The 243,793-nt window shown below is 40.3% G+C and overlaps 9 protein-coding genes and 1 long non-coding RNA gene across 29 annotated transcripts; 5 read left to right on the top strand and 5 right to left on the bottom strand.

Annotated features, from left to right (window-relative positions):
• Positions 1–1,975: 1,975 nt before the first annotated feature.
• On the top strand, positions 1,976–56,461 carry ENPP4 (ectonucleotide pyrophosphatase/phosphodiesterase 4). Of its 5 annotated transcripts, XM_070732424.1 has the most exons (5): positions 1,976–2,438; positions 11,835–12,007; positions 42,868–43,732; positions 45,432–45,602; positions 53,807–56,461. In XM_070732424.1, the coding sequence occupies exons 3-5, from the start codon at positions 42,883–42,885 to the stop codon at positions 54,169–54,171; spliced, it is 1,386 nt and encodes a 461-aa protein (XP_070588525.1). In that variant the 5' UTR covers positions 1,976–2,438; positions 11,835–12,007; positions 42,868–42,882; the 3' UTR covers positions 54,172–56,461. The 5 variants fall into 5 exon arrangements, with proteins under 5 accessions (XP_070588525.1, XP_070588527.1, XP_070588529.1 ...); XM_070732426.1 differs by lacking the exons at positions 1,976–2,438; positions 11,835–12,007 and adding an exon at positions 37,340–37,595; XM_070732428.1 differs by lacking the exons at positions 1,976–2,438; positions 11,835–12,007 and adding an exon at positions 37,382–37,519.
• On the bottom strand, positions 23,605–37,478 carry LOC139156597 (aurora kinase C-like). Of its 10 annotated transcripts, none has more exons than XM_070732431.1 (10): positions 37,375–37,478; positions 36,571–36,709; positions 35,042–35,099; positions 33,810–34,062; positions 29,704–29,842; positions 28,430–28,621; positions 27,729–27,867; positions 26,145–26,293; positions 25,255–25,429; positions 23,605–24,444 (listed from the first exon to the last, which is right to left on the bottom strand). In XM_070732431.1, exons 3-10 carry the CDS (start codon positions 35,090–35,092, stop codon positions 24,232–24,234), a joined length of 1,311 nt encoding a protein of 436 aa, XP_070588532.1. In that variant the 5' UTR covers positions 35,093–35,099; positions 36,571–36,709; positions 37,375–37,478; the 3' UTR covers positions 23,605–24,231. The 10 variants fall into 10 exon arrangements, with proteins under 10 accessions (XP_070588532.1, XP_070588531.1, XP_070588538.1 ...); XM_070732430.1 differs by lacking the exon at positions 37,375–37,478 and adding an exon at positions 37,225–37,331; XM_070732437.1 differs by lacking the exon at positions 37,375–37,478 and adding an exon at positions 37,225–37,305 and having other exon boundaries at positions 29,704–29,806.
• Positions 56,462–69,247: 12,786 nt separating the features above from the next.
• RCAN2 (regulator of calcineurin 2) lies at positions 69,248–105,981 on the bottom strand. 2 transcript variants are annotated; one of them, XM_070732423.1, is made up of 4 exons: positions 105,669–105,981; positions 74,700–74,873; positions 71,774–71,945; positions 69,248–70,555 (listed from the first exon to the last, which is right to left on the bottom strand). In XM_070732423.1, exons 1-4 carry the CDS (start codon positions 105,684–105,686, stop codon positions 70,395–70,397), a joined length of 525 nt encoding a protein of 174 aa, XP_070588524.1. In that variant the 5' UTR covers positions 105,687–105,981; the 3' UTR covers positions 69,248–70,394. The 2 variants fall into 2 exon arrangements, with proteins under 2 accessions (XP_070588524.1, XP_070588523.1); XM_070732422.1 differs by lacking the exon at positions 105,669–105,981 and adding an exon at positions 83,061–83,237.
• TDRD6 (tudor domain containing 6) lies at positions 105,972–124,346 on the top strand. 2 transcript variants are annotated; one of them, XM_070732421.1, is made up of 5 exons: positions 105,972–112,452; positions 114,034–114,152; positions 114,268–114,357; positions 117,072–117,135; positions 119,801–119,926. In XM_070732421.1, the coding sequence occupies exons 1-5, from the start codon at positions 106,212–106,214 to the stop codon at positions 119,860–119,862; spliced, it is 6,576 nt and encodes a 2,191-aa protein (XP_070588522.1). In that variant the 5' UTR covers positions 105,972–106,211; the 3' UTR covers positions 119,863–119,926. The 2 variants fall into 2 exon arrangements, with proteins under 2 accessions (XP_070588522.1, XP_070588521.1); XM_070732420.1 differs by lacking the exon at positions 119,801–119,926 and adding an exon at positions 123,420–124,346 and having other exon boundaries at positions 105,973–112,452.
• Positions 124,347–124,824: 478 nt separating this feature from the next.
• PLA2G7 (phospholipase A2 group VII) lies at positions 124,825–149,002 on the bottom strand. 2 transcript variants are annotated; one of them, XM_070732418.1, is made up of 11 exons: positions 148,950–149,002; positions 147,325–147,426; positions 145,989–146,139; positions 144,286–144,379; positions 143,088–143,156; positions 141,855–141,999; positions 141,164–141,277; positions 139,824–139,915; positions 137,194–137,364; positions 128,106–128,254; positions 124,825–124,961 (listed from the first exon to the last, which is right to left on the bottom strand). In XM_070732418.1, exons 2-11 carry the CDS (start codon positions 147,394–147,396, stop codon positions 124,858–124,860), a joined length of 1,161 nt encoding a protein of 386 aa, XP_070588519.1. In that variant the 5' UTR covers positions 147,397–147,426; positions 148,950–149,002; the 3' UTR covers positions 124,825–124,857. The 2 variants fall into 2 exon arrangements, with proteins under 2 accessions (XP_070588519.1, XP_070588520.1); XM_070732419.1 differs by lacking the exon at positions 148,950–149,002 and having other exon boundaries at positions 147,339–147,418.
• A 15,909-nt stretch (positions 149,003–164,911) lies between these two features.
• On the bottom strand, positions 164,912–177,140 carry LOC139171522 (dual specificity calcium/calmodulin-dependent 3',5'-cyclic nucleotide phosphodiesterase 1A-like). The gene is made up of 12 exons (XM_070759857.1): positions 177,034–177,140; positions 175,680–175,862; positions 174,817–174,883; positions 173,938–174,054; positions 173,166–173,306; positions 172,363–172,463; positions 171,579–171,704; positions 169,374–169,484; positions 169,096–169,216; positions 168,596–168,677; positions 166,219–166,321; positions 164,912–165,029 (listed from the first exon to the last, which is right to left on the bottom strand). The coding sequence occupies exons 1-12, from the start codon at positions 177,138–177,140 to the stop codon at positions 164,912–164,914; spliced, it is 1,377 nt and encodes a 458-aa protein (XP_070615958.1).
• Positions 177,141–185,660: 8,520 nt separating this feature from the next.
• On the top strand, positions 185,661–193,000 carry LOC139171457 (meprin A subunit alpha-like). Its single transcript, XM_070759732.1, has 9 exons — positions 185,661–185,702; positions 186,600–186,675; positions 187,105–187,222; positions 188,521–188,696; positions 189,616–189,837; positions 190,623–190,757; positions 191,209–191,424; positions 192,473–192,940; positions 192,996–193,000. Exons 1-9 carry the CDS (start codon positions 185,661–185,663, stop codon positions 192,998–193,000), a joined length of 1,458 nt encoding a protein of 485 aa, XP_070615833.1.
• Positions 193,001–196,022: 3,022 nt separating this feature from the next.
• Positions 196,023–201,603, bottom strand: LOC139156591 (uncharacterized). The gene is made up of 3 exons (XR_011557342.1): positions 201,248–201,603; positions 198,504–198,546; positions 196,023–197,654 (listed from the first exon to the last, which is right to left on the bottom strand). It is a non-coding gene; the product is annotated as an uncharacterized lncRNA (long non-coding RNA).
• ANKRD66 (ankyrin repeat domain 66) lies at positions 201,379–208,080 on the top strand. Its single transcript, XM_070732417.1, has 3 exons — positions 201,379–201,758; positions 203,075–203,303; positions 207,671–208,080. Exons 1-3 carry the CDS (start codon positions 201,440–201,442, stop codon positions 207,858–207,860), a joined length of 738 nt encoding a protein of 245 aa, XP_070588518.1. The 5' UTR covers positions 201,379–201,439; the 3' UTR covers positions 207,861–208,080.
• On the top strand, positions 207,818–232,962 carry LOC139156589 (meprin A subunit alpha-like). 4 transcript variants are annotated; one of them, XM_070732414.1, is made up of 15 exons: positions 207,818–207,868; positions 208,479–208,590; positions 212,477–212,553; positions 216,251–216,275; positions 216,407–216,463; positions 217,251–217,291; positions 217,372–217,447; positions 218,285–218,402; positions 218,958–219,133; positions 219,311–219,532; positions 220,730–220,864; positions 228,055–228,270; positions 229,982–230,449; positions 231,018–231,185; positions 232,771–232,962. In XM_070732414.1, the coding sequence occupies exons 6-15, from the start codon at positions 217,286–217,288 to the stop codon at positions 232,797–232,799; spliced, it is 1,614 nt and encodes a 537-aa protein (XP_070588515.1). In that variant the 5' UTR covers positions 207,818–207,868; positions 208,479–208,590; positions 212,477–212,553; positions 216,251–216,275; positions 216,407–216,463; positions 217,251–217,285; the 3' UTR covers positions 232,800–232,962. The 4 variants fall into 4 exon arrangements, with proteins under 4 accessions (XP_070588515.1, XP_070588514.1, XP_070588516.1 ...); XM_070732413.1 differs by lacking the exons at positions 207,818–207,868; positions 212,477–212,553 and having other exon boundaries at positions 208,138–208,590; XM_070732415.1 differs by lacking the exons at positions 207,818–207,868; positions 208,479–208,590 and having other exon boundaries at positions 212,062–212,553.
• Positions 232,963–243,793: the final 10,831 nt, after the last annotated feature.

Genomic DNA, 243,793 nt, shown 5'->3' with positions numbered 1-243,793 from the left:
CCGGCCTCACGCCGCCTCCCGTTAGCCCGGCCGACTTTTCCCTGCTTCCGTTTTCTCTTCATGGCGCAAAGCCACACAGTCCCGGACTCCCGGATCGCTCGCTTCTCCAGCCAGCGCGGCGCTTTCCTGGGCAGATGGCTTTGCTGACCGGAGAAGCGAGCGATCAGGGAGTCCGGGACTGTGTGGCTTTGCGCCATGAAGAGAAAACGGCAGCAGGGAAAAGTCGGCCGTTTTCTCTTCATGGCGCAAAGCCACACAGTCCCGGACTCCTGGATTGCTCGCCCCAAGGCAGGAGGCGGCGGCGGAGGAGAGGGGGCAGATCGCGCCCCAAGGCTTGAGGCGGCAGCGGCGGCGGCTGAGGAGAGTGGGCGGATCGGGCAGGGCGGAGAAGCCAGGGGCGCGTTTGGCCGGAGGCACCGTGGGGAGGCAGGGGCAGCTGCAGCTCCCTTTACTCCTACTGCCGCACCTCCCAGCCCCTGCCTCCTTTTTCCCGCCTTCCTTCTTTGGGGCCCAGCAGGAGAACGCCGGATACGGCGGTCCAGCACCGGCAGCACCCGGCCCAGCTGGAGCTTCCTAGGGGCGCCGCGGCACACCGGTTGGGAAACGCTGATCTAGTCTGCCCTTATACTATTTCCTGTATTTTATCTTAGGATGGATATATGTTTATCCCAGGCATGTTTAAATTCAGTTACTGCTGCTAGATGTTTGTTCCAAGGATTTACTACTCTTTCAGTCAAATAATATTTTCTCATGTTGCTTTTGATCTTTCCCCCAACTAACTTCAGATTGTGTTCTCTTGTTCTTGTGTTCACTTTCCTATTAAAAACACTTCCCTCCTGGACCTTATTTAACCCTTTAACATATTTAAATTTTTCGATCATGTCCCCCCCTTTTCCTTCTGTCCTCCAGACTACAGTATACAGATTGAGTTCATTAAGTCTTTCCTGATAAGTTTTATGCTTAAGACCTTCCACCATTCTTGCAGCCCGTCTTTGGACCCATTCAATTTTGTCAATATCTTTATGTAGGTGAGGTCTCCAGAACTGAACACAGTATTCCAAATGTGGTCTCACCAGCGCTCGATATAGCAGGATCACAATCTCCCTCTTCCTGCTTGTTATACAGCTATGCAGCTATGCAGCCAAGCATCCTACTTGCTTTTCCTACCGCCCGACCACAATGCTCACCCATTTTGAGACTGTCAGAAATCACGACCCCTAAATCCTTCTCTTCTGAACTTTTTGCTAACAGATAACTGCCAATACAATACTCAGATTGAGGATTCCTTTTCCCCTAGTGCAGGTATGGATGGATATATGTTTATCCCAGGCACGTTTAAATTCAGTTGCTGTGTATTTACCAACCATGTCTGCTGGAAGTTTGTTCCAAGCATCTACTACTCTTTCATTAAAATCTACAAGTCTAAGAAAGAGTAAGTAATTAGAGATAAAATCACTGGTGTGGTAGGTAACTCTGATACGGTATTATTATTATTATTACTACTATTGTTGTTGTTGTTGTTGTTGTTTTGTTTGAGTGTTTCTTCCTGTGTAAGTATCAGAGATTTCTGGCGAAATCTATATATACATATATATACTGTATATATATATATATAAATAATTAACCAGGATTTGCTTAATAAGAGTTAAAGAGGATGGGCTGGTATAGCAAAACAAAAAACCGCAGAAGCTTCAACCATTAGCTGCGTTCACCCAGAACGCAGAACTATTTTGCTTTCACGCCAAAGCAAAACCAACCCGACCCTTTTGGGTAAAGAGCCCCGGGGGTGAACGCAGCCGGAGAAGCATCGGAGAAAAGAACAAGGACCGAGCCAATAAAGCCTGCGTTCTGGCTGGATCGCTTCGGAAGGCGAGATCCGGGCGGCGGGAAGCCGCTGGCCCTTTAAAGGAGGGAGGGCCGTGCGGGTGACTGTTTCCCTTCTCTATCGGGGCCGAGGTGCCGCCTTCCTCTCTCCAGAAGCGCCGGGCGGAGGGCTGCGCCGGGTCAGCACCTCAGGGCTGCCATGCGCTGGCTAGGCTGGCCGTGCGCCCTGGTTCCGTTTTGGCCCCGGGGCGCTTTCCAGGCGATCGGCGGGCGCCTCGCTTTGGACCGAGCAGTTGGCACGGTCGGTGCTGCGCCGCCGGGGTCCCTACCGGCCCAGGGACAGCTCAGCCGGCCAGAGGAGAGTTCGCTTCCCGGCCGAGGGCACCAGCCAAGCGGTCTGCGGCTCCTCTTGCGGGAATCGAAGCTGCTGCTGCGCCCCGCTCCCTTTGCGCTCCCGCCGGTGGCCGATGATCCCTTCCCTCTGCGCCTTACCTACAGTCAGCTGGAAACGCCGGCGGTGGATCCCAACCGGTTGCGCCCCGACATAGCCTGGCGTGCGGCGAAGAGCGACTTCCCTGCCGGCGGAGAGGAGCCGAGGCGGCGCACCTCCGAAAGTGGGTGAAGGACGGGGAAGGCAGACGCGTGTGCGTGGGAATGCGCGCTTGGGTTGGTAAAAGGGGTCCCGGTGGTACGTTACGACTGGATTCTGGAGATCAGGGTGGGTGAGCCACAATGCTTGCCACTTTTTCGATCAGAGAGTAGTGCGTACGTGGCTTGTGTAGTTCGGGGATCGGGGGTGTCTATCCCTTGGGGACTTGGATCGGCTTAACGCGGAAATGTCAACAACTTGTCGAGTGTCTTGTGAGTTCACTCCCAATAAGGGGTAATAATATAGTATTAGTAGTAGTAGTAGTAATAGTACATTGCATTGGCATTCTACAGTCTCGAAAGACCATGGTATTATGCTCTGGATTCCCCAGAGCATGAGGCCTGGGTAAGTTAGTATAATAATAATAATAATAATAATAATAATAATAATAATAATAATAATAATAATAATAATAATAATAATAATAATAATAATAATAATAATAATAAAAAAAAAAATAACAACAACAACAACAACAACAACAACAATAAATGTGATTTAGCATTTAGTTTCCCTTCTCTTTGACAATATTTAGCAGGTTTGAACTGGGGAATTCTACTGCATTTCCCTAGTCTGCTCAGCTATCCTTTATAAGAGGTTTGTCTTGTGTGAATGCTACAGATAAAAGGGTGAGACTTGGGGAGGGGTGGGAGGGGCAGTTGTCACTTATCTGCCTTGAACTCACTGGTTACACTAGTTTTCTATTATCTGGTGCCTGCCAGAAAGAGGCAGAATTACAATTCCATCCTTATGTTATGTATTTAGGTTCATAGGCCACAATTATCAGTGTGGGGCAAAGTTGTCAAAAATGCTCCACTGTAAGACTTTTGTTGTTGGCTTGCTTAATTTTTACAGTCATCTTCCAATATGCATGTATTGAACAACAAATTCCTTGTGTCTTACTTTACCTGCAACATGTTTAAGCAATCAGATAAAGACTTAGAAGAGTAATTTGAAGTAACATGATAAGCTAGCTTGGTGGTAACTTTGATTTGCATTTTTGGAAACATGCTGTACATACCAATCAGCCCACTGAATTTATGATTCATTGGATTGTGTAAACACAGATGATGGAGTAATTCAAGAACCAGTTTAAGAATATTGTGGGATGGAACGACTGTTTGATTTTTTAAAAAGCACCTGCTTTTCTGTTGAAATTATATCCAAGGTGACTTACAGTAGACAATAAAGTAATCTAGCATCACAAAAATAATAAAAAAGCAGCACCAAAACCCGGAGGAAATGTTTTTATTCAGGTAGGCTTTTGGCTTTTTCAGCTAATGCTGAAATCTGTGTGGATTTGACAGCATAAAAATTCAATAAAGTAATATTAGAAGACTGCATAATTCCCGGACTTTAATTATAATTTACTATTTTTTAATGTCAGCTTTTCTGAGCACTATTTGTTATGAAAAAGGTCAGATTCAATTTAATTAATTGAAATTCCTCTGTACATAAGAAGAAGCAGTGGAAGAAATAGGGCTTTTATTTACCTTCTGGAGATATCCAGGGATTAGTTTCATAAAGTTGGTCAGAGATCTATTTTACTATGAGAGAGATTTTTTTTTAAACTGTTTGGCTTCTCTTATAAGAAATGTTATCTAGAAATGAAACTTATAGAAAAGAACTCACTTTGCTGAGCCTTTTCCCTTTTGCAGTATTTTGGGCCAAACTTGCCCTCAGCACCATTTTCTTATTCTTTCAGTTCTAGAAACCTGAGACCTTGAATATCCCAACAGAGAGGCAGTACAGTATGCTGTAGTAGCTCAGACCTAGGATTGATTGATTGATTGATTGATTGATTGATTTTGTCCAATACACAATGATGGTTTTAGTGGGTATACACATAGTAAAATACATAATGAAGGTTATACAGGACATACTCATAGTAAAATATATCTAAGAAAGAATAGAAGAGAAGATATAGGAATAGAACATATCAATGAAAGAACAGAAAAGATATAGGAATAGAAGAAAGGTATAGGAGATATAGGAGAGCAATAGAACAGGGGACGGAAGGCACTCTAGTGCAGTGCTTCCCAACCTTGGCAACTTGAAGATATCTGGACTTCAACTCCCAGAATTCCCCAGCCAGCGAATTCTGGGAGTTGAAGTCCAAATATCTTCAAGTTGCCAAGGTTGGGAAACACTGCTCTAGTGCACTTGTACTCGCCCCTTACTGACCTCTTAGGAATCTGGATAGGTCAACCATGGATAATCTAAGGGTAAATTGTTGGGGGTTTGGAGATGACACTATGGAGTCCGGTAATGAGTTCCACGCTTCGACAATTCGGTTACTGAAGTCATATTTTTTACAGTCAAGTTTGGAGTGGTTAATATTAAGTTTAAATCTGTTGTGTGCTCTTGTGTTGTTGTGGTTGAAGCTGAAGTAGTCGCCGACAGGCAGGACGTTGCAGCATATGATCTCCGTTGTGCTATTTTACAAATTATATTACAGTAGATGTGAGAGAATTTAGGAGACCAGAAATGCCTCTCAGCATGTAGTGAATTGACAGATGATTTAGAGGATAATATTGTTCTACTGTATATCAAAAATCTACAGCTTTTTAAAAAATGCATTTGCAACTATTCCACGGCAAGCTATTCTATGGGTGTGCATAGCTTCTCAACATTTTAAATATGCTCTTCCCACAAACTTTTGTCTCTCTTCTACGTGTATGGATTAATTTCTAGTTCTTGATGGCTTCCATCCTAAAAACTTTCAGAAGCTATTAAAGATCTGTCTATTTTCCCAGTGATGTTTGAACCTCTGTTGAAGGGCTTTTCCTTCTTTATATGGTGATTTGTGGTGTGTGTGTGTGTGTGTGTGTGTGTGTGTGTGTTTATTTGTAATTGTAAGGTGCCTAGAGTCATTGGGAATCTGGCAGCCTATGAACTGAATAAAGGAATAAAAAGTGATGTTCAGAGACCTGTGACATTGTGCCTGAACATGGGATTGTAGCAAAAATAAAAGCTATTTTGGTGTAGTGGTTAAGGTGCTAGTCCAGATTGAAACTGGGAGACACTGAGTTCTTAGGCACAAAAGCCGGCTGGATGACTTTGGGCCAGCCACTGTCTCTTAGTTCAACCTACCTCACAGGGCTGTAGTTGTGTGAAAATAAGAGGATGAAGGAGTAATAGGTATGTTCACCGCTTTGAGTTACAAATAAAGTAATAAAGGCAGGATAAAAAAATCTAACCAAATAAAATACACTGAAGTTACACTTAAAATCCATTGTGAAGTGGTTAATGAATTAGAGATCTGGGCTGATCTTAATTAGAAACATACTGGTGCAATTGTTTATGTTACCATTTCCTGCAGCACAACAGTGAATTTTCTTGTCGAACAAAAATTCACATTCAATTGCTTTCTATATACCAAAGCTTAGGGATGATGTCAGGTTATCCGTGTCTACAGCCACTTACCTAGCACAGAGGGGGACCTTCCTTTACGCATCATTAGAAGAGAATTATGCCTATCACTTCTGCTTAGCTGACTTATTTTATGGATTGTAAGTTGTGCCAATCAGGCAGGTTTAACAGCTTTTTCCAATTCGCTGCCCTCCATATGTGTGAGACTTTTCATTTTCAGGTTTCCAGCTGGCATGGTGCTTGGCTGCTATAGCTGGGAAATTTGTGAAGCTTCAGTTGTGATGGAAGATAAGAAAGGCTGAGGTGTAGATTACTGTGCAACCATTTTTTTAAAAATAAATGATTATAATTTTTAAAGGTCTGTGCAACATTAAGTTTTATAGCATATGAATATCAGGATTTAAAATGTAATTAAAAGGACAGGAAGGATAGGAAGAATTAAAAGGACAGGAAGAATTAGAGTATTATAAAGTAAGGGATAAAGTCTATGATTGGCTAGAAAAAAGAATATCATATAGAATTTAATAATATAATGTAATTGATAAGTAATAATATAAATGTGTAAATAGTAAATAATATTGGAATTTTAAGTATAAAGAATTATAGAAAACATTGGTAAGCTATATCATAAAAGTTTATGAAAGGCTGTAAATATTTAAATATCTACAAGTATATTTAACCCCAGAAAACAACTTCTGATAAGAGAGAGGCTATAAAAAAACCCCTATACTGTATATGTTTTGTGTTTGTTTGTATTTTGTATTGTCCTATCTTTAAAAAAAAATACCAGCAAATAAAATGTAATTAAAAATACAGTATTAAAATAAATAATGCAAAACAATAGTTTTCAATCTATATTGTATAAGCCTTCCTGTGTCACCATGGCCGAGTCGGTGGCAATATAAATTTTCTAAAATAAAAATAAACCTGCTATGTAACACATTTAGAATATTTATAAAAAACATCTTTCCTTGTTATCCATGATAATGGCTCAAGTCTCTCTCTTCTAAGCTTTTTAAAAAGAAATTGAAATCTATGGAAAGAATATTGGGGAACAATATGCACCAGGTTCTGCTAGATTTCCTGTTTTCCCAGATTCCTCTTTGCTTTTCATTGCCTCTCATGTTTCTTAACCACCACACACTTTACTATTGAGATAATCTAATCGATTTTGCAATGTAGGCATGACCTTTGGAGAAATGTATTCAAATCTGTAGGCTCCCAGAGTACTTGACTCGGTGTTAATGTTAAAACAGCAGCTTTGGTGATTTGCAAACTTTTCATTAAAAGACTAGGATGAATGCTACCCTTGCTGTCTCTCTGACCCCAGCGAGCTGTTGTGAAATCCACATAATGTTTTAGTTCTTCAGCTGCCTAGTAAAGAGTGTTTGTTGCCCGCAAGCAATCTGCTATGGTTTGTTACGACCACACGTATTGCATTATGCAGCAGGAGCAGGAAAGCCAAAGCTTTGTTCCCAGAGGAGTTATTTTACATCAGCATCCAGTTTAAGCGGTGACAAGCATTACTTGCACATTGCCTGCAGCAGTACAGAAGTCCCTTTCTTCTAGGATTTCCTCCAAAAGAATATTTTTTGTGGAAAAACATTGTTTTATCTAGACCTAGACTCAGGTTCTTAGCTGTCTACTTGCAATCAGCTCTTCAATAATCAGGAAAGAAGTTTGGAACCCTGCATTCTTATACAGTGATCCCCCGATCATTGCGAGGGTTCCGTTCCAGGACCCCTAGCAATGATAGGGTTTTCGCGAAGTAGCGCTGCGGAAGTAAAAACACCATCTGCGCATGCGCAGATGGTGTTTTTACTTCCGCAGCGCTAGCGAGGAGCCGAAGATTGGGGTTCCTGGGAAGGGGACTCAGCTGGGAAGCCGCGCGGCTGTTTTAAAACGTCGCCACCGGCATGGGGGGCTTCCTAGCAGCCCCCCAAACCCGGGTTGGGGGTCAGGGGGGTGCTGGCAAGCCCCCCATGCCGGCGGCGACGTTTTAAAACAGCCACGCGGCTTCCCAATGAGTCCCGAAGACAAGCGTCAAAGGCGAACTTCCGCGTTTGTCTTCGGGACTCATTGGGAAGCCGCGCGGCTGTTTTAAAACATCGCTGCCAGCATGGGGGGCTTGCCAGCACCCCCCGGACCCCCAACCCGGGTTTGGGGGGCTGCTAGGAAGCCCCCCATGCCGGCGGCGACATTTTAAAACAGCCGCGCGGCTTCCCAATGAGTCCCGAAGACAAACGCGGAAGTTCGCCTTTGACGCTTGTCTTCGGGACTCATTGGGAAGCCGCGCGGCTGTTTTAAAACGTCGCCGCCGGCATGGGGGGCTTGCCAGCACCCCCCCCGAACCCGGGTGGCCGGGCGAGCAGCGAGCGAACGGCGGGTGGCCGGGCGAAGGGCGGGCGAGCGGCGAAGGGCGGGCGAGCGGGTGCTGGGGAGGCTTCTCGCCCTCCCGCCAGCAAGAGGGGGAGCGAACGGCGTGGGCGGGCGAAGGGCGGGCGAGCGGCAGCGAGGAGTTTGCGTGGGCGGTGGGGAAACTCCTCGCTGATTCCCGCCAGCAAGAGGGGGAAGACCTAGGGAAGCCGCCCAGCAGCTGATCTGCCCGGCGCCATCTACGCATGCGTGCCCATAGAAAAAAAAGGGCGCGCATGCGCAGATGGTGTTTTTACTTCCGCCATATAGCCATTTCGCAATGATCGGGGTCGCAATACCCGGGGGATCACTGTATTCCACTATTTTGGTCCTTTGTGTGTACATGCATTTACAAAAGTACACACAGTACACATTTATAGAGGTAGTCCTCAACAACAGTTCGCTTAGTGACCATTCAAAGTTACAACAGCACTGAAAAAAGTGAGTTTTTCACACTCATGACTGTTGCAGCATTCAGGTGATCAAAATTCAGATATTTGGCAACTGACTCACATTTATGACATTTGCAGTATCCCAGGGTCATGTAATCAATAGTGATGGGCGAACCCAACGGTGTTCAGGTTCGGCAAGTTTGGACAAACTTCACGCAAAGTTCAGCCGAACCCGAACAGTCCGTGGCACCAAAGCTCCGCCCATGGAATCCAATTGTTTTTTAATTTTTACGGATTTTTTATTTTTATTTATTTTTATTTTTACGTGAAAGGACCTCCCTTTGCTTGCAGCGCTGCTGCGCCGTCCTTTTTTTGTAAAAATAAAAATAAATAAAAATAAAAAGTCTGTTAAAATAAAAAACGATGGGATTCCGGGGGCAGAGCTTTGACGTCACACATACCGGCAGGTTGCTAAGGACGCCAAGGTGATCACTTCCTGGATTCTGGGGGCGGCACTAGAATAATGGAGGGAGGGTGGAATCCAGGAAGTTATCACCTTGGCATCCTTAGTAACCTGCCAGTATATGTGACATCAAAGCTCCCCCCCCCCCCCGGAATCTCTTTGTGGGATTCCCCAGCTCCTTTTGTGCCTCCCTCCCGGCCGACAGCTCCCCGGTGTTCGCCTTCCTCCATCGCCACCGGCGCCCGACTCCTCCTCCTCTTCTCAGCAGATGACAGCCGGGCGGTTGGTTTCGTGGTGTTCGGCATGAATGCCGAACCGGAGCACGAATTTAAAAAAATAATTGGGTTCAGGTCCGGCATGCCGAACACCACAAAATTGGGTACGGACCTGAATTGTGTGGGTTCGGTTGTGACATTCCAACAAGCAAAAGTCAATGGGGTAACAAAGATTCAATTAACAACTGGGTTTCTAATTTAATAACTGTAGTGATTCTCTTAACAGATGTGGTGAGAAAAATCATAAAATGGAGCCAAACTCACTTATTATTATTTATTATTTATTAATTTGACTTCTATGTAGGGATGGCCTATAGCTCAGACGGGGGGAACGCAGTGGGGTAGCGAAAATGGCGCTCCATCCCAGAGCACCCAATTTGCACTGAAAGATGTTGAAAGAAAATGTATAAGCCACGCCCAGTGTGGTAGTAAAAATTTTGGTAGCTTTCACTGCTTCTATGTCACCCAATCCCATGGGACTCAGGGCGGGTTAACAAATGTCTCACAGCAACATAAATTTTGGTCTTAATTGTCATCGTAAGTCGAGGACTACCTGTAGAGGCCAATCTTTGTAAAATAAAATTTAACAGGTGAGTTACAAAAATATACAAATAGAATAAAGCAAATGAACTGAAAGTCAGCACAAAATGAGTTAATGAATCAATCAATGAGTTTGGGATGCGAGGAACACAAACACCTTAAAGACCTCAATTGGGATAGACACAAAATACTGTTTTCTGATCTTAAACCTCTATTTGTATTCTTCCATAGCAATCTTTCCGAAGGTCATCGTTGCCCAATTGGTGGAATTTTCCCAACATTTTGAAGTATTAGCTCTCAAATAGATTTTATACAAAATTGAAAGAAAAAAACCCAGAGAAAACAGCATCCTTAAGCAAGGCGAAGAAATAGTAGAACTATATCCCCACCCTGCAACCATAGTTTATTTTATTTATTTTATTTATTCATTTGTCCAATACACAAATACATAGGAAGAAAAATAGACATGTAGTAATATAAATGAGGGTGAAAGTGAACTTAGAGGAGAGGATATATGAAAGGGGGAGAATATATAAGATAGGTGAAAGAAAGGAAAGACAATTGGACAGGGGACGAAAGGCACACCAGTGCACTTATGTACGCCCCTTACTGGCCTCTTAGGAACCTGAAGAGGTCAATCGTGGAGAGTCTAAGGGAGAAGTGTTGGGGGTTAGGGGTTGACACTATTGAGTCCAGTAATGAGCTCCATGCTTCGATAACTCGATTGTTGAAATCATATTTTTTACAGTCAAGTTTGAATCTGTTGCGTGCTCTTGTGTTATTGTGCTTGAAGATGAAGTAGTCATTGACCGGTAGGACATTGCAGCATATGATCTTGTGGGCAATACTCAAATCGTGTTTTAGGCGCCATAGTTCTAGGCTTTCTAGGCCCAGGATTGTTAGTCTATTTTCGTAGGATATTCTGTTTCGAGTGGAGGAGTGAAGGGCTCTTCTGGTGAAATATCTTTGGACATTTTCAAGGGTGTTGATGTCTGAGATGTGGTATGGGTTCCAGACAGATGAGCAGTAGTCTAGGATGGGGCTGGCAAAAGTTTTGTAGGCTCTTGTGAGTAGTGTGAGATTGCCTGAGCAGAAGCTGCATAGGATCAGGTTAACAACAGTAGTTACTCCTACTTTCAGCCACTGATTCTAAATACAGGTAGATTTCATTTAGCAACCATTCTGGGCACTGGCAGCTTGGTCAGTATCCAAAATAGTTGCTAAGTGATCCACAACTGTGCTTGTGATCTTCCTTCAGCTTTCCTTTGCTGTGTAGACCTGCAAATGTTGTATGTGCAAGGACGGGTTGTCAAGTTACTCCTTCATTAGCATTGTAACTGCAAACAGTTGGTAAACAAGGCAGTCACTATAAATGAAGACCATTTGTAATGCTAGTTGATATTTGGGGATAGGTGCTAATAACGACCACTTATGTCAACTCTGTTTTAACAGCCAGGATATGATAAACAGGAATACAGTATTATAGAAAGGGTAAAAGGGCCAATTGTTACGTACCAGCAGTTTGTAATACACTGCTCAAAAAAATAAAGAAAACACTCAAATAACACATCCTAGATCTGAATGAATGAAATATTCTCATTGAATACTTTGTTCTGTACAAAGTTGAATGTGCTGACAACAAAACGAAATTGATTTTCAATCAGTGTTGCTTCCTAAATGGACAGTTTGATTTCATAGAAGTTTGATTTACTTGGAGTTATATTCTGTTGTTTAAGTCTTCCTTTTATCTTTTTGAGCAGTATATGTTTTAATAAACTGCACCATAAATTACAGGATCCAAATGATGAAATAAGCATGCTCTAAAATAAAAGGATTGCTCTAGAAACAAAATGGCTTATTTCTATGATAATAACAATCATTATCTCTTTTTCTTACTTATTCAGACTACAGGTACATCTCCAGAAAATCTCACAGATCCCAGTCAGGAAAATGGGAAGAAACCAAATAAATCACAACAGTTGAAGAAAAGTTTTACGGAATATGGAGCTGTTGGAGTAACATTTCATATTGGGATTTCTTTGGTATCTCTGGGAATGTTTTATCTCATTGTGTCAAGGTAAGCATTATTATTGTTGCTCTTATTGGTGCATAATGTATAATGTAAATCAGGTTTGTGTGTTCCCCCCTTTCTGATCTTCCTACATTTATAAAGAATATGAAAGGTCTTTTTTCATTTAAAAACTTTAAAGCTGAATTTATCTTCAGGATATTAAGGTCCCTCCACATACACACACACACACAAACTGATTTTTCTCCATAACATCTCTTAAAAGTTGGGCCATGCCAAAACATCCAGTAAGCTTCTATGGCTGAGGATGGACTTGAACCCATTTCCCAATACTCTTAAACATTGAACTTAGGCCTGCTGGAATTTGGGCAGTTCCAAATTACTTCAGGCTATTGGGAATGCTCAATTTTCTCTTGCATCCCCAACTGAATTGCTACCAGATTGGACAGCCCATGTGATGTCTGTAACACATACTAGAACCATCCAATTTGGAGATCTCTTAACCCAGGGGTAGGGAAAGTTGGCTCTTCTATGACATGTGGACTTCAACTCCCAGAATCCCTGAGCTAGCATGATTGGCTCAGGAATTCTTGGAGTTGAAGTCCACAAGTCATAGAAGCCTTAACCCATACAAGTCTTAACCCAAGTCAGTTTTGTCCACCTAGGAACCCTCTTAGAGAAGCTCATACCAAAACCATACAACTTCTGCCTTTGGCAAGGACCATTGGGATTTGGTAGCTAATAATTTCAAATTTGTAAAGATAGTACGAACTATACTAAACACAATGTTTATCTCTGCAGCCCTTGCCTTGCTCTAGTACAGTGATTCTCAACCTGGGGGTCAGGACCTCTTTGAGGGTCGAATGACCGTTTCATGAGGTCGCCTAAGACCATGGGAAAAGACAAATTAAAACTAAAGAACTAACGCTTCTATTCTGGCGCCTTGGAACATATTTTTACAATCCAACCAGTCAGACATTTACAGTGGGGGTGTCCCTCTGACCTTTCTGCCAATCAGCTTAAAGCTATGTTGGGAGAATTGGCGCTAGACGTATGGCTGGGGTGGGGGTGGGGGGTCACCACAGTATGAGGAGCTGTATTAAGGTGTCGTGGCATTAGAAAGGTTGAGAACCACTGCTTCTAGTAGGTGACTCACAGGAAGCTCTACAGGAATATATTTCAATCTCAAACTTTTAAGACATGTGGACAACTCCCAGCCTGTCCCAGTTGGTAAGGTTGAAACACTTCTAACTAGACCAGAGATGTCAAACTTGATTGATTGATTGATTGATTGATTGACTGATTTTGTCCAATACACAATGAGGGTTTTAGTGGGTATACACATAGTAAAATACATAATGAATGTTATAGAGGAGATACTCATAGTAAAATATATCTAAGAAAGAAGAGAAGAGAAGATATAGGAATATAGGAATGAGCCGAGCGCAGCAGGTAGAGTGCTGTACTGCAGGCCACTGAAGCTGACTGCAGATCTGCAGGTCAGCGGTTCAAATCTCATCACCGGCTCAAGGTTGACTCAGCCTTCCATCCTTCTGAAGTAGGTAAAATGAGGACCCGGATTGTGGGGACAATAGCCTAGCTCTGTTAAAAAGTGCTATTGCTAACATATTGTAAGCCGCCCTGAGTCTAAGGAGAAGGGCGGCATAAAAATCGAATGAATGAATGAATGAATGAATGAATGAATGAATGAATGAATGAATGAATGAATGATTGAATGCATGCATGCATACATACATACATACATACATACATACATACATACATACATACATACATATAAAGGAAAGAATAGAAGAGATACGTATAGGAATAGAAGAAAGTTATAGGAGATATAGGAGAGCAATAGGACAGGGGACGGAAGGCACTCTAGTGCACTTGTACTCGCTCCTTACTGACCTCTTAGGAATCTGGAGAGGTCAACCGTGGATAATCTAAGGATAAAGTATTGGGGGTTTGGGGATGACACTGGAGTCCAGTAATGAGTTCCATGCTTTGACAACTCGGTTATTAAAGTCGTATTTTTTACAGTCAAGTTTGGAGCGGTTTAAATTTAAGTTTAAATCTGTTGTGTGCTCTTGTGTTGTTGTGGTTGAAGCTGAAGTTAGACCACTGAGAAACAGAGTGGCTTACAGTTAGGGGAGAAAAGAATAAAGAAATGGCTGTGTGCTTGGTACACAGCCGTTGTGTGCCTGGCAGGTAGAGCAATTTTTTGTCCTCCCCTCCCCCCAACTTGCCGCATCACGTTGCTGTTATATGGCCTATTGTAACATTATTTTCCCTTTGCGGAGCTGTAGTGGGTGTGGCTTGCACGCGACACATCTGGCCCATGGGTTGCCAGTTTGAGCTAAGCAAAGTGGTTAGGTCAAATCTTTACTCCATAGTACCAGGTGTTTTCTTCCCCCCATTTACGTTATTTAACAAACATAGGCACCAAATCCCACAATTCAGAGATAGAGCAGACTTATTTCCCCAAGTTCATAGGTACATGAAAATAAAGGAGCTCACTCTGGCTTATCTATAATCATCTGAGATGATTACTCATCTGAACCTCAGGAACTAGGCCAGTGAGGCGAACCTCTGGCACGGGGTGCCAGAGGTGGCATGCGGAGCCATATCTGCTGGCATGTGAGCAGTTGCCCTAGCTCAGCTCCAACGTGCATGTATGTGCCGTCCAGCTGATTTTTGGCTCGCAGAGACTTTGGAAGGGCATCAGACCAGAATACCTTCGGGACCGCCTTCTGCCGCGCGAATGCCAGAGTTGGCCTTCTCCAGGTCCCATCGACTAAACAATGTCGTCTGGCGGGACCCAGGGGAGGAGCCTTCTCTGTGGCAGCCCCGGCCCTCTGGAATCAACTCCCCCCAGAGATTAGAATTTGCCCCACCCTCCTTGCCTTTCGTAAGTTATTAAAAACTCATCTTTGTAGCCAGGTATGGGGAAACTGACATATCCCCAACTATTTTGCTTTGTGTATGGTTTGAATGGATTGTGTGATTATTTTACTATAAGGGTTTTTAAATTGTTTTTTAAATTTTTTAAATATTTTAAAATATTGGATTTGTACTGTTTATTATTGTTGTGAGCCGTCCCGAGTCTTCGGAGAGGGGCGGCATACAAATCTAATTAATAATAATAATATGCCGCCCCTCTCCGAAGACTAATAATTATAATTATTATTATAATTATTATGATTATTATAATCATTATCATTATAATCATCATCATCATTATTAATTATTATTATGGCTTCCAGAGAGCCTCCAGGGGTTGGGGAGGGCATTTTTACCTTTCCCAGGCTCTAGAGAAGCCTTTGGAGCTCAGAGAGGGTGAAACATGAGCCTACTGAGCCTACCAGGAGTTGGAAAACAGGCCATTTCTGGCCTCCTGGGGGCGGGGGAAGCTGTTATGGCCATCCATAGGCATTGAATTATGAGCATGGGCACTCGCACATACGCAATGGTGCATGCCCACGCTCTTTTGACATCCCAAGAAAAAAAGGTTCGCCATCACTGAACTAGGCTCAGGAGTCGGTTATAAATTACCTCACTGCTGCTTCACTTCCACCCATGCCACTTGGCCACGCCTCTTGGCCATGCACATGCAGTGCCGGGAAAAAATTTAACCCCCCCCCAAAAAAAGCTGAAAACAAGATGGCGACGTATGCGCAGTGCCGGAAATTCAGGTTCTGTGCATGTGCAATTTTTTTTAATAAAAAAAAGATGGCGACGTCAACAGCACCGGTTCTGTGATGTCATCATGACATCACTAGCGGGTTGCACCGGAAAGAACCCACCTCTGACTAAGCTTCTCCAGACCCAAGGAATAACTGAAGACTCGTAATGTTTTGTCCCATATCTACAAAGTGTGTTTCAGATTGGATGAACTTCAATAGGAACAGAGCCAAGATTTCCTTCCTCACCTACCATCCCAAACTGGGTTTTTTGTTGCTAAGCAAAGTGGTTGTACAGTGAGTCATGCATGCCTGACTTTATCATATTTTTTGCCATGGTTGTTACACAAATTATTGCAGTTTTGAACAGTAAAATCAGTGGAGGAAGCCCGGCAGGAAGGCTGCAAACATGATACTTGCAACCATCATAAATACATACCTTATTTATTAATTTTATTAATTAGACTTCTATGCCGCCCTTTTCGAAGTGTCTCAGGACAGCATACAACATTGTAAACGCAGACAATATATGTGAAGAAATCTAATTATTTTTTAAAGAATTATACAAAATAAATAAAAAAATCTAAAAACCCCATGCACAGTCATCCATATTTTTGCCAGACCAATCCTTGAATACAGTTCATCTGTCTGGAACCTATACCACATCTCGGACATCAACAACCTAGAAAATGTCCAAAGGGCGACTTCCGGTCTGGAGGAGACCGCAGCGGGATCTCTTTGGCAGCGCTCTGCCCTGAGATCCCTTCTACCCCCTCCGAAGGTCGCAATTGCGATCAGATCGGGCTCGGATGGCCCGATCCCAGAACAGGGGGCTCCCCTCTGCCCAAGGAGCCGTCGCTGAGACTCTGGAGGCAGCGGTTCGCCCCGCAGCTTCGGAGACGGGAGAACCGATCTTCCTTGCTTAGGAGGATCGGCCAGCGCTTTCTCCCCTCACCCAGTGGGAAGCAAGAAAAAGCTCAAGAAGTGAAAGTATCATAACTAATCTGACTGAAAAAGAATACACCAGAGAAAGGACCTAAGGTAAAAAACCCTCTTTTTGTTTCATGTTTAAAACCAGAAAACTTGATCGCTGCGAAAGTTCTAAGTGAAAGTTTTTTCCTTTTCAACAAGGCGAAGGTGAAAGTTTTTTCCTTTTTTGGATTCATCCGCAAATGACAGCCGGATCTAATTTTTTCACTTTCATTTTTTCCATCTTGAACTTGAACTTTGGAACTTAAAAATATCTTTTTTTACTTTATGGATTAATAAAATAATTCAAATTTGATATGACTATTTAGAAAATTTAAATTGCTAAAGGAAATTTGTAATGATGATTAGAATTTGTCTTTGATAGATCGTTAAAAATATAGTGTTCCGGGCTTAAATTCTGACAGCGGAGGAACACAGTCTTGCTGCCTTTTTTTCTCATCTTGTTGTCTTTCTTCACAATAATGAAATAACCCAATAATTACAAAATAAATGGAAAATAGAAGGAACTGAAACACTAGCTATTCAACCTTTCCTTTGGACTATTTACTCCTGGATTAACCTATTTGGATTACTTGCTGAGCGTCTTTGGATTATTTGCTGACTCCTTTTGGATTATTTCCTGAGAACTTCTTAACATCTGCCTTGCTGTACGAATTTTAACCTGACTCCATCTTGGGATTTGCTTCTCTGCTTCTGTCTTGAACTTGGAAAATAAACTGACTTCATTTTAAGCACAAGAAAATTACTAATTTGACTTTCCCTTTGAACTTGAAATTGGAATTAAACATAACTTTATCCTTTGATACTTGGATTTACATCCCTTACTCTCCAGCACAACTACTGGACCTATAAGAAGAACATAAGTATATAATACTGATATTGTGTTTTTTTGAATAATTAATTTTTTTCCTGATCTCTCCTTGATTTTTTTCTTTCTCTTTTCTTCTGTGCACTGCTATTTTTAAAAGAAACCTGATTTGAAACATATGCATTGTTAACAAACCTTGGTTCCCTGCTCTATTTTAACTAGCTGAATTAAAATATCACCTCCTTTCTTTCTTTCCCCTAGAACAATTCTCTCTACTCCTTTTACTAATTTTGTCTTCTTTCCTCTCTCCCTTTCCTTTTCCCCCCCATAATTTTCCTTTTCTATGCTCTCTTTTATTTTTTATGAATAGCTAATATTTTTCCTTTTTTTTATTTATCTTGCCCTCTTACCAGACTACTTATTTTTAACTCTTACTTTTCTTTTATTTTTTTTTTAAAAAAAGTTTACACCTACTCCTTTTGGCATTGCATATTTAAAGTTTTAAAAATAACAATATATTTTGAATTTTGTTGGTAATTGAATTGGTATATATAGTCATATTTCAAGGGAAATTGTTAACAAAATAGATTGAACAGATTTGGAATTTATAGGAATTCTTTTCCTTTTACTACATATAAATTGAAATTAATTTAAACTAATTTAAATTTTAAACAGTGGATTCAAATTTGACAATGTCAAATACCTCAACTTTTGTTAAAACGGTTAAAAAACAAACTACAGCAACAATTCCCTCCCCACAAGGGTCACCGCATCCTTCCCCGTCGCACCAGGTGTTAACCATGTCTACCAAGGACAAAGACAAAGATAAAACAATGCAGTCTAATTTTGCAACACTACAAGAAACCTTAAATACTTTGAAGGACTTTATGTTTAAATCTCAAGAAGACGCCACCCAACAAAGAGAGGCCATAAAAGAGGATGCAACACAACAAAGACAAGCTATAAAAGCGGACCTGGCAGAATTTAAAATGGAGATGGCTCAATTGAAAGTTGATATGGGAGAGATGAAAGACCAGATAAAGGAAATCCAACAAACACTACAAGAAAGTGATGACCGAGTTAAAAAAGTTGAAGAGAAATCTGACAAAAATGAAAAAAGAATGGACTACCTTGAAGGGAGAGCTGATGCAAGATACAGAAGATATGATGAATCAATCACTCAGTTGGAGATGCAAAGTGCTTCGTATGGCCTACGATTTCAGAATATAAAAGAGGAAAAAGATGAAGATTTAAAAATGACTATGGCCGAAACTATTGGAGGAATACTCCAACAGGATCCCACAGCACTACTGAAAGAAATCGATGAAGTTTACAGAACTTCGAATAGTTACATTCGTCGCCACAACCTCCCAAGAGAGATACACATCAAATTCACAAGAAAAGCTCTGCGAGATGACATACTCCATTGGTCAAGAAATGCCAAACTCCAACATCAAGGAGTTGAAATAAAAATATTAAAACAAGTTCCAAGAAGCGTCAGAGAAAGCAGAAGAGATTACCACTTTCTAACTAGAATTTTGATTAAAGAAAATATAACCTACCGTTGGCTTATTCCACAAGGTCTTTCTCTGACATGGCGCTCTACAAGATACAAGTTGGAAAATGTAGAACAAGCTATGTACTTTTTTGAAAATAGTGGCATTAGCCGCCTGGACTATACAAATAAGCAACAACCGGTTGAACAACAACCAGTTCAACAACAACCAGGGGAAAAATTAACAACACAGCAAGAAGAAGATCTGGGGGCCACTGCTCAGGTAATAGAGCAGGACCAAGGTGCCAGAAGAGTTCAACCTCAGCGAGAAACCAAAAAACCTACTAAATGACAATAAGTAAAGATTTAAAAATCTTTTCTGTAAACGTCAATGGACTTAATGAACCAAGGAAAAGGAAACAAATTTTTTCTAAAATTAGAAATCAAAACGCTCAAATTACAATATTACAAGAAGTGCATATTTAAAAAAATAACCAAAAATTACTGTTGAATCCCAAAATTGGAAAAATGTATGCTGCATTAGCAGATCAAAAAAAAAAGAGGTGTAGTGATGTATGTTGAGAATTCTATAAATTCCAAACAAATATTTAAGGATAATGAGGGTAGAATATTGATTGTACAAGTTGATATTGAACCTAGACCTCTAGTTGTTGTTTCTATCTATGCTCCTAATGAAGATCAAATGACATTTTATAAAAATTTACATCAAACAATAATAGACCTAGCTATTGAAAATGTATTAATAATAGGTTATTTTAATGCTATTGCGAACAGACAATTAGACCACTCGGGGGGGGGTAACAATAAAAGGGGGAAAAACAAAAAAACAAGAAGGAATTTGCTACCTAGTACTTTTCAAAAAATGAAAGCGGAACTATTGCTAAATGATATTTGGAGGGAAAGATACCCTCATAAGAGACAATATACCTTCTACTCCAACCCCCATAAAATTTGGACAAGAATAGATATGGTATGGGCACCAAAAATGGTTGCAGAACAAATAAGAGAGGTAGAGATAGACGTTAATACATGGGCCGATCACAATCCAATAGTGGTTTTTATGAGAATGAATAACAAACAGAATAATTGGCGGATGAATAGAAACATATTAAATGACAAGAAATATAAGGATTGGATCGAAAAGGAACTAAAAATATTTTTTGAAATCAACAAAACTTCAGATACTACTCCACAGAACTTATGGGATACAGTTAAAGCTTACATAAGAGGATTAACAATATCCTACATAGCAAAATATAACAAGGAAAACAAATTAAAGTATGTACAATTAATAAATGAATTAAAACAATTAGAATTTTTATCACAGCAACACATTAAGAACAGAGACTTAAAAACAGAAATAAATGTAATTAAACATAAAATTAGAATCATAGAACAAAACCAAATAACTGAAAAAATTAAAAGAGCAAAGCAACACTACTTTGAACACGCAAATAAACCAGGCAGATAGTTAGCATATAAACTTAGAATACAGAGCCAATCAAAATTAATTAAAAAACTAGAAGACAAAGATGGTACAATAAAATATGATACAGAAGGAAAGGCAGACATTGTGTATAATTTTTATAAAGATCTATATGCTAAAGATAATGTTAGCGAAGATGAAGTCTTTAACTATTTACAAGCTTCAAAATTACCACAAATAACAGAAGACCAACAGGCCACCATGGATGGACCAATAACAATGGAAGAACTCCTAACAACAATTAAAAAACAGAAAAGCAATAAGGCCACTGGCCCAGACGCCATACCGGCAGAATGGTACAAGATAGAAAATGAAACAATAAGAAACCACATGTTAGAAACTTTCAATCTATGTAGACTTGAGGGTAAAATTCCTAAATCCTGGTCAGAATCACTGACAACTTTAATACACAAACCGGGCACAGACCCAGAAAAAATTAAAAACTATAGGCCCATATCATTATTAAATGTAGATTACAAGATATTTATTGCCATTTATGCAGACAGACTCAAAAGAGTTATAAATGGAATAATACACCAAGACCAAAATGGGTTTCTACCAGGGAGACAAATTAAAAATAATCTTAGAACAGTAATAAACACACTAAAGTATTATGAACAATATCCAGGCAAGACAGCATCTTTAATGTTTCTAGACGCTCAAAAGGCCTTTGATAACGTCAATTGGATATTCATAAAAATGCAATTAAATAAAATGACATTTGGCCCAAAATTTCTTAACTTAATAGATACTATATATTCATGTCCACCATTGATGGTAATAGGTTCCTATATCGTTCTTACATTTCCAGCATAATGGGGATGTTTTGGGAAACATTTTTGCTATCCTATTTGGTGGGAGATGCCATCTGTAGAACATTTTGATTTGGTTTTTATTTATTTTATTTATTTATTTATTACTTAGATTTGTATGCCGCCCCTCTCCGATAGGTCTTCAGAGCATTACGAAAGACCAGAAGGGAGGGGGTGGTACGTATCTCCGGAGGGAGTTTGTTCCAGAGGTTGCCAAGTGCCCTTTAATTTTGATTAAAGGATCGTGGGTTACAGTTGTGTATGTGCAAATACTATCTGTAAGTCACTTTTTTCAAATTTCATTGTAAATTTTAAAAAATGGTTGAGGAGTAACCTGTATAAAATTCTTTTGAGGGGGAAAAAAAACCTCCCAACACCAAAATCCTTCATGTTATTAATGTGTTGTCTGTTTCTCCCTCCTCCTCTCCCTTTTAGCGGAGTGGACATGACCACTATTCTCTTCAAGCTGGGATTTGATGAAGCCCTTGTGCAATCCAAGCTAGCTGCTGGAACAAGCACTTTTGCATTGGCCTACGCTATTCACAAACTGTTTGCTCCTTTCCGGATCAGCATCACCGTAGTCTCAGTGACCTTTCTTGTTCGCTATTTTCGGAAGATAGGATTTTTTAAGCCTCCGGCTCCAAACCCATGAAATTATTCCCTGGAATTAAAAAAGGACGCTCCGTCATTTCTTCCTAGAAACATTTGATAGCTAATGCACTCTGATATGTCTGTTTGCATTCCCCCTCAATTTTTTTTCTTTGAAAGGGTGGGAATGTGCTTTGTTTGAAAAGACTGCTGTCTATGTTTCTCAGCTACAATGTTTGCTTACTGAGGCTATGAAGCATTATGGATTGGGTATGCTGATAAACATGTCAGATCACACCACAAGAGCCTGTTATCTGTATGGAGCAGGAAGACTTTTGAAACAATGGGTCTATTCAGGATTGTCCCAGGGTGGAAGTTGTTGAAGAACAGGCATCAATGACCAGAACAGGTGCAAGTTGAGGACGAGAAACACTTCCTACAAGCAATTTGACAATGGAATCAAATTTGGGATTTCCTTTTTCTGGGATGCTTTCAAGCATATTTTGATTTTTGAACTGAATAAAGCTGTAAAGATGTGGACTAAATGGTTGTTTGTTTGTTTTTTCCCCAGTTCTGATTCTAAGCCTGGGGTCTCCAAACTTGGGAACATTAAGATTTGTGGTATTAGCCACCCCGCCTAGCTTTGTGTCATCAGCATATTTGATAAGTTTTCCTTCAATTCCTTCATCTAGATCATTTATAAATATGTTAAATAGCACTGGGCCTAGGACAGAAGTGGTACTCCACTTGAAACATTCTTCCAATTGGATGTGCAACCATTTATTACCTTAGTACGATCACTAAGTCAGTTCTGAATCCATCTAACTGTTCTTTTTTAACAGCCATCATTAAATAATGCTGCAGTTGTTTATGAACCCAGGGTTTTGTTTTTTGGGGGGGTTTTTTGGGGGGGGGTCCTTGAAAACTAGAAATGCTAGTTTTCAGAGGGGGGAATCGTAGAAAATAATGGTTACATAACTGCAAGAACTTTGAATTTGAATCTTAAGTTCTTTTTTTCAGAGCCTGGAGTGACTTCACACACTGACCAACCATTAAGTCAAGGAGTACCTGTATTGGATTCTTACTGCCCATAATAGTTTACATGCATGATGCGATTTCCAAACATTGAAATGGATGAGTAATTTAATGACAGTGGATAATACTATTAGCATACATAATAGGGCAGGTGGTCAATTTAAGAATATGGGAGTGGGCAATTAGAAGCTAGAATTCACCATTTTTCTTGAGTTTGATACGGAATGGTTGGTCCTTTAAATGATATTGTGCCTATTTTTAGCTATTATATATTTCCTACTGAAAAATGGCCATCCTTCATTTGTCATATTTAGCAGCATACTACAAAAACCACACATTCCCACACACCCCTGCTTAATAACCCACACAGTTCTGAGGTTACATCAACAGAGTGTGCTGGGATTGCCATCACAAAATGCTGCTGTCACACAGAATTACACTTTTATGATTGCCTCAGCAATCCTGCTGCCAATTCTCCTCATAACCCCAGGATAACTCTTGAGAATTGCCTGGAATCATTACATGCCAAAAGAGGGCTTGTATTTTCAGGATCAACTATCACTAAGTTTATTTGAACTGTACAGGTTGTCAGAAGTAATACACCCTTCAGGGTTGACACAGGTACCTTGAAGTGAAATGTGTTACTGTATACGTTTGGATAAATGTAAATTGTAAAAATGATGTACCATTAGAAGCAAGTATAAGTGCTGCAGAACCATCATGATTTTATGATAAAGTTTTATTAGTGCTTAAAAAAATACATTATTTAAAAATTAATGATAAAAAGTAGTTTTTAATTTATCTTGCAAGAACTTTCACTGAACAATTGCTCACTAACAAGGATATCCCAGGAAGCAGGATATCTCTGACCACTGAATAAAGCAGTTAGGGAATTATTGAAAGCACTGGGTTATTGTTTATAAAGTCTTTAGACTTCAAAGAATTTCCTAACGGACGACAGAACAATGACTGCACAAGTAGGTCATATTTACAGAAACAGACGCCATCCATGTCACATCACTGCGCAGGTTAACCTTAGGGTGGTTATTGCACCATTCCAACAAATTCATGTGGCTATCAACCAAGGAGAATCAAGACTATATGAGCTATGTATCTGAGAAAGTCCTGAACAAGATGTGCCCCAGCAGCTTTGAATCACATGCACAAAATGTTCAAGTATATGTTCCAGATATTCACGAACTGTTTGATTGGAATTATAAGCATGTGAAAACTGCAGCTCAGACTTCATCGTGTTCATAAGAGGTTCGTTGTACAGGAAACTGACTTCTTTTTGACACCAATTCTATGCTTCCTATATCGGCGGTCTTACAATTTATTGCCATCCTTGCTAACTGGTACAGCAATTCTTATTTTGCTGTGACTGAGTTTTATTAGCAAATTGCTTGCCAAAATACTTGGGAGATTTAGTAGACTTTGATGTGACCCATGGATGTTTAAGCACACCTTCCAGTAGTAATCTCTGCTTTGGGTCATGTTGCAAGAGCTTTGAAATCAGATCCCGAGCTCCCTCTGTTACAAACGGAGGAAAGGTGTACTGCACCTTTAAACCAAAGAAAATTTCAGTTAACACACAAAGCACTGCATGACCTTTAAAGCCCTTCATGGCACTGGACCAGAATATCTCCGAGACCGTCTGCTGCCGCACGAATCCCAGCAACCGATTAGGTCCCACAGAGTGGGCCTTCTCCGGGTCCCATCAACTAAACAATGTCGGTTGGCGGGCCCCAGAGGAAGAGCCTTCTCTGTGGCGGCCCCGACCTTCTGGAACCAACTCCCCCCGGAGATTAGAACTGCCCCTACTCTCCTTGCCTTTCGTAAGCTCCTTAAGACCCACCTTTGTCGTCAGGCATGGGGGAACTGAGACATCTCCCCCGGGCATATACAATTTATGAATGGTATGTCTGTATGTATGTTTGTTTAGAAAATGGGTTTTTTTAGATATTTTTAAACTGTAATTTAGATTTGTTGTAAATTGTTTCACTTTGTTGTGAGCCGCCCCGAGTCTGCAGAGAGGGGCGGCATACAAATCTAAATAATAAATGAATAAATAAATTCACTTCTTCCCATTGTAAGCCCAGTGGAAAATAGCATTTAGTTTGGCAGTAGCATATCAATGAAAAACATCATCCAAATAATCATTACTAGCGCAGGAACTGAACCCGAATTTGCCAGCTGATAAAAAGGTACTAATATGCTTGGTAAGTTAAAAAAAATTCTAATCCCTGAATCAAGGGATAATTAAGGCACTTTTAGGCTTCTCAAAATCGGGAAAATTGCTCTTTTAGAGCGAGTTGTGGATTGCAAGAAAACAAAAATATAGGCTACATCAAGCCAGATAAATTCAACTTACCCTTGAAATGGTTCTATATGTATCCTGAAAGCCTAATTTTTCAAACGGAGGCTTTCCTACTAAAAATTCATAACATAAGACACCAAGACTCCATTGGTCTACTGTTTCATCGTGTGTCCTCTTCTCAATCATTTCAGGTGGTAAGTAATCAAGGGTGCCACATATTGTTGATCTCCTAGGATAACAAAGTATAGAGCAGTCAGCAAACCATGTTATTAATCTAAAAACAACAGATGCTATTAATACTCATAAACTATTCTGTTTATTATTACTATGCTTTAATACATTTTGTTTATCGATGTTACCTAATCCTAAATCTTTCTACCATTTCTATCCCAAAGTACTTGACATTTTTGGATGTCACAAGAAACAATCCTTTCTCAAATTCAAATCCAAAGTTGCTTTATAGAACATGAAATCCTCCACTGTTCAGGCTTCTCTATATATATCATCATCTTTACTTCTTTATCAGATTTCATTTCCCATCTACCTTCTTCTTGGTTTCTAGGATACTATCAATGTTCTCTTTTTTATTGCATTCATAATTAACTTGCTGTTGATTTATCATTCATAAAATAACTAGGATTTTTGGTGTGTTATTTTGATTTGAATTGAGTTAAAGTGTTCCACTTTATTATATATTCAATTATTAAATGCTTTTATTTACATGGTTATATATTATAGTACAAACTATACCACTTTAAACATATTTTTCAAATTAATAGTTATATCAACTGAAAGAATCAGAAAGTTATTTAGCTATTTTTTTGTAAATTCAAGAGAAGCACATTGTATAAGTACATTTTGTACGTCTAGAAAAGTATATATTGTATATTCAAGTAATTCTAATCCAATTCTACTCTCAAACTTGAGAATTAAAAAGTACCTACTTAGAAGATGGGGAATGTACAGACCATCCAAAGTCAGCAATCTTGAGCTCTCCGTTTGATCCCAGCAACAAATTTTCTGGCTTCAGGTCCCTATGAATTACTTTTTTTGAATGACAGTATAACAATGCATCTGCAAGTTCAGTCATATACTGTAGAAGAAACCAAATTTTGCAAATAAGGCTCAACAATTTCAAATAATGCAACTGACGCTAACATAGCCAGTATTTATTCATCTTATACTATATGACAATGATAAAAAATAACTATCAAAAAGAACAGGAAAACTACTACATTATTAAGCTAAACAGCAAGTCTCTACAATGAAATGTAAAGTTTCCCTTAACTGTTATGGAGCTCACCATCCTCTTAGTAGTCAGATACTTGAAGTGTTACCAAAATTTTAGGAAGGCTCTACAGTACTTGCATTATTTAATTACAGAAGTTTGTTTTAATAGAAAAATGACTATGGTTTCTCATACTTACTAACTATGGGTCTTCATCACGTAAAATGTTTGTAACTTTGTCTCAAAAGATTAAAAATAAATTAATGTACTTATTTTGTACTTTTCTGGCAAACATATAATAGAGCATAAAACAAAATTTGATGAGATCATAGAAGGTATATTGAAGACATCTCTAATATTGAATGGTCTAGCAAGGACTTAGATGTGTATACTTGTGGGATGCACTTCTAGAATTTTTGACAGACAAGCAGTTTCTAAAAGTGTAGTATCTGTTCTTCCTTAAACTACTGTAAATGAGTAAACAGCCCATCTCAAGTTGTCATTATTAGACTCCCCCACTCATTGCCACTATCACATGGAGGGAGAAAGAGAGAGAGAGCTCAGAAGAGCACTTTCTTGATCTGAGAACAAGGAGGGAAGAGAAAAGAAGAGATCAACGCAGATTGAACCAGCTACGAGGGAAGAGTCTGCCCCACACCCCGCTTCACAGGCCCACCTGGGGACTAAGATGTAAGGAGGTGCATTTGTTGGGAACAGGTGTTGAATCTATGAAGCCTTGTGTGCACTTGCCAAAGCCTGAAGATTGCTGTACTCTTGTCTTGTGGGACTTGCCAGTTTTCCTGCTGCGCTGAACTTCTTGCTCTGGTTACTGTTTAGCTAACCTGACTTATTGGACTGCTGGCCCTGGTTGCTGTTTGGTTAATCTGGCTTACTGGACAACTTCCAGTCATAGGCTGCGTTGAGAGCTTTGCTCCAGGACTTGCAGTGAATGTGGGAAAGTTTTAGGGCACAGTTTGGAGCAATAAAGGGGTTAGAACTGTTCTCTGTTTGGGTTGCTTTCGTGCCACGCCTCGGATCATCACAATGTGCTTCAGAGAGAGAAGTTATGAACTTTTCTACGTACATAAACATTTCAAAATTATTATTTTTTTTTAAAAAAAAACCTATTGTGAAGTTTCCGAAAGACATTTGCCACCTATCTCTTAAACTAAAGCTATTTAGTATACTCAGATTCAAATCTTTAGGAGAATAACCATAGCAGAGAACCCATTTTCAAAGGAGGGAAAAACAGCCTTAATATTCCATACATAAAGTATGCATCGTCCTTTGCAAGCCGTACCGTAGCTGTTTGTTGTTCATCAAACTTTTTAAATTTCTGAAGTTCTTTATAGACCTCTCCACGAGGTGCATATTCCAAAATTAAGTACACTCTTGATGCATCGTGGAAGTAACCATACAGCCGGAGAATATTAGGATGCCTACAAAAGAGGCATATGGATTTTTAAACAAGACCATAGCTATTAACAAGCTAAACACATCTATAACTCCTTCCTTTTTATATACAAGTGATAAACAACGAGAGGGTGAAGCTAAGCAAGCTATTCAATACATTACCAAAAAAAAGTTGGATCATGTTTTTTCAGCTATTTCAAAGGGTTTTGACAAGACTATAAACCTCTGGAAAGTCTCTGCAATACTAGCTATTCTGATCACTGTCTCCATTGGCTAGAAATGGCCACATTTCATGGTAACTTAAGAGCCTTTGAGACAATCTAGGAATGAGAGCAGAGCCCTTTACTTTTTATTTCCACCTTCAAAACCTTCAAAGACATCCCTCCAAAGCCATCTCTGTGTGGATAAGAGAAAGCAGAGAATAAGAATCCCTTTCCAGAGGTCTCCTTCTCCACTTCTCATTTTTACCTATAATTTTAGCTATAATTGCACTGAACGTTTACTCTTTTAGTCCCTTTTTGGCAGTGTACGCCTTATTTCCTGTATATGGCCTCCAAGCTACCCCTCTTTACTTTTATTCAACCTTACCGAAGACGAGACTGTATTTCTACTTCTCGCTGCAGCTGATGTTCTACACCTAATTCTTCCAACTGTGCTTTAGACAAGACCTTCAGTGCCAAAATGAATTTGCTCTGTTTCACTTGAGCAAGATAAACATTTCCAAATGTTCCTTTTCCCAAAGGACGACCAACATCAAAGTCTTCCAAGCACCACTGTTTTCTATTTTTTTAAAAAAATAAAGCATTAGAATATTTTATTATTTATTTATTTATTGGATTTGTATGCCGCCCCTCTCCAGAGACTCGGGGCGGCTAACAGCGACAATAAAACAGTGTACAATAGTAATTTGGTATTGATGATTAAAAATCAATTAATATAAAAACCAAACATACATACATACATACATACATACATACATACATACATACCATGCATAGAATTGTAAAGGCCTAGGGGAAAAGAGGATCTCAATTCCCCCATGCCTGGTGGCAGAGGTGGGTTTTAAGTTGTTTACGAAAGGCAAGGAGGGTGGGGGCCGTTCTAATCTCTGGGGGGAGTTGGTTCCAGAGGGCTGGGGCCGCCACAGAGAAGGCTCTTCCCCTGGGTCCCGCCAGGCGACATTGCTTAGTTGACGGGACCCGGAGAAGATCCACTCTGTGGGACCTAACTGGTCGCTGGGATTCATGCAGCAGAAGGCGGTCCCTGAGGTAATCTGGACCAGTGCCATGAAGGGCTTTATAGGTCATAACCAACACTTTGAATTGTGACCAGAAACTGATCGGCAACCAATGCAGACTGCAGAGTGTTGGTGTAACATGGGCATATTTGGGAAAGCCCATGATTGCTCTCGCAGCTGCATTCACTTCTCTCCTCAAAACTTGCAATTTGTATAGGAAATCTTCATAAAGGACATACTATTTCTGGGGATAGCTAAAAGTACTTTGTCTCCTGAGTTATATAGAAGAAAATGCTTTCTTTGAAAACCATTTTCGGTAAGACTGAATTTACATAAATGTCTATAGATGTGCAAATGTTCTGACATGAAAAATAACACAATAAAACCCATCACATAAAATCACAGGTGCCCAAGGATAAGAACCCCACAGACAACAACAACAAATTATACATACACATTAGTGAGAGTGGAGCTCATCTAACCAGCTGAATCAAATATCTAGAGAAACAGCCAGGTCTCCAATCCTTTACATAAGGCTAACAGGCTTGGTTCCATCTGAATTTCCCAATACAAAGCACACATACTTTTGAATATGTCCACCCAGAAAAACCAAATAAGAACCTACCTTTTAGTTTCACTTCCTGATGCATCTTTGCTCTCACTTTTTGAATGGGAAGTTCCTTCCTTGGTTGTTACAGCTGATACATCTTCACTTTCAGGCTTTTTTCCTGGGCATAGGAAAGTTAAATTTTCTAAAGCAAGCTCTGAAATTAAAAAATTGAGTGAATGCAAACAATATGTTCCTCTCCATGGCGGGTTTGGAATGCATACTTTATAGATGAGGTAGAAATTAAACATGTATGATCTCTTTATGTTTAGCCACAGTTATCCATTCTAGAAAGATAGTTGCTAAGCCAATCTTGTGACTGAGAAGACGCTGAAAATTGCTGGTTGTTGCTATCTTGCACGCGTGTGCAAACACTCACTCACTTTATGTAAGAATGAACACATTTATTTATTTTAAATAATCTTTGTTTTTTAAAAAACAATAATAAAAGAAAAAAGACAAAAGCAAAACATACGTCTTTACATTTTATATTTCTGTATGATTGGCATAAGATTACTATGCATATATATATATATCCATCTATCACATTATTAATCTATCACATTAATAACAACAACAACAACAACAACAATAATAATAATAATTTATTAGATTTGTATGCTGCCCCTCTCCGAAGACTTAATTTACATTATATTAGTATTATACAGGTACTGTATATACATTGGTTAGTATTTACTAATTAATTTTTTTTTATTTGTAGCCAGTTATAAAATTTTTCCCACACAGTAAAAAATTCTCTCTCTTGATGATTCTGTAATTCTAAATTAAGTCTTGTCATTTCTGTGCAATCCAGCATTTTATTAATTATCATATTTTCTGTTGAGGGATTTCTGTCCTTCCAGTTCTGTGCAAAGAATAATCTGGCAGCCATTAAAATGTGTATGATAAGGTATTGGTTTGCTTTAGTATGTTGTCCCCTAACAATCCCTAATAGTTACTGTATGTCTCTAGTCTTAAGTCTGTCATTTCTTTTATCCAGCTCCTAATCGTATTCTACTATCTTCTTGCCACTGGGCAGGACCACCATAAATGATAATATGTACCATGGGCTTTTTTACATTCCTAACATGTTGGGTCAACATTGGGATATATTTTGGCAAGTCTGACCAGGGCAAAAGGTCTATACAGTGGTACCTCATGATACGAACCCCTCGTCTTACGAACATTTCGTGATACGAACCCGGGGTTCATGATTTGTTTGCCTTGTCTTAAGAACCATTTTCACCTTACGAACCCGAGCCGGGGGCGTGGGCTCTCCTACTGCGCATGCGCTCTACCTTGTGCTCTCTTACTGCAGCAGGGATTTCCCTGCCTTGTGACTGTCATTTCCGGAATTTCCTCCCTGCCTCCCTCCTATTCCTCCTCCTGTATTCCGCCTCCCTCCCAGCCTTCGGGCAGCATTCGCCTTCCTCCGCCGCCATCGGCACCCAGCTCCTCCTTGTCTTCTCATTTCTTTACAAGTTGAAAGTCGGGCGGCGGCGCAGAGGCTGGGGGCGGCGAGGGTGTGTGGAAGAGGCACCTAAGGCAGAACTTTCAGCTTCTGGGTGGATGGGAGGAGTTAAGTGGCTGGGCTAGCAAAATCTCCGTGCTGCTTAATTTCTCCCAAAGCTGAAAGAAACGCTGGTAAATAAAAGGCAGAACTTTCAGCTTCTGGGTGGATGGGAGGAGCTAAGTGGCTGGGCTGGTAAAATCTCCCTGCTGCTTAGTTTCTCCCAAAGCTGAAAGAAACGCTGGTAAATAAAAGCAGAACTTTCAGCTTCTGGGTGGATGGGAGGAGCTAAGTGGCTGGGCTGGTAAAATCTCCCTGCTGCTTAGTTTCTCCCAAAGCTGAAAGAAACGCTGGTAAATAAAAGCAGAACTTTCAGCTTCTGGGTGGATGGGAGGAGCTAAGCGGCCGGAGGAATCAATGTAAAACGCCGCTGGGCTGTAGCTCCTCCCATCCACCCAGAAGCCAAAAGTTCTGCCTTTTGTTTACAAGCCTCCACGCGTTTCTTTCGGCTTTGGGCTGCTTGCTCTCCCGGAAAGACCCCAGCCCACACCTTCGGGAGCTTCCCAGCCGGGTCCCTTCCACGGGGCAGTGGCCACAGCTCCCCCCAGTTCTCCCGCTGACCCTTTTCACACACGCACACCATCCCCAGTCTCCGCGCGGCCGGCTGTCATCTTCTAAAGAAGCAAGAAGAGGAGGAGGAGCTGGGCGCCGGTGGTGGCGGAGGAAGGCGCCCAGCTCCTCCTCCTCTTCTTGCTTCTTTAGAAGATGACAGCCGGCCGGCGGCGCGGAGAATGTGGCTCGGAGGCTGGGAGGGAGGCGGAATACAGGAGGAGGAGGAGGAGGGAGGCCAGGAGGGAGAGGGGGAAGGAGGGAGGGAGGAAATCAGAGAAGACGCACGTACAAACCGCCCGGGCGTTTCCCTCCCTTCTCTTCCAGTCATTGCAAGCCGGACAGTAACTGTTGACTTTTCCGTTAATCCACCCACGAGGCTCCCTCCGGGCAGCCTGCGCTGTCTCCCCCCGTCTCCCCCCCTCCACCCACACCCGAACAAAATCCGAATGCCGGCGGAAATGAGGCAAAAGGGGTGAATTTTGGGCTTGCACGGATTAATCGCTTTTCCATTGATTCCTATGGGAAACTTTGTTTCATGTTACGAACTTTTCACCTTACGAACCTCCTCCTTTCACCAATTAAGTTCGTATCATGAGGTATTACTGTAATTTTTAATTTGGTTGAGATCTGTTTCCTCTTTATATAATGTGGGCTTCCTCCCAAGGCGCTGGGTATTTTGCTTTTTGTAAGGTATCGCTGCAAACTTCTAACAATAAGTCTCCTATTATTTTGAAGGCTGCTTTATAATAATCTCCTGGGAGACCATCTGGCCCAGATGTCTTGTTATTCTTCTCTTTAGTTTATTATTTATTTATATTATTAATCTGATTTCTATGCTGCCCTTCTCCTGAGACTCAGGGGGGCTTACAACAAATAATATATATGATAGAAATCTATATAAAGTTACAGCTAAAAATCCCTATACAGTAAGACCTCACCTATCGCTTGTGTTACGTTCCAGACCCGGCCGCGATAGGTGAAATCCGTGATGTGGAATTTATCGACTGATAGTACTTATTTAAGTATTTATATTGTAATTGTTTGGTAAGTTTTCATTGTTTTAAGTGTTTATAAACCCTTCCCACACTCTTACAAAATACATATCACAGTAGTACACATATAACTTAAAACTAATAAAAATAATAAAAAACAATAAAGCAACAACATTCTCTTTCTCTCTCACGTATACGTAATCTCTCTCTCTCTCTCATATATCCTAAGAAATATTTCTTGAAAACCCGCGATGAAGTGAAGCCGCGGTTAGGTGAAGCGCGATATAGCAAGGGACTACTGTAGTTAAAAAACCAACCAGATTCAGACACCATGAATCAGACAATTCAATCATTGGGCCGGGCAAGGTATAAAAATTTCAATGGCCCTAGGGTTGCTGGCAAAGATGGGTCATTAAAACTTTACAAAGGGCAGAACGCGGAAGTTCGGGTTTGGCATTCGGCTTCGGGAGGCTGCTGGAAAGCCGCCCGGCTGTTTTAAAAGGTGACAGCCGGGCTGGGGGGCTTCCCAGCAACCTCCCGAACCCCGAACCCGGAAGTTCGGCAAAAGTTCGGGGTTCGGGAGGTTGCTGGGAAGCCCCCCAGCCCGGCTGTCACTTTTTAAAACAGCCGGGCGGCTTTCCAGCAGCCTCCCGAAGCTGAACGCCAAACCCGAACTTCCACGTTCGGTGGCTGCGGGGGAGCCCCGCTGCCCGGCTGTCACCTTTTAAAACAGCCTGGGGGCTTCTCGGCGGCCTCCCGAACGCTGAACCCGGAAGTTCGGGTTTGGCGTTCGGGAGGTCGCTGAGAAGCCCCCAGGCTGTTTTAAAAGGTGACAGCCGGGCGGCAGCGTTTTTTTGCGGGGGGGGGGGGGGTTTGGTTGCACGGATTAATTGACTTTACATTGTTTCCTATGGGAAACAATGTTTCGTCTTAAGAACCTTTCGTCTTACGAACCTCCCCCTGGAACCAATCAGGTTCGTAAGACGAGGTATGACTGTAGTAGTACTTACCAGATGCAGAAGGCTGCTGACAGATTATATTAGGTTTATTTGGACCTGATGTCCTAGATGTTCGTTGAACTGCAGATGTTGGTAACTGCCCAGTTGTGTAGTTGGAATTTGAGTGGGTAATTGACTGGTTCTGTCGTTGAGACCGAATAGGCACTCTCTGGGGTACATTTGAAGCAGAAAGTACACGCTGTGATTGAATTCCAGTCCTCAGTGCTCGATTCTCAGTCATAGGAATTCGCTTTGGACATTTTTCCTTTTTAAAAAATAAAAATAAATAAACGTAACTTTGAACAGTTTCAAGCATCTAAGAAAAAACAAAATTTCTTAGGATTGTTTATTTCAACATAAAACCATCATAGGGCACTGATGATCTATAGTTTTGGAAGTTCACAGTTCAAAATTGCAAAAGTTTACAAGTAGTCTTCAAATCACAATTACAGTGATCCCTCGATTTTCGCGGGGGTTGCGTTCCCAGACTGCCCGCGAAAGTCGAATTTCCACGAAGTAGAGATGCGGAAGTAAAAACACCATTTTTGGCTATGGACAGCCAAAAACTACCCCCGCGCACCCTTTTCCAAGGCCACGCAAGGAGCCGGGCTTGAAGTTGGGGGCGGAGAGCGACAAAAGTGCAGAGGCTGGCAAAGATTGTTTTGAATGTCAGCCCCCCCCGCCCCCCCAGCGCCTACGGCCCCCTCGCCGCTACCCCCTGCCCACCCGATCCGCCCCTCTCACCAGCTTTCTTGGGGCATGGGTCCTCCTGCAGCAGTGATGACGTATGACGTCATCGGGTGGGAAAAACCGTGGTATAGAAAACAACCGCAGAGTATTTTTTAATATTTTTTGAAAAACCGTGGTACTGTATAGCCGTTTCACGAAGTTTAAACCCGCGAAAATCGAGGGATCACTATACAATTATGAACAGAATTTTGATTATAAATCATTAGGGTCAAACTATGTCACCAGACCAAATTTTACAACCATTTTTATGAAGGTTTATGAAGTCTAGCTTCTGTAGTAATTAAGCAAATGATGTGGTAAATGAATAACATTATCATAAGTGTGAATTCAACTTAACCAATGGCAATCATGTCAGCACAGGTTGTTGCAATAGGTTGTAAATACAAGCCCACTGATAAGCACCCAATTGTGATCACATGACTGTGAGGGGCAGTGCAAGGTTGAAATCTAAAAAGGCAATTACACTACCCAATAAATACAAGGAATCACTTTACCTTGCTCTTATATATGTGTCCATTCTGGTTTTCCTTACTTTCTTTGTCCATTTCTATACTGAGGAACAAAAAAAATCCAGGCATTGTTACGTTAACATAAAATAATTAAACCTTTATCTCCCATATTCGATCATGCTATTTGAGACTATCATTTCAATATCTTCAACCTATTTATATTAGTAAACCCTTGCAAAAATTAAGTCATCATACTGACCTCAAAAAATTACACATCAATTTATCTATGTAATGCACAGTACAATGTACATCACACAGGCAAAGAAATGCAGTTTCTTTCTTAGAGTTATGAAAGCATTTCAAAAGCATAAACTGGCTAAAAAGGCTTTGCTATTGTACTCTCTGAAGTTACAAAGGCAGATGCTTATTTATTTACCAGTATTTGATTTTTATTTATTTATTTGATTTTTATGCCGCCCTTCTCCTTAGACTCAGGGCGGCTTACAACATGTTAGCAATAGCACTTTTTAACAGAGCCAGCCTATTGCCCCCACAATCCTGGTCCTTATTCGTGGTAATGCAAGTTAATTTTTAGATTTTCATCTGGAACAAGAAAGAAGAGATGAAGAGACACCAAAGATTTAGAAAAGACAAGCCTAAGGTCATGCTGGTTTGTCTGGATGGATAGTTACATAACTTTATTAAACATACTTTTCAGAATAGATGTTTTGTTTAATCTCACAGGTATTTTACATCATGGAACCACAATATGGTACCAGTGGACTAATTATCTCTCAGTTAGAACTCAGCATTTTTTAAAAGAAAACATGTTGCAAAATAAAACCCCATTTCCTCCCAAGAATGCCTCTAGTTGAATGCCTTTTCTAAGGGGCATTCTTAGAAAATTAACATGGTAGATAACTGCAGTCCTATTATTATTATTATTATTATTATTATTATTATTATTATTATTATTATTGGTGGAAGTATGCCCATTTTCTCAGAAACAAAGGTATTGGAGAACTATTGTAATACATAACACAATAAGGAATGTTCTTTCTGGCAAAAAGGCCATCCTCCATGAGAACCAGTTTGTGAAAGCATGTGTAACAAAACTACTCAACTCCCAACTGTCTTCTAAATATAAGGAATTACGGGATGATCAGAGGTCACTTTTCCTCCTGCAGCAAGTATCTAAAGCTATCTAGAAGCCAGTCTTAATGCAGTTTTCTCCCAATTTTAATGCAACTTTTATCCACAATTAGAGCCGTCTGCCTTTAGGTTAAAAACAGGTTAGACCTACCTACCTATCTATTATCTATTAATCTATCTTTCTATCCATCCAGCCGCCGCCTCGTTCTCACAACCAAGCCACCCGCTTCCCACAAGCCATTCCCCGAAAGCGCCCAGCTCGGGGGGAGGGAGAGACCGAAAGAATCACCCAGCGTGTCGCCCCCCCCCCACCTCGCTTGCAGTTTCTTCGGAACCGCCCCACGCCAGGAACTTCGGCTTCCGTACGGCCCCCCCCCTCACACAAACACCGAGCCCAAAGTGCAATATGGACGGCTGCTTACCTCGCTCGCTTCTGCGAAGGCTCTAAGCGTCAGCGCAGCGCAGAAACTCACTCTAGAAGAGGCCGGTGCCCCACCCACTGCCCCACCCCATGTGGCAGCTGGTTAATCAATTCAGGCGGAGGGGGGGAGGGTCAAGATGCTGTTATGATTAAACAAGCATTTATGATTTTGTTATAATTAAATAAGCATTTATGATTTGTATGCCGCCCTGAGTCTACGGAGAGGGGCAGCATACAAATCTAATAAATAATAAATAAATAAATGTATAATAGGTGCAGTTCATATTAATAAAATGGAAGTTCTCTGATCATTATTTTACAAATGTATTTATCTTTGAAAAAATCATATTGGTTGTCAGCGGGACTCAAAATTATGAATTTGGTGGTCCGCGGGATTTAAAAATATGACCTTGGTCTGGTTTTCCGGAACCTTATTGATTTTTCCGTATTTGCCATCCCCTCCATGTTTTATCCTACATAAAATTTCACTAGCAATCTCAGCTTGGCGTTCCACTCCTTACGAAGCCGGGCGATATAAGATAATGAAATTTGCTGAAATATTAATAACCCAGGGTTTTTCTAGTAAGGAAAAACGGCATTCTCTGCTACGGAAGGAGGGAAATGTAATAAACACTGGCCCGGCCCGTTTCATTACCCGTGACGTCGCTATAACGCCACTAACGCAATCCCACCCCGCTGGCCGGCGTTACTTTTTCCTTATTGTCTGTCCCGCCTCTTTCGGTAAGCGCCGCCCCCGCCAATAATTCCGTCCTACGCGCGTCCCAAAGCCCCACCCGCCGTGCACCTGCTTTGACGGTTCAAACGGCACGGCCGCTTCACTCACAGCGTCGCCAAATGACCAATCGAAGCTCGAGAGGAAAGAATCCTCAGGCTGAGCCAAGGGCGGCCGGTTCTTGCCGGCGCTGACTGTGGCTTTAAACCGTTGCTAGGTTCGCGGCGGCTATTTTTAATTGCGCATGCGCGCCTCACAGTGGGGTAGAAAACTGTTTGACCTGCTTGTTACGAGTGAGTAGGAAGGAAGAGCGGTGGGGCGCTTCCTTCCCCGGCGGTTGTGTTTGCCTCTTGCCCCGTGGGTGGGTGTAGGATATTGCCTTCGGTTAAGAGGAGAGCTTCAAGAAGCTCAGGTCCCTTGTTTCGTTCTCTAGGAGGCGGCCGTGACTTCTTCCTGCCGCCCCCCCCCTTCCTCTTTTCCGTGCCGTCGCGGGTGCAGTTCCTTACTGGCTGGGACCACTATAGAGGAGGCAAAGGGGAAGGTTGCCATGGTACGCACTGGTCGAAAGATGAAAGGTTTTATTTTTGGTTGGGTCCAAGATTCCAAGTCGAAACGATTTAGTATGAACACCTGAAATTTGTGTTTCTTTAAGTCGGACAGTCCATATTTTCATACCTCTGCAATTGGTGTCCATTTCATGCTGAACTGGAGCAAATGACAAGAGGTTTTTTGTGTGTTTGTTCAGGACCTCTTACTAATATGATTTGAAGGTGATACAGATCAGAGAGTAAGAAAATACTGGGTCTGTAGTTTGGGCTGTATTTTGTTTATCTTGCGATGACTGCGAATTATTGAAAATAAAGTTTACTTTCATGTTGGGAATTTGGAGCCAGGTATATATTATAAGACAGGGTTTAAAATAGTTTATTCTTGATATACTATTTTAAATTAAAAAGTAGAGTAAAACTTGGGTAGGCAGAAAAATAAGTAAGAGTAAGAAGGAAAAAGTAGTCCTATAAAACAAAAGTTTATTTTTAACTCTTCCTATATAACATTTTATAACAATTGCCCTTTCCACTGTTTTATAAATCATAATGTATTCTTAACTTAACTTCATAAACTACCTGCACAGGATTAAAGTTTCAGTTCCATTATATTTATGAAAAATACAGCTAGTTTTATAACTCTCATACATTTTATATTATATGTCATGTTCTAATTTATCCAAAGGACAATAGTAATCTTATAGAAATTATTGAATGTTTTGTAAACAAGAATTACATCCCACTTTTAAACATTTGGTAGCTAAATTTCTTGTTGTGGGTGAAGATCATCCAGTGTCACACAAACCCTTCCCATATGATTGCCAGTGCTCTGATCAAGATGCATTTTCAGAGACCGCACATCTAGTCAGATGGAATTGCTGTGGATGGCTGATAGTCCATTTTTGTAAAGAATGGTAATAGAAAGCAAATAATAAATTAGTTTGCTATACATTATCCACTAAGTATAGGTTAGACACGGGTGGGCTCCAGCCGGAACGCTAAATTGGGCTCACCGCAGCAGCTCATGAGTGCTTGGTAGGACCAATGTGTTTTTGCTTCTGCACCTGTGGAGATAGCAAAATCGCACACAGAGCCGCAGGTGCTCCTGTTTTTCAGCATGCGCGGAAGCAAAAAACCTCGCCAAAACACGTGTGTGATTTTTCTATCTCCACAGGTGCAGAAGTAAAATCGCGCTGGCCCCGCAAAGCACTCACGAACTGTAGTGGCAAGCCCAATTTAGCATTCCAGCTAGCAGCCCACCCCTGGTTAGACATCTGTGTTGTACATTTTGTGATTTGCAAGACCAAAAGAATATTCCGAAGCATGAACAAATGGTCTTAAGAGAACAAGGATCCATAGTAGATCGTTATCTGATTTCATAGCATATAATAGACAAATACACTAGCTGTACAAATAATCGTTTGTCACATTTTTGGTTTTCAAAGCAGCCTTTGATTCAGTTTCAAGAGCACACGTGGGATGAATTCAAGAATACTACTATTGGTAAAAGAATGGTTTTGATAAGGTTTTTTGATTAAACAAACTTCGAAGAGTAAAATTCAGCCATTCTAGATAGTTCTCAAACCCAATTATAACTGCCATGGGGAATTATTTTGGCATCATGTTTGCTTAATTTTTATATAAATTCCCATGGGCTAAATCCTAATGGCGAAAAGCATCTGTTTGTTCATTTCTATGCTTTGCTACCAACGTTCTGTCACTGAGCCAGATAGTCCATGGGATAACCATTAAATTTCCTGCCTTATATTGCATGTAGCTGCTTCTCATAATTATTTGATGGGATTTAAATATTGTATTTGTCAGTCTAAACTGACAAATCATTTTGATTCTGAAAACCTCTGAGAGGCCACACTTGAAGAAATTGAATAAGAATATAGAAGTTGACATTTGACAAACCTTTTTATTGCTCTCATAATTTTACTGTTTATAATCAGGATTTCTGTTCTGATTAAGACAATAATAAAGCTAATGTTTAGAATAGAATAGTATAGAATAGAATAGAATTCTTTATTGGCAAAGTTTGATTGGACACATGTGCTCGGTGTACATAAAAGAAAATAAACATTTGTCAAAAACCATGAGGTACAACACTTAATGATTGTCATGGTCAAATAAGCAATGGGGAGACAATATTAATAAAAATCTTAAGGATACAAGAAACAAGTTATAGTCAAAAGTGGGAGGAAATGGGTGATAGGAATGATGAGAAAAAAATAGTAGTAATAGTGCAGACTTAGTAAATAATTTGATAGTGTTGAGGGAATTATTTGTTTAGCAGAGTGATGGCGTTCGGGGGAAAACTGTTCTTGTGTCTAGTTGTCTTGGTGTGCAGTGCTCTATAGCGATGATCTGAGGGTAGGAGTTGAAACAGTTTATGTCCAAGATGTGAGGGGTCAGTAAATATTTTCACAGCCCTCTTTTTGACTTGTGCAGTATACAGGTCCTCAATGGAAGGCAGGTTGGCAGCAACTGTTTTTTCTGCAGTTCTGATTATCCTCTGAAGTCTCTGTCGGTCTTATTGGGTTGCAGAACCAAACCAGACAGAAGTGCAGATGACAGATTCAATGATTCCTCTGTAGAACTGTCAGCAGCTCCTTGTGCAGTTTGAGCTTCCTGAGTTGGCACAGAAAGAACATTCTCTGTTATGCTTTTTTGATGATATTTTTGATGTTAGGTGACCATTTTAGGTCTTGAGATTTGAAGGTCTCTACTGTTGATACTGTGTTGTCTAGTGTTGTGAGAGGTGGTAGGATGGAAGGGTTTATTCTAAAGTCTACCACCATTTCTATGGTTTTGAGTATGTTCAGTTCTAGATTGTTCTAGTTGCACCACGAGGCTAGTTGTTCAAAAAGCTAGTTGTTTATGCTTTTATATGGCATAATTTCAATTCATTCTTGCAAGATAGGGACTGGTGGGAGGGTATTAAAAATACTTTTCAGGGCAGGGATGCTTTTGGGAGACCCAGTGGATCCTTGAGAATTCTGCATCCACTGTATCTCTGCTGATCCTATATGAGTGCACATTGTTGACCTCTGTTATAGCATGTACCTGTAGTCCCGAGCCCAACATTTCTGTTGCTAAGCAGGACATTTTGTTAAGCGAGCTTTGCTCCATTTTATCAATTATCTTTCCACGGTTGTAGTTATTCAGTTGTTAAATGAATGTGGCTTCCTCATTAACTCTGCTTGTCAGGTTGTGTCAAAAGGTGATTCCATAACCCTGGGACATTGCAACTGTCATAAGTCACTTTTTTCATAGCTACTGTAACTTTGAACAGTCACTAAACAAACTGTTGCAAGTCAAGGACTACCTGTATATTCTTGTTGTTCATTCAAAACAAAATTAAACAATTAAATACAACTGCTATACTAGTATATGACATTTAGCATACAATCAGTCAACTACTTATACTTTACAGTTACTGTCTTTATTTTCTTTATTGAGCATTTACCTCTTTAAAATGTTTGCAGGTTTGGGATAGGGATATATAATGCTATCAAAAACTACAGGCTTTGCTTTGGATAATAACATTTTTGAAAGAATAGGTATTAATGCCAGTATATTAATTGAGGACATAAAGTCTTCAACTTACAACCACATTTGGACTTGGAATTATGATTGCAAGTCGTGATTATTAAATGGATTACCATTGTGATCGGACTTGATTATATGACCTTTTTTTTACATTAACTGAGTTACAATAATCATTAAGCAAACTGTATGGTTTGATTGCAGAGTATTGTTCATCAATTTGAAGATAGTGCTGTATCTTTGAACAGTGGTTAAGCAATTAGTTATAAGTTGAGGATTACCAATAGTTTTTCCCATTTGGGTTTCAGTGATGTTATAGAATAGACAAGACTAGTCTAGAGTTGAATACTACACTACACTTTACTGTACTATACTATTCTATACTATACTATACTTTATTGGCCAAATGTAAAATAGCCACAAGGAGTTTGTTTCTAGTGCTTAAGCTTTCACTATACATACAAACAAGTTACCAATAGGATAAGGTAGTAGAAAAGATGAGAGGAATAATAGTAGTGGTATAATACTACATGGGTAAATATCTTTAAACATAAAACATTATTGTAATTTGTTTTGGCATGTAATGTCCTATAACAGCATTATATTTATAATACATTTAAATCTTTAAAAAAATAGAAATACCCTAACTTATGAAGAAAGCAAAAACAAAAATAACTTTATTAATATTAATAATATTCACGCTTATTTTTATAAAACTCTAGGTGCCATACATAATGTTTCTACCTCCTGTTTTCCCTGTAGTAGCAGCCCTGTGGGGTAACATGATACCCCCACTGTTAAATCAAGTTATATTTTGGTACTCTAATCATATGTATGTAGTAGTTCTTCAGAACTTTAATTATGCATAAATTCTAATTTGAAGTTGACAAAAAGTAAAATGAATAGATTTAAATATATCCTATAAAAACAACTTTGTATACCTAAAAAGAATGGAGACTTGATTGTCAGTGTCTTTGCAAGAGATTAACATATAGCCCTCAGATCAGGTGCAACATAAAAGAAAAATAGATATAAAAAAGTAATGGTCCATATCTCAACTTTTGAATTGTTAATTTTGTAATCAGTTACTGTACTTACATAAATAAGTTTCTGTATTACTTAACAATGATGAGTTGAGCTCTTGAAATACTGATAGTATGATTTTCTTACCCGCCATAGGCAATCTCACATAAGAATATAAGAATCTACTGAATTTTTTTACATTTCTATTATTCCATGCTAGATTTGGTCTTGTAGAAACCAAGGCTCCTGAGTTGCAGTCTGTACTATGTATAAAACACAGTTGAAAAATATGTGGAACTGTATAGTTATAATAATTAGCAACTCTTCTAAGTAGAATAGAAATTGAAGTTATTAGAAATTGAATTCAGTGCTTGGCTAGGATGAAAATAATCCTTTGGCTTGAAATTCTTAATCAGGGTTTAATTTTTTTTTCTCCTCCTTTCAGGTATCCTTCTTTCCTATGCATGTTGAAATCTTATCCAGGATGCTTTTCTTAGTAATAGTACTACTGTTCAATGGAATAATTTGTTACTCCAGTGGTAAATCTGTTAGTAAGACAGAACCAAGATTACTTCTGGTGTCTTTTGATGGCTTCAGGGCTGATTACTTGAAGAAATATGAACTTCCACATCTCCAGGATTTTATTAAAGTTGGTGTATTAGTAGAGCATGTTACCAATGCTTTCATCACAAAAACCTTTCCAAACCACTACAGTATAGTCACAGGCTTGTATGAAGAAAGCCATGGTATTGTAGCAAATGAAATGTTTGACATTGATGCAAATAAAACTTTTTCACAGTTTAATGATACAGATCCTTTCTGGTGGGATGAAGCAATTCCTATATGGGTAAGCAATGAATGGCAGGAGAACAAATCAAGTGCTTCTGCAATGTGGCCTGGCACAGATGTAAAAATTCATGATACTCTTCCTCATTTTTTTATGAAATACAATTATTCAGTAAGCTTCAGTGAACGGGTGGAAAAGATTATTGAATGGCTGAATAGTTCTAATCCGCTAGTTACTTTTGCTACTCTTTATTGGGAAGAACCAGATGCAAGTGGACACAAATACGGACCAGAAGATATTAAGAACATGACTAAAGTATTAAAAGAAGTAGATAAGCATATTGGCTTTCTTGTTGAGCAGCTTAAAGTTTCAAATTTGTGGGAGAAAATTAATGTTATCATTACAAGTGATCATGGAATGGCACAGTGTTCTCAAGAGAGATTAATCAAATTGGATCGTTGCATTGATCCTAGCAGCTACGTGCTAATAGACAGAAGCCCAATTGCTGCCATATTGCCAAATAGTAAGTATATTCTTAATAATGTAAAAATCTATTACTGTTCAGTGCTTTTAACAGTATTATTCTCAATATTATATGTAATTTCATAAGTAAGTCACTAATATTTCTCAGTTTGCTAAATATTTAATCATTGTGATCAGAAAAATACTGAATGAGAAACTTTCCTTTATAGTGTTTTTTTAACTGAGACATAATAATTTTACATGTTGTCATCAGTTAATATATAACCAAAGCTGATTCCAATCATACTATAATTTCTATGATTATTATTATGCAAATTTCTATTATTATCTTTGTTTAAACTTGTTATTGCATATAGAAAAGGACTAGAAATAAAAAAGCTGTTTTGTCCCTGAGCTCAGCCAAACTTCAAAAAGTTCACAGTGTCATCAGTATTAATCATGTTTTGAACATTCCATGTTATACATATAACAAATATCAAATATTTGTGTATTTTATTATAGAGGTCTAGGGAACTTGAAACAGATTGCTTGCTGTCTCATTCTAGGGCAATAAAAGATGAGATGATAGTCCATATTGGCTGTTAACTCTCACCATACTATGAATATGCTGATGAGATAAATTTTAAACTTTAAAAATTCCCACCAACATAAATTAGACTAGTACAGTATTTTTTAATGTGTTCTATTACAAATAGCCATAGAGACCTGTAGCACGAATCTCTTCAATACATTCAAAGAGCAATAGCAGCAGCAATAATACAGTGAGATTATTTGCCAGTAACAATATATAATACAGAGTGACATTGCCTTTGCATTTCGCATGAAGCAAGAGCATGCTTAGAGCCATGCACTAAAACTCACCAAAAACTCAGCACTTGCATTTTGAATTTAAATATTCATCATTTTAAAACACAAAGCTTTAATTTTTCCTAAAGCTTTATTTGCTCACTTGTATATCAATCCATAATCATTTTTAAACCCTAAAACCTATTTTGGAGGCAGAAAACTGAACACAGTTTTATGCTGTCTTGAGTATGTGATATGCCATCAAGAAGTAGGGGGCCTTTTTGTTAGTTGTGAAGCATGTCCAACCCATCGCAACCCCATGGACAACCCCAGGCCTTCTTGTTCTCTACCATCCTCTGGAGTCCATTTAAGGTCACGCCTACTGCTTCAGTGACTCCATCCACCTCATTCCCCTTCTTTTGCCCTCAATCTTTCCGAGCATTAGGCTCTTCTCCAATGAATCAGTGAGAAGTACCTTATATGTAAGCAAATCGGCATCTGATTCTGAACATATATTGTTTCTATCTGTCATTCCCCTCCACCAACAACAGAAGGAATACAACTGGCTCTGCTGTTCTGTTAGCTATGCTGAAAAACAATGTAACACTACCAGTATTTACAAATTTAAGATATTTGAACAACAGTTCTGAGCTTGGGACAGAACTCATTCTTTTACGCTGAGCTCAAAATACCTGGATGTGGCATTTCAGATGCGAAATATTTTGGGTTTAGAATGTCCCTGGTTTTATTCTTAAAATGGAGATGTAGAATGATTTAATTTTTTAAGAACTATGTTTTTACTTTTGAAAGTAAATATATTAAAATAGGAGTAGATGAGATCCACATTAAATATACAGCTCTTACGAAATATGAATCAAGTTTTTATATTTGCAGTAACTAGCTTTACAGATAAACAAATAAATGACCCAACTTATTTATACTTTCTTTTTTAGATGCGACACATGTATATGACTTACTGAAAAATTGCAGCCCTAATATGAAGGTTTATCTTAAAGAAGAAATTCCAGAGCGATATCATTACCATTACAATAAACGCATTCAGCCAATAATTTTGATTGCAGATGAAGGCTGGACAATTGTACAGAATGGGTCTCTTCCCAAATGTAAGTTTTTTAAAACATATATAATTCCCTTTTTTGATGGGGGTGGGGTGATAAAATTATTTAGGGCATAGAAGAATTAAAAAAACAGAAATCAATTGAGTTTAGTTTATTGATTAGCCCATTGGCCATATCAAAGTGCACAGTTCCTAACACAAATTATTGCTAAAATCTGATAAAAACAATTTAAAATGAAAATGGAATAAAATACAATTTAAAATGAAAATGGAATAAGAATTATTTTGAAAATATCTGAAAGCACTAAGGATTAGATTATTTCTTAACTAATATATTTTGTTTAATTCTATGTCAGGGGTGGGCAATTAATTTTGCCATGGGGCCGCATGAGAAATTGGGATGGTTTTAAAGGGCTGGATTAATATAATTAACTCAGTTTCCTTCCTTCCTTCCTTCCTTCCTTCCTTCCTTCCTTCCTTCCTTCCTTCCTTCCTTCCTTCCTTCCTTCTCCAGATGGAGAGAAGCTTCTGTCTCTCTGATTCTCCGTACTGAAGGAGCGGGTCCAGCAGTCACATGGGTTGCTCATGTCCAATCCGGTGGAACTGAGCCTAGTGTTAAAAAAGCTTGCTGGATCCGCCCCTTCCCCAGAATTCGCTCAGTTCTCGCATCCTGCGGTTGTATTGTGATAGCTCGTTCAACATTCTAACACCTTCCCTTCGATCTTTCCTTCAAAAGTAGTAAGATTTGATTATACTTATTTGCTTACTTGCCTTAATAGCGCCAGCCGTTTGCGGCTCGGCTTTTTTCCTTTGGGAGAAGTTGCGGTTTCGTTTTCCCACGGCTTTTCTTGCCGTTTACGATCCCCGCTGCCGCTTGTGGATTCTTTTAATCCTTTGGCCTGGAGGTCCTTGTGCAAGTATTGCTTCATTGATTTATTTATAGTGCTATTGTTAAAGGGCTTAAGAGATACCTCCTGCGGTGCGAGACGCTTGTTTCTAGTCTCCTGGACTTAGTCGATCGCTTCCCCTTTAAGATTTCTATTACGGAGCGATTTTTTCAGCGCGAAGGCCTTCGCGCCCTTTTTTAACTTAGGCCTCTCGTGTTGGCCTTCTGCCAGCCGCGTAGGCCTTAGTCCACCGCTCGGATCCCGGAGTGGGCTTTGGGACGCTCAGGCTTAATTCTCCACCGGCTAAGCCTCCAACCAGAGTGCCTTGGTTACTTTAGTTAAAGTTTAGGGAGGCTGGCCACGCTGTATTTGGGGACACGAACTCTGGGTTTGCCCAGATTGCCCTCAAGTCTCAGCAGCTCCGAGGCCTAGGAGCAGGATCCATTCCTCTTGGGAAGTCCTTGAAATTCTTCTCCCTAATCATCCAGTTTATTTGGCTCAGCCTTGTCTTCTGTTAATTGTCAGACTATGGCTACTTTTCCCAAGAGAGGCACCACTCAAGGTCCCAGAGAGGCCAGGCCTACAGGCGATGAGATTACCAGTATCCCCCAGGCCTCGACCTCCTCTTCTTCAGGGGCCCGCCCCTTGACTAAAGTCACCAGGGCTGAGAAGAGAAGGGACCAAGCCCTACAAAAAATCCATGACAAATCAGCAAAGCGTTTGAAAGTACAGGCCCAAGTACTCAGTAGTCATGACCCCCCCAGAGGCTCCTAATCTGCCTTCTTCTGGGGTCACTGTGTTATCTCTGGATGAGCCAAACCTAGACAGACCCCAACCTAACCTATGGGGATTAGGTCCAGAGGAACCAGATATTATTGAAGATTCCCCCCAGCCAGGATCCTCCCAGGCTTTCAGGGATTCTTCTGCCATTCCTGCTGATATTTCTAGTTTACCTCCTGAATTCCAATCTATTTTTTCTGTGTTATCCAAGGCCATTGATGCTAAGCTCTCTACCATCAATGCGCCCTCCTTACCTCCTCCACCTCCTCGTCCCTCCCGCCCCTTGGGTTCCTCCCCAACGGTTAGAGCTCCTATTCAGGATGAATCAGATTCCTCTCAGGACGAATATGAGGATATGGAAGAGGATGAGGATCCCTTTCAAGGTCTCTCAGATGATGAGGAATCCCAAATAAAGGTTCCTTCTCCAATTACTATTTTTCCCTCTCAATTGTTCAAATCCCTCCTCCTCAAAGCTAGAATTTCTACAGGATTGGCGGCCCAGGAGAAACAGGCCTCCACATCCACTGAACCCCCGGAGGAGAATTTACCTTACTTCACAGAGGAACAGGAGGATAACGAGGTAATTCCTATGCCTAAATTGTTTAAAGATGCCTTACTTAAGCAGTGGGATTTCCCAGCCTCTGGGCTTAATCCCACTACCAAGGACAAAAAGTTGTACAAACTCTCCTCTTCCTATGAGGAGCTCCTATCTTTTCCCAAACCGGATGAACCTGTCAAGATCCTTCACTCGGCGGCTGCTGTGCCAGGCGAAGCAGAGGAGGTCCTCCGCCCAGAGGACAAGCGGATTGAACAGATGCTCAAAAGAGGATTCACCGCAGATTCCTGGGCCATTAAAAGTTCCGCAGCGGCTTCCTTTTTCTCCAGAGCCATGCTTCTGTGGCTTCGCCAACTTCAACAGCATATTCCTCCCGATGACTTGAGAGGTCAACAGGACTTCAACAAGGTATTTGCAGCTGCTCAGTACGTGGCTGATGCCACTTTACAATCTACTAGATTTGCAGCCAAGTCTATTGCAGCTTCTACAACGGCAAGAAGACTCCTATGGCTCCGCCCTTGGCAAGCAGGAGTACGTCAGAAGTGGCAGTTATCTCTGGGACCTTTGAAGCGCGACCTTCTTTTCGGGGATCTTCTGGATCCACTCCTCACGGAAACCACGGACAAGAAGAAAGTATTGGGTCCAACCACCAAAAAGGCCACCAAAACGCAGTCCTTTCGTCGCCCAGGGCGTCAACAAGATCAAGCGGCTTCCTATCAGAGAACCCCAGGTCAGTATTCCCCCCGCTTTCGTTCCCAAGGTAGGAACTCCAGGGGCAGAGGTTTTCGCTTCCAAAGGGGAGCGTCCTCTAACAGGGCTTCGAAAAAACCTAGATGGTAGTTCTTCCTCGATTCCCATAGGTGGCCGCCTAGCCTATTTCGCCTCTAATTGGCGTCTCACCTCCAAGGACCCCTGGGTCATTGACACTGTTCAAAAAGGCCTTCTTTTAGAATTTACTTCCCCCCCCCCTAAACGTTTCATTTCCTGCCCTTCTCCCAGGTCCTCCTCAGATTGTAACCGTATGGAGGAGGCCATTTCCCACTTATGGTCCATCAGAGCCATTCAACCGGTTCCCCCCGGTCAGAAGGGCCGAGGTTTTTATTCCATCCTATTTATGGTTCCAAAATCCTCCGGAGGTTGGAGAGCTATTTTGGATTTAAAGAAGTTGAACCTATTCATCAAATATAGGAAGTTTAAGATGCACTCCTTATCATCCATTTTGGCCGCCATCCACCCGGGAGATTTCATGGTTTCTTTAGACCTCACTGAGGCCTACCTCCATATTCCTATAGCCAAATGCCACAGAAAATTTTTACGTTTCTCTTTCCAGGGCAGGCATTTCCAGTATAGGGCGATGCCATTTGGTCTTTCCTCGGCCCCTAGGGTCTTTACAAAACTCTTGGGGTCTCTGGCGGCCTATATCCGGGCGTCACCCATCCACATTTTATGTTACCTTGATGATATTTTGGTTCATGGGAATTCCCTAGAGAAAGTGAAAGTAGACCTTTCTGTCACCATGTCGGTTCTACAGGACCATGGTTTTTCCATCAACTTTGACAAAAGTCACCTCCAACCTTCCACATCCATTTTACACCTGGGATCCATTATAAATTCAGAATCTTCCCAGGTCTTTCTCTCTCCTGAGAGAAAAATCAGTATAGGGGAGTTAATTTCACGCATTTTATCTCAACCTTCAGTTTCCATAGTAACCCTGTCTTCCCTTTTGGGGAAGATGGTGTCATGCATAGGCATCATTCCTTGGGCTCGCCTTCATGCTAGGGAACTACAGTGGCTCCTATTACCCTTTCAGAGATCGGGGCACAGCAACTCAAGTCGTCGCATTGTCATCCCACCAATTGTTCGCAGATCCTTCAAGTGGTGGAAGTCTCCGGCCATGGACAAAGGATCCCCTTTCAGGTGCCCGGATCAATTCGTCATCACCACAGACGCCAGTCTATCGGGATGGGGCGCCCACGCCCAGGGGATGATAGCCCAGGGCACGTGGTCCCCGGAGGAAGCTTCCAAGCCAATCAATTGGCTAGAGTTAAGAGCCGTATCCCTGGCTCTGAAGCAATTCTCTCCTCGCATCCCCAACCGGCACGTTCTCATTCTCACCGACAACATTGCCACAAAAAGCCATATCTGCAGACAGGGGGGCACGAGATCCAAGGCCCTCATGAGGGAGGCCCTCAAGTTAGGCCTTTGGGCGGAAAAACACCTTCGGTCGCTCCTAGCCGACCACATCTCGGGGAGCCTCAACGTCCAGGCGGATTGGCTATCTCGAGCAACGATAGACCCAGGAGAGTGGAATCTCCATCAAGACCTGTTCCATCAAATCAGCCTCAGATTCGGCCTACCAGTCCTGGATCTCTTCGCGACCAATGCGAACGCCCAACTCCCTCGCTTTTTTTCCAGATTTCCATCCCCAGGAGCAGAAGCAATCAATGCCCTCCGGAGCCCATGGCCTCCAGGACTACTATACGCATTCCCTCCAATTCCAATTCTCCCGGACGTGATTCACAAGGTCCTCACCGAGAGGGCCCGAGTAATCCTAATCGCCCCTCATTGGCCCCGCCGGCCCTGGTTCGCCGATCTCCAACAGTTGTCCGTCCAGGACCCTTGGCGACTCCCCGTTTCGGGGGATATGCTACGGCAGGGGGCCTCATTCCATCCAGACCCGGAGTGGTTCCACCTCACCGCCTGGCTGTTATCAGGAGAGACTTAGAACTACGTGGCCACAACCCCGACACAGTGGAGGTCATTTTAAAGGCCAGAAGGGGTTCGACCAATCGAATCTACGACCATACATGGTCCAGGTTTCACCAGTGGTGTCTACAGGAGGGCCTCTCTCCCCTGTGCATCCCCATACACAGGATCATTTCCTTCCTTATGCAAGGTTTCCATCAAGGCCTCTCCACCAGCTCCCTCCGGCGTCATCTGGCGGCCATTTCCTCTGTCCTAGCGGGGCCCCGCAGACAGCCTCTCCGTTCCTTTCCAGAGGTTCAGGAATTCCTCAAGGGTATAGCCAACCTCAGACCTTCCAAGGTCCACAGGTATCCATCCTGGGATTTGCCACGGGTTCTCCATTCTCTCACGCAGGCACCCTACGAACCCCTAAAATCGGCGTCCCTCAGGTACCTATCCTTTAAAGTAGCATTCCTGGTGGCAATTACCTCTGCCCGACGCATTTCGGAGCTGGCTGCCCTCTCAATCAGGCAGGACCTCTGCCAATTTCATCAAGACAAGGTAGTCTTACGACTGGACCCCACCTTCTTACCCAAGGTCAGTTCCATGTTCCACAGAACCCAGGATATTGTCTTACCTTCCTTCTGCCTCCAACGAGACCATCCCTTGGCAACTAGATGGCACACCCTGGATCTCATTAGAGCGCTGAGGATCTATATCCAACGCACAGGACCCTTTCGGAGGTCAGAAGCACTTTTTATAGCCTATCACCCCAGAGTCATGGGTGCCAAAGTGTCTTCAACAGTGATAGGCCGTTGGATCAGAGGGACTATATCTAAGGCCTACGAGTCGGCCTCCCTTTCAGTTCCAAGGAACATCACAGCGCATTCCACCAGGAGCGCAGCCACCTCGGCCGCTTGGGCGACTCAAGCCCCGTTGGAGGAGGTCTGCAAAGCAGCCACTTGGGCCTCGCCAAATTCCTTCATCAGGCACTACAAAATTGACTCTTACGCCTCAGCGGACGCTGCCTTCGGCAGAAGGGTACTCCAATCCGTTATCTCTCACGATAGCAATCTAATCCCACCCTAGGGACCATCTATTGGGTATGTCCCATGTGACTGCTGGACCCGCTCCTTCAGTACGGAGAATAGGCGTTGATTGCTTACCTGAACGCCTCTTCTCGTACGGTGAGCGGGTACAGCAGTCACTTCCCGCCCTTGTATGTGTCTTCTTTACCTTCCTATAACCTTTCCTCCTCTAACAATGAGAGTTGAACACTAAAGAGCTTCACATCTGAGCCTAGTCTACGGATTCGCGAATTCTGGGGAAGGGGCGGATCCAGCAAGCTTTTTTAACACTAGGCTCAGTTCCACCGGATTGGACATGAGCAACCCATGTGACTGCTGTACCCGCTCACCCTACGAGAAGAGGCGTTCAGGTAAGCAATCAACGCCTATTTTCTCTGCCTTTTATTTCTACTTTTCGGCAGTTCTTCACTTCTCTTTCAAAATATTCCTTTCAGCTGCCTCTCTTCAACTGACCTACATTGTCAGTTGAGAAAACATAGTGGAGGCTTTGCCTGAAAGTAGCTTTGGATTCCTCCTCCTCCTCCTCCCTTTTTTCCCCCTGAGAGATGGGGGGGTTTGCTTTAAATTTCTTGGAAAGGCCAATGAATCCAATGAACAATTAAAAAATGAGCATTTATTGGACTTTTGCAAAAGGGAATGAAAAGAGAATTTCTCCTTTCTTCATTCCTTCCTCCATTTCTCCTTCCTTCCACCATTTCTCCTTCCTTCTTTCCTCCCTCCATTTCTCCTTCCTTCCTTCCAATATGAAGTCCTAAAGTCACCTTTTCTTAATAAATACAGTGGGCATGCTTGGATATGGGAGTGATAGACAAAATCATCTGTTTTTCATAACTGTTGCATGTGGTCAGACTGGAAATAGTATTAACATTTAAAAATGAATGTTGACAAAAATTCCCTCAGAAAAATGATTAGCAATTGTAAATCAGGTAGCATCTTATAGATTTGTAAAGAATCATGTGGCACAACACTTAATAATTGTCATAGGGGACAAATAAGCAATAAAGAAAAATATTAATAAAAATCTTGAGGATACAAGCAACAAGTTACAGTCATACGTGGGAGGAAATGGGTGATAGGAATGATGAGAAAAAACTAGTAGTAATAGTGCAGATTTAGTAAATAATTTGAAAGTGTTGAAGGAATTATTTGTTTAGCAGAGTGATGGCGTTTGGAAAAAAAATGTTCTTGTGTCTAGTTGTCTTGGTGTACAGTGCTCTGTAGCGACAATTTGAGAGTAGGAGTTGAAACAGTTTGTGTCCAGGTTGCAAGGGGTCAGTAAATATTTTCACAGCCTTCTTTTTGACTTGTGAAAAGGAAGGCAGGTTGGTAGCAATTGTTTTTCTGCAGTTCTGATTATCCTCTGAAATCTGTTACAGTCTTGTCAAACCAAACCAAACCAGACAGTTATAGAGGTGCAGATGACAGACTCAATGATAGAATGTTATTGTGATTATTGGGAGGGAGAGATTTCAGTAATTGGCTTCAGCTAAACTATAGAAATAGTAGCCAATTAGCTTAGCTAGCTACATAAGATGAGAACAATTTAAAATGCAATAGGGAGACAAAATTTAATTATTGATTTGATATCCTTCCTCTCTACAGTGAAATTTAGAATTTAATATATACAGTTTTTTACATGGTTTGGTAGTAAGAAAGAATTATATATCATAAACATGAACATGAACTTGCATGTTTTACTATGCTTACATAGTCAAAATAGGCCATTGAGAAACAAGAGATTAATATTGTCATATCAGGAAACCCCAATATTTGCTGAAGTAGGAAAAAGGGGGGAAGGTCCAGCACATTGGGATGTCCACAGAATATTAGATTCTGAGAGAGCAGTGTGAAAATATCCTGAAACATATGTGTGCAATGAGACTATTCTATAGGGTGACAAACGGGAGATAAGAGAAAACAAGGGGTATTCTCATACATTATATAGCAGAAACCAGAAACTCTTAGCTTGACAAATAGGTTGTTTTAATAGGAGATCATGTTAAACTACTTCCTTCATCTTTGGAGTTAATATATTTTTTGTCTTAAATATTAAATTGATTTTATTGGAGATACTTTTGATGAACATATAATTTAACAGTTTAATGAACTGAAATATTAAATTTAAATTTAAACAATAGTTTATTGAAAAAACAGTTAAGCTATGATTCTGTAATGGCAGGATTATATTTACTAGGTAAAATAACTTAGCTAAATCTGTATAATGCATTAACAATTTTTGGTTTTTATTTTTCAGTAGGAGACCATGGCTATGATGATACTCTTCCAAGTATGCAGCCATTTTTGGCAGCTCATGGACCTGCCTTCCGTAAAAATTACAGACTGAATTCGATCCGTACTATTGATATTTATCCAATGATGTGCCATATTTTAGGGTTGAAATCCAAGCCTAACAATGGCACTTTGAGCAATTCCAAGTGTTTATTAATTGACCAATGGTGCACAAATGTTCCTGAAGCAATTGGAATAGTTATTGGTGTCTTTATGATATTAACTGCACTAATGTGCCTTATAATAATCACCAAGAACAGAACTCCTCCTCTACGTCCATTTTCACGACTTCAGCTTCAGGAAGATGATGATGATCCCTTAATAGGATAAGACCCTTGTTCTGACTACTGTTTTGGAAAGACAATACGAACATTTAAGTTATTTTGGCGAATAATATGATGCACTTTAATAAAGATCCACCAAAACTACGGAAGAACATTGTCTCTCTGAAAAAGAAATCTTGATGAGAATTTATTTTGTAATATAAACTAATACAAAGTTAATGGTAGTAAAACTTATTTCTAGTTGAATAAGATTATTTGTGAGTGAATCTTGCATATATTTTGTGGACAACTGTTTAGAGATATTGTGACATTTCCTGAGATTGGACAGGAGCCTCTTCAACAATCAGCTTTAAAAGGCATGGTAAATTAGGCAACTAAAGCCCTGTCTATTCTGATGAGCACAATTCTTTGATTGCCTAGACATTACTGCCCTTTTGGAGCCAGTGAGTTGTCATTTCAGATGCCCCTGAAACTGGTTTGGAAAAAATATAAACGGTTATGAAATTCTTTATAAACAAGATTATGATTGTGAAAATAATCCAGATTTGTTTTCCATTTTGGGGAATAGTTGCTATAAGAGTTTAATTTAAAAGCTGTTAATGCTAGAACTCACAATTCTACGGTAGAACACTGAGCACTCCATGTCAATCTCTGCAAACTAAATGTTTCCTTCATTTCAAGCTGTTGGAAAACATTATATGCAGGTATATATTCAAGTTACACCAAGCAAAATGAAATAACATGTCATACTACTATGCTACTATAAATATCCCAAAGCAGGTAGTTCAGCAGGAAATTCAATAATTTCTTCCATAACTATAAGCTGTGGATTGAAACAGTTTAATATGTCTTGTCTTTCTTCATTTAGACAGATACAATGTTTTCAATCTATTTTGGTGTTTCATGTGTTTGAATTAATAATATGATTGTAGTATGCATGCATATATTTTTAATGAATCTGCAAAAGAAATATAAGAAGGGATTTCGAAGGCTAAGGAGACAGTTAAAAAGACTTTCTGCTGTTTAGAGTTTGTATATGATTAATAAGGGTCTGTACTGTATATTCAATTAATTGACATTTATGTTCAGAAATAATGATTTAGTTTTTTAAAAAAATCTTAATAATTGCTTGATTTAAAGTAGACCATTTGTAATAGGTAGATAATATGCAATACTATTTCTGTTTGTCTGTTTCATTCTGAAAGTTAGAATTCAGGGAAAGTAAATACTTAATGCATAGGACGATACAATTTTCCCTTGGTATTTCCATATTTTACTTAAGTTGCTTGTCTTCTTTGTAAAATGATATTGGAATCCTTATAATCTGTAACACTCCATGAAGATATAACCATACTTAACTGATAACAACTATTGTAAAAAGAAGAATAATAATCCAGAACTACAACACTGATTAGGAGACGTGCTATTTAAATAATTGTGTGATAGTTCTCCCCAAAAACAGAAGCAGCTTTTTAAGTGCCTCCTTTAAGCAAAAGTGACATTGAGTGAAGAGCTTCTAACACCAAGAGATATCTCCTATTTAGCATTTGTGCATGACATTTAGAGAGCCCATTCAAACTCAGTTTCTTCTCACTAAGGTGTCACTTTGGTATCCTACTTGTTGGAAAATACCAGAATCTTTAGATTAAAAGTACATCGAAATTTAGTCTTATAAGAAGTAAAACAATTTCTCTTCAGTATTATTCTTATTTCACTTCCACAGAAAATAGAAACTGTTTTCAAAAGATCATTTATTACATAATAAGAAGCAATACTTGGTGTTACCAGAAAGTAACTTTGGAAGTAAATAGGAGGAGTTGTTTTTTGGAGATATTTTTTTTTTGCTTTGAAAATAGATATCCTAATAGGAAAAACTAGTTTGTATAATGATATTTGTAATGGTTCTACACTAATTTAATATCTCAGGGACTCTTCCAGATTTTGATTCCCATAACATAGATAACAAAAAATAGAGCAATTATGCAAAGCTTAAAAAACCTTTAAATGATTCAGCTATCCAGATAAAGGATCTTAAGTACCAACAGTTCATCAAGGAAAACGCGAATTAATCGGAATAATCTATTACAGTACATTCTTTATTCTTCATCTCAAGACCATTGGCTACTGTTACCAAAAATGTTGCCTATTTTGGGAATAGCAACTTGTTATCTCTGCAATTATCAGGGATAAATTTATTCTGGGAAAATAAATTTCAGTAATGAACTATGTTATGGTTTAAAAGGCTGTATTTATTGGGATATCTTTGTAATTGGGAATTTTGTACAATCTTCGTTGACTTTGATTAAAGAGGCTGGTACACTTTCAGTTTTTCAGTATTAAGGTTTATGTTTTGTTATTTTTAGATTCAAGTACATTTTCTTTCATTCAAAAATTCTTGCCAGTCAAAATAATACGAACATTCAGAACAGCCATTATTTTTTCTTGCCTTTCCTATAAGCTATTCTCTCTTTTACTTCGTAAAAACTTAAAATTTTATAATAAAATTCCCGTTTAGCTTCATGATACTGACTTCTGTAGACTTTTTGAATTGTGATCATTTTTGCAGCTATTTTCAAAATTATTTAAGCTGAGTATAGGAAGAAAAAATATGCAAAAGATGTATGTTTTGAAGGGAAAAAACTATTTCTGTTGTCTTACTCACAATACATCTTTTGACCAAAAGTCTGAGGTTCTATATTGAGGTATATACTGATCGCAAGATACCCTGTGGTATAGATTTGGCACTTTGGAAAAGGTCTATTTTCTATCCAGTTTTTCCAATTTGCTTAAATAATCTGCTACAGAAAATGGTTCTGTTCTAGGCAGCAAATGAAATATCAGATAACAAAGCTGAAAAGCCACATTTTTCCCCATCATATACTTTTTAAATGGTGCATGCTTTGGATTCACTAGAAGGCACCTTTTCATTAATAGAAAAAGTGTTTGTAAAAACCTAGATGACCTTGTGCCAGTCATATTCTCTCAGCTCTAGGAAGCAAAAAAGGGCAAACCACTTTGAAATCGTTGCAAAAATACCCCACCAACATCCTTCAGAGACTTCTTCAGGTACTGACCTGAAGAGAAACACCACCTCCCAAAAGAAAAAGTGAGATGGATCAGTGGTTTATTATTACCTAAGAAAATCAGTGCAGGATAAAAGCAAAGCCCTCTAGTCCTAGATAAATCAAACAAAAACTTTACATAACCTCATCCATAATTCCTAGAAGCAAAAAGACTGCTTCTTACATTAATATACTGTACTTGCAGCAAATATTAATAGATTTATCATCCATGATTTTGTCTAAAATGCCTTTATAAGTGTCTTCTTTTTTGTGCTACGTTCTGTGATATCTAATGAAGATGCACTAGAACCAAATTGTACAGGTAATCCTTGACATACAACAGTTCATTTAATGACCATTCTATAACACTGAAAACTGACATGACTTTTTTATATAAATGTGGCATCCCCGTGGTCTCATGATTGGAATTCAGACACTTGGCAACTGACTTATGTGACAGTTGCAGTGTCCTGGGGTGATCTAATCACCTTTTGTGACGAGAAGCAAAGCTGGAGGGGCGAGAAGATTCACTTAACAACCATGTTTTACTTGACTGGCAAGAAAGATCTTGAAATGGGGTAAAACTCAATACCTCAGCAACATAAATTTGGGGCTCAATTTTGGTTGTAAGTCGAGGACTAACTACTGGATTCAAGTCAGCAGAAAGTATACGGTGCTATGAAGATGCTGTTAGAAAAACATGAAGTCTCTTGAATTTACCGCACATTTTATTTGTAGCATTTGAGGCAAAATTCTAAGAAACCATTGGAGTTGCTTAGGAGGTATTTTATTCAAAGTGGATATTAGCTGCAGTATATCTTAAAACACTACAGTCCTAAAACAGATTAAATCCTCATGTCTCTATATCTGGAAACCTGATGTTTTGGCAGATCTGAATGATAGACATTACCTCTAACAAAATTGAATGCTATAGTTAGTAAAACAGTGAACACTAAGCAACCACCACCCCCCCAAAAAAAAATCAAGGCAATCCTGCAACAAAACACATTCAACCATTTGAAGTATACAACTAATCAATATAAATAACTTTGTAATCCTGAGCTTGATCTCTCCAAGATGGGTAAATCTGAGGACTACGAAGAAATAATAGATTTTGTACACCCCACTCAGGCCTTTCCAACTACCAAGCCCAGTAGTGACAACTCTGGCATAAGATTGATAGAGCATGAGTTTGCCTATAGCAGATACATATTGCCATCTTCACCCAGGAAACGTTTGAAGAAAAAAGAGCAGGGCAAGACATACATTCTAAATGCTCTTTCCAGCTGTGCTTTAGAACAGTGTTACCCAACCTTTTTTGAGCCGCGGCACATTATTCATATTTTCAAAATCCTGGGGAACACTGAAAGGGGGGGGGGGGCGGGCTAAAGAAAAGTTTGGACAAAAAAACCCTCTCTCTTCCTCCCTTTTGCTCTATTTCTCCCTCTTTCTCTCTTTTCCTTCCTTCCCTTCTTTCTCTCTCTCCATCCCTCTTTCTTTCTTTCTTTCTTCCTCTCTTTCTCTCTCCCTCCTTCCCTTCCTCTATGTCTTTCTCTCTCCCTTGCTCTCTCTCTCTGTCTCTCTTGCTATCTCTTTCTTGCTTTTTTCTCTCTCTCTTGCTCTCTCTCTCTTTCACTGTCTTGCTATATGTCTTTCTTTCTCTTTGCCTCTCTTGCTATCTTTCTTTCTCTCTCTTTCTCTCTCTCTGTCTCTCTTGCTATGTCTCTCTTTCTTTCTCTTTCTCTCTCTGTGCCTCTCTTGCTAAGTCTCTCTTTTTCTCTTGCTATGTCTCTTTCTTTTTCTCTCTCTCTGCCTCTCTTGCTATGTCTCTCTTTCTCTCTTTCTTGCTCTGTCTCTCTTTCTCTGCCTCTCTTGCTATGTCTCTCTTTCTCTCTCTGCCTCTCTTATATGTCTCTCTTTCTTTCTCTCTCTCTCTCAGCTGACTGCAAGCGGGAGCCCTGACGGCGGCAGCTTGACGTGGTGCTGGACACCGTATATGCCAGGCACGCAGCGCCAGCATGTACGACGTCCAGCAGCACCTCCAACCGCCACCGTCAGGGCTCCCGCTTGCAGTCAGCTGAGAGAGAGAGAGAGCGATCCCTCTCGCCGCCGCCATCTCCCCGCGACTGCCTGCGGCCGCTGTGGCCACCCCCCCCCCCCCGCTCCCATCGGACACTTGCCGTCGAGAGAAAGAGAGAGAGAGCGATCCCTCTCACTGCCGCCATCTCCCCGCGACTGCCTGCGGCCGCTGCGACCACCCCCCCACTCCCATCGGATACTTGCCGTCAAGAGAGAGAGAGAGAGCAATCCCTCTCGCCGCCGCCATCTCCCCGCGACTGCCTGTGGCCGCTGCGGCCACCCCCCCCACTCCCATCGGACACTTGCCGTCGAGAGAGAGAGAGAGAGCGATCCCTCTCGCCGCCGCCATCTCCCCGCGACTGCCTGCAGCCGCTGCGGGCCCCCCCCCCCCCGCTCCCATCGGACACTTGCCGTCGACGGCAGAGAAGCTCCAGCTGGGCGGGGTGCTGCCGGTACTTCCGTCCTGGGGCTCCCGCTCGCAGCTGTCCCCCGCCTCCTGCTCGATGCCGCGGTTTTCGGCGCTCTCCTGCTGGGCCCCAAAGAAGGAAGGCGGGAAAAAGGTGCGAAGAATGGAGCTCTCCTTCTTCCTGCCTTCCTTCTTTGGGGCCCAGGAGGAGAGCGCCGAAAACCGCAGCATCGAGCAGGAGGCGGGGGACAGCTGCGAGCGGGAGCCCCAGGACGGAAGTACCGGCAGCGCCCCACCCAGCTGAAGCTTGGCGGCACACCTGGCCATGTCTCGCGGCACACTGGTTGGGAAACGCTGCTTTAGAACATGCTATTCCCACGCTATTCCTCAGAGTCCAGATGATTTGATTGATTGTGTATTCTTTATTTGTTGGTTTATTGGATTTATATGCCACCCCTCTGAGGACTCGGGGTGGCTTACAACATATTTTAAAAAAACCAATACAAAATATCCTAAATCTAATTACATTTAAAACTAGCTAATCTAAAACTCAGGTATCTTAAAAATTAATCATTCCCATTCAAACAAGCAGACATACATTTCATTCATGGGCCAGGGGTCTAGAATCTAATTGCTCCAAGCCTGCCAGCACAAATGAGTCTCTTGGTGTAAATTGTACAGCCACAGGTGGTGGTTTTTTCCTGTGATTATCTGTGCTTAATCTGGTCTTTCAGATCTTCCATCATCACTATAACTTAACCCATTCATCTTGCTGTCAGTTGTCTTTTGCATAATGTGGCCTAAATATGATGACTTCAGTCTCTTGTGCCTCAGATAGGTAATCTAGGTTGGTTGATTTGATGATACATTTATTTGGGGCTTTTTATGTTGTTTGTAGTATTCTCAGGAGTCTTCTTTGACATTAACGTTTAAAAATATCAACAGACTTTCTACTGACTTTTTCAAAGTCCATCTTTTGCTTTGCAAGATGTCACTAGGGTATATTATGCCTGAAACAATTCTGATCTTTGCAGGTATAGACACATCAAACATTTAAATACATTTCCCAAGGCCTTCATGACTACTCTATCAAGTGTTAGTCTTCAACGTATTTTGTTTACTATTGATGGTTGATCCTAAAAGGCAGAACCTATGTACCACTTTAGTATCTTCATTCTCAATCAGATGATTTACAAACATAAAAATCAATACCTATACAGTATTAGGAACAAAAGATAACAAAAGAGTACTACCCCAAACCAAGCCTTCATCACCATAAATAATCAAGTCACCAAAATAAGAGGGACCTGACACATGTCCAAGGATAAAGGTTTCTGAGTAGTGGTATACTACAGAAACGTATCTTCTGGCTCATCCTTTGTTATCTTGTGAGGCAAGATTGTAACCAGCCCCTTTCTTCTAAATGTAGACTGTTGACAGATTTCAACAGAAGGGAATGGGCCTTAAAATAATCTGGAACCGAGTGATATGCATTTCAAGGTTATAACTAATACTTTGATCTGGATTTGGAAATGCCAGAACATATCCAGAGTCTTCAGGGAGGGTAGCATATCAATCAATCAATCAATCAATCAATCAATCAATCAATCAATCAAATAAATAAATAAATAAATAAATCTGCAAACAGAAAGACTGACCTTTTTTGTAACTTGAGCAGCAATATAAGGGAGCTAGATAGGCACGATCATAGCTGCAAAAAATGAGTGCTGAGATGGTTTAAAGTAGGGGCATCAAACTGCTGGCCCATGGCCTGGATGCATGATATGCAGACCACACCCACCCAGCTGCATGAAGAGGGGGGGAATGATGCAATATGTCACATGACAGCAATGTGACTGTGAGCTTGATACCCATAGTTTAGAGCAGTGATGGCAAACCTATGGCATGAGCGGAGCCATATCTGCTGGCATGTGAGCTGTTGCCCTAGCTCAGCTCCAGCGTGCATGTGTGTGCTGGTCAGCTGATGTTTAGCTCACACAGAGACTCTGAGAGGGCGTTTTTGACTTCAAGAGATCCTCTGGGGGGGTGGGGGAGGGAGTTTTTACCCTCCCCCAGCTCCAGAGAAGCCGTTGGAACCTGGGGAGGGTGAGACATGAGCCTACTGGGCCCACCAGAAGTTGGGAGACAGGCCATTTCCAGCTTCCAGAGGGCCTCTGGGGAGTGGGGGAAACTGTTTTTGCCCTCCCCAAGCATTGAATTTTGAGTGTGGCACTAGCACATGCATGATAACATGTGCCCACACTCTTTTAGCACCAGAGGAATAAAAGGTTCGCCATCACTGGTTTAGAGTAATGGCAAAAACTTGCTCTATGTTAACAGGAGGATAAATAATTACTTTCATTATTATGTTTGCCTTTTGATTTATTTATTTACGAAATTGTTCTTTGATTTTAGCTACAAATATAATTGATTAATTCATTCAGGCCTTCTCTATTTGTGAAATCATGCATTGAAATCTTGAAGAAGCCTGTACCTTATTTGGAATAGCCCTATCTTTTAGTCCAAAAAGTGATTGTCACTCAACTATCTGAGTTCATTATTAAAGGAAATAAGAATGCGGGGCAAGGCCGGTGCGACGTGCAAACTTGGGGCTCCAGGTTTGTACTCGAAGTTTTCATTCGTTAGCCGTGATAACGGAGACAGTTCCTCATGGTCGAGGGTGCTGAAGAAATGGGAAGTCTCAAGCAAGGGGTGGCGTGCAAATCCCCCTTTGCGGAGAGGCAGATCCTCATGAACGGATGGGAAAAAATGTTGTGGTTCACCCTCAGCCCGAAGGCCTAAAGGCCCACCATGCTAAATTGTCATCAGGGAGTCGAAGCTACAGGCGGTGTAATCAGCAGAATCAGCAGAGCGCAATAGCAATCCTTCGCTATTTAAACCAGAGGGTGTTGAGGTTACCTTTTTTATTGAGTGTTGTGAGTCTCCTGGAGTGCGGTAAAGCGGCGATCGTTGTGTTTGGAGCGCGAGCAGAAGAAGGTGAAAGGAAGTTGAAGCGAGCGAGAAGAAGTGAATGGCGGACGCTATATGGTGAGGGGTGGAAAAGCGGAGAAGAAGGAGGTGAGGAAAGACGTCCCCATTCGGTCTCAGTGTGTTTTGCTGGCAGCTGGAGTGGCAAAGTGGAGGAACAGCGTTTGCTCGGAGAGAGGAGTGGTGAAAACGAACACACACTGAGGAGAAGGAAGACGTGGAGACGAGGAGAGCGAGGGAAGGCGGAATGGCGGAGCGGCGGCATGACGGGCATTGTTTAAGGAGCGAAAGAAAAAGAAAGGAAATAGAAGGAGAGAGTGAAGAGAGCAAAGCAGAAGAAGATTTGCCGATTTATTTGCCGAGTTATTTTGCCTCTTTTGAGGCCGGGAGAGCAATGGGGGGGGGGATTGTGAGTCAGCTGTGTGGCGGAGAGCGGCGGAAGCGGCGGAAGTGACGAAAAGACAACGCAGAGGGAACGAGAGCCGAGGAGACAAGAAGACTGATTACAACAGACGTCGAGAGGCGGCGAGGGGCGACGAGGAACGCATGAAAGAAGAAGGACTAACACCCCAGCTCAGCCTGGAAAGTTGAAATTTATCTATTACTCCTAGACTATCTTTTTAGTTTTTAGTTTTTTTTCTCTTACTTCTTACTGGTCAATAAAAACTTGCTTACTTATTAATTATTAATTAAAACATCTTAAACAGCTTACATATTTCAAATATTATAAATCTTCTTAATCTTAAACCCTTATTGCTAACTGTTATTTAATTGTGAACATTATTAATTATTAATAGATTTAATAGATTTGATAATTACTATTTAGTATTAGATAAACTGAAAATTAGTATATTTCATATTTAAATTGAAAATTAGTATATTTGATATTTATTAACTGATAAATTGATAAACCCATTTTATGAATTGTAATATTTATTTACTAATATTTAATATTTAATATTTATTGAAGAACAATTTATTATTCATTAATAGTTATTAGAGGATATATAAGTATAAGCATAAGTATATAAGTATATATAAATATATAAGCATAAGTAAAACTTTTAAGATCACAAAACCATATTTAATGTTACAAATTTATATATAAGTTATATAATCTACAAAAGCCTTGTACTACACACGAGACTTAATTAATTGTTTCATTCAACTGACTTACTTATAGCATATTTTGTATTACTAGAGGATTTGAAAGATAGGATTGACTTTGAATAGTGGTTTATCTGAGATTAGATGGTGATTTATTGATGAACTGAATTAAAGCAAATTAATAGTGTTAATATATATACTTAGCAAACTTTATCAGTAATTCGGGATTTTAGCAGTAAATTATTTAAATTTTTTAGACAGAAATATACAGTATTAGGATAAAATAAAAAGTAAAATTTAGGCAAATGGTCTGAGGGCAAATGAAGGAGTGACCCAAACTTGTAAATGTATATAATTGAGACGAGTCAATTTAACCTATACGTAAATATCTTTAGATAAATTATAAGAGAAACACATTACTTAAAAAAACAAAAACAAACGAACCTTACATTATTAACTTTACAAGTAAAAGCCTTTCAAGTATGTCAACAACCTTCAGTAAAACATCTAAGAAAACAACTATCGCAGGAAGCCCGAGCATCTCTAACCTGAAGCAGACTACGGAGATGGCCTCTATAGAAAAACAAAGCCAACTACCGACCTTACAATCAATCCAAGCCTCTCTGGACCTCATCCAAGAATTCATGGCAAGAAGTCAAGAAGCTTCCACTGTAACCCAGGAAACAATGGTAAAAAATCAAGAAGAAACCAACAAAAACTTCGAGAAGTTGGCAGACAAGATAGAAGGCCTAGAGGCAAAAATGGAATCTGTCCAAGATGCGGTCAACAACCACGAACTCAGAATTAGAAGTATGGAAGCTAACATAACAAAAATGGATAACAACATTGTTCTTGCCGAGGGAAGACTAAAGGCGGAAAACAAGGAGTTGGAAGGGGCCATAGCGGTTCTAGATATGGAGAAAGCCTCTTATTACCTCCACTTTCAAAACGTTCCTGAACAGGCGGATGAAGATCTAACCTCCAAAATGGTGAAGATTCTGACGGAAAACCTACAAATAGATTAGGACGAAGTGAGGAACCACATAGACGAGGTCTTTAGGATTCAAACCAACTACGCCAAAAAAAAATAAAGTTCCAAGAGAGGTACACATTCGTTTCACAAAAAAACCTGCAAGAGATGCGATCTATAGAAGCACTAGAAACGAACAAATACTGTATAATGACAGAGAAATAACCATATTAAAACAGATACCCAAGAGAATAAGAGAGAGGCGTAGAGAGTTCCACTTCCTGACCGCCAAACTGATGAGGAAAGAAATACCCTTCAGATGGCTGATTCCAGAGGGCTTGTTGGTAACTTGGAAAGGCAAAAAGTTTAAAATTGACTCATTCGAAAAAGCTGATAATTTTATCTCACAAAACTTGGAAGGAGAAACCACATTTGGCCCGGAAGGAGGCCCCCAGACCAGACTAGAAGAAAGCGAGCAAGGACAACAAAGCGTAGAAAGTGAGAAAGATCTTAGCTCAAGAGAAGAAAGCAGAGTGACAACAAGAGCAACAGCAAAAAAGAAGTAGAAAGAAAAGTACACAACACCAACTACAACAGAACACATTCATAGATACAGATAAACAATAAATAACAAATACAGAAAAGGAATTTCAGCGAATAAATAAATAAAAGGTTAAATAAACAGAGTTTTTAAAAGGAAAAAAATGAAATTACTTAAAATATTTTCAGTCAATATAAATGGGTTAAACTCAACTATAAAAAGAAAACAAACAATGATTAAACTTCAGAAAGAAGAAGCAGACATAATCTGCTTGCAAGAAACACACATTAGACCACAAGACCAGAATTTACTTACAAACAAAAAATTAGGGAAACTGTTTACTGCGCTAGCAGAAACAAAAAAAAGAGGCATAGCAGTGTATGTAAAAGAGAGGCTACAACCGGAATTAATTTACGCAGACCCAGACGGAAGAATCCTTAATCTGAAAATCAAAATTGGTCAAAGTCCTGCAGTCTTGATCGTGATATATGCCCCAAACACAAATCAATCAGAATTCTACCAAAAAATAAATGATCAATTAACACAACTAGAAGGGAAAAACATTTGTATGATAGGAGACTTCAATGCAATCCCTGACACAAAAAAAGACTATAAAACAGCAAAGAAAAAAATTCAGGATAGGAAAATCCTACCTAACAAATTTTTTGAATTAATAAGAGAATTTAACCTCCTAGATCTATGGAGAGAAAGACATCAGGGGAATAAGGAATATACCTTTTTTTCAACTCCACATCAATCGTGGTCGAGGATAGATATGGCTTGGGGTGACCTGGATATGGATAAGTGTATAGAACAAGTGGAGATTGGTCTCAACATATGGGCAGATCACCACCCAATTATAGTTAAGATAAAAGAACCAATTTTTTTTTTCTAAAATGGTCCCTAAACCAATCATTACTCAGGGGAAAAAACTATACTGACCAGGTAAAAGGGAATTAACCTTTTTCCTTAAAGATAATTGGAATGAAGAGACTTCTACACAAAATCTCTGGGACATCTTAAAAGCATACATAAGGGGAATCACTATCTCATACTCTTCCAAAGCAAAGAAAATTAAAAACCAAAAAATTAAAGACTGCCAAGCTAGAATCAAACAATTAGAAACAGACTTACAACAAGACATTTCAAATGAGAAACTAAAAGAGGAAAAAGATAAATTAAATCATCAAATTAATTTAATGGCCCAGGATGAATTATCACGGAAACTAAAAAGGGCTAAATTAGATTATTTTGAAAATGCAAACAAACCAGGTAGATGGTTAGCCTACAAACTTAAAAAAGAAGAAAATGAACGATATATCCATTCGTTTGAAGATAACAAAGGAGAGAGACAATCCACGATAGAAGGGAAAAAACAAATTGCTACTGATTACTATACAGAACTTTATAAAAGGGAAATAAAATCGTTAGAGGAACAAAAAGTGTATGTAACAAAATCTGAACCGGGAGAACTGACTGATAATGAAAGAAAAAGGCTAAACAAAGAAATCACGATAACTGAACTGGAGGAAACAATTAAAAATCTGAAAAATAATAAAGCCCCAGGCCCAGACGGTATCATTGGTGAATTTTACAAAGAATTCTCCACGGATTTAGGAGACCTCCTACTAGTACTATATAATGAAGTGTTAGAAAAAGGTTTAATGCCTAATTCTTGGACGGAGGCAACCACGAGTTTAATCCCTAAGAATGAAGCAGAGAAGCATAGAATCCAAAATTATAGACCTATCTCCCTGTTAAACGTGGACTACAAAATTTTTCTGAGTATAATGGCAAGTAGATTAAAAATAGTCTTAAACAACAAGATACATCCGGATCAAAACGGCTTTCTACCCGGGAGATACATTAGAAATAATAATTAGAAATAATACGAGGATAATATTAGACGTTTTAGAATTCCATGAAAAGCATTCGGACAAACAATTGGCTCTTATCTTTCTAGACGCCCAAAAAGCTTTTGATAATCTAAATTGGGGATTCATGATGGAATTAATAAAGCAAATGAAATTCGGCCCCAAATTTATTAGAATGATCAAGACAATTTACTATAAACAATATAGTATTGCAATCAACGGGGACTTAACAGATAAATTTCAGATTGAAAAGGGGGTTCGTCAAGGCTGCCCATTATCCCCGCTATTATATATTCTTGCTACAGAAACCATGTTAAGGCAGATTAGAGTCAACTTAAAAATAAGAGGGCTGAAAATCAAAGGTCAAGAGTTCAAACTGCAGGCTTATGCTGATGATTTAGACTAGAAAATCCATTGGAATCGGGGAAACACATAATGGAGGAGGTGGAGGATTTCGGCAGGGTAGCAGGCCTAAAAATAAATACCAAAAAACCTAAAATTATAACTAAAAATATGACGAAAGAGCAAGAAAAAACTTTGGAAGAAATTTTGAAAATTAAAATAGCCAAAACAGTTAAATACTTAGGGATCTCACTCACAAAAAAATGTAGCACCATTAAAGAAAATAACTATGAAAGACTATTGAAGACAACTGAGAAACAATTAAAAGATTGGAACAAGCTGCAAATTTCGCTACTAGGTAGAATAGCGACAATCAAAATGTCAATACTGCCGAAATTCTTATACCTCTTCCAAACAGTCCCAACAAAATTAGACAACCACTTCTTTAATAAACTGAATAAAATCATTTCTAAATTTATATGGAATAACAAGAGACCCAGGATAAGACTAAAATGGCTACAAGATAGAACCAAAAAAGGAGGTTTGGGTCTACCGGATTTTAAAACATATTATTTAGCAACTAATTTGCTCTGGATTAAAGACTGGATAGAGATTAAAGCAGAGAGACTACTGGCACTAGAAGGCCACGATATGCTTTCTGGCTGGCACAACATTTTATGGAACCAACATCAAAAAATCCCATCTTACTTTAAAAATCACATGATCAGAGATGCCATAATAACAACATGGCTTAAAATAAAAAAAGATCACTATACAAAAATACCTAGATGGTACTCCAGTCTGGAAGCTCTCACCCACCCGAACATCACAGAACTAAAAAATATGATAACTTATAACCACCTACTAAATACAGAAGGCAATATAAAAACAAGAGCAGAGCTAACAGAACAAAATATAAACTTGGACTGGTGGCCATACAGGTTAATATTTTCAAAATGGCAAAAAGATATTAAAAATGAAGGAATACTGGCACAGGACACATCCCTTGATAAATTACTATTAGGAAGGGAAAAAATTTTTATAACAAAAATATATAGTTATTTAATAAATTATGAAATGGAAACCGAAATAGTAAAAGGATCAATGACCAGCTGGGCAAGGAACTTTGGTTACAACATTTATATAGACCAATGGGAGACAATTTGGAATAAGAACTATAAAATTACTAAATCAGTAGCATATAAAGAAAACACTATAAAAATGTTCTACAGGTGGCATATGTCACCATCAAGACTAGCACAGATTTTTCCCAAAACCAGACCAAATTGTTGGAGATGTTCAAACCCATCCGGAACTTTCTTCCATATCTGGTGGACTTGTCCAAAAATAAAAAAATTATGGAGCAAAATCAGGACCTGGATATTTGAAATTACGGAAACTAACTTCTTATTTAAACCAGAGATCTTTTTATTAGGGATAATAGATATGAAAATAAAGAAAAAAGATTACAGTACTATATAATTCAACACATTATAACAGCATGCAGAATAACAATAGCCCAAAATTGGAAAAGAGAAGAGGTACCAACAGACAGAGACCTGATTAAAAAAATATTTGACTGCGCTGAGTTCGATTCCTTAACACAAAAATTGAAAGACAACACGGAAACAAAAAATATAACTACATGGGATAAGTTCTATAACTGGATCAATGCAAGGGAGAGAGATATGGAAAGAAATAAAAATAAAATAAAATAAAAAACAAAAACAAAGAAAGGAACAGAGACACTTAGTTAACAACTACAACACTTTATTTATTCGCTGACTCCTTTTCAGGGACCAAAATCAATTATAATTATAACAATCATAATACCAAATACAGTATTTAGAAAAGGAAATTTGAGATTAACGATTGAGTAAACTTAAAGAGATAAGATTTTGCTGATGCAAAAACCGTGAAAATAAAACCATATATAGCTGCAGACTGGCAGCGGGGGGGGGGGGGGCTGTCTGATGTTTGATGTTATTGTTGAATGTGGTTTGTTCGACTCTACTGAAAATATGGATCAGATGCTTATGACATGAACACCTTGTCCTGTCAATATTGTTTTGTACTGTCTTCTATATTTGTATATAATCAATAAATATTATTTTTTTTTTTAAAAAAGAATGCATATCAAATAATTCCCCTTAAACCTATTAAATCACTAGGATAATTTCAGTAAGGGCTGAAAGTGCCATAATTTGAATTCAGGTAGTAGCTGGATTACTTCACACTGGTTGCACTTGTGCATTAAAAAGAATTGTTATAAAACAAACAAAAAAAGTACACCCTGCACAACTAAGGGCGTACTTTAGGCTTTCAAATGTCAGAGAACCTAGCTTGTTTGTGTAATTTGTTTTGAGAATGGCTGTTCAAAGATTCACAGATACAACCTTCCACAATTCTGCTCTCTAAGGCCCTTTCCTTGCAGATAGAGTATTACAAGGTGGATATTCCAATCCCAGAGAAGAAATATATGCTGCACAGTAAAAGTATAAGGAGAAAAACCTATTTATAGAAATATGTTTTGGAACATGGGAGGATTGTTGATCAGAACAACACATCCAAGTTTATTACTTCAATTTAATGAATAGCATTTAAAGAATCTTACTGAAATCTGATATAGGTTTTCTTAAAAGAAAGAGTTGCTGACTTTATCCCAGATTGTAGCCTTAAGAAGTCTGGGAAATCCTTCCACCTCTAATCCCCTCTTCTCCTTCTGTTCTACAGGCATGTGACATGAAAATGCTTCAAAGGGCACATTCTGAGCCCTGTTGCCACTTAGGCTCCATTACCACACAAGGAATATGCAAAGAAACTAAATACTAAGATTACACAGAAAGACATGGCTGACTTCTACTAGGAGAAAAGAAAAGAAGGCATGTTCTTGGGGCAAATCAACTACACATAGAGGATGGTAAGCTAGGGCGTCGAGTCTGCATAATTTGTGGCTTTGGTATATTGTTTGCGGCCTCCTCTTCTGTTGCATGGCTGTCACAGATGTGCACAACTACACTTGGAGTGGAATCAGTACCTGCATGTAGTTCATATTTTTCACCTGGAAGTTAAGAAAAATAGTTTGCATTTATTTTATAGTCACCCATTCCAGTAGATTCTGAGTTACTTACAAATACAGATCAATAAAAAAGATAAAAACATACAACCTTACAGACAACATGGACTAAAACAATTACACAGTAAAAAATCAAATCAAATGAGGGGCCCCACAAACACATCCACTGCAGACTTGATACCAAAACTAGATCTTTCTTGGAATCCAAAAAGAGAGGGCACTGTTCATATCTGAGGAGATGCCGCTCCAGAAGGCAGGAGCTATAACAGAGAAGGCAAACTTTCTTGATCTAGTAAGACAATATCATGCAATAGTAGGGATCTGGAACATTCTGACTCTGCTAGAATATAATAGGTGTCAGGAAATCACTTATGCCGCCAGGCATGGTGGAGTTGAGATATTCCTTCCCCCTAGGCCATTCCAAGTTATGCATGGTATGTTTGTGTGTATGTTTGGTTTTATAATAAGGGTTTTTAGTTGTTTTATTGTTATTAGCCGCCCCGAGTCTATGGAGAGGGGTGGCACACAAATCCAATAAATAAATAAATAAATAAATGAATGAATGAATGAATGAATAAATAAATAAATAAACAAATAAATAAACAAACAAACATAAATAAAATAAAATAATTAAATAAAATTAAATAAAATTAAATAAAATTAAATAAAAATATAAATATAAATAAATAAATAAACAAATAAACAAATAAATAAACAAACAAACAAACAAACAGTCTCTCAGATATTCAGGCCTTAACTGCCTTTTATGCCTTTGAAATACACCTAGAAGCTGATTGACAATAAATTCAACTCATGCAGCAACAGTGATATATATGTGTAAGATAAAAAGAGAGCAGAAGAGTGAAAATGAAAAAAAGTTGGATAGAGAAAAGCTACAATGTGAGAGAGATGAGAAAAAGAGTGGTGAGATAATGCACACATACATGAAAGAAAGTGAATCAGAAAGGCAGACTCAGAGAATACTGGCTCTGGCCATGCCCATATCAGTCCTCTCTCTTGTGCCCCTACATCAATATCCATCACTCCTGCATCCTCAGAATAGTACCACACATGATCAGTCTTATGCAATTGGAAAGAAGAATGGTGAGTTTAACAATAATAGCAGACATAAGCATCCATTATGTCTGCTTCATTTTCTAGTCTTCACTTTCTAAAGTTGAAAATAACAATCATTAAACTGACCTGGTCCCAGTTTAGTAATAGCATACAGGAGATCATAATTGATGACTGCTGTATCATCAGTTTTTGACTGCCAACCTACAGGAGGAGAGGCTGGAGGTGAGATGAGGAATTGCTTGGAAGGCTGTGGTAGAGCCAAGTGGAAGCCTTCTCCATCATTCTCCAGAGTCGGGACCTTTACAGAGATGAGGGGCAAAACAGAGTACAGTATTGCTTCAGGAGAGCAAGGACAGAAGAATAAAACAATTATGTTAAGTCTAATACCCCCCATGTTTTTGGAACCAATTTCCAAAGGATTGTTGGTTTCAGTCTCAACTAATCTGTAAAACACCAGAATAGAAAAGAAGACTGCACCTCTTTCCAAAGGGATGGGCTAATGTAGCTGTCTATAAGGTCAATGGAAGCTAAATCTGTCTTTTTGACAGCTGGTACCACACTTGATCTGCAAAGAAAATAAAGGGATGACTTTGCTCTCTGTAGAAATCCTAGAGCTGAAGGGCAGAAAAAATGATGTCTAAGCATTCACAAGATTCCTTGCATCAGCTAATTTATACAGCATACCTGACTATTTAATAATAAAAAGAAAGAAATGGAAATCTTACATACTGCAACTCGGAGCAACCTCTTAACATTATTGGCAATAATGTCCCATGTCCCAGAAAGAGTCTATAGGCATTCTTAAAAGTTAAAAATGGGAGGTATGAATATAAACATTAGACCACTAAGGGTGCTTTGAGTATTAAAATAGGGACTGGAGGCTAAAACATATGACGACCAGTTGGATATGTCTAGTCTAGTGAAAAGAATGGGCAACCTGATAGCAGTGTTTCAATATTTGAGGGGCTGTCACAAGGAAGAGGGAGTCACAGATAGTCCCCACTCGGTCAAGGACCTCGGGATACTAATAACTATAGATCTAAGTGCCAAAGCCCACTGCAACAACATCGCTAAGAAGGCCTCAAGAGTTGTTAATCTAATCCTGCGTAGCTTCTGCTCTGGAAATCTCACACTACTTACCAGAGCTTACCAAACTTTTGCCAGACCCATCCTCGAATATAGCTCATCTGTTTGGAATCCATATCACATCTCAGACATTAACACCCTTGAAAATGTTCAAAGATACTTCACTAGAAGAGCCCTTCATTCCTCCACTCGAAACAGAATAACCTACGAAACTAGACTTACAATCCTGGGTCTTGAAAGCTTAGAACTATGACGCCTTAAACATGATCTAAGTATTGCCCACAAGATCATATGCTGCAATGTCCTGCCTGTCAAAGACTACTTCAGCTTCAACCACAACAACACAAGAGCACACAACAGATTCAAGCTTAATATTAACCGCTCCAAACTTGACTGTAAAAAATATGACTTTAGTAATCGGGTTGTTGAAGCATGGAACTCCTTACCGGACTCTATAGTATCATCCCCTAACCCTCAACATTTTACCCTTAGACTATCCACGGTTGACCTCTCCAGATTCGTAAGAGGTCAGTAAGGGGCGTACATAAGCACACTAGAGTGCCTTCCGTCCCCTGTCCTATAGTCTCTCCTATATCTCATATTTCTTCTCTACTATATCCTCTATAACCTTCATTGCATATTATTGTGTATTGGACTAACTAACTAACTAAACAAACAAACAAACAAAAAATTAAACAAACCTATTCTCCAAAGTACTTGAAGGCAGGGCAAGAAACAATGGATGGAAACTGATGGAGAGAATTAACTTTGAAATATGGAGAAATTAGAACAGTTAGAACAATTAATTAATGGAATGGCTTGTCTTCAGAAATTGTGGGTGTTCCATCACAGGAGATTTTTAAGAACAGTTTGGACCAAAATTTATCTGAACTGGTATAGGGTTTCCTGCTTGAGCAGAGTGTTGGATGAGAATATCTCTAATATCCCTTCCAACTCTCTTATTTTCTTAAAAATGTCCCCCATGATTTCACATTATATATAAGGAAATTCTAACCCATGCATCTTAGTCATTTATTTATCATATTTAGAAATATATTTAGAAACATATTGATAAAGGTGCTTCATCATCAGCTATATTCATTCATGTTATCTCTATGTAAATTTGGTTGGTCCTGCAATATGACAAGATTAAACTGTATAAGTGATGCCATAAAGAAAATATAGATTATAACATGACAAAGATATCAAAATATTTTTAAATTTTAGTTTAGTCTAGCAGGTGGCTGCTCTTTTGGCTTCAATTATCTTGGGGCAGAGCAAAGGGGTTTTTTTTCTTCCGTGCAATCATGTCCAATTTCAGAGATTGCCTAGACTAGTCCCTAAATATTTCTTGCCAAGGTTTTTCAGAAGTGGTTTGCCATTGCCATTGTATCTTTTCCAAGGCTGAGAGAAAGTTGGCCCAAGTTTACCCAGCTGGCTGACTATAACTCACAGTCTCCTAGTTTCTAGCATAACCTGGTACCTTAGCCACTGTATCAAACTTACTTAGATTAAAGTTAACTTTCCTGGATTCCAGTATTTCAGGGACTGCTATAAAGAAGAGGGAGTCGACTTAGTTGCATCAAGACCCTGCTGTGGCAGGACAAGAAACAATGGATGGAAACTAATCAAGGAGAGAAGCAACCTAGAATTAAGGAGAAACTTCTAACAGTGAGGACAATTAACCAATGGAGCAGCTTGCTTTCAAAAGTTTTTAAGAAGAGGCTGGATGGTCACTTGTCTGAAATTGCATAGGGTGTCCTGTTTGTGCAGGAGTTGGACTAGAAGACCTCCAACGTCCCTTTCAGCGCAATTCAGCGCAATTGATTCATATTTTGTGCACTTTACTCATACACACATTATTATGATTAGTTCTGGTTTCTTCTCTGACATAAATATGCTCAAAATTTAAATTACCTCATTAGCATCTGTGTGAAGAAAATGCTTGAATAAAAAAGGATCTTACCTTTGCAAAGTAAAGCTTTAGTTTCTTCCCTTGGAACTGTGTTTCATGAAGGTCTGTTCTAGCATTAGCAGCTGATTTTGGATTGTTGAAGTCAATTTTTATGCGTCCACAACTTTTAAACAGTTGAAATGTCACACGGTCATCATAAGCACGGAACAATCTCTCAAATTTCTCCTGTAATGGTAAAAAAGTCATCTAGTTATCTTGAAAGTCCATTGTATCTCTGTAAATGTGATAAATATAAGAAAAATAACAGTGAAGAGAATTGAATTTTATGACTAAATTATCTTTATATATCCAAAATCTTTCCTTTATTAATTTTATATCATAGTACACAAATTCATTTTATTTATTTATTTATTTATTATTTAGATTTGTATGCCGCCCCTCTCCGAAGACTTAGACTTTCTTAGGAATCTGGAGAGGTCAACCATGGATAGTCTGAGGGTTAAATGTTGGAGGTTAGGGGATGACACTACGGAGTCTGGTAATGAGTTCCATGCTTTGACAACACGATTACTAAAGTCATATTTTTTATAGTCAAGTTTGAGCGGTTAATATTAAGTTTGAATCTGTTGTGTGCTCTTGTGTTGTTGTGGTTGAAGCTGAAGTAGTCGTTGACAGGCAGGACGTTGCAGCATATGATTTTGTGGGCAATATTTAGACCATGTTTAAGGCATTGTAATTCTAAGCTTTCTAGACCCAGGATTGTAAGTCTAGTTTCGTAGGGTATTCTGTTTCGAGTGGAGGAGTGAAGGGCTCTTCTAGTGAAGTATCTTTGGACATTTTTGAGGGTGTTAATGTCTGAGATGCGGTATGAGTTCCAAACAGATGAGCTGTATTCGAGGATGGGTCTGGTGAAAGTTTTGTAAGCTCTGGTAAGTAGAGTGAGATTGCTGGAGCAGAAGCTATTTAGGATTAGGTTAACAACTCTTGAAGCCTTCTTGGCGATGTTGTTGCAGTGGGCTTTGGCACTTAAGTATTTTGTTATTAGTATTCCAAGGTCTTTAACCAAGTGGGGTTTTCTGTAATAATTTGTTTATTCAGTTTGTATTTGGAGTTTTGATTCTTCTTGCCGATGTGTAGGACAGAGCATTTGCTAGTTGAGGTTTGGAGTTGCCATGTGTGAGACCAATCAGAAACAGAGCCTAGGTCTTTTTGAAGAGGAGTTGTATTATTGGTGGTGTTGAAGAGTTTTACATCATCGTCAAAGAGAACACAGTTGCTTGTGATATGATCGCAAATGTCATTGTAGAGAATGAAGAGCGTTGGACCCAGTATGCTACCTTGTGAAACACCGCTTTGAACAGGGACAGGGGTGGATATGGTGCTTCCTATTTTGACCACTTGTTGTCTGTTTGACAGGAATGTTGTAATCCAGCTGTGGAGGGATCCTGAGATGCCATAGGATTTGAGTTTTAGGAGTAGTTTGTCATGGACCACTGAATCAAAGGCTTTGCAGAAGTCAATATAAATTGCATCTATTTATTTTTCTTGATCTAGATGAGTTTTCCATATGTTTTTGCAGTGGAGGAGCTGCAGGTTGCAGGATAGTTTTTTTCTGAATGCGAATTGTTTGTTAGAGAGTTACCCAGATTCGCTGAAAAAATCGCTAAAATTTCACACACATGTGCATCCCCTCACAAGATTTTGCTCTCTGTGCAGAAGCCCAAACATGCTGGGATATGCATGCGTGTGCGCAAGAGAACCGAAGCTGCAAGTGCAGTGCACCATTTGCTACCAGTGCGCTGTTCTCTGCTGTACCTGTAGCAATCCACTACTGGACTTAGTAATCACCTGCAGAATTACATTGCTGAGGAGGAAATGTGGTGTTCCTCTCTTTAAAATATCAGTTTAAGCTTATGTGTTGGCTTCCAACCCAAGTAGGCAAAGAATGATAAATATTTGGGAAATAAATGATAAATGGGAGATAGAGGAAATAAGTCAGACATTTAGTATGCATTTTATATGCTATAAATCCATATTGTAACATAGATAAGGAACCATGTTTAATCAGCACATGGAAATGAAGAGTGAGAGGAAAAAGGAGGAAGTCCTTTGCCAATTTTGCTTTCAGGAGAAATACGTCTAGAGCAAATTACACTATACTGCACAATTGAGGAGTGGTGGGTTATAGTGACAATTTTACTAAAGCCAACCTTGAGTCAAGGAGAAGGTAAAGCCAACAGCCGTGCCTTCAGTACCAGAGAGGTGCTTGGTCACCTTGCCTCCCTCCCTGGGAGTAAGGAGACAAAACTGCTGAGTAGAAGCAGTATTTGTCTGCAGACAGCAAGATGAAATCAAATCAAATTAAATCAGCAAGGTCAAATCAAATATTTATTATGGTCAAAGACCAGCACAAGGAAGGCAGGGTACAATCAAATATACATATATTGTATTGTATTTATAACCGTTGTTAGCTGCTCAGAGTTCATTTTGGAGTTGAGCGGCATATAAATGCAAATAATAATAATAATAATAATAATAATAATAATAATAATAATATACACCATCAACATGGTGGTTTTATTTCAGCATTAAAGGCTGTGTTGCAGCCAATCAAAAAGCATATAAAATACATCGGAATCTAAACAATAATAAATATAAAAAGCTAAAAGATATAAATCTAAAGTACTGTATATATAAAAGCAACATCTGAAATCTTGTAGGTTTTTATAATTATCATATTTAATCTCTGGTGTATATATCATATTTAGTCTCTGATATATATATATATATATATATATATATATATATATATATATATATATATATATATATAATATTTAGTCTCTGATATATGTATGTGTGTATATATATATATATATATATATATATATATATATATATATATATATATATCCGTAGATTTTCACGGGTACAGGTATGACGGTCTTGGTATATTCGGGTTTCTTCCCGTGTAGGATTTGGAAATTTCTGTCGATGTTTCGACGAGGTCTCACTTGTCATCTTCAGGCTGGTGTTTCTGGTCCTTGTTCTCAGGCGAACATTATATCATTATCATAATTTATATATATATATATATATATATGTGTGTGTGTGTGTGTGTGTGTGTTAAATGTTTTTTTTGTTTTTTTTTACCAGGGTGATCCGACATAAGATATATATATATGTGTGTGTGTGTCACATGTTTAAGCTGAATTTGAAAATTAAGGGAGACTAGGATAGATCTATTTCGGCCTTATTTTGGCCTCATCAGCTAGCCATACCCACTGGGACTTGAACCTGCAACCTTTGCCTTGTAAGGCAGAGAATTATCCTCTAGGCCAGTGTTTCCCAACCTTTTTGGAGCCGCGGCACATTTTTCATATTTTCAAAATCCTGGGGAACATTGGGGGGGGGGGGGCGCTAAAAAAAGTTTGGATAAAAAAAATCTCTCTTCCTCCCTTTCGCTCTATTTCTCTCTCCCTCTTTCTCTCTCTTCCTTCCTTTCTCTCTCCATCCCTTTCTTTCTCTCTTCCTTCCTTCTTCTCTTTCTGTCTCCTCCTTCCTCTCTCATCTCTCTTTCCTTCCTCTCCCTCCCTTTCTCTCTTTCCTTTCTCTCCCTTTCTGTCTATCCTTTCTATCTCTCACCCCTTCTGCCTCTTTCATTCCCTTTCTCTCCCTCCCGTTCTCTCTCATTCCTTTCTCTCCCTCTTTCCTTTCTATCTCTCTTTCTTTTTCTCCCTCCTTCATATCTTCTTTCTCTCCCCCCTTCCTCCCTCTTTCCTTTCTCCCCCTCCCTTTCTCTTCCTTTTTCTCTATCCTTTCTACTTCTTACTCTTTCTTTCTCTCCCTCCTTCATTCAATTTTCTCTCCCTCCCTTTCTCTCTCTTTCCTTTCTCTCCCTCCCTTGTTCTCCCCTGGGGCTGCCTGTGCCTGCCCTGCACCACCCAACACGGACGGACAGCCCCCGGTCGTCGGTTCGTCGCCCCCCCTCCCACACGGAGGGAGATCAGCCACTGGAGGGAAATCGGGCTGGCGGGGGTGGCGAATCCACCTCCCCACTGGGGTGGAGGGAGATCGGGCTGGCGAGGGCGGTGGATCCGCGTCCCCAGCCACTGGAGGGAAATTGGGCTGGCAGGGGCGGCGAATCCACCTCCCCACTCGGGTGGAGGGAGATCGGGCTGGCGAGGGCGGTGGATCCGCGTCCCCAGCCACTGGAGGGAAATTGGGCTGGCAGGGGCGGCGAATCCACCTCCCCACTCGGGTGGAGGGAGATCGGGCTGGCGAGGGCGGTGGATCCGCGTCCCCAGCCGCGCGGAGGGAAATCGGGCAGGCGGGCGGGTGGTCGCGGCTCCCTGTGCGCCCCTGGAAAAGGGTGCGCGGGGGGCATTTTGGGGTGCGTTGGCGTGCGCAGCCTATAGGGAACGGTGCCCGGGGCCGCTGCAGCCGGCAGCCTGTTTCCGCTGCCAGTGCCCTCCCACCGGGCCCCAAAGGACACTTGCCGCCGACACCATTGAAGGCGGGAAAAAGGCAGGAAGAATGAAGCTCTCTTTCTTCCTGCCTTCCTTCTTTGGGGCGCAGCAGGAGAGCGCCAGAAACCGCGGCATCGGGCAGGAGCCGGGAGGTCGGAGGCACCGGCAGCTCCCCGCCCAGCTGTCGCTGTCGCGGCACACCTGGCTGTGTCTCGCGGCACACTAGTGTGCCGCGGCACACCGGTTGGGAAACGCTGCTCTAGGCTACAGTATCCAATCCCTTCAGCTCTGTACCAGGGAAGAGTTACATTTTGTGTCGAATCACCCTGGTATATTGAAGGAACATCACAGCTCCTCTTTTTGCCTCTCGGCCCATGCTTTTGTTGAATTTGAAAATTAAGGGAGACTAGGATAGATCTATTTCGGCCTTATTTTGGCCTCATCAGCTAGCCATACCCTCTCGGCCCATGCTTTTGTTGAATTTGAAAATTAAGGGAGACTAGGATAGATCTATTTTGGCCTTATTTTGGCCTCATCAGCTAGCCATACCCACTGGGACTTGAACCTGCAACCTTTGCCTTGTAAGGCAGAGAATCATCCTCTAGGCTACAGTATCCAATCCCTTCATGATAATGATATAATTATAAAAACTTACAAGATTTCAGATGTTGCTTTTATATACTTTTTGTTTATATATTTTAGCTTTTTATATTTATTATTGTTTAGATTCTGATGTATTTTATATGCTTTTTGATTGGCTACAGCACACCCTTTAATGCTGAAATAAAACCATCATGTTGATGTAGCACTCCTCTGTATAATCTGCTCTTACATCAGTTGCTCTGGTTTCATGATTGTATAGTTTCTCATGATTTGTGTCATTATATTCAATGTGAGCACAATTGAGGAACCCTGCTGGATTAGACAATAGGCCTATTTCATCTAAATGTTACAGGAAGTCCTCAACTAAGCCATGGAGACAATATTACTTCTTCTGGAGGGTGCTGGCATTCAATCTACATCAAATGCTTTGATGTATTTTCTGTCAGTGTTCTGGAAACACGTACAAGTTATTTAATTCTTTTACTTGTAACTGGCAAACTAAACTGGTAAACAATTAATCATTATTGTTACAGTAGCTTGTATGAGAATTTTGATAAACTGAGTAATTTATTCTTTAATTTGTTTTAGATTTTCTTCGCAATAGGAAGAACTAAACAGATTATATACATTAAACTAAATATCATTTCCCACTCTCTCTCCATCACTCTTTCATTGGATGGATGAATGGATGCATGGAAATAGATGAGTGGATGGATAGATAGATAGATAGATAGATAGATAGAGTTCTGCTGCTAGCAAAGAAAATTTAAATTATAAAATAGAAGCAGTATAGCCTCATTGATAATATCTAAAAACAGTTTACCTGTTGGTTATAACTTGTGAAAAAATGATTTTTAAGAGCGAGACTTGCCCAATGGGGTGGGGATGGCGGGAGGTGTTCAGCAACATGCCCATTAACTTGACTATGTAAAATACTACTGGTAGTGGCTTCTCCTTACTTTTCTGATAACTGCCTTTCCAAATGCACACGTGTTGTCAATGACAACTGCTGCCACTTGTCTTCTCTATTGCTGCCCTTTGCTCTACCTTCTCAGCAGTAATGGTTTCTAAAATCCTTTACTATTGGTTTATGCTGTGTGAAACACTTCTGGGTGGGGAGAGCCTTTCTTAGAACCAGGCTGAACCGAGAGCAACGCACCATTGCTGCTCAGAAAAATGAGCAATCAGCCAAAGTAGTCACCATTGCTGCTCCTGGAAACTATATTTTACCTTGATCAATTCAAAAATGGTAGGAGCAAAAGAGGCCTATCCTGTGCTTCTCTAACAGAGGAGATCAAAAGGGAAAAGCAACCAATGGAGAAAAACAAATCACTGCACAGGCTCATCAGCACTCTAGATGAAAAGTAGAGAGGAATCCTTCTAAGAGCAGCCTTTGGAGAATTTTGTAGCTTCCTGGTAATGGAGACTAAATTCCTTCACTACTTTTGCTTCTTCCTTCCCAATGTCTACTGGCATTTTTGCCAAGAAAATGATTGACCTTGTCCATGTGGATACCCCAAATGATTCTCCTTGGAAATCACTGCTGCAATTTTTTTCTTTCCCTAGGATTAGCTTTGTAACATTTGCCCCTCAACCTACATTATGGAATGGATTTACAGGATCCAAACTGAGTGTTCCTGACTATAAGCTGCCAACAAATATGCCCAACGTTTTTCAACTTTCTTTTTTCCTGTCCAAAGAACTTCATTTATGTGGCATCAACTATATGAGTAACATATAGCTCGAGGTCTTCGAACCTGGCAACTTTAAACTTGTGGACTTCAACTCCCAGAATTCTCCAGTCAGCTATGCTAACATTAGCTCTGCTGGCTGGAGAATTCTAGGAGTTGAAGTCCACAAATCTTAAAATTGCCAAGTTTGAAGACCCCTGTTTATAATTGTTCGTTCCCTTGTCCTTGATGGCTTGTTTTGAAATAAACCCGAATGGAGGCCTTTTCTTATGTAAGAATAAGTATTTCTACATAGATAACAAAACGTTGAGTATTTCCTGTCATCCGGCAAGCTTTTAATTGAAAACTGCTCAAAGACTGAATCTGGTGATCATCCCTTCACTTTTTTCCCAGCCTGGCTATATTTGGAGTACCATTATATACTGCAGTGACTTTGACCATGGCTTTGGATTCTGGGTATGCCTTAAAAGAAAAACAATAGTTAAATGTTGATAGAGATGCTTCACTTTGATCGAGATGCTGTTAGGTATTCCAATAAATTTCTAGTATTTGATTACATCCTCATCTTTACATTATGTAGACTACATCAAATCTCATCTTGCAACAAACAGAAGATACTGCATGCATAAGCCCCCCTTCCCTCCTCTTTCACACACAAACCCCAATGAAGAGAAAGAAATCAGGACCCAAGTGGAGTTTCATCTTATCAAATGCTCCCTAAAGGAATAAATCTATTTAAAAGTATATTGATTGCACAGTGTGAATATGAAATACTAGATCTTATCGTATTAAGAATTTTAGTTTTTAAAAAACAAACTGATAATACATTTTATCCATCCTCTGCCACAATACAATTTACAGAAAATAAAACAATTTGTAGTAATTATTTTGCCTGCTTCTTCAGGGCTTTCCTTTCCTTTATGCTGCAGTAGTGAGATGGACAGATACAATGCACTTTGCTCTTTACAAGTATCACTTAAAAGAAAAGATTTTCTCACTACATACACTAATAGTTTTCACAATATTCTTTTTAAGTTTTAAGATGTTTGGCAACATCTTAAGGGGAAAGGGAAAAAAATCACTATCGATATACACAACAGGAGACCGATAAGAAATCAGAGAAATGCACCTCAAGTTTTCAAAATGTTATGCAAAAAAGTAAAACTATCCAACTTTGGCAGAAATAATCCTTTAATTTGGGTGAATCACTCAACTATTGGCTATGTGGTACAAAGCCATAAATATTTTTTTCAGTTAAACAATACATTAACATACAAACACCTGAAGGTCAACCCAGCTTCAGCACAGAACAATTATACTCAGAAAACACACATCCATACACATTTACAATTTATTCCTTTATTTACTTTAAAAAGATAGGTCAATTGTGTAAGCATCACATTGAAAAAAGCAGAACTTTCCATTTAATTAGGGTTTCATTTGTGACGCAACTCTTAGATTAATTACATCATAAATCCATTTTAAAAGTGAGATTTAAAAAAATAGCTCCCTAATTTTTTCATACAAGATTCCCAATATTCTGGTTGTTATGGTAATAATCATGACAATCTGATCTGCTTTCTTGCAGGACATCAAACATTCTTGTCCTTGTCAGAAGCATCTCTGCAGAATGAAAGACATGCACATACCTTCACATCTTCATTGGTAAATACCTCTATATCCACTACACAGGTAACTAGAGAAGAGACATCACAGTCCATGTCATGGGCTGGCATCTCCTTCCTGACATAAATCAAGAGCTTATGTAGCCTCTTTATCAAGACAATAAAAGAGCTTTCTAACTCCTAACTGGTCACGATGCTACTGGTGGGGGAGGAGGGAGTAAGAAAGAGGGAGGGAGGGAGGGAGGAAGAGATGGGAAGGGAAGGAAGAAGGCACCAGTTTTTCTATTGTGCCTGGTCACTGCCTAATTCAACCTCCAGCTAAATAAGCAAAGCCTAGTGCTGGCCAAATCTATTTCTCATTGCAGTGACATCACCACATAGACTGACATCAGCTCAGTGCCCCCCCCAACTCTTTGCTCTCTGTGCTATATCATCTCTAGTGCAAGCAGAACATGATTATGTGTTTCATCTGAACCCAGACTAAATCAATTATAGCAAACCTAATCAGCACCTGAGTCATCATAGCTATGTCAGTCAAGTGCTTTGTTGGCAAAAGATTGTGTTTCAAATTTTCCTTGAGAAAATTGTCCTGCTTTTGGAAAAGGAGAAAGGAATAGCTAAATACTTCCTCACTTGTCTTGTACGTTTTAGCATTATAGTTACTGCAGTTTTTTTCTGATAGAATTCATGTGCCTTTAACAATAAAAAGAAAGATCACATCAGGACCACCACAGTGTACTAACCTCCCTGCTGGACATAAATAAGCATGAATGCCTGATTCAATGAGTTCCTAGTTCTCATAGAAAAAGCTTCTCTCAAGGACAGACTGTAAGAGAGACAGAAATGAGGAGTGCACATACAGTAAACCCCTTCAAAAAAGATGGTAAAGTTCATAACACTATGTTGGTAACTATCATGAAGAATAAGGCCACATACATACTACACCAAGGGAAAAGCAAAAAATTTATAATGAGGTATTTAGTTAAAAGCAATTGTCAACATGGCAATGTATTAGGACATGGCTATGATAGACCAGTGTTTCCCAACCTTTTTTGAGCTGCGGCACATTATCCATATTTTCAAAATCCTGGGGAACACTGAACGGGGGGGGGGGGGCCCTAAAGAAAAGTTTGGACCAAAAAAAATCTCTTGCTCCATTTTGCTCTATTTCTCCCTCCCTCTTTCTCTCTCTTCCTTCCCTTCTTTCTCTCCATCCCTCTTTCTTCCTCTTTTTTGCTCTTTCTCTCCCCCTCCTTCCCTCCCTCTATGTCTCTCTCTCCCTTGCTCTCTCTGCCTCTCTTGCTATCTCTTTCATTCTTTCTCTCTTGCTATCTTTCTCTCTCTCCCGTTGGTGCCTGTTCCGTTGGTGCCTGTTCCGGAGCTCCGCCTCACAGCTGACGATCTTGCCGCCGCCCCACGGCTATTACCCGCTGAGGCTGCTGAGAAAAAGGGGGAGAGAGGGGGGAGAGGGGGGGCTACTACCCGCTGCTGCTGCCGCTGCCGCCACCATCACCCTCCCGCTGCGTGCCGCCCTTCCACTGCCGCTATCCTCCCACCAGGCCCCAAAGCTCACCTGCTGCAGCCGCCAGGGAAGCTCCAGCTGGGCGGGGCGCTGCAGTTGCCGGAAAACTTGGAAGGCGCTAAGAAGGAAGCTCAGCTTCCGTTCTCACAACTTTTTGCTCTTCGCAAAAAGTTTCGAGACCAGAAGCTGAGCTGCTTTCTTCGCGGCACACCTGATCATGTCTCGCGGCACATCAGTGTGCCGCGGCACACCGGTTGGGAAACACTGTGATAGACAATCTGAAACGTAGGCCTAGAGGTGGAATTCTTGCCTCACAATCAGATTTTTGAGTTCGATCCTAGGTAGAGGCAGATGTAGAGTCTCCTGCTTGGGCAGGGGTTGAGCTAGATGACCTTTAAGGTCTCTTCCAACTCAGTTAGTCTGTTAAATATAGGTTATCCACTAGGCACGTCTTGATTGCATTTCCAGACTGCACAAGATCTTGGTGGCTATTTATTTATTTATTTATTTGATTTGTATGCTGCCCCTCTCCGTAGACTCGGGGCGGCTCACAACACAATAAAAACAGTTTATAACAAATCTAATAATTTACAATTTAAAATATTAAAAAACCCCATTATTAAACAGACATACACACAAGCATACCATACATAAATTGTATAGGCCCGGGGGAGATATCTCAGTTCCCCCATGCCTGACGACAAAGGTGGGTTTTAAGGAGTTTGCAAAAGGCGAGGAGGGTAGGGGCAATTCTAATCTCTGGGGGGAGCTGGTTCCAGAATCGGGGCCGCCACAGAGAAGGCTCTTCCCCTGGGGCCTGCCAACCGACATTGTTTAGTTGACGGGACCCGGAGAAGGCCCACTCTGTGCGCTCTTCCACAGTGAAAAGGGAGCTTCTTGAATATTAGAGGCATGGCAATAAGATGGAGAGGCCTCTGGATTGATATACTGTACAGGTAATCTTCCACTTACAATCACAATTGACCCCCCACATTACCATTGCTAAGCATAAAAGTTAACCCATGTCCCATTTTATGACCTTTTATAGGAAGAATTGGCTTGAGTCCCTATCTAGAAGAAACAAGGGTGCCACTACTTGAAAAGGTTTTCTTTATTGGTGGTCAGAAGCTATTTCAGCAATAACTGGTTCTAGGAAAACTAACAAAACAGCCTGGTGAGTGGTGGGTTTTATGTGGTTTTAGGGCTTTGTGTCTGAGCGGTGTCCAGGTCGGTTGTATTTACTTTCTGTGCTTGAGAGTGCTCTTTTAGTATTCTAATTATTCTTCCCTGACCCCCATTGTGTCTGGGAGATCATGCCCTATCCTTGAGGTTGGATGAGAGAGTGCAAACACAAGTGTCATTGTTTTCATATCTTTAATCTGCTCAGCTTTCGCTCCTTGCGAAAGCTGTAGCTGGTAGCACTTTGCTTATGAATGGAGCTGTCTGGATTCTGAATATTTATTCACAGGGAGCACTCTGCCTTTGTGAATGGATACAAATGAATAGAATAGAATAATTTTATTGGCCAAGTGTGATTGGACACACAAGGAAGTTGTCTTTGGCGAATATGCTCTCAGTGTACATAAAAGAAAAAAAATACATTTGTCAAGAATCATGTGGTACAATACTTAGTGATTGACATAGGGTTCAAATAAGCAATAAAGAAACAATATTAATAAAAATCTTAAGGATATAAGCAACAAGTTACAGTCATACAGTCATAAGTGGGAGGAAATGGGTGATAGGAATGAGAAAAAACTAGTAGTAATAGTAGTGCAGACTTAGTAAATAGTTTGACAGTGTTGAGGGAATTATTTGTTTAGCAGAGTGATGGCATTTGGGAAAAAACTGTTCTTGTATCTAGTTGTCTTGGTGTGCAGTGCTCTGTAGCGACGTTTTTGAGTGCAGGTGTTGAAAGAGTTTATGTCCAGGATGTGAGGGGTCGGTAAATATTTTCACAGCCCTCTTTTTGACTCTTGCAGTATACAGGTCTACAATGGAAGTCGGGTTGGCAGCAATTGTTTTTTCTGCAGTTCTGATTATCCTCTGAAGTCTCTGTCAGTCTTGTTGGGTTGCAGAACCAAACCAATTATAGAGGTGTATTTGACAGACTCAATGATTCCTCTGTAGAACTGTATCAGCAGCTCCTTGGGCAGTTTGAGCTTCCTGAGTTGGCGCAGAAAGAACATTCTTTGTTCTGCTTTTTTGATGATATTTTTCATGTTAGGTGACCATTTTGGCTAGGACAGCGATACTGTTGATACTGTGTTGTCCTAGTACTGTGAGAGGTGGTAGGATGGGAGGGTTTCTCCTAAAGGGTTTCTCCGAATGTATCTCATTCATAGGCACTCGGCTTGTTGCAAAAAGTTGTTTCTGGAAATTTCCGTTTGCAAGAGGATGTGAGTGGGCTTTTATTTCAGAAGAGATCTATCTGTCAGTCTGTATGTCTGTCTACCTACCTACCTACCTACCCACCCACCTACCAGCCGGGGTGGTGCAGCAGGTAATTTCTAGTTGTTTCTCTTCAATTCGTGTATCACTTGGTATTGCAATATCAATGAAACAGACTTTTTTCTTTTCCACACTGCAGTTGCAGAGGTCTGTTAGAGGACATGCTTGTGTGCTTTCCAAGGTATACCACAGGAGGGAAAGCTAGCTTCACACCAAAAAGAAAGACAAACAGCTCTTCTTGCAACATCACCCAAGATCTGCTCGCTTCTCCCCCTTCCAGGGCACCCACCTCACAAGTAGGTGCCACAACCAGGAAGGTTCAGAGCTGTCAGGAACCTGACTGATTGCACTGAGCACTAGCTCATCTTCCCAACAAAGTAGTACCTATCTATCTACTTGCATAGAACATGCTTTCAAATTGCTAGATCGACAAAAGTTGAGGCAAATGATAGGAGCTTACCCTGCCATGTAGTGCTAGGGCTCGAACCACGAAGCAGAGACCATTAAGCAACTGAACCACTGTGCCTCATACTCCAGGACACTGCAACCATCATAAATACATGCCAGCTGCCAAACATTTGAATTTTAATCATGTGAACATAAGAATATTGCAATAGATGTAAGTGTGAAAAATGATAAGTAACCTTTTTCACTGCTGTTGTAACTTCAAGTGGTCACACCAAACAAATGATTGTAGGTCAAAACCTACCTGAATGTAGGTTTGCTACTTCTATATTAATTGATCCATGTATACTTTGATAGGGGTGTTATGGTACATTTCCAAGGAAACGATATTTTAATTAATTAAATAAATAAATAAATGGATTTATATGCCGCTCCTCTCCAAGGACTCGGGACGGCTCACAACATATCAAAACAATATACAGTATACACATCTAAAAATCCAATTAATATAGCTAATATGTCTTTAAAAACAATACTGGACTTCTGAAAAGTATAAGCATGCACATGTACTCAGTACTTTATTTGGCCCCCTTTGGTGGAAACTTCTGCATCTCATTTGGAAACCAAGAACCCAAAATATGGAGGAAGAATGGAAAGGCAAACACTGCAAGATGCTTGAGGTCCAGTGTAATGTTTCCACAGTTTGTGTTGATTTGGAGAGCCATGTCATCTGCTGGTATTCATCCACTCTGCTTCATTAAGTCCAGGGTCAACGCAGCCGTCTATCGGGAGATTTTGGAGTGCTCCTTGCTTCGTTCCACATACAAGCTTTATGGGGATGGGGATTTCAATTTTCCAGCAGGACTTTTCACCTGCCCACTCTGCCAAAAACACCAAAACCTGCTTCAATGACCGTGGGATTACTGTCCTTGATTGGCCAGCAAACTCGCCTGACCTGAACTCCAAAGAGAATCTATGGGGCATTGCCAAGAGAAAGATGAGAGACATGACATGGAACAATGCAGAAGAGCTAAAGGCCACTGGTCTTCCATAACACCTCAGCAATACCACAGGCTAATAGCGTCCAAGCCAGGCTGTATTGAGGCAGTAATTGCTGCAAAGGGGGTCCAAACAAAGTACTGAGTACATAAGCATGCTTATACTTTTCAGAAGTCTGATATGTACAATCCTTTTTTTTAATTGCATGTAATATTCTAATTTTCTGAGTTGGGGGATTTGGGGTTTTCATGAGCTGTATCCCATAATCATCACAATTATGACAAATCATGGCTTGAATTATCTTGTCTTGCATGTTATGAATATCTCTTATATATTTTCACCTTTACTTTTACTGAAATAAATGAACATTTACACGATATTCTAATTTTTCAAGTTTCAGCTGTATGTCACTAATTCTGGCAGAAAAAGTTAATAAAATTGCTTATTTCAAACTCTTACATAAAAAATACTGAAAAACAAACAGCAACATATTGAACAACCCCAGTAAAATAATCTGTAGTCTTTATAAATATACTTTTATAGTAAATGTTACTGATTTGTAGAGTCATTTCTTCATACTTCTTCACCAGTTAATACTTGCTGCAGGTATCTGGAACTTCATTATTATTTTTCAGAAACACCAGAAAGATGTGTATATTTAGAAATGGGCAAATATTTGATTGCAAATATTAGGGGATGCAAAACCCCTAGTTATAACTGAACAGAATTTACAAAGTTCTTTCTTTGTACTTTCTTATGGCTTAAAACATTTTGGTCAAATCAAGCCAATAGTCTTCTGTGTCTATATTTAGAATGGTTGATTAAAAAAAAACTTTGTGCTTTCAGATTTAATGTTTATAATATAATGCTATGTTTAAGACCATATTCCAATTCAGTAGTATTAATGGTTTTGCTTCTATTCTTAGTAGTGTACTTTTCCAGTTCTTTAAGTTTTAGGTTTTGGTTTCTGCTTAAATAGACAACTTGGAGCCAACCCATGATTACAGGATTTCAATTGTAATCACAAATGAGGCAGTCTGTTTTCTGTCCTTGTTGCTAGGTCCCTTCTCGGATGGTCATCTCCATTTAACAATTGTCTCTCTTGTTTCTATTCATATTCTTCTTCTTTTAAAAGAACTTACATTGTTCTCTTCTTTTAAATGAGAGGCAATTTAGTTCAAGTATTTAGATTTCCAACATATCAAATTTTGATTATCATAAACCAGGATAACAACATTAACATATCTTTTTCAGAATATAAGACGCAACTGAATATAAAATGCACCTAGATTTTAGAGGTGCAAAACAAGAAAAAAAGAATTCTGAACCAGGTTGCCGGCCGGGTCTGGGAGGCCACGGGCGGGCCGCGGCAAGCCAGGGAAGCCGCGGCGGCGCGGGAAGCCGCGGTAGGCTGCCGGCCGGGTCTGGGAGGCCACAGGCGGGCCGCGGCAAGCCGGGAAATCCGCGGGAAGCCAGGAAAGCCACGGCGGCGCGGGAAGGCGGCCGGGTCTGGGCGGCGGTGGGCGGGCTGTGGCAAGCCGGAGAAGCCGCGGTGGCGCGGGAAGCCGCGGTAGGCTGCCGGCCGGGTCTGGGAGGCCACAGGCGGGCCGCGGCAAGCCGGGAAATCCGCGGGAAGCCAGGAAAGCCGCGGGAAGCCGGGGAAGCCACGGCGGCGCGGGAAGGCGGCCGGGTCTGGGCGGCGGTGGGCGGGCCGTGGCAAGCCAGGGAAGCCGCGGTAGGCCGGCGGCCTGGCCCAGGGCCCCCGGTCATCACCCCCCACCCTTGTTCCCACCCCCACCCCATGGATGCTTAGAAGGCTTGGCAGCAGATCGCGCCGCCAGACCCAGGGACCCCCAATGGTTTTCTTACCTTACCGGGCCAGCAGCTAAACAACCATTTGGCTGCGAGGGGTGTGTGTACGCGGAGAACGTCTGGGATTTAAGGGGCGTGGAAGAAAGCGGGCTTATAATTGGCCCCTTTCTTTCCCGCCTTTACTTGAAGGAACTGTTGCTGCAAACTGTTGTTTACAGAGCAGCGGCAGTTCCTTTAATTTCAAATTCCGGCGCAGCGATCGGTCCTGTGCGCTGGAATTTGAAATTCCTGGGCTGGGGGTTAAAAACCTCTGCGCTATAGCGCGCTGCGCAGCTTAGAGGGAACTATGCTTGTGGACCAACACCCAGAATTCCTCCTCCAGTCATGCTAGCTCAGGAATGGGAGTTGAAGTCCACAAGTCTTAAAGTTGTCAGGTTTGGAGACCTTTGCATCCTTAATTCCTAACCCAGGGGTCTTCCAATTTGACAACTTTAAGACTTATGGATTTCAATTCCCAGAATCCTCCAGTCATGCTAGTTCAGGAATAGGAGTTGAGGTTCATTAGTCTTAAAGCTGTCAAGTTTGAAAAACCCTGGATTAGGGATTAGGGGTGTAAGGGTCTCCAAACCTGGCAACTTTAAGACTTGTGGACTTCAATTCCCAGAATCCTCCAGACATGCTAGTTCAGGAATGGGAGTTGAAGTTCATTAGTCTAAAAGCTGTCAAGTTTGAAAACCCCTGGATTGGGGATTACGGTACGCTGCAAGGGTATTCAAACTTCCTGAGCTAGTCCTCCTCTAACTGTGGCTACATTGCTCTTTAAAAATTTTAGCTGTATTTACAAAGAGCCATAAAGATAATCATTGGAGATTCAGGAAAGGAAGTGGGAGGGACAAAGTTGCAGTCTTTTGAGAAGGAGGGAAGGAGTGAAAGAAGAGTTGTGTCAGCGAACCAAATAGCATCTGAGAAATAAATCATTTCCATGCCTGTGCTTCTCGCAGGGTATGATTTATTAACAGCCATGTTTGGATTCGACTTGAATCATTCCAACTCTTGAGTCCCTTAGATTACATCCGGGTCAAAACCCCATATCACATCCCCACACCAACAAGTACAGTCATGAGGACCAATCCTATGCAGGGTTCCTGATTCCTTCCTGTGTTCGTTATTGTGGCATTAGCAGAAACAAGTGTGTGGTGGCATCTCTCTCTCTCACTCACTCCCCCACCCCTGTTTCCTTTATCACTACCAAACTGTGTCAGGCCAATCTTTGACTTCACATAATGACTGTGGGCCTGACAGGCGGCCTCCCTTTCCGCAAAACCCATCTCCTGGAACAATAGAATAAGTATAGGGGTAGTATCGTTCCAGACCATCCTATCTTCCCCCTCTGGAACCCTTTGGCTTGTTTGGATAATTCTCATGGAACTGTTTGACTAACCTATTAGCACCAACATCCCGACTCTTTACCCAGGTAGCCTCTGACAGAGGGTACCCCTTCCAATGAATTAGGTACTTCAAATTTCCCTGGAAAATGCGGGAATACAATTTTTTTTTCACTTCATAGTAAGGTTCTCCCTGAATTACTACAGGGGAAGGGGGCGGCTGTGCATGTGGCCTAATGTTGGACCCGATCACTGGCTTAAGCAGGCTGCAGTGAAATACAGGGTGGCTCCTCCCTAGGATTTTAGGCAGCGCAAGCTGCACCATGACCAGGTTTATTACTTTCACTATTGGGAAAGTGCCCAGGAATTTTGGGCCTAACTTTTTGCTAGGCAGCCTTAACCAAATGTATCTGGTAAAGAGGAAAACTTTATCTCCCACTTGAAAAAGGGGTTGGGGAGATCATTGCTTATCTGCTTGTTTCTTGTAGGTTGTGCTGCCTCCGTCAGCGCCTTCTTGGTATCCTCCCATCCTCTCTTCAGTTTCTCCATCCACTCCACCAATGTGATAGACGAGGGAGGTTCTGTAGGTAGTTCTGGCATGGGAACAAAATCTTGACCACTGGTAATCTGGAAAGGGGTTAGTCCTGTGCTACTGTGTATAGAATTATTGTACGCTACTTCTACAAAAGGCAGTAACTCAGCCCAATTGTTCTGCTGGTAACTCACATAACATCTAAGATGCTATTCCACTAGGGCGTTAGCTCTTTCTGCTGCTCCATTTTTGGAAGGGTGAAACACAGAACTGAGTCCTTGGGTGGAACCAATGGTGCGGACAAATTATCTCCAGAATCTGGTTGTGAATTGGACACCCTGATCTGATATGATTCTGCGGGGGACTCAATGCAATCTGTAAATGTGTTTTAAGAATAACTTAGCCAAATGTCTGGCTGTGGGTAGCCCTGAACAAGCAATGAAATGGGCTTGTTTGGAGAACAAATCAACGACAGTCCAAATAACAGTGTTTCCCTTGCTCTTGGGGAACTCCACTATGAAATCCATTGCTATTTCTTCCAAGGGCCTAATAGGATTGGCTACTTGCTGCAGCAATCCAGGGGGATTTCCAGGCCTATGTTTTCTGGTGGCACAACATTTCACATAATCTTTGACTTCCGCTCTCATTCTGAGCCACCAGAACTGTGTCCGCGCCAGATGCAATGTTTTCAGGAACCCAAAGTGGTCCTGTAGTCTGGAGTCATGACTCCATTGGAGAATATTTAGTCGCAGGCTGGCAGGCACATACAGCTTGGTTCCCTTCCAAGCCAACCCTTCCCTCAGTGTTAGGATTTCTTTATAATCGTTGAACCACAGGTCAGTGGGCAAAGCCGACTTTAATTTGTTTTCCCATTCCCTGGTGGAACCTGTCTCCTGGTCTGGTCTCGGGTGAGAACAGGGGCAGCTTTCTCCTTACTTTCAGGATGCGGGGAAAGACATGGGATGATCGGATGTACCTCTTCCTCTCTCTTTCTATTGTACTGTGGTTTTCATGACAGAGCATCAGCAATGAGGTTTTATTTATTAGATTAGGTTCTTCCCAATGGGATATGTTTCAGTGTAAAATTGAACCATCTGAAATATTGGGCCCACTGTACTTGCTTAGGGGAAAGCCTCCAAGGGGTCTTTAATGCTTCAAGGTTCTCATGGTCAGTCAATACTTCAAAAGGAATGGCTCCGCCTTCCAGAAAATGCCTCCATGTCCCCAGTGCTACACTTACAGCAAATGCTTCCTTCTCCCAGAAAGCCCACTTCCTCTCGGTGGGGTCAGCTTCTTGGAAAGGTATGCACAAGGCAGCAACTGTCCCCTTCCATTGTCTTGTAAAAGCACTATTGCCCCATCGCTGGCGTCGGACTGGATCACAAACTTCCACTCGGGGTCAGGATGTTGCAGGATGGGCTCCTTTGCAAAAAGTCTTGAGTCTTTCAAAAGCCTTGTGGCATTCCATCATCCACCTGATTGGCTGAGAGGGTCTGGGCTTAGTAGGAGCTGACCCAGTCTTTAGTAATTCGGTTAAGGGCAAGGCAACTTCTGCGAAAGCTGGAATGAAGTGCCGGTAGAAATTTGCAAATTCTAAGAAACTCTGTAATTGCTTGTGTGTGTGGTGAGCTTGCCAATCAAGCACTGTCTTCACCTTGGTTGGGTCCATCTCTATGCCTTCGCTGGATATGCGGTATCCCAAATAGTCTACTGACATCTGGTGAAATTTGCACTTGGAAAGTTTCACACAGAGCTTAGCAGACAAAAGCTTCTTCAAGACTTGCCTCACCAACTTGACGTGGTCAGGGAGATTCTGGCTGTAGATAAGGATGTCATCTAAGTACACGAGAACCCCGTTGTAGAGGTGGGTGTGTAGAACTTCATTTATGTACTGTGTGAATACAGCAGGGGCCCCTTTCAGACCAAATGGCATCACTCGAAATTGGAAACTCCCTAATGGGCAATTGAAAGGGGTTTCCCACTCATCTCCTCCCTTAATTCTGATGCAGTAATAAGCCTCCCTTAAGTCCAACTTGGTAAAGAATTTCCCCTTGGCTAGATGATTTAGTAAATCCTTCATGAGTGGGAGGGGATAAGTGTTCTGCACACATACCACATTAAGATTTCGGTAGTCAATGACTAAGCGAAAGCCTCCGATCTTCTTCTTAAAGAGAATGGGAGCTGCTGTCCTGGAATTTACAGGCTGGATGAATCCCCTCTTTAAATTGGTGTCTATGTAATTTCTCAGCTCTCCCAATTCTTTCGGTAACATTGCATACATCCTAGGTTTTGGGAGAGTTGCCCCAGGGTTCAAATTCTATCATACAGTCTGTAGGTCTGTGAGGGGGCATTTCATTGCAATCTTCCTCACTGAACACTTTTCCCAAGTCTCTATTCCAAGTACACCTTCAGGAGATTTGGAAGTGTTCCTTCATTCATTGTAACCGCTGCTAAAGACAAATCTGGCTCCTCCAGGGGAGGAGGGTTTCCCCTGTCAGTCTCTGAAAAAGGGTTAGAGACCAAGGGGATTAAAAACTTACGATGCCCACCCTCCCAACGAAAGATGGGAGTCCATTTGTCCATCCAGGCCAGACCCAATATAACTGTTTCCAACATCTTGGGGGCGACTATGAATCTCAAGAATTCATGGTGCCGGTCTATCCACAGCTCCACTAACTCAGTCAGGAGCATAGCAGGAACTCCACCCACTAGAGAGCCATCTACCTGCTGGAAACAGATGGGTTTTGCTAAAAGCCTGGTCTGGATTTTTAACTTCTCCACTACGGTTTTGCTAATAAGGCATCTTAAGCACCCTGTATCTATCAGGGCCCGTACTTCTTCCTTCCCCCCCATGATGATTACTTTAATCCTTGCTTTAATGATGAACGGATGGATGGACTCACTCACCATTGGGTCGTCCTCTCTACCGGGTTCCTCATTCCAACCGGGGCTGGTTCTTGAAGTCATAGGGTTTTCACCTTTAGCAAAATCCTCAGGAGGGCACAGCTCTGTAGTTTGAAAGGCCCAGTGACCCTGCAAAGGGGCTTCTTCAGATCCTCTTTCTGCTACCAGGCATGGCTCTGGTTTTGGTGGGGAGAGGGACATCAAGCAGTCTGTCCCAATATGGTCAGTCTGGTCACATCTGGAGCAATTAGTTCCCCTCATAACCCCTGACAAGGGGAGCCAGCTGACAAGGAAAAAGGTGGCCTCTTAAAAGATCCTTTGTTGCATGGTGTGGGGGAGGTCCCTTCTCAACAAGAATTATGTCACACAAAGCAACTGCCGTGGCATACCAATCTTAAATGGCCCAGCTGCCTCCCACCTGCAGTTCACACGCCTCTCTCAACTTTGGATCAAGGACACTTTTGAAAATATGGACCAAACAGTTTTCTGGCCACCCCTTCAGGTTATAGGCAATCATTTGAAATTCTTCCATAAAATTCTTCACAGGCTTGCCTGCCTGTTTTAATTGAAAAATACGAGTCTCCACTTCTATCGGCTCAGGAGCCCTCTCATTATGCAATCAGAGGAGCAGAAGCAGGAGGGCCGAGCAGCTTTTGAAATCCCCCCACAAAGGAATTCCTTTGATATGACATCGGCTTGCCTCTATCTTGCAATTCACTTAGGGAGTAGCTGGGGTTGAAGGGGAGGTTACATTATTCATTTTTGCCGTGTAGAGAGGTAACTTCAGGGGGGCATGGGAAAGGGAATCTTCAGAAACCCATGGGCAGCTCAGCCACCCCCATTCAGGAAGATAGGTTACTTCTGGCTTGTTCATCTCAGTCCCAAGCCTATTCCTCCCCTCTTTACCTTGATAATGTTGAATTCTGTCTGGTTCCTACTGGAAAGGGGGGTAGTACATTCCAAGCCCTTCCACCTCCAGATTCTTGGTTAACTCCCTCTGTTCCATTCTTCGGATCGGCAGAGTTGGAATTATTGTCAGCGAACCAAATAGCATCTGAGAAATAAACCATTTCTATGCCTATGCTTCTTGCAGAGTATGATTTATTAACAGCCATGTCTGGATTCGACTTGAATCATTCCAACTCTGAGTCCCTTAGATTACATCCAGGTCAAAACCCCATTTCACATGCCCACACCACAAGTGCCGTCATGAGGACCAATCCTATGCAGGGTTCCTGATTCCTTCCTGTGTTTGTTACTATGGCATTAGCAGAAAGGAATGTGTGGTGGCATCTCTCTCTCTCTCACTCCATTTCCTCTATCACTACCAAACTGTCAGGCCAACTTTTGACTTCACATAATGACTGTGGGCCTGACAAGCTGCTTATCTCTCTACCTTCGCCCCCACTTGCAGAAAAGATCGAAAATGATCTAACAGGAAAAGTATCACTCATGGCAGATTCTAGCACTCGGACCATGCAGGGAGAGTGCAGGGAGAACAGCTTCTCCCATCCCTCCCAGAAAGCGTTTCTGCTGATCGGCTGCGGCATGGGACCATTTCCCCAAAGCCTTTCATTGCACCAGAGTATTTGCCCTTTGAAACTGCCTGCTTTCCTTCTCCACCTCGGGGGTGCCTCCCCCTGCTCCTCCATATTGCTGTCCTCAAAGGCTGATCGGAGCACACTAACTTCTACCCCAGGCACTGGAAATTAAGCCTAGTATTTTCTCCAGTGAAGCTACCATTTCGATCATTAACTTCGCTATCTCCCCCTTCGTTCTTTCCTTCTGATTGGCGGTTGGATCAATATCCTGGAATACCGCCAATCAGCTGTCTGTTGCCAACAACTGAGCTATTACCACTGTCCCGCCAAATAACTTTCCCCTCCCCAGGTGCAGCATTCGGTATATAGGACGCCCCCAGTTTTTGACCCTCTTTTTTGGGGGGGGGGGGAAGGTGCGTTTTATACTCTGAAAAGTATGGTACCTCTCTCTTTTGAGAAAGGAGACAGTCAAAACAAGAATGAGTAATTGTAAGAGGGAGTAGAACCAAAATGCAGAATTATATTTGCCAGGCATGGAACAAATTTCAGAGAAAATAAATTGTGCCTAGTGGCAAGTCCTATATATAAATTTAAATTTCATGAAGGAACTCTCATTTTATTGCTCTATTTTACATCAGTGCTGATGATAACCTGATGATAACCACTCACTTCCATTAATATTGTTCCAGTATCATCCACTGAGACAGTAAAATAGATTCTATCTCTTAGTGGCATGATAAACCCCACAAATCTCCCATAAAGTTGTAATGTTATTTCATTTCCAGTACTTATAGAACTCTTCCACACTTATTCTTTCCACTCCTGAATTTCTCCCAACAGTTTGAAACCAAGTCACCATAATTTTTGCAGTCCCTGAACTCAAATCAATCCTCTGCCCAGCTGACTAGTAGAAGCCATAACTCAACTTGCATCCTGTCCTTCCTCACTCTGTTTTGCAGTAGTTGATGCTCGGAAGTGATCTGAAATCAGTCAATCAATCAGAATACATGTGGTTACTACAAGGCTGGCTAAATACCAGTCACAGGGGAGAGATATAAAGAAGGAATTTTGCCAACAAGCACATGGCCAATTCAGATGAAAAGAGTCCCTTTAGTATGTTTTTCTCAGCTGAGCCAGAAGTAAGTAGCAAAGACACAAGATGACGTGGAATTTATTTATTTATTGTTAGAGTTGAAAGGGACCATGAAGGCCATCAAGTTCAACCCCCTGCCCAAGCAGGAACCCTATAGCACACCAGTCAAGTGGCAGTTCAATCTTCTCTTAAAAATGTCCAGAGTGTTGGAGTGCACAAGGTCCGCTGGTAGGTTGTTCCATTGGTTGATCACTCTGACCGTCAGGAAGTTCCTCCTTATTTCCATGTTGAATCTCTCCTTGGTCAGCTTCCCTCAGTTCCCTCAGTCTCTCTTTGTAAGTCTTGGTTTCGAGTCCCTTAATCATCTGGGTTGCTCTTTTTTGCATCTTCTCCAGAGTTTCAATGTCTCTTTTGAAGTGTGGTGACCAGAACTGAATACAGTACTCCAGGTGTGGTCAGACCAGGGCGTAGTAGAGTGGTATTAAGACTTCCCTGGTCTTGGAGTGTATTCCCCTGTTGATGAAGCTTAGGATTGTGTTGGCTTTTTTAGCTGCTGCTGCACATTGTTGGCTCATGTTTAGTTGATTATCCACCAAGACTCCAAGATCTCTTTCGCAGTCGCTACTGCTAAGAGGGGTTTCTGCCAGGTTTTATGTGTGTCCAGGGTTTTTTATGCCTAGGTGAAGGACTTTGCTCTTGTTGATGTTAAACATCATTTTGTTGGTGTGAGCCCACTGTGTTAGTCTGTCTAGGTCTTTTTGTAATTTTAGCCTGTCTTCTAGGGTATTGGCTGCCCCCGCCAGCTTGGTATCGTCTGCGAATTTGATCAGTTGCCCTTCTATTCCCTCGTCCAAGTCGTTGATGAAAATGTTGAAGGGCCCAGGGCCCAGGAGAGAACCATGTGGTACCCCACTGCCTACGTTCTTCCATGTGGATTTGGAACCGCTGAGGACAACTCATTGGGTGCGGTTGGTCAGCCAACTATTAACACATCTGCAAGTGTTGTAGTCTACTCTGGTTTTTTGAAATTTGTTTAGGAGATAGTGGTTGACTTTGTCAAAAGCTTTGCTGAAGTCTAAGTAAATGAGGTCCACCGTGTTGCGCTGGTCTACTAATTTGGTTATGGTATTGAAAAAGGATATGAGATTGGTTTGGAATGATTTGTTTCTGACAAACCCGTGTTGGCTGTTAGATATTATCTGGTTTGTTTCCAGGTAGTGGCAAATCTGTTTTTTTTATTATTTTCTCCAGTATTTTTCCAGGTATTTAAGTCAGGCTGATAGGTCTGTAGTTGCTTGGATCCATCTTTTTACCTTTTTTGTGGATGGGATCTACGTCCACTCATTTTCAGTCATCTGGTAGGTCTCCAGTGGCCCAAGATTTTTGGTAGATGAGAAGAGGTTCCGCTATGGTGTCTGCCAGTTCTTTTAGGACTCTGGGGTGGAGTCCGTCAGGTCCCGGTGATTTGAACTTGTTGAACTCCCGCAGGTAGTCCCTAATGGTAGCTTTGTCTGCGTTGAGTTCAGTTCCAGGGCTGTTAGTTGCAGTTAGGTTGTAGGTTGGTGGTTCCTTTATGTGTGAAGACTGATGTAAAGTAGGCATTGAGCAGTTGTGCTTTGTCTCTGTTGTTGGTGATTTTGTTACCATCTTTGTTTTTTAGTATGGTGACTGTTTCCTTAATTTTTTTCTTGTTGTTTATGTGGTGGAAGAAGCTTTTTTTATTGTCATTAATTTTCATTGCGAGGTGCTGTTCGTGTTGAGCTTTTGCTGTTCTTATGTTTTCCTTGCAGGTTCTGGCTGTTTGCTGATATTCTATCTTGGTTATGAGTCCTTCTTTCCATTTATTGTATTTGGCTTTTTTTTCTTTTATGTTGTGTGCGAGGTCCTTGTTTAGCCATGCTGGTTTCATTTTAGTTTTCCTGCTTTTCTTTTTTGTGGGGATTGAATTGTTTTGGGCCTCAGTGATAGTGTTCTTTAGGGCTTCCCAGGCTTCCTGTGTGGATTTACTCTTTAGACATTCCTTCGAGAGTTTATTCTTTAGGTTCGCTCTGAGCTTGTTAAAGTCCGCTTTTCTGAAGTCTGGGACTGTAATTGAGTTGGGTGTTGTAGTTAGTGATTGCACAATGTTGAATTTTAGAATGATATGGTCACTCTCACCTAGTGTCCATTCTCTTTCTATTCCCTCTATCATTTCTTCCGTTTGTTAAAATTAAGTCTAGTACAGTAATACCTCATCTTACGAACTTAATTGGTTCCAGGACGAGGTTCGTAAGGTGAAAAGTTCGTAAGATGAAACAATGTTTCCCATAGGAATCAATGGAAAAGCCAATAATGCGTGCAAGCCGATTAGGAAAATCCAAAACATTAAGGCTTTAAAAAAAAAAGCTGCTCAGACAAAGCTGAGGCGAACGGAGTGGGGGGAGGGAAACCCATGGAGATCCAGAGGGGAGAATGGGGCAGGAAAGAGTGCAGAAAAACGGAGGAAACCCATGGAGATCCAGAGGGGAGAATGGGGCAGGAAAGAGTGGAGAAAAACGGAGGAAACCCATGGAGATCCAGAGGGGAGAATGGGGCAGGAAAGAGTGCAGAAAAATGGAGGAAACCCATGGAGATCCAGAGGGGAGAATGGGGCAGGAAAGACTGGAGAAAAACGGAGGAAACCCATGGAGATCCAGAGGGGAGAATGGGGCAGGAAAGAGTGCAGAAAAACGGAGGAAACCCATGGAGATCCAGAGGGGAGAATGGGGCAGGAAAGAGTGCAGAAAAACGGAGGAAACCCATGGAGATCCAGAGGGGAGAATGGGGCAGGACAGAGTGGAGAAAAACTGAGGAAACCCATGGAGATCCAGAGGAGAGAATGGGGCAGGACAGAGTGGAGAAAAACGGAGGAAACCCATGGAGATCCAGAGGGGAGAATGGGGCAGGAAAGAGTGCAGAAAAACGGAGGAAACCCATGGAGATCCAGAGGGGAGAATGGGGCAGGAAAGAGTGCAGAAAAACGGAGGAAACCCATGGAGATCCAGAGGGGAGAATGGGGCAGGAAAGAGTGGAGAAAAACGGAGGAAACCCATGGAGATCCAGAGGGGTGAATGGGGCAGGAAAGAGTGCAGAAAAAAGGAGGAAACCCATGGAGATCTAGAGGGGAGAAGGGGGAAGGAAAGAGTGCAGAAAAATGGAGGAAACCCATGGAGATCCAGAGGGGAGAAGGGGGAGGAAAGAGTGCAGAAAAAAGGAGGAAACCCATGGAGATCCAGAGGGGAGAATGGGGCAGGAAAGAGTGCAGAAAAATGGAGGAAACCCATGGAGATCCAGAGGGGAGAATGGGGCAGGACAGAGTGGAGAAAAACGGAGGAAACCCATGGAGATCCAGAGGGGAGAATGGGGAAGGACAGAGTGGAGAAAAACGGAGGAAACCCATGGAGATCCAGAGGGGAGAATGGGGCAGAAAAGAGTGCAGAAAAATGGAGGAAACCCATGGAGATCCAGAGGGGAGAATGGGGCAGGAAAGAGTGCAGAAAAATGGAGGAAACCCATGGAGATCCAGAGGGGAGAATGGGGCAGGAAAGAGTGCAGAAAAAAGGAGGAAACCCATGGAGATCCAGAGGGGAGAAGGGGGAGGAAAGAGTGCAGAAAAATGGAGGAAACCCATGGAGATCCAGAGGGGAGAATGTGGCAGGAAAGAGTGCAGAAAAACGGAGGAAACCCATGGAGATCCAGAGGGGAGAATGGGGCAGGACAGAGTGGAGAAAAACGGAGGAAACCCATGGAGATCCAGAGGGGAGAATGGGGAAGGACAGAGTGGAGAAAAACGGAGGAAACCCATGGAGATCCAGAGGGGAGAATGGGGCAGGAAAGAGTGCAGAAAAACGGAGGAAACCCATGGAGATCCAGAGGGGAGAATGGGGCAGGAAAGAGTGCAGAAAAACGGAGGAAACCCATGGAGATCCAGAGGGGAGAATGGGGCAGGAAAGAGTGCAGAAAAATGGAGGAAACCCATGGAGATCCAGAGGGGAGAATGGGGCAGGAAAAAGTGCAGAAAAACGGAGGAAACCCATGGAGATCCAGAGGGGAGAATGGGGCAGGAAAGAGTGGAGAAAAATGGAGGAAACCCATGGAGATCCAGAGGGGAGAATGGGGAGGAAAGAGTGGAGAAAAACGGAGGAAACCCATGGAGATCCAGAGGGGAGAATGGGGCAGGAAAGACTCGAGAAAAACAGAGGAAACCCATGGAGATCCAGAGGGGAGAATGGGGCAGGACAGAGTGGAGAAAAACGGAGGAAACCCATGGAGATCCAGAGGGGAGAATGGGGCAGGACAGGGTGGGAAAAAACGGGAGGAACTCAAGTATGGAGGTGGGGCATCCCAGCGGCCGGCGGCAGGTTCGTAAGGTGAAAAAAGTTCGTAAGAAGAGGCAAAAAAATTCCGAACCCTGGGTTCGTATCTTGAAAAGTTCGTATGACGAGGGGTTCGTATCTCTACCACTGTACTGCAGTCCCTCTGGTTCCGGTTTCCACTTTTTGAGTTAGAAAGTTATCGGCGAGGCTGGTGAGAAAACTGTCAGACTTTCCACTTGGTGCTGAGTTTGTTTTCCAGTTAATGTCTGGGTAGTTAAAGTCCCCCATTATTGTTGTGCTGTGCTTGTTGCATATTGCTGATAGTTGGGTTGTAAAGAGATTGTCCATTGTATCTGTTTGGTTTGGTGGCCTGTAGCATACTCCAATTGTAATGTTGTCCTTTTTTCTTTTATGTTGACCCATATGATTTCTAGGGGGTTGTCTTCTTTGGATTGATATAGCTCAGTGGCGGTGTAGTGGTCTTTTATGTATAGTGCAACTCCACCTCCTTTCTTGTTTCACCTGTTTTTCTTGAAGAGATTGTAGCCCTTTATCTGTGTGTTCCAGTCGTGTGATTCGTCCCACCATGTTTCTGTAATACCAATTAGATCGTATTGGCCCTCATACATTAGTATTTCTAGTTCGCCTTGTTTGTTCCCCAGGCTTCGTGCATTAGTGTACAGGCATTTTAGGTGTTTGTGTCTGATTCTAGGTGGACATTTTTTATCTTCAGGAATGTTTGTGGGCTTAATATGCACCCCTTTCTTGTTTGCTTCATTGTTCAGTTTCTTGCTTTGGTCACCCGCCACTCTCAGATCTAGTTTAAAGCCCTCCTGATAAGTTAGGCTAATTAACCTGGTTGATTTTTTAAACCAGCATAGTAACCATGTAGAAATGTCCAAAGACTGTCCAGCCTCTTAAGAGCAAGACCTGAATAATAGTTGCAGCTATTTCCTAGGTAGAACCTCATTTTTTAATAATTAAATTCAATAGTCTTATTTGAATACACTAATACAGTATACAGTAACAGATGGGCTTCCCAAGCCTCTGTATTTTGAAGTTATTTTTGAACAACTTTGATAGTGGCTTAGTCTGTTTAGTCAGGAAATACAATATCTTCATTAGCTACAGAACCGGAGACAGTGTCCAAACACGCAGTGCAGTATTAACATCAGCATTGTTTTTAAATACTGATTTGCTTATGGTACATTTTAGGGCAATAATACTACATTAAAAGTTTAGCAAAGTTTGTTTTCATTCATCTTTATGTTGGAAGAAACATCCATGTAGGTTCAGTTCCAAGTGTGGAGAAAGACACTGGAATCATGGAGGCTGACTGGAAAGATGGTTTAATGGTGAAGCAGAACCCCCAAGCACATATGATTCAGAGTAGCTGACCACATGGAGTGGAGAGTGAGAGGTATTTATACTCTTTCTTGGCCTTTGAACTTGAGTTCCCTGTTCCTGTGCAGACTACGTATTCTATTACTTGCTGTCAGACTGCCTATGTGGGGTCATATTTGTCTTGAAGTTAGGTTTGGTTCAACCTTGGGCTGATGTAATATAGAGGCTTGGTTGTGCCAGATAATCGTACTATTTCCTGGAAGGTCGTGCCTGGAGCTGGAGGCCTTTTGTCTTGTAGATAGGTTGGTCCAGTCTTTCTCAATGGACACCAAATATCTGCTAGAGGCAGGGAGCTCTAATAACTCTAATATTTCCTAAAATATTTTATTCTTTTAGGAGAGGGGTGGGTGCTAACTTTCTACATTTATATTGTAGATGTTCCAAGAAAAATGGGAAACCTTGCTGCCAAATATAATGTAATTTTCCACTGATGTTTGGAGTGCAATTGAATTAAGTTTCTAAAAGTCTTATGCTATTATGGCTTTGATTTTAAAAATATATTCCTCGATTCTGATCTCATACTCTGCCATTATCTACTAGCCAGTGGCTATCCCCAAAAGAAAACAAAATCAGGACAGAATTTTGAAAATCCAAGTATATAATGAATGCCCAGAATTACTTCCCTTCATGCCCTATGTTCTTTTCTGAATCAGTATAACAAATTTATTTTCCATGTAAACTCAAATAAAATTTTACCCTTTAATGTGATACTCTTTGCAGGTGATGATATCCTGCACCGCAGCCTTATTTTTCTCCTCAGTGCTCCTTCCTCTTTGAAGCGCCCAAATTCTGCTGAGTAGGAAAGAAAGCTGAGCACTACTCCCTCACCCTGCAAGCTATAAAAAATGTCATCAGCCTGGCCTTTGCAAAGCTGCAGCATGAAGATAAGGTTGCAAGCTCCAGAGAGTACTGTTATTTCAAAATCCTGCAAGGGCACCCTATTTCTATACAGAATCACATTTGGCAATGTACAATCTGATGTATCACTCATTTGTTAATCTTACATAAACATATCTACACATCTGAGAAATATACTGCTCAAAAAAATAAAGGGAACACTTAAACAACAGAATATAACTCCAAGTAAATCAAACTGTCCATTTAGGAAGCAACACTGATTGACAATCAACCCCACTTTGTTGTCAGCACATTCAACTATGTACAGAACAAAGTATTCAATGAGAATATTTCATTCATTCAGATCTAGGATGTGTTATCTGAGTGTTCCCTTTATTTTTTTGAGCAGTGTATATTAGTTAGCCTTCAGTTAACCTTTGAAATCAGTTACTGTACAAATGTATTTATGACATAAGGCAAACTGATCAGTATACATAAGGATTTTGGATTCAGTCCACTTTATAAAGTGAAAAGACAATATTCACACTTATTGAAAAGTATATGGATCATCCTTCAGACTAAGACATTTCTTCAACACACATGTACAAACATAATTTTCATAATCTAAATATGATTTTTTTCATTTGGAGGAAAATGGAATAAAATGAATTGACATCCAGACTTTAATTGATCTGTCTTAGAAAACACAATTGGGAATTATATGCATATAAATTAACATACTTTAAAAGTGCTTGAACTTAGAATTGACATTTTAAGATTATTATGTTTTACTGTTTGTTCAATGTCATCTTACACAATTCTCAACCATTTAAAACTTAAACCAGAATCTAAGTCTTGGAGAGATTTTGAGGAAACAGATACATTTCTATACCTGCAACATACTGTACAATTATAAACAGCTTTTACAAACTACAGTACAGTATTGCTATCTGGTCAAATCATGCAATTGTGTAACACATTGTCTGTATATATTATTGGAAAGGGTCACATATCAGATATTAAAACGCTGGTTGGAGAAGCTTTTATAGAAATTGCACCCGGAAGATTGAAAAATGGAAGTCACTTCTTTTTCAAAAACAAACGAGTCCACAGTACAAGTAGCCCTTGCTGGGTGAGACATTTGTTAAGTGCGTTTGGCCCATTTTATGACCTTTCTTGCCATGACCACGGAGATGCTGCAACAGCTAATAACTAGGAACAATGCTCATGTGACGTTTTTCGGTGCCACTGAACTTTGAACAGTCGTCTACTATTTTAAATGGAGGACTGCCTGAATAAATTTTTCCAGGAAGGAACCCTAGTGGTTGACCTGTTGAGACCACACAATACAGGTGCTGGGGGGTAGCAATCTGTGCAGCCCATTCAGAAGAATATGGAGATAGAAAGCGTTACCTCTTCAAACGTTATCATCAACCCAGAATTCAACTATTTTTTCAAGATTTGTTTTGGCTTATTGTTTTGATGGGCTGTTTTATTATTCACCCTCTTGGTTTCAGTATCTATGGTACGACTCATTGCCACGATCCAATTCCAACAACGCTGGGCGCACTGGACAAAACGTCTGCAGAATCCTTGTAGGAGGCCGCCTCTGCTTTCAAGGATTAAAGAAACTCGGGTTTCCGTTAACTTTCCCCACAAACGGTTGTCCGCCGAGGGGCCGTTTGAAGACATCTGCGGCTGCGCGCCGGGCGGCATTTAGCACGTGATTCCCGGGCGCTTGGCGCTTCTGAAAAAGTTCGCCTAGCAATTCTGTCGACTCACGTCTCCTTAACACCGTTGCTTGCCTCACGCGCCCCAGCTGCTGCGAGGCCTGAAGCCAGCCGACGCTCGCGGGCAGGAGGGGGCGGAGTCAGGCGCTTGTAAGTAACGCGGTCTTGGACCGCCGCCTGGCGTTTCCTGGACGGTTTGAAAGCGGGGGCAGAAGGCGGGCTAGCCATGTGTTCCGCGCTGCTCATCCCTGGCAGTTCGTTTACTTTTCGGGTGTCGTTCGTCGAAGTCCACTCTGAGGTACCGCTGGTGAGGCTATGGGGGCTGCCCGGCGAACGGAGAGAAGAATATCTGCGGCTGATGAAGGACCTCCAGATCAAAGTGGGGCCACGCTTGGCGAAGTCGCCTGGGGACCGCGAGGGCCGAGGCGACGGCGACAGCGACCTGGCACTGGGTGACCTGTGTCTGGTGGAGCTGGACGGGCGGTGGCACCGCTGCCGTATCGTCGGCTGCCGGGCCAAGCCGGGGCAAAACTACCGCGTCTTTCTGCTGGACGAGGGCCGTACGGTGAGCGCTAGCTCCTACTACTTGGCCCGGGGCCGCAGCGAACTCTTCCACTTACCATCCGAAGTCATGGGATGCATCGTTGCTGACTTGCTCCCACCCGGCAATTTCGAGACATCCTTAAAGACCACTCTTAAGGGCTCGAAGACCCCGCTAGATTCCCAGACGCTTAACTTCCGTTGGGCTGCTGAGGCAATCGACTTTTTGGGTTTCCTGCATGGCAAAGAGCTGTCTGGTGTCATCCGAAAAGTGCTGATCTCACAGTGCCTTGTGGTGCTGGAAGTGCCCTGGTTGCTGATACAAATGCGCCATCTTGGGCTTGCCAGTCCTGCCTCTACTGCTTTTGGCACCCTATTGAGTGCCATCTTAGAAGTTCCTGAGATTGCTTCTGTCCCATTGGAGCCAACTTCCACTTTGTCCCAATCCCCAACCCTTCCTTCTGCCCAGTCCAATCAGGGTCATGTCACAATGGATTTCTTCTATCCTCAACTGGAATTGAACGTGACTGTGCCTGTGGTGGTGACTCAGATCTCTGATCCCTATAGAATATATTGCCAGCTACGTAGTCTTTCTAAAGAAATCCAGCTTCTTTCAGATGCTATGTATCAAGCTTTTGAGATATCAAAAGGAAAATTTGTAGAAGAGGCTTTACCCACCCCAGGCTTTCCCTGTGCTGCCCAGGGTATAGATGGATGCTGGTATCGAACTTTGTTATTAGAAACATACCCAGAAGATGATCAAGAGGATCAACCAGGAGCAGTGGCTCAAGTGATTTGTGTGGATTATGGCAGGAAAGAATTTATAACAAGGAGACATCTGCGCAAGTTACCTATTGAATATTTTCGCATGCCAGTAGTAACCTACCCTTGTTCACTGCAAGGTATTACCGATGGAGGTTGTGGCTGGACCCATTCACAAATTAATCAACTTAAAACATTGCTCTTGGGTAAGATAGTGCAAGCTCACATCGAATCTTACTCTCCCTTTGAGCATATCTATTACATTACCCTATATGGGGAAGATGGTCTCAACCTTAACTGCTTGTATGGGGTGCAGGCACATTGCCTGGCTCAAAATCTCCTGCACAGTAATCAAGAATGTATCTCTGGTTTAATTAGTGAATCAGAAAGCTTGGGTATCTCAGTCCAAAAGGAATATGCTTCTTTGTCAAAGATATTGCCTACTATTGCTGCTACCCCATTTTTTGTTGCACGTCTGAAGGCAGGCGAGTACCATAATGTTCAGGTGTCATTTCTTCAGGACCCTTCAGAATTCTGGGTGCAGTTGCAAGAACTTAAACAGCCACTTTGTCTCCTACAGCGGAACTTAAGAGACTTTTATTCTCGGAATAAGAAACTAGAATGTGTTCTACTTGAACCCAAGGTAGGATCGCTGTGCTGTGTCATGTTGAAGGAAAACTCTTACCATCGTGCCCTTGTTACTAAAGTTCAGGGAAAAGGAATTGTGGTGTATTTGGTGGATTGGGGACACACTGAAGTAGTTGACTTGTATAAAGTGAAGAAGCTGCTTCCCCAGTTCAGAGAACTTCCTGCAGTGGCAGTCCGGTGTGCACTGGATAATCCTTTCCCAGATCAGTCATGGAACCCAGAAGCTGTTGATTATTTTAGGAAATCTGTGCTAAACAAGGAATTGATGATCAAAGTTCTAGGCATGCAAGGAGATGTTTATATAGTTGAACTTTTTGATAATTCTCTAGTGGGAGAAAAAAATTTGGCTAAAATCATGTCCCAGAGAAAGTACATAAAGCACCATGATGTACTAGAAACTATCCAGGCAATATCAGATAAGCTGTTGGCAGTTGACCCTGAAAATAAACCAATGAGGTTAAGACCTGTGAAAAAAACAATACCAGTGGCAGATAAAGTAAAACATCCACCACAACATGATTTTTCAGCCTCTTCTGCAGCTGAAATTTTGAGAAATGAACACCACTCCAGTGAGGGAACTTTTTATTCTTCAGCTCTGGGTGGCAGTGATAATTCATCATGTGAAATACAGAACTATTCTGAAATAAAGGCAGGTGAAGAACAGCTTGAATTTGGAAGTACAGTTGACGTGATTGTAACACACATAGAAAATCCTAGTCATTTTTGGTGTCGCTTGTTTAAGAATTCCCATGAACTGAATATACTTATGGCTAAAATTCAGGATTATTGTATACATTCAGCAGAGCTTCATGAATGGCCAAATTCAGTATGCTTGGCTAAGTCTTCTGAGGATAAAAAATGGCACAGAGCTGTTATCGTTAATAAGGTTCATTACACAGAAGAGGTTGAAGTCGCTTATGTTGATTATGGAAATAAAAAGTATGTTTCACTGAAAAATATCCGTGCAACTACTGCAGAGTTTCTGAAGCTAAAAGCTCAAGCTTTTAGATGTAGCCTTTACAATTTAATTCAGCCAAAACATACAAATCCTTTTGTTTGGGATAAAAATGCCATTGAAGCATTTCATGAATTCGTGGATTCAGGATCTAAGGTGACATTAAAATGTATTACATTTGCTTTAGCAGCATTAAATGGCACAGAACTTTTTAATATTGTTGACCTTATTACTCCTTTTGAAAGTGCTTGCCATTTTTTAATAAGAAAGGGTCTGGCCACATTTGTACGCAAAGAGAAACCCTTGGTATCATCTGTTCAACTTCTATCATACTATTACTCAACCCACAATATCAAAAGAGGAAGTGAAGAAATTATTTATGTCACACATGTTAATAGTCCATGTTCTTTTTTCTGCCAGCTTGCTAGGAATGAAAATGCTCTTGAAAATTTAACTAGTAACATTAGTAAACTAAGAAAAATGTACAATTTGCAAACTTCACCCAACTCTAGAAATTTGTATCTTGCAAAGTATACTGATGACTGCTGGTATAGGGCTGTAATAATTTCAAAAAATGATAGCAAAGAAGTTTTTTTTGTAGATTTTGGGAATACGCAGTTATTAAAAAACGAAGACTTGGTTGTAGTACCAAATGATGCTTACGAGTTAATGTTTTTGCCTATGCAGGCTATAAAATGTTCTCTTTCTGATATTGTTGATCCACCAAAAGATGCTGTTGAGTGGTTTGAAAAAGCAGTGGTAGATAAGCCCTTAAAAGCTTTGATTGTAGCAAAGGATCCTGATGGAACATTGATTATTGAACTGTATGATGATAAAATGCAGATCAATGCAAAATTGAAACAAAGCTTAGGTTTGCAGGCTAGCAAGGAGATTACTGAAAACACAGAAGACAGCACTCTGTCTTTTCAATACTCAGTTGGTACAGAAGAAAACAGTGAAAGGGGACTAACTTTGATAGACTTTGTCAAACCTGTTCTTGAGGGCAATACTAAATCTAGTGCTGTTTTTGAAGAAACACGCCAATTGCAGCAGGAACCTAAAAAAGAGGTAGCAAGAAAATTCCTAGAATTCACAGAAGGCTCTAGTAAAAGTAATTATGTGGAAGATTGGAAGGACATGGAATGTGCAGACCTTCGTAAGAAAGAGGAAAGATGTGATATTAGAAATGTCAAATCTGTAACATATTCCTCTCTTAAAAATATACATGAACTACCTCCAAAAAGCATAAAACCTGGTTTTAAATCTTTAGTATATATTTCTCACATAAATAATCTTTCTGATTTTTATGTACAGTTAGTAGAAGATGAGCCAATCCTTGATAGTATATCAGAGAAAATAAACAGTTCTAAAACAGTTTCAAACTTAGTGGGACAACAACTTAATGTAGGAGATTTAATAGGTGCAATTTATTCAGAAGATGGCTTATGGTATCGAGCTGTAATTCTTAAAGAGTCCAGTAGTGAATTGGTAGAGGTACAGTATATTGATTATGGCAATACTGCGGTAGTTAGCATTCATAAAGCATGCAAGCTTATTGAAGGCTGTTTATCTTTCCCTGTAATGAGCATCCATTGTACCCTGGGTAGTATTACGATGTCAGAGATTGCAGAATGGACACAAAAAGCAGTGGTGTATTTTTCCCAAAAGACAAATGAGGTTCAGATGAACTGTCAATTTGTTGAGAAAGTAGAAGGCAAGTGGGAAATAACACTCAGTGATGAAAAAGATGATATAATAGTTGATATGATTAATAGTTACCTTGGATATAAAACATATGACCTGACAGAGACACCTGACAAAGGATCTGATAAGATTAGCAAAGTGAGCTTATGTGAAGATATTCTTTCTGATGAGCACAGTAGACTTTCAGCTAGCAAATTATTTCTCTGGAAGACACCTAAAATAGGTGAAACTGTAAAAGCCTTTTCATTAGTTCCAAAGAATCCAGAATATTTTTGGTGTCAGTTCACTGAAAATGATATTAATTCAATTGAAATACAACTTCAGGAAACTGAAGAACATGCAAAAATCTACATTGATAATCTTAAAAATGGCAGTCCTTGTCTAGCAAGTTCTAGTGATAATTTATTTCACCGAGCAGTTGTAAGTCATATAGAGGAAAGTTCCTTGACAGTAATCAACATTGATTATGGAACAGAGAAACTTGTCAGCATAGAAGAGATCAGGCAAATTCCTGATGAACTATTAATAATTCCACCACAAGCATTTTTGTGTTGTCTCTTTGGTTTTAATTCTGAAAAAGGTTCATGGGCTGAAGGAATAAATGAAATTTTTTATGATATGATAGCTGATCTTCCATTAGAGATTACAATTATGGACAAATTGAACGATGATTCTTTTGAAATTCCTTTGTTTGTAGTTAAATTAGAATGTCAGAATATAAGCATTAATGAAGAAATGAAACATCTTTGGAAACATCATGCTGAAAGTGGTGATTCCACTATTGCAAATAATTACAACCTTGAGCAGATTAGAAATCCAGACGAAGAGAATTGGAAATTAGAGCCATTTGAAACTGAAACTTACGTTTGTACAACAATGACCCCAAAAAACAATAGTTTGGAAGATGTATTATGTTGTCCAAATCTATTACAGTCAGTAGATTACTTTTTTGGTGGCGGAGACAGGATTTTATCAGAAACATCTGCACAGCCATCCAAAAATCAAATCAAGCACCACTGTATCACCCATGAAATATTTCATACAGTGAACCAAAAGGCCACATTTGATGCATTTAATAATGAAATTAACCATTCTCCATCTGAAAACAGAAAAAACCTAACAGATTCTGAAATCCAGCTTTCTACTTGTAAAATTGAATATGATAAACTTGAATCTCAGGGAGGGGCAGAGGACACAGAAATATTAATGCTAGATTCTCCTGAAATTCAGTTGTCTTTGGATGATACAAAGAAGTCAGATTTTGTGTCCTTACAAGTACTTCCCCAATTAAATAATGCAAAGAACATGCTAGAAAAAGAGAAGTTAAAAATGCCTTTGTTGGAAGACATGCTAGAGCCAAAGACAATAGAAATAAAAACGTATGATGAAACACAAAATAATTCAGAATTGTATGTACTTGAACCACAGCATGTGGAAGGACAGTCAGAACACAAAGTAAAAGAGAATACTTCACTAATGAACGAAAATGAAAATGTAATAGAAGTAATGGCATCTGAAGCTTTTCCTTTACTGACTGAGAAAGCCAGCGATAATACGCTATATTTGCAACATCCTAATTTGTCTGTTCCTTCAGATAATAAAATCCAGTCGTCATTTTCAGAAATTAAACTTAAGCCACAAGAATTCTTTTCCATTGAAGATCTTGTGGAAAAGTGTAAACTGGAAAAAAGTGATAAAAAATCCAATTTTACAGAAGGGCAAACTGCGTTAGGAAAGAATTATGAAGAAATGCAGATGATCATTCATGGAAGTTTTAAAGACAATATTTGCGTTGAAAAGGATTATCTATCAGATATACAGCTAAGTGAAGCTGATGAACCCTTAATACATGATACAGGTAAGGCATCAATGTAGAACTTGAATGACAAAGTTGATTTGAGATTTTGCAGTTTTGTTCAGTTGGCAAATTCAGATTGGCAAAGTAAGTGGGAAAAATCATTGAAACAAATAACACTGGGCAAAAAATAATGGCAACATAATTTCCTAGAGAGGGGTTAAAATTAATTTTCAAAAGATTTGAGTATAGACTATGTCCCAATATAAAGCATTGCTCTCATTTTAAGAATGTATAGTTTCCCAATCCAGCTGGAAAATAATGATTAATTAGATCCATTTCACCTGGGAGATATTGTATATGACTGAATTTACTTTGCCTTTCTGAATGAAATGGCTGGGAGTATGGTCCTAATAATTTCCGTAGATATATGGCAAACCTTTTTTAGCTTGGGTGCCAAAGGGGCATGCGCACATGTGCGTGTCCACACCCATAATGCAATGTCCTGCCCCTGCACATATGTACATAACCATCTGTGCATGCATGCACAACCCCCTATGTGCTCCCCCCTATGCACGTGTACATGCCTCATTAAAACCTCCAGACTTCCGGTAGGTCAGTTGGGCCCTTTTTCTCCCTTTGGAAAGCCTCAGAAAAGCCTCTGGGTGGCGAAAAACAAGTTCAACAGGCCTACTGGAACTTCAAAAATATAATTTTTAAAATGTATTTTTAACTATTGTTAAATTATATGAAGCGGTATATAAATCTAAGTGCTAGTGCTATAACTCTCTGGAAAGCAGAGTTGTGCTTTCTAGATTCTATTATAGAAAAGATGATCTATATATTTCTTCATATTACTACTTATAAAAGTAAAATTCATTACAAAAATCACACATTTGAAGAACTGATATTTTAGACAGCTACCAAGCCATATTAACTTCCAATTTGTTTCAGGGCTCAAATTCAAAATAGTGTATTTTTTCTTGAAATTACAGTCTAAAACCAAAATGGTTAATACTACAATTGAATTTAAAATATGTTGTTTTAAATCTCAGCAGCGTCATTTTTTTGGAATACAATGTTATAACTGAAAATTATGGGTATTTTTCAAAATGTAATGAGATGGCTAAAAGCATTCTTGCAGTGTCATCACAAATAATATAAAATTAAATAAAATCAAGCCCAATTGGAGATCTACATGTAGTTTTCAAGTTACAAACACAAATGGGACCCAAATTTCTGTTGCTAAAGGGAATTATTGAGTTGCATCCCCCCCCATGGTTATTAAGCAAATTGCTACAGTTGCTAAGTTATTAAGTAAACGTCACAATTCTTAAGGAATCTGGCTGCCCCCATTGGTTTTGCTTGTTGGAAGCTAGCTGGGAATTTGCAAATGGGGATCACATGATGCAGTAATCTTCATAAATACATGCCAGATGCCAGTCATTTTCACCAAATGACTGTGGAGATGCTACAACAGTTGTAACTTAATTTTTTCAGTGCCTTTGTAACTTGGAACAGTTTACTAAATGAATGGTTGGCTTGTAATTCAAGGACAATTATTAATTCAGATTGCCAATGTAAACTGTAGCTACCAATCTCATTGCCCCATAGAATGAAAAAGCAATGTGTTGTTTCTTGCAGAAAAAAAAGAAAACATTTGCAACTTAATGGGATTTGATATTGGTTCCCAATGCATGGTGTGGTCAGGTATTCATTGGTACAAGGCTGAGATTTTAAGCATATCACCTGAAGGTACAAAGGTAAGGAATTCTCTGTGCTGGTTCATGTTCATGTTACTTTAATTGTGCTTCTATCACATCAATGTCTTCTAATTTTCTATTGGTATTAATATTTAAATCTTATTTATAAATGAAGGTTTTGAATCTTTCAAATGGAAATGAAGAGATAGTCAATCCTATACATGTTTGGAATGGGATTCCTGAATTGGATTCAGATCTTACTCAGGTATATTTTCCAGAATAGTAAAAAAGCAATTGTGTTATGGATATTTGTTGACTATTTTTCTCTGACCTGTTGTAATTAATTTTTTTCCTTTTAGTGAATTAGTGAGGAACAGGTTTCATATAGGATTTAAAGTTGGTAGGTAATTCAGTACCACTTTAATAAACGAAGTTAGTGGCAAGAAATAAAAACAAAATTCCCCAAAATTGGTACAAAATAATGAATACTATCATTTTTTTACTAATATATTTTGGGGGGGGATGAAACCAACCATTAGCATTATTGATGTGGAATATCTCCGAGACCGCCTCCTGCCGCACGAATCCCAGCGACCGATTAGGTCCCACAGAGTGGGCCTTCTCCGGGTCCCGTCAACTAAACAATGTCGGTTGGCGGGGCCCAGGGGAAGAGCCTTCTCTGTGGCGGCACCGGCCCTCTGGAACCAACTCCCCCCGGAGATTAGGACTGCCCCTACTCTTCCTGCCTTCCGTAAACTCCTTAAAACCCACCTTTGCCGTCAGGCATGGGGGAACTGAAACATCTCCCCCTGGGCATGTTTAATTTATATATGGTATGTTTGTTTGTGTGTATGTCTGTTAGTATATGGGGTCTTTTTTAAATCTTTAAATATTTTAAATTTGTTAGATTATTTATGATTTGTTTCTACGTGTTGTGAGCCGCCCCGAGTCTTCGGAGAGGGGCGGCATACAAATCTAAGTAATAAATAAATAAATAAATAAAATAAATTATAATTTGCTTGACAGATACAAAACTGACAACCCTCCTAAATTTTGAGCAATAAATTTCAGTTGTCCCAATCAGCATAGCAAAGTCATTAAAGGTCATAGAGGAGACAAAACTAATTTCCATCCTGTAGGTCTGTGTGCAACTAATACTCCTAGTCTCTTGGCTGAGAGATAATGCAAGTAATACTTAGCCCACTTGTTGGCCTTTATTTAAGAATTGTGATATGTGTATGACTAAGGCTAAGCTAAGGAATTCATAGACATATCTCAATTCAACTATTCTTTTCTGTCTTTACATATGTGTATGTTTAATACAGATAATCGATAGAAAATGATAGATAAGGATAAAGATAGAGGGGGGATTCCTCCTATTAGCCCGGAGAACTATTTAAAAAACTTTCCACACAAACAAATGTTTTAAGAATGAACTTAGTTAGCAAAATAAAAAACTGAAACGGCTCCTTTACAGAACTTAGAAAAAATATACCAAACAAAGATTACTTTTTAATGAAATCCTGTGCCGAAGTTACAGGATCTTAATTTATGTAAAAACACATGCTTAATGTTTGCTGTTGCTCCATCAATTCATCACCCCCATATTTTTTAAGTAGTAAAGTCTAACAGAGATTCTGATATTGATAGCAAGGTTGTATATTTTTTTTAAAAAAAAATCCTTAATAAAGCATATTGTGATTGTAACAGGACTTCTGGTAGGTTCTGATAGGTTCTTTCTCCCAAAAAAGTGGTTTCATCAAGGCTTTTATGGTTATGTCTTTAAACAGCCTATACACATACAAGTCCATAGCTTAACATTGTGATCGTGCAATGTAGGGAAATAAGACATACCGTAAATCTGTCTCAGTGAATTCCTGATGAACCTTTCTCCAGTGGTGATGTTAAGGTGGGAGAAAAGGGTAGGGATGGCATTGACAAGAACTTGATTCTTCAACAACTAGCTGCCATACTCTACAGACATTGGAAGCAAAAAAATTTGGTTGGAATTGGTATTGAGATGGGCAGTGTTCATATCTGTTTCTTAACTGAGGGAGCCAATGTTGTCCAAAAATGCATCTGTAGTCATTTGGCTAGCATGACTATATGTGATTAACATATTTTTTTGGAGTATAAGATGCACTTCCCCTTCCCTTCTCAAAAATGTGGGTGGAAAAGTCTGTGCTTCTTTTACAGCAAATATTGCAGTGGAGGGGGTTGGTGCGATGCTAAGCAACTGTTCTAGAATCGGCTGTGCAGCTGCTGAGCAGGCCATACCAGTGGCAAACAGGCTGCGGCGAACGGGCCACAGTGGTGATAAATGGACTGCAGTGCTGGTGAATGGGTAGCAGTGGCGAATGGCTGTATCAAATGAGCCAGATGAATACTAGATGAATACTAGATGGATGCTTGGAAGCAGAGGCAGATTCTTTTTTCATGTTTTCTACCCCAAAAGCTAGAGCATCATACAGTCTGAAAAATATGGTATATGCCAAGGCACATGGAACATTACCTTCCCACTAATGATTTATCTACTTACATTTGTATGCTTTTGACATTTGTATGCTTTTGGTTGGCAGGAACTGCAGCAGGAATAGGAGCTCACCCCATCACATGGTACTTGGGTCTTCAACTGCAGGCCGTCCAGTTGATAGGTCCAGTGCTTTATCTGCTAGGCTACCACTCCCACCCACCCCCAGTCCTAATATTCTTGAAATAAAAATGATTAAATAAATATTTGTTTTGTAATTATCCCCCTTCATGCCATTTTCTAATAAAAAATGCTAAGTAATATTTCAGTTTTGGAACGGAAACCTAAGAAGGTACAATATGGAGTGTTTTGAATTTATTACATACTAAAAAAGTAACATGTTTTTAAAACAATGAATTTTAATGTGCTACCCAACAATAAACATAGTCATTGAGTATTGTTCTATTGTAAGCTGTTCTTCTAGAAATTATATTTAATTTTCTTCTTAGATAATGTCCAAGAATAAAACAGATAACTTGAACCTTCTGCCTGCAACTGTCTTGACAATGGAAGGTAAGTTAAAAATTAAGATGAATGAGAACTTGTACTATGCATTTTATATATGTAGTATTCTGCCTTTTTTCATACATACTACTTCATTCAATCTATAGCCAACTATTTTTTTCAAGTGTATTTTTCCTACTCAACCAAATTTACATGTTTTTACAAATTTACATTTCTAATTTTCCAGAATTTATGACAGTAGAAATAAGTGTGTTTATACTCTACATCATGTTTTAAAGTTGTAAGAGTTCTCGGTGAGTAGAAATATTACCAATTTCATCAAGAATAATGTTCAGCCCACTTCTCTCTTCATAGTGTTAATTAATTAATTAATTAATTAATTAATTAAATTTATATGCCGCCCAATCCCGTAGAACTCAGGACGGCTTACAGCAAGAGTAAAAACAATATAAATAATTGAAATACAACAATTAAAAATGTTATTTAAAAACTCTAAAATATATCACAACAATCATACTATCAAACATCCCAATCAGATCATATTTAGACCAGAGTAAGATGTCAAATCTCACGACTCCCAGGCCTGCCGGTAGAGCCAGGTCTTCAAGGCCTTTTGGAAAGCCAATAGGATGGGGCCAGTATGGATCTCGGGGGTAGTTGATTCCAAAGAGGTGGGGCTGCCACAAAGAAGGCCCTCCCCCACAGGCCCACCAATTGACAGTTTGGTTGACGGGACCCGGAGAAGGCCAAGTCTTTGGGCTTGTTAGTATATGGTACATAACCAACTTTGGGGTTGCCATATAGTAAACTAACAATGTTAGTCTATGAAAGTAAAGACTGTATCTTTAAAAACTTTGACTGGTTGGCCACAAGAGGCCACCAGCACTGTTCCCTGTGGGGGGAATTACTTTGAGATATCTTTGCTTATGAGTTGTATTATTCTTTGCTGTGTGTGGTTTGTAATCTATTGTTAACATTGTTGTATACTTGTAAATAATATTATTAATACTAAGTCTGAGTCTTTAACTAGCTAGCCCAGATTATCTACATCACTGCAACAACTCTGCTGATTGTATGTTGAAGGTTTCACACAGCTGCACCGAGACATACTAACAGGGCTTTAATCGGTCGCTGGGAGGCAAGCTGCAGGAGATGGTCCTGTAAATAGTCTGGCCCCAAGCCATGTAGGGCTTTATAGGTAATAACCAACACCTTGAATTATGACCGGAGACCGATTGGTAGGCAGTGCAGCACACGAAGTGGCCGCATTCTGGACTAGCTAAAAGTCTCCACTTTTCAAGGGTACCCCATGTAGAAGGCATTGCAAAATCGAAATGTGGGGTGATAAGGGCATTAGTGACCGTGAACAGAGCCTCCTGGTCCAGATAGGTTTACAACTGGTAAACCAAGCGAACCTGGACAAAAGTCCCCGTGACCGCAGCTGAGAGATGTTGATTAAGCCTCAGCTGTGGATCCAGGAGGACACCCAGATTGTGGCCCCTGTCTGAGGGGGTTAACATCCTCTCCCTCGGACCACAGATGGACAGATGGTATGATTCTTCAGAGGAAATGCCCAAAGCCACTCAGTCTTGTCGGGGTTAAGCTTAAGCCTGTTGACTCCCATCCAGACTCTTACAGCCTCCAGGTACCAGCACATCGTGTTGACTGTTTTACTGAATTGGCACGGAGTGAAGCTGTAGAACTGGGTATCATCAGTGTACTGCTGATACTTCACCCCATGTCATCGGATGATCTCACCCAAATAGATTGCAAATAGATCTGGTTTTCCTCCAAGAAACACTGCCCCAGCTATTATGTATATTTGAAATTGTCTTCCCAAAACTACAATAATTTATTAAAATTCTTCATTTTCAAAATATCTCCTTTTTCCTAGTAGTTGGCAGCCAGTATCTTGAAGGATAAATGCAGCATAAATTCTTACATAGCTAAGAATTTTTGACAAATATTTAAATTTAAGTTGTCTCCATCTCAGCCAAAGGACTGTAGAGATTATAGCTTTAACATATCTGGGAGATAAAGATTATTTATTCTGACAAAATAAAAAAGGTTATATTCACGGTAGTTATATGAAATTTCTAAGCTCACCGATAGCATCCTTGGTATCAGTTTGTGTAGCAAAAACAATCTGCTCTTTTAACAGCATCTAAATTTTAAACAAGCAAGGGTGAGAAAAGGCTGAGAACTTAAAAAGAGCTTTCTGTCTATTACCAGTCTCATTTTTCCTGATATATTAACTGAATATCCTCCAAATTATTTTTATTACTTCTCTGGTTCCTTGAAGGCTTATTGGATTTCCTCCTAGGTAAATTAAGTTTTCCAATCAGTAATGGTAAATGGTTTGCCAAAAATACCTGTATGACTGATCTTGCATTGTGAAATGTAGTTGCAAAGAAATATATGGGTAATCCTGAATTTGCGATTGATTGCTTAGCAACCATTTGAAGTTACAAGCTATCTGAAGATACCCACCCTCAAAGTTACTTACGACTCATTTCTGAAGTTCTTATATAACCCCCACGAATTGGCTTTTGGCTTTTATGTCCTTTGTGATTCCCCTGTGGTGTTTGCTTAACAATTAGTACAAAAAAAGGTCATTTTGGGGCCAGTCACATGATGACCTGCTTTACAACATCAAGTATGTTGTAAATTGTGGAATATTAAAGTTTGCAGTCTTTGTTTACTGGTGCTCTAGATGGGTTCAGTGTACAACTCAACTCCCTGAGTGGATTCCAGATGCAACTTCTTGCTATTTGAACAACTAAACTATTCAGTACAGGTAGTCTTTCACTTTGGACTGGTTGTTTAATGATTTGGGTGTTTAGCAATTGGTTCACATTTATGACTGTTTGCATTGTGCAATTGGTTTCTGGCAAAAAAAAAAAAAAGCAACAACACCCATTCAGGAGAATAGATTCAGACTTATGGTTGTGTGATTTGCTTAATTAAACTTTGCGGGCTTGTGTTATCACCACACCAAGAAGAAAGATTGTGAAACTGCTGGTGTTTGTCTCAAATATTCTTTTTCAAGAGTCAACTTTCTGGTTTTTCTTTGGAAGACATTTCACTTCTCATGCAAGAAGTGAAACGTCTTCAAAGAAAAACCGGAAAGTTTAGTTGCCTCTTGAAAAACCTCCTTTGGGACAACCATTTCCTCATAGGTGCTGGTGTTTGCGCTATATTTGAGGTCTATTTCTTTAACTTGCAGAATAATTTTGTGTCATTAAATAGCGGGAAAGGGAAATTTCTCTGTATGCTGGGGAGATGAACCTCAAAATCAGCTTTCCCTCCACTTGCAATGTGGGAAGCCAGCTAAGAACAGTGTCAATGGCAGCTGGTTGTAAATGTGAACAGGTTGTGAAGTGCTTGAAATGCAGTCAGGTGACCAGGGAGGCCTTGGCACAACAGTTTATCATAGCTGGAAGTGCTTTTTGGCTGTAAAGTACCCATTCCAGGGTCATTATGTTGCTAAATTATTGCTCTAAAGCAGCGGTCCCCAAACTACGGCCCACGGGCCGGATGCGGCCCGCTGAGGCGATTTATCCGGCCCGCAGGGAGCACACGAGATTTTATCAATAGATATAATAAGCTCTCGAATCTCCCATCCATTCACCGCGGAGGATGAGGTGAGGAGGAGACGGTGCAGAGGCAAGGGGTGGGGAGTAAAGCGGGCCTGCAATTGGCCCCTTGCAGGCCCGCTTTCCTCCCCGTCCCTTGCCTCTGCACCGTCTCCTCCTCACCTCATCCTCCGCGGTGAATGGACGGGAGATTCAGGAACCCCCCTGAATTTGGCCGAATGGAGGCAGCGGCGGCTTCAAGGGACCTGGTCCTTCTCGGCGCTGCGTTGCTGCAGCCTCCGAGCTCCGCTGATGTCCCCGGGCACTGTTATCTCAGCTGCGCTGAGAGAGAAAGAGAGAGAGCGTGGAGGGTGGCTTGCCGGTCCACGGCCCCCTGGATGAGCGGCCCCGCATGGCCCCAGCACCGGACTTCGCCGTCGCCTCTGCCCCCGGTCCGGCTCTCCAGCAAAGAGTCCACCCCTTTGCCCTCCATGGCGCCCAGCGCCCGGCCCCAGTCCACCGCCACCTCCTCCTCCTGGTAGCGCGCTAACCTCTTCCTGCAGGAACGGGTGGTGGGGTGGAAGCGATTGGACTTATGTACACGCGCGCCTGCTGATTGGGAAGAGGGGGGGGGAATCTGCGCCTCCAAAGAGGGGAGGGGGGGGAAGAAAGAAAAAAAGAGTTCCAACTTGGCGGAAGGCGGAGGGGAGAACCGAGTGTGCTGCAGCAAGTTTGCTTGGCTTTCTGGGGCTTTTTTTCCTCCCCTTCCACCACCCCTGTCTGAATGTCGTTTGCCGCTTAGGAGTGACCCTCTCTCGGGCTTGTTGTGGATGCGGCGCGGATGAGGGGGAAAGCCGTAAGCGCGAATTAGCAAAACCAGTTCAACCTCTTCTTCGCCTCCTTACCGACTACTGAAGAAAAAAGAAGCTTCGTTGGGATTTTGGCTCTCCACAGAGACTTTCCAAATGTGCTTTTCCGGGCAGTCGGGCTTTCCCCCTCATCCACGCCACATCCACAACAAGCCCGAGAGAGGGTCACTCCTAAGTGGCAAACGACATTCAGACAGGGATGGTGGAAGGGGAGAAAAAAAAAAAGCCCCAGAAAGCCAAGCAAACTTGCTGCAGCACGCTCTGTTCTCCCCTCCGCCTTCCGCCAAGTTGGAACTCTTTTTTTCTTTCTTCCCCCTCTCCCCTCTTTGGAGGCGCATATTTTTTCCCCTCTCTTCCCAATCAGCAGGCGCGCGTGTAGATAAGTCCAACCACTTCCACCCCACCACCCGTTCCTGCAGGAAGAGCTCGGGCGCGCTACCCGGAGGCGGAGGCGGCGTGGGGCTGGGCGCTGGGCACCGTGGAGGGCGAAGGGGTGGACGTGATTGCTGCCTCTTAGCTGGAGAGCCGGGTGGGGGCGGAGGCGACGGTGAAGTCCGGTACTCTCCGCTCTCTCTCTCTCTCTCAGCGCAGCTTAGAAGTAACAATGCCCAAGGACAGCAGCGGAGTTTGGAGGCTTTAGCAACGCAGCACCATGAAGGACCGTATGTTGGTCCTTTGAAACCGCCGCCGCCTCCGTTTGGGTGAATTCAGGGGGTTAGCTGGAGAGCCGGACGGGGCGGAGGCGACGGCGAAGTCCAGTGCTGGGGCCATGCAGAGCTGCTCATTCAGGGGGCCGTGGACTGGCAAGCTGCCCTCCGCTCTCTCTTTCTCTCTCTGTTGCCAGCGTGGTGTATGAGAGAGAGAGAGAAAGCAAGATAGAGAGAAAGAAAGAGAAAGAGGGAGAGATAGAGAGTGAGAGAGAAAGAAGGATAGAAAGAGTGAGAGAGAAAGAGGGAGAGATAGAAATAGAGTGAGAGAGAAAGAAAGAGGGAGAGGGAGAGATAGAAATAGAGTGAGAGAGAAAGAAAGCAAGAGAAAGAGGGCGAAAGAGGGAGAGAGAAAGGAAGAGGGAGAGATACAAAGAGGGAGAGAGAAAGAGTGAGTGAAAGAGACAGAGAAAGAAAGAGAAAGAGAAGAGAGAGAAAGAGAGAGGGACAGAGAGAGAAAGAGGGAGAGATAGAGAGGAAGACAGAAAGGGGGATAGATGGAAAGAGTGAGAGAGAGAGAAAATGAGAAAGAGAAAAATGAGAAAACGAGGGAGAGGAAAATGAAACAAATGAGAGAGAAGGAAGAAAAGAGAAGGAAGAGAGAAGTAGAGAGGAAGGAGGGAGGGAAGGAAGGAAGGAAGGAGAAATGGAGGGAGTTTCTTGATTTAAGTTTAAATTTACTTGTTAATAAAAATGTATAAATTACTTTATTACTTAATTACTTCTTATTTTAAATATTGTATTTGTTCCCATTTTGTTTTTTACTTTAAATAAGATATGTGCAGTGTGCATAGGGATTTGTTCATAGGGGTTTTTTTTATAGTCCGGCCCTCCAACAGTCTGAGGGACAGTAAACTGGCCCCCTGTGTAAAAAGTTTGGGGACCCCTGCTCTAAAGCATGGACTACCTGTATACTTAATATTCCATTAAGCAGAATTAATTTCCTTTTTTTTGAAGAAAATTGCTAGGTCATGGGACCTAGTCACATGAATTAAATACTTTTAGAATTTGAGCAAGAAGTGAGGAAAAATATCACTTCTGTATGTTTCATTAGTATAACCCAGGAAAGTGAAGAAATTTAGAATTTTAATTTAATCCATATGCAAATAGTTGTGGTTTTATACAACATTTCATATATAATATTTATTTTAGTTTAAAATAAACTATTTTTTTTCTTATAGTGGAAGAAATGACTCATGATTCAGATGACAGTACACCAATTCATTTGAGTTGTGACAGCACTGAGAGTACAGCTGAGCAATGCTAAATCATTTTACATTCAAATTTTCTCTGACTGAAGCCAAGACTTTTATCAGGCCCTTCCTGTCCAAACCATTAGACCTTGTAGAGTTTTTTGTCCTCATATCTTTAAGAATGTTTGCCATTGTTTTGTACGATGCTCCTAGTTAAGGGAGTGTTCACTGTTCACTGTTTAAGAATATTAAAATTGGGGGGCTAGTTTGCAAATAGAAGGAATTATATATTCTTTCAATATTTTGAATTTCCTTTCAAAATGGTGAGGCAATATGGAAAGGTTTTGTGTGTTGTTTACTTTTTGTTAACAAAAGAAATAAAACATATCTGAGCTATCCATTCTGCTTTTTCATACTCTTACATTTGGAAAATTTGTGGTCATAGTGATGTAACTGATCAGATATTGATTTTTTTTCACCATTCTGATCTATGCTTTTTACATAATTTTATCTATGCTTTATACAATTTAAAATATAGTAGAAGAGCTCTTATCATTTTAGGGAACATATGTTAAAAAAATTGAAAAATATAACTTAAAGTTCCTCTTTAGCTCCTCAGTATAAAGATAGCATAGAAAGTTTATTCCAAATGGTTAATCAACACAGCAGTAGTGTTCTTGGGAATAGGACTGAGAAATAGAATATATATTTCAGTCATGGTAAAACTCTCAGACTCTGAAACCCAGATATCATGTACCACCAAAGCTCAGAAAGATAGCTGATTTAGAGTACAAGTTGCATTGAAACAACTAGTTGCCAGTTTAAAATAAATGTTTTCAATTTTGCTTGTATTCTACTTTCCTGTTAAAATACTGTTAAAAATATTGTTATAATAAAAATATATTTAAGAAATCAGTAAAAGCATTCTAAGCCTTTCACTTGAATTGCACTCCAAGGGATAATTCTTATCTTGAAAACTCTATTTTATTTTTGTTGAATTTGTTTTTCACATTTCTGTACTACCCTCAAACAGATCAACTGATTTTCAAATCTAGCTTTTGCATAAATTCTAGCCTTTCAGAAAGGGGAAAACCAAATGTAACAATTGCATTCACATGATATGCGGGGTATGCTTACTGTTAACCACAATGGTGAACTAATTTATCAATCTCTGACATGATTTTTTTTAAAATCAGATCTACTTTTCTTTTCTTTTGTTTTGTTTTGTTGTGTGTGTGTGTGTGTTATTTTGTTACTTTATGGGATGGAGGTGAGAAGAAGCCAGAAATGTCCTACCAAAATCAAAGCCCATATATCTGGGATAGGAAAGGCTAAATGTTTTAAAACATACTTGTTCCAATTGAGCTATCATGAAATAAACAACATTTAGTCATTTAGAATGTTTAAGGACAATTAATGTTTATTTTCACTGAGTTGCTCCTGGAGTTAGGTCAACATTGGTGTCTCGAATGACATTAGGTCCTTTGCCATTTAAAAGAGGGTTCCATTGGTCAAAATCTTTACCAAGACCTAGATAAGATAAATTCAAATCAGATGGCACATATAAATATATGAAAATATTAAACTATTTTCTGAGAAATTATGAACGTTTCTAAGTCATAATATATTTAAATTAAGCTTGCTTTGATGTTCCAAAATTGACATGCTAAAAACTGAAAAGTCATAGTGATAAATATGGATGGATGACTTCATTAAACAGCATATTTTAAATCTCTTAATTTATAAAATCTGGAAATACCCCTTTTTAAACTGAGTTGCAAGGTCAATATACTTTCTGTTTACTTGAAAATTATATTCCATATTTTAATAAAACTTCCAGAGGAGTAGAACCTCATATACAATATAGAAAATATGTATTAAAAACATTAGGAGACTCAACTAAATGCCTGACACTAAAAAGTTAACCACTGGAATGTTCACATCTTCAGGGAAAAAAATTCCACAGGTAAGATTCTGCCATTGACAAGGTAATCTGTAATAAAGGGGTTACTTGGATGAAAGCCTCTGAATATATTTAGTACATAACCAGTTTGATACAAATCATTCAATTATCAGGGTCCCAAGTCAACTGGTGCTATTTGCTTTCTGATATGTCTCAATGGCTTAGATAGAATTTACACTGCTCTAATCTGTGAATAATAGATACAATGTAACCTAAACCTTGTTATATATTAAAAATGCTCATGCTAAACAAGGTAAATACAAGCAGTCCTTATATGACTGATCCTTTATTTAATCTTTAAAAGAAATACTATTTTTATTTTGTGTAGTATTTAAAAGACTCAGATGCTTGGGAGATGAATCTGAATGATACAGACTACTGATGACAAACCTATGACACACGTGTTTAAGGTGACACACCACAACATTTGGATGACACACCAGCATTCACTGATATTCAACAGCAACTATTCTCGAAAGCACCTCCCCAAATTATGTGATTTTCAAAGGTTGCATAGACTGTGGGAATTGGAGTATGCGCAACCTCCAAACTCTGAAAGTGGTTTGTTACAGGAATGCTCTTGCACAGCCTCTGGAGTCTCTGAAAATCACATGAGCACAGGTTGTGCTTTCACAGTGTTTTCAGAGGTCATAGAAGACCATTCTCTGAAGTCACTTAAATACCTTCTGTGAGCAAAGTTGCCTCCGGTAAGCTGCAGGGGTCTGGCAACAGAAAGAGAACAAAGAGAGCCTAAAGGAATACAGCAGGTCTTGGGGATCACTCACACACACGACTGGATTGCATTCTTTAAAATGAATAAATATGTAAAAAATTGTTTCTCTTTTTTTGGTGTGTGTGTATGAGACATATCCGCAGTCAAGTTAGGCAGGTTAGGATTTTTGTTTTACGTGCTGAGCCCAAAATATTTGCCAATGCTATTATAAACAGCCCAACTTCCCTTAAGCTCCCAGGGCAGAGATACAGATTAAGCTCCCTATATTCCTCTTTTTGAAGTATGGTATTTTCAGTTACACTGACCATCAGGAGGTAGTCAGATGTAACCAGTTGGAAGTCATGCTAAACCAAACTTGGAAGTAGGACAATTTAGCCTTTGCAGTTGTCTACTCTGAGAGCTTAAGGATAGGTGGACTGTATATACCATATTTGTCAGAGTATAAGACACACCGGAATATAAGATGCACCTTACTTTTTGGGGAGGAAAATAGGGAAAACAACTTGCTTACCAGATATTCATCTGGGTAGCATCCTTAGTCTGGTCAGTTTCAGCACATTATTTTATCTCCTGATTAGGACTTAAAAAAAACCTTATTTGGAGAGAGTAACAATAAAAGAGCTTGCAAGCCAGTAAGAGCTGGGGACATTGTTAGAACCTGGTTAGGGCTGGAAAGAAAAATTCTGAACAAATAGAGCAATGAAAAAAAACTGCAAAGACTTAGGATTCTGAAAATATTCATAGCAGAGAGTAACAATGAAAGAGCTTGCAAGCTGTAAGAGCTGGGAACATTGTTAGCATCTGGTTAGGGCTGGAAATAAACATTTGGAGCAATTTAGAGCAATGAAAAAACCCTGCAAAGACAGGACTTGGAAAACATTCTTCCCAGACAGTAACAATGAAAGAACCTGCAAGATAAGAGCTGGGAAGATCGTTAACACTTGGTTAGGGCTAGAAAGAAACTTACTTGGAGCAAGTTAAAGTAATGAAAAAAACTTGGCAAAGAGTTAGAGCTTAGAAAACATTCTTCGCAGACAGTAACAATGAAAGAACCTGCAAGATAAGAGCTGGGAAGATCGTTAGCACCTAGTTAGGGCTGGGGGAAAAAAGCTTCAAAAAAGCTGCATTCAGAGTATAAGGCGCACCTGAATTTTCAGCCTCTTTTAGGGAGGAAAAAGGTGCGTCTTATACTCTGAAAAATACGGTATACCATTCTGACAGTCTAAACCACTGAGTATCAGAATTTGCATAGCTTCTATATAATAATAATAATAATTATTATTATTATATTAGATTTGTATGCTGCTCCTCTGAAGACTCGGGGCGGCTCACAACAATAAAGATGGTGCACTGTATATAGTAGTCCTCTGAAGAGCAAAGATGTGCAAACTCAATTTCCAGGAGAGAGTTCCAACCCCATAGGAAAACAGCTGCTACCTGTATCTCAGGAGTTCCAATAAAGATGAAACTAATCTGATGCCTTCGGGTGGTCAATGTAATTGGATGATACAGTACATCGCACTTTTGGGATCCTTTGAATCAGTTTTTGATTCCTGATGATTGGGCAAGTCCCTACAGTTTTCTTGTCAACATTTCAGAAATGGTTTTCCATTGCCCAGGGCTTCCCAGGGCTGAGAAAAGGTGACTGACTCAAGGTCACCCAGCTGGCTTTGTGCTTAAAAAGTAGGACATTCAGCCTCCTGGTTTAATGTTAACCTTAGCCTTAACCACTACACTAAAATTCCATTCTTTCTGTCTGAGTGTCTCTTTCTCTCGTTGAATTTTAACGTGTTCTATTTTATATGCATGTACAGTATGCATTATATTTTCAGGTAGCTTTAGTGATCAAACATTAAAGTTGCATCAAATATTGTGATCCATCGGTGGAAAGATATTGTCTGTAACATATCACATTATCAACATGTAGGGATGAAGGGTTTTTTAAAAAGTTAAATATAAAAGCAATGCAACAACTTACCCAAATGCTGTTGTAAGAAGGCCAGTGAAGCTTTGTTGCTAATATCAATAGCTGTTTGTGGATCTATATCTCCTCTAAGTTTCAAAGTCTTCCCAAATTCGTTTCCAATAAGGAATGTAAAGTCAGGAAAACTCTTATGTACCGATCCTCTGAAAACAGAAAAAAGCCTAATAAGTAACCAAAAAAGTATACAGTGGGGAAAAAAGTATTTAGTCAGACACCAATTGTGCAAGTTCTCCCACTTATAAAGATGAGAGAGGCCTGTAATTGATGTCATTGGTAGACCTCAACCATGAGAGACAACATGAGAAAACACATCCAGAAAATCACATTGTCTGATTTTTAGCGAATTTATTTCTAAATTATGGTGGAAAATAAGTATTTGGTCACTACAAACAAGATTTCTGGCTCTCACAGACCTGTAACTTCTTATTTAAGAGGTCCTCCACTCATTACCTGTTTGAATTTGTTATCAGTATAAAATACACCTGTCCAGAACCTCAAACCATCTCCAAACTCCACTATGGTGAAGACCAAAGAGCTGTCGACAGATACCAGAAATAAAATTGTAGCCCAGCACCAGGCTGGGAAGACTGAATCTGCAATAGGCAAGCAGCTTGGTGTGAAGAAAGCAATAATTAGAAAATGGAAGCCATACAAGAGCACTGATAATCTCTTTTGATCTTGGACTACACGCAAGATCTCATCTCGTATGGTCAAAATGATCACAAGAATGGTGAGCAAAAATCCCAGATCCACACGGGGGAACCTAGTGAGTGACCTGCAGAGAGCTGGGGCCAACGTAACAAAGGCTACCATCAGTAACACACTACGCCTCCAGGGACTCAAGATTCTGCAGTGCCAGTCATGTCCCCCTGCTTAAGCCAGTACATGTCTGGGCCCGTCTGAAGTTTGCTAGAGAGCATTTGGATGATCAAGAAGAGTATTGGGAGAATGTCATATGGTCAGATTAAACCAAAGTAAAACTGTTTGGTAGAAACACAACTCGTTTGGAGGAGGAAGAATGCTGAGGTGCATCCAAAGATCACTATACTTACTGTGAAGCATGGCGGTGGCAATATCATGTTTTGGGGTGGTTTCTCTGCAAAGGGAGCAGGATGACTGATCCATGTACATGAAAGAATAAATGGGGCCATGTATTGTGAAATTTTGAGTGCAAACCACCTTCCATCAGCAAGGGCACCAAGATGAAATGTGGCTGGATTTTTCAGCATGACAATGATCCCAAATACACCGCCAGGGCAACAAAGGAGTGGCTTCGTAAGAAGCATTTTAAGGTCCTGGAGTGGCCTAGCCAGTCTCCAGATCTCAACCTTATTAAAAACTTTTGGAGGGAGTTGAAAGTCCGTGTTGCCCAGTGACAGCCCCAAAACGTCACTGCTCTTGAGATCTGCATGGAGGAATGGGCCAACATACCAGCAACAGTGTGTGACAACCTTGTAAGGACTTATAGAAAATGTTTGACCTCTGTCATTGCCAACAAAGGATATATAACGAAGTATTGAGATGAACTTTTGTTATTGACCAAATACTTATTTTCCACCATAATTTGGAAATAAATTCGTTAAAAATCAGACAATGTGATTTTCTGGATGTGTTTTCTCATGTTGTCTCTCATGGTTGAGGTCTACCTATGATGTCAATTACAGGCCTCTCTCATCTTTTTAAGTGGGAGAACTTGCATAATTGGTGTCTGACTAAATACTCCCCCCCCCACTGTACCTACAAGATGGAATCTTTACAAACGCTGCTGAAACACATGGAACCTAACTTTTCTTTTTGTTCTGAAGATTTTTGTTTTCTTCATTATATGTTATCTCCACCTGTTTGTCCCAAGGGGCTTGATGGTAACGTTCTGTGATTTTATTTATTTTTTCCAGTGATAATAAATTAGAATTGTTTATTGTCATTATACTAAAAATACACTCAAAAACCTTTTCTTTGGAGATCAAAGGAATGCAACTACAAGATGGGGTAAATTTCAGTTTCTGAGATTTATGTTATATTCATGTTTGATTATTTAAATGATATCACATAGATTATTTTAATCATGTATATAGCAAGGTTACAATAGTTAAGAGCTATCCTACACAATATCTGTATTGTGCTAAACTATCTGCTGATCACTATCAGTAATGGTGTAAATGAATTGACAGGGACAGAGAGAAAAATGTCCACTTTTAAAACAGTGCAGAAGGAAAATTTGATCTCATTCAGAAAGGATGCTTTGGATGTGATTTTATTCCCATGGAAGTACAAAAGGAAAATATTAATTGGTGGTTATTAGTCCTGGCCTCCTACTCGCATTACTGACTAAACAGCAAACATCCCAAAGGTCTGGGTGTTGTATCCTGAAATGGCTACCTTGTAACTCTGTAAATAGTTTGTTCCTCTTTCCAGCGCTGTCTGAGCCCAAGCAGGAAGTCGCTCCTGATTGGCTCAGACGCGGCCGGCTCTAGCTTTGGCGGGAACCGCAAAAGTATAAAAGAAGCGGTTTCTCCAGGCAGAGTCAGTCGGTACTCGCTGAATTGTCACTTTACCTTGCTGAGCTGTCACTTGTTCTCTGAGCTGAATAAAAGTACCGATTGCTCAAAACCCTGTCTCTGGGTCTACTTCACTGGCGACGAACGAACGGAAGAACTTCGCGTGCAACATGGACAAAATCCAGATCGGCCAGGCTCCGGAACTCTTCGATCCCGAGAAAATGACATGGGACGAGTACATGGCCACCTTCGAGATCTTCCTCGAGGCGGCGGGAATGCAGGACGCCGGAGCCGATCGCAGACGGGCTATTTTTCTCAACTACTGCGGCGCAGAGATCCGTAGACTTGCCCAAACTCTCACCGAACCAGAACAAGCAAGAACCACAGCGTGGGACGTACTTCAACAGAAACTAGCGAGCCATTTCAAACCAACCAGACCAGCCATGGTTTACCGGCATCAATTCCACATGATGGCTCAGAGAGAAACCGAGTCGATCAGCCAATTTACAACGCGGCTTCGAACGGTACTTGCTCAATGCAAGTTTAAAGACCCGGAAGCTCGCCTCACCGACGCCTTGGTTTTCGGCATGAAGAGCAACACAGTGAGAAATAAACTCCTCACCGAAGAAGAGCCGACTCTACAAACCGTAATTAAATTAGCGCAGACCGCGGAAGCAGCCGACGCAGCGGCAAGAGAATTAAAAGAGCACGGAAGGCGAGAAATCATTGCCAAAATCGACGCCGAATCTCCCAGCGCCGTGGGAACAGACGACCTCAGCCAGCCAACTAGCAACGGGGACAACTGCCTCCTCCTGCAAGACCAGCCGAGACACCCTAGAGCTACTCACCCAGCCCCCTGCGCGGGCTGCCGGGGAAATCACCAGCGCCATCGATGCCCCTTCCGAGACACTACTTGCCGCCGTTGCAACCGGAGAGGCCACATCGCCATCGCATGCAGGGCAACGGCACCAGAAGAAACTTTTGCCACACAACAATACCAGCGACCTCAAAACCAGCCCCCCCCAATCGCGAGAAAGGAGACCGTTCCGCAATTCGAGTCAAAGGAACTACTCAACCGCTAACCGCGACTACAATAGAGGTAACTCTCAATTTTCCGTGAATAACACGGCAACCAAAAAGGGGGCTAAAATTGTTATCTCATTGTTACTAAATAACCAGCCTTGCTCAATGGAGCTGGATACGGGCTCGAGATATACCATCATGCCCTGGGGAAAATTTAAACTATATATGCCTAATGTGTCTAAGGCTGACCTAACTCAAACCTCTTTGGTGATCAGAGACTTCCAAGGGGGGGTAATCTCGGTCCTGGGAACAGCAAATGTACCTATTGCATTTAAGAATGTTAAATGTACCCTTCCCATGCTTATTGTGACGGGGGCCAAACACTCCCTGCTGGGTCTAGCGTGGATGGAACCGTTGGGGATCGAAATTTCGGGTGTGTGTAATGTAAACTGTGATAATATGCCTAACTTTGTGAAAGAGTTCCCTGAAGTGTTCAGCCCCACCTTGGGATTGTATAAGGGACCCCCTATATCTTTCTCTATTGACCCCAAGGTCCCACCGGTTAGACTGAAACCTCGCAGAGTCCCCCTTCCGCTTCTCCCCAAGCTAGACATGCAGCTGGACAAACTCATTAGTCAAGGTATTTTGGTCCCTGTGGAACAGGGGCCATGGGAAACTCCCATAGTGACACCCCTGAAGCCAGATGGCTCTCTAAGAGTTTGCGCTGATTACAAATCAACCCTGAATAAGGCACTCCAACACCACCCCTACCCCATCCCGGTTGTGCAACAACTCTTACACTCCCCGGGGGAGGGGAAAAGGTTCGCAAAGATCGACCTGGCGCAGGCTTACCAGCAACTTCCGGTCGATGAACAAACAGCAAACGCTCAAACGATTGTAACGCACAGGGGGGCTTTCAAATGCACGAGGTTACAGTTTGGGGTAAGCATAGCCCCAGGAATATTCCAGAGCATCATGGAACGCCTATTGTCAGGGGTAAATGGGGCAATTCCATATTTTGATGACATCTTAATTGCAGGGGAAAACCAGGAACAAGTGAACAAAAGAATAAGGGAAGTACTTAAGAGGCTACAGGACAAAGGGTTACGAATCAAGCCTGATAAATGTGTCTGGGGAACTAACAGTATTGAATTCCTTGGGTATAAAATAGATAAAGAAGGTATCCACCCCACAACAGAGAAGCTGAGAGCAATTAGAGAAGCCCCAGAGCCACGAGATAAGAATGAGTTGCAGGCATTTTTGGGCCTCCTTAATTTTTATTCCGTTTTTTTAAAGCAGAAGGCAACAATAGCAGAGCCTCTCCATTGTTTACTCCAGAAGGAAGCCCGCTGGACATGGGGGAAAACTGAACGTGAAGCTTTTTCTCAAATAAAAAACTTATTAACCTCGAAAAGTGTAGTAGTCCAATATAGTGCTTCACTACCCATTAGGCTCACCTGCGACGCTTCGCCGTACGGCATAGGAGGAGTCTTAGCTCACGTTCTACCTAATAAGACAGAGGCCCCAATAGCATTTTTTTCAAGAACCATGACCAGCACAGAGAGGAATTATAGCCAGTTAGACAAGGAGGCTCTAGCATTAGTGGCAGGGGTGAAGAAGTTCCACAATTACATTTTTGGAAGAAGCTTTGAGCTAGTCACTGACCACAAACCCCTACTAGGCCTGCTAGCCCCCAACAAGCCCACTCCACCTTTTATGTCTCCAAGACTAATCAGATGGGCTATTTTCCTCTCAGGGTATCAGTATGAGCTCACCCACAAGGGGGGGAAGGAAATCAATCATGCAGACGGCCTCAGCAGATGCCCCATAGCAGACTTAGTGGAAGACCCTGTTCCTTCCACAGATGTGCTAATGATAGAACTCGAGGAAAACCCACTAACCACAGCAAAAGAGGTAGCTGCACACACGCAGCAAGATCAAATCCTTAAACAAGTGGTGAACTGTGTTCTAAAGGGATGGCAAAATGATATTGTTATACCTGAATTGTGTGATTTTAAAAACAAAAGGCTTGAATTATCGTATGTAAAAGGTTGTTTGCTGTGGGGGGATAGAGTGATCATCCCCAAACGCCTAAGGGAAAAGGTACTCAAAATGTTACACGTGGGCCATCCTGGGATTGTCAGGATGAAGAGCCTAGCAAGGGGGCATTTATGGTGGCCAGGGCTAGATGCTGATATTGAAAGTTGGGTTTCAAAGTGTGACCCGTGCCAAGAGTCAAGGCCCAGTCCCCCCAAAACAACTCCGGCTGAGTGGGAACAGCCTGCTGGTCCTTGGTCTAGGATCCACATTGATTTTGCTGGCCCAGTGGGGTCTCAGTATTTTTTAATAGTGGTTGATGCCTTCTCCAAATGGTTGGAAATAATAGCAATGAACAACATAACCACAAGTGCCACTATCAAGGTATTGAGCAGACTGTTTGCATCCCATGGTTGCCCTGATCTCTTAGTGTCTGACAATGGGCCACAGCTAACAGCCAGGCAATTCGAATTATTCCTAGATGGCCTAGGGGTCAGGCATGCCCTCATCTCGCCTTACTCGCCCTGGGCTAACGGGTTGGCAGAACGTTACGTACGGGTGGCAAAGGAAGCATTGCACAGGTCAGGCCCTGGGGATGTGCAACAAAACTTGGACCAATTCTTACTAACCCAGCACATTACCCCTAACTCGCACACACATGTAAGCCCTGCAGAGTTATTGATGGGAAGGAAGTTGAGGTCACCATTGGACAGGTTAAATCCAAGGTTCTGTGTTAATAATAACCAAATGTGTATGAAACCAGAAAGAGAAATGTATTTGGGACAAAATGTATATGTAAAATGTTTTGATGGAAATGTAAACTGGATGAAGGGAATTATTGTTAAGCAAAACGCACCCAAGACTTATGTTGTTAAACTAGAGGATGGTCGTTTGTGGAAACGACACATAGACCACATTCGGAAACGAGCTGAAAATCAATTGCCACAACCCGCTGACATGGACTCTCCCCCTTCAACAGACTTTAGCACATTGCCCGAACTAAGAAACACGCAAAGAGACTTATCGGGCCAGGGGGAACCATCCAGCGACGCCGAGCCATCCTCGTCCTCCGAAGCCTTCGTTGGGCCTGCCAGGCCAAGTCCGCCGCACCGGGAGAACAGCGGCGAGCCATCCTCCACAGTCAGTGGCGAAGGAGAAATTGAACTGCGCAGGTCAGCGCGAGAGCCTCGGAGGCCTCACCGATTGGACGACTTCGTCACATGGCTTTCTTGATGGATGAGTCCAACTATGAGGGGAGGGGTGTTGTATCCTGAAATGGCTACCTTGTAACTCTGTAAATAGTTTGTTCCTCTTTCCAGCGCTGTCTGAGCCCAAGCAGGAAGTCGCTCCTGATTGGCTCAGACGCGGCCGGCTCTAGCTTTGGCGGGAACCGCAAAAGTATAAAAGAAGCGGTTTCTCCAGGCAGAGTCAGTCGGTACTCGCTGAATTGTCACTTTACCTTGCTGAGCTGTCACTTGTTCTCTGAGCTGAATAAAAGTACCGATTGCTCAAAACCCTGTCTCTGGGTCTACTTCACTGGGGTTTAGTTATAATATTGCCCATTTTTAGAAAAGGGATTAAAGAGATCTCTGCCATAGTAATTTGCCATTAATCTGGTTTGAATAAGGAGAAATTGCAGAAATGTAAATAGGTTTTAGAAGAACATGCTTTATGGGTGATCAAGCATTAGAGGTACAGCATGTTGCTGAAATGTCTTTATGTAGACTTACTAAGTTTGCATTTGACTGAGCCCCAAAGAGTAATCTTCCAAGAAAGCCATCAGCAATCTTTAACCTATTGTGTATTGTATATTGACTGCTGATATTGATTTGGAATAGAACACAGAATGTTAGAACATGGGCACAGGCTTTAGTTATGACATAGTGCGTTGCAGACTCTAGTTATATAGGTTTTTATTTATTTATTAAATTTAAATATTTATTAAATATTAAATTTATATACTGCCCATCTCTCACAATTGAGTGACTCTGGTTCTTAGGCAAGAGGGCTGTCAGCCCTCCAAAATAGGCAAAGAACCGGAACCAGCAAGGATTCCAGGAAGTCGCCTTTTTATTTTTTTAAATTTGTATGCCACCCATCTCTCTCCTACAAGGTGACTCTCACACTTCGTTAAAGAGTAGGAAACCAGAATCTTGAAAATCTGCCCCAGTTGCTTTGTTTTACATATCCCTTTTCTCAAAAAGGAAAAAAAATATGAAAGTTGTCCCTTAATGGTTCAATAATTCCTTTCCCCTTTCCAAGACCAGCTCTACATACTTTTCCAACCAGCCTAAATCACCCAAATATGAAAAGTGTGTAATTAATGGTTCAGTTAGATGTGACCAAAGAAAAGATATGTTGCCTTGTATTTAACAGAGGATCCAGAAGAGATTAGCCTATACAAAATACGGAATAATAAGAGTTTCAAGAGTTCTTGGAGTTCTTCTAGCCAACCCCCCTGCTCAAGCAGAAGACAGGTATTATAGGAATAAGAGACCCTATATCAGTGATGGTGACCCCTTTTTTTGCTTGGGTGAGAAAAGGGCATATACGTTCATGCCTACATCCATAGTTCAATGCCCTCTCTTCATGCAATGCACGCACAACCCCCACCCATCCACGCATGCATGCAGGCCTCACTGAAGGTTCTGGACTTCTGGTAGCCCGGTGGGCCATTCCCCCCCCCCCAGGCTTCAGGAAAGCTTCTGGAGCCTGTGGATGGTGAAAAAAGGGCCCAACGAGCCTACCAGAAGTTCGGAAACAAACTTCCAGTAAGCTTGTTAGGCCAATTTTTTCCCTCCTCAGGGAAGTCTTCTGAAACCTAGGGAATGTGAAAAAGTGCACAAACTTCTGGTAGGCCCCTTGTGCCATTTTTTGCCCTCCCCAGGCTTCAGGAGGTTTTTCTGAAGCCTGGAGAGGGCAAAAATCAGCCCAACAGGCCTAATAGAAATTCAGCAACAAACTCCCAGAAGACCCGTTGTGCTGCTTTTCATCCTCCTCAGGCTTCAGGAGGCTTTCCTGAAGCCTGGGGAGGGCAAAAAGAGCCTCTCCCCACCCTTCGGAAGGCCAAAAATCAGCTGGCATAGGGCAACACCTCTCGTGTCCTCAAATATGGCTCGATGTGCTACCTGTGGCATGTGAGTCATAGGTTTGCCATCATAGCCCTATACAATTATATCACCATATTCCTGATCAATAAGAATACAGAAAAAATATTTAGACCTTGGAAGAGAAATACTATAACAATATTTTCAGGATGGACATTGGGCAATCAAGGAAAATTTATCTCAGGAAAAGAATCCCAGATAGTCTGAGGAAGACCAATGAATTACCTTCACTGTATAATCTTGGATGATGGATTATATAATCCAGGCTTTTGAAGGGATAACTAAAATTCATAGGAACTAATAATGTTATGGGATTATCAAATCTTGCTTTTGTTAATATCATCTCTGGGATTTTGTCATATTTTAGCCATGAGATTTTTACCATTTAAGATTTAAAAATAATAATTTGGCACTCACTTAATAGTTATCATTTTTCTTTCTCTGCCTTTGTAGTTAAGTTTCTTCATCTCTAGGATATTTGAAGCCCACTGGTATTTTTCTGAATTAATAAACAGCAATGGTTGGTGCACGTTAGGATATACTTTTTCAGATAGGGGAAACATCCACGCATCAAGAGCAACACCGCATCTGTTCAGAAAAAAAAGTTCAATAACATGACTGTACCAGTTTGCACATCCTAAAATGTACGTAGATCACACATCTGCACCCATAAAGACATTTTGGGTTAATTTTATTAAGTTCTATTAGGAGAAACAGTGTAAAACATGTTCAATGTTGAGTGGCGGTGGGCTCTTCTACAATAAGTTATTTAATAAAGATTGAAAGGTAAAAGGAATTGTCATGGCATACTTTAAGGCTATCCTGAGTTACAGATCTTTCCATGAACACTGGGCTGTAGTGGATTTCAAGATGAATCCAGGGAAAGGGTACTATATAAGGTTGGCGTCATTTAATGGAAATGCTTGTAACTGGCTGATATAATGTTGTGTAATCATTTTCTTTACTGTGATTTTCTGTTTATTTGAGGCAAGCTATCTTGAATTTATAGAATAAGTAGCATATACGGTACATCTATTTACCAATCAATCAATCCTGCATCTGCAGCTCTACTACTATGAATTTATTATAGTGATTGATTGATTGGATTTCTATGCCGCCCCTCTCCGAGGACTCAGGGCAGCTAATATTCACACATAGGTAGAATATTCCACTCTTCAGTACAAATAGTTGTAAAAACAATTTATATCCATTACAATGGAGGATTTCCTACTTTTAATTCAGATTAAAGAGGGCTATCTCTATTTAGTGTCAGATTATAGATAGAATATTATTTCCTACCAATAGTCAATCCAAGAGTAAGTCAAACCAACAAATTATAATTAGAAAAGGGAATCTCTAAGCAAATAAAAAGGACCACACACAATTAGAGGATGGCCTATAATTTGGAACAAAGTCTTAAAAGAAATGTAATAAAAGCAATTCATTGACTCTTATTTGGCTAGCAAAGCCACAGTATCACAAAAAACGTTCACAATTGAGGAATGGGGACAGCTATACTTATTGAATAGTATTATTTATTCTCTCTGAGTCTTCGGAGAGGGGCGGCATACAAATAATAATAATAATAATAATTAATAAACATACTCAAAAACATACTGAAAAAAGATCGCACAGACTGACTACAAGCATAGGCATGATGCTGTGGCATAGATGATCCACTGGAACTTGTGCCAGAACTACATCTACCAGTGGCAAAGTGCTGGTGGGATCATAAGCTCGAAAAAGTGGTCGAAAATGAGCAAGCAAAATTACTGTGGGACTTCCGACTTCAGACTGACCGATTTTTGAAGCATAATACACCAGACATCCTGATAGTGGCGAAAAATAAAGTATGGCTCATTGACATTGCAATCCCAGGAGACAGCAGAATTGAGGAGAAGCAGCTAGAGGAATTGGCGAAATATGAAGATCTAAAAATCGAGCTGCAACGACTGGTATAAGCCAGTGAAATAGTCCCAGTGATCATTGACACGCTGGGTGCAGTGCCAAAGGATCTCAGTGGACATTTGAAAACCATCAGAATTGACAAAATCTGCATCGGTCAATTGCAGAAGGCCGCTTTACTGGGATCAGCATACATAATTTGCCACTACACGCAGTCCTAGGTGCTTGGAAAGCACCCGACTGCTGATGAAATACAAAATCCAGCATAGTGATCTCATTTGCTGTGCTGTATTGTTAATAATAAAAATAACAACAATAATAATTTAACAATACTCATACACTTCACTTTAAAAATTGGCAGAAATCATTGTGCACTATTCACCTATTCCATGAATTTATGTAAGAATTATGGAGGGAAGGAGGAACAGAGAGAAAGAATAACCACCATCAAGGTGGGCAGACTCAGTTACAATGGTGATTACTATACCACTGAAGATCCAGATTAGGGACAGGTCATAATGGAGAAAATAAATCTATGCCGTTGATGAAAACTGACAATGACTTGATGGCATATAATCAAGCAAGCAAGCAATTGACAGAAGTTATCTTCTCTTGATATTATGCATAAACCCTGACTTCCTTACAGCCATAACTGGAACTGGAATTCCCATTGCTGAGCAATATGATCATGAAGAATAACGTTATGTGACTGGATCACTTAGCAGTGGCAACCCCAACAGTCCCGTTGCCATTATAACTCCAGATGCTAAGTGGAGGGAGTCCAAGATGAGGGTAGTGGAGGTCCTGGAAGCCTGGCGCAGGTAGGTTGAGGGGGGGGAGCTGCTGCAGTGTGAAGATGCCTGTAGATGAGCAAGGGGCATTTACGCACCCCAACAATGGTAAATGCAGATAAGCTGCCAAGTGTCCAACTCTTGATCATGTGACTACTGGGGGAGGGGGTCTGAAATGGCCATACCTTTGGGGATGGATTGCTTAAGTGCTGTTGTTCAGGGCTGCCATAACTTCAACAAGTTATGGCAAATAGCCATCTCTCAAGGACTATCTGTAAAACAAATATTACTGCAAAGAAAAACAGCAACTAGGTCACCCTGATGTGTTGTGTTTTTTTTACCAGTTCTTACTTGAATCGTGTATCTTTGCTAAGTGTTTCTATGACTGTGGCAGCACCAAAAGAATGCCCCATTGCTGCTATCTTCTGTAAGTCAATAGAATCCTGGGGGAGAAAAATGAAATTGAATGATATTACCTTTTGTTTTCAATCTGGTGATGATTCTATTTTAATTCATTCTATATATACTGAGGATCCCGATTCCTCTAAATCAAGAATTAACTTAATGCCCTTCGATGTTAGCCATCAGTCACTACATCTTTTGCCAAAATTAAACTGCTGAAGATGATTGGCATGAAGTTCGGATGTCTATCCCAGTTTCTTAACCATGTTCAGAAAATTCTTTAACATTAAGCTTACTATGTGACACTATTTCTGGATAACATACAGAGGAATGAAAAGATCACAAACCTTTGTTTTAAATAGTGATTGGAACTGAGTGAAAATGGTGAATACTGTCTTCCGAACAGCCTTATTAAAAAGCTTCATATAATAGAGTAAAACATATATACCCTGTTTTCCCCAAAATAAGACATCCCCTGATGAGAAGTTCAATCAGGCTTTTGAATGCATGGCAAATAAGACTAAGCACTTATTTAAGGGTTCAAAAGAAATATAAGACAGGGACTTATTTTCAGGAAAACATGATAGATTAATACCAAGAATATAGTAGATCCGCTGCAAAGAATTAGATGAATAGCAGTAAGATCCTGGACTTAGATCTATGTTCAGGACTATCTATGTTCAAGTAACTCTCAGGACTGTAGTTGAACATATAATTAACTGGGTGCCTCAAGAGACTCTCGGATAAATGAATCAATATGTTTTAACATGTAAGAAAGCAGATGGCATAGGAAGATGGGTGCCATGTGAGAAACCAAGTGAGTAACATATATGTTAGTGAAAGTAGAATAAAAAAAGGCTAGTCAATGAAGTGTTGAAGCAAATGCTTTTCATCTTAAGTCTCTTAAGGAAACTCTTGAATGATACACTTTGCTTAGAAAGGTAAGTGCAAAATTGGACTTTTTTTAAAGAAGCAATCATAGATTTATATTGGTTTACCACAAATTAACAAGTCTAAGTATTACAGTATTCAGTTTCCTCAAAAGAAATACATGTTATAAGGGCAATTATTATATTAAAAGTCATCAATTTGATTTTCTGGTACCATTTGAACCTTTAGAGAAACACAAAATCAGATTCATCCAATATCACAGTGGTATAAAAACAAAGGTTTAAATGTTCTACAATAGCACTTCAGCAAACAAAGTGCCAGTCAAAAATATACAGTATAATACAACATACCAAATTATGACTTTCCAATTAGCAAAGGGAATGTTCTACCTCATTTACCTTTAAAAGACTCCAGTTGAAATTTAAAGGCAAAATGTTCTTGGCGGGTTTTCCAGAATTAATTTCAAGCAAAAGGTCAAGAGCTCTAATGCATTCAGCTGCCCTTTTCTTTACCTACATGAAGAAGAGACAAAAGCCACTTTTAGTATATGATTTAGCAATCTGAAAAAAAATCTATGGCTTCTATCTATATAAAATGTGTGATTGAGATTTTTATAAGCTAGGGGTTTATCTTTAAAGGGGGTAATAATTAGGTCTCATTTTGGAAAGAAAAATTCCTTGGTCACCCTATGCTGTATGCTGAGAGAATGTGGTAAATGTGACCATGTTCCTTCCCTTAGATCTTTCAATGCTTTTTTAATATCATCAGCCTCCGAGGAGCATAAGATTTTTGGTTACATGGCTCTGCTCCTATACTGATGGTCAATTGCAGAAGCAGATGTTCGGGGATATTTACATCATAATCCTTTACTCTTGCGCCACACCATTCCTCAAAATTCATGCCATCGTAACTATCGAGTTCTGAGTCATCATCCACTGGATTTTAAAAGAGATAAATTGGATGGCACAACCATATTTACTTCAGCTATGGAGTGTATGACTTAAAAATGATTTTAAATATAGGGGTTCCTAAGACTGAATCAATTATGCTTCTGTAGTACACTAGGATTTAGAAAATTTGCACAAATACCTGTTTCCGCCTCATCAAATATTCATTTTCATTTGGTTTTAGTTTTCTATAGTACATCCACATCTTGTATAATGCTGGGTGTTTTCTTTTGCCTCCTACAGGGGGGATTTCTTTATAGTAATATGTAGCTGCAGAGGACTGGTCTCTAATGGGAAAAAAACACTCTGCTTTGAGACAGCAACATTTCCCCCCTCAAAGCTCATAAAATGACTTAAAGATGTTTAAAATAAATGTTGTATTAATAAATATATTAGAACCCATTCCTAATTTAGCACCAGAATATAACATTAAAGAAAACTTGGCATGTAAAAGGTGAAGATTACTAAGGTTAATAAGTACAGATGGCAAAAGAATGTGTTTACATCTGAAATAACCCTTTCTTTTTACAGCCCTGTAATTTCTTAATTTGGAATAGAGTTGAGGCAACTAGATGGAGCTAACTGTTTACTGGCTGGGTTCTGAATTCACAGCAGTTTTTTTTTCTTTGCACTCTGGAGAGAAACATCTGCCGCTACCTAGGATTCAACTCTTAACCTTCAGAGTGGGCCATCACCCCAGTCAAATTTATATCTAAAACATTACCCTTTTAATTGACAGACTGACTTAGTAATTGATAAAAGGAGTTGAGAATTTCTGAATGTGTGAAAGACTGTTTTAATAGTGTTAAGAGTGAATTTGGGGAAGAAATTTGTAATCAATTCTTTATTTTAGGATTATGATTTGATCCCGTAAATAAATGCAATAACCCTAATTTTGAAGAGCATTCAATTGTTTGCCTAGTGATGATTTTTACAGTATCTCCACAGGAAAAGCAAACTGTGATCATAAATTTTATAATATGCCCATCATGCCTAAACATTATTAAAGCCTGTCTGTCTGTTAAGGCAGCTAGAAAGTAAAATAACTTGAGTTCTAGTTCTACCATCCATCTGGATGACCAGGTGACTCAGTCTCTCTCAGTCCAAATTACTTCAGAAAGTTGTTGTTGAGAAAATAGAGGAAGTATTAGGTATGCTTGCTGCCTTGAGTTATTTATAAAAAACAATAAAGGCAAAATATAAACAAATAAGTAAAAATTAGTCAAGTGACTCAGCATCATCCCATAGGCAACTGAATCACTACAGTTATTATTCCATAGTGGATTCTTTGGTAGTCTCAGTTTGCAAAGTACTTAATTAAATTCTATGTACTTATTTCTACCTCAATCAATTAAAAATTGAAATATAAGCATACCTATGCTCCACAGAAGCAACAACAAACCCCTGAGATGCCATTTCAATGCAAATCGCAGAATATATCGTCCTGGTGAAATAAATACAATTTTGCAAATTAAGCCAGTCTTTTAAATCATTTGCATGCTACATCTCCTTTCTTACTACTGTATTGACATGAGGCTTTATACATAAACAATCTTAATTCCTAGATTTTAAAAAAGATACGTCATCCACATATTTATATGGCAAAATGTATAAAGATGAAAAAATGAGAGAGAATGGATCGGGGAAATATATACACCTTATGTTGAAGAGAATTCTGCTAGTCTTCCAGTTCCCCTTTTGCAGTGTGGGAAATATTTGTTAGTCTTGACTGTAGTCACCAAGGTAGCTTTAAGGCTGTTTTCCCCTCCCCAGAATCTATTCACATTCATAAACAATTAGGGGCATGGGATATGTACTGCTGCAAAACATTATCTGGGTCAGCAGGTAACTAGAAATGTGCAGGGCAAATAAAATGAACAAAGACAATAAAGTGGAGAGTGTGTTGGATAATAAATATCGGGGAGGAGTTGGATGATGAAAAACAAATGCCCAGAGCCATCTTGTAGGGCAGATGGGTGACATAAAAGTTTAATAAATAAAATATATTGGTATCTATAAAGCTGTTATGAAGGGAATGCAACATGAAAATTGTACAGATAGGCAGGCCTGGGAGAATTCCATTTCAACAATCAAAAAAACAAAGGCTAAAGCTTATGAAGTGCCCCAATTACAGGTGCATGAATAAACGTGGGAAAGCTCACACATGGCCATAAACTAGACACTCTAGTTCCATCTAGGTTCCTCCAGGTATGTCTGACCACAGCTAATTTAGTCAGCTCAGCATGGTATGGAGTTATGTTAGTTTTGGTTATAACTATCTTCATCTTAATTATCATCTTCAAAACTACCAATATTAATATTGCAGGTTTGAAATGGTTAAATAATATATAAGAAAAAGACTCATCATGGCACATATTTCAGGAAATATTTTTATTTATTTATTTAATATGAGAGTCATATGCTGCCAGTTTTGCCAGGTTTCTAACTGATGACATTTATAGGGTGAAGCTGTGCCAGAAAAAAATGATGTTATCCTATTGTGAGCATGGTTTACATGGGAAACCAGACTTGCTTTTTCAGAGATATCAGATATGTAAAAAAGGCATTATTACCTAAATCCTCCAAGTCCATGGGAAAAAATAATTAGGGGATATTTTTCTCCAGTCTTGAATTTAGCATTCCATTTTGCAGGAGCTGTAACTGAGTCTAAACAGAAGAAAGCAATCTTGTTTTTGATTTTTTTTAATGATTTCACTAGACTGAATTTGAACTCATTTTTAAAAATGCACTGCATTCTTAAGATAGCTTTTAAAGAATAACTCAAGATACACTTAATGCAAAATGTTAAAATACTTAATCCTGAATGACACTATCCCAGTATAAATATATTTTAGAAAGTTATTTTCTTAAAAATAATAATACAAATTGTTCTCATGCTGTGTATTGACTAATCATATGATGACCATTTCAGCATTCAATCCTCAACTTTTAGCCACTATTATCCAAAATATCTGTTGCAAAGGAGACTGTAGTTAAGTGAATTTTGCCCCAGTTTACAAGCTTTCTTACAATTGTTAAGTGAATCCCTGTAATTGTTAAATTAGTAGTAGTAGTAGTAGTAATAATAATAATAATAATTATTATTATTATTATTATTATTATTATTATCATTATCATTATTATTTATTAGATTTGTATGCCACCTCTCCGTAGACTCAGACCGGCTCACAACAGAATAATAACAGTGTAACAAATCTAATATTAAAAACATCTAAAACCCATCATTAAAACCATACAACACAATCATACCATGCGTAAACTATATAAGCCTGGGGTATCTCAATTCCCCCATGCCATAGGTGGGTCTTTAACAACTTACGAAAGGCAAGGAGGGTGGGGGTGGTTCTAATCTCTGGGGGGAGTTGATTCCAGAGGGCCAGGGCTGCCACAGAGAAGGCTCTTCCAAGGGCCTGCCAGATGACATTGTTTAGTTGACAGGACTGGAGAAGGCCAACTCTGTGGGACCTTATCGGTCGCTGGGATTCGTGCGGCAGAAGACGGTTCCAAAGGTATTCTGATCTTATGCCATGTAGGGCTTTATATGTCATTACCAACACTTTGAATTGTGACCGGAAACTAATCGGCAACCAATGCAGGCTGCGAAGTGTTGAAGAGACGTGGGCAAATCTGGGTAGCCCCACGATAGCTCTCGTGGCCGCATTCTGCACAATCTGGAGTTTTCAAACACTCTTCAAAGGTAGCCCCATGTAGAGAATGTTGCAGTAGTCGAACCTCGAGGTGATGAGGGTATGAGAGACTGTGAGTAGTGACTCGCTGTCCAAATAGGGTCGCAACTGGTGCACCAGTAACATGGCAATTAAGTGAAACTGGCTTTGAATTTGCTGACAGAAGGTCGCAAAAGGTGATCACTTGACCCTGGTAAACTGCAACTGTCATAAACATGAGTCATTGGACAAGTGTCTTATTTCTGATTACGTGACCATGGAGATGTTGTAATGGTCATAAGTGTGAAAAATGACCCTATCACTTTTTCAGTACCATTGTACCAGTCTCTAAATGAACTGTGGTAAATCTAAGACTATCTAATAAGTAACAAGAAGCTAAAGTCTCAATGTATAAGAAACTATTTCTAATAGCATTAATCAGAATATTGCTAATATCTACATAATAACTTTTTCTAACAATCAAATTTAAAAAATACATACACGTGAGAGTGGGAGACTAAAAACATTTCTGCACAAGAATATGCTCATAATGGACTGGTGCTATAATTCATAACCCCTCTGAAACTTACCAAAATAATTTGCTAGAATGATCTCCTCTACTATCCAATACATGCTAACAAAACTAGAGAGTCCAGAATAATATTCTTTATTGGGAATCCATTTTGTAGCTTCAGAATTCGTATCATTTTGGGAAGGATAATACAGACGCAAAAATGTCCCCTAGTGTAAAATAATAAAAAGAATTATTGAAAGCTGTTTTTATTTTTTTAAGCGTGAATTAATAAGAAATGCTGTACCTTTAATTCAACTTATTTTAAACATTGACAAGTGAAAAAAAATTGCTTAGAAGTAGTGTTTCAAATTAAAATAGTTTTTTTTTTTAAAGCATTCATGTCGGCTATAATCAACATAGAATTTGGATGCTATCATTATCTGCATCTGCTGATTTATGGCATCAGCAGAGTCAAATGGTAAAACTTTGCATTTCATTGCAGTCTGGAATTCTATATCCGCTCTATTCACAGAAAATGTATTTATCACAAACAACTTGAAATCCCTTTTTATATCCCATTATTTTTATTTCCCATTATTATGGTATCCCCATTATAAAATGTATCTCTTTTTATATCCCATTATTATAATCACCTTATCATTGGCTAGGATAGATTTTTGTATTTATTTTGTAATGAGTGAAAAAAGCAAATGAACGGCTTCTTCTTTATTTCTATGGTAGCAAAATGAATGAGAGATGTGAGTGAACCCAAAACATGGATTTGTTATGGAGGTTTTCCATAAAAGCTTATAAAAAGAAAAGAGAATAACAACAATAAGCCATCTAGAGGCGCCTCAGCAAGATGGGTGACGTAGAAATTTAATAAGTATTTGTGCAGCAAGTTAGACGTCTGAATGGGACAATAGTGAGCTTGTATCAGGAATGGTTCAAAATACATAATACATAACATAGTTCCCTCTAAGCTGAGCAGTGAGCAATGGCTCACTTAAAAATCATCATCAACTCAGAGTTTTTCAAACCTGCCCAGAAGCCGAGAGGGAAAGAGTGAGAGGGAAAGAGTGCCGCCCAGTCCCAAAGGGACTGCCGCTCAGACACTATACTTTTCCGCCCACCCCCCCAAAAAATTAGAGGGAACACTGATACATAACTGACGGGAGGAATTATGAAACTGATGAGCACAAGTACCTTGGTGTCATCTGCTTTGTTTGGAAATGACATTCTACCAGTTTCCTGACTAGTAACTAATAAAACTTCTACCCTGAAAACAATAATGTTACATAGATAATAGGCTAAAGTATTTTATATTTTGGATTAGTTTTATCTTCATGCAAGCTATTTGGCAGTCTTATTAATGCAAAATTGGGTTTATTAATAATGGCAGTTATAACTACCTGAGTACCATTACCAGTCATGAGGTCTGTACATCCCACAGAATAAGGGCCTTTCCCTTCAGGAATTCCCATGCCTGTTTGCTTTAATGTTTGCAGACAAACCTGAAAAACAAGGAAATGGATAAAAGCATAGGGATTATACTAAGTTAAAAAATGCAATGACAAAGTTAAATATTACGATGGGTTTGTCCAGATAAAAAACATACTAAAAATTCAACAGAGGAAAATGAGACAAAGTTAAATTTAGATTAATTATTAATTATGCCAACTACTGTATATGTTTCTTATCTCTTCCTTAGTATATATTATTACTGATGCCAAAAATATTTGTAAGGAACTGTTATAATATGCATACATTTATTACTTCCTTCCCTTCCTTTCTTACTGTAGAGATTAGCTGGGGAAAGATGATGGTAGCAATATTTAATAGCATTCATTTATGAATTATCTGCTACTGAAAGAAAGAACTCAGAAAGGGATTGTCCTACACAAGTAACATTTTAGATTATGTTTCTCATTAATGTTTTTTGTAAAATAAACACAGACATGTACATTATTTATACAGGGGCTAGTAGAAATCTGAGATGTAGAATTAAATGCAGGGAACACAATTCTATTACAGATTAATTCACAAAGTCCATATTCTAATAAGGACTATAAAGAATGTCACTGAATAAACATTTACAGTACAATAATATGAACAAATACAGTTTATTCACAATTGATTAGTGCTATTTTCCCAAACTATAATTCACAGTCATTTATTTTTTTGAAACTTTGAATAGCTTTGGTATGAGTATACAGATATTTTTTAAAATTCAAGAGGAACTTGAAATGTGGAATGAAAAGAACATAAATTCCAGAGTATGTTTCTGTATAGTTGGAACAGAGTAAAGCCCGCTGATTTAAACAGAAAACTAACCATATAATCTGTAGTGGATGATGAGGTTGTTTTACAATTATGTGGCCCATCTTCAAGACAAAGAAAAATACCAATGCAAGCAATAGCACCAGGCTAGTAGATTTTGCTGAAGGACAGGAACTTTTATATCATGAACTCATTTTACAAGGAAAAGGCTAGCAGAAATTGGACATGGAATAGTCCATCTGGGTTTACAAGCGACATTGACTACATCATGTCAAGTGTTATATTTTGCAATTATATTGTTATCAATTTCTTTAATGTTGAAAGTGACTTAAGAATGGTACAAGCTAAAGTAAAGACTATCAAAAAAAACATATGAAAAAAGATAAAAATGTCACAAAAAATGAAAACTAAGAGTGATAAGATGCTAGAGAAGAGCAGTAATTTTGAGATTAACATATCAAACCACTTTGCTCTATTGCAAGTTTTGGAAGAGATGAATATTATGGATCAAAATGAACAAATAATCAAAAATGTCCTTGGTCTACTATATCTATAGCACTGCAGGGAAAACACTTTGTATAATCAAACATCTTAATGAAACTATTGATTTAATTAAAAAATAAATAATGAAGAATACTATAAAGCTTGTCTACATTGAACTTTGTAAGGCCATTAGAAAACATATCCAAGAAGAAACATGTCTGTTTAACATGAAGCCTGTGAAAAAGGCAATTGAAGAAAAGGAATGTTGACTTACCTGAATGTTCTTCTCTGTACACTGCGTAGAGTCCAGGTATGGGATATTAACCTCTGTCTGTTGCTAGGGACTGAGTTAAAAATAGACATGCTCACGCCTCCTTTATTTCAGTGTTCCAATTAACATCCAAGAAATAAATCAGAGTCCAAACTTTGGCCTTCTTCCAAGTTCCAATTTATTAACAGAGCCATGTTGGTTACAAACTGTAGTCAACCCGATACGAACTTTCCCTACAGTTCTCTGACCAGGTGAAAGTTCATCTCTTGTCCCCACATCCACAAATTCATCACATGGACCACTCCATTTCTCTCAATGTCCACAATTCTCCCTGTACTTCTGGCTGGTGCTGAACAAAAGATGACCTTGAATCTCTGAAAAGAATTTGTTGCAGCTAGTATTTTTCCCTCCCATGCAACCACCCCTCCCCAATTCCCACAGTACTATTCCACTTGTGCCAGGCCAAAATCTCCAGCTCAAAACAATGTCTTTCGCCTGACACTCTGCTTGGTTTTGACATGCATCAGTTCTTTTATTGAAGACGATGAACTTGAGATAAAGAAGAATAATGCTTTGTTAACATACTTCCTTTACTATCTCGAATCTTTACAGCAATGTGTTCTAAAATTTTATTTTTAATTGGTTAACACTTCAACTAGATAGGCCCTGAAACTGAAATGGGATAAAAGCACTCAAAACATTGCAAGACACTAAGCAGAAGAGGCTCAAGGATAGAAATAATGATGCTCCTCCAGTACATTTTGGAACTTAACAGCTGTAGAAAAAGTGGCTTGAATTAAGGAGAAGAAAAGTGCGAGAATATACGGTAAGTCAAATGAAAGACCCCACAAGACAACAGGAAAAATATTAATTCCTCAAGAGGGCACGAACCTCCCCTTGCACCATGGAGCTATGAAATCTTCACTAAAGCAGTGAAATCTTGTGTATTTCATTTTAATTTTAGTCACCCCTAAACTTTGACACTCCGGCAGTAAATTTAGCAAATTATGTTGTTAAAAGAGATCAAGATTGGAAGGAAGAGCTGCAGAGTTTAGTGTCAGCACCTAATGCCCGCCTCCCAAATTAGGGAGAAAGTCTGTTCCCCCAGCTTTTTTTTTTCTTTATTGGAAAAATATGAGTTTCTAAGGGAGAGAGGGAGGGGGTTAGCAAAGGAAAGGTTTTGGGAAGCTTGTACTGAAACTACTACCTTTGCATGCAGGTGGCTACCTTCTCCAAAGCCTAGCAAGAGCCAGGAGAGGTTTGCAGTCTCCCAACAGCCAGCTGATGGAGACATAGGCTCAGCCAAACACAGAGACTTCTTTCTCCAGCATTGGAATATGGTGCTATGTCCTAATCTATGAGGGTTGTTTCCCTTTGCTAAACTGTTTCTGCAAAGGTGCTGCTGCTTGTCTGACTCTTTTATGAATCCAGATGCCTCTCAGGGCCTTCCCCATCCATGAGGTATCCCATGCGTGCTTAATTTAATTTAATCCCTGCATGCATTCATTTAACAGAGGCATCAGGGTAGCAGGGGAAGGGGTCTTTAAAGAAGGCTGTCTCACTTAACAGTTGTCGCCACTTGTGCCCATAATGGGCAGGCCCCATTATGGTCATAGATTGAGGACTACCTGTATTAGTATAAGGGCAGACTAGATAGTATAAGGGCAGACTAGATAGACCATGAGGTCTTTTTCTGCCGTCAATCTTCTATGTTTCTATGTATTAACTTTTTCTTCGATCACATCCCACAGAGTTGGCCTCCTCTGGGTCCCGTTGGCCAAACAATGTTGGCTGACGGGACCATGGGGAGGGCCTTCTCCGTGGGGGCTCCGGCCCTCTGGAACCAACTTCCTCTGGAGATCTGCACTGCGGATCTGGACGCTGCCCATTTTAAACTCATGCTTGCTCTTGCACATACACAGAGAGAGACACACACACACACACACACACACACACACACACACACACAGAGACACCCCCATGCCCCCACCCACCCCCACACATCCTTTAGCTGTCTTTCTTCCATAAGGTTCCTGTGACAGTAGAAACAGCGCCTCAGAGTCCCTCTTCTTTTTTAAGCCTTAAAATTTTGGATTTTTTTTATTCCTCTCACCTTACCTTCTTCCTTCAGCAGGGACTGTCCTCCTCTTCTTCCTCCTCCTCCTCCCACCCAAATTTCGAGGTTTTATTTCCTAATAGGTTTGCACGCATTATTTGCTTTTATATTGATTCCTATGGGAAAAATTGCTTCTACTTACAAATTTTTCTACTTAAGAACCTGGTCAGGAAACAAATTAAGTTCTTAAGTAGAGGTACGACTGATATTGTCTTAATGGTATCATTTGGTATTCAGCTCTCTTGTTGTTCCTATATTCATTTGCAGAACCAAAATCTGGATGCAATTAGTTTGATTGCTCTGAGAACAAAAAGTGTTGAAGCAACTAATTTCAGAGATTTATAGTTAGTACTTTGGCTTTGTGCATGCTTGTTTATTTAGAAGATAATAACTTTTTCTAACAAGCTTCCTTTTTTGCGACTTCCAAGTTTCAAAAAATCATGACTTTTAAAAAATGCCCTGGGTCAAGGGACAATTTGCTAAAAAGCGTGACTGTCCTACAGAAAGCGGGACACCTGGTCACTTTACCCTATGTGCACTCTGCCCTCAAATGTGTGCATACCCCTATGCATGTGTGCATGGCCCCCTGTGTGTGCCCCATCCCTGTGCTTGCATGCACGGCTACAAGAAAATATATATATTCTTCCATCTAGTGGGAGCAGATAGAAAAAAATAATATGGGACCTCCTTGGAAGAGCTACAAGTGTATTATTGTTTCCAGAAGTCAAGCATGACTCAATGGCACCTAACCAACTAATATTTTTCTATTTAGATTTTAAATTCAGAAATCTGTTTAAATATCCAAGAAAACTAAGAGTCAAGCAAAGTTTTCATATAAATAAAACAAGATATGAAAATTAGGAGAGCTGTGGTACCATTTACTTAGAACCAAGTTATACTCAGCTCAGATGGACTTTATTCTTCATAGCAATGTTCACAAATATTGATGAGAATTTGAAACATTGTGTTCTGTTAATCAAACAAGTTATTAAAAATCTATAGTATAGTTGCCACAGTGTCCATAGCAGTTCTCATGATGCCCCTCCCCCAAATTAAGTTAAAATAATAAGGCTATGCATATTTTGAAAATAAATTGGAATTATTTCAGACCTCATACATGCCCTTTATGTCACTAAAACAACTGTTTGGTTTTTAAGCTCTCACATGAACATTTTCTGAATTGAAAATTGAACAACCAGCAGGCAAAAGATCTATTTATTTGCGTCAACTGGCCTTGTATGTGCTTATTCTACTTGAAGACAGAGCAATCCGACTCTGCAAGTGAAGACGTTACTAGGGGATTTTAAAGACCCCATAATTCAGGGATGTGACAGATACAGCTGCGGCTCCACACAGGTTTGCTTCATTTGCTTGAGAGACATTTGATGCTGGTACAGGACAATTGGTGGGGGCAGGACTGTTGGCAACGCCCTGCTGACCTGGGTCACAGTTTGCTCCAGGGTGACCTTGGCATGTTGCAGAAGGAGAGTCAACAGAGATTACTTGTAAGATGAACGTGTCAGGATTTTGAGCAGGAGCTTTTCCACTTCCTTGATTTTGCGCAGTTGTGTCAGTCAATTTTATATTCTGCGGCTCAGTTGCACGTCTCATAACTTCTTCTATAAAGAGAGAAAGTAACATCTTGAAATAATTACCATTCTAGTAATTGTAAAAGCACATAGAATGTGTTGTGTTTTTCAATGCAGATGCAGTATTGATTTTAAAAATCTATTATTCCCAAGTGCTATGAAAATGATATATAGATGGACACATTACATTGGTTCTCACACACACAGACACACATTTTTAGTTTTACATTTACCATAGAAACAAAGAAGACTGACGGCAGAAAAAGACCTCATGGTCCATCTAGTCTGCTCTTATACTATTTCCTGTATTTTATCTTAGGATGGATCTATGTTTATCCCAGCATGTTTAAATTCAGTTACTGTGGATTTACCAACCATGTCTGCTGGAAGTTTGTTACAAGGATCTACTACTCTTTCAGTAAAATAATATTTTCTCATGTTGCTTTTGATCTTTCTTCCAACTAACTTCAGATTGTGCCCCCTTGTTCTTGTGTTCATTTTCCTAGCTTTTTTTTAAAATAGAGGAATCTGCCCATTAGACCCATCGACTAATGATGAGAGTCGTGCATTAGTGCACCACGTGCCTACCGTCCCTGTCCTAATGTACTAATATCATGTACGAGGGTCACCCAGAAAGTAATGCACCACATTTTTTTTCAATGCAAAACTTTAGATATACATAATTTGAATTTTCAATGCAAAACTTTAGATATACATAATTTGAATTGTCAGGAGTGTGTGTGTAAATTTTGCGTTTCTTCAGACAGATAGCATAGCTGCAGCCGTGTTTCGAAATGGCATCTGTAAGTGATGTATGTTACAGGCAGCGTGTCATTGAATTTCTCACTGTGAAGAAAGAAACTGTTGGAAACATTCATAAACGTTTGTGTACAGTTTATGGAGAATCTGCAGTTGACAGAAGTACGGTTAGTCGCTGGGCACAGAGAGTGAGGCCATTAGAGGTGATTTGCACAGTGCAGAAATGGCTTCATGCCCAGAGCAAGGAGGGGTTACCAACAGGGCATATATGCCCTTATGTCTCGCTGAAGGAAGGCCATAGAACAGGACAGAGATGACGTGAAAAAATAGGTAGTGTAGAAGAAACATAATTCTTCCTTGGGTAAGTTTCATTGTGTTCAATAAATAATTGTTGAAAAAAAAAGTGTGGTGCATTACTTTCTGGGTGACCCTCATATATAAACATTGTTATATCTTTGTATACTACTAATACATACTTGACAAAAATAAATAAAAATTAAAAAAATAACTGCCATCTGGATAGAGGCCGTGGTTAGCTTCATTACCAAGTAAAAGACAAATTGGAATCTACAATTTGTTTAACTTGTCTTGATTTCCAGCTAGTGAACCTATGGCACAGGTGGCACATGAGCCATTGCCCTGGCTCAGCTCCAAGTACATGTATGTGCCTGCCAGCTGATTTTTGGCTTGCACAGAGGCTCTGGGAGGGTGTTTTTGGCTTCCAGAGGGCATTTTAACCCTTCCGTGTCTCCAGGAAAGTCTTTGGAGCCCGGGGAGGGCAAAACATGAGCCTACTGGACCCACCAGAAGTTAGGAAACAGGCCATTTCCAGCCTCCAGAGGGCCTCTGGGTTGTGGGGAAAGCTGTTTTCGCCCTCCCCAGGCATTGAATTATGTGCATGGGCTCTCGTGCATGCACGATAGTGTACGCCTACACTCTTTTGGCACCTGAGGAAAAAAAGGTTCATCATCACTGCAATAGACTACAATCCCCCAAAACTGGGTTTAATTGGGAGAGATATCCACCTTTCTAATGCATTAAATAATAGTATTATAGTATTCGGAAATACTACCTAGTGCCTGTACTCAGTCTAGGAACTCTAGTGACCTATCAATAGAAATGCTTCCTTTTTCATGACTTGCTCATTGGTTCTAGTTCTAGCTGTTTGCATTTTCACATTTGCCCATTTCAAAGGCAAAAGTAACAAAACTGATGCCTTACAGCAGTGTTTCCCAACCGGTGTGCCGCAGCACACTGGTGTGCCGCGAGACATGGTCAGGTGTGCCGCGAAGAAATAAGCTCAGCTTCTGGTCTCGCAACTTTTTGCGAAGAGAAAAAAGTTGTGAGACCGGAAGCTGAGCTTGCTTCTTTGCGCCTTCCAAGTTTTCCAGCAGCTGCGGCGCCCCGCCCGGCTGGAGCTTCCCTGTCAGCAGGTGAGCTTTGGGGCTTGGTGGGAGGGCAGCGGCAGCAGGAGGGCGGCGCGCAGCGGGAGGGTGATGGCGGCGGCAACGGCAGCGGGCAGGAGCCATGCCGTGGGGCGGTGGCAGAGTGGTCTCTCTCTCCCCCTCTCTTGCTTTCTCTTTCTCCCCCCCTCTCCCTCTCTCTTTCTCCCAGTAGCCGTGGGGCGACGTCAGGGTGATCAGCTGTGAGGCGGAGCTACGGAACAGAGGAACAGAGGCACCGACGGCGGCGGCTGGAAATGCTGGAATTGCGTGGCTGGTACTTGCCTGCTGGCTGGACCAGGACGGAGGCTCAAGCCCCACGTCCATGCCCAGCGCAATGCCAGAAATGTACGGCGTCTAGCCACCGCCGTCTGTGCCTCCGTTCTGGAGCTCCGCCTCACAGCTGATCACCCTGCCGTCGCCCCACGGCTACTGGGAGAAAGAGAGAGGGAGAGAGGGGGGGGAGAGAGAAAGCAAGAGAGGGGGAGAGAGAGAAAGAGCGAGGAAGAGAGGGGGGGAGAGAAAGAGAGAGAAAGATATAGCAAGAGAGGGAGACAGAGAAAGAGAGGGAGAGAGGGGGGAGAGAAAGAGAGAGAAAGAGATAGCAAGAGAGGTAGAGAGAGGAAGAGAGGGGGGGATAGAAAGAGAGAGAAAGAGATAGCAAGAGAGGGAGAGAGAGAAGGAGAGAGGGAGAGAGGGGGGAGAGAAAGAGATAGCAAGAGAGGGAGAGAGAGAGGGAGAGGGGGGGAGAGAGAAAGAGATAGCAAGAGAGGGAGAGAGAAAGAGAGAGGGAGAGAGGGGGGAGAGAAAGAAGGAGAGAGAGGGGGTAGAGAAAGAGAGAAAGCAAAAGAGAGTGAGAGAAAGAGATAGCAAGAGAGAGGGAGAGAGAGGGGGGAGAGAAAGAGAGAAAGCAAAAGAGAGAGAGAGAAAGAGAGATAGCAAGAGAGCGAGAGAGAGGGGGGAGAGAAAGAGAGAGAGAGAAAGAGAGAGAGAAAGAGAGAGAAAGAGAGGGAGAGAGGGGGGGAAGAGAGAAAGAGAAAGACAGCAAGAGAGAGAAAGCAAGAGAGAGAGAGAAAGAGGGGGAAGGAGGGTGAGGGAAAGACAGAGGGAGGGAAGGAGGGCAAGAAAGAGAGGAAGGAAGGGAGAAACAAAGAGATGGAGAGAGAGGGGAAAGAAAGAGGAGGGAAGGGAGAGAGAGAGAGAAAGAGGGAGAGAGAAAAATAGAGTGAAAGGGAGGAAGAGAGATATTTTTTGTCCAAACTTTTTTTTACCACCACCCCCCCGCGCTCAATGTTCCCCAGGATTTTGTAAATGTGAATAATGTGCCGCGGCTCAAAAAAGGTTGGGAAACACTGCCTTACAGCACAGGTGTCAAACTTGCACCATCACGTCTCGTGGCTTTCCCCCTTCATTGAACCAGGGATGGGTGTGGCCAGCATGTGATGCAAGTTTACAGTACATTTTTCAGTGCTTTACCATTTGGAAAACAAATTCTAAAATAACTAGATGTGTTGTTTCCTCACTATTTCTCATTTCTGCAGTTGAAATCTGATTGGTCTACTTAAGATTTTGTAAAGTTCATACACAAAGGGTGCATTTATTGTGATATTTCCTGATTTCTGATTTTTGTATATACTTTTTTCTTGCTAATACATTTCACAAACAATTATCCCAGTTTCCCCAGGTATTTTCTATGAAGCAGCAGATTACCATTCCACAGTGAAAAAATTTCCAGGTCACTTTTGGTTAAATTTGTCCGTAAAAATCCAAGATTAGGTAGTTGCTGGACATCCATTGGAGTAATATCATCAGGTGGCTTAGTAGTTTTGGGGGGCTCTGGATCATTAGGTATAAATTCCTCAATGACGACATCATCACTTTCATCAGGATGCAGAACCTTTGTTTTGGGAACCATGTTTCTCATCTGTTGCAAGCTTTCACCTATTTTCTGACTTTTTGCTTTCTTCCAAGAACTTTCACTATCTACTAGTTCCTCTAGAAAAATTGCATAAAGAGGAATATTCAGTTAAACATTTTGTATAAAAGTAATGCTGTCTCTTATATTAGAAAAAAATGGAAGTCAGTTTTTGATTTTAAAAAAAAATTGTAATCTTATATTTAAAATAATCCAGTAAAAAGGTACTATTGTATTAGCAGTATGCAGACAGCAAGATATAGTTATAACAGCTATTATACTGATCAAGATGAAAATATACCAGTATTTATATTGAATTTATAAAACTATAATTAGAATAAGCCACTTCATTTTCTTATATTGATCCCCATTAATGAAACACTAGCTGAACATATAATGTCAATTAGCTGATCTAGTCAAGATATGAAAATATAACATATATGGAATTCAGTGAATGGAATGTTTAGAAGATTAATTCTCTGCTAGAAATGACAGACAGTAGACAAAGATTTCCGCATCCCCTCAAATTTACAGGTGAACATTCAACAACAGAAAATTGCATAATTTTTAATAACAATTATTTAATTTGATGTAACAAGATAGTATTTGTGAAATGTGGTAATTCATGTATGGAAAGCCTCTGACAGCAAGCAAAAGATGCAAAGAGAATTTGGTGAAGTGGAAGTTTCAACTGGACTCATCATGAAGCAATAGGCACCTACAAAGGAGAAACATCCCGTACTCTGTTCAGCAGAAATTTGTGTCAAATTTCTAATGCTTGGAAGACACAAGCACTTGGAGTTTGTTTGAATTTTGCAGATATATCTTTACACATATTTAAAAAAAATATTGCAGAAATAAAATTCTGCATTTGTTACTGTATTATGTTTTTTCATTTGCATCATATAGATTTGCTGGCCTCTAAATCTAGAATCAATAGTTTCATCCAGGAGTGGGCTTCTGTCTGGATGGGGGGAATGCAGTGGGGTAGAGAAAATGGAGCTCCACCCCAGAGCACCCAATTTGCACTGAAAGATGTTGAAAGAAAATGCAGGGCGTCCTGCCTAAGCCACGCCCACAGTGTGGTAGTAAAAATTTTGGTAGCCCTTTACTGGTTTCATCTATAGTTTCTAGAACAATGCATTAAAAAAATCTATGGTTATGAATAAAATAGAGGGTTTTCCCCCTTTACTTAAATTCATAATGAATTCTATTTATAGATAACCAAAGATACCTTGAATACATTTTTCATGGCAAAAAGAATGATTCTACAAAGTCAACAATTGTGATACAAGAGAGCTTCTCATACCATATGATTCGGTGATATCCATGACATCAGTATCTTGCTGCGGTTGTGATAATTCTGATGAATTTGCATTGTAAACTATGAAGCTGACCTCCATTGGTTCAATTGCTTTGCTGATACAAACTTGACAACGGCAAGTTGACGGACCTTGTGCTGCAGTACAGTAATCTTTTGGGCTAGAAAGCTGAGGGCTTTCCTTCGTTGTTTTCTGAGGTTTTCCTTTCTGTCCTTTAGACTTGACTATAACTTGTTTTTTAGCCTTGTTGCTTTCCTTATCTAGCAATTCTCCTGAAAAGTGAATGTTCAAACAGCGTTAAATGTTTCTTTTTTAAAAAAAAAACCACCCCTCTAAGCTTATAGGAAGAAAGACTGTTAAAATAATTTATTATGCAGCCTTTGTGAATTTTCCTAGTGTATTTTTTCAATGGATTTGTTCTTACAATTTTCCTATTTCAGTTGTATTTATTTTTTCATGTTAGTATCTTTTTGTATATACAGAAAAGCAAGAGATAGCGCAGAGCTCCCATTTAAAAAGGAGAAATAGACTGTAGGTATAGATGTAAGAATGGACAACATTTTTAGACTATTCAGTTTGTCAGTATAATACCACTTCCTTATACCACTAATTATTCAACCTCCCCAGTCTCCTTTCTGGAAAATTTCATGTCAGGCATAGGATTGCCCTAGAATTTCTGCAGTGAAAAATCTGACGGCAAGAATTCTTTCAGCATTTTGATTCTGGCACCATGCTACTTTGGGGTGGCTCTTTTTCCTTGCCTGCATCTCTTTTATGGGAGCTTGTATTATTTTTTGTTCTTTTTTTGGAAAAGACCCATTTCCTTCTAGAATCTTGCTTGACAATGCTTATTAACTATTCTTACTTCATTGGCTTAGTGGTGTTTTTTTATATATGTGATATATTCCAGGGGAACTTTTAATATAATGGTTTGAGTAATATTTTGTTTTTGGGGGGGGGGGGTATAATTTTTTTATTGTTTTTCACACCTTACAGAGAGATTCCAATTGACATACCTCAAATTAAAATATAATACAATACAATATAAAATGCCAAATTCTTAGTCAAATTAATCAAATTTTCTAATTATTTATCCAATTTGTTCTGGTATACAGTGATCCCTCGATTTTCGCAGCTTCAAACTTCGCGAAACGCTATACCATGGTTTTTCAAAAAATATTAATTAAAAAATACTCCACGGTTTTTTTTCTATACCACGGTTTTTCCCACCCGATGACGTCATACGTCATCACCAAGAATCACTTCTTTGTCTCTTTCTCTTTCTTTCCTGTCATTCTCTGCTTCAATCATTTTCTTATTTCTCTTTTTTCTCCCCTTTTTTCTATCATTTCTCTCTCTCTTCCTTCCACTCTTCTCTCTCTCTCTTTCTTCCTCTCTCACTCTCTTCCTTCCTTTCTCATCTTTCTTTCTCTCTCTCTTTCTCTCTCTTGCTTTCTTCCTCTCTCTTTTTCTCACTTTCCCTCTCTTGTTTTCTTTCTCTCACTCTTTCTCTCTCTCTTGCTATCTCTTGCTCTCCCCCCTCTTTCTCTCTCACGCGCCGGCCCGTGCACCCACCAGCCTCCGGAGAATGCCTGTCCCGCCTCTCTTGCAGCAGAGGAGAAAGAGAGGTGGAGCGGGCGGCAAGTGGGCGGGCGAGCGAACGGGCAAGCGGTGAGCGAGTGGCCGGGCGAACGGCGGGTGGCCGGGCGAACGGCGGGTGGCCGGGCGAATGCTGGGCGAACGGCGGGCGGGCGGGCAAACGGTGGGCGGGCGGGCAAACGGTGGGCGGGCGGGTGCCTACGGGGAACGGTGGCCGCCAGCGCTGCTGCAGGAGGACCCGTGTCCGAAGAAAGCCGGTGAGAGGGGTAGTTTTTGGCTGTCCATAGCCAAAAATGGTGTTTTTACTTCCGCACTGCTACATCGCGGAAAATCGATTTTCGTGGGAGGTCTTGGAACGTAACCCCTGCGAAAATTGAGGGATCACTGTATATTATTCATCCTGTGCTACCTTCTTTCCAAATACTATCATCCGCATTTTAGATATTGTTCTTCGCTTTCATTTGTATTTAAAGTGCTATAGCTATGGTTTGAGTAATCTTAAAGGTGTAAGAAAAATTTGCTCTTTTTATTTTCCCTGTCAATTTGATTTTTTTATTAGAACCTTTATTTTGGGGCTAAATATTTTATACTTCCATAAACATTTTCCCACCTGAATATGCATTAAATTTGAATTTTTATCTTCTTCTATGTATTAAGCAACCAAGTGGGACTATGACCAGGGGTACTTCCTTTTCTCTCTCTCCATAATCAATTCTTTATGGGTGGAATAATTTGGGATATTTTAGACTCATTTTTTAAAAGAAAATATTTTGCTTATGTTTATATTTCATGACTCATGACTGATACTCAGAAAAATTTCCTCATTTAATTATCACAACTCTTATTTTATTGATATAGAAACTTAAAACCTGATAGCATTTTCCTTTCTCTACTTCTTATACTAAAGTGAGCTAAGGAGTGTTTTAAGTGTTTTCGCTCACATTTCCCCCCCTTGGGCTAAGATAATGTTTTGCTAACTGTCTCATTATACTTTCTCCAAAGTAATCTCTGTGCACCTCTACACCAATCTAGAGCATACTCACCCAAGGCATGCTCAAGAGATCCAATAATTTCAACCAAATGGCATATGCAGAATCAGAACAGAAAAGACTAACAGAGTTGGAAGGGACCTTGGAGATTTTCTAGTACAACCCTCTGTTCAAGCAGGAGACCTATATCATTCTGGACAAATGGCTGTCCAATCAAACTGAATCAAAGTTTTGCAATGCAAGTTCCGCTTCTTTCATATCTCACAAGAGTGGGCCGTAGTAGAACAGCAAACCACCTGCATTACTGTCACTTCTATCACCCCTACATACTGTTTATTTTTCTTCCAACATTGTATCACACTTACTCACCTTCTAGCTACTGTGAGTTTATGGCTCAGTGATAAAGAATTTAAATTTGTGTTTGCTTGACTTTCTGTTTTGAATTGGTTGGTACACCTTTAAAAAATTATTTCTGCTTTGAGAATCTGATCATTACAGCTCTGCCCACAATATTTACTGTTTGACCTTTGCAACTATTGAACAACATATTACTCCCCCAAATTATTAAGACAATGAAGGAGGAACTTCGAACTCAGAAAAGAAAGAAGGAGGAAGAAGAAAGTATACGTTTCTGTAGAGTCATGAATTTTCAGGGGAGATTATTCCTGATTTTCTAAACCACAGTATAGAGAGGTAGCATATTTTTTATTGGCACTGCCTTTATCTCAAAATATATCAATTTTAAAAAAATAAAATTTTGTTGATATGAATATCTGCACTAAGATCAAACACAAGTATGTCGGCATATTTTATCCATACCTTTGTTAACAGCTTCTTTATTATCCTTCCATTTGTTTCTATTTGCTTCAATATTTTGCAGAATTGAGTCCCTAAAGCTTGATAGGTTTAATGTTGGGTTTTCTAGGCAAATTCCATGATGCTTAGGGGCACTATTTCCACCGGAATTAACTTCATTATTCTCCATGGGTTGTTCTTTGCTGGGAAGGCAGTCACACAAGAAGGCAAGCAGGGAGGTAGGAAAGAAGGAATTGTTAACATTATTGTTTTAATCATATAATTCTATTTTGCCATTGGATTAATGTGGATTGTATTTAAATGCAAATTACATTTTAAAGTGAACCTGAAATAGCAAGTTAACAGAGGAGACAGTAGGTTTGTGGTTAATACAAATAGTTCTTGACTTAACAACCACAATTGATCCTAAAATTTCTATTGCCAAGCAAGACAACTGTTAAGTTAATTTTGTCCAGTTTTATGACCTTTCTTGCCATAGGTATTAAGCGAATCACTGCAGTTAAGTTAATAACAGGATTGTTAAGTAAAACTGACTTCTCCATTGGCTTCATTTATCAAGTCACAAAAGGTGACCCAGGATACTGCAACCATCATACTGCAACCAAGTGTCTGAATTTTGAGCATGTGAACACAGGGATGCTGCAATAGTCAGAAGTGTGGAAAATGGTCATAAGTCACTTTTTTCATTGTAACTTTGAACAGTCACCCAATGAATGGTTGTAAGTTAAAGACTACCTATAATAAGCAGGATAGTTCCACAATTAGAAATGATTTTAGTGAGTCATGTTCTCTCAGCTCAACAGGAGCAGAAGGAAGCCTTATATATATTTGCTGTCTTGAGTTACATATAAAGTAATAAAGTGGGATAAAAATCTAATAAATAGCAATCACACTTAGACTTATATACCACTTCACAGCGAATTTATTTATTTGTTTGTTTGTTTGATGGTTTGTTTGTTTATTTATTTTAGATTTGTATGCTGACCCTTATTTAAAAACTAAACATACACACAAACATATAAATTGTATAGCCTAGGGGGAAGAGAATATCTCAGTTCCCCCATGCCTGATGACAGAGGTGGGTTTTAAGGAGCTTATGAAAGGTGAGGAGGGTGGGGGCAATTCTGATCTCTGGGGGGAGTTGGTTCCAGAGAGTCGGGGCCGCCACAGAGAAGGGTCTTCCCCTGGATCCCACCAAACGGCATTGTTTAGTCGACGGGACCCGGAGAAGGCCAACTCTGTGGGACCTAACTGGTCACTGGGATTCGTGCACGAGAAGGCGGTCCCGGAGATATTCTGGCCCGATGCCATGAAGGGCTTTATATGTCATAACCAACACTTTGAATTGTGACTGGAAACTTATTGGCAACCAATTCAGACTGCGGAGTGTTGGTGTAACATGGGCATACTTAGGGAAGCCCATGATTGCTCTCGCAGCTACATTCTGCACGATCTGAAGTTTCCGAACACTTTTCAGAGATAGCCCCATGTAGAGAGTGTTACAGTAGTCGAGCCTCGAGGTGATGAGGGCATGAGTGACTGTGAGCAGTGACTCCCGGTCCAAATAAGGCCGCAACTGGTGCACCAGGCGAACCTGGGCAAATGCCCCCTCGCCACAGCTGAAAGATGTTTCTCTAATGTGAGCTGTGGATTGAGGAGGACACCCAAGTTGCAGACCCTCTCTGAGGGGGTCAGTAATTTCCCCCCCCAAGAGTAATGGACGGACAGATGGAATTGTCCTTGGGAGGCAAAACCCACAGCCACTCCATCTTATCAGGGTTGAGTTTGAGTCTGTTGACACCCTAACAGCCTCCAGGCACTGGCACATCACTTCCACTGCTTCACTGACTGGACATGAGGTGGAGATGTAAAGCTGGGTTACAGCCCTTTCTAAGCAGTTTACAGAGTCAGCATATTGCCCCCCACAATCTGGGAGCCAGTCTTTCTGCTGTGGGCACTCTTTTGTCCAAGAGAGACAAAGAGAGAGTGAGAGTAAGGAGAGGTGGCATGGGACTGGCTTGGCTGCTCTGGGTTGCCTTTGGCAGCATTTTTAAATGTGCTCCTGCCTGCAATGAAGGGATCAATGCTCTCCTCCTGTTCTTCTTAGGCAGGAGCATGTTTCAAACTGACGTAGCATAGCCCAGATGAGCAGAGCTAGTCACGTTGGGTGTGTACGCACCTGCCTCTTGCTTGCTTTTGCTCTCCCAGCCAAAAGAGTGCCCACCAGAGAAAGAGGCTACTGGCATGTCCCCCATTTCCGCAGAAAGTATTGAGGGGGGGGGCTTATTATCAGGACATGTCTTATAGGGGAAACATGGCACTCCGTTCAATTCCTCTTATAACTATCATTTGCTTTTTTACAATCATGCAACATGCTATAATGCTGAATATGCCCACTCCCACTTAGGCTGTTTTGAGGCTCTCCAATATGGGGTATTTCTTGAGGTTAAGATGGGTTGCTGACTGTATTTTTCTCCTGCATGTGGGTGCTACTATTTTGCTTTAGAACTGGAGATATTTTCTTCTGAAGTTCAATGTTCCATTCCACCCAGTACAGAAACCATCACTTGGGAAGTAAAAGTGGCAAATCAAAAGATTATTAAAATGTTGATCTTAAGTCCTGGTCCACACTGTAATCATACAGGCAAAGTAAAAGTTAAAAGAATTATCTTAATCATACCAAAGGCAACCCTAAATTAAGCAATGTGTGAATTTTTTATTTAATTTCATTTTGAGTTGATTAGTAGAAAATAATATTTAGCTATAGTAAGGTTCTATAATAAGGGAGTTTCTGAATCAAGAAATTAAAGGAATTTAATTCTTCTCTGTAAGATTCCACATGGAAATTTGGACAGATAGTTGTTTCAAGTATACCAGTTCTTCTATACCTTCAGGAACCAATATTTTTTTTCAAAAAACATTCAAAAGAATTAATTCCAGTTTATATAGTGGTTCTTTATATTTCTGCATATATCATTTAATATGACGGTGTTTGTCCATAGTGTTTGAAGAAGATCTTGACATCTAACAGGTTGTGGGCTGTCCACGATGTGTCCATTTATTAAAACCATTTAATAAATATGTATGGACTTGTTATCATAAATTCTGCTTTTCAGATAAGTAATTTCTTTGGGAGCTTTATATTATTGAATTGTACAGCTCTTAAAGCAGAATATTAATCTTTAAAATAAAAAAACAAAGATAAAGCGGCAAAACTCCCAAAATAAAGCAAGCATCACATCTTAAATGTGAAGCAAGCACTGAAGTAATTATTGGAAAAGCCATGAACAATGCAATAGAACAGGATAAATAATATGACCTAGAGATCTGGTGATTAAATAAATCCTATTCAGATGTGCAAATTATATGAAAATAATTGAACAGGTCTGCTCCATCCTTACAATAACATTTCACACTATCACATTATCCAGTCTCCACGAGAAAGTCTGAACATGACTGTATAAATGTGGGAGCAAACGTGAGGACAGTTCTTCAGACTGTTGCACTTAATTTGTGGAAACTGGGAAGAATAAGTGCTGGAATACATGAGACAGAATACATGACACAAAGATTAGGAGACACTACATAATCTGTTCGCCAGACTCCAAAGAACAGGCACTAACCTGTTCTTATTTCTCAATTCAACAACAAATATATAATATGTGTTTTATGCCTACAGTATGCTCCAGAAGTATTATGAGATTCAACTAATTATTGCCATGTCTAAGCAAACACAGTATTACTGTATGAGATACTACTATTATGTTATAATGTAAACTTAATGTGGAAGCCACTTTTGCATGAATTGCAGAAAAATATAGAAGATAGATATACCTGTGAAAGTAAACTCTTATTTAGTTTCTTCCCAAACCTATGGTGGAAAAGCAACAACACCATCACCTCCACCCACATCTATAACATCTTCCCTTAATGTCATTGAGAAAAGCTGGCACAGAATATTACAGATAGTCCTTGACATTTAGTGACCATTCAAAGTTACAATGGCCTTGAAAAAAGTGTCTTATGACTGGTTTTTACACAGCATCCGCATGATCACATGATCAAAATTCAGACGCTTGGCAAGTGGTTCATACTTATGACTATTGCAGTGTACTAGAGTCATGTGGTCAGATTTGCAAACTTCTGACAAACAACATCAATGGGGAATCTCATTTCACTTAACCACCATGTTGCTAACTTAATAAATGCAACGACTCACTTAACAACTGTGGCAAGACAAATTGTAAAATGGGACAAATCCACTTAACAAATGTTTCAACATAAATGTTGGGTTCAGTTGTGGTCATCACTTGAGGACTATCTCTATAATATCCCTTACGGTGTGTCACCATTGTGGCAAGAGTTGCTAAGTGATGGAGGTAAAACCGTTAACTTCTCCAATTGTGAAACTGTCTCAAACTTTCTGTATATTTCTTAAGTCTCTTTTCTTCCCCTGTCAACTTTTCTAGAAACTCACATATATATTTAAAATAATTGGAAAAGAATTTTTGGAATTAAAAAGAAAATGTATTTGCATGTTCCTAGGGCTGAAAACCATGAATCAAAAGAAGAGTGCTATATTGCTCTTTGCCTTACCTATAAAGTGTTTAGAACATGACATTATAATTTCTAGTTTGATAAAGTTATTTCAAGAGATTGATTAAGGAAGAGCTGAAACAGAGTTTTGGAATCAAAAATAACTGAAACAAGCAAGGATGTCCACACCTATCTTTTTCACATCGAGAATCAGCTGCTTCAGGTATAATTGATTTTTCCACAGTTTCAAATAGAAGAACAAATGCTGGCTTTACTATAACATCAATAAAACCTAAAGAAAGGAAGAAAGGAAAAATTTAAACAAAATGACTAGATTAAAACTGAACAAATAAGCTTTACTCGGGTTCAGTTGAGGGTAGCTAATGGCCAAATGTTTGACAAAATGCTCTCTTTAATGGTCACTTAGTAGCTCCTTATTAAAAGTTTTGGTAAAATTATTACTTCTACACTCAAAAACTGTTAGCGTTATTGTTGTGGTTAGCTCTGGCCCAGCTCCTGCCCCAAGGACTGTGGATGTGGGGGAGACATCCACATGCTGCAGGCCTGTTTTTGCCCCCTGGTGGAATCTGATGATGAAGGCTCCTCTGACCAAGAAGACATGAGTGACAGGGAGGAGGAGAGTGTGGCAGACAGCTCAGAAGGAGATCAATTATCTAGCTCCTCCTTGGATCCACAACAAGAGTTAATGATACAGCCACGCATGCTGAGAGCGATGCATAGGCAACAACAACTGAGAGATTATTATCAAAGAAAATGAGGCCACCTGTGGTTGGGTGGGGCTGTGGTAATTAGTGAGGCTGCTATAAATAGCAGCCTGTGGGTTTGGCCATTGTGGAGGATTATCTGATCGTTTGGTGTGTTTCATGACTGCTTTACTGACTTTGACTTTTTGTGTGCTGATTTTTCCCTGCTTTGAAACTAAACCAGAGCAAAGTGTGTTTCACTTTGTGAAAGAAGGACTTTAAATTGCCTCACAGCTGCAAGCTAAGTATCACAGGACTGATAAGGGACTTGTACAAATTACCAGTTTGTTTGGAGACAAGTGCTCTTTGCTATACCAAAAGAGGGCTTAGTTTAAGTGAATTTTCATTATAAAGAACATTGTTTTGAATTTTCAAACGTGTGTGTGTCTGAAATTTGTACCTGTGAATTTTTGGGAGGATTCTACCAGAGAGCCAGACAGAACACTTATGAGGTAGACTAGACAGAAAACAAACCATCCGTTAAATAAAGTGTAGCTCTCTGGTGCTCTCTGAGCTTGGTTGTTTCTTTGAAGATGTTTCATTAATCATAGAAGGTAACATCATCATGTTTGGATAATGAAACATCTTCAAGAAAACAGGAAATGAAGACCCTCATTTCAGCCCTGAGCTACAAATATTTTCCTTTATTGAAACGATGGCTTCATGTGATGTATGGACTCAGCCAATGCGATAATGCATTGTATTATCTAAGTAAAAGGGAATCATTCTCTGTTCTGATGGCTGTTTTGCTACACTTAAAAGAATTACCCCAATGTGATTGACGGGCGAAAAGTTTCCACTAGAAAAGGGAAAATATGACATTGTAATTTCATGAAATCATAATCACAATCTGACCTGTTACCAAAACCCCTCTCTCAGCATCTTATTATTACTGCTAGGGGAAGCTTTAAAAAAAAGCTTTACATAAAGGACAGTCATTGTTTGGAGGATGGTTATTTTATTTGTTTGTTTATTTGTCAAAATGTGTATAAGATAATAGGGTATAAACAAACAACAGCAAAGTAGGAATAGGTAAATTTGGACAGTAGGACAGGGACAGTAGGCATGATGGTTCACTTATGCATGCCCCTTACAGATCTCTTAGGAATGGTGTGAGGTCAACTGTAGACAGTCTAAGATTAAAGTTTTTGGGGTCTGGGGAAGAAACCATAGAGTCATATAGTGCATTCCATGCATTGACCACTCTGTTGCTGAAGTCACATTATCTGCAGTCGAGTTTTGAGTGGTTTACATTGAGTTTGAATCTATTTTATGTGCGTGTTTGTTGCAGTTGAAGCTGAGGTATTCATTGACTAGTAGGACATTGTGGTAGATGATTTTATGAACTACATTTAGATTAGATCAAAGGCAATACAGCTCTAGGTTTTCTAAGCCCAAAATTTCAGGTCTGGTGGAATAAAGTATTCTGTAGCAAGCAGAGGAATGGAGGACTCTTCTTATGAAATGGTTCTGGACTCTCTCAATTGTATTAATGTCTGATATGCAGTGTATGTTCCAGATGGTTGAGCTGTATTCAAGGATTGGTCTGGAAAATGTTTTCTATGCTCTGGTTAGCAGATTAATATTGCCAGAGAAGAAGCTATGCAAGATTAGATTTATAAGTCTTAGGGCCTTTTTAGCAATGTTGTTACAATGTTGTTATAATATCATTAGATATGAGTACTCATAAATCCTTAACAGAGTGGGGGTTGTCTACAAGGTTGTGTCCTCCAAGTTTAGGAAGGGTCAACAATGTCAGAAGCTGGGGGGGCGTTACCTCCCTCCTTTTAAATGATATTTACCTATTTGGGATTCAGCAGTATTGGTTGTCTTGCGATCACAGAGCAAAGAAATTGGAATTCCCATTTCAGCCTCTTTGTCTCCCTAGCATTGGAGGAAGGAATTCACAGAAGCGTGAGCTATTCTAAACAAGTGATGCTTTAAACATGCTGTACTATGAAAACAGTATTTTGAAAATGCTCTTTCTAAAAAAGAAGAAGAAAGATACATATATTTCAGCAAAAATACCAAGAGCCGCACAAGGTATCAGAAGATATTATTCTTCTGCAATTTCTTTTCATTAGTGAAATTGACACTGTAAATTCCTATCCTCCCACTCTCCTCTCCCCACCCCACTTTTTTTTCATATGCAGAGATAAGGAAGAGACCAAAAACGTCCCTTAAAAACATTTAAGAAGTTTCAGTCAGATACTAAATTTGCTTTCTGAACCAGACTTTTGCCTTTGAATCCAAACTGTTGCACAGAACTATAATATAAGCTTAAATTTTGAAAATACAGCACCTGTTCAAAGAATTCTTCCAGTAATGCTTCTGACCATCGATGGTGCAGTTCCCAAGGCTTTGCTGGATGGCTGATGTCAGCTATGTGTACCAGAAAAGACATGATTTTATCCTTGTGTGTCCTGTCAAATTAAGATCATTCTGATCACCAGACAAAAAAAAAAAAAAGATCCACTTTTCTTTAGCCAGAATTTTTTTTAGAACTCTTAATCACTCTCCATGCCCCCCTCCGTCTACCCATTCAGAGTGAGGACAGCTTCTCTTTGCCATGCAACTAACCTGTCAGTTAGCTGGAGACACTGCAGAATATGTTTCATGATTTTGAACTGCTGGAAATGATGTGACATATCTGTAGATAAAACTATATTAATAACCATGCGACGCAACTCCCTGAAAACAGACAGAGGAATATTTCATTTAGGTGTTGTCAAAATAAGAATGTTCAAATATTACCAAGCCTTAAGCTTTATCCTATTTTTTACTTATTAAGGTAAGGAAAAACAATGTGCAGGTACTGTATAAGCCAGGGGTGGGTTCTACTTTCCTTCCTCACTTGTTTACATCGTGACGAAAGTGTGTGCCATCATGTTGCGCAAATGACCCTCTGTACATGCGCAGAAGCCTCGATCAGAGAACCGATTCAGAGCTGTGGACAGCTGGCCATTGCTGTCAGTTTAGTGAGTGGGTAGAAATTTCTACCACCGGTGCATGAGAAACGGTTTTAACTGGCAGCAACCCACCAGTAGTATAAGCCCTTCACTGGATGCCTTCACTACTACTTGTTCTAATTGTTCTGCTTCAGTGAGGTTAGGACAGAAAGAAATTCCTGGGCTCTCTCCAAATGAGAACAAATTAACTTTCACACTTGGACTTCTGAGAAATGTTTCAAATAGTCATCACACTCCCAACATGAAAGAAGAAACTTTAGGGTAAATTCAAAGAGTTATTGAAAATCATTGGTAATTTACACTGGAGCAACTTACACAATTTGACTACAGGTAGTCCTCAACTTACAACCTTAAAAATTTATGTTGCTAAATGAGACAGTTGTTAAATGGATTTTGCCCCATTTTAAAACCTTTCTTGCCACAATTGTTCAGTAAATCACTGCAATTACCATATTTTTCAGATTATAAGACACACCTTTCTTCTCCCTAAAAGAGGCTGATAATTTGAGTGCATCTTTTTTCCAGCCCTAACTAGTTGCTAACGATCATCCCAGCTCTTACCCTGCAGGCTTATCCATTGTTTCTCTCTGCAAAGAATGTTTTCCAAGCCCTAAGTCTTTGCAGGAGTTTTTTCATTGCTGTAACTTGTTCTGAATAAGTTTCTTTCCGGCACTACCCAGGTGCTAATGATGTTCCCAGTTCTTATGTCTTTGTAGGGGTTTTTTTCATTCTCTATTTGCTTTGACTGTTTCTTTCCAGTCCTAAGCAGGTGCTAACAATGTTCCCAGCTCTTACCGGCTTGCAAGCTCTTTCATTGTTACTCTCTGCAAAGAATGTTTCCCAAACCCTGTCTTTGTAGGGGGTTTTTTCCCATTGCTTTACTTGCTCCAAATGTTTCTTTCCAGTCCTAACCAGGTACTAACAATATTCCCAGCTCTTACTGGCTTGGAAGATTTTTCATTGTTACTCTCTGTGAAGAATGTTTTCCAAATCCTAAGTGTTTGCAGGGTTTTTTCCATTGCTCTTCTTGCTCTGAATGTTTCTTTCCAGGTGTTTCTTTCCAGGTGATGTTCCCAGCTCTTACTGGTTTGCAAGCTCTTTCATTGTTACTCTCTCGAAATAAAGGTTTTTTTAAAGCCCCAAGCAGGGGATAAAATAATGTGCTGGCTAAGATGATTATAGCCAGATGAATACTTGATAAGCAGATTCTTTTCCCTATTTTCCTCCCCCAAAACTAAGGTGCGTCTTAGACTCTGAGAAATACGGTAGTTAAGTTAGCAATATGATTGTTAAGTGAATCTGGCTTTCCCATTGACTTTGCATGTCAGAAAAAGGGGATCCCAGGACACTGCAACTCTGTCATAAATATGAATCAGTTGCTAAGCAGCTGAATTTAGATTACATGACCATGGGAATGCGGCAATGGTTGAAAGTACCATAGTAAGTTCGAACATTCACTAAAGGAACTGTTGTAAGTCAAGGACTACCTGTACTTCACTTTTTTCCTAGAGAAAAAAGGGTGCCCCATTCTTGTGGCCTTCTAACAATAGGTAGAAAAATAGCTTTTCCCAAAGGCCTTCAGAAATTAAGGCTAACTTATGCTGCCATGTCAAATGGCAAATTGTTTTAACTATTATAATTAAACCTCATAGCAGCTTTGCAAGTGAATCCATAGCTATTAGCCCACATCTGCTTCACCCACCTGTCAAATATACAGGCTATGACTGTCATATATGACAAGAAGACACATGTGGAGCTAGAAATTTATTCTGTATATTTTGAAACAGCTTAGCTACATATCAATATATAGCCTCACCTCCACTCATCTATGGCTAAGTTGCCTAAGATATTTGTATCTTTGTCCTGCAGCAAGCGGAAAGCAGCACTCAGGTGATGGTTTTCAAGAACTGATCTGTCATTATACAAAAGAGCAGCTTTTGACCTAGTGTGGAAGAAGTCCAAAGAATGTTTATGTGAAATTGACGGAAGAAGATGATAGATAGATAGATAGATAGATAGATAGATAGATAGATAGATAGATAGATGGATGGATGGATGGATGGATGGATGGATGGATGGATGGGTAGGTAGGTAGGTAGGTAGGTGATTGATGGATACATTTTAAAGATAGATAGACAATGCAAGAAAATGAAATAGATTTTGTATTTTCATCATAAAATAATTATTACAGGAAACCACAAACAGTTGAGAAACATATTGTCAGCCAGCAGTCTGTCAATAGTAATTTCACTGTCATGAAATACAGGGGTAGTCGAATGAATGCGTTGGGCTTCAGCTACTCTACAATTACTGTTAATGGGAAATAAATCAAACACTATATCACATTAGCTTCTACACCACTATGGCTAGATGATATCAACTATAGGGACTGAGGACTGAAAGTTTCATCTCAACATACACCTAGCTGTTTGTTAGTTCTTATCTCAGAAGGAGTAATAATTCCCTATCTAAGAGGAAGACACAGGCAGGGACTTTTTGATTCGCTAAACTTAAATATGCATTTTGCGTATCAGTCATAATTCATTAAACAACTCAATCTTTCCATTTTGGCAACAGATAAAATAGGACAGATGATTTACCTTGTCTCTATGTGGAAATGGTTGGTGGTTCCAGTGTGCTCATAATCATGGATGATGCTGCTAAAAAAGATAGCTAAGATCTCCAGGTCGGTGAACCATTGCTAGTGGAAAGAATTAGAAGCCCATGATGTTCCTTAACACAATAAAGTACGAAGTATATAGTATCTGTAAATACTATTTCTTATTTTACAAAATAGATGGGGAGTGGGAGGAAAGGATTTTTATTAAAACCAATGTCCTCTCACATGAAATAAATGGCAGCTTCAGGTGGATATCAAGTGGGTTATCAAGTACTTTAGCTTGTGCCAGGTCCTAATCAGTTCCTTCTTCTGCATCTCCCTATGTAAGTTTATCTGATAAACATACATATATCAGCACAAACTGCAATGTGCACTATTTATTTATTTATTGGATTTGTATGCCGCCCGTCTCCAAGGATTCGGGGCAGCTCACAACATATCAAAACAATAAACAATATACATATCTAAAAGATCCAATTAATATAGCTAAAAATCTTTTAAAACTCTAATAACATTTAAAATCATTCATTCCCATTCATACAGCAAGACATACTACACTCCTTGGCCAGGGGGATAGAGGTGGCACAGATAGGTCTTTAAATTTTTATGGAAGGTGAGGAGGGTGGGGGCAGTACGAATCTCTGGGGGTAGCTGATTCCAGAGGGCCGGGGTCCCCACAGAAAAGGTTCTTTCCCTAGGTCCCACCAAATGACATTGAGTGACATGGAGCAGTTTACATTGAGTGTGAATTTATAGCATGCTTGTAAAGGTGTCATCTCTTACCATCATTCCAGTGTGAATCATAATGGTATGCACAGTTTGAGTAACATCTGCAGCATGGAGAGAATTGTGATAAGGATTTTTGAATTTACTGTAACCAGCTTCCAAAGATTTTGCAAAGGAAAGGAGAATGGTAACAGGTATCTGTGGGAGACAAGAATTGAGTGTGCACAGTAGCTATTAACATGATCAAACAAAGAATGACAATTCTTTCAACTACTGATTTTCAATATTCAATGTCACAGGAGGGTTTAAATTATACATGGATTAGGCCCAAAATATTGCTAATACTGGGGCACCATGAAAGGATCTTTTTTTAGAAGGTCAAGAGGAACCGCTCAATTCATCATCTGTTCAGTAATTTGCTACATTTTTCTCTTAAGTCCTAAGGGTGAGATATACCAAAGCATCTTATTTTACTTCTGATGAACTTTATAAACTAAGAAAACTTGATGATATTGTTGTTAATATTGTTGGTGCTTTGTATTAAGCCTGTTAAGAATTTGGACTTCTATATTTCCTGATACACATACTAGCAACTGGTTGCTCCCAGTTCAGCCCGGCTCTCTAGCAATGGTGGTGGCAGGCTCCACCCACCCACCCGGGATGCTTCTGCACATGCACAAAAGCACTGTGTGAGTGTACAAGAGCGTGTGCGAACTGGTAGCAACAGGATTTAGAACCTATACACACACAGAGAGAGAGAGAGATTGGGGGTGGGAGGAGGGAGAGAGATTTAACATATTATGGGTTTATTTGCTATTTAGATTCTGACCTGAAAACGTTTCAAAAGATCATATTTGGTGAACATTTCGCACATCATATATTTTAAGCAGTGTCCTTCAGCAGCTTCATCTAAGGTAAACACATTAAAATCCCATTTATCGATAGTCTGTCAATAATGAAAAACATATGTAAATAAGCAATATTTTTAGCCAAAATTGGCCCTAATGAGAACTGTATAATTTAAGCTAAAACATAAATACAAGTATTTTATCTTTCCAAAACTGGTCACATTTCATGCTAACAGGGTCAGAACAGAATTTGAGAATATAGCCAGTATAAATGTGCATGTTTTTCATTTCAGTATTTTAAACAAAATCCACAGTATCACTCTAGTATACATACTCTCAAAGTCTTAGATGTGACCCAGACAGACACAGCAGTTCTTAAATATATAGACATAAAAACAGGATCCGTACAGAAATCCATTTGGGGGTGGAGGAGGAAGGAGCCAGAGCTCTGGTATGAAAAGCAAAAGAAAGAAGTATGCTTTTTAATTAAGAATCCTGTCCATATTTTACTGCATTGCAAGAGAATTTAGAGTAAGCTGTCATTTAAGTATGGGAAATGCATACAGTCCATGCTATCTGAATGAATAGCTTAGCCAAGGTCCAAAATGGGATAGGCATATTTTTGCACAAAAATCAATTAAAAATTAATTAGTTGGCAAGCATTTCTATAACAGGAACAACTAGGCAAGTCTGATTCAGACCATAATACTAACAAACCATAATTACTAATATTCCTCACTATTGGTCATAATGGTCATGGAATTTACCATAGAGTTTTCTAATGTAACCTAAGTAGATCCTATTTTAATTGCCCTCTTTAAAACTATTTGATTGAAAGACAACAATAATAAAGATTTCACCTTCATAGCTTCTATTACTTCCAAATTGTAAGGCATACCCATTGAAGTAGTGGCTTTACGGAAGTCCCTAGGAGAACAAATTAAATAGATGTAAGCGAGCTTATTTACTAAGGTTACAATCCCATGTACAGAGTTGGCCAAATTCAGTTATGAGGCTGCTATACCACGTAGTTTAGGGGTTAGTGTATTGGACCAGAAAACAAAATTTGGATTTTATACAGAATTTGGCCATCTGCCTCTATTCCGCAGGTCATGACCAGCTATGGATTGCTCCCAGTTCAGTCAGGTTTGGCAAACCGGTAGCGGTGGAAGATTCCATCCACCCACCTGGGATGCTTCTGCACATGTGCAGAAGAGTCACGTGTGAACCAGTAGCAATGGGATTTAGAGCCCACTATTGGTCATGACTCTAATTTTATAGGTTGCCCTACATTCCCACAGGGCACTAATGTTAATATTAACTCTTCCAAATATTGATGGAGGAAATTATTAAACACAGTATGCAAGTTTTAAAAAGACTGTTAATGCACAGTTCCTTCAGATGTTTTACCAGCATTTTTCTGCACAGGTTGACAAATTGCAGGGATTACATAGCCCCAATAATCATTACAGCTTATGGCACTATAATATAGGTATAAAAATATGATCAAGCATTTTTGGATCTAGTCCCTAACACTCCTAATCTAAAATTCAAATAATCCCTGTACTAAATTATCTTTTTTTTTTGTTAGACTGTGAACCTACATAATACTCCTTCCTCCAACAAATCTGGTCAATTCAAATTTTGATTCTGGAATTCATTAACTACATCATTTAAGTCATATTCTGAAAAGCTCATAATTTTCTATGCAATCTATGCTTGCCTTTCTACCACAACGCTATTCTCTAAAGCATATGAAATGTTCCGAAGGCTTGTTATTTCATCAGGTTGCAGTCTGTATGCCTCATTTTTCTTTGCAAAGGTGACTGTTAACCACTCCTTTACGTCCATAGGTACTGAATCCCAACGTATATTAGAAAATTCATCCTCGGTGTCCAAAAGGCTCCTGCAAAAATCCAAGGTTTTATATATGTATCCTTATATTTATATTATAAAAGCCATAAAGACCTGGTTTTCCAGCAGGCCTGGAACTAGATTGACTGTAGTGTATGCATGGTTCTTTTAGGATATTATTGTTTTATTATACTACTGAATTTATTGTGTATTTTGATCATATTTTACTATTGTTGTATTTATGTCACTTGTCAATTGCCCTGCGTCCGTTTTGGAATGAGCGGCATATAAAATTAATTAAATTAAATTAAATTAAATTAAATTAAATTAAATTAAATTAAATTAAATTAAATTAAATTAAATTAAATTAAATTAAATTAAATTAAATTAAATTAAATTAAATTAAATTAAATTAAATTAAATTAAATTAAATTAAATTAAATTAAATTTAAATTAAATTAAATTAAATTAAATTAAATTAAATTAAATTAAATTAAATTAAATTAAATTAAATTAAATTAAATTAAATTAAATTAAATTAAATTAAATTAAATTAAATTAAATTAAATTAAATTAAATTAAATTAAATTAAATTAAATTAAATTAAATTAAATTAAATTAAATTAAATTAAATTAAATTAAATTAAATTAAATTAAATTAAATTAAATTAAATTAAATTAAATTAAATTAAATTATTCACTTAAAATAACTAAAATTATTAAGTGGCCAAGAGAATGAAATAACTTTTGCAAATAGCAACCAGATGGATGCATAAACGACTACCATGAGTAATGGGGAGTTCAGCCTTTTCACTCTTGCCATTGTTTGAATGAAAATTTCCTCTCTCCCAAAAGTTACTATATAAACTAAGATCATTTTCCAAATGCAAGCAGAAATTCAGGGTAAGATGTTCTTTGCAAACAGCATGGGACACCAGAGTGAACTCCTTGTCTGCCTCTTGTGTTTTTCAAGTGTGTGTGCATGCATACATGTGGCCCTATTTTATTTATTTATTTATTGGACTTACATGCCGCCCCTCTCTGTGGATAACTTCCTTCAATCTGGGTTGCAGTGAAAGGAGATGGAGCTTCCTTTAGGGCCTGGCCCTGTTACTGAATTAGATTCAGTTTCAAAGTTAAGTGGCAAATGCCCAAGAAAAGTGAACCCCAATAGTAAGCAGGGATGCTTCCCTCTGTTTAGATCAGAGTAATGCTATACTTACAAAAGAGTGGCAGAAAGTTTCTTTTTGGTCCGTTGATCACAGGTTTTTGTTTTGGCTTGGTTACAATTAGTTTTGATGCCAATCTTCTCTCTTTTATCCTGTGTCATATCTGCAGCTGTTTTTGTTTTATCTACAACCCTTATTGAAGTAATTTCCTACATTTATAGCTAATAAAGTACCTTCCTACTCCTATATGCATATCATTATTATACATTCTCAAGAGATATAAGTTCAAGAAAAATGTCATGCTTTCCTGCAGAAGCATTGTGACATCATTCTAATGTAACCATTAACAACTATTGTGCAATCCCTGTGAACCTACTGCACAGGATTTCATCCTTCTCCATGGAAATTCAATTCAATTCAATTTATTAGATTTGTATGCCGCCCCTCTCCGAAGACTCGGGGCGGCTCACAACAACGATATAAACAATATTATAATGGCACAAATCTAATATTAAAAATAACTAAAAAACCCTATCATAATTAAAAACCAAACAGAACATACATACCAAACATAAATTATAATGAGCCTGGAGGAAGATGTCTCAAATCCCCCATGCCTGGCGGTATAGGTGAGTCTTAAGTAGTTTACGAAAAGCAAGGAGGGTGGGGGCAGTTCTAATCTCCGGGGGGAGTTGATTCCAGAGGGCCGGGGCCACCATAGAGAAGGCTGTTCCCCTGGGGCCCACCAGATGACATTGTTTAGTCGATGGGACCCGGAGAAGGCCAACTCTGTGGGACGTTATCGGCCGCTGGGATTCGTGCGGTAGCAGGCGGTTCCAGAGGTACTCTGGTCCAATGCCATGTAGGGCTTTAAAGGTCATGACCAACACTTTGAATTGTGACCGGAAACTGATCGGCAGCCAATGCAGGCCACGGAGTGTTGAAGATATGTGGGCGAATCTGGGAAGCCCCACGATGGCTCTCGCGGCCGCATTCTGCACAATCTGGAAAACTATATAAAGTGTATAATCTTCTGGTGTTTTTTTGGTTCTACTTTTTCTCTTAGTTTAAGCATCCCTTGCAAGAATTTAGGCATTTTAGGACAATGACAGCCATAGCAGTGACCACATGAAGGCCAATGGATAGCAATAACAATGATGAGATACAACATTCAGTATTTCTGACAATAGATTTAGGATCATTAAAGTCACATGCTCATCTGTAGCAATAGCCAAAAACTAGGAAAACATAAGTTTTATAAAAAAAATGTTTGTACTTTCATTGGTCTAGCAGTAGCTAGCTATGAGGCTAAAATATATAGCATTTATCCCAAAGGAAGGCAACCTGACCTCCCTTCTTCCATAAAGTTAGAACAGAGAAAAGAATCACTGTACTGAATATATAACCTAGTCGGGTAAAGTAATATCTGAAGACAAGTAAAGAAGAAGTCAAAGAGCGCCCAAGACTCAACTCTGAACTAAAAATAATCTAGTCCAATGATGGCAAACCTTTTTTTCCTCGGCTACCGAAAGAGTGTGTGCGCACACTATTGCACATGTGTGAGTGCCTACACTCATAATTCAATACCTGAGGAGGGTGAAAACAACCACTGCTGCCCCCCAGGGCCCTCTGGAGGCTGGAAACGGCCTGTTTCCCAACTTCTGGTGGGCCCAGTAGGCTCGTGTTTTGCTCTCCCCAGGCTCCAAAGGCTTCCCTGGAGCTGGAGGAGGGTAAAAACACTCCAGAGGCTCTCTGGAAGCCAAAAACACCCTCCCAGAGTCTCTGTGTGAGCCAAAAATCAGCTGTCTGGCATACACATGCATTCTGGAGCTGAACTAGGACAACGGCTCACGTGCCAGCCGATATGGGTCTGCATGCCACCTGTGGCACCCTGCCGGAGGTTCGCCATCACCGATCTAGTCTCTTAATTATCAATACAGTCCAAAATGTTGTGCAACTTATCAATCAAGGGAGGCCAACACCAGGTAAAACCAATCCTGAAATTCCCAATGTTCCCAATTCCCAATATTACAATTATATATCTGTGAGAAGATGCTACCCACCAAAAAATAAAGTAGAAATGTTTACTAATTTTTAACTTACTAATTGCATCTCTCTCAGACAGACATGTATTTCATTTCTATCTCTCCAACACAAAGGGAAAGAAAAGCTACTAATAGGATATAGAAACTCCTCTGGAAAATAAAAAGAGGGAAACAAAACTGAATGAAGAAAAAAGTAACAAACAGAAAAGCTCTCTCTGGATCTTATCAAAAAATTAAAGGTAGCCCTCCACTTTCATTTAGTGACCATTCAATGTTACAATAGAACTGAAAAATGTATGACCATTTTTCATACTTACGACCATTGCAAAACCCCCAAGATAGATAATCAAATTTCAGACATTTGGCAATTGATTCATATTTCTGATAGTTGCAGTGTCCCAGAATCATGTGATCCCCTTTTGTAATCTCTGAAATGCAAAGTCAATGGGTAAGCCAGATTCATCTAACAACTGTGGCATGAAAGATCATAAAATGGGGCAAAACACACATCACAACTGTCTCACTTAGTAACAATTTTTTTTTATCACTTGTGGCCTTAGGTCAAGGACTATGCAGGCAAACAGCCCCTCTTTAGCACTAGTCATCTTTAGGTTAATCATCAATCTTCATTTTGTTTATTACTTTGGTTTCTACAACTTCTATTTTTCTGACAACCCCACATATCTCATTTCAGAAATATTTCCTTACCTAAACAGGGAAACAGAATGACCATGGGTAGGCAAAAAAGCAGTGGGAGTGGAAATAACGTTTGACTTTCTACCAGCTTTCCTGTTGAGTTTCCTTGTGGGAAGCCGACAGAGAGCATCATAAATCTTCCTTCCTTCCTTCCTTCCTTCCTTCCTTCCTTCCTTCCTTCCTTCCTTCCTTCCTCCCTCCCTCCCTCCCTCCCTCCCCCCCTCCCCCCTCCCCTTCCATATTTCTCTGGGAATACTGAAGACATATTTGTAGCTCAGGGTTGAACTGTAGGAACCTTGGTGTTCTCTGAACGTGGCTTTCCTGCAGACCTTTCATTACCAAGTTAGGTGACATAAACAGTTCTAGGAGGAAGTGGGGTTTTCTCTTTTTTTATATTCTACTGACTTGTTCCGTTAGTAGTGGGAATGTTCTTGGTGGTTTCTTGATTAGGCTCTTTTTTATTGTTAGATTAGGGTATTGTTCATTTTACAGAATAAAGGGACCTTGGAAGGGATCTTGGAGGTTTTCTAGTCCAACTCCCTGCTCAAGTAGGTGTCCCTATATAATTTCAGACAAAAAGCTTCCAGGTTCCTTTTAAAAGTATGCATTGATGAAGTACTGTACCTACAACTTCTGAAGGCAAAATATTCTACTGGTTTATTGTTCTCTCAGTCAGGAAATTTCTCTTTAGTTGTTGAATGGCAATTTCGAAGCGGAGTGAGCAGTTCTTTGATCTGGTAGTGATGTCACAGCTATTCCGGATGACACAAGAGCAAGGCTATGTCATTTTGGGATCAAATTGCTGCCAGAATCAATCTAATTAGGAACGTTGTACCAGTTCCTCCTGGCGCATCTAAGAAGATTTCTCCAACCCCGTTATTAACAGCTTGCATTATTTGATCATCCGTGTTATAATTTTGTTCATGACACAATTGTACATCAAATGAACCAGCAGCAGGTCAATTCAGTGATGACATTCCCAATTGATTGAGAACTTTGTTAGCAATTTCTAATCTTCAATCATTATTATGCTTCATTGTAGTTTTCTGCTGTGAAATCCATATTTATATTGGAATATTCCTTGTGTATTCTATGGAAAATATCTTCAGCCATGTGCAATTTATATTTCTCCCATGACTCTGTTGGAGATGAAGGAGAGCAGGCGGTCAATATGATTGCAAACAATGCACAAAATCGATTTGGATGTGATGTGTTTCGCACATCATTAATGCATACATCCCAATGTCGGTTGTTCTCCAATAAATTCAAAGCTTGACATGCACTGCAGAAAGTGGCGATTTTAATGCCTTGACAATTCTCAATTGCTGGAAAGATGCTGGTCCAGGCACATTTGTCAATAGCATGAGAAGAAAGAAGCATTCATCTTGATTGTGATGCATAGTGTACAGTCTGCCTATCATAGTTTCTTTGAATATGCCAGGTGATCCATCGACTCGCCCTCCTCGTTTGTGTTGTTCAAATGATTTTCTACTCACATTCCATGTGTAATACATAGGCAATTCCAAATACAGCAGTGCTTTTGCAAATGCATCATTTTGACATAATGTGAAGAAAGCAGTTAACTTGGTAGCTGGTGGATTCAGGACCATTGGTTACACATTTGCAGCCGTTAAATAAATGTGTGGTCCATTTTCTAGAGGTACTGCTAAGTGAATAACAGCTGGGCTTCATTCATGTATGGGAAATGAAAGAATTCTCAATACAGCTTCCTTGCTGCTGTTTTTACTTGTCACAGGTAAGCTTGTGAAAAAGGCAATTAAAGAAAACAAAGAAACTAATCAAGCAAAATGCAAACTTATATAAGTACAAGAAAAAGGGTTTTTGCATTAAAATGTGAAGATGGCTCTAGGTATAGAACAAGACAGGAAACATTGGAAATAATTTTTGCGTTGCTGGGATTCCCCTGAGTCTCCCCTCCCTGGGAAACCCCACCTCCGGACTTCTGTGTTTTTGTGATGCTGCAATTTCCCTGAGGCTCCCCTTGCTGGGATTCCCTTCATTTTTGCTGGCGCTGCTTTGAATCCCAGTGAGGGGAGCCTCAGGGAAATCGCAGCATCACAAGAACATGGAAGTCCAGGGGTGGGGTTTCCCAGGGAGGGGAGACTCAGGGGATGCCAGCAGTGCAAAAATGGGCGCTTTGGCTGGCAACATAAGTCCGGAGGTGGGGATTCCCAGTGGCGTAAGGCAAAAGGGGTGAGTTTTGGCCTTGCATGCATTATTCACTTTTACATTGATTTCTATGGGAAACTTTGTTTCATCTTACGAACCTCATCATGAAACCAATTAAATTTGTAAGACAACGTACCACTGTATCTCTTTATGTTGCCCTTAGCAGCCCTTGGGGCTGTGGTGGCAGCAGAAAGAGGTCCTGAATAATTTCTTCACTACATCTGACATACAACTCTGGAGGACAAAAACTGGTTTCTTGGAGGTTTTGCTGAAGCCTTAGCTGCGGGTTCAAGAGCATGGCCAGGGGCACCCTGACAGAGCTGCACAAAGCGGTGATTTTGGATAAATATGACTTAGTGGAAGAATTCCTCCAGAGGGAGCTCACGGACCCAACTTGAAAAGGTGTACTGGAGCAACCAGATGCCCCTCTATTGGGAGGCAGCAAATGGTAAGTAATCACCATGGGGGGTGCATATGCGCAAAGAGGAAACTGGAGGAAAAACACTTTGTCCAAAGTAATGTGAATGCCTGTAGGGGCATGTTACAGCATTTGAGTTGCATCCAGCATATTCCCCATATCTTAATTGGCACAAGCATGATTTAAACAAAAAATACCCTCTACTCATATGTGGGAGTAAGGCACAACTTGCCCTTTACATGGAATTGTTGGGACAAAAGAGATGGCATTGTTCTGTGGCATCCACCACATCTATGAATTTTTACACTGAGAAGGTACAGTATTTCCCCAACAAGTTTGTTCTTCATCCAGTTGCCATGTTCCATCACGAATGCATATTATTGATGATAGTAATAGGTTTTACACAGCCTTGCTTTTTTCACTATGAAAATAAATGATTGCATTGAAGTTTTGCATCCATCACACTCATTTCTCCAATTTTCCTCTCAATCTAATGAAATGCACTAAATTAAGAAATAGTTGAGTCAAAGTTACCCAGTAGATTTCAGTCAAGGTTGGATTAGAACACAGCTCTTTTCAACTCCATTCCAATAGATCATCTGAAATCTAGCAATATTTACCCACTTGTGGGTTAACAATCAAGTAAGAATTGCCACTTCATAATATTCTTCTGACATTCCATATTGGCTTAATTGCTTTTTCTTTTCATTACTAAATGAACAGAGAATAAAGTTTATTTTTAAGAGAAATTGTCTTGAGTGAACATCGGCTTTGAATTACAGTGTATTTCTCCCTTCTTGCTTTTGTAAGCTCAACCAAATCCTCATTATTTGTCCTGATCCCATATTTCAACATATTTCTTCTGAGCTTGAATATGATTTGGTGTCTCACATCAGACCAGATCAGGTAGAGGGGATATATATTGGCTAGATAGCTTACACATAGAGTCATAAAAGAAATCATGACTGTGGATAGCAAGTGTTTATTTTGCTCTCACCTAAAGCCATGACATGTTAATCATGAACATTCAACTTGGATTTAGCTTAAGAATGTGATTGGATCTGCTCAAAGATAAATTACACAACACAGAAGATAACTGAGGTGTCCTCCATCTTCTATCATTGAATTGAGTGGCTACATAACTTGGAACGTTGCATCCAATTTGTTTGTTTGTTTGTTTGTTTGTTTGTTTGTTTGTTTGTTTATTTATTTATTTATTTATTTATTTATTTATTTATTTATTTATTTATTTATTTATTTATTTATTTATTTATTTATTTATTTATTTATTTATTTATTTATTTATTTATTTATTTATTTATTTATTTATTTATTTATTTATTCAATTTTTATGCCGCCCTTCTGCTTAGACCCAGGGGGGCTTACAACATGTTAGCAATAGCACTTTTTAACAGAGCCAGCCTATTGCCCCCACAACCCGGGTCCTCAGAAGTATCCTACAGAAGTATCAATTTCTCTTACTATGATAGAAAAAAGATGTTGAGACTCTAGAAAGAGTGAAGAGAAGAGCAACAAAGATGATTATGGGGCTGGAAGTTAAATCATACGGTGAACAGTTGCAGGAATTTGGTATTTCTAACCTAATGAAGAGAAACATTAGAGGTGACATGATAGCAGTCTTCCAATATTTGAGAGGCTGTCACAGAGAATAAGGAATTGAATTATTCTCCAAAGCACCTGAGGGAAAGACAAAATGTAATGGATAAAAGCTTAACAAAGAGAGATCCAACTTAGAACTAAGGAGAAATTGCTTGACAGTGAGAACAATTAACCAGTGGAACAGTTTGCCACTAGAATTTGTGGGTGCTCTATCACTAGAGCTTATGAAGAGATTTGATAGCCATTTGTCTATTGCTTGGGAATTCCAGGAGTTGAAGTCCACATATCCTAAGATTGGCAAGTTTGAGGAATGCTGCTATGTTGATTAAAAAAATACTATATCACATGCCTGACTCATATTCAATTTTAATTAATTACTGTCCTAATAGGTTTTTACACATACTTGCCAAACCAGATAAGTTCCATTCTATAACCATTCTATATCCATATCATTCTATAATCATTTGAATTCTCTTTCCTGCTTGTATACAGTACACTTGCTTTAATCACTGTTCAATTTATTATAATTGTCTAACCTATCAAGATTGTTTTGAATTTTATTTCTGTCTTCTGGGATACAAGGAATAATATCTCATCTGTTTTGTGTCTTCAGTAAGACTAATAAACCTCCTCATCTATCATTAATAAAATTTCTTGTCAGTTTCAGTATTCCCAGGTAGACTTATTTATAGAAACAGTGAATCTTTGTATAAATGTGTTTTGAAGTATTTATTATTTCAAGTCTTCGGAGAGGGGCGGCATACAAATCCAAATAATAAATAAAAATAATAAATAAAAATAAATTACCTACAATTATAAAATTCTAGGATGGAGATGACCTCATCTAAATGTTTCAGGTTATCTTTAGATATGTGTGTACATGTAGGCATCCTCTAAATCTTAAAGGGTTTCTCTGGTTGACCATTCTTTCAGAGGAATGCCTGTTGTGTGTTTCAGCCTGGCTGTTACAGTAACTATCTGAATGACGAGTTTATGGGCTGTTTGTTACACCATTCTGTCTTATCAGTTGTTGGTCTGAGCTATTGACAAGTTACAGTTTGTTGATTCAAGAAGTTGACAGAGAGTGTATAAATAAAATAATTGTTTACATTTATTTCCTTCTCAAGAGTATAATTAGGAAACAATAAGACTAATTAAATCCCATTGTTGCTTAATTTTTAATAATTCTCTGACACTGCATAAAAAGACCGGAAACCTACATGTTATTTATAGAATAGAATAGAATTCTTTATTCGCCAAGTGTGATTGGACACACAAGGAATTTGAATTTGGTGCATATGCTCTCAGTGTACATAAAAGAAAAGATGACATGCCCTCAATCATTCCAAGCCACTCCAAAATGTCTTCCCCTCGGCTCCTGTGTCTGGCAGCACTGCTGACTATCTCTTCCACCTTTACGGTATGATACATTCCTAGATACTTGTGGATTTGATATAATAATTTTTTTATTTTCCTTGCTTCAGTTTCTAAAAATGTCCAATTGCAATTTATTTATTTATTTATTTATTTATTTGACTTTTCATTGCAGATCAGGAGGACAGCAGAACATGAAGGTAAATAAAAACAAACTCAAAAAGAAATAAGTATCTTTTTCTAAGCTGGGAAGCATACAATATGAAGTAATTATCTGTAAAGAGGTACATATTTGATACTAACGTATGTATTTATTTATCTAAAAGGTAACTCTTTAGATGGAGGAAAACCTAGGAAAGGCATCCCTGAAATCAATGCAGGTAAGTAAATCCTTGTAGAGAATTAATGTACAGTATATAAACTATTGTACTGTATATAAATTTATACATATATATTGAAAAGAAATACTTACTTGAGATCCACTGATATCAAAAGAAAAGAGTAGGAGTACATATAGGACATCAAAACAAAGAACCAATCAAGTTAGCATGTTGGCTTCAGCCATTCTGGATGGTAAGGTGTGGAAGGACTGTGAGGTTTTGAGCATTGCAGTACTGAATACAAATTCTGTTCTGTCACTGCCAAAACAGAAAATTAAAAGCAATATAAGAGAATGGGGAAATTGGAAATGTTTAGTTTGATAGATAAAGACCTTGTTTGTTCTCTGAGGACAATCTTGGAGAAACAAAAAAAAATGACTTGCTTCCTTTATTTCTTGCCTCCCTTCTCCTGTGATCATATCTCCCTCATTTATCACAATTATTTTACTTCACAATATCCACTATATTAGAGTATACTCTGAGAGATTATGATAAAGAACCTACATCAGTATATGACTAATGACATCCAGTCTATGTCTATTCGCTCAATTGTGTCCAGTATAAAAAATGTTCAAGTTAAAGTATTTGGAATGCAACAAAATCCAGACTGATTCCCAGGCCTTGATATGGGCATGTTAAGTAATAAACGGGGTGGTGGTGGTGGTGGTGGTGTATCAAATGCTTTTTCATCAATGTGTCTAAGATTTTTGATAATAAAAACCTGCAATAATTTCTTAAATAATTATTTGCCCTTAACTATTGTTCATTCCAAATTTAGCAACAGGAAACAAGTTCTTTGAAGGCGACATTATCATGCTGGTATGTAAGTTTAATTTTCTTTTTATAAAGAGATTACAAAATGAACTTTAAAAAAATATAGTTTAATTTTCTTAACAGCTTGACAGAAATGCACTGAGGAATGACTCCCATAGATGGAAGTTTCCAATTCCATACAAAATGGGCGCCAGTATAGGTAACAAGACATTTTCTGCTCCAGAACTCTAGATTAATTATTACTGGAGGGCCCATTGAATGGCTCATCTGCTCTCTTCCCCTTGTAACTCCCTAAAAATGTTCCTTCAGAGTTGCCTTATTTAACTGAGTGCTTACTTCTTGGGCTTCAGTTTCAATGTTTCCAGCCAGCTTCTCCAGATTTCAGGCTTTTTAGTGGATAAAGACAAAATCTCATTGAGTTTAGCTACCTTCATGTAACCTTCTTGGTAGCAATACAGAAGCGGTTTGCTTTCTTCCAGGAGGTTTCTAGTCAAGCCCTGATGGAATGGAAGGAGCAATGAGTGAATGTAGTAATCTAGTAATGAACGGTCCAATCTTTATAAATAACATTCATCTAATTTGTCTACAGTCTGGATAAGAGTTTAAAATGTGCATTCTTTTCTTTCAGACCTGAATACCAAGGGTGTCATATTGCAAGCATTTGAGATGTTTCGACTCAAGTCTTGCATTGACTTTAAACCCTATGAAGGAGAGAAGTCCTACCTCCAATTTGAAAAGATGAAAGGGTAAATGTATTCAAACAGACAGGCTAACATTATGAAGCTGTAGCATATAAATAATTATTGCCCATGGTTAAAGTACACAGAATGGTACTATATTTCTTCCCTCATCCTTTATTGAAACCTAGCATAAAGCACACACTAGGCCTCTGCCCATATTTCAAGACTGGATCAGGTGGTGTTTCCTTGATTTCTCTGAAATGCTTTATTACCAAGCAAGAAGAGATAGCCCTTGCATTTCCTTCTTGTCATCTGGATATTCTCCACCTATCATTTGCACCACCTGGCATGTTTCCTTTGAGTCTGCAGTACAGCCTTTTGAGATGTCAGTGAATTCAAGGAAACTTATTCCCTGCTCGTTGCCAGAAGAAATGGTAGGCTTCCTCTTCATCTTCCCTGGGTTGTATATTGCATTTCCAGTTGAGATAACTGCTAGACCCATAGTTAGCTTACTGCATACAGAATCTCATGTTCGGAGCTACATGCTGCTTTATTCAGAAAACGTGTAAGTGAATCCTAAGTATCATGGAGGAATTTCTAGATTTTCTGTGTATGTCTGTAATCTATCCTCTATACATTTGAAAATGATTATTCAGTAAAAATGCAGTGCGTTGGGAATTTCCTTGCTGTTCAGTGATAATGCAAAACTAGGTTGCTTAGCATAAATAATTCATCAACCCACACCCCTAAGTAAATATGATAACTCCATCTGCAAATGAGATACAAAGTTTGTTTGTAAAAAGCTGGGGTCGTATGCAAGATCTTAATTTATGGACATACAGTAAGTAGTCTTTACCCGTCCTGCCACTGGATCACATGGATTATTAATAAATAATATATGCTAGTAAACTTGTTTATCTTGATATCTGAATGAGAAGGGATCCAAGTTAAAGACTTCACCAATTCTATTAACATGACATCCTCCTCCCTTGGTGGCCATCAATATGAGGCTAATGTCTACAGCAAAGATGTCTTTGAATACACAGGCATTTCTGCAAAACTTGTGATTGTTCAATATAAGTCTTGTTTATTAAGACCTGAATAGCCCTATGATTTTCTGCCTATTAAGAACTATAAGAATATTCATCACTGAGGCAAGGGCTTGCATTGGTTGATGTAAAGCAGTAGCAGTTTATTTTTTTTGAATGGATAACTTAGAAAAGTAAGATGGTATGGTATCCTATGTGGTGGATGTGGCGTTCTCACTCTCATTTGGCTCTTGTAGGCTAAGTGGGTTTGTGTTTTTATTAGTTGACGTGTTAAATCAGCTGTTTTGAATGAATAAATATATAATTGTATAACAGATGCTGGTCTTATGTGGGAAATCTTCAGACTGGCCAGGTCGTTTCTATTGGATCAGGCTGTGAATATAAAGATATTGTGGAGCATGAACTCTTGCATGCCCTTGGATTTTTTCATGAACAGTCACGCACTGATCGAGATGACTATATTAAGATTTGGTGGAATGAAATCATGGATGGTAAGTGGAAGGGACAGAAAAGTTAGAAAAGTTACTAGGAAAATTTGGCATCTTTCAAATCTCTTGTGCCCGTTTTGGATTCTTATTACTTCAGATAAATTTGATCTAGAAATCATCTGACTCAATTTGATTTTAGAAAGTGTTACTTACCTTATAATTATTCCAAAGGATTTTAATCCTATTATAATGCATTAATGCCACATGTCTCAGGCAAGGAAAAAAACAGACTGACCTGTGTATTTTTGCCTCCTACTTGCTTCAAGGGAAGATGAACAATTCTGTGTTTTTCTTATCTAAAAGACAATTCCCAGATATGAAGTATCTGTTACAATTAATTGGGAGAACAAAATAGCCACAGGGCCACATGACTATAGGTGCACAAAAGGTACATTGAAGTAAAGTACCAAACAGCATCTCAATACAATGCAACAATATTGTGCATTAAGTATAGATCAATCTACAAATCTATGTTATGTATGTGATTTTATTTACCAATTAATTATTCAAGAATAAATGTTGTGTAGATTGAGTGCTATTCCCAAACTTTAAATCTTATTTTCTAAGAGGTATATAAAACCATGCATGGCATAATGGTCTACTACTCTTTGGCTCAAATGTCCCTCAACATATCTAACTGCTCCAGTTTTCAATTATTAAACAAAAAACCAACCCATTACTGAACTCTGTCCATTCTTTGGAACTTAAAATGAAACAACAAATTAATTCACTCAAAATTGCAAAACAATTTCCAATGGATTCTTATAAATATTAAATAAAATATAAGGGATGTGATGAAACCAACAGTTAAATAATGTATTAGGGATGAAGTTATAAATGATTGCTTCCTCTAATAGTTTAATATAATATTAAAGCATTAATTGTCAAACTTGCCTGACAGGTTTGGTATTTTATTTCCTAGGTCAGGCATATAACTTCAACAAATATAATGACAGTTTCATTTCTGATTTAAACACTCCATATGATTATGAATCTATCATGCATTATGGACCTTATTCATTCAGTAAGAACAATTCCGTTCCCACAATTACAACAAAAATTCCCGAATTCAACAACGTCATTGGGCAAAGCAAAGATATGAGCAAGATAGATGTAAAAAGGCTTAACCGCATGTACCGTTGTGGTAAGTTTATTCTATTTTGTTCAACTTTCTAATGCTACAATAATGGTGAGATCCTACATCTGAAATATTCCTTAACAATGAAGAATAGTTAACCATTAAATCTATCACCTTATATTGGATTGAGACTAGATCTATGGAAATTACAGAATTGGGGGTATTTTGAGGGTTCATCAGACACACCCATTGCAACTTTTTAAACCTTGCATGACATCTCCCAAGCTTATACATCATCATGCAACATGACTTTTACCAGGGGATCTTTCAGAAGCTTCTAAGCATCAATTATCCTAACCAATCTATCACATCTGAAAAGGACCAGTGCAATGAGGAAGTTAAATTAACCAAGGCAGTTAAATCCAGATTGTTTCATTCAACAACCACAACCTTACATGATCAATGAATACACAAACTGTGGCCTAAGACTGCTTGTGATCCTGAAACAGAAGGGATACAACTATTAGTTCTCAGTAATTGCCTTCTGTGCCCACTGATCATTAATGGCCTCCCATCTACTTCACTGCATTCCTTGATCTATAAAAGATTGTGTAAAATTGACTGACCTATTTGTCAATTTTATAGCACATAATGCTACACTAATACTCATATGGAGTTGGTAATGATTCTCAAACTGTGCTAGGTTACCTTCACAAGGTAGTTTTGATGGTGTTTTAATTCTTCGAAGGAGGACAACTGTAATTTGGGAAGAGATTTTTAAGCAGCACAGAGACCTATCTTATTTGTATTTAGATTTCTTTAATCTGAAATGTGGGGATTGTTTCCTGCAGCTTCCAGTCTTACTCTCCTTGACCAATGTTTATTTGAGTCTATCGATATCTGTGGCATGGTAAAAAACGGAAGAGACGACAAAGACTGGGAACATACCTTGACTACAAGTCAAAATAACAACAACCACTGCTTAGGTAACATATTAATGTGTGATTTAAATGGATGAGAAAATGACTGTACAAAATGACTGTACAATTGGAAATCATTTAGTAATCAAAGCCAATAAGAGGGATATAGCAAATAAAAAAGAAAATGAGAAACGTTCAATGTATTCAAAGTGTTAATATGTGACAAAGTAAAAGAAAACTGGTCTGTGGTGTAAGAAAGTGTCTCAGAATTGATCCTTCGCTTCAGAAAGATGACAGGAAGGATAAAAGCATATTCAGACCTGCAGAAATGATGCCAGCCCTTTGAAATAGATAGGGCTAGAAATCCAAAGTTATGAATGCTTATATTACTTTTATTATAAAATTACAGTACCATATTCTCATGAGTGTCTCAGTTTAAACCCAGTGAAATCCTGCACAATTGTCCCAAGTGTATCGTGGTCCACAAGACATTAAATCATCTTCATTTACTTTGCAGAGAAAGATTACGTTATGAGCTTTGATACCACCAAAGGTCTTTCAGGGGATACAGCCATTTTGGAGTCCCGTATTCTTTATCCAAGAAGAAATGAGAAGTGTCTACAATTTTATTACAAATTTGATGGCAGTCCAAAAGATGAGCTGATTGTATGGCTTAAAACTGATGATGGTACTGGCAATGTTAGGAAATCAACAAAACTAAAAAGCATTCGTGGTAAGTTCTCAAGTAGCCTTTGCAGATTTTATTACAATGAGGCATCCAGGACTATACTCTATCTTCTGAAGAGAGCATCATATATCTTTGCATTCTCATATCCAATATCTAATTGGTGTGCATAATAAACCCAGAAAAACTTTGAAAAGATTGTTGGCCTTTTGCAGAGAGGGGACAAGAATTGTCCTGGCTTCTCCCTTAATACCATACTGTAAGCTTTTGATGCCGTCTGTGAGCTTCCACATTTTGACACAAGGGAGAAACCTTTCCCCTCATCCAGCTAATTCAGAACTGTCTTGTGAAACAGACCAACATACACAGTTTTCCTCTTTTGGGGATTTGTTGAGATCTGTGGCAAGTAAGAGTTCTCGTAGAGGGGCCGCATATAAATTCAATCAATCAATCAATCAATCAATCAATCAATCAACAAAGTAGAAAAGAACAGCCATGTGTGTGTTTGCTTGCGCAGACATGTTTCTCATCATTCCATTACAGTGTTTGTCAACCTCGGCAACTTTAAGATGTGTGGACTTTAGTTCCCAGAATTCCCCAGTCAGACAGACACTCCAATTCTGGATTTGAAGTCCACATATCTGAAAGTTGCCAAAGTTGTTTTGTTAAAGTATGTGCCAGGTTAGTCTTTCATATATGTGACCAGCCGAGAGTAGAAGGGTTAAATATAAAGAATGAAGAATGAACACAAACCAGTCTTCTTTTGAAAGACATTCAAATTCTATCTTTACTATTAAGCAAAGTTTGGAACTCAGCTTGATAAAACTGTTCCTTTTCTGTGGTCACATAATGGGCCTCAAACATTATTCATGGTATCAGAGAAATGAAATCCTATGGTGCAGGACTTTCCAGCTTTATTAAATTCACAATTGTTTCATCAACTCTTTTAAGTTTTAGTAATTTCGTCTTCATATCTTCCTCACTTAACTTCTGCCAAATATTGCTTTGAGATCATCACAGGGAAAGCAGCATAAAATGGGTTGAATATGTAAATGAATCAAATACTGTATTAGATTTTTCTCTTCTCCCTTTTCAGGTGATGGAGAGAAGCAATGGAACTTTGCAAACATTCCTTTCAACAGCCGGACCAAATTCCGCTATGTTTTTCATGGCCTTAAAGGAGACCCACAGAATTCCAAAGGAGGAATTCAAATTGATGATATCACTCTGACTGAAATGCAGTGTCCTACCAGCATTTGGCAGATAAGAAACTTCACTTCCATTTTAAAGAATTCCTCAAAAGGAGATCATCTGCCAAGCCCTATCTTTTATAACTCTGAAGGCTACTGCTTTGTGCTCAGTCTCTATCCCCGTGGTCTAGCCAACTCAAATAGAGATTACCTAGGAATCATGTTTGCTTTATGTAGTAGCCAGAATGATGCAGCATTAGAGTGGCCAGCAGGGAACCGACAAGTGACATTCACCATAGTGGATCAAGATTCTGACATCATTCAAAGGATGTCAGCAAGCCGAAGTTTTGTTACAGACCCCAACCAGCATTACAGTAAGTCGAAGAGGTGTTTTGGTTATGCAGAATTGATTGCTTTCTTTTTTAACAGGATAATTCTAAGGCTGCTTAGCAGATTCTTTTTCAAGTGTGATGCAGAATGCTATTGCTAAGTGAGATCATCTAAAGTAATTGTTAATAAGCAAGTGAAGGTTAAATTTGACAAATTTCACAGGGACTCCAACAATTAATCAGGCAAATTTACTAAATCTTCAAGGTTATGATTAATAATTAGAATATATCTAAGACAGTAAATTGAAATTGTTTTCCAGTATTCTGTACTATTTTTAAACTGAAGTGACAGTTTTGTAAAACAATGCCAGCTGGGCCAGAGTTTTAAATAATCCCTATGATTGGGTAGATTAAAATATGTTGAGAATCACAGAATTATTTAAGATATTATAGCATTATCAGGACACAACATACATTTTAAGGTTATCATAAGAAGCAAGTCTAATTTTCTGCCAAATAGTACACAACTATTATATTCTATACCTCTTCCCATTTCTAATTTTCTGAGTAAAATCCAAACTGTAAATGCCACAAATTCTTGGGTTGGTGGTAAATTTGAGGAAATCCCTAGAACCCATGACAAATTCAGGTGACAATGTGTAAAAAATATCAGGCGTAAAATAGTTGGCACCTGATAGGAACAGAAAATGTATCTACTAATAGTATTCCGTGCTACTTTATTTATTCCCTCATCTCCTTCATTTGAAAAAAGTAGGTACATTTAGACTATGGCAATAATTGTGCATACCATTTTTTAACTCTTCAAAGTTTATCAGTAGCATTTTAAATGTTTCTGAAAACAAATTAACATCTTGCCACATCTGTATTTACTGACAAAATATAATGCAAACACAGCCATAAACATGATACTATGTCTCAGCTAAGTCTCCATTTTTCAGACATAGTCAAACATGTAACATATAAAGCCAGCTTGTATGTTTGTTTGTTTATTTGTTTGTTTATTTAATCATTCAATTTCTATAGCCATCCATCTCAGCAAACAAATCTGGGTGGTTTACAATTCAAAAACATATATTACAATTAAAATCTTAAAAACATTCTAAAACAATTTAGAAAATATTTTAAAAATGTAAACACTGAAAAAGCACCTTTGGAACAACCATGACCTGGATGACTAAGAATCTCCATAGACATTTAAACATTAAAACATCTAATTTTAGTATGTACAAAACAAGACATCTGGCCTCTTAAAAATAAAGCCAAGAGGCAGGGACTTTATTGCATGTAGTGCTGCAGGCTTGGGAGCACAGTCCTATGGCACATATGTGGAAGTGGCAGAGCCATCTTTCTGGGCATGCACGACATCACCCATTGCTCTTATGGGTTCTGGCGCACCAGCCAGGTTCTCTTCACGCACATTGGAGCACTGGAAACTGTAAGAGCATCCTCAATGTGCATGCATGTGCTGGGAAGCTAATCTTCTGATTTCCGGCATGCACATGCACACTGGCCACTTGGTCTTCTGGTTTCTGGTGTGCATACATGCACGAAGACCAGCTGGCCAGTATGCATGCACGTGCCAGAAACCAGATTATCATATTCCCAGCACATGCATGCACACAGGGCACCTGTTCTTCTGTGTTCTGACACACAAGCGTGCTTTCCCTTCAGCACTCAGTGCTGAAAAGCTTCACCAACACTGGCATAGCCAGATCTTTAAAGCTTTAAAGTAGGTTAACTGGGTTGGGGCCATTCTAATCTCTGCATGTAGAATGTTCCATAGAGCATGTTCTGTGGGGCTCTCTGGTAGACTCCTCCCAAAAATTCACAGGTACAAATTTCAGACACAAACACGTTTGAAAATTCAAAACAATGTTCTTTATAATGAAAATTCACTTAAACTAAGCCCTCTTTTGGTATAACAAAGAGCACTCGTCTCCAAACAAACTGGTAATTTGTACACGTCCCTTATCAGTTCTGTGATACTTAGCTTGCAGCTGTGAGGTAATTCACAGTCCTTCTTCTTTCACAAAGTGAAACACACTTTGCTCTGGTTTAGTTTCAAAGCAGGGAAAAATCAGCACACAAAAAGTCAAAGTCAGTAAAGCAGTCACGAAACACAACAATCAGATAATCCTCCACAATGGCCAAACCCACAGGCTGCTATTTATAGCAGCCTCACTAATGACCACAGCCCCACCCAACCACAGGTGGCCTCATTTTCTTTGATAATAATCTCTCAGTTGTTGTTGCCTATGCATCGCTCTCCGCATGCGTGGCTGTATCATTAACTCTTGTTCTGAATCCAAGGAGGAGCTAGATAATTGATCTCCTTCTGAGCTGTCTGCCACACTCTCCTCCTCCCTGTCACTCATGTCTTCTTGGTCAGAGGAGCCTTCATCAGCAGATTCCACCGGGGGCAAAACAGGCCTGCAGCATGTGGATATCTCCCCCACCTCCACAGTCCTTGGGGCAGGAGCTGGGTCAGAGCTAACCACAACAGAGCAGGGGCTGCTGCAGAAAAGGCTCTTTTTCTCACTCCCATTAGCTGATAATCTTTGGCTGACAGGCACTACAGCCTGCCATTTATTTTTGATCTAATTGGACAGGTAGGAACTCTTGTAAAAAGGTCATTTCTCAGGTACCCTGCTCATAAAGTACCCTGCTCCATGCAGGGCTTTATAGTTAATCGGCAGCATAACATACAATGGAATTTATGATAACTAGACCAAGATTGTTTTTTCCCAAGAATTACCCTAGAGCAGGGGTAGGCAAAGTTGGCTCTTCTATGACTTGTGGACTTCAACTCCCAGAATTCCTCAGACAATCATGCTAGCTCAGGAATTCTGGGAGTTGAAATCCACATGTCATAGAAGAGCCATCTTTGCCTACCGGTACCTTTGCCCTAGAGAATGAGAAAGCTTATTAATAGAGACTTTATAAAGCAATGCAGAAAGGACACTTCCATCTCACCGAATCAAAAGTATCTTAAATTCTAAATAGAATTTAAGCATCTACATTAAAAAATGTTGAATGGAAAATTGTGCCTGGTTATTTGAATCTTATATAGCCTACTAAAAAAATTGGACATTGTATATTTAAAATATTGATCCATTTAAGTTTATTTATGGTTGTTTATTTTGCTTGACAGATGGGAAACTTTTGTGGGATAAGGCTGACATTACTGGAGCTTTTGATCCTTTCTATAATACCCACATAAGTCCAAGATGGGGATGGCGTTACATCTTGCCACACAGTGAATTGCATCGGAGAAATTTTCTTAAAAATGGCAATCTCATCATTTTGATAAATTTTGAAAGTAAGTTCAAAATATTACCGTATTTATTTCATTGAAGTCTTTGAAGTCTACACAGGAAGATTTAAAATATTCAAAGCAGAGTTGCTTCACCTGAGTTTGAATTGTCATTGGTTTGCCTACTTCTCATATCCTCATTTAAGAAATAGTTTTTATTGAGATGTTGTTTGAAAAGGTTGCGCACCTTTTTAATATGTGTGGTTTGCTTTTTAAGGCTGGACGATAATTGATTCATTTTAAAGGTCTTAGCCCAGTTAGGGAAGATAGCTATGGCCATATTTGCCAGATAGAAGAAACAGATTATTGGACTGCAGGTGGTAGAAGAACTGTAGCAGCAACAAGGCCAGGTACATATCCGGGCAGAACAGTTGAGAAAATAGGAGACCAGCACCATAGACTGTCTGCATTGGACTCAGGAGGAGGCAGGAAGTCCAGGTAGAAATCAGAGAAGGGACTGTGGGATCAGAGTGACAAGAGGGGAAAACAACAGAAAAATCATAGACACAAAGTATATGAGGGTGGTTTGGCAGGTTGTTTTAAGCAGAAAAAGTAGAATACAGCACTGTTCCTATTTTTAGGTTTGATGTGACCAGACTGTTGCATAACTTTGATAGGTATCAGAGGAGAAGGAGCAAATCAAAACAAGAGACAGAATAGGCGGAGGATGAGTTGCATTATTTTTGATGTAACCAATATGAGGGATGAAGGGAATCTTACAAAGAACGGTGTACTTGCTAAAGAGAAGCTCAAAAACTGCTCAGCCCAAAGTGTGGAATCCTCAATGCAAAATCAAAGATCAAAGGAAACACTAGGGTGAAAGGACAAGAAACATAGTCAGGATAGCTTCCCAGACTGACTATTAAATGAGCAACAAACAACAGGCAGTGTGGGTGAAATGTCATAGTTGCCATGATCAAGTGAGATGCATACAGGAACTGTATAAGGTAGGCTGGCTATGTTATGACCACACACATTTAAACCTAGTTATTTTATGTGGTTATGCAGAAAAAAATCTGAGCACTATTTGAGCTTCATTGTAAAATAATATATAGATTATGGTAATCCTGCAGCTCTCTGGGTATACATCTGCATCTGGATCAATTGCATGATTGAACTTCTATTTTTACATGAAAGGTCCTCCTCCTGGGCAGAAAATTTTTTATCGGCTTTATTTCTCAAGTCCAAATATCATGTAATTTATCTTTCTGCTTCTTGCTGACAATTATAATGAAAAACTTTCTCTTTTTCTTTTCCTCCCCTTCTGGTCATATCTGCAGTTGTTCACGATCCAGGTAGTGTTTTATAAATGCTTGGAATTCTTGGCAAACAAATGTACGTCTCCTCTGCTTCCATCAGCTATCCTGAACAATTTCTGACAGTTGGACTGTGGGTTCACAGTCTGTGGATTACCTACCTTGTTCCCTTGAAAACAGAAGTGGAAAATATAAGAATAATAATAAAATGCATTAGTCCAAATATCTTTTTTCAAAAGGAGTCAAGGTTGCATCTCAGGCTACAATTCTTCAAATGTTGTTTTTGACATGTGGAATAGTGTACATGTTGTGTTTATGCAAAAAACCCACCACTTTTTAACTCATAAAAAATGTAAAGTCCAATCATATCTGATTCTAGAAGGAAGTGCTCATCTCTGTTTCTTTCAGCCAGTATTGTCTGAAGATATTTCCGTGGTCATGTGGCCACATGACTATATGCCATGGTACACAGAACACTGTTATCTTCTCACCAAAGTGGTACCCATTCATTAATTCATGAATGCCACCCAATCACGAAGGACTCAGGGCAGCTTACAACTATTTTAAAATGTACAGTTAACAATAAAAAGAAGTCAAGTACTAATTAAAACAATAACCCAGTTAAAAGCCACAACTCAGCAATCCAATCAAAACATACATATCACTCAATACAATTTGGCCATGAAAGATGCACAATTCATGGCCCTCAGGCCTGCTGGCAAAGCCAGGTCTTCATAGCCTATTCGGAAGGCCAGCAGGGTGGAAGTAGTATGGTCATCGTGGGGGGGGGGAGCTGGGGCGACCACAGAGAAGGCCGTCCCCCATAGTCCCGCCAACCTGCATTGCATAGTTGACAGGACCCAGAGAAGGCCAACCCTGTGCAATCTTATTGGTCTCTGGGAAGTATAGGGCATTATCTATTCACATTTGCATGCTTTCAAACTCCTAGGTGGGCAGGAGCTGGGGCAAGTATCGGAAACTCACTCCGTCATATGGTACTCAGATCTCAAACTCCTACCTTCCAGCTGACAAGTTCAACATCTTAATCACACCATATAAACCTGCAAACAGCAAACAGTTGAAATATTCAATAGTGAAAATTATTTATAACATATCAGAAGACAGTATTTGAATAAAAATAGATTTTATTTGGGAATCTAGATATTTCTGCAGATCTCTAAATAAAATCAAGTACAGTGAATATATGTTTGATAATAGAGGGAGAATTTTCAAGTAAAAGGGAAATACACCCCTAGGGAATAGATGAAGTAATACCCTTCAGTATCAAATATTTGATGAGAATGAGTGATTTCGGTTCTAATAGGTTTAATATTAAACAGACTGATCATATACTGTTAAAAAAAATAAAGGGAACACTTAAACAACAGAATATAACTCCAAGTAAATCAAATTTCTGTGAAATCAAACTGTCTACTTAGGAAGCAACACTGAGGGGAATGGACTTATTCTCTGTCACTCTATACGGCAGAACAAGAATCAGTGGGTTGAGGCAATAAGGAAAGTAGTTTAGGAAATTCTTGGCAGTATCAGCTGTCAAATGGTGGAATAGTTTCCTGAAGTAGCATGTTCCCCTTCAGTGGAGTTTTTCATACTGAAAACCAAATACTGAATAGGCATTGTGTCCAAAATTCCGTAGCTACCGTCATTCACCAAGTGAAGTTGGTCTAGATGATTTCGGAGTTCTCTCCATTTTGTGATTCCAATTAATTTGTCATATAATATCCAACATTCTCAGACCAACAGACTATAAATTTTCAGATTAACATGAAAGTTATTCTTAAAACTTTCCTAGAAGAACATGCAATTTATGAGAACCCAAACATACAGAGACAGTTTTGAATCAGAGACCCATATAGGGAAATTGGTGCTACTCACAAAGTGTTGCCATGATTTGTGTTCCCTTCTTGGACACTCAAAAAGGAGGAAAATCACATAAACTAGTTTTCAGATGTTTCAATTTGTATTTTTCTCCCTATGTTGCTTATTTTTGCTCTGAATCATAAGCAAATATTTTAGGCACAAGCAGTGAATAAGTAGATGTTGGAAAGAGAAGTGGGAAGTCGGGAGTTACATCTCCATCAAGATATCTAACTTGAAGACTTGCTACGCCTAACTATTATGATTAACCTCTGGCTGTGGTACAGGGCACAGAGGTGATTGGGGTTCTATGTGTTCTTCTAAAGATGTTTGGTCTACACACAGCATGAAAACTAATATTTAAATGGAAACACGGCAAAATTCTTAGGAATTTATAAATATTTCTGCCAACAGAATACTGAAATTTATTTATTTATTTATTTATTAAATTTATTTATTAAATTTATATGCCGCCCCTCTCCGAAGACTTGGCAGTTGGGCTGAAAAAAAGAGTTCCAGATTTTAGAAGTCTGAAAGCTTCCTGAAATAGTCTTTTAGATTAGCTAGTGATATCATCCATAATGTGAAAACAGACAAAACAGCTGTCTGGGGAATTCTTAGCTATCAGAAAAAAGCAGCAAATGGCTAGTGCTTAATTTAACTATTATTGGGATTTTTTATTGCCAATAGAGCAAGAGGCAAATATTTATGATTTACTAAGACAAATGGTCTGGTTGTGGTTGCTGGTTCCCTAGACATTTGTGGACAAGGCCATTTGCTTGAGTAGTATAACAGCCAATTGAGACCAAGGTCTTTGTGCCATTGACTTTATGTATTGCATTAAATTTAAGTCAATAGATCTATTTGTTTGTTTACTTATTTACTTACTTACTATTGATTAATTCTACTTTCCTGATTTCTTAATTCCCTGCTTAGAATCCTGATTAAGTAATTATACTGTAAGGTTATATTAACAAAATCTTACATATCTGGAAGTACATTCTCACCGTACACTTTGCAGCCTAAGATAGAAAAGGTAAGCCCCCAAATCCACTAAAACTTCTTTAGCAAAAATATTATGCTTTTCCTCTTTCCTGGGGCTTCAGAATGAAGAAATCTGTACTTCAATTCTAGAAATGAATCACTATTCGCTATATAAATTATTAGATGGTGCTGCTGGTGAGCTGAGAGAAGATATCCCAAAAACAAATTCAAGTGAGTTACTTTGAGAAAATTAATGCTCGCGTGACTTTCCTCCCTGTTCTCACTTCCCCAATGCATTTTTAAGTCGCTAAGAACAACTGTCCCTTCAAAACTAAAATGTTTGCTTTGGGTTAAGAAAGGTAACAGGCGGTGAACTCGAAACCATTAAGCATCATAAGGAAGCCTGGGTCCCGCCGATCCATTATTATAAAAGTCAAAAATTGATTCGACACCGCCATTTGGTGGGGCCAGAAGCACCCAAACAAACAAACAAACAAAAAACACGCTAGGGAGGTATTGACTGACACTGCTCGAATGCCTGAGAGGATCAGCGGCTGTTTGGGGAGGTAGAGCTCGTGCCCGGAGCAGCAAATGCCGAAACTAGCCGCCCCCGCCTCTTCAACTTTCCCCGGTTTCTGCAAGCGAGCCCCGCTTTTTCCAAGCAGAAACCAACTGATCGCTTGAAGGGGCAGCTTCGGAGTCTTCGGAAAGGGGAGGCATACAAGTCTAATAAATAATAAATTATTATTATTATTATTATTATTATTATTATTATTATTATTATTATTATTATTATTATTACTATTATTATTATTATTATTATTATTATTATTATTATTATTATTATTATTATTATTATTATTATTATTATTAATAATAATAATAATAATAATAATTCACAATATTCCCGCTGTCGGAGTGGCCCTCCTGCTGACCGCCGTGAGTGGAGGGCTCGCGGGGGCATCTCGAAGGCAGGAGGAGCCAGTTTCTCTACAAAGCAAGTAGCAACAGGCGGGAGGCTTCTCGTGTCGCCCAGGAGATAGCAGGAAAGGGCGGCGGGGAGGGGTTGGAGATGGTGCTATCTTTTTGTTTATGTTTCCCTTAGCAGCCCTTGGGGTGTTTGGAGTGGATGGCAGCGGCGGCAGCAGAAAGGGGTCCGGAAGAATTTCTTCGCCGCCTTCGACAGGTCTCTCTCGAGGACAAAAACTGGTTTCTTGGGAGGTTTTGCTGAGGCGTCAGCTACGGGTTCAAGAGCTTGGCCAAAGCTGCAACATGACGGAGCTGCACGAAGCGGCGGCTTTGGGTAACTACGACTTAGTGGAAGAAATCCTCCAGAGGGAGCTCGCGGACCCAAATTGCAAAGACGCGGACTGGAGCGATCGGACGCCCCTCCACTGGGCGGCAGCAAACGGTAAGCAATCGCCCCGGGGGACGCGCATGCGCCAGGAGGAAACTGGGGGAAAGAGGCTGTGCCCGAAGTATAATGCGAGTGTCCGTGGAGGCAAGTTATAGCATTCGGGTTGCAGGGGGCATATTCCCTTCTCCACGTCCTGATCGGAGCAAACGCGCAATCTGCTCCAATCAGTTAGCAAAAATATATTTCCCCGGTGTAACAGAAATCAAAAGTTGGTATGTTAATGTTACATATTTTAAATGTGGCAAGGATAGCCATATGCCCAGAAATGGAAAAATAAAGATGCGTGTATAAGTGCACAGACGTGCATAAGTGCACCAGAATGCCTTTCATCCCCTGTCCTAATGTTTCTCTTCTACTAGTATCATGTATATAAACATTGTATCTCTGTATACCACCAATACGTACTTGACGAAACAAACAAGCAAACAAATGCATAAGAAATCTTATTTAAAATTTTACCATGCAGAGAGATGGACAGACTGACGTTACAGGACAAATTAAATACAGACTACTTTGAAACCTGGAACAAATTATATAATTGCATAGTGAGGAGAACCAAGATTAAAGGTTAGAAAGTATGAAGGAGAAATGTTAAACTGAAACTTAAAAAAAGATATTGGAAAATTAATAGAGGAAAAAAAGGGAACAACCAATGTGAATACTGAATGGACTGTCATGTACCTTTTTTGTTATCTGTATTGTGTTACATTGTGATATATATGTTATATTTTTTTAAATGTTTTATAAATAAAAAACCCTTTCTAATTAAAAAAAGAAATCAAAAGCTGATAAAAGTTAGATAAAAGCAGAGGTCGAGACGGTGAAGAGATGTATAAATAGGGAAAGGGAGTATGTTTTCCTCCATATTATTTTTTAATGTTTTTAAACAGTCTTTATAATAGTGATTCTGTGGGGTTTGGTGAGCATTGTTTTTTGTGTTCTTTTAACTTTGTACACCATTCAGATAAATAAATAAATTTGAATGTATAAACCATGAATCTTGTGGTTACAAGGTAAATGCCAAGTGACATGTAACTTTATACAATGTATTTGCATGAATAGACTTTTAAAAAATCGAGTACATGATATCCACCCAGGTAATTCAGCCAAGGCAGAATGTGAAAATGTTCTCCAATTAATAGTTTGAAGAAGTCACAAGACTCAGGTCTCAGAATTTTAAAAAGGGGGGAAAAACCATTTCCCAAAACAAAGGGATTCCAGAGGCAGGTCTAAAGGAGCTACTTCTGTCTTATGGGGAAAGTTTTGGCATTGTCTTTATCGCTCTAATCTCCTGTTTGCATTTTTAACAGGCCACTTTAAGATAGTAAAGCTGCTTGTGGAACGTGGTGCTCACCTGGCTTTGAGGACTGAGGCAGGTTGGACTCCAGTTCATTTTGCTGCAGAATCAGGGCAACTGGGTGTGTTGAGAACACTGCACGCCTTGCACGCACCGATGGATGCCCCAGATCTCTATGGAGATGTCCCAAGAAGAGTTGCAGAAATATATGGGCACAAAGCCTGCGTCAAATTCTTAGAAATGTAAGCACGGTATCGGCAAAAGAATTAAAGCAGGTGACCCCAGTAACTTCCCTAATGCTATTTTGTGGTGGAGCAAAACTTCAGTCTAGCGTTAAATGGAAAATAAAATTATCAAAACAGTTCAGATTGATGGTATCTAAATCAGTCAATATAAAAATCTGCTTTTAAAAAAAATCACCTTTCTAAATGACATTAAAAGAGCAGCCAGCCAAATCTATTATAGGAGCAGTATCTTAGAGCAGTGTTTCCCAACCGTGCCGCGAGACATGGTCAGATGTGCCGTGAAGAAAGAAGCTCAGCTTCTGGTCTCACAACTTTTTGCAAAGAGCAAAAAGTTGTGAGACCAGAAGCTGAACTTCCTTCTTTGCGCCTTCCAAGTTTTCCGGCAGCTGCAGCGCCCCGCCCAGCTGGAGCTTCCCTGGCGATGACAGCAGGTGAGCTTTGGGGCATGGTGGGAGGGCGGCGGCAGCGGGAAGGCAGTGTGCAGTGGGAGGGTGATGGCGGTGGCAGCGGCAGTAGCCGTGGGGCGGCGCCAGGGTGGTCAGCTGTGAGGTGGAGCTCCGGAATGGAGGCACCGACCGGCGGCGGCTGGACATGTTGCTGTAGCCGTGGGGCGGCGCCAGGGTAGTCAGCTGTGAGGCAGAGCTCCGGAACAGAGGTACCAACGGCAGTGGCTGGACATGCTGGAATTGCGTGGCTGGCACTTGCCTGCTGGCTGGGCCGGGACAGAGGTTCCAGCCCCACGTGCATGCCCAGCGCAACGCCAGCATGTATGGCGTCTAGCAATACGTCTAGCCGCCACCGCCGGTGCCTCTGTTCCAGAGCTCTGCCTCACAGCTGATCACCCTGGCACCGCCCCATGGCTACTGCCCAATGCCGCTGCTGAGAGAAAGAGAGAGGGAGAGAGGGGGGAGAGAAAGAGATAGCAAGAGAGGGAGAGAGGGAGAGAGGGGGGGGAGAGAGAAAGAGATAGCAAGAGAGAGAGAGAAAGAGAGAGGGAGAGAGAAAGAGATAGCAAGAGAGGGAGAGAGGGGGGGAGAGAGGGGAGAGAGAAAGAGAGAAAGCAAAAAAGAGAGAGCAAGAGAGAGGGAGAGAGAGAGGGGAGAGAGAAAGAGAGAAAGACAGCAAGAGAGAGAGAGAAAGCAAGAGAGAGAAAGAGGGGGGAAGGAGTGTGAGGGAAAGACATAGAGGGAGGGAAGGAGGGAGAGAGAAGTAGGGCAAAAAAGAGAGGAAGGAAGGGAGAAACAAAGAGAGATGGAGAGAGAGGGGAAAAGAAAGAGGAAGGAAGGGAGAGAGAGAAAGAGGGAGATAGAGAGAAATAGAGCAAAAGGGAGGAAGAGAGATATTTTTTTGTCCAAACTTTTTTTTAGCGCCCCCCCCCCCCCCGCTCAATGTTCCCCAGGATTTTGTAAATGTGAATAATGTGCCGTGGCTCAAAAAAGGTTGGGAAACACTGTCTTAGAGCAATGGCATAAGAGCTGCACCTCTCCTATTTTTTTGCATTTCCAAATCATACAGTTTTGGATGAAGGGATAATGAGCAGGGTTTCTGAGAATGATCTTAAATCAACTCAAAATGTTTGGGGCTTTGAAGCCCAAGAACTTTTTGCAAAGAGGTATTAATCTATTTAACTCTCAGCCTTTCTAAATTTTCAACCTTTTCCTTCATTTTCACCATATTACACTTACCAAATCTCCAGTTGATAGATATCCCTGCTTCTTTCCCCCCAATGCTTGTTGGGAAAGCAAATAATTAATTGTTTTTCTTTTGTGGGCTGTTTTTTGGAACCTACTGTTTTCATCAAAACAGGTAGTCCTCGATTTGCAAGGGATGACCACATGAAGCCAGAACACTGCAATCATCACAAATAGTCTGTTGTTAAGAGTCTGAATTTTGATCATGGGACCATGGGCATTCTGCAGCGGCTGCGTGAAAAAATGGCCATAAATCACTTTTCTCAGTGACATTGTAACTTGGAACAGTCACTAAACAAACAGTTGGAAGTAGAGGAGTACCTTCATGCCTTCTTAGAGAAAGCTGTAAAAGCACTATGAAGTGGTATATAAGTCTAAATGATAAGTGCTATTTTCATTTCATTCCTCTTCCCCCAAAATATACTCTTCCTCATGTTGGGCACCTTCCTGTCTGTTCTGTCCACATCCTCTCTGCACGGCTTTAAAATCCCCAACTCTGTTCAAGAAGTAAAATATAACCCAGTTGGATTGAGGAGAGTAATTGTACTAGAAAATCTTTATGATGAGTGAATTGCCTCCTGCTTTCTCTTTGCCTAAATAAGCATTCGGTGAAGTTGTCTTCATTGCTGTTAAAATAATATTTGTCTATAGCGCTGAACTGCAGTAATGCCAAAGCCTCTGTGTGTATTTAACGAATTTTCCCATATTTTATTGCATTAGAAACATAGAAACATAGAAGTCTGACGGCAGAAAAAGACCTCATGGTCCATCTAGTCTGCCCTTATACTATTTTCTGTATTTTATCTTAGGATGGATATATGTTTATCCCAGGCATGTTTAAATTCAGTTACTGTGGATTTATCTACCACATCTGCTGGAAGTTTGTTCCAAGGATCTACTACTCTTTCAGTAAAATAATATTTTCTCATGTTGCTTTTGATCTTTCCCCCAACTAACTTCAGATTGTGTCTCCTTGTTCTTGTGTTCACTTTCCTATTAAAAACACTTCCCTCCTGGACCTTATTTAACCCTTTAATATATTTAAATGTTTCGATCATGTCCCCCCTTTTCCTTCTGTCCTCCAGACTATACAGATTGAGTTCATTAAGTCTTTCCTGATACGTTTTATGCTTAAGACCTTCCACCATTCTTGTAGCCCGTCTTTGGACCCGTTCAATTTTGTCAATATCTTTTTGTAGGTGAGGTCTCCAGAACTGAACACAGTATTCCAAATGTGGTCTCACCAGCATTCTATATAGTGGGATCATAATCTCCCTCTTCCTGCTTGTTATACCTCTAGCTATGCAGCCAAGCATCCTACTTGCTTTCCCTACCGCCTGACTGCACTGTTCACCCATTTTGAGACTGTCAGAAATCACTACCCCTAAATCCTTTTCTTTTGAAGTATTTGCCAACACTGAACTGCCAATACAATACTCAGATTGAGGATTCCTTTTCCCCAAGTGCATTATTTTACATTTGGAAACATTAAACTGCAGTTTCCATTGCTTAGACCAGTGGTCCCCAACGTTTTTTCCACCAGGGACCAGTTTCAGCAAGACAATTTTTCTATGGCCCAGTGGGGGCGGAAAGGGGCATGGTTGGGGGCGGGATTAAGCATGGGGGTGCTGGTCCTCCCCGCCCCTCTTTCCCGCCATCGCCCTGTGGGCCGGCAGAACCTGCCTCCCAAGCCCTCTTGCCCAGCGGGGGCTAAGCACTGGAGACAGGGGGTCAGGCTGGCCCTCCTGCCTCCCCCCCAGCCAAAAACGCAAAAGCGCCCCGCGGCAGAAGCCAAAAGAGGCTTGAGCCTCTCGGTCCTTCCCGCCCCTCTGTCCCATCCATCGTCCTGTGGCCGGCAGAACCTGCCTCCCGAGGCCTCTTGCCCGGCGGGAGGCGAAGCGCTGGAGGGAGGGGGTGGCGGCATGAGGGCCGGCAGCTGCTGACTCCACGGACCGGTGCAACATGCCCCGCGGCCCGGTACTGGTCCGCGGCCCGGTGGTTGGGGACCCCTGGCTTAGACCATTTATCTAGTAAAGCTAAATCATTTACCATATTACAGACGCCTCCAGGAATATCAACCCTATTGCACACTTTAGAGTCATCGGCAAATAGGCAAACCTTCCCTACCAAACCTTCCCCTATGTCACTCACAAATATATTAAAAAGAATAGGACCCAGAACAGATCCTTGTGGCACACCGCTTGTAACCTGACTCTGCTCAGAATACTCGCCATTAACAATAACTCTCTGATGTCTACGCTTCAGCCAGCTGCAAATCCATTGAACTATCCAGGGATTAAGTCCAATCTTCACTAATTTATCTATCAGCTCTTTATGTGGAACCGTATCAAAGGCTTTGCTGAAGTCCAGGTAGGCAATATCCACGGCACCACCTTCATCCAACACCTTTGTGACATAGTCAAAGAAATCAATGAGATTAGTCTGACATGATTTGCCTTCAGTAAAGCCATGCTGATTTGGGTCTAATAAGTTATTGTTTTTTAGGTGCTGATTTATCCTCTGTCCTCTAGGCTTTGAGAAAGCAAAGCCAAAGTTATTTTGCTTTTAATTAATTTTAGAACTGAGCTCAATAAGGCGCTGATGGTCAACGCAGATGCAATATCCCCCATTTGTCAATTATCCAAAATTGTTTCCTCTTTTCTTTTGATCTAGAGCTGAAATAGAATACAGGGCACATTGCCAGATGTCAAAATCAAAGGGCATCCAACTGGATGAGAAGGATGAAGCTTGGGAGCTTGAAAAGGAAGAACTTTTGAAAAGTAAACCCTTCTCTACAAAGAAAAATTTGAAACATAAGATGCACAGAAAGGATGGTGTGCAACTTCCTTCAAGAAAACAATGAGAAGAATGGTATATTACAGATAAGCTAGACAAGAAGGTCTCAGCTACCTTAACTTTGTAGCCACTGCAAATCATCTATTTCATTTACTGTTTTTCTTATTTTGAACTAGTTAGTCACTATTTCAGTTTAAGAACTTTTTTAAAAAACATGCATGAAATATATTACTTTTTTATATATATTTAAGCTTTCCTCTAATAAAGTTTTGTGCTCTATGGCTACACTATGTATATTCTTTTTTGTAATATTATCTTAATATTTTTATTAACATTAAGAGGAATATTAATATTTATTTTTTTTATTTTATTAGTGTTTTTGGTCTTGTTTTACAAGGCCAAAAACACTATTTGCCACAATAGCCAAAGTGTGAAACAAGGTTACACTAAATGCAAATGGAAATTATTTATCTTGCTTTTTAATGTATATAAAGATATCTTACAGTTATATTCATTGTTAACAAATTGTTTGAAGATAAACATGAGAAAGATGCAGTTAGTTGGAATATTGTGCTTTAACAAGGTGCTAGGTTAGGATTTCAAAATGTTTAAATTAGAGGTATTATCTTAAAATAAGATGATTGTGATAACATATTCTCTTTTTTTAATATATTTTGCATATAAGATACCCTACAGGGAAGATAGCAAGGGCTGGGTTGCTGCATGTTGGAAGTTAATACTTCGGAAGGATGATAAGGTCTGCTCTGTATCGATGTCATATAGGGGTCTATGATAAGGTAAAGATGAACTCTATTCCAAACATAGAAACATAGAAAACTGACGGCAGAAAAAGACCTCATGGTCCATCTAGTCTGCCCTTATACTATTTCCTGTATTTTATCATAGGGTGGATATATGTTTATCCCAGGCATGTTTAAATTCAGTTATTGTGGATTTACCAACCACATCTGCTGGAAGTTTGTTCCAAGCATCTACTACTCTTTCAGTAAAATATTTTCTCGTGTTACTTCTGATCTTTCCCCCAATTAACCTCAGATTGTGCCCTCTCGTTCTTATGTTCACTTTCCTATTAAAAACACTTCCCTCCTGAACTTTATTTAACCGTTTAACAAATTTAAATGTTTCAATCATGTCCCCCCCCTTTCCCTTTTGTCCTCCAGACTATACAGATTGAGTTCATTAAGTCTTTCCTGATAGGTTTTATGCTTAAGACTTCCACCATTTTTGTAGCCTGTCTTTGGACCCGCTCAATTTTATCAATATATTTTTGTAGGTGAGGTCTCCAGAACTGAACACAGTATTCCAAATGTAGTCTCACCAGCGCTCTATACAGCGGGATCACAATCTCCCTCTTCCTGCTGGTTATACCTCTAGCTTTGCAGCCAAGCATTCTACCTGCTTTCCCAACCGCCCGACCGCACTGTTCACCCATTTTGAGACTGTCAGAAATCACTTCCACTAAATCCTTGTCTCGACGTTTTTGCCAATACAATACTCAGATTGAGGATTCCTTTTCCCCAAGTGCATTATTTTACATTTGGAAACATTAAACTGTGGTTTCCACTGCTTTTACCACTTATCTAGTAAAGTTAAATTATTTGCCATATTACAGACACCTCCAGGAGTATCAACCCTATTGCACACTTTAGAGTCATCGGCAAATAGGCAAACCTTCCCTACCAAACCTTCCCCTATGTCACTCACAAACATATTAAAAAGATAGGACCCAGAACAGACCCTTGTGGCACACCACTTGTAACCTGTCTCTGCTCAGAGGAATCACCATTAACAGCAACCCTCTGATATGTACGCTTCAGCCAGTTGCAAATCCACTGAACTATCCAGGGATTAAGTCCAATCTTCACTAATTTATCTATCAGCTCTTTATGTGGAACCGTATCAAAGGCTTTGCTGAAGTCCAGATATGCAGTATCTATGGCACAACCTTCATCCAGCACCTTTGTGACATAGTCAAAGAAATCAGTGAGGTTAGTCTGATATCATTTCCCCTCAGTAAAGCCATGCTGGTTTGAGTCCAATAAGTTATTAGATTTTAGGTGCTGATTTATCCTCTTTTTGAGTAGAATCTCCATCATTTTAACTATAACTGATGTCAAGCTAACTGGCCTGTGGTTACCAGCTTCTTCTCTACTGCCCTTCTTGTGGATAAGCACAACACTGGCCATTCCCCAATCATCAGGAACATCTTCTGTTAAAAGGGATTGGTTAAACAAATCAGTCAGGGGGGTAGCAATGACAGATCTGAGTTCTTTAAGAACTCTGGGGTAGGTGCCATCTGGTCCCATTGCCACATTTGATTTTTTTAAAAATAAATTATATTAGACAGTAGAGCAGAGCTTTCCAATTCCATTCCAACATCCCAATATCCATGAGGGTTAACAACCAAGTAAGTATTGCCACTTCATAACATTCTTCTGGTATTCACTGACTATTGGTTTAATTGATTTTTCTTTTCATTTCTAAATGAAACAGACAATGTTTTTTTTCTAAAGGTAAATTGCCTTTATTTTGAGCTTTGGATGACTACATTTCTCCTTTCTTGTTCAACCAAATTTTCATTACCCTTATCCTGCATTTCAACACAGTTCTTCTAAGATCGAGTTTGATTTGGTGGTTAATTTCAGATCAGGTAGAGGGGATATATACAGTGGTCCCTTGACTTGCGCGTTCTCGATTAGTGTGAAACGCTGCAACGCGGTTTTTCAAAAAATATTATTTAAAAAAATAAAATATTAAAAAATAATTTTTTTTTAATTCTGTTCCCTGAATGGAGACCGCCGGCCGCTCAATCGGGCCGGCAGGGAACAGAATGGAGCCTTCCGCGGCGGGGCTGGTAAGGGGGGGAGCCGAGGGGGGAGCCGAGCCCAGCCCCGTGGCATTCGCTTTCCTCCCGCCGGCAGCCGACTGATCGTGGGCTCCTTCGCAACCTCGGAGAGCTTCCTGGTTTTCGTGAGCTTTCATGCCCCGGAAGCTCTCCGAGGTTGCGAAGGAGCCCACAATCAGTCTCGGCTGCGGGTGGGAGGAAGGCGAATCCCCCGTGGGCTCCGTTACATCTTCCGCTGCCAGCCAGGCCATGCTGGCGGCAGCGGAACAATCGCTGGCTGTCAACTTTTCTTTTTAAAACTGGGCAGGAGCTGACTTGCCTCCCCAGTGCTAAAAAGAAAAGTTGACAGCCAGCGCCACGCCTGGCTCGACTTCCCTGGCTGCTTGGCCGGGGAGGCTCGGCCGAAAGCGGCTGGAGCGGCAGAGCCGAGCACGCCTTCCGCCCGGGAAGTCCTGCCCCTTCATCCCCACCCCTCGCCCCTGTGGTCGGCGGGGATGAAAGGGCAGGACTCCCTGGGTGGAAGGCGTGCTCGGCTCTGCCGCTCCAGCCGCTTTCGGCCGAGCCTCCCCGGCCAAGCAGCCAGGGAAGTCGAGCCAGGCGTGGCGGCGGCAGCGCTGCTTCTCCAGTCGCCCGGTCCTCTCCTGCCTCCTGCGCCGATGTTCCCCGCTGCGACGGAAGGCAGTCGCTTGGCTAGGGAGGCTCGGCCGAAAGCGGCTGGAGCGGCAGAGCCGAGCACGCCTTCCACCCAGGGAGTCCTGCCCTTTCATCCCCGCCGACCACAGGGGCGAGGGGTGGGGATGAAGGGGCAGGACTTCCCAGGCGGAAGGCGTGCTCGGCTCTGCCGCTCCAGCCCCTTTCGGCCGAGCCTCCCTAGCCAAGCGACTGCCTTCCGTCGCAGCGGGGAACATCGGCGCAGGAGGCAGGAGAGGACCGGGCGACCGGAGAAGCAGCGCTGCCGCTGCCACGCCTGGCTCGACTTCCCTGGCTGCTTGGCCGGGGAGGCTCGGCCGAAAGAGGCTGGAGCGGCAGAGCCGAGCATGCCTTCCGCCCGGGAAGTCCTGCCCCTTCATCCCCACCCCTCGCCCCTGTGGCCGGCTCATCCAGGGGGGCGTGTGTGGACTGGCAAGCGGCAAGCGGGAAGACCAAGGGAAGGTTCCTTCAGCCGCCCAACACCTGATCCGCTCCGCAGCGCGGCAGCAGCGAGGAGCCGAAGATGGGGTTTCCCCTTTGCCTTTACCCCATCTTCGGCTCCTCGCTGCTTCCGCGCTGCGGAGCAGATCAGCTGTTGGGCGGCTGAAGGAATCTTCCCTTGGTCTTCCCCGCCGCCCACACGCAAACTCCACCATCTGCGCATGTGCGGCCATGAAAAAAATGGCGCACATGCGCAGATGGTGGTTTTACTTCCGCATCCAATATAACGCGGAAATCGGTTAGCGCAGGAGGTCTTGGAACGTAACCCCCGCGCTAACCGAGAGATCACTGTACTGCTCAAAAATATAAATATAAATTGATTGTCAATCAGTGTTGCTTCCTTAAGTGTACAGTTTGATTTCACAGAGGTTTGATTTACTTGGAGTTGTATTCTGTTGTTTATGTGTTCCTTTTATTTTTTTGAGCAATATTTTTTGGCTAGATTGCTTACACATAGAGTCTCTGGTTTCATAGTAACTCTGGTTATTTTGCTCTCATCCAAAGCCACAACATCCTAACCACAAGCATCCAGGTTGCATTTAGTTGTAAGAGTTTGACTGACTAAGATCAAAGGTAAATTACACAATAAAGAAGGTGACTAAAGGGTCCCTCTTGTCCTGTTATAGAATGAGTTGCTACATAACAAGACTTCTGTGCTACCTGGAAATCTGTATAGGAAATATCTCCTGGATCCAACCTAGAAGTAAGGAAAAATTCCCTGTTGGTGAGAAAAATTAATCAATGGAACAGCTTGCACTCAGAAATTATGGATGGTCTAATAGTTGAAGTTTTTAAGAAATTGGACCATCATTTGTCCAGAGGGTTAAGGCGTCCTTCTTAAGCAAAGGTATCCAGAGGGCTAGGGTGTCCTTCTTAAGCAAAGAGTTGGACTAGAAGATTCCTCAAATTCCTTTCTGTCTTTGTTAATCCGAATAATTCTTTTGTAGCTTTGCATAATAACACAAGCAAGTTAGGTATTTTTTTTTACTTCACAACTTTAAGATTTGTGGACCCCAACTCCCAGAATTCCAAATGAGTTTTCTTGGAGCTGAAGTCCACACATCTTGAAGTTGCCAAGTTTGAAAAATGCTGCACTATTGCTAAAGGAACTCTGTGCAATGGAAAAACAGCACTGTAGAATAAGTCACAGGATATAGTTATTAAAAATAAGTGCAATTCCTGTAAAAGCTAACTCCTTTTAAATATACTTTGTGTTTTTATAGAAAAGAATCCAATGTACTGGAAAACCGCACTGGCAAAGGGTTAATAAAGCTCCTTCTCTTCCTGCACATTTTTTTAAAAAAATGTGCATCACATTAGCGGATTTATTGAAGAACACTTGAAACAAACGATTGTGTCTGCATCGATTAAAATGCTAGCTTTGGTTTAAATGAAAGTTAGCATTTTTATGTCCCTTCTGACTCAATTATTACAAAATTATAGGTCAGCAATTTAGTTCTCTGGATAGTAAAAGATATAAATTGGATCATATAGCTACTGTTCCTAGGACATTGCTATCTGCTATTGCTCATAACATGTTGTCAACAGTTATTAATTGATATACAGTAGCAAAGTCCTTCCTGTGTCAAAACAACACCTTTGCTCCTAATTTTCCACATTAATACTTAAGGCAGTTTATTTGCCAAAGACAGAGTCACAAAAAGTAGAATCCAAATCAAATAACACTTTTGATTGACTTCATGGTAAAGATCACTCAGGGTTGGCTGCATAAGACGTGTGAATCAAGTAGGACTTGGAGGTTACTAAAAGTAGATGCCATAGTGATTGTATGTTCCAGAATATATTCTAGTAATGCCATGTTAAGTTAAATAAATATTACCAGTAAAATTTTGGGAGTACCTTTCAATAATCTTTGCAACAGACTCTGAAAATTAATGTAGTCAAATTGTTGTCCTATGTAACAAGAGGCAGATGATATTGCTCTACAGTACTTGAGGAGGAGGATACCAAAATACAACTGCTTTTGATGAAGAAGCAACCAAAATTGACTTCAGGATAAATATGGAGGAATCATGTAGATCATGAATGTGAGCTCCACCACACAGATACAGGGAATCGCACATGGATCAATAAGTGTTTTATTCTGCAAAGTCCTGAGTCAGACACCTGTGGCACTCCCTCCAAATATTTTCTAATCAGGTCATTAAGTTTCTCTATCTACAATATTGCTATTTCTGCACTCATTAAAAAAAGATTATTTCAAGGTCTTGTGCTTAAACCTGTTTCTCTACCTCCTTTGCATGATACAGTAGAAAAGTCCCCCTCCCCAGATATAGAAATCATATTTTATTGAAGCAACTTATAATTCCATATGCTATTTTTTGTATCCATATCACAAGGCTGGCTTAATTACTGTCCCAATATCTTTCTACTTGCCAAGCCAGGTAACTTCCATTCTAGGAATGTATTTTATCACCATTTTTGTTAAATCTACCAGTATACACTGTGAAAATTAGACCTGGAACTACCTGATTTGGGAATGAAAATTGGAGGAAGAACCATAAATAATTTGAAGTATGCAGAAGATACAACACTGTTGGGTTAAAAATAAGAAAGATTCTGAAAAAGATCCTGACATTTTAACATCAGGAAAGAAAAGATAATGGCAACAGATGTATTTGGTAATCATTTGAATTCTGTTTCCTATTTATATACATTTGCTTTAATTTCTATTCAAAATATTATTATTGCCTGTTGAGTGTTTTTAATTTTCTATTTTTTGGGTTAAAGGGAACAGTATCTATTTTATGCTATCTGCAAATTGATAAACTTCCTCATTTGTAATAAAAATGTTGAAAAATGCAAGACCGAGATTAAAATTAAAATTTCCTTCCAATGTGGTGAGGAATAATTGATAAACGCATCAATCAGGATAGTTTAATTATCATTCTATCCATTTCAAACTAGCAAATTTGTTAATTAACCATGTTACTGGATAGTTTGTCAAATCAAATAAAGCATATCATGACTGAAGCATTTCTTCAATCTTCCAAGTAAATTATCTGGTCAAAATATGGGGTACAGTTAACCTGGAAAGATATGATGTTGGCAAACTCCTGGTAATTGTCATACTATTTTCAAAGTGCTTACAGATGGATGCATTTATAATTTGTTCTGGAATTGCCACAAATATAGATGTTAGATTGATGGCCTGTAATACCTTAGTTCTTATTTCTTCCTCTTTTGAAAAATAGGGGTATTTTTCAGTTCCATTCATTTAATTCATTTGGCCCCATCTGTTCTCTAGGGGTAAATACATAATTAACTCATACATAAAATAATATATATTTTTATTAATAAATAAGAGATTGGCCAGACCAGTGTATTATTTATTAATACCGGCACTTACGTAGTTCATTATATATAGCTATTATTCATGGGATTTATGAACAGGTCTTTAAGTATCTAAAGCATTCGGAGACTGCAACTAGTACAGAATGCACCTGTGTGAGGTGTAATGGCTGTGCCTAGGTACAGCCACGTAACTCCATCACTCCGCGAGCTGCACTGGGTACAATTGGTCTCTGAATGTAATTTAAGATGTTGGTTATCACCTATAAAACCCTATATGGCATCAGGCCAGACTATCTACAGGACTACCTTCTGCCATGTGACTCCCAGTGACTGACTAAAGCCCACAGAGTTGGCCTTCTCCAGGTCTCGTCGGCTAAACAATGCCGATTGGTGGGATCATGGGGAGGACCTAATCTGTGGTGGCTCCGGCTCTAAGGAACCAACTGCCCCCAGCAGTGAAAACATGGCTCTGTTGGCAGGTCCGGGGACCATTAAATAAATAGTTGGCCTCAGAGATATGAATGTTTGTTGAATGAATGTGATATTTGTGAGTTTCTTAAATTGGCTATTTTACTACTGTTGTTATACTGTTTATTGTTTTCTGTTCTGTATTTTCTTATTTTATCATGACTGTATGCCACCCAGAGTCCGCACAGAGTTGGCCGGTTTAAAAGATCAATAAATTAAATTAAATTAAATGAGCAATAATGTCAATATTATTTCTGATTCTCTAAAGAAAGAAGGGAAAACTATATAAAGAAAAAAATGTCTAGTCTATTGATCCTTACGATGTAATTAAGAGATAATAAGATGGCTTAAATATTAGCCTGTGGTTGCCTAATATTTAATAATTTTCTCTGACACTGAATACAAAGTCCAGAATGTTTAAACACTATTTATGCCATGCCCTCAATCATTCCAAGCCACTCCAAAATGTCTCCACCTTGGCTCCTCTGCCTGGCAGCACTGCTGACTGTCTCTTCCACCTTTACGGTATGATATTTTCCTAGACAATTCTGGATTTGATATAATACTGTTTTATTTCCCTTGCTTGAGTTTCTAAAAATGTCCAATTGCCATTTCAGATCAGGAGGGCAACAAAACATGAAGGTAAATCAAAACAAACTCAAAAAGAAATAAATATCTATCTTTTTCTAAAATGGGAAACATACAATCTTAAGTAATTATCTGTTAAGAAATACATATTTGATACTAATGTATATATTTATTTGTTATTCTAGAAGGACACTCCTTAGATGAAGGAAAACCTAGGCAAGGCATCCCTGAAATCAATGCAGGTAAGCAAATCCAGGGGAGAGAACTATTGTATTGTATATTTATATATTTATATATATAAATATATAAAATTTAAAAAATACTTACTTGAGTCAGTAGAAAAGAGTAGGACTACATATAGAACATCAAAACAATGAATCGAGTTAGCATTTTGGCTTAGGCCATTTTGGATGGTAAGGTGTGGAAGGACTGTGAGGTTTTGAGTGCTACAGTATTGAATTAGAAGCAGCATAAGAGAATGAGGAAAATGGAAAAGTTTAGTTTGGAAAAGAAAACTTTGAAGGATCTTTGACTGCATCCTTCAAGTTTATGGTAGGGATGTCACATAAATGGAGAGCTGATTTGTTCTCTGAGGACAATTTTGGAGAAACAAAAATAAAGTGACTTGCTTCCTTTATTTCTTTTCTCCCTTCTCCACTGATCATATCTTCCTCATTTATCATAATTATTTTACTTCTTTACCCACTCCATTAGAGAATGCTCTGAGAGATTGCTTGTGATAAAGAGCCTACATCTATGTATGACTGATGACATCCAGTCTATGTCTATTCAATTTGTTATGTCCAGTTAAAATAATGTCCAAGCAAAAGTGTATAGCAATGCAGCAAAAATCCAGCCTGATTTCCAGGATTAGATATGGACAAGTTAAATAGTAAACCGGAAAAAATTCTATCAAATACTGGTTGTTGTTATTGTTTTGTTTATGTGTTTAAAAATTAGGGAACACAAAATGCCTAATGATTCTTTAAATAATGCTTTGCCCTTAACTATTGTTCGTTTTACTTTTAGCAACAGGAAAGAAGTTATTTGAAGGGGACATTATCATGCCGGTATGTAAGGTTAATCTACTTCTTTATAAAGAGGTTACAAAATGAACTTTAAAAAAACATAGTTTATATTTTTTTAACAGCGTGAGAAGAATGCACTGAGGAACGACTCCTATAGATGGAAACTTCCAATTCCATACAAAATGGGCGCCAGTATAGGTAAAAAGACATTTTCTGCTCTAAAATACAAGATTGATCATTAGTTTGATCAATACAATGGATTAAGTTCTGCTTTCCTTTTTGCCTCTTGGCCCCATGTGGGGCCATATCCAAGACAGATAAAATTTTATAGTCGACAAACTATAATACACATGTGTAACCTATTAGAAACATAGAAACATAGATCACTTTCAAGTTTATTATGCTCTCTTCAGCTAAACATACCCTTATTTGGTTCAAATCGCGGGAAGGGAATGTCTAGCTAATGAGAGCATAATAATCTTGAAATAGATCTATACTAGTCTCCCTTTCTTTTCACTTATCAGCAAAAATAGGTTGCACACACACACACACACACACACAAACAAACAAACACAAACACACACACAAATGTAGCGTGTGTGTGTGTTTGTGCATTGAACATTTAATGTTGATTACTGCTGAAGAAGAATTCAAATGTCAAAGGGCAGTACTATTTAGAACCAAATACCATTCCAATAATAAGAAGGTAGCTTTGCTAGTCATTTCCTTTATCCTTGCTCCAAAGCATCAGTTGATACTACGATAGATTTTAAAAAATGAACGAGTGAGAATCCTTCCAGAAATATTTTGCCTTTGTCTTCTTTTTTACCTTTTATATTGTAGTCAAAGTATGTAAATACTTTTGTAGGTGGGTATGGTAGCCGCCCCGAGTTTGCGGAGAGGGGCGGCATATAAATCCAATAAACCTAAATCCATGTAAAAATATCTTACATGCTTTATTTAAGATCAAGTTTTGAATCTCTCATTTGTATACAGTCTGGATAAGAATATAAAATGTGCATTCTTTTCTTTCAGACCTGAATACCAAGGGTGTCATATTGCAAGCATTTGAGATGTTTCGACTGAAGTCTTGCATTGACTTTAAACCCTATGAAGGAGAGAAGTCCTACCTCCAATTTGAAAAACTGGATGGGTAAATTTATTCAAACAGACAAGCTAATGTTATGATAAATAGCGGTTGCATTTAAATAATTATTGCCCATAGTTTAAGTGTACAAAATGATACTATACTCCTTCCCTCATTTTTAGTATAATGCACAAAATAGATAATTTCTCCATCCACTCCCTTCTTTCTGAAAGAATATAGAAAGATTTTCTGTCCACACCTACACTTTCTCCTCTGTACAGTTTCTGTGCATTCCTCTGTATCTTTGTGCATTTTTGCAAAGCTCATGAACGTTCGATATAAGGCCTGTTTATTAAGATCTAAATAGCACTAGGATTTCCTGCCTATTAAGAACTATAAGAATAGGCATCACCCAGGTTTGCATTTGGATGATGTAATGCAGCATCAGTATATTTTTTTGGAATTGGTAGCTTAGAAAAATAAGATGGCATGCTATGCAGTAGATGGGAAACTCTCATTCTACTATCGTTTGGCTCCTCTAGCCTAAACGGTTATATATTTATATTAGTTGTCATATTAAATGAGATGTTTTGAATAAATGCACATATCATGGTATAACAGATGCTGGTCCCATGTGGGAGATCTTCAGAATGGCCAGTACGTTTCTATTGGATCACGCTGTGAATATAAAGATACTGTGGAGCATGAACTCTTGCATGCCCTTGGATTTTATCATGAACAGTCACGCACTGATCGAGATGACTATGTTAAAATTTGGTGGAATGAAATCATTGATGGTAAGTGGAAGAGAAAGAAAATGTATTATAAAGTAAACAATGTATTGAGTAATGTATTAGGGACCAAGTTGTACAAGTTAGATCTGTTATAATTGATTGTCTTGTCTAATTGTTTAATCACATATTAAAGCATTGGTTTTCAATTTTGTCTAAAAGCTTTGGTATTTTCTTTTCTAGGTAAGGCATATAACTTTGACAAATATGATGACAGTTTCATTTCGGATTTAAACACTCCATACGATTATGAATCTGTCTTGCATTATGGACCTTATTCATTCAACAAGAACAGTAACGTCCCTTCAATTACAACAAAAATTCCAGAATTTAATAATGTTATTGGGCAAAGCCAGGATATGAGCAAGATAGATCTAGAAAGGCTTAACCGCATGTACCATTGTGGTAAGTTTATTCTATTTTACTAAATTTTTATGCTATAGTAATAATGACCTTATATGTTAAAATGTCTATGGAGATTCTCAGTCAGAAGGAAGGCAAAGGAAACGTTGTAGAAGGAGAGAGAAGGTGTAAGAAAGTAGGCAGTAGAGACGGAATAGCCGTCTGAGCTAGAAAGAGAGAAGTGGAGAGAGGACAGATTGATACAGACTAAATAAGAGAAAGCAAAATTGGAATGTGATCCAGCTTATTGCACATAAAAAAATAATACATGCTTATTATATTGAAAGTACTGTATACAATGTTGTACAGTATGTATGTTTTTAATGTGGAGAAAAATAAAAAAATACGAGAGAGAGAGAGAGAGAGAGAGAGAGAGAGAGAGAGAGATTCCCTGTCATCCAGGTCATGGTTGTCACAAAGGTGCTTTTTAAAGAAGCAACTGGACTTTCTGGTTTCTCTTTGAAGACCTTTGAATTTTCATCCAAGAAGTTTCTTCAGCTTAACACCTTTGGAGCTTATATCTTAAACATTCCTTAACAACTAAGTCTATCACCTTATAAATTTCAGAATTCAAAGCACAAAGGTGTTTTGGGGGTTCATCAGAATGCAGACACACCCATTGCAACTTCTTAAGCTTTGCATGCTTTGCATGTATTTTCCCGAAGAATCTTTTAGTAGCTTATAAGCATGAATTATCCTAACCAATCTATAACCTCTGAAAAGGACCATTGCAATGAGGAAATTAAGTTAACCAAAGAAGTAACATCCAGATGTTTTCATTTAACAATCACCAACCTTACATAATCAATGAATACACAACCTGTGGCCTAAGACTGCCTGTGACCCTGAAACAGAAGGGATACAACTATTATTCCTCAGTAATTGCCATCAATGCCCTCTGATCATTTATGGCATCCCATCTACTTTACTGCATCCCTTAGTCTATAAAATATTGTGTTAAATTGAGTCAACTATTTGTCAATTTTATAGCAGATAATGCTACACAAATACTCACTCATATGGAACTGGGAATGGTTCTCAGACTGTCTAGGTTGCCTTAACAAGGTATTTTTCATGATATATTAAATCTCTGAAGGAAGACAATACTGATTTGGAAAGAGATTTTTAAGCAGCACAGAGATCTGTCTTATTTGTATTTAGATTTCTTTGATCTGAAATGCAGGAATTGTTTTCTTGCAGCTTCCAGTCTTATTCTCCTTGACCAATGTACATTTGAGTCCATCAATATCTGTGGCATGGTGCAAAATGCAAGAGACGACAAGGACTGGGAACATACCTTGACTACACGTGGAGATAACAACAACCACTGTTTAGGTAACAGACTAATGTGTAATTTAAATGGATGAGAAAGTGGCTGTACAACTGGAAATCATTTAGTAATCAAAGATAATAGGAAGGATATAGCATATGAAAAAAAGAGAATTAGAAACATTAATTGTATCCAAAGTGTTAATATGTGAAAAAATAATCAGCAATCAAAATGTCCTTATGATGAAATATTATTTATATACATATACATATGTATAGTGTAAATATATGGGCATTTAAATATATATACTGTATATATGTTGTGGGCAGAAAGAAAAACCTTGAGGATCAGAGGAAGATCCATAACCAAGGCAATGGTCAAACAAAAGAATTCTGGTCTGGGGTGCAAAAGAATTGACCCTTCTCAGGTTTCAGAAAGATAATGGGAAGGATAGAAGCATATTCAGACCTGCAGAAACAATGCCAACCCTTTGAAATAGACAGGGCTAAAAAACCAAAGTTTTGAATGCTAATATTACTTTTATTATAATATTACAGTAGCATATTGCAGGAGAGGCGGAGTAATGACATGGACACAAGAGCTGGATTTAAAACTGGGTCATTTTTATTTAAATAAATTAGCATAATTTATTTTAAATAAATTAGCATAATTAGTATAATTAACTATAACCCTAACAAGGACCCGCAGGGTCAAACAATTACTTCCAGGGCGGAAAATGATGTATAATAAACTTCCGGGGCAACTTATGTGTGTAGCTCCATGCTAATCCAGGTGAGGGACCACTCCCTCACCTGAGACCTTGCCATGTACTTGCATGTGGGAGGTCCCGCCAGCTAACCCATACAAGGGGAATTACATGGGCGGGACCCAAAGACAGGTTCCCCCCAACTGCTCAGGTCGCCAAAACCACAAGCCTTTGGAGAGAACCTGTCAATCATCCCCAAAGATGCCCAAAGGAGAACACGCAGTTGCTAAACCACCACCCAGTTTTCGGCCCCTAACCTGCCTACCCAAATGACCAAAGGTAAGCCAATTAACCTAAAACAGGTGCAAGCACCCCCTTACCACTTATCCGTCTCAACAGTGTGGAATAGGTGAAAAAACGGTCCCGGCTAAACGCCAGGACCGCAAAAAATTCCTATTCGGCCCCATAGGGCGACACCAAATGGTACACTGCAAGATAGGGAGGGCGGGCGGGTGTCTGCTGAGACGATGTCCAGGCGAAAAGGCCGATTCCGAGCCTGCCAGCCCTTTTATAGGGCTGGCAGGCCCCGCCCGGACACATCATCGATCAGACCACTCTGGTCTGATCTTCGGCCGAGATCTTGCGAAGCCTTGCGAGATCTCGGCTGAAACCAAGATGGCGGCTTCGCCATGTCTCCGTGTCTCCCGGTCCTCCAGCAAAAGGCGCCGGGGGATGAAGACCACCGGCGCTATTGCAGGAGAGGCGGAGTAACGACACGGACACAAGAGCTGGATTTAAAAACTTCATTTTTATTAAAATAAATTTGCATAATTTATTTTAAATAAATTAGCATAATTAGCATAATTAACTATAACCCTAACAAGGACCTGCAGGATCAAACAATTACTTCCGGGCCGGAAAATAACGTACAATAAACTTCCAGGGCAACTTATGGGCGTAGCTCCATGCTAATCCAGGTGAGGGACCACTCCCTCATCTGAGACCTTGCCATGCACTTGCATGTGGGAGGTCCCACTGGCTAACCCCTACAAGGGGAATTACATGGGCGGGACCCAAAGACAGGTTCCCCCCAACTGCTCAGGTCGCCAAAACCACAAGCCTTTGGAGAGAACCTGTCAATCATCCCCAAAGATGCCCAACGGAGAACATGCAGTTGCTAAACCACCACCCAGTTTTCTGCCCCTAACCTGCCACGGAGCGGGGGTCAGATCTCTATCTTGGCCCGCCGACTCCCACCTCTAACTGCACCAGCTCGCGCAGTGACCGCTGCAGGTCCTGTAAGAAGATGGTGTTCCCTTGTTCTGACAGGTGAACACCGTCAGCCCGGTAAAGCCACGGCTGATCTATGGTGATGTGGGGATGGGCCACTACAACCCCACCTAACTCTCCGACTACCTTGCTCAGGGCTTTGTTAACTCTCCGTCTAACCCGGTGAATGGCCCTAAGGGAAATGGCGTCCCTCCAAGTGATCCTCGGGAGGATCTCAGACCACACCACTTGCGTGGTGGGCCACACAGTGCGAAGCCACCGCAGGTCTTCACGAGCCTGGCAGATCAAGGGCAGACCTCCAAGCATGCACAGGTCATTGCCACCGAGGTGCTAAACTAACCACGTGGGCGCAGCAATGGGATGCCGCCCTCCCAGTAGAAGCAGTAGAAGACCTTCCCACAGCATGCCTCTTCTCCCCATCCAGACGACATTGACCCATCGCCCAAAGACAGCTGGGTCCCCACGGCGGTTCTTGCTGTTGAGTGGCTGGCCCAAAATATCATGCTGTGACCACAAAGCAATGCCGTCGGTCTCGTACTGGCAGGGCTACCTGGAAGAAGGCCCAGAGAGATTACCTAGCCTAAGAACCTGCCCTATCCCCTCAGCAGGCCTCACATAACCCAAATAGGCTGCTGACCACCAGCGGCCGATCTCCCGAATCCTTTGGCTCGGGAAACCTGAAAGTGCCGTGCTAGTGGCGGTGCCGATACGGAACGAATGCGTTCCATAGCCGGCGGGATCAATACCTATCTTGACCATAGCCCTGGACACTAGAACCCAGAATTGATAGCGGGTCAGAGGGGTACCATCCTGGTGTTTAAAAAGGTACCATTGCCCTGATCCTCTCATGCTACAGAAGTGATAAAGAGCGGCCACCAAGCACACAGACTGATCGGCGGCTGCACTAAGTTCTATCCTAACCCCTCTATGCAACTGATCCGTCTTGGACTGTCTCACCACAAGGGAGACACCCCCGTCCCTGAACTCTAGATCAGCAAACTGGAAGGCACGGAGCGACCTGTCAGCCTGCGAGGAGGTTATAGCCTCGCTGACCCGCAGGGCCCCAAAAAACATGACACAAGTCGCTGCCCTAAAGAGACGGGCCTCGCACAGAGAGGCACACAGACTGTCCAAAGCTTGATTAATAAGCGACAGCTGCTGCACCGTCAGAGCCTGGCGACTATCCAAAGGGGTCCCCTGTTGCTCTCTCACCCAGCCTTCCAGCATCTTCTGAATGTGGAAGTCACAAGCAAGGTCCCGAAACCCGCCCGCCTTAGCCAAAAAGGCGAGACCTGCTAACTTGGACCTAATTGTCCTAACTGAAAGGCCACACTGCCTAAGCTGTACACAAAATTCCATCAGGTGTTCCACTGGGGCAGGCCAACTATGAGTGTAACCCTTATCTTGCCTGAAATCCCCAAACTCCTTACCTGCATGCTGATAAGCCCTCAGGCTGCCTGGTGCCACTGAGAGGGCCATGGCCCTGCAGGCTTCTGCTCTCCACTGCTCGGGAGCCCGCCCAGGCTCCAAAGGTGGGCGGGGAAATCCTCTGGTGACGCGCGGGCTCACGGAGCCAGGGTCCAAAACCTGGACAACTGACCATGGGACAAGGTGTCAGCAATCCCATTGTCTAACCCGGGGACGTGTCGAGCCAAAAATAAGGCGTTTAGGGATAAAGACCTGTGCACAAAATGGCGGACAAGCCTCATGACCCTGTCACTCTTAGAGGACAGGGCATTCACAACATGGACTACAGCCAGGTTGTCACAACAAAAGTGCACGGTTTTGTCCCTAAACTGCTCCCCCCAAAGCTCTAAGGCCACTACCAAGGGAAAGAGTTCTAAAAAGGTCAAGTCCTTGACCAGGGGAGAGGCCCTCCATTCCGGAGGCCAAGCGGAATGACACCACTGGTCTCCTAATATAACCCCGAACCCACAGGTCCCCGCGGCATCTGAGCATAACTGCAACTCAGCTTCCAAGAGAAGCTCGTGCCTCCAAAATGACAACCCATTAAACTTATCTAAAAATTCCCGCCATACACGTAGGTCATCCCTGACCCCGGTGCATAGGCAGGTACAATGATGGGGCAAACGCAGCCCCTTCATCGCGTTATATATCCTCCGGGAAAAAGCCCGGCCAGGAACAATGACCCGGCAGGCAAAATTAAGAAGCCCCGCTAATTCTTGTAGCTGCCGAAGGGTGACCTTACGGCAGCCTAATAATAAATCGAGCTTACCCCGTATCTTGACCAACTTGTCTAGGGGCAATCTAGAAGATTGCTCCTCTGAGTCTAATTCAATACCAAGAAAAGTAATCTTGGTAGCAGGGCCCTCGGTCTTCTCAGGTGCTAAAGGCACCCCTAATTGATCGCAAGGGCTTCAAAGTCCCGCATTAGAGCAAAACATTGCTCTGAACGCGCGGGCCCCGCTAACAAGAAATCGTCGAGGTAGTGAACGACCGAACCCAGACTGCTGCGCCTCTGGAGCACCCACACCACGAAGGTGCTAAAGCTCTCAAAAAGAGAGCACGAGACAGAGCATCCCATTGGCAATGCTCTGTCAACATAAAAGCCACCTTCGAAGTGGAAGCCCAAGAGCTCAAAGTCATCTGGGTGTATGGGGAGGAGCCGGAATGCCGACTTAATGTCGCATTTACCCATAAGGGCTCCAACCCCACACTTCCTAACCATGGCCACGGCCGCATCAAAAGATGCGTAGCGGACCGAACAAAGTTCATCAGGAATGAAATCATTCACTGATTCCTCTTTTGGAAAAGACAGGTGGTGAATTAACCTAAATTCACCACTCGCCTTTTTGGGGACCACACCCAAAGGGGACACCCTTAGAGTTGGGGAGGGCGGCTCTGGGAAAGGCCCCAGAACCCTGCCCTTGGCCACCTCCTTTTGTATTTTCGCCCTAACGATGTCTTCATGTCCCACAACCGACTTGAGGTTGTTGGACATGAAAGCTTTTCTTATCCCCACATAAGGGATCCTAAATCCCTCAGAGAAGCCCTGCAGGAGAGCAGCCGCTCTTGAGCGAGGGTGATAATTCTTCAGCCAATCCCTGAGCACTGGAAGCTTAATTGGGCTGGGCCCCTTTTCCCCCAGCGGGCGGGGGTTGTTTAGCCTGACCCTCTCCCTTCTTGTCCTTCCCCTTTTTGGGCCTGGGACACACTGAAGCGGCGTGAGTACCCCCACAGTTCCCACAAGCATGCCTGAACTTGCAAAAGGGGCGAAAACAAGCCCCCTTTACAGAGAATTCATGACATGGGGGAGGGGCAGCCTTTGCCGCACCCCCCATGGCGGCCTTAGCTGGGGTGGACGTTGGAGACTCCTCTTCCATAAAGTGCCCACTATCTGTGCGATCACAACCCTCTTTCCCAGACATGTAGGTTGCCGCAAACCACAAGTCGGGAACGACCATGTCCCAGGGGAGAGTGGGATCGAATGCCACCCGCATCCTGAAAGCCTTGTCATAGTTACGCCAAATTGTGCCCTTGTACTCGAAATGAGCACGGGCTATCAGATCAATATATTTAAGCATCGAGGCAGCCCTAGCAGGCTGCCTCTGAATCACTATGGTGGCGTAAGTCAGATAAGCATACAGCCAAGAGCTGAAGCACTTACTGACTTTCGTCTTTTTAGGCTTCTCTACCTGTGCCTCCCCATCCTTATCTTTTTTGGGGACCTCCCTATTAAGGAGGGAGAAAAGATCGACATATTCCCCTTTCCAAATGGTTTCCCTGACTGAGGGATGTAAGTGAAACCCTAGAGGCGTGGCTGGCAGCCCCCAGGGGATGGCCCCCACCCTAATACTGGCTAGAGGGTCCCAAGCTGTGATGACCCCCGCCCCTGACACCCCTGACCCCGACGGAAAAGCCATCATAGGGGCCTGAGCAAGCGCAGCCAGAGCTGGCGGGGTCCAAACCTGGCTACAGGTGCCCGCATGTGTACCTGGAAAGTTGACCCCACTCCCAAAAACCCGGTGGAACAATGGCCTGTCCGGGCAGAGGGAGGAGCGGTGAGGATGCTAGGTGTGGTGCGATCTCACCTGCCCCCAAAGGGGTAGAAGCCATCCATGGGAGCCCCGCTCCTACGGGGCCCAGGAACGCCGCCACCTGCCCGGGCTGGGCCATCTGCCCGACTTGGGCTGTTGATTCCTCCGGAGTTCTGCCGAGGGCCGCAGGCGCTGACGGGGAGGCACCCCCCGTGCCAGACGCAGACCGCCAACGTTCGAGGTCGTCCAGTCTTTCAATGACCCTGGCCCAAGAAAGAGAGGACATATTATCATCAGCAACCGGGGCCCCAGACCTATCCCCCCTCGGGGCTCCATCTTGGGATTCTCCCATACTGGCATGAGCCCGGGCCGAGGGCCTAACTGCCCTTCTCGGCCTTGTCATGGGCTCAGCCGGTGGAGCTGGGGCCCTCTGCCGTTTAGGGGCCATTGCACTGTTACTACTATTTAATATTACGTTAAATAAAAATGGAGCAGGGTGGCCCAAGCCCAAAGCACCAGGCCTAAAAGGGGGGCCTGGGAGGCTGCCCTTCCCAGTCCACCAAGGGGCCTAATAAAAAGCCCCCACCCCCCAAGGGGAAAGTAAGCAAAGGGTGGGTAACGCCCTCCTTGCTCCTGAGGAGAAACCGGTGGTGCGCTCCAACCCCAAAGGCCTCAGTGAACCTGAACCTGTTGGGCCGCACCCCCCTTTCCAACCACCCCCCCTGGGGCCGTCCGGGAGACCCCCCTCCCCCCACTAAGGGGAAAGTCCCGTGGAAAAAAGCTCTCCTCGGTCCCGAGGAAGGCTGAAAGGGCTTCTCGCCCCAACGAAACGCTGCCGAAAAGCCTCCAATGAGGTCTCCTAAAATGGTGGCCAGCCACGAGGCTGCTCAAAATGGCCACTTGATGCAGCAGACACCCAGCCGAGTGTCTGCCGAGATGATGTCCGGGCGAAAAGGCCGATTCCGAGCCTGCCAGCCCTTTTATAGGGCTGGCAGGCCCCGCCCAGAGACGTCATTGATCAGACCATTCTGGTCTGATCTTCGGCCGAGATCTCGCGAAGCCTCGCGAGATCTCGGCCGAAACCAAGAGGGCGGCTTTGCCATGTCTCTGGGTCGCCCGGGCCTCCAGCAAAAGGCACCGGGGGATGAAGACCACCGGCGCTATTTTAACAAGTGCCTCCGTTTAAACCTATTGAAATGCTTCACAATTGCCCCAAGTGAATCATAGTCCACAGGGCATTAAATCTTCATCTATTTTACAGATAAAGACTACGTTATGAGCTTTGATACCACCAAAGGCCTTTCAGGTGAAACAGCCATTTTGGAGTCCCGTATTCTTTATCCAAGAAGAAATGAGAAGTGTCTACAGTTTTATTATAAATTTGATGGCAGTCCAAAAGATGAGCTGATTGTATGGCTTAAAACTGACGATGGTACTGGAAACGTTGGGAAGTCGATAAAACGGAAAAGCATTCGTGGTAAGTTCTCAAGTGACCTTTGCAGATTTTATTACAATGAGGCATCCAAGACTATACTTTATCTTCTGAAGAGAGCATCAGATATCTTTGCATTCTCATATCTAATATCTAATTGGTGTGGGTAATAAACCCAGTAAAAAGTTGGCCTTTTGCAGAGAGGGGATAAGAATTGTCCTGTCTTCTCCCTTCATGCCATATTGCCAGCCTTTGATGCAGTCCGTGAGCTTCCACATTTTGACACAAGGGAGAAATCTTTCCCCTCATCCAGCTAACTCAGACATGGGCAGCAAGTTTGGATGTTAGGGTGTCCCAAGGTACCGAGTTCGCGGGCAGAGGGTCAATCAGGGTCTGAGCTAAGTCGTAAATTTGAGTCCCACAGTAATTAAGAAAAATAGCCCTTTTTCGACCGTTGTCGGCATCCTTCATACCTGACGATTCCAGGAATACATCAAACTTTCCCATGTATTGGTCCCACATCGTTTTTTCGGGATCGAACAGGTCAGGCACTTTGGCTAGTCCTTGGTTATCCATGGTAATGGAGCGTGGATAAGATGTCCTTCATCGCCATTGAAATGAATGGAGTTGAGTCACTCGTTATTCAATAATTCTTTATTTTTCTTAGCATAGTAATTGTAGTATCTTAAGCCGATAGCACTCGTTGGCGCAGGGGGAGTAAACGGCTACGGGTCTCTGTTTTTATACTGTCTTTTTTTCCCGCTCAAAGAAACTGACGCTCAAACCAATCTCCCGCTCAATTCAACAACCAATCAGATGTGAACATTTAAATTTCAACTATTTAGATTATGGTAATGAATATTCAACAGTATCTTGTGAGACAGATCAAGCCACCCGTCTCTCCTGTTTTGGAAATTGTACTGAGATCTGTAGCAAGTAGAAAAGAATGGCTGTGTGTGTGTGTGTGCATAGACACATTGGGACACACACAGGCATGCAAATTATCTCCTAATTTCCATGCCAAACAGTTTATCATCACTCCATTACAGTGTTTCTCAACCTCAGCAACTTTAAGATGTGTGGAATTCCCCAGTCAGACAGCCACTCCAATTCTGGATTTGAAGTCCATATATCTGAAAGTTACCAAAGTTGAGAAACCCCATTCTGTTAAAATATGTGCCAGAAACCCCATTCTGTTAAAATATGTGCCAGGTTAGTCTTTCATATATGTGTCCAGCCAAGAGCAGAAGGATTAAATGAACACAAAGCAGTCTTCTTTCAAAAGGCATTCAAGTTTTATTTTTACTATTAAGCAAAGTTTAGAATTCACTTTGATTAAACTGTTGCTTCTTGTGGTCATATAATCGTCCGCAAACATTATTCATGGTATCAGAGGAATGCAATCCTATGGTAGAGGCCTTTCCAGCTTTTTTAAATTTGCAATTGTTTCATCAACTCTTTTACATTATAATAATTTCATCTTCATATCTTCCTCACTTAATATTTATTAAATACCACTTTGAGATCATTGTACGAAAAGCAGCATAAAATGAGTTAGCGCACCTATGTGCCTACCATCCCTGTCTTACTGTCCCCATTTATTTGTATATCTTTCCTGTACTCATAATCATATTTATACATATATCTATTACACTTGATAAATAAATAAAGCAAGCAAGCAAGTAAGTTAGTGAGTAAAAACAAGCAGCCAAACAAAAAAACAAACAATATTAGATTTCCCATTCTCCCTTTTCAGGTGATGGAGAGAAACAGTGGAACTTTGCAAGCATTCCTCTCCACAGCCAGACCAAATTCCGCTATGTTTTTCAAGGCCTTAAAGGAGACCCACAGAATTCCAAAGGAGGAATTCACATTGATGACATCACCCTTACGGAAATGCAGTGTCCTACCAGCGTTTGGCAGATAAACAACTTCACTTCCATTTTAAAGAGTTCTTCAAAAGGAGATTATCTGTCAAGCCCTATGTTTTATAACTCTGAAGGCTACTGCTTTGTGCTCAGTCTCTACCCCCGTGGTCCATCCAACTCAAATGGAGATTACCTAGGAATCATGTTTTCTTTATGTAGTGGCCAGAATGATGCAGCATTAGAGTGGCCAGCTGGGAACAGACAAGTGATATTCAACATAGTGGATCAAAATTCTGACATCACCCAAAGAATGTCAGCAAGCCGAAGTTTTGTTACAGACCCCGACCAGCGTTACAGTAAGTCAAAGGGGTGTTTTGGTTATGGACAACCGACTGCTTTCTCTCTTGCTTAGAAACATAATTCTACAGCTGCTAAAAATCTGATTTGAAATAATCCCTATGACTGGATAGATTAAAATCAAATTGTATAGTTTAAAAATCATAAAATTGTTGAAGATAGTGTAGCATCAATAGGACAGAATGTTTAGTTTTGAAGGCTAGGTTAGCCTCAAGAAGCAGGTCTCCATTTTTCAAAAGTACTCTGTAACATGTGAAGCTAATTATAATAAAAGTTATGGTAATTGGATTTTTTAAAGGAATTCTCCTGGAGAATCATAAAGCTTATTAACACAGATTTTATAAAAAGTAGGGGGGACAACATTCCCCACCATCGCCACGGAGACAAAATTATTTTATATTCCAAATAGATACTTTTTCTTTTAAAAAAGGTTGGATGGGAACGTTGTCTGATTATTTGAATCTTATATAGCCTACTAAAAATGTTTGGTGGTTTTATATACTGTATATATAAAATATTGATCCGCTTCAGGTTTTTTTATGGTTATTTGTTTATTTTACTTGGCAGATGGCAAACTTTTTTGGGATAAAGCCGACATTACTGGATATTTTGATCCTTTCTATAACACCCATATAGGCCCTGGATGGGGATGGCATTACATCTTGCCGTACAGTGAATTGTATCGGAAAAATTATGTTAAAAACGACAATCTTCTCATTTTTACAAATTTTGAAGGTAGGTTCTTATTGTTATTTTATTGAAGTCTTTGAAAATTATAGCTCTTCACAGGAAGATTTAAAATATTCAAAGCAGAATTGCTTCACCTGAGTTTGAATTGTCATTGGTTCACTGACTTCTCACATCATCATCTAAGAAGGAATTTTTATTGTGATGTTTGAAAAGGCTGCACACCTTTTTTTATATGTGTGATTTGGTTTTTAAAGCTGGACCAGGTACCTCCTGGCTTGGACCGATTCACCTGAATTGGTAGTGATCTGCTGGTCACAATGATGTCACCAAACCAGATCGGTCAGTGCCGGTCTGTGGCCGCCGCCACCATCATTTTTTTTAATTGGTTCTTTTGGGGATTTTTTAATTTTTAATTTTCTTTCAGAGCATGTGCAGAAACAGAGTTCTTACAATGTGCATGCGTTCACCATCCTTTTTTCAGATTTTTTAAAAATTATTTTTTCCAGGTTATTTATGTGGCGCGTAAGGGTCCGAACAGGCAGTGAGGTTAGTTAGGGAAGATAGATAAGGCCACATTTGCCAGATAGAAGAAACAGGTTTTTAGACTGCATGTGGTAGCACAACTGTAGAAGCAACAACAAGACCAGACACATATCAGGGCAGAACAGTTGAGAGAATAGGAGACCAGCACCATAGAATGTCTGCATTGGCTTCAAGAGGAGACAGGAAGCCCAGGTAGAAATCAGAGAAGGGACTGTGGGTTCAGAGTTATAAGAGGGGGAAACGACAGAAAAATCATAGACACAAAGTATATGAGGGTGATTTGGCAAGTGTTTTAAGCAAAAAAAACCCAAATAGATAAGAGCACAGTTATCAGATTTGCTTCTTCTCATTTGATACCTACCAAAGTTATGCAACCGTCTGATCACATCAAACCACTTTTAGATTTGATGTGATCAGATTGTTGCATAACTTTAATAGATATCAGATGAGAAGAAGCAAATCAGAGCAAGACGCAGAATAGGGGGAGGATGTATATATTTTTGATGTAACTAATATGAGGAGTGAAGGGAATCTCACAAAGAACAGTGTTCTTGTTAAAGACAAACTGAAAAAGTGCTCAGCCCAAAGTGTGGAATCCTCAATGCAAAATCAAATATTAAAAGGAAACACTACAGTGAAAAGACAAGAAACTTAGTCAGGATAGCTTGCCAGTGTGACTATTAAATGAGCAACAAACACAGGTGGTGTGGGTGAAATGTCATAGTTGCCATGATCAAGTGAGATGCATACAGAAATTATATAAGGTATTATGACCACACAGATTTAAACCTAGTTATATTATGTGGATTCATGCAGAAAAAAAATCACAGCACTATTTGGGCTTCATTGTAAAATAAAATATAGATTCAGGTAATCATGTAGCTCTCTGGGTACATCTGCATCTGGATCAGTTGAATGATTGAACTTCTATTTTTACATGAAAGTTCTTCTTACTGGGCAGAAAAACTTTTATCAGCTTTATTTCTCAAGTCCAAAGATCATGTAATTTATCTTTCTGCTTCTTGCTGACAATTATAATTAAAAGCTTTATCTTTTTCTTTTTTTCCCCTTCTGGTCATATTTGCAGTTATTCATGATCCAGGTAGTGTTTTATAAATGCTTGGAATTCTCGGCAAACAAATATACGTCTCCTCTGCTTCCATCAGTTATCCTGAACAATTTCTGGCAATTGGACTGTGGAGTCACATTTACTGGCCTTGTTCCTTGAAAATAGAAGTGGAAAACATAAGAATAACAATAAAATCCACTGTTTCATGCATTGGTCTGAATATCTTTTGTCAAAAGGAGACAAGGATGTATCTTAGTCTACAATTCTTCAAATATTATTTATAACAGTGGCATAGTCCACATATTGTATTTGTCAAAAACAGAATGATGTCTTTTAAAACCATATAAACTTCAAACAACGAACAGTTGAAATATTTAATAGAGAAATTATTATAATTACAATGTCATACTAGCAGTTCACTAACTATTTCTGAAGATAGGAAAGACTTACAGTATTTTTAGAGTATAAGACGCAGCGGAATATAAGACACACTTTAGTTTTTGGGGAGGAAAATAGGGAAAAGAATCTGCTTAACAGGTATTCATCTAGCTAGCATCCTTTGTCTGGTCAGCTTTGGTGCATTATTTTATCCCCTGGTTAAGGACTTAAGAAAAATTTTATTCTGAGAAAGTAACAATGAAAGACCTGGGAACATCATTAGCACCCAGAAAGAAACAGTCTGAGCAAGTAGAGCCCTGCAAAGACTTAGGGCTTGAAAAACATTCTTGGCAGAGAGTAACAATGAAAGAGCTTGGGTACATTAATAGCACCTGTTAGGGCTGGAAAAAAATATCTGGAGCAAGAAAAGCAATGAAAAGAAACCCCTTCAAAGACAGGGTTTGGGATATATTCTTGGTAGAGAGTAACAATGAAAGATCTTGCAAGTTGTAAGAGCTGGGAACATTGTTAGCACCTGGTTAGGGCTTGAAAGAAACAGTCTGTTTTTCTGAACTTCTGGTTTGGTCATTTTTTTCATTGTCCCCAGCTTCAGTGAGACATGCGCGGGGATAGGGAGGATGGTGCACATGTGCAGGGGCAGCGTGAGGGGTGGTGTGTATGCAGTGGGAGTGAATGGGTGTGGGTAAGTGCATGCGTGCTAGCACATACATACACACATACCCTTTGGCATGTGAACAAAAAAAGGTTTGCCATCATTGCTCTAGAGCAATGTTTCCCAACCTTAGCAACTTGAAAATATTTGGATTTCAACTCTCAGAATTCTGTATGAAAGATTAGAAGTAATGTGAGAAAATATTTTACTGGAAGAGTAGTAGATGCTTGGAACAAACTTCCAGCAGATGTGGTCGGTAAATCCACAGTAACTGAATTTAAACATGCCTGGGATAAACATATATCCATCCTAAGATAAAATACAGGAAATAGTATAAGGGCAGACTAGATGGACTGTGAAGTCTTTTTCTGCTGTCAATCTTCTATGTTTCTATGTAAGAAAAAAAGAAACAACAATAGCAAGAGAAGCAAAGACTGACAAAACATTTCACATAGACATAAACAACAAATTTGTCAACTATACTGTTGACTGCTAGTTTGCAACTTCCCAAGTTAGATACTTCAAAATTTTCTAATTTTAAGTAAAGGAAATCCCAAAATAAAGTGCAGTGTTTTGTTAAGTCCACAAGATGGCAATGATCAGCTGCACTTTTGCAGAAGAGACGGAGTAACGACACGGACACAAGAGCTGGATTTAAACCGGGTCATTTTTATTAAAATAAATTTGCATAATTTATTTTAAATAAATTAGCATAATTAATATAACTAACTATGACCCTAACAATGGACCTGCAGGGTCAAACAATTGCTTCCGGGGCGGAAAATGACATAGTATAAACTTCCTGGGCAACATATGGGCGTAGCTCCATGCTAGTTCAGGTAAGGGACCCCTCCCTCACCTGAGACCCTGCCATGCACTTGCATGTGGGAGGTCCCGCCGGCTAACCCCCAACAGGGGAATTAAATGTGCGGGACCCAAAGACAGGTTCCCCCCAAACTGCTCAGGTTGTCAACACCACAAGCTTGGATAGAACCTGTCAATCATCCCCAAAGATGCCCAACGGAGAACACGCAGTTGCTAAACCACCCCCCAGTTTTCCGCCCCTAACCTGCCTACCCAAATGACCCAAGGTAAGCCAATTAGCCTAACAGGTGCAAGCACCCCCTAACCGCTTATCGTTCTCCACAGTGTGGAATAGGCGAAAAAACGGTCCGTCTAAACGGCCAGACTGCCAAAAATTCCTATTCGGCCCCCTAGGGCGACCCATAATAGCACACTGCAAAATAGGGATGGTGGGTGGGTGTCTGCTCGAGTGAAGCGTCTGGGCGAAAAGGCTGAGCCCGGGCCTGCACGCCCTTATATAGGGCTGGCAGGCCCCGCCTGGACACATCACTGATCAGGCCACTGTGGCCTGATCATCGGCCGAAGTCTCGCAATCTCGTGAGACTTCAGCCGAAAACAACATGGCGGCTCCACCATGTGTCCGGTCTCCCTGAGCCCTTGCTGCAAAAGGCGCCGGCGGGTAAGTCCGCCGGCGCTATTGCAGAAGAGATGGAGTAACGACACGGACACAAGAGCTGGATTTAAACTGGGTCATTTTTATTAAAATAAATTTGCATAATTTATTTTAAATAAATTAACATAATTAACATAACTAACTATGACCCTAACAATGGACCTGCAGGGTCAAACAATTGCTTCCGGGGTGGAAAATGACGTAGCATAAACTTCCTGGGCAACATATGGGCGTAGCTCCATGCTAGTCCAGGTGAGGGACCCCTCCCTCACCTGAGACCCTGCCATGCACTTGCATGTGGGAGGTCCCGCCAGCTAACCCCTAACAGGGGAATTAAATGTGCGGGACCCAAAGATAGGTTCCCCCCAAACTGCTCAGGTTGTCAACACCACAAGCTTGGATAGAACCTGTCAATCATCCCCAAAGATGCTCAACGGAGAACACGCAGTTGCTAGACTTCGGCCGAAAACAACATGGCGGCTCCGTCATGTGTCCGGTCTCCCCGAGCCCTTGCTGCAAAAGGCGCCAGCGGGTAAGTCCGCCGGCGCTATTTTTTAAGTTTATAAAGAGATTGTAGCAGAGTTCAGATTATTTCAGAACACAAAAATAAAAATAATATCTTCATGTCTAGCCTTAGGTTGGATAGAGCTAGATATATACCTAGTTCACCAGATAAATATAGAATACACAGTCTAAAATACACAAAATATAAAAATGAAACTTTGTATGATTCCTGATTACCTAATTCTAAAGAAATAGCATGTTTTGAAGAAATGTTCAATAGTTTGGTTACCTGTCTCAGTTTCTTGGAAATTCCAGATATTATTCAATGTGTGTAAGGAACACGGCTGTGACCCCTACACCTCTCTTAAATTTCTTGTTTTGAATGGACCAGGCTTTTCTTTCTCCTGCTGAGAGAGCAGCTGTGGTATGTTACTCCAAAGGCATATCTTTTTCAGAAGAGTGCTTCATCTAGCCAGTACTGTGTAATAGGATTAACTAATCTACTATACTATATGGAGCAAGAATGAACTTTGTTTTCAGACGACTTTGGAGAGTAAATATATGCCGATAATGGACTGTGCTGGAGCAAGTCTTAGACAGGGCAACACCTAACAGTGGTAGAGCCCACACATTTATCTTTCAGGAATCCTCTTTATCTCCTCTTTGCCTTCCTATAATACTTTATTTCCCTCTCTCTTTCCCCTCTTCTTCTACTAGATTGGGACAAACTCTTATTTGATAAATGTAATTCGGAATTTCAGGAAGGTATTAGAATGAGTGCTCCCCTTGAATTCATTATGCCTTACAGAATTATTATTTTTTTTAAACCCTAGAGAGGAAAATGAATAGAGCATGCCAAATCACTCATTTAGTCTCCTGACTTAATCCAGTAGAGTTCCAGCAAGTATGTGTCAATAATGCCAGTTCCCCCATCCAGTCTTCAGAACAGCAATAGAAGGGCTGGGCTGGAGCTATTGATTGCCAGGAATTATTATCATTTTAAAAAGCTGATGCAGTTAAAACTGCCATATTTCAGTAATATACAATATGATCTGTGACCCCTATGGCAATAGAGAACTTTCAACATCTGTTATGAATTAAATTCTCACCTGATCTTTACTGAGGAATAAAAAACCAGTTCATAACAAGCTAATAAATATTTAAAGATTAATTGCCCTGAATCATTTTTATTCAGGAACATTTTCCCTAAAGCATGCATGAAAGCTGTACAAAGGACTATGGTCCTTTGTGCAGCCAAAAAAGCCTGTTAAGCTTACATCATGGAAAGAGAGAAAGTACAATATCATAAAAATATCTCAGCTCCGTTTTTGGCTGCAACAACTTCCTGCAACCCTCTGCCAGTGAAAATGGAGCTTGGGAAGGCCACCTCTGCTCCAGCAGTGGGTTCATGCAGTTTGACACCTCTGCTTCAGCAGTGGGTTTCTCCTTTCTCCATACCTGTGCACTGTAGACACATTGCAGCGTTTCGTACATTCACATGCTCACTAGGCTCGTGCACATGTGCAAATCCACTCACAAGATTTTGCTTCTGCGCATGGATATGAAGCAAAAAAGTGCCAAAATCTTGGGAGGGGGCGTACATGTGCACGCGATTTCACCAAATGTTTACTTCTGCACATGTGCGGAAGGAAAAAAATCACAAAAATCAGGTGCGCGCGAGCATCCACTCATGAGATTTTGCTTCCGTGCATATTCAGGAAGCAAAATAAAGCCCAAAATTCAACAAAGGGATGGCACTACACGATGGACCAGCCAAGACAGCACCTGAGCTATCGTGCACAAAATGTGCAATACGTGGGGCCCTACTGGAACAGAGCTCCGGGGTGTACTGCTGCTCTGTACAGTACTCTGCTCTAGGTAATCAAAATTTGAGAACCAAAGAAATTCCTGAATATTTATTTATTTATTTTTATTTATTTATTTATTTATTTTGTCCAATACACAAGGGTTTTAGTGGGTATACTGTATATCTATATACACATAGTAAAATACATGATGAAGGTTATAGAGGAGATACTCATAGTAAAATATATTTAAGAGATAATAGAAAAGAAGTTATAGGAATAGAACATATCAATGAAAGAATAGAAGAAGAGATATAGGAATAGAAGAAAGGTATAGGAGATATAGGAGAGCAATAGGACAGGGGACGGAAGGCACTCGAGTGCACTTGTACTCGCAATGAATATCTATTCATTGAGTACCTATTTAACATAATTAAACTATGATTTCTGCTACTATCTAAGAAGAAAAAATTACAGTGTATTTCCAAATGCAGCCAAAAATGCTAGGCATGAAACAACTTCCATTTATAAACTCAGCATTTGATATTTAATTTTATACTACTGTATACTTCACATACTTCTCAAACATGAAAACAATCCTTTAGAATAGAAGTGGATAGCAACCCCTACCCACCTGAAGTCTGGTAATCCCACCAGCAAAATGAGTTGAAATCTTTGAAAATATCAAAGGGAAATGATATTTTCTCTTGTGTCCTGCCAATTTTTTTTCAATTTGTGAATTCCTATGAGAATACTTTTGCAAGAACAATTTTATAAGCTACTTTGAGACATGGCACATTTAGGATATTTTTGGCACTTTTACTCTACATGTGTTGTGGTTGGCTCTGGGCCAGCTCCTGCTCCAAGGACTGTGGGGGTTGGTTTGGGAGAATCCTCAGAGACCGGTTTTACTGCCAACAGCTTCCGACAGTAAAGCTTCTGTGTCAAGAGAAGATTCTGGGAGTGAAGTAGGATCAGATGAAGAGGTAATTACAAGCAGCCCATTAGCTAATTACCCCATTAGTGAGTCATCATCATCATTAGATTCCCAGATGCTCGCAGGTGCAGGTTTATGGCAAGGAGGGAACAACTGTGCAAGTATTATAGAAAATAAGGGAGAACACATGTGGCTGGGGCAATTAGGCTAATGGGCTGCTGATAAATTGTCAGTTTGGGAAATTATCCGTTTGGTGAGAGAGAAGTGTGATTTGCTTTTGAACTGCTTCAGGATTTACAAGGACTTTCTTGAACAATTCGCAGTTAAGTACAGCGTGAGGACTCTTGAAGGGGGGTGGGTGTGACGTCTTCACAGTTGCCTTTTATCTGCTCTGCTTTTGTTTTTGTTTTTCACAGCATTCCAGGTTTGTGGTTTGTGGGAGAGCACTTTGGGCTGATTTAAAGTGCGGTGTGTACCATATTTTCTTGTTGATAAACTGACTCCTTGTTTACTTTACAGCCGTGTGTGTTTGAATTTATACTTTGGACTTAATTGGGGCTCCTAATGTGAAGCCTGGCATAACAACATGTTTATTCTTAGATGTGATATTTTCATAGGGACATGGTCCAATGAAATAAATAGATTAATACATCATCTTAAAGACAGGACCATATACTACTGTTATTCCTTGACCATTGTACTTACTATCCCCTAAATTCTGCTGAAGCTTTTTCTAAAAATCAGATTTGAGAAACCTAGCCAGGTAACAGCAATTACATTGCAGCCATATACTGTAAATTGTTGCATTTCTCCTTCCTTGAATTACAGAGTCAGTCTGAAAATTTTAATAATATTCTGAATGTTATGAAATCGGTACCTTCACCTTTTCACTTCTGCTTTTCCTTTCTTTCACCTATGTGTACCTTTAAATTACCAGGGAAATCTATTGCATATACCATATTGGTAGGCCCAGAATATAATTTTTTATTTGGTTAGATAAAAGTCTGGATTGCAAACAGAATTGTTTAATATGCTGCCATAAAGTTAATTATGTGCCATAAAGGAGATAATAGATTATAATGTGCGCTCACGATATGTGAAATATTAACTCTAGTAGTTTTCCCCTGTTTGTTTACAAGTGCAAGTTTTAATTTTGTGTTTTTGAAGAAACAGTGTATGCTGTATCCATAAACATAACCCTTATCTTATTCCCCTTTTAATAAGGGAAAGGTAGAGGAAGATGTTAAGCAGTACATGCAATAAAAAGCAACCCATTGACTAGATATTCAAGTTTCCTTGTAAAAATCTGTCTCTCTTCCTTTTAAAAAATATTTTTATCCAGATGCACACCAAACAAAATCTTCCTCTAGAGCAGTGCTTCTCAAATATTGGGGTGTGCCCCCTAGATGGGCATGGAGTGATGCCAGGGTGGCATGTGTGACCCCGGGGAACATGCGTGGTCTCTCTCTATCGATTCCCCCACATGGAGAGTGTTTTCCCAGTTGCTTGGTGCTCTGAGCCCAGAAGAGAAGGTGGCCAGATGGGGTGCTGGGGTAGCCATGAATGGTGCGGCAAACCTGCTGCTGAACAAGGAAGAGCATCCTCTGGAACTGGGTGAAAGCTTTGTACGGCACTCTAAAGCCTTCTTCCACATCATTCATTGTGAGTGCCTGACAGAGGTGGCACTTATGCAAGGGTGGGCCCCAGCCAGAATAGTGGGAAACACCGTTCTGGTAGTAAAAATGAAGTTGCGCCCATTCACAGGTGCATATGGGAAGATTCCAGTGATTTTTGCTAGGTTTTTTTTTTTAAACCCATGAAAATCACAGAAATCTCGCTCGTGTGGAGGACGCTCACATGAAATTTTGATTGCTGCACATGCACAGCAGCCAAATATCACCACATGCCTGAGAGGCTCAGTGAGAGCCCAGGCAGCAGCAAGAGGCGGTGGTGGCAGGGGGCTTTGGCTGCCCAGCTTGCTCCCCATACCACAGAAAAGGCTGAAGAAGGGGTGGAAAAAGTAGGGGGGAAAAGAGACTGGGCAGCGGGGATGTGGCGGGGGATGAGCTGGGGTGGCTAGAATGAATGGCAGGGATGCGGCAGCTGGTGTGGAACAGGTGAGGGTGGCCAGAATGAGCGGCTGGGATTAGGCAGGGAATGGGTGGGGGAAGCCAGAATGAGTGGTGGGGGCGGCCGGAGGTTTCTTACCTAAGGAGAAGGCTCTTCTTCTGCACTGAGAGGCCTTGAGCTGCTGCAACAGCCATTTCCCCCAATTTTCAGCTATTTTTTGCTTCTGTGCATGCACGGGAGCAAAAAATGATGAAAATTGGCGTATTCTCATGCAAGATTCATCTTCTGTGCATGCATAGAAGCCAAATCACACACACTCCCAGCCTGTTCTGGTAGCTCCTGGAATGGTGGCCCGTCACTGCATTTATGCGCCAGTCCTATGACCCCAAACATCAGTTTGATTAAGTTGGCCTGGCCCCGTGTCAAAAGAGGCCCCTAACCACAATAGCGTACAACTACCTAATCGAAAACAGGCTACACTGAGTTCAGTGTGATTTACTCCCAGATAAGTGGGTAGAGCAGCCTTCCCCAGCCAATAGTTTGTTTGCAGCATATAATAAGTAAAATAATAAATATTAACACTAAAATTCCATTGCGGCCCGGATTGGAAAGTTGGAGGGGGGAGGCACAAAATGTTTTCCCCTTCCTAGGGGGTGTGCATAACATAAAATGACTGAGAAACATTGCTCTAGAGACAGTGCGAAATGCCAGGAAGCACCCATCCACTTCTGCTGGCTGTGGAGTTGCTAGAAATCTTGCAATAACCCTAATAATTGTTTCTATAGTAGCAGGAGGAAATGCTTCTCTGAGAAACATTCTGGGACTGTCATTATATATACTGCTCAAAAAAATAAAGGGAACACTTAAACAACACAATAAAACTCCAAGTAAATCAAACCTCTGTAAAATCAAACTGTCCACCTAGGAAGCAACACTGATTGACAATCAATTTCACATGCTGTTGTGCACATTCAAATTTATACAGAACAAAGTATTCAATGAGAATATTTCTTCATTCAGATCTAGGATGTGTTATTTGAGTATTCCCTTTATTGTTTTTTGAGCAATATATATCAAGTCTCCTGAGAGGGGCGGCATACAAATCTAATAAATAAATAATAATAATAAATATCACCTCATCTATTACCTCATCAATATACAGTATGGGCCTGATGGATCTGTTTTATATTCCTTTCGATGGATGAGTGGTATTTGGGCTACCATTCCTATATTGTCCTCTCCATCCCCCATTTGCAGCCTGCAGTCCTATGGATGTGAAGAATAAATTCTATTTAATTACCCAAGAACTACTTCCCTGGCATAGCCGCCCCGAGTTTTCGGAGAGGGGCGGCATATAAATCCAATAAATGAAATTAAGTGCAGAATTACGTCCTCTGTTCAGTTGTGTTCCAGAGAGCAGGCTGCTGTGTTATTTCAGTGAGTATCCTTTCTATTTCATTTTTCTGCTGCTGTTCTTTGGAGGTGAAATATTCTCATCAACAAAGAGCAGGAAGATGCATTATTAATAGCTAGCACATAGGCTTAAATGAAAATCAAGAGGCTGAGTTATATAATAATCAGTAGATTGTTTGCTGTATAAGAAGCCACTAGATCTGCTGTGGCCTTTTATGCCAAGGGGTTAGAATGTTAGATACAAAAAAATGCCTTCCTTTTAATCAAATCTCACAGCATCTTAATTATTTAGAAGTGATGAAAGCATGGAGAAAAGTGTCATACATAAATCCTTTCTTTTCTTAAATATATAGATAAAATATCATTGAGCCTATCAGTGAGCTGAAGGCTGCTATTGAAGCATCCTGGTCTTGCACAACATCTCAGCAGTGCCACAGGCTGATAGCTTCCATGCCAAGCTCCATAGAGGCAGTAATTGCTGCAAAAGGAGCCTAAACCAAGTACTGAGTACATTTGCATGCTTATACTTTTCAGAAGTCTGATATTGTTCTATGTACAATCCTTGTTTTATTGATCGCATGTAATGTTCTAATTTTTTGAGATGTTAGATTTGAGGTTTTCATGAATTGTACCCCATAATCATCACAATTATGACAAATCATGGCTTGAATTATCTTGCCTTGCATGTAATGTCTCTCTCATATATCACGCTTCACTTTTTAAGTTTCATTACTGAAATAAATGAACTTTTGCACAATATTCTAATTTTTTGAGTTTTACCTATATATGCTGGAGCAATTTAGTTGCTGGGAAATTTATTTTCAACTTTCCAAATTAGCCTACAGTCCTGCTGACATCCCATTCAAGAATTTAACTTGGCCTGATGACTCTGCATAGCTTTTTGAAATCTAGCAAGGTTTACTAAGTGCCGTCACAAAGTGAAGCTTTTTAAAAATATGCTTTTTAGTTTTTCTATTTTAAAAATGAATTTGTTTGCTTCATTTCAGTAGCAAACCAGTGTAGAGATATTATTTTAAAATATGGGTGCTCTTCTGTAATTTGGGAAATTTTCATAGGGTTACCTACAAATCCTGGCCTCATCCCTGTTGCAAAAGGCAGTTGCCATAGATTCTCTAGAACAGCGTTTCCCAACCGGTGTGCTGCAGCACACTAGTGTGCCGTGAGACAAGGTCAGGTGTGCCGCGAAGTTCCGCTTCCCAAACTGGAAGTTGAGTGTCCCAGCTTCCTTCTTCACACCTTCATTTTCGCGCCTTTCTTCTTCGTGCCTTCCTTCTTTGCAGCAGGTGAGTTTGGGACTCGGCGGGAGGGCAATAGCAGCGGCTGAGGCTTTTACTTGTGGCATCGGGAGTGCTAATAGCGGCGGTGGCAGGCAATAGCGGGGGGGCGCGGGTCCTGCAAGTGGGAGCCTCAGCCCTGGAGCTCTCTCGCGCCCATGGCTTCTCGTCGATGCCTCTGCCTGCCCGATCCGCAGGAGTGCTAATAGCGGCGGCGGCGGGCAGGAGCCGCCCCACCACCACCGCCGCTATTAGCACTCCCGCGGATCGGGCAGGCAGAGGCATCGACGAGAAGCCATGGGCGCGAGGGGGCTTCAGGGCTGAAGCTCCCACTTGCAGGAGCCGCCCCCCCGCTGCTATTCCTGCCACCGCCGCTATTAGCACTCCCGCGGATCGGGCAGGCAGAGGCATCGACGAGAAGCCATGGGCGCGAGGGGGCTCCAGGGCTGAAGCTCCCACTTGCAGGAGCCGCCCCCCCCCGCTGCTATT

Source organism: Erythrolamprus reginae, chromosome 1 (genome assembly GCF_031021105.1).
Source record: "Erythrolamprus reginae isolate rEryReg1 chromosome 1, rEryReg1.hap1, whole genome shotgun sequence".
Taxonomy (NCBI): Eukaryota; Metazoa; Chordata; class Lepidosauria; order Squamata; family Dipsadidae; genus Erythrolamprus; species Erythrolamprus reginae.
This window is presented reverse-complemented; position numbering and strand designations above follow the sequence as displayed.

Bases quoted from the DNA above. Each gene is read 5' to 3' on its own strand.
- LOC139156597 (XM_070732431.1), bottom strand. From the start codon at position 35,092: ATGGACAAAGAAAGTAAGGAAAACCAGAATGGACACATATATAAGAGC. The intron at 34,063-35,041 runs GTAAAGTGATTC...TTTTTTAAAAAG, and splicing joins GACACATATATAAGAGCAAG to GAAAAATGTCCAAAGCGAAT. The intron at 25,430-26,144 runs GTAGGTACTTTT...TTGTTATCCTAG, and splicing joins GTACATTCCCCATCTTCTAA to GAGATCAACAATATGTGGCA.
- ENPP4 (XM_070732425.1), top strand. The intron at 43,733-45,431 runs GTAAGTATATTC...TTTCTTTTTTAG, and splicing joins TGCTGCCATATTGCCAAATA to ATGCGACACATGTATATGAC. The intron at 45,603-53,806 runs GTAAGTTTTTTA...TTTATTTTTCAG, and splicing joins GAATGGGTCTCTTCCCAAAT to TAGGAGACCATGGCTATGAT.
- ANKRD66 (XM_070732417.1), top strand. From the start codon at position 201,440: ATGTTTCCCTTAGCAGCCCTTGGGGTGTTTGGAGTGGATGGCAGCGGC. The intron at 201,759-203,074 runs GTAAGCAATCGC...CATTTTTAACAG, and splicing joins CCACTGGGCGGCAGCAAACG to GCCACTTTAAGATAGTAAAG. The intron at 203,304-207,670 runs GTAAGCACGGTA...CTTTTGATCTAG, and splicing joins TGCGTCAAATTCTTAGAAAT to AGCTGAAATAGAATACAGGG.
- RCAN2 (XM_070732422.1), bottom strand. From the start codon at position 83,147: ATGCCAGCCCATGACATGGACTGTGATGTCTCTTCTCTAGTTACCTGT. The intron at 71,946-74,699 runs GTAAGATCCTTT...ATCTCTGTAAAG, and splicing joins TAAAGCTTTACTTTGCAAAG to GTCCCGACTCTGGAGAATGA. The intron at 70,556-71,773 runs GTCAGTTTAATG...CTTAACTTCCAG, and splicing joins TATTACTAAACTGGGACCAG to GTGAAAAATATGAACTACAT.
- TDRD6 (XM_070732420.1), top strand. From the start codon at position 106,212: ATGTGTTCCGCGCTGCTCATCCCTGGCAGTTCGTTTACTTTTCGGGTG. The intron at 112,453-114,033 runs GTAAGGCATCAA...TGTTTCTTGCAG, and splicing joins ACCCTTAATACATGATACAG to AAAAAAAAGAAAACATTTGC. The intron at 114,153-114,267 runs GTAAGGAATTCT...TTATAAATGAAG, and splicing joins TATCACCTGAAGGTACAAAG to GTTTTGAATCTTTCAAATGG.
- LOC139156589 (XM_070732412.1), top strand. From the start codon at position 216,069: ATGCCCTCAATCATTCCAAGCCACTCCAAAATGTCTCCACCTTGGCTC. The intron at 217,292-217,371 runs GTATGTAAGGTT...TTTTTTTAACAG, and splicing joins AAGGGGACATTATCATGCCG to CGTGAGAAGAATGCACTGAG. The intron at 220,865-228,054 runs GTAACAGACTAA...TCTATTTTACAG, and splicing joins TAACAACAACCACTGTTTAG to ATAAAGACTACGTTATGAGC.
- PLA2G7 (XM_070732418.1), bottom strand. From the start codon at position 147,396: ATGGGAATTCCTGAAGGGAAAGGCCCTTATTCTGTGGGATGTACAGAC. The intron at 143,157-144,285 runs GTAATAATGCCT...TTATTTCACCAG, and splicing joins CATGGACTTGGAGGATTTAG to GACGATATATTCTGCGATTT. The intron at 142,000-143,087 runs GTATGCTTATAT...TTTTCCCATTAG, and splicing joins GTTGCTTCTGTGGAGCATAG to AGACCAGTCCTCTGCAGCTA.
- LOC139171457 (XM_070759732.1), top strand. From the start codon at position 185,661: ATGGAGGAAAACCTAGGAAAGGCATCCCTGAAATCAATGCAG. The intron at 186,676-187,104 runs GTAACAAGACAT...CTTTTCTTTCAG, and splicing joins CAAAATGGGCGCCAGTATAG to ACCTGAATACCAAGGGTGTC. The intron at 189,838-190,622 runs GTAAGTTTATTC...TGTTTCCTGCAG, and splicing joins TAACCGCATGTACCGTTGTG to CTTCCAGTCTTACTCTCCTT.
- LOC139171522 (XM_070759857.1), bottom strand. From the start codon at position 177,140: ATGACACAGGATAAAAGAGAGAAGATTGGCATCAAAACTAATTGTAAC. The intron at 172,464-173,165 runs GTAAGAGATGAC...TCTTTCCACTAG, and splicing joins TGATTCACACTGGAATGATG to CAATGGTTCACCGACCTGGA. The intron at 169,217-169,373 runs GTTAGTTGCATG...TTAATTTGACAG, and splicing joins TGTCTCCAGCTAACTGACAG to GACACACAAGGATAAAATCA.